Source organism: Lutra lutra, chromosome 8, assembly GCF_902655055.1.
Source record: "Lutra lutra chromosome 8, mLutLut1.2, whole genome shotgun sequence".
NCBI classification, from domain to species: domain Eukaryota; kingdom Metazoa; phylum Chordata; class Mammalia; order Carnivora; family Mustelidae; genus Lutra; species Lutra lutra.
In genome coordinates, this window is record NC_062285.1 from 62,467,494 (window position 1) to 62,755,851 (window position 288,358).

Consider the following 288,358-nt stretch of genomic DNA (forward strand, 5'->3'; position numbering starts at 1 on the left):
TGTCATGAAACAGTTGAATGAAATGAAACCATGTTGATTAAGAGGGAAGCAAATTATAGAATATTAATGTATTTGTGCTTCAGAGAATTGAGTAGAAGAAACTAAGTTTTTTTTAGACATTGGTGCTCAGAGTAAGTGCAAGGAAGTGCTAAAGGAGCCGTGAATGGAGGTGGTCTAAATAGTTATAGCCCTGGGGACCAGAAGTTTAAAAAAGACCTCCAAATAACCTTTAATTGACCAGAAAGTAATAAGATAATATTTAGTGATTGAGTTCTAACATATGGAGATTAAAGTACTTAGCTGGGGCTTAGAAGTTTTTATTTTGCAAAATAGGTTTTTCATCCCTTTAGAGTATGGTCATTTGCGAGACAAAGAATATTGTCTCTCCATGGTTTAATATATTTAGTTACTTTTTCTCATAAGGAAAATCTAGAGGTAGAAAGAGTCAGGGGGTGGTTCAGCAGCTCAGTAATGCCAGAATGTGTGTGGGCATGCTTCTGGCCTTACCCTCATGGTTGCAGATTGGTTCCTGCTGCCCCATATTCAGAGCAGAAAGAAGAGGAAAGTTGCTTCCAATTATCAGACTCTTTATCAGGAAAGCACTGAGAGACTTCAACTTACAGCTCACTGGCCATAATATGGTCACATGGCCTTTTTTTTTTTTGCTACAGAGGAGTTTGAGAAATTGAGTCTACATTTTTCTGCCTATGCTGTAGAATGTGGCAAGAGAGAAGCAGGGTGGGAATGTCTGTTGGGTAAACTGATCCAGCAGTGTTTCCTCAGGGGTATTCAATGAGGAAAATTCTACTTGGTTCTCAGGTAAGTAAGCAAGAAATTCTGTGCCTTCGTGTCATCACAGACTTCCAGTCTCCAGAGTGGTATTCTGATAGAGTGGTGCATGCACAAAGTGTATTTCTCAGTTTCTGTTTTAAGATTTTGTATTTTGGAACAAAAGCGTATGTTGCTTTTTTCCCCTGTTAACAATTTTAATAATATTTGACCTTTTTATTAACTCATTCAGACAACATTTATTAGGCATCATCTATGTGATAGTAATTATAGTAGATACTGATAATTCAGAGATGAGTAAGATCCTTAGCTTCAAGCGGTTCATAGTCCAGAAGTTAAATGCTTTGAGGTAAACAATTACATATATGCAATTATAATTTATTTTAAAAAGCATTGCTGTGCATATATGATGATATGTACATGCAGCTCTTGTGATGTGCATATTCTTAGTCTGCAGAGAGTCTTTTGAGTTTGTGGGTTTTGCTAGGAGATCCAGGGAAAACAGTTTAGAGATGACTTACAGTTCGTTAAGCAAATGCCACTGTAGTGATACCACCTTTCTTTAATCTTTATATTGTCCATGAAGTCATTGAAGTCTATAGATCTTTTATGTATTTATTTTTTTTTAAGTATTTTATTTATTTATTTGACAGAGAGAGATCACAAGTAGGCAGAGAAGGGGAAGCAGGCTCCCTGATGAGCAGAGAGCCCGATGTGGGGCTCGATCCCAGGACCCTGGGATCATGAACTAAGCCGAAGGCAGAGGTTTAACCCACTGAGCCACACAGGCAACCCAAAGTCTATAGGTCTTTTATATGAGGCACGTTTACCCAACCTGATGATAATACAGTGGTTTTTGAATTTAGGTTCCAGTGTTATGCTTGAAAACTAAGAATGTCATTGATATTTCACTTTATGTCTAAAAAGAACTTGTGAGTGACTAAATCTGGTTCTGTTGATGTACCTAGGTCCTGAGTAAGAATAAGAATATGAATCAACTGCACCTGGCAGCCTGAAGCATTCCATTTGCCAGTCCCTGAGATTTGCTGCTCCCAAGCAGACCACATGGAATAATTCCCCTTTCACTTCTGCTTCAGGAGCTCACAACTGCCTGGAATCATGAGAAACTTTCATTCCACTTCTTGGCTAGGAATCTTCTCTTCTCCCCTTTTCCTCTTTGGATTACATGAGACCAGGCCATGGCATGAAAGCTTGCTTTCCTTTACCTCTACTTTATGATTCCGTGTCTCTGCAAAAGTCCCTTGTTTAGAAGTCCACAAACTCCAGTCTTTGGGCCAAATACTGTAGTTGTAAAGTCTGGGAGCTAAGAAGGGATTTTATATTTTTAATTTGTTGAAAAATCCAAAAAGAGGACTTTTTTGGTGACATGTGAAAATTACACGAAATTCAAAATTTAGTGTCCACGAATACACTTTTATTGAAACACAACAATGTTCGTTTGTTTACCCATTCTCTGTAGCTCGTTTTCAACTACAATGACCAAGTTGGATAGTTGCCACAGAGACCATATTATCTACAAAGCCTAAAGTATTTACCATCTGGCCCTTTACAGAGAAATTTTACCAACCTCAGATTTAGAAGAAAGATGTCTGCCTCTGGCTATTGAAATGAAATCCATAATCACATTAATAAACTACTCTAACCAGATTGGGGATTGCCAATCACCTGCCAGTATACTGAGTTGTAGGGGCATTGAGACTATCACAAGGTAGTGGTAGGTGGACATTTTAGCAGCAGAACTGTTTTTTCAAGTAATTTTTATTAGTTTACTTGTTCAATATGATATGTATATTTTATAATTTATTTTATATAATTTTATATTTTATGTTATATATTTTATAACATAATATATGTATTTTATATATAAAATTTGTATATTTAGATATACAAAAATGATATGAATACACACATTCTGGATTGGTCTCTGGATTCATCTCTAAAGTCCCTCCGGTGGTCTCTAAAGTTCTGTGGCTCTAGGTTTGCCTGAAGTCTCAACATCTATGCTCTTAGGATTCTGTCATTGCTAGGAGGAGCTCTACATGACTGGGGGTTTCACTGTTCCCACCTTTAGTAAATGGTGCTGATAATCTCTACAAACCAAAAATCTGCATGTCAACTGTCACAACCTTTCCTCTCCTTTATCCCCACATTCAATTTACCACCGAGCTCCATCAGTTCTAGCTCCTAAATATCTTGCGTGAGTATCCTTGTTTCACTTTCCACCACCACCTCCCTACCCAACATGCACTTGGACTCTGGGAAAAGTCATCCAGTGATGTCATTATTCACTCCTGATCCCCTGAAATTACTCTCCATAAAGCAGGATAGGCTTTTAAAAACAGGTCTGGTGAGAGATTCCCTAGTTTTGACCCCTTCAGTGTCTTCCCATTGACTGCCTCTCCAGGCCCACCTCTTATCTCAATCATATTCGTCTCCTTTCAGTTCCTTTACTGAGTAGTGGTCTGTTCAGCCTCAGGGCCTCCATGCCTGCTATTCCTTCCTCTCTTACTCCCTCTGTTCTTTAGTTCTTGGTTTTTGTTTACAAAGGGAAATGTTGAATATTTATCCTATTCCAGATATTGTGTTAATTGCTCAGAATACAGATAATGAAATGACATAATCCTGTCCAATATAGACCTTATAATCTAAGAAGGGATACTTAGGTATATTAGGGATATACTTAAGGGATATATTAAACAAATAATCTTCAAATAATTACACTTGTGATCAATGATAAGCTGAAAGATAAGCAGGAAGATTTCAGGGAGTAAAACGGGAGTATTGATTTTATCTTGTAAACACAGGGAAAACATTGTGGGAAGAATATTTAAGCTGACTCTCATAGGAGGAACAATTATTCTTTAGGTAAGAGAGATAAGAAAATTCTAAGCCAAGGAAAATAGCATGTACAAAGTCCTAAGGCTAAAAAGAGTTGAAAGTGATCTAGTTCCAGAACATGAAGAGGAAGGGAGACATTGACTTAGAATAAGCTACAAATAAAGGGATGGCCCAGATCAGGTAGAGTCTGGTAGGTCCTGTTAAGCATTTTGGCCATTGAGGAATTCAGATTTAAGTGTCTTTTCCTCCAGGAAGCCTTCCTTCATTCCCCAACTGGGTGAGGCAACCAGCCTCCACTCTCTGTTCTGACATAACACACATATGGTTCCACAGTCTCTCTTCTTTTTTTTTTTTAAAGATTTTATTTATTTATTTCACTGAGAGAGATCACAAGTAGACAGAGAGGCAGACAGAGAGAGAGAGAGGGAAGCAGGCTCCCTGCTGAGCAGAGAGCCCGATGTGGGACTCGATCCCAGGACCCTGAGATCATGACCTGAGCCGAAGGCAGCGGCTTAACCCAGGCGCCCCACAGTCTCTCTTCTTTGCGGACCTTTATTGCCTTGTCTCTTTTCCCTGCTAGCCTGAGAGCTCCACGAGGATAAGAAATTTGTCTCCTTCATCATTATTCGTCTATGCCTAGCACAGTGCTTGGAATACAGTTGAGAGTTCAATATAGGTGTGTTAAATAAATGAATGCCCCTCCTTTTCTGTCACTGTCTAAACACGGGCTCTTCTGGTGCTTCCCAGAAGTGTGGAGGTCACCAGATATTCTTGCAATGGCCCTATTTATGGATCATTCTCCTTGATCATTGGAATAGCCTCTCCCGTGCTCTCCTGACTTCTGTTTTTCTTGCTTCTCATTATCATCCTTCCCGCTGCTCCCTAGAATACTATCCCAAAGTAAAATTTGGATTGTGTCTTTAAAAAAATGTTTTTCTACCCTCACAGACCCTCCATCACTTCTCCCTGCCCACAGAATAAACTTTAAGCTCCTTTGTTGCTGTCCTAAATCATCCATGAGTTGACCTTGACTTATGGATCTTATCTATCTTATGGTCTTACCTATCTTTCAGTTCATGTATTCTGACCTCTGATCATAGCCCAGTTCCCCATCATGTCAGATGCTCAGATATGCCCTATTCCAGCTGTGGTACCAAGAAGGAATACCTTTCTCTTTCTTCTCTGTTGATGTTTGGCTTGTCCTTTGCCATCCAGAAGAATCCCAGCATTCTGTTCTTTTTACTGTTTCCATAGCCCAGTGGTTCCCAAAGTACGGTCCCTGACCAGCAGCAAACTTGTCTGATGGGAAAATTCTCAGGTCTTACCATAGACTTACTGAAAACCTGGAGTGCTGGGGTGGGTGGGTGGGGGGATGGGGGTACAAGCTGGTTGAACAAACCTTCTAGGTGATTGTCATGCACATTAATGTTTGCCCAGCGCATGGCTGTACTTCTATTTTAAGATTTTAGAGTGGATTAAGTTCTGGCTAATTATTTACTTGTCAGTATCCCTTATTAGAATATAAGTAGCCTGAAGGCAAGAACTATATCACATCCATTTTATCTCTGCCACAGTGGAGGAAATGAAATGGCAATGAAGTACAGGGTACTTATGGGTAGTGGGTGCTGCTCCTTTTATTCGTAACGCAATTTAAGGTTTCCCCCTCTGCAAGTAAATTTATTTGGAAAGGAAGATAAATTATGTTGTTATACACGATATTACATTACACTATATTTCATCACACACACATATATATGTATCTATCTATATCTACCTATCTCTCTCTCTCTACCACTATAGTAATTAATTCACCTGCAACATTCTTAATGATGAATCCCAGACTTGAGTCTTAGGAACCTGCTAAGAAGAAAGTTCTCTAAGGGGAAACTGATTTCTCTTGTCTAGTTAGGATTTAGGATTTTTAGCCTGCTTCTCAGACTTTCACATAAATATGAATCACCTGGGATCTTTTTAAACTAAAGTTTCCTGATTCAGTTGGTCTGTGGAGAGGTCCATGAGTCTGCCTTTCTCACAGGCTCCCAGGTGGTGCTGCTAGTCTGAGTGGGCCTCAGAGGGAAATTTTACAAATGACCTACCTTCTTGCAAACTAGCTTTGTCGTTTTTGTCTTGCACAAGATTTGGCATGAGTACAACTTCTCTGTGGTATTTTTATTCATGTGTGGGTCAAAGGCCCTAGCCAGTGGTTCTCAACCCTGGTTACACTTTTGAATCATCTGGAGGTGGTTTTAAAAAATACCAGTGCCCAGGATCTACTCTCTGAGAGCCAGATTTAATGAACCACAGCCCTAGGCAATGAAGTAAAACAGGTGCAGAAATTACTGTTATGTTCCACACAGCAGATCTATGACAAGTCTGCCCTTGAGAAGTTTTTCATCTAAATGGTAAAATGGTACAATGCATATTAACAAGGACTTAACATAAAATTATTAAAAGGAAAAACAAAAAGCAAACTTTGTTCATGATATAAAATATGACAGACCACCTACAGGAATAGTTGGAAACGAAACCAAACAGTAGGCCTGCTGATATGTGTACCTTTCTCTAGAAATACTCCTAAGGAAATTATTATTTGGGAGAATAGGAATCTTGCCTGCTTGCTTGGATGATGAGGTTAGACCATCATTATTAGTGTATATGGCCCATTTGAAGATATTATAGCTGAATATATTGGATTATGTTCCAATTCTTTATCTCATACCTTGTTATAGAATTGTGATATATGCTCTTGTTGTGTTGACTTTGCAATGCCTCCCACAAGAGCAGGAACAGCATATTTTCTTGTCTCGTTGATGTTGGGATGGACCAATGGAATGTCACAATACAAAGACTTTAAATTTTTTTAAAAAAGATTTTATTTATTTGACACAGAGAGAGATCACAAGTAGGCAGAGTAGCAGGCAGAGAGAGAGAGGGAAGCAGGCTCCCCACGGAGCAGAGAGCCCGATGTGGAACTCGATCCCAGGACCCTGAGAACATGACCTGAGCCGAAAGCAGAGGCTTAAACCACTAAGCCACTCAGGTGCCCTTGAAGACTTTAAATATTTTGCTTGGCTTCTTGTACTTTCCACATAAGACCCCACTGAGGGGAGTGCCTGGGTGGTTCAGTCAGTTAAGTGTCTGCCTTTGGCTCAGGTCAATGTCTCAGAGTCCTGGGATCCAGTCCCATGTTGGGTTCCCTGCTCAGCGGGGAGCCAGCTTCTTCCTCTCCCTGTGCCCCTACAGTGAGGAGTCTCCTTCTCCCTCTGCTCTCTCTGTTGCTCTCTCCTTCAAATCAATAAATAAAATGTTATTGTTTTTAAAGATCACACCTAGGATAGCAGAGGTTCTGACTCACCTCCAGGAGACTGGGGTGCAGCTCAGAGATTTTTAAATATTAAACACAGGTAATTCACTGACTTCTCCACTTAAGGAACTAGAAAGTTGAACAGACAATGTAGATGCATTTTGCCCAATACATTTAAGTTCTCTTAATCAAGGACACATCTGAAATATACTTTATTGGATGATTTCTGTGATGGAATCATCACTGTTTAATTGTAAAATAAGGATACAGTGGTTAGGGTTTTATAAAGTCAGAGTATTCAGTTTGGAAACTTCTTTATTTTGAGAATGTGCTATTCTCTCTTTTTTGTTTAAATTGTTTCTCTTTTGAAATGATATGATAGTTGGTTAGCTATGTTTTTTTTCCCTTACTTAGTTGGAAATTGAATGTTAGAAATCTTGCCCATGTTCCTAATTTTGGTGGCGTGCAGGAGGAGTTGCAGAATTTTCATGGCATATGAATCCAAAAGCTAGAAAACCACCTTTATAATCCAGTAACTTCATCCAATGTAGAGAAATCAAATTTAGAAGATGAATATTAGCTGAGGAGTAGATGAACCTGTAGGCAGAGGTCCTTCCTAGTTGCTGATAGGACAAACAAAACATGCCCTACAAGAAACCCACACTAATTAGGTGTTATACCAGAGCGCCGTGTTTTGCCATCAGTTTTTGTTTTGCTTGTTTGTTTTGTGAACTTGTCTTAAATTGGTGAGGCTTCTCTGCAGAAATCAAGGATGGATAAAATAGATTTTAGCTAAGCAAATGCAGTGTTTACAACAAACCACACCTAATCATATAAAAATGTCAAAATCGCTCTTCCTAATAGTGTTATGAGGTGTTCTAAAATGATAAGCTGTTAATTTCTCTTTCTGGGATTTCTAGCTGACTGTCAAAATAATGGTAATATCACCTGATATATTTCCAATATTAAAAAAAGATTGGCAATATCTTTATAAATATGCAGTACTGCAGAATTGAGACAAATGGTACCAGTTGGCTAGGAATAAACTTCCCTGATTACTGTTTGGAGGGGCATTAACTCCTTCAACTCCATGAGGCAGCTATGACGGCGCAGAAATACACGGACAGGCAAGACCTGGCCACCTGTGTGTGCTTGGACAAGTCATTTAATCTCTCTGAACCTCAGTTTATTTACCTACAAAAGGAAGGATTTAGATTAGGTGGTTTTTAAGGACTGTACCAGATATGAAATTCTATAATATTATATGTATTCATATAATTACATTTCCAAATGAAGAGGGAAAAAATGAGGTCTGGCCAAGTTATTCCTCAATACTTTCTTAGTAAGGTAGTATTTTAGCGAATAAGGAAACAGAGCCACAGAAGGGTTAATTAACTTGCCCCAGATCACACAAAACTTTAATACTTTTGTATATGGTCTTTTGGATCCAATTTAAAATATATGTAGATCTATTTTTCCAAAGAGCAGCCTCAAAAAATTCCCCCTTTAAAAGATAAACAAAAAACCAGGGGCCACCTGGGTGGCTCAATCAGTTAAGCATCTGTCCTCAGCTCAGTTAATGATCTTGGGATCCTGGGATCAAGCCCCAAGTCATTGTGGGCTCCCTGCTCAGTGGGGAGCCTGTTTCTCCCTCTCCCTCTGCCTCTCCCCCTGCTTGTGCTCTCTCACTCTCTCTCTCTCTCTGTCAAATAAATAAATAAATCTTTGAAAAAATAAAAACCAATTAAGTTAAAAAACAACTTGCTTTTCCCAATTATTATACATGTGCGTGTGTCTGGGTCTATGTGCCTGTGTGTGTATGTATATGTATGTCACAGGGAGGAAAACGCTATGTCATTTTTTCTCCTAACGCCTTTACTCCCATTCATCATAATATAGGAATTACCTAATTATCTATAAAATGTGGCCCAGGTGAAACCCAGCTATCCTTAGTTTCCATAAGGCGCTCGAAGCACAGAGGTGTTCATTGACGTCATCAAAGTCACACAGAACTTTACAATCCTGGCTGGGATTAGAATCTAAATTTCCTGACCCAAGCGCTTTTCTCCCATGAGGCTGTTCTCTCACAGAGGGCTTAGACTACGGCTTCCCTCACAGGCAGGATTTGGACACTCTCGTGAAATGCTTCATTAACGGTCACAGCGCCCTTGGGCATGGCTACCAGTGACATCCCCAGGTAACAGATGATGGGTTTTGAACAGGAAATCAGGGAATTTAGAGCATAAATTCACAGGAAAATAAACTAAGGTATGAGGACAGGCTGGACTTTTACTAATAGTCATGCCATGGCTTTCACACTGGGATTCCATTTTTTCCTCTTGGCTCATCACTCCGCCTCCACAAGCATTTGGTTTAAATCAGATACTGTCCCTGGGACTAATATTCAACAGCCTAAGATCTTGTCTTTTCAGTTTGGATTTATTTTTTTCCCTACTAAAGCAGATTTCAGTGTATTCATAAGAACTCCGTCGATAGTACTGTATAAATAGTATTCAAACAAGTTTCCTCAACCGTAATTAGAATATTGTTTTATTACACTGCACATTTCCTAAATCGCACACTAATTAAATGTATATTGTACTTCATTATTACCCATGAACAACTATCCTTACTCAGGATTTATGGCTGTGTACCGTGGTGGTTGATGAGGGTATCAGCATTTCAATTTCAAATGCGTTTCAGAGGTTTAGAGCTTATCTGGAAAATTAATTGCAGCTGAAAACCTGGCGTGGCCTGTTTTTACACAGACCAGCCTGGGGCTCTCCTGCTCCCGGCTCCTTTTTCTGGAACAGCTGCCAGGGGAGTGGGGTGAGGAGTGGAAGAGGGGCGTAAAAGGAGAGTGGATGGGGCGGGGTGGGGGGGAAGCAGAGAGCCACTCTTCTCAGACCTTTCCACCAATCTCTGGAGTCTGTCTGGAGGGGAAATGAAAACTCTTTTCTGCTTAATGAACGCAGTAAGTGGACGGAAGCCTGAGTTCCCAGCACTCCATTAGCAAGCCAGCCAGCCAGCCAGGTGTTGGCCGCTGTCAATGTTGGCAGATTTTGCCCTTTGTTTATTTTTTAAGCAAGGACTTCAGAGTTTCCTGGGGTTTTCTGTTTGTTGGTTTGGTTTGGTTTGGTTTTAGTTGATCTCCGCTATGGGGTTTCAAGATATGGACATGGTTGTTGGCTTAGAAGCAGATAGATGAACCTTGAAGGCAATTAGACTTCTTCCTGCCAGCTTGTCCCTCAACTTTTCCAAAGGCAGGTCAGGGAACAATAAAAGACAGCTACTCCGGCTGATGGCCTTGCAACCCACGTACTCCGCATTCTGCTTTGTGACTTTAATTGTACTCTGCCTAGCAACATAAAAGAGCAGTTTTCCAAGGGAAAAAACAGGAGCATTTACTTTATTTATTTTTACTAATTTAACAGGAAGGTCCTGGTAATAGACTAGGAACTTTCAGTTTACCATGAACCCTGAAAAGCCAAAACTCCCTGTTGAATTCAAAGGGCCATTTGGTTGCGAAAAGCAGCAACCAACAAACCCCAGGTTAAGTAAATGGAACGCAAGGACCGGAAGTATGGCTGAATATGATGAGCGGCTGGAATTCTAAGCTGGGAAGTCTTCAGAATCCAAGATTGCCATTCTTTGTCCTCTCTCTCTTGCCCATGCTTAGCTTCTCTTTCTTTCCATGGTGTATTTCCCTTCTACCTCTTTTGAGACATCTGCTTTACCCTCTGCTTTTTACTGTGATCTGGTTCTCCACACAGTTCCCAAACTCCCAGCCTTGAGGGTCTACGTGACTCTCCATTTCCAGTGACTACCACTAATTACTACCGTTCTGCTATCTCAGTTTAAATTAAGAAGACAGGCTCTGATTGACTCCACTTGGGTCAGCCGTCCAGCCCAGGTCTGATCAGTGTTGATGGGTGTGATGGCACCACCACCAGTAAATACATTACTTACTTTTGCAGAGTCTATGAAAGCAGCATTGCCAAGAAAGAGGGTGTTGGCTGGACACCTAGTGTATTGTACACACACCCTGGAAATGGCTTAATGCAAGCAAGTGGTACCATATGTGAAAAACAGCTCATAGAAAACAGAAAACAGTTTAATTCACTGGCTTCTAAGCATTAGAGGGCATACATACTCTCGCACTGCCTATGAAAAATGCAGATGCCACAGCTCCCTCCAGAGATGATGGTGTAGGGGTAGTTAGCAAGAATCAGTACTTTTTAATAAGTCTTTCAGATGAGTCCAAAGAAAATGGTCTGTATACCTCATTTTGAAAAGCCCTGGTTTCTCAGCCGATCCTTAACACATTCAGATATAGCAAGTGATGAGTGGCAAAGAACATCTTTAATGATACTTAGTGTTGGTAATGTACAAGGACCCCTGATTTTCCCATAGTGACTGGAGCAAGTTAGTGGGAATGAACTATGTCCTACATCTGAGCTTTGATTGTGATCGAGTAATAGGTGTATATAAACAGTTCAGGATCCTATTCAGAGAAACACCAAGTGCCTTCGTTTTATGAGGGATAGTTCCTGTCTGAAAAATAAAAGGTAAATTAATTATGAAATAACATGGTCATATTAACAGTGCCAGAGCAGTCAGCACTAGAGTGAAACATACCAGAGTTGATTACATTAGCTTGCCTGGGAGGATTGATACTAAACTGTCAGGAGTGACATAAAAGAACTTATAGTGCTGTTAATCCTACCTTGCAGGAGCATCAGAGAGGACAATTTGATTTCTTTCATCCTTGTTTCCAGGGTTTCATACCTTCCTGAAAACGCTCATTTTAAAGCACACAGATTTATAATTTTTTCACCACCCGCCTCCCGCCAAGTTAAAAATAAACCGTATGGTTGCAAGCTTGCTGTTTTGTGTGTGTTGAAGAATGGTTTTAGGTTAGCTGGTGGGCCAAATATCTACCTTCCAACACGCAGGGCTCCGCCTGTTTTACTGGATGGAAAAACCAAAGCCGTGGAGGAAGAACAAAATTAAAAAGAAATTAAGATATGAGCTTTGTACAGCCAAGTACATCATCATCTTTCCACATGAGGCACAGAGGGTGGTTTTCCAGGCGCGCACAGGAGCGTGGCACCTGTGTTCATTTAAATGATTACACATTCAACAAAATTTGAATGTGCGATGTGCAATCATTTGAATCACTCATTATACATTAAAATAAACTGACACAAATACAACCCGTTCTCTGCTGCTTTTGAGAAGCTAAGTAAATTAAAGAACGAAACTAAGGTGATGCTAGGCTGAAGATTTGACATACAATAGAGTCAGAAAATTCCGAATTCATGGTTTTTGACTGTGATCAGATAACTTTCAGTGCTGGCATGTGATTAGAAATGCAGCAAGAGGAAGAACAGTGTCTGTTCCTTATCCTGGATCTTCCCACCTGGGGATCCCAGACCACTTCTCACGGGGCTTTGGACCCTAGTTTAGCAAGTGGAAAGAATGTAGTCCTCCAGCAAAGTACAGGTGTTTTGCCCAGCTTCCCCCATCATAATTGTTCATTATCACCGTCTCTTCCTTTTTATGGCTAATGATTCTTACGTCTGACTTGAACGGGGCTTCTGACACTATCAATCCACTGAAACTGTTTTCAAGGTTTACCACTTTGACAAATCCAAATTTCCTCCTTTCCTACCTTTCTTGACCTGTCAGCATTTGAAAGGGATGACCCCCTGTCTCCTACCTGAAACTTCTCCTTCCTTCCACAATAACACACAGTTGTAGTTTTCATTTCTCGTGGTAGTTCTGCTGAGCCTTCTCCCCCTCCTCCATATTAAAATCTGAAATTTAAATGTGATGAAAACAGAACTCTTACTTTTTAAACATACCTCTCTTTAACAGTAGCATCTCCATCCCTAGTTGCTCAGGCAAATAATGAGTTATTCTTCACTCCTGTCTTTCCCTCTCTTCATCACATGTTCAGTTCATTAGCAAGTCCATTCAAGACTGCACCCAAATGTTTCTCAATCCTTTGGGCTCCATTACCATTCACCCTGATAACTATTACAGCTATCAGGTTTCTCTTCTTCTAGTAGTAGTCAGCGTTCTTTCCCTCCAATTTTATCCATCTTTACTGATAACACCCTTGTCAGTCACCCATCATATTTTGCCTGGCTACTGTAATTACCTTCTAATTGACCTCCTAACTCTACGACCAAGAGATCCTCTAAAAAATACAGAGAAATTTTGACATTTCCTATAATAGCTTCCTATTATATTTAGAATAAAATTTGGGATTATCGTAGCATACAAAGCCCTAGGAGATCTATTTCTGAATTCCATGACCATATTTTCTTTGATTATTCACTTCACAGAATGTTCTTTTAAAAACTTAAATCTGACTTTGTTTTTCCCCAGATTAAAAACCTTCAAAGTTTAGTAATCTTTACCACATTGTACAATGTTATGTCTGTTAAGAATATTTTTGGCTCTAAGTAATGGAAAAACTAATTAATGGTGTCTTAAAAAAAAAAAAGGGATGAATTTTTCTTAAAGAACAAGAAATCCTAAGTAGAGAGTTGGTGGTATTGGTGCAGCTGTTTAATGATTCCATGAAGTAATCAGATTCCTTCTTTTTTTCTCTTCCATCCTTAGTATGTTGGTGTTTGATCTTCTGCCTATCACTTCATGGTCCCAAGATGGTTTGTAAAGTTCCAGACATCACATCTATATCATCCGTGTTCAAGGTAAGAAAAAGGTAGAAGAGATAGGAGCTATCTCTCCTAAAAAGGTAGAAGAGGTACTCCTACTCCAGGGCCTTTGCACTTATTTCTCCAGCTAGAAAGAGTTTTCCCCAAATTTTCATATGGTTTGCTCCTTGTAACTACTGAGGTCACAATACAGATATCTCAAAGAGAAGAGTTACTAATCAAAAGTAGCACCTCTTAGTTTACTATAACTGTTTTTTTTTTCTTATTATTGAAATCTATATCATTTTGTAGAGCTGCTGTAACTAAGTATCAAAGACCAGGTGGCTTAATGTCTTCCTTCAGGCTTCTGTAACAAAAATACCATAGACTGGGTGGCATACATTACCGAAATTTATTTCTCACAACTCTGGTGGATGGAAAATCAAGATGCCTGCTGATTCAATTCCTGGGGAGAACTGTCTTCCTGGTTTACAGATAGACACCTTCTTGTTGTGTCCTCACATGGCAGGGAGAGAGAAAGGAAGCAAATTCTTTTGCATCTCTTCTTATAAGGGCACTAATACCACCATGGAAGCTTTACTCTTAGGACCTAATTATCTCCCAAAGACCCCATCTCCAAATGCCATCACACTGGGGACTAGGGTTTCAACATATGGATTTGTATGTTCAGTCCACAGGACTCAAACAATAGAAATTTATTGTCTCATAGTTCTGAAAACTAGAAGTCTAAGATCAAAGTGTCAGGGTTGATTCCTTCTGAGGGCTATAAGGCAAAGAGCTGCTCCAGACCTCTCTCCTTGGCTTGTAGATGGCCATTTTCTCCCTGCATCTTCACATTGTCTTCCCTTTGTATCTGTCTGTATCTACATTTCTTCTTCTCATAAGGACACTAGTCATATTGGATTAGGATACAAGCTAATGACCTCATTTTAATGTGATTACCATTGTAAAAAACATCTATCTCCAAGGTCATGTTCTGAGGGATGGGGGCTAATAATTCATATATATTCATAATATATATAATATATAGTATATATATAATTCGTATAATATGAATATAGATACTCATAATACGTATCGATTGAATTGTGTCCTCTTCCTCAATCCATAACAAACTTAATAAATATGTGTTAAATGAATGGATGGATTTGAATCCTAGCCACCATTTACTGAATGTTTACAATGTGTCAAGTTCTACATGGAGTGTTTACCCCATCTCCTTTAATTCTCACAGTAACCCAGTGAAGAAGGTTCTACGTGTATTCTCTTTTAGAAATGGGAAAACGATAGCAAGAGTTATAGTGAGTAAAAGGGCAATATAGTGGAGGCCAGGAAGAGAATAAAGGCTGGGATGTCTCTAGCAAAATACTGAGGAAACTTCATTTGAGACATCTTCATTACCTTTGACCACATTAGATCATAATTAGACAAGAAGACTGAAATAGAGAGTTTAGACAGGGGTCAGCAAATTAGTTTCCGTGAAATACATATTTTAGGCTTCTGGGTCGCATGTTTTCTGTCATAACTTCTTTATCTTTGTAGTATGAAGCAGCCATAAAGAATACATAAACAAATGACCATGGTTGTGTTCCAATAAAACTTTATTTATGAAAGCCAGTGACTAGCCTTGGTTAAAGAAATTTTTACTTTGTTTTTTTGTCCTTTCATTTTCCTAAAATCAAATTTTATAAATTTAGAAAAGCTATGCTGACCTGCATCTCTGAGATGCCCCTTTTAAAAAGATTTGTACTATATCATTCAAAATCTGAGAGACACTCAGAAGGTCTACAACTGTCCTCCCAAATGTTCTCTGCTTTGGAAAATTTATTGTCATGTCCTTTTACATGGTGGACTTATTTCTGAGTGACGACAGAAGAGAGCTGTGGGGACAGAGGAAAAGTCAAAGGGATGGAGATGCAAAAGCTAACAATCCTGAGTTTCATTCCTGGCTGAGGGATGGACAAAACTAGCTTCAGCCTATTACTTCAATTCTCCATGAGTTGTTTCCTTGCCTGAAGAGATCAGAAAACAAACCTTCATCTAAGGATGTAGTCCTGGGGTGCCTGGGTAGCTCAGTCATTAAGTGTCTGCCTTTATACTGGCATAAAAATAGACACATAGACCAGTGGAACAGAGTAGAGACCCCAGATATGGACCCTCAACTCTATGGTCAAATAATCTTCGACAAAGCAGGAAAAAATATACAGTGTATATATCCTTACATTCCAGGAATGAATCTCACTGCAGCATGGTATATAGTCCTTTTAAATTGCTGTTAAATTCTGTCTGCTAGTATTTTTCTTGAGGTTTTTATCAGCAATATTCATCAGGGGTATTGGTCTGCAATTTTCTTGTAGTAGCCTTTGTTGAGATTTGGTATCAGTGTAATGCATAGAATGAGTTTAGAAGTACTCCTTCCTCTTCAACTTTTTGGAAGAGTTTGAGGAGAATTGTTGTTTTGTGTATTTCTAGGAATTCGTCCACTTTATCTGAGATATTGAATTTGATGTACAATTGTTCATAGTATTCTCTCATAATCCCTTTTATTTCTGTAAAATCTGCTATAATACCCCCTTTGTCATTTCTGGTATTAGTTTTTGAGGTTTTCTATTAGTCATTGTAGCTAAAGTTTTGTCCTCCTTGTTGATCTTTTTGAACAATCAATTCTTGGTTTCATCGATTTTTCTCCATTAGGTTTTTAACTCTCTATTTTGTTTATCTCTAATCTTCATTATTTCTTCCTCCAGCTAGTTATTGATTTGCCATTTTCTTCTCTTTTTATTCTTTCCAGTATAATTAATATGTGCTATTATATTAGTTTTAGGTGTATAATATAGCTATTGAGCAATTCTAGACATTACTCAGTGCTCATCATGGTAAGTATATTCTTGACCTTCTTCATCAATTTCATCCATCCCCTCTGATAACCACCAGTTTGTTCTCTATATTTAAGAGTCTGGTTTTTTGTCTTCTTTATTTTATTCAATAAATTCCATATATGAGTGAAATCATATGGTACCTGTTTTGCTTGTCTTTTTCTGACTCATTTCACTTGGCATTATACCCTCTAGATCGATCCATGTTGTTGCAAATAGCAAGATTTCATTCTTTATTATGGCTGAGTAATAGTCCAGTGTGTGTGTGTGTGTGTGTGTGTGTGTGTGTACACACACATCATCTTTATCCATTCATCTGTCACTGGGTGCTTGGGTTGATTCCATAATTTGGCTATTATAAATAATGCTGCAATAAACATAAAAGTGCATACATCTATTCCAATTAATTAATGTTTTCATTTTCTTTCATTAAATACCAAGTAGTGGAATTACTAGACCATATGGTAATTCTATTTTTAATTGTTTTGACAAAGCTCCATACTGTTTGCCACAGTAGCTGCACCAGTTTGCATTCCCACTGACAGTACAAAAAGTTTCCTTTTCTCCACATCCTCACCAACACTTGTCTCTTGTATTTTTAATTTTAGCCATTCTGACAGGTATGAAGTGATATCTCATTGGGGTTTTGATTTGCATTTCCCTGATGTTGTGCATCTTTTCATGAGTCTGTTGGCCATGTGTATGTCTTCTTTGGAGAAATGTTTGTTCATGTGTTCTATCCATTTTTTACTTTGATTATTTGTGGGTTTTGAGTTCTAGAAGTTCTTCATATATTTTGGATAGTAACCCTTCATTGGATATGTCATTTGCATTTATCTTCTCCAATCCAGTAGGCTGTCTTCTTGTTTTGTTGATTGTTTCTTTAACTGTATGGGAGCTTTTTATTTTGTGATAGTCACATAATTTACTTTTGCTTTTATTTCCCTTGCCTGAGGAGACAGTGTTGCTGTGGCTGATGTCAGAGAAATTACTACCTGTGATCTTTAGTAGGATTTTTATGGTTTCAGGTTTCACATTTAGAGTTTTGATATATTTTGAGTTTAGTTTTATGTGTGGTTTAAGAAAGTGATCCAGTTTCATTCTTATGCATGTTGTCCTGTTTACTCAACACTGTTGTTGAAGAGATCATCTTTTTCCCATTTGATATCCTTGCCTCCTTTGTCAAAGATTAATTGACCATATAATGATGGGTTTATTTCTGGGCTCTGTATTCTGTTCCATTGATCTATGTGTCTATTTTTGTGCTAGTAATAACTAATTTCATTACAGTAGTTCTATAGTGTGTCTTGAAATTTGTGACTGTGATTCCTCCAGTTTTGTTCTTCTTTATAAAGATTGCTTTGATTATTCAACAGCTTTTGTGACTTGATAACATTTTAGTATTATTTATTCTGGTTCTTTGAAAAATGCTATTGGTATTTTGATAGGGATTGCAACAAATCTGTAGATTGCTTTGAGTAATATGAACATGCTAACAATATTTGTTGTCTCAGTCCCTCAGCATAAAATCTTTCTATTTGTTTGTGATATCTTCAATTTCTTTCATCAGTATTTTATAGTTTTCAGAATACAGATGTTTCACCTCATTGGTTAAGTTTATTCCTAGGTATTCTTGGTGCAATTGCAAATGGGATTGTTTTCTTAACTTCTCTCTCTGCTGCTTCATTGTTAGTGTATAGAAATGAAACAGATTTCTGTATATTGATTTTGTGTCCTGCAACTTTACTGAATTCATTGATACTGTCAAATTCTGTGTGTGTGTACAGAGTCTTTAGGGTTTTCTATATGGAGTATCATGTCATCTGTAAATAGTGGAAGTTTTAGTTCTTCTTTACTGATTTGGATGCCTTTTATTTATTTTTGTTGTCTGATTGCCATGGCTAGGATTACTAATATTATGTTGAATAAAAAAGTGTTGAGAGTGGACATCCTTGTCTTACTCCTGATCTTAGGGGGAAAAATGTTTTTTTGTTTTGTTTTGTTTTTATCATTTAGTATGATGATGGCTATAGGTTTTTATACAAGGCCTTTGTTATGTTAAGGTATGTTCCCTCTAGATCTACTTCGCATAGAGTTTTTATCATGAATTGATGTTGTACTTTGTCAAATGCTTTTTCTGCATCTATTGAAATTATCATGTGGTTTTTATCCTTTTATAGATGTGTCCTATCATGTTGCTTGATTTGTGAATATTGAACTACCCTTGCATCCCTGGAATAAATCCCACATAATTGTGGGATTTATTCGATTTGAGTTACTAATATTTTACTGAGGACTTTTTCCCTCTATATTCACAAGAGAGATTAGCCTGTGGTTCTCCTTTTTATTTTGTGATGTGTTTTTTTGGTTTTGATATTGGTGTGATACTGGCCTCATAGAATGAATTTTGAATCTTTCCTTCCTCTTCTGTTCTTTGGAATAATTTGAGAGGAATGTATTAACTTTTTTTTAAATGTTTTATAGAATTTTCCTGTGAAGCCATCTGCTCCTGGACTTTTGTGTGTGTGTGTGTGTTTTTTTCCCCAGAGTTTATTGATTGATTCAATTTCATTGCTAGTGATTGGTTTGCTCAAATTTCTATTTCTTCCTGGTTCAGTTTTGGTGGTTTATATGTTTCTAGGAATTTATCCACTTCTTCTAAGGTGTCCAGTTTGTTGGCCTATAGTTTTTCATAGTTTTCTCTTATAATTGTTTTTATTTCTGTGGTGTTGGTTGTTACTTCTCTTCTTTCATTAATAATTTTGTTTATTTAGGTCCTCTCTCTCTCTTTAATGAGCTTTGCTAGAGGTTTATCAATTTTATTGATCTTTTTAAAAACCAGTTCCTAGTTTCATTGTTTGGTTTTTAGTTTCTATATCATTTATTTCTGCTCTAATCTTTATATTCCCTCTTTTTGCTGGATTTGTGTTTTGTTTGTTATTTTTCTAACTCCCTTAGGTGTAAGTTTAAGTTGTTTGAGATTTGTTTCTTGAGGTAGACTTGTATTACTATAAATTTCCCTTCTTAGAACCACTTTTGCTGTATCCCAAAGATCTTGGACCATTGTGTTTTCATTTTCATTTGTTTTCATGTACTTTTTATTTTTTTCTTTGATATCTTAGTTGACCTGTTAATTGTTAAATAGCATGTTGTTTAACCTCCATGTGTTTCTCTTCTTTCCAGATGTTTTTCCAGTGGCTGATTTCTGGTTTCATAATGTTGTGGTCAAAAGATGCCTGGTATGATTTTGATCTTTTTGAATTTGTGGAGACTCGTTTTGTGGCCTAACATGTGATCTACTCTGGAAAAGGTTCCATGTGCACTTGAAAAGAATGTGTATTCTGCTGTTTTAGGATAGAATGTTCTGAATATGTCTTTTAAATCCATCTGGCCAGTGTGTCATTCAAAGCCACGGTTCCCTTGTTGAATTTCCATTTGGATGATCTTTCCATTTCCATCAGTGTAAGTCGGGTGTTGAAGTTCCCTACTATTATTGTAATACTGTCAATTATTTCTGTTGTTTGTTATTACCTATTTTATGTATTTGGGTACTCCCATGTTGGGTGTATAGATATTTATAATTTTTATATCTTATTGTATTGTACCCTCTATTATTATATATTGCTCTTTTTTGTCTCTGTTATAGTCTTTGTTTTAAAGTCTATTATGTCTGATGTAAATATTACTTCTCTGGTTTTCTTTTGACATACATTTGCACAGTAAGTGTTTTCCATCCCTTCACTTTCAATCTCCAGGTATCTTTAGGTCTAAAATTAGTCCCTTATAGGCAGCATATAGATGAGTCATTTTTTTTAAATCCACTCTATCTCTCTATGTCTTTTGATTGGAGCATTTAGTACATTTACTTTCAGAGTAATTACGCATGGCTATGTATTTGTATCCATTTTGTTATTTGTTTTGTTGTTGTTTCTATAGATTTTTCTCTGCTCCTTTCTTCTCTTGTTGGCTTTCTTTAGTGATATACTTGGATTCCTTTTTCTTTACTCTTTGAATATTTATTGCTAGTTTTTGATTTGTGGTTACCATTAGGTTTGTATATACACCTTCTGCATATAGCAGTTTATATAAAGTTGATGGTCACTTAAGTTTAAATCCATTCTTTATTCCTTTTCCTCCTACATTTTAGATACATAGTGTCAAGTTTTACATCCTTTTATGTTATGAATCCCCTGACTGATTTTTATAGAAATATTTGTTTTTATTGCTTTTGTGTTTTTCACTTTTCATACTCTTACTTATTCTCTTTTCACTCAAAGAGTTCTCTTTAATATTTCTGGTAGGGCTGGTTTACTGCTCATGAATTCCTTTAGTTTTTGTTTATGTGATAAACTCTTTATCTCTCCTCTATTCTGAATGACAGCCTTGCTGGAAAGGGTATTCTAGGCTATAGATTTTTCTGTTTCAGCACTTTAACTATATCCTCCCACTCCCTTCTGGCCTACAAGATTTCTCCTGAAAAATTTGCTTATAGTCTTAAGGGGTTTCCCTTGTATGTAACTGTCTTCTTTTCTCTTTCTGCTTTAAATGTTTTTTTCTTCATCACTATTTTTTGCCATTTTAATTACTATGTGTATGCTGTGGAACTCCTTGAGTTGAATTTCTGAGGGGGGGGGGGCTTTCTGTGCCTCCTGGATTTGGTTATCTGTTTTCTTCTACAGATTACAGAAGTTTTCTGCTATTATTTCTTCAAATAAGTTTTCTGTACCCTTATCTCTCTTTTCTTCTCAGATATCTATAATGCAGATACTACACTTGATGGAGTCACTGAGTTCCCTAAGACTATTCTCAATTTGCATAATTTTCTTTCCTCTCCTTTGCTCAGCTTGGTTACTTTTCATTACTGTCTTCTAGGTCATTAATTTGTCCCTCTGCTTTATCTAGCCTGCCATTTATTCTGTCAGGTGTATTTTTAATTTCATTTATTGTGTTCTTGATCTCTGATTGGTAGTTTTTTAAAAAAAATCTCTGTGTTAAGGGTCTCACTGAGTTCCTCCACTCTTTTCTTAAATCCAGTATTTTTATCTAACGAGTATAATTATGTTACATTCTCTATTGTGCATATTACTTATATCAATTTTGCTCTGGTCTCTTGCTGTGGTTTGGTCCTTTTATTTCATTTGGGACATATTCCTGTCTCCTCATTTTGTCTGAATACCTGTGTCTATTTCTCTGTGTTAGGAAAGTTAGCTACTTCTCTTGTTTTTAATGGTAGCCTTATGAAGAAGAGGTACTGTAGTACCCTACAGTGCAGTGTCCCCTGTTCCCATAGGCCTGATGCTTCAGGGAGTATTTCCTATGTGTTGTGTGTATGCTCTGCTATTGAGTCTTGGCTTTGTTTTCCTTCAGACCAGTTGTCAGCAGAGGTTCTCTTTGCCTATTGTGAACAGAAGGTGTGCAGTGCTCTGACAGTGAAGCAAGACCTGCCCCTGCTGGAACTAAGGTCCCCAAAATGTGCAGGTCTTGACAGGGCTTGCCCAGGTCTTTGGAGGAGAGGCCCACAGTACCAGGACTGAGGCAAGCATGACTGGGAAGCACAGGTTGGGGGAGGGTGCAAGCAAGTTAGATAAGGAGTGTTGGAGCTATGCTGGTTCCCACAGGTGGCCATTGTTTATGCTGGGGAAATAGGGGAGGGGAATGGCACCTGCCTGCTCCTTTGTTCCTGGAGGAGTCTCCCCATGATCCCTGTCTCTCTGGGCCATGCTCCAAGATGAGCAAATCACTCTCCCTCACATCTGACCCCCGGAGTTTTTTCAAACTGCGAGTTCTATGCTGTATCTGCACAGTTTGTTTGTCATGCTGTCTCTTTAAGGGTGGAGACTCCACTTCCTAATACTTCAGGGCTCTTCCAGAGCCGAGCCCACTGATTTGTTAAATTTCAGATTTTAAATCTCACTGGTTTTGAGAATTCATGGAATTCAGCCTCTCTCACCTTCAAAGGCAAATATTATGGAGATTCCTTTTCCTGTTCATGGTCTCCCCAGTAAAAAAAGTTTGTTTTCTGCCCTTCTCTGTGCCACTGGTTCCCTCCCCACTGCAGATGAAATATGGCCATGTCTTTGCCCTTCCTACCTCCTTCAGTATGGTTTCCTTCCCTTCATTTAGTTGGGAAGTTTATTCCATCAGTCTTCAGGTCATTTTCTTGGTTATTTATGCTGGAATGGACATTATCCAGTTGTATTTGTGGGAGGATGTGAGCTTAGGCTCTTCCTACTCTGCTGTCTTCCCAGCTGACCTCTAGAGACATCTTTTTTCCCAGTTGTATTGAGATATAATTGACATACAACATTGTGTAAGGTTAAGGTATATACAATGTGGTGATTTGATCTGCTAATATATTGCAAAATGATTACTATCACAGCATGTGCTAACACTTCCATCATGTTAACATAATTACCATTTCTCTTTTATGTTGAGAGCATTTAAGATCTATTTTCTTAATAACTCTCAAGTATCATGATACAGTATTATTAACTCTAATCACCATGCTGTGTGTTAGATCTCTAGAATTTATTCATCTTATGACAGAAGTGTATACTCTTTAACCAGCATCTCCCCATCTCCCCCATTCCCAGCCCCTGATAACCACCATTACTCTGTTTCCAAGTTTGGTTTCTTTTTTTTTTTTTTTAGGTTCCATAGATAAGTGATGTTTTATAGTATTTGTCTTTCTCTGAATTAATTTAACATAATGCCCTCAAATTTCATCTAAGTTGTCACAAATGATAAGATTTATTTTCTCATGGCCGAGTAATATTCCATTGTATTTCTACATCACATTCTCTTTACCCATTCATCTGTAGACAAAGGTTGTTTCCATATATTGGCTATTGTGAATAATGCTGCAATGAACATGGCAATGCAGATAGCTCTTTGAGATCCTGTTTTAATATTTTTTGGATGTATATCCAGAAATTGAGTTGCTGGACCACATTGTAGTTCTATTTTTAACTTTGGAGAAACTTCCATACTGTTTTCCATAGTGATTGCAAGCATTTACATTCATACCAGTAGTGCACAGGGGCTCTCTTTTCTCCAGATCCTGATCAAGACTTGTTAGTTCTTGTCTTTTTGATGATAGCCTTTTAACAGGTGTGAGGTGATCTCTCATTTGGTTTTAATTAGCATTTCTATGATGATTAGTGATGTTAAGCACCTACTGACCATTTGTATTTCTTCTTCGCAAAAATATTCAGATCGCCCATCCATTTTTAAATTGCACTGTTTGTTTTCTATTGAGTATTTTGGATATTAACCCCTTATCAGATATATGATTTCAAATATTTCTTCCCATTACATAGGTTGCCTTTTTATTTTGATAATAGTGTCTTTGTCTGCAGAAATTTTATAAGTTTGATGTAGTCCCACTAACTAATTTTTGCTTTTGTTGCTTGCACTTTTGGTTTCATATTCAAAAAATTATTGTCAACACCAATATCCAGGAGCTTCTTCCCTATCGTCTTCTAGAAGTTTTATTGTTTCAGTTGTTATGTTTATGTCTTTAATTCATTTGGAGTTAACTTTTGTGAGTGGTATAAACAGGGGTCTAGTTTCATTCTTCAGAGCATGATTTCCAGTTTTCCCAGCGTCAGTCATGAAGAAACTATTCTTTCCCCATTGAGTGTCTCGGCTCCCTTGTCAAATATTAGTTGGCTATACATGCAAAGGCTTATTTCTGGGTTCTCAATTCTCTTTCATTCGTCTATGTGTCTATTTTTATTCCAGGACCAATATTGGATTAATGTAGCTTTGTAGTATAGTTTGAAATTAGTAAATGTGATGTCCCCAACTTTGTTCTTTTTCAAGATTACTTTGGCTATTTGAGGTCTTTTGTAACAAATTCAAGGATTGTTTTTTCTACTTCTATGAAAAATGTCATTGAAATCTTTTTTAATTTAATTTAATTTTTTTTCATTTTATTTATTTTCAGTTCCAGCATTCTTTGTTTATGCACCATACCCAGTGCTCCATGCAATATGTGCCCTCCATAATACCCACCACCAGGTGTCGAAATTTTGATAGGCATTGCCTTGAATCTATAGGTGGCTTTGGGTAGTTTTCTTTGAGTAGTGTTTCTTTCTTCTTTTCCTGCCTTTTGTTTTGTTTTTAATTTTATTACTGAAATATAGTTGAATGCAATGTTTTATTAGTTTCAGGTGTACAACATAGTGATCTAATAATTCTATACCTATGCAATATTCACCACGATATATGGAGTTACCATCTGTCATTATATAACATTATTACAGTATTATTGACTATATTCCCAATACTGTGCTTTTAATACCTGTGACTTACTTATTTTATAACTGTAAGCTTTTACCTCTTAACTCCCTTTACCTATTTCACCCATTCCCCCTACTCCCCTCCCCTTTAACAATCACATTTGTTCTCTGTATTTGAGTTTGTTTCTGGTTTTGTCTGTTCTGTTTTATTAGATTTCACATATACATGAAATCATACAGTATTTGTCTTTCTCTATCTGACTTCTTTCACTTAACAAAACACCCTCTGGGTTTATCTATGTTGAGGAAAATGAGAAGATCTCATTCTTTTTTTTATGACTGAGCAATATTCAGTTGTGTACATATATAGCACATCTTTTTTTTTTAAGATTTTATTTATTTGAGAGAGAGAGAGAGATCACAAGTAGGTAGAGAGGCAGGCAGAGAGAGAGAGGGGAGGAAGCAGGCTCCCTGCGGAGCAGAGAGCTTGACACGGGGCTCGATCCCAGGACCCCGGGATCATGACCTGAGCCGAAGGCAGAGGCTTTAACCCACTGAGCCACCCAGGCGCCCCTATAGTACATCTTCTTTACCCATTAACCTATCAACACTTAGGTTGCTTCCATATCTTGGCTGTTGTAAATAAGGCTGCAAAGAGCACAAGATTGTGTGTATCATTTTGCTTTAGGGTTTGTGTTTTCTTTGGGTGAATACCTAGTAGTGGTATTACTGAATCATGGTAATTCTATTTTTAATTTTTTGAGAACCCTCCATATTGTTTTCCACAGTGGTTTCACCAATTTACATTCCCACCGAAGTATACTAGGATTCTCTTTTGTCCACATCTTTACCAACACTTGCTATTTCTTGTCTTTTTGATCCTATCCATTCTAACCAATGAGAGATGATATCTCACTGTGGTTTTGATTTGCATTTCCCTAGTGATGTTATCTTTTCATGTGTCTGTTGACCATCTGAATGTCTTCCTTGGAAAAATGTCTGTTCAGATCCTCTGCCCATTTCTTTCTTTCTTTCTTTCTTTCTTTCTTTCTTTCTTTCTTTCTTTCTTTCTTTCTTTTTTTTTTTAAAGATTTTATTTATTTATTTGTCAGAGACAGAGGGAGAGAGAGTGAGCGAGCACAGGCAGACAGAGAGGCAGGCAGAGGCAGAGGGAGAAGCAGGCTCCCTGCCGAGCAAGGAGCCCGATGTGGGACTCGATCCCAGGACGCTGGGATCATGACCTGAGCTGAAGGCAGCCGCTTAACCAACTGAGCCACCCAGGCGTCCCTCTTTTTTTTTTTTTTTTTAAAGATTTTATTTATTTATTTGACAGAGAGATCACAAGCAGGCAGGGAGGCAGGCAGAGAGAGGAGGAAGCAGGCTCTCCGCAGAGCAGAGAGCCCGATGCGGGGCTCGATCCTAGGACGCTGGAATCATGACCTGAGCTGAAGGCAGAGCCTTTAACCCACTGAGCCACCCAGGTGCCCCCTCTGCCTATTTCTTAATGGGATTATTTGTTTTATGGTGTTCAATTGTATACATTCTTTATATATTTTGGGTATTAACCCTTTGTCAGACATATAATTTTCAAATATCTTCTCCCATTTGGTAGGTTGCCACATTGTTTTATTGATGGTTCCCTTAGCTATGCAAGAGCTCTTTATTTTAGTGAAATTCCAATAGTTTATTTAGAAAAACGTATCTCAAAAATGTTGCCAAGGTTGATGTCTGAGATTACTGTGTGTATTTTCTTTCTTTTTTTTTTTTTTTAATTTATTTGACAGACAGATCACAAGTAGGCAGAGAGGCAGGCAGAGAGAGAGAGACAGGAGGAGGAGGCAAGCTCCCCGCTGAGCAGAGAGCCCGATGCGGGACTCGATTCCAGGACCCTGAGATCATGACCTGAGCCAAAGGCAGAGGCTTTAACCACTGAGCCACCCAGGCGCCCCCTGTGTGTATTTTCTTTTAGGAGTTTTATGGCTCCAGGTCTGTCTCACATTAAGTTTTAAATCCATTTTGAATTTATTTTTGTGTGTGGAATAAGAAAGTGGTCTAGTTTTATTCTTTTGCATGTTGCTATCCTGTTTTCCAAGCACCATTTGTTGAAGAGATTATCTTTTTCCATTGTATGTTCTTGCCTCCTTTGTCAAAGATTAATTGACCATATCATCATGGGTTTATTTCTGGGCTCTGTATTCTGTTCCATTCATCTGTGTGCCTATTTTTGTGTCAGTAATTTGCTAATTTGATTACTGTAGCTTTGTAGTATATCTTGAAATCTGTGACTGTGATTTTGTTTTTGCTTTGTTCTTCTTTATAAAGATAGATTGCTTTTGTTATTCAGGATCTTTTGTGGTTTGGTAACATTTTAGTATTTTTTTTTCTAGTTCTGTGAAAAATGCTATTGGTATTCTGATAGGAATTGCAACAAATCTGTAGATTGCTTTGAGTAATATGAACATGTTAACAATATTTGTTGTCTCAATCCTTCAGCATGAAATATCTATTTGTGATGTCTTCAGTTTCTTTCATCAATGTTTTATAGTTTTCAGAATACAGGTCTTTCACCTCATTGGTTAAGTTTATGCCAAGATATTTTATTATTTTTTGTGCAATTGCAAATGGGACTGTTTTTTAAAATTTCTCTTTCTGCTGCTTCATTATTAGTGTGTAGAAATGCAACAGATTTCTGTATATTGATTTTGTGTCCTGTAATCTTACTGAATTCATTGTTTCCATTAATAGCTTTTTTGGTGGAGTCCTTAGGGTTTTCCATGTATAGTAACATGTCATCTGCAAATACTGGAAATTTTACTTCTTCTTTACCAATTTGAATACCTTTTCTTTCTTGTCTCATTGCTATGACTAGGACTTGCAACACTATTGTTTTTTTAAGATTTTTAAAATTTATTTGACAGACAGAGATCATAAGTAGGCAGAGAGGCAGGCAGAGAGAGAGAAAGGGAAGCGGGCACCCTGCCGAGCAGAGAGCCCAATGTGGGGCTCAATCCCAGAACCCTGGGATCGAGACCTGAGCTGAAGGCTTTAACCCACTGAGCCACCCAGGCACCCCTAGGACTTGCAGCACTATCTTGAATAAAGGTGATGAGAATGTACACCCTTGTGCTGGTCCTGATCTCAAAGGGAAAGCTGTTTTTCACCACTGAATATGATATTAGCTGTGTTGTTATTGTTGTTTTTTCATGTACAGCCTTTATTGTGTTGAGGTACATTTCCTCTAAACCCACTTTGCTGAGAGCTTTATTAACAATATATTGGATTTTGTCAAATGCTTTTCTGCAGCTATTGAGACATCATATGATTTTTGCCTTTCATTTTTTAGTGTGATACGTCACAATGATTGATTTACAGATATTGAACCATCCTTTCATCCCCAGAATAAATTCCACTTAATTGTGGTAAATGATCCCTTTAATGTATTATTGAATTTGGTTTGCTAACATTTTATTGAGGATTTTTGCATTTGTGTTTATCAATACTGGCTTGTAGTTTTCTTTCTTTCTTTTTTTTTTTTTGGTAGCATCTTTGTTTTTGGCATGCTTTGGTTTTGGCTGGCTTCATAGAATGAATTTGGAAATTTTCCTTCTATTTTTGGGACTACTTTTGAGAAGAATAAATATTAACTGTTTTTAAAATATTTGGTAGAACTCACCTATAAAGCCATCTGGTCCTGGACTTTTGTTCATTGAGATGTTTTCTATTACCAATTAATTTTTTTTTTTTTTTACTAGTAATCTCTCTGTCCATATTTTCCATTTCTTCCTGATTCAGTTTTCAAAGATGGAATGTTTCTAGGAATTTTTCCATTTGTCTAGGTTGTCCAATTCCTTGTCATAATTTTTTGTAGTAATCTCTTATAATTCTTTACATTTGTGTAGTTTTGGTTGTTACTTCTCTTTCATTTCTGATTTTATTTAGAGTCCTCTCCTTTTCTTGATGAGGCTGGTTAAAGGGTTATCCATTTTGTTTATGTTTTCAAAGAACTAAGTCTTGGTTTCATCAATTTTTCTTTTGTCTCCATTTATTTCTACTCTGATCTTTATAATTTTCTTTTTCTACTAACATTGCATTTTAGTTCTTTTTCTGGCTCTTTTAAGTGTCAGATTTGATTGTTATTATTTGAGATTTTTCTTGTTTCTTGAAGTGGGCCTATATCACTATGCATTCCCTTTTAAAACTCCCTTTGCTACATTCCAAAGAGTTTGGATATCATATTCCATTTTCATTTGCCTCCAGGTATTCTTTAATTTCATCTTTGATTTCTCTGTTAATCCATTGGTTGTTTAGTAACATGTTGTTTAGCCTGCAGTTGTGTTTTTATTTTCCAATTTTTTTTTCTTGCAATTGATTTCTAGTTTCATATTTTTGTGGTCAGAAAACATGCTTGATATTATTTCAGTCTTAAATTTATTGAAGCTTTTTTTGTGGCCTACTATGTGACCTTTCCTGGAGAATGTTCTATGTGCACGTAAAAAGAATGTGTATTCTGCTGTTTTGGGATGGAATGCTCCATATTTATCTGTTAACTCCATCTGATCTACTGCATCATTCAAAGCCATTATTTCCTTATTAATTTTCTACATGGGTAATATATCCATTGATGTAAAAGGAGGGTTCCTGTCTCTTACTGTTACTGTATTACTGCCAACTTCTCCCTTTGTCTATAATGCTTTATGTATTTAGGTGTACCTAAGTTGAGTCCATAGATATTTATAATTATTATAACCCCTGGTTGGATTGATCCCTTTATCATTATGATGCTCTTCTGTGTCTCTTGTTACGGTATTTGTTTTAAAGTCTGTTTTGTCTGATAAAAGTATCGCTACCCCAGCTTTTTTTTTGGGGGGGGGGGGCTGCCTTCCTTTTGCAAGTATGATTTTCTGTAGTTGTATGCTTTGATTCCTTTCCCTTTATCTTTTGCGAATATACTGTAGGTTTTTGTCTTGTGGATACTCTGTGTTTTACATATAACATCTGATAGATTTAACAGTTTACACTAAAAACTTCAGTTGCATATAAATCTCTACCCTTTTATTTCCTCTCCTTTTACATTTTGATGTCACAATTTTCCTTTTTTATATTGTGTATCTATCAAAAATTATTGTCACTGTCATTATTTTTAATGCGCTGTCCTTTAATGTTAATACTCAAGTGGTTAACACTCCATCATATTACAGTATTTGAATATTCTGAATCTGACTATATACTCACCTCTACCAGTGTGCTGTATATTTATTCACATGTTTTAATGTTACTGATCAGTGTATTTTCATTTCAGCTAGAAGAATTCCTTGCAGCATTTCTTGTAAGGCAGGTCTAATGGTGATGAAGTCTCTCAGTTTTTGTTTGTCTTTGAAAGTTTTTATCAGTCCTTCATTTCTGAAGAATAGTTCTGCTCTGTGAAGTATTCTTGGTTAGCAATTTTGTTTTTTTCCTTTTAGTACCTTAAATATATCATCCCACTCTCTCCTGATCTGTAAAATTTCTGCTGAGAAACCATCTGATAACCTTATGGGGTTTCCTTTGTGAATTATAAGTTATTTCTTCTTTTGCTGCTTTTAAGAGTCTCTCTTTGTCTTTGATTTTTGACATTTTTGTTATAATAAGTCTTGGAGTGGATCTCTTTAACTTGATCTTGTTTGGTTACCTATGACCTTCATGGGCTTAGATATCCAAATCTCTCTCCAGATTTAGGAAGTTCTCAGCCATTATTGCTTTAAATAAGCACTTACTACTTCTCTCTCTCTTTTTTCCTCTTCTGGGGTTCTGTTAATTCTCAAATTGGTGTTTTGATGGCGTGCTATAGATCACATAGGCTTTCCTTACTTTTTTCCACTTTTTTTCTTTTTGCTCCTCTGATTTGGATAGTTTCAGTTGATCTGTCTTGGGCCTCACTTATTCTTCTGCTTGGTCAAGTCTCTTGCTGAAATTCTCAAGTCTGTGGCTGAAGCCTTCTTAAGTTATATTCTAAAGTTCCAATTTCTGTTTGATTCTTTTTTGTCTTTTTCTTGTTATTATCTCCATTGAACTTCTCATTTTGTTGATTGTTTTCTTGATATTGATAATTATTTATCTGTATTCTCCTGTAATTCTGTGAGGATATTTAGGACAATTGTCTAGTAGTCTTGTTGGGCAATTCCTGGATCCCCATTTATTTGGGGCCAGTTCCTGGAGGTTTACTGTGTTCTTTTGGTTGTGTCATCATTTTTTGTCCTGATTCTTTGTAATTCCCATAGCTTTGCATAGGTGCCTGCACATTTGAAGCAGCAGCCACCTCTTCCAGACTTTATGGACAGATTTGGGTAAGGGAAGACTTCCTTTGCATGTGAGGGCACACTGAAGTGTTATGATCCCAGGTTTAGTGATGCAGGGCGTGAAATGCAGAGGTATGTGGTAGCACTGGGTCTAGGGAGGTTTGGGGTGTTTTTTGGCTCAAGCCATTGGGGTCTATAGCTTTGACAACTGTGTCATCGTTGGCAAGTACTGTTGTTGGTCCACAGTGGCTGCAAGGACTGTTGGAATTCTCAGTGAGGCACCTTCACGTCCATGGCTAGAGACCAGGGCAGACATCAGCCATGGCTAAAGCCAGCAGTGTACACATACTCAGCTGTGGGAACCAGCTGTAGGTGTCTATAAAGTGTCAGGGATAGGTTGCAGATATACACATAGTGATGGGTGCCAGACCAGGCAACAAGGGTCAGAGCCAAGGAGAGGTTCATGGGCAGGTGTGCTATGTGTGCTGTCCTGATTGTGTAATCTCTTCCTGGGCATATGCTTTGCAGTGGAGGCCAGTGATGTGCATCAGGTCAGCAGCGTGCAAGAGTATAGATGGAGGGGCTAGCCTCAGGGGTCCTCTTGGTGGTGGAGGTCAGCCAACAGGGTCCAGGCTGGTGTTCAGCATTCCAGTAGCTGCAGAGGCCTGGGCAGTGGAAAGGAGCAGAGAGGGACTCAGTTGACTGGCATTGTTGAATCCAAACACCTGTGGGGAGAAAACTGGTGAAATCTTCAGGAGGCTCACAGCAGAAATGCTGGCCATTGGTTCCTTCTTCTATGTTGAAAGCTTCTGGGTTTATCCATAAAGAAAGTCACTGTGAATTGTGATCACTCCCTTTGTGTGACTGCTGCTGATTTTCTTCCCTGCTCCTAGCTGTCCCTTATAGCCCTTTCTATACCCTATCTTTGTGGGGGTAAAACTAAAGTGGGACCTTCATGTGGTGCTTCAAAAGACCTTCTGCCTTTCTTAATGAGGGAAACTATTTCTAGTTGTGAAATTCCCTCTTGGCATCAAGTAATGCTGGCTTGGGGGATGGAATGATATAAACAAAATGTCACTTTCTTCCTTCACTTTTTATGCAGGTATTCGTAGGATTTTTGTTCCACTGGGTTGCTGAAGTTACTTGAATGGATTCCAGAGCTCACCCAGTGCTGGTTTTGTCCTTGGATAGCTATTTAATTATTGATATTTGCTGGGGGGAAGGAGCCTGGGGTCTCCTTCATCACCATTTTGGTGATGTCACTTTCCTGTTTCTTTATATGCCTTGGGATTTTTGTTGAAAACTGAGCATTAAAAAAAAAAAACAGCTATTTCTTCCAGTCTTTGCTGGCTAGATTCATGAAGGGGAAGATATCCCCTAATCAAGCCAGAGAAATTTACGGTCTTAAGTACTAGCATTAAAAAATTAGTGAGCTGAGGAACACTACTCTCTATCCAGTATGTAAAACAATGCCTGTTATACAATAGACACAATTTGTTGAGTGAATTGTGAAATGAATCTAAGTTAAGAAATTAGATAGAGGGGTGCCTGGGTGGCTCAGTGGGTTAAACTTCTGCCTTCGGCTTAGGTCATGATCTCAGGGTCCTGGGATCGAGCCCCACATTGGGCTCTCTGCTCAGCAGGGATCCTGCTTCCCCCCCGCCGCCCCCACCTCTCTCTCTGCCTACTTGTGATCTCTGTCTGTCAAATAAATAAATAAAATTTTAAAAAGAAATTAGAGAAAAATAAAGACTAATCCCAAAGAAAATCACAATAAAAATGATATATTGAATATAAAATAAAGACATAATAAAATGAGTCAGCAAAGTCAAAAGTTGGTCCTTTCAAAAGTCCAATGTCATGGACAAACCAAAGTCAAATATTGCAGCAAAATCATGTATTGCATACCCTGGTACTTACTGTTTCCAATTAGCCTGAACAGAAATGAGAGTCAGCATTTGCCTTTGAGAGTTTGTTTAAAAGCCCAAATTCAAATTTTCACATGCCCAGAAAACTCTCCTTTACCATTTTCCTATGGATAGGGAATAACAAGGTGCTAATATCATGATAGCCTTGCTCAGGCTGCCTTCTGGTTGAATCTGTCTCCAGTTGGAGGGACCAAGTGAGAATCAGTCATGAGAACCACATGGCAGATGAGTTCAGGAGTTTGCCCAATGCAGCATTTGTATATGGAGATTGATAGCTTCCCAGATCCACTTCTCTGGCCTTTTACATTGGCTTCTGTATGTCCAGTAAAAAAATCTTTGGTGTCACCTCACCTCAGAAGGCAGCCATAGTTCTGTAATGGACTATGCCTCATTTCAGTGGTAGGCTGGTGGTTGGTGGCCAGCAGAGAGCTGGCAAGTGGCTGGGGAAGTAACAGCATCTATAGTAAAAATATTTTCTCTCAGTTTACACTCAGGACCTCAGGACTTCCACCCATTCAGCCATTGTATGAAGCCAACATCTCTAGCTCTACCCATCTTGATTTAGTAACTTGCACAGTCAACTGTCATTTCTATTTTCACCCTATTTTATTTTCCTGGGTATGCCTTCTGAGTCTCTTGGCCAGAAGAATCTGATCTCAGGGAAGGTTAATACATTCATTCACTTATTTATTCATTCAGTCAACAACTGTTTGTTGAACATCTACTCTCTGCCAGGCCTGCCACAGACACGGTAATGAATAAATACACTGTCCTTTTTATCTGAAGGAAATATCTTTCATGAGATTGCTTCCTGCATATGGTGTGCAGGTCCATTGTACACCTTGTTTTTAGAGTGGGGCTCTAAACAGCATCAAGATTTGTAGTTCTGACCATTTTCTGCGTGTTAGTTCACTAATATTAATGGTCATATTTCCTCCCTTGAGACTCCAGAATTTCTAAGTAAGACAGCCTGGAATCCAACGTATATACACAGATCTATGCTTGATATAGCAGGATACACGAAAGAGGCTACAGAAGTCCTCATCAAACTGTGTAGCCTGGGGCAGACAGCTGGGAAATAAAGATAAAGAACTAGCAGGCATCACTCAGGGATGAGGGCTTTGTGTGAGGAGAAGCACCAATGCAGGCCTTGTGTTGGGTCCTGAGCTTCAGTGAAGGTCATTAACATCGACCAGAAGATGAATTTCACATGCATTGAGAGTGGAAAGTTTGCATTGGTCTTTCTGCCCACCCCCTCACACTTGGAGACATATTGTCCACGTTAAATGTAAATGCCATGGTTTGCTCTGGTTCAAATTTTACTGTTACAAAGCAGTGATTCTTATACTTTTTGCCCACCAAACCCCTTCATACTCTTCAAACAGTATTGAGAACCCTGAAAAACTTTTGTTTGAGTGAGTCCTATCTAGTAATATTTAGAGTATTAGAAAAAAAAGAGAAATTTAAAAATTTCCTTAATTTCAAAATAACAATAAACCCACTGCATGTTTTAATGAAAAATAACTATATTTTTCAAAATAAAGTGAGAAGAGTACATTGTTTTATATTTTTAATGTCTGACTTAATAGAAAACAGCCGGATGTTCATAACTGCTTCTGTGTTCAACCTGGGGCCATATGGAATGTTGTGTAGCTTCTGGAAACCCCATTCCACACCGAGAAAATGAGAGTGAGAATGCAGATAATGTCTTCACATTATTATGAAAGTAGTTTTGCCTTTGCAGACCTCCTGAAAAGGTTTCAAACTCTCCCAAGGGAACCTAGACCACACTTTGAGAATCACTGTTCTAGAATCTCAAGGCTGACAAAGTGCTTTTGTGTCAACATTTCTCAGACTTTTCCACCCAAGTTCCAATGAAGAGAGAAAAGGAAAGGCATAATCTGGGGGGTCTAGATGAAGCAGTTCAACATAAGCAGGCAATTCCTTTGAATTTTGTTATTTTATATTCTGAATTCCTTTACATTTTACATTCAGTTCCAAAATATATCTATGTTTGTTTTGATATGACCTTTTCTCCCCTAATCATTGAAACCCACACCTCAAAGTAGATGCCTTGGGTTCATCTGTGGTTTCTTACATTTCCTAGCACACTGAATTTAGTCTGAGACATTAGGAACTCCAAAGTGACACTACCCAGTAGGAACAAATAGCCCCATTTAATGGATCAGGAAGCTAGAGGGTACAGAGGTTAAATAACTCAGTGAAAATAAAGATCAACCAAATGAAAGCAAGCAAAACTATTTATTCAGAGCTTGCTAAAGTAAAGGAATCAGCCACTGTCCAGTGCATTTTGGCTGAGACTCAATGGTAGAAATAGGAGTGAGAAAGCTTTCTAGTGGAAAAATGGGAAGAGTCCGGGTGTGACCTAGTTGGAGGCTATTGACATGGGGAAGCTGGAGGTGAACTACGTAGAAGGGGTCATCCTCTGTGATTGGTTAGGGTGCATGTTTGGCTTTCTGTGATTGATCCTAAGTTGGATGGAGGGGTAAAAATTAGAGAAGCTGTCAGTTATTAATCAAGCCCCTGCCCTGTGGGGCTGACTGTTTTAGGGGTTATTGTTTGGCTTCCTGGACTGTCACTAGAGAGAAACGGCCTGTCTTCCTACAAGTCTGGCTGGCCTTCTGGTCTGACTAGTGCAGTTAAGAGGTTGGTCTCCTGGACTGGTTGCTACAGGTTGTGGGTCAGGGTTCTATTTCTATCTATGGTCTGGCAATTTTCCACTCCATATTCAGTCTCTCAGTAACAAAGGGTAACAAGAGAGGACATGGCCTAAGTGTCTTTGTGAAAGTTATCTTCGGAAGAGAAGAACATGGAAGGGTAGAATTTGCAACTCCCCCGCTTGTGGCCTCTTGACCACAGCTGGTCAGAAAACTGGAGTACTTAAAGAGGAAATGGAATAAGCTAAATTTATAATTGCTCTTTCAGATATTTTAAAGCATTTCATTTAGTTTGCAAGAAGAGACAGACATTCAAAATTCCCTTAAAAGTGATAAAATTTGCTAAGTTTATGAAAAGAATAGAATTTGGATTGAACTTAGAAGTAGCTTTTCTGATCTATAACTTCAATACACTAAAAATAATTATTAAGACCAAAGCAAATCTCTGAAGTCTCTTTTGGGTGAAAAGATGACCCCGATGACCTCAGCTCACACTTCCTGGCCCTTTGGAGTGGGCTGGGCTGGGCTGGGCTGGGTGAGAGCAGGACTTAGGTCTTTCTCACACAGCCTCCATGTACAGCCTCAGAAACTTCAACATGTTGTATTTCTTCTATAATCATATGCTTCCTTTAGAATCATTTTTAAAAGCTACTTAAAATTCACCTGCAATAAAATAAAATATTGACAAGTGAGATAATATGTGAATAAGCACCTGGCACCATGCATGGTATTTATCTGACCCCCACCAATTACAAGTGATCCTTGAACCGTGAAGGAGTAGGGGTGCCCAGCCCCTGCACAGTTGAAAATCCATATAGAACTTTTGACTCACCAAAAAATTTACTACTACTACCCTTTTGACTAGAAAGCTTACCAAAAGCATACAAACAGCTAACACATTTTTTTTTTAATGAAGTATAGTTGGCACACAATGTTCTGTTAGTTTCAGGTGCACTCCATAGTGATTTGAGAAGTCTGTATGTTATGCTATGCTCACCACAAGTGTAGTTACCACCTCTCCGCATACAGTACTGCTACAATATCATTGACTATATTGCCTATGCTCTACCTTTTTCCCTGTAACTTAGTCATTCTGTAACTGGAAGTTTGTCTCTCCTGCTTCCCTTACCCAATTTACCCATCCCCCACCCCCTCCTTCTGGCAACCAGCAGTTCTCTTATTTCTGTGGGTCTGTTTCTGCTTTTTTGTTTGTTTTGCTTTATTTTTTATTCCACATATACATGAAATCATATGGTATTTATCTTTCTCTGACTTATTTCACTTAGCATAATACCCTCTAGGTCCATCCATGTTGCTGAAAATGCATGATTTCATTCCTTTTTATGACTAATATTCCATTGTGGATATACCACATCTTTTTAATCCATTCATCTATTGATGGGCACTAAGGTTGCTTCTATTATAAATGATTATTATAAGTGATGTTGCAATAATAAACATAGGGGTATGTATAGCTTTTTGAATTAGTGTTTTTCTTTCTTTGGGTAAATGCCTAGCAGTAGAATTATTGGATCATATGGGATTTCTATTTTTCATTTTTGAGACACCTCCATACTGTTTTCTACAATGGTTATGCCAATTTACTTTCCTACCAAGTGTTCCCTTTGTCTACATCTTCAATCTTATTTCCTGTTTTTTTTTTTTTTTTTTAAGATTTAGTTATTTTAGAGAGAAAGAGAGCACACGTGCATGAATGGGGGATGGGCAGAGGGAGAGAATCTTCAAGCAGACTCCCTGCTGAGCATGGAGTACCATGTGGGGCTCAGTCTCACAACCTGTGAGATCATGACCTGAGCTGAACCCAAGAGGTAGATGCTCAACTGACTGAGTCACCCAGGTGCCCCTATTTCTTGTCTTTTTATTCTAACCACTCCCATGGGTGCTATCTTATTGTGGTGTTGATTTGAATTTCCCTGATGATGAGCATCTTTTCAAGTGTCTGTTGGCCATCTGCATATTTTCTTTCGAAAAACATCTGTTCAGATCCTCTGCCCATTTCTTAGTTGGATTATTTGGTTTTTGGTGTTCAGTTGTATACATTCTTTATATACTTGGGATATTAGTGTCTTATCAGATACATTATCTGCAGATATCTTCTCTGACTTAGTAGGTTCCCATGTGATTTTGTTGGTGGTTTCCTTAGCTATGCAAGAGCTTTTTATTTTGGTGAAGTCTAGTTTAGCTTTTCTTTTGTTTCCTTTGCCTTAGGAGACATATCTAGAAAAATGTTGCTGAACTTTATGTCCAAGATTAAGGTGTATGTTTTCTTTTAGGAGTTTTATGGCTCTGTGTCTGTCTCATAGTTAGGTTTTTAATTCATTTTTAATTTATTTTTGTATATGAAGTAAGAAAGGGTCTAGTTTCATTCTTTTGCATGTAGCTATCCAGTTTTCCCAAACCATTTGTTGAAGACACTCTTTTCTCCATTCCACATTCTTGCCTTCTTTATTGTAGATTAATTAACCATATAATCATAGGTTTATTTCTGAGCTCTCTATAGTGTACCATTCATCTATGTGTCTATTTTTGTGCCAATACCATAATGTTTTTATTACTATAACTTGGTAGTATGTCTTGAAATCTGGGATTGTAATACCTTCAGATTTTGTCCTTCTTTCTCAAGATTGCCATACCTATTCAGTCTTTGTGGTTCTGTACATATTTTAGTATTATTTACTGTAGTTCTCTGAAAAATGATATTGGTGTTTTGATAGGAATTCTGTTAAATCTAATTGCTTTCATTAATGTGGACATTTTAATGATATTAATTCTTCCAATCTGTAACATGGAATATCTGTCTGTTTGTGACATCTTCAATTTCTTCCATCAATTTTTCATGAAGTTTTTTATTGTAATTCTAGTATAGTTAGCATTTAGTGTTATGTTAGTTTCAGGTGTACAATACAGTGATTTAAGAATTCTGTACATTACTCAGTGCTCATCATAAGTGTCCTCTTAATCTCCATCACCTATTTCAAGCACCCATCTACCTACCTCCCTTTTGATAGACATCAGTTTGTTTTCTATAGGTAAGAGTCTGTTTCTTGTTTTTTTTTCCTTTTCTTTTTCTTTTGTTCTTTATCTTTTTCCTTTGCTCATTGTTTTGTTTCTTAAAGTCCACATATGAGTTAAAACATGGTATCTGTTTTTCTCTGACTTATTTCTTAGCATTATACTCTTTAGCTCCATCAGTGTTGTTGCAAGTAACAAGATTTCATTCCTTTTTATGGCTGAATAGTATTTCATGATTATATATACCACATCTTCTTTATCTATTCATCTGTTGATGAACACTTGGATTACTTTTTATATTTTGGCTACTGTATATAATGCAATAAACCTAGGCATGTATTGCTTTGAATCACTGCTTTTGTACTTTTGGGGTAAATACCCAGTAGTGCAATTCCTGGATCGTAGTGTAGTTCTTTTTTTAACTTGTTAAGGAAACTCCAGACTGTTTTCCACAATGGCTGCACCAGTTTGTATTCCCATCAACAGTACATGAGGTCTCACATTTGGTCTTCTTTTCCTCCACCTTCTTGTCAACACATGTTGTTTCTTATCTTGTTGATTTTAATCATTTTGACAGGTGTGAGATACCTCATTATAGTTTGATTTGTATTTCCCTAATGATGAGTGATGTTGAGCATCTCTTCATGTGTCTGTTGGCCATCTATATGTCTTCTTTGGAAAAATGTCTATTCATGTCTTCTGCCCATTTTTGAATTGGGTTATTTATTTTTTGGGGTGTTGAGTTTTAGAAGTTCTTTATATGCTTTGGATACTAACTCTTTATCAGATGTGTCATTTACAAATATCTTCTACCATTCTGTAGGTTGCCTTTTAGTGTCATTGTTTGTTTCCTTCATGGTGCAAGAACATTTTATTTTGATATAAACCCAACAGTTTATTTTTAATTTTATTTCCTTTGCCTCAGGAGACTTATTTAGAAAAAAGTTGCTATGGCCAATGCCAGTGAAATTACTGTCTATGCTCTCTTCAAGGACTTTTATAGTTTCAGGTATCATATTTAGTTCTTTAATCTATTTTGAGCATATTTTTGTATGTGATGAAACAAAGTGGTCCAGTTTCATTCTTTTGCATGTAGCTATCCAGTTTTCCCAAAACCATTTGTTGAAGAGACTTTTTCCTGTTGTATATTTGTTCCTCCTTTGGTGAAGATTAGTTGACCATATAATTATGGTTTATTTCTGGGTTTTCTATTCTGTTCCATTGACCTGTGTACCTGTTTTTATGTCAATACCACACCATTTTGATTGCTGCAACTTTGTAATATAATTTAAAGTCTGGAATTGTGATACCTCTAGTTTTGTTTTCTTTTTCAAGATTGCTTTGGCTATTTCAGCTTTTCTGTGGTTTCATAATTTCAGGATTGTTTGTTTTATCTTTCATCAATGTTTTATAGTTTTTGGAGTATAGGCCTTTCACCTCCTTGCTTAAGTTTATTCTGGGATATTTTATTCTTTTTGGTGCAATTGTAAATGGGACTGTTTTCTTAATTTGTCTTTCTGTTACTTTATCATTAGTGTATAGAAATGCAACAGATTTCTGTATATTAATTTTGTATCCTGTAACTTTACTGAATTCACTGGTTTACTGCTAATTGTTTTTTGGTGGATTCTTGAGGGCTTTCTATGGATATATGCCACCTGCAAATTGTGACAGTTCTACTTCTTCCTTACCAAGTTGGATGCCTTTTATTTATTTTCTTGTCTGGTTGCTGTGATAAGGACTTCCAGTACTATTTTGAATAAAAGCTGTGAGAGTGCACATCCTTGTTTTGTTCTTTTTTTTTTTTTTAAGATTTTATTTATTTATTTGACAGAGAGAAATCACAAGTAGGCAGAGAGGCAGGCAGAGAGAGAGGAGGAAGCAGGCTCCCTTCTGAGCAGAAAGCCCGATGTGGGGCTCGAACCCAGGACCTGGGATCATGACCTGAGCCGAAGGCAGCGGCTTAACCCACTGAGCCACCCAGGCGCCCCCCTTGTTTTGTTCTTAATCTAGAGCAAAAGCTCTATGTTTTTCAGCATTGAATATGATGTTAGCTGTGGGTTTTTCATAGATAGCCTTAACTAAGTTGACACATGTTTCCTCTAAACCCACTTTGTTGAGTTTTTATCATGAATGGATGTTGAACTTTGTGAAATGCTTTTTCTGTATCTAATGAGATGGTTATATGATTTTTATCCTTCATTTTGTTGATGTGGTATATCACGTTGATTAATTTGTGAATATTGACCATTCTTCCATCTCCAGAACGAATGACACTTCATTATGATAAATGGTACTTTTAATGTATTGCTGAGTTCAGTTTGCTAATATTTGTTGGGGATTTTTACATCTATGTTCATCAGGGATATTGGTTTTTAGTTTTCTTTTTTTGTAGTGTCATTTTCTGGTTTTGATATCAGGGTAATGATGGCTTTGTATTTAGAAATTTTCCTTCTGTTTCTATTTTTTGCAATAGTTTGAGAAGAATAAATATTAACTCCTCCTGAAAAGTTTGGAAGAATGCAATTCTGAATTCATCTGGTCCTGGGCTTTTGTTTTTTAGAAATTTTATACTGATTCAATTTTGTTACGAGTAAGCTGTTTAGATTATGTATTTCTTCTTGATTCCCTTTTGGGAGATGGAAGGTTTCCAGGAATGTATCCATTTCTTCTAGGTTGTCCAGTTTGTTGGCGTATGATTTCTTGTAGTAGCTTCTTAGAATCCTTTGTATTTAGTGGTATCAGTTGTTATTTCTCTTTCATTTCTGATTTTATTTGGGTCCTCTGTCCTTTTTTTTGCTGCTGAGTATGGTTAAAGCTTCATAAATTTTATTTATCTGTTCAAAGAAACTGCTCCAGGTTTTGTTGATATTTTCAATTGAAAAGGTTTCATTGATCTTTTCATTTCTTTTTCTTTGTCTCTCTCTCTCTCCCTTCTTTCCTTCCTCTCTCTCCTTCTCCCTCCCTCCCTATCCCTCCTTCCCTCTCTTTTTTCTTTCTATCTTAGTTCATTTACTTCTACTCTGATCATCATTATTTCCTTTCTTCTACTAACTTTGAACTTTGTTTTTACTTTTTTTCTAGTTCCTTTAGTTGTAAAGTTAGATTATTTGAAAATTTTCTTGTTTTTGTGTGTATGTATGTTTTCTGTTTATTTGTTTTGTTTTGTTTGAAGTAGGCATATGTCACTACAACCTTCCCTTTTGGAACAGCTTTTGCTGTGTCCCAAAGACTTTAGACCCATTTTCATTTGTCTCCATGTATGTTTTTATTTTCTCTTTGATTTCCTTAATGACCAGTTGGACATTTAGTAGCATGTTGTTTAACCTTGATGTGGTTTGATGTTGTTGTGTTTTTTCTTCTTTCTTTCTCTCTCTCTCTCTCTCTTTTTAATGGTAGGAAAAGATGCTTGATATGATTTCAGTCTTCTTAAATTTATTGAAACTTACCTTGTGGCCTAACATGTGATCTGTCCTGGAGAATGTTCTATGTGTACTTGAAAATAATGTTTATTCTGTTGTTTTGGGTGGAATGTTCTGTATATAAGTGTTAAGTCCATCTAGTCTAAATATGTGATTCAAAGACACTCTTTTCTTACTGATTTTTTTGCCTGCGTGATCTAGCCATTGATGTACAAGGAATATTAAAGTCTCCCACTACTACTGTATTTCTGTCAATTTCTCTCTTTGTATCTGTCAATATTGCTTCATGTATTGAGGTGCTCATATGTTCGGTGCATAGATATTTAAAATTGTTACATGTTTTGGTTGGATTGATCCCTTTGTCATCATGTAATGCCCTTCTTTGTCTCTTGTTACAATTTATGTTTTAAAGTCTATTTTGTCTGATATAAGTATTATTATCTTGTCTTTTTTCTTCTACAGTTTGCGTGGAATATCATTTTCCATCCCTTCACTTTCAGTCTATATGTGTCTTTAGGTCTGAAGTTAGTCTCTTGTAGGCAGCATGAGATTAGTGTTTGTGTTGTTGTTGTTGTTGTTTGATCCATTTTGTCACCCCCTGTCTTTGGATAGAGCATTCAGACCATTTACATTTAAAACATTATTTATAGGCTTGTACTTACTGCAATTTTGTTAATTGTTTTCTGGTTGTTTTTCTAGTTCTCTGTTCCATTCTTATTCCTCTTTCCCTTCTGATTGATGACTTAATTTAGTGTTATGGTCACCTTTTTTCTCTTTTACTATTTTGTATCTATTATAGGTTTTTTGTTTTTAGTTATTGTGAAGTTCATATATAATATCCTAAGTATATAGCAATCTCTAGTAAGTTGATGGTGTCACTGAATTTAAAATGCATTCTAAAAGAATTTCATTTTTACTTTTCTCTCCATTTTCATGTATATGTTGTCATATTTTACAATTCTTATTTTGTTAGTCCCCTTACCTATTTTTCAAAGGTATAATTGTATGACTTTTGTCTTTAACCTTTATACTAGCTTTATAAGTGTTAGCTCTACTATCTTTACTGTGTGTTTGCTTTACTTACGAGATTTTTTCTTTCATAACTTTTTTACTTATAATTATGGCTTTTCTTTTCTACTTAAAGAAGTCCCTTAAACATTTCTCATAAGGCTGGTTTAGTGGTAAAGAACTCCTTTAACTATTTTTAGGGTTTTTTTAAAATTTATTTGTTTTTTTCTTAGAAATACTTTATCTCTCCTTTCATTCTTTTTTTTTTTTTTTTATTGTGTTATGTTAGTCACCATACAATACCTCATTGGTTTTGGATGTAGTATTCCAAGATTCATTGTTTATGTATAATACCCAGTGCTCCATGCAATGTGTGCCCTCCTTAATACCCACCACCAGGCTCACCCATCTCCCCACCTCCCTCCCTCTAAAACCCTCAGTTTGTTTCTCAGAGTCCATAGTCTCTTGTGGTTCATCTCCGCCTCCGATTCCCATGCCCCCTTCACTTTTCCTTTCCTTCTCCTAATGTCCTCCATGTTATTCCTTATGTTCCACAAGTAAGTGAAATAATATAATTGACTTTCTTTGCTTGCCTTATTTCACTCAGCATAATCTCCTCCAGTCCCATCCAAGCTGATGCAAAAGTTGGGTATTCATCCTTTCTGATGGCTGAGTAATATTCCTTTGTATATATGGACCACATCTTCTTCATCAATTTGTCTATTGAACGGCATCTTGGCTCTTTCCACAATATGGCTATTGTGGACTTGTTGCTATGGCCCTTCTTTTCACTACATCTGTATCTTTGGGTAAATACCCAGTAGTGCAATTGCAGGGTCATAGGGTAGCTCTATTTTGAATTTTTTGAGGAATCTCCACACTGTTTTCCAAAGTGTCTGTACAAACTTGCATTCCCACCAACAGTGTAAGAGGGTTCCCCTTTCTCCTCATCTTCTCCAACATTTGTTGTTTCTTCTCTTATTAATCTTTGCCATTTTAACTGGTGTAAGGTAGTATCTCAATGTGGTTTTGATTTGAATTTCCCTGATAGCTAATGATGGTGAACATTTTTTCATATGTCTGCCAGCAATTTGTATGTCTTCAGTGAAGAAATGTCTTTCTTGTCTTCTGCTCATTTTTTGACTTGATTATCTCTTTTTTTGGGTGTTGAGTTTGAGAAGTTCTTTATAGATCTTGGATATCAGCCCTCTGTCTATAGTGTCATTGTGACTATCTTCTCCCATTCTGTGGGTTTCCTCTTTGTTTTATTGACTGTTTCTTTTCCTGTGTAGCAGTTTTTTATCTTGATAAAGTTCCAAAAGTTCGTTTTCACTTTTGTTTCTCTTTCCTTTGAAGACGTGTCTTGAAAGAAGTTGCTGTGGCTGATGTAAAAGAGGCTACTTGCTTATGTTCTTCTCTAGGATTTTGATGGATTCCTGTCTCACACTGAAGTCCTTCATCCACTTTGAGTTTATCTTTGTGTATGGTGTAAGAGAATGGCCCAGTTTCATTCTTCTGTATCTAGCTGTCCAATTTTCCCAGCACCGTTTATTGAAGAGATTGTCTTTTTTCCACTGGATATTTTTTCCTGCTTTGTCAAAAGTTATTTGACCATAGATTTGTGTTATCTGGGCTCTTTACTCTGTTCCATTGGTCTATGTGTCTGTTTTTGTGCCAATACCATGCTGTCTTGGTGATCACAGCTTTGTAATAAAGCTTGAACTCAGGCAACGTGATGCCCCAAGCTTTGTTTTTCTTTTTCAACATTTCCTTGGTGATTCGGGTTTTTTTCTGGTTCCATACAAATTTTAGGAATGTTTGTTCCAGCACTTTGAAAAATGCTGATGGTATTTTGATCAGGATGGTATTGAAAGTATAGATTGCTCTGGGGAGCATAGACATTTTAACAATGTTTTATTATTCCAATCCATGAGCATGGAATATTTTTCCATCTTTTGTGTCTTCTTCAATTTCTTTCATGAGTGTTTTGTAGTTCCTCAAGTATAGATCCTTTACCTCTTTGGTTAGGTTTATTCCAAAGTATCTTATTGTTTTTTGGTGCTATTTTAAATGGAACTGATTCCCTAATTTCCCTTTCTATATTTTCGTTGTTAGTCTATAAGAAAGCAACTGATTTCTGTGCACTGATTTTGTATCCTGCCACATTACTGAATTGCTGTATGAGTTCTAGTAATTTACGGGTGGAGACTTTTGGGTTTTCCACATACAGTATCATGTCATATGTGAAGAGAGAGAGTTTGACTTTTTCTTTGCCTGTTTGAATACCTTTTATTTCTTTTTGTTGTCCAATTGCTGTTTCTAGGACTTCTAGTACTATGTTGAACAATAGTGGGAGTGTGGGCATCCCTGTCATGTTCCTGATCTCAGTGAGAAGGCTCTCAGCTTTTCCCCATTGAGAATTATATTCTTTGTGGGTTTTTCATAGATGGATTTTATGAAGTTGAGGAATGTTCCCTTTATCCCTATACTCTGAAGAGTTTTAAACAGGAAAGAATGCTATAATTTGTCAAGTGATTTTTCTGCATCAATTGAGAGAACCATGAGGTTCTTCTCTTCTTATTGATTTGTTCTATCACATTGATTGACTTGTGAACCACCCTTACATCCCAGAAATAAATCCCACCTGGTCATGGTGGATAATCTTTTTAATGTACTGTTGGATTCTATTAGCTAGGATCTTGTTGAGAATCTTGGCATCCATATTCATCAGGGATGTTGGTCTGAAAGTCTCCTTTTTGATGGGGTTTTGCCTGGTTTAGGGATCAAGGTAATGCTGGCTTCATAGAAAGAGTCTGGAGGGGTGCCTGGGTGGCTCAGTGGGTTAAAGCCCTCTGCCTTTGGCTCGGGTCATGATCCCAGGGTTCTGGGATCAAACACTGCATCAGGCTCTCTGCTCAGCAGGGAGCCTGCTTCCTCCTCTCTCTCTGCCTGCCTCTCTGCCTACTTGTGATCTCTGTCTGTCAAATAAATAAAAATCTTAAAAAAAGGAAGGAAGGAAGGAAGTCTGGAGATTTTACTACTGTTTCTATTTTTTTGGAAACAGCTTCAAGAGAATAGGTATTATTTCTTCTTTGAATGTTTGGTAGAATTCCCCAGGGAATCCATCAGGTCCTGCACTCTTGTTTTTTTGGTAGGTTTTTGATCACTGCTTCAATCTCACTACTGGTTATTATCCTACTCAGGTTGTCAATTTCTTCCTGTTTCAGTCTTGGAAATTTATAGGTTTCCAGGAAAATATCCATTTCTTCTAGGTTGCTTAACTTATTGGCATATAATTGTTGACAGTAATTTCTGATGATTGTTTCTATTTCCTTGGTGTTAGTCGTGTTCTCTTCCCTTCCATTCATTATTTTACTAATTTGGGTCCTTTCTCTTTTCTTTTAGATTAGTCTGGCCAGTGGTTGACCAATTATATTAATTCTTTCAAAGAATGAGCTTCTAGTTTCATTGATGTGTTCTATCATATCTCTGGTTTCTAATTCATTGATCTCTGCTCTAATCTTAATTATTTCCCTTCCTGTGTGGGGGGTAGGCTTAATTTGTTGTTGATTCTCCAGTTTTTTAAAGTGTAAAGAGAATTTGTATATTCAGAATTTTCCTGGTTTTTTTTTTGTTGTTGTTGTTCTTTTGTTTTTGTTTTTTTGTTGAGGCTTGGATGGCTATATATTTCCCCCTTAGGACTGCCTTTGCCATATCCCAAGGTTTTAGACTGATGTGTCTTCGTTCTCATTGGTTTCCATGAATTAAGTTCTTTAATTTCCTGGTTGATCCAAACATTCTTGAGCGGGATGGTCTTTAACTTCCAAGTGTTTGAACTTCTCCCAAACTTTTTCTTGCGATTGAGTTCCAGTTTCAAAGCATTGTTGTCTGAGAATATGCTGGGAATAATTTCAGTCTTTTGGTACTGGTTGAGACCTCATCTGTGACCCAATAGGTGGTCTATTCTGGAGAAATTTCCATGTGCACTCAAGAAGAATGAGGATTCTTCTTGAGTGCATGTTTTGTATATATCTATGAGGTCCATCTGGTCCAATGTGTCATTCAAAGCTCTTGTTTCTTAGTTGATTTTCTGCTTAGATGATCTGTTGCTGAGAGTGGTATGTTAAGATCCCCTACAATTAATGTATTCTTACCAATATGTCTCCTATTTTGATTAACAGTTGGCTTATGTAGTTGGCTGCTCCCATGTTAGGGACATAAATATTTATAATCATTAGATCTTCTTGGTGGATAAAACTTTTAAGAATGATGTAGTGTCCTTCTGTATCTCTGACTACAGTCTTTAGCTTAAAATCAAATTTGTCTGGTATAAGAATTGCTACCCCAGCTTTCTTTTGAGGCCTGTTGGCATGAAAGATGGTTCTCCATCTCTTCACTTTCAGTCTGGATGTATCTTTAGGTTCATAATGTGTCTCTTGTAGACAGAATGTGGATGGGTCCTGTCTTTTCATCCTATCTGCAACTCAGTGCTGTTTTATGGGAGCATTTAAGCCACTGACATTGAGAGTGATTATTGAAAGATATGTTTTATTGTCATCATGTTGCCTGTGAGGACATTGTTTCTATAGATTGTCTCTGTAAATTTCTGTTCTATATCACTCTTGGGGTCTTTCTTCTTTTATAGAATCCCCCTTTATATTTCTTGTAGTGCTGGCTTGGTGGTCACATAATCTTTTAGTCTTTGCTGGTCTTGGAAGCTCTTTATCTCTCCATCCATTCTGAATGTCAGCCTTGCCAGATGGAGTATTCTTGGCTGCATATTCTTCTCATTTAGTGCCCTGAATATGTCTTGCCAGGCCTTTCTGACTTGCCAGGTTTCTGTGGATAGGTCTGACATTATTCTGATATTCCTCCTTCTGTATGTAAGGGATGTCTTCCCCCTAGCTGTCCTTAAGACAATTTCTCTGAATTTATGATTCATGAATTTCACAATCTCATGTCTGGAGGTCTTTCTATTCTTGTTGATCTTGGGGGATGTCCTCTGCCTCTAGGACACAAATACTTGTTCCATTCCCCAGATTAGGGAAATTCTCATCTACAATTTGCTCAACTATATCTTCTAGTCCTCTCTTTCTCTCCACCCCCTGAAGGATCCCAATAATTCTGACGTTGGAACATTTCATGGAGTCATTTATTTCTCTAATTCTGTTTTCATGGTTTCTAAGCTGTTTATTCCAGACCTCCTGATCCTTCTTTCCTATCCATTTGTCTTCTAGATCACTAAATCTATCTTCTGCCTCATTTACCCTAGCTGTTAGAGTATTTAGATTAGATTTGATCTCATTGATAGCATTTTGAAGTTTCGCCAGATCAGCTCTCACTTCTGCCTTTAGGGGTTCTATGTTGCCACTAATGGTTTTCTTCAATAGTCTGGATAACTGGATAACTGTTACCCTGAAATCTATTTCCAGCATCTTCCTTATGTCCATATCCAATAGTTCTGTGGCAGAGGTCACAGTCTGTGAATTTTTCTTCTGTTGGAGGTTCCTCCTCCCAGTCATTCTGGTGAGAGATGGTTGAGGGGATGTATAGTTGAAAATATCAACCGCAATCCAAGCAAGGTGCACTATCTCCACTGATGATCCTCTGCTCCTGTAGAGATTCAGAAGTGTGTAATCTTCCATCTCAGTCTGATTTCATGTTTGTTCAGAGTGCTCTGGTAGATATCTAGATCAATTCAGGACCAGTTGAAATAGGGTCTTCTACTTCTCCGCCATCTTGACCCCTCCTTTCATTCTTTTTTTTTTTTTTAAAGATTTTATTCATTTATTTGACAGAGAGAGAGAGAGATCACAAGTAGGCAGAGAGGCAGGCAGAGAGAGGGAGAAGCAGGCTCACCACTGAGCAGAGAGCCCGATGCGGGGCTCAATCCCAGGACCCTGAGATCATGACCTGAGCTGAAGGCAGAGGCTTAACCCACTGAGCCACCCAGGTGCCCCCTTTTCATTCTTTTTTAATGATAACCTTGCCAGGTAGAGTATTCTTGGTAGTAATTTTTTTCCTTTCAGCACTTTGAATATATCATGCCACCCCCACTCAGCCTGCAAAGTTTCTGTTGAAAAATTAACTGATAGCTTTATGAGGTTTCTTCTGTACATAGCTTTATGAGGTTTCTCCTCCTTCTCTCTTGCCATTTTTAAAAATTCTATCTCTGTTTTTTAATCCTTGAGATTTTAATTTTTATAGATTGTAGTGTGGACTTCCTTGGGTTCATCTTGTTTGGAGTTTGCTGTATTTCCTAAATGAAGATGTCTGTTTTCTTCCCCAGTTTAAGGATGTTTTCAGCTGTTATTTCTTCAAATAAATTTTCTCCCTCTTTCTCTCTCTCTTTTCCTTCTGAGACCCCTATCGTGCAAATGTTTGTTCACTTCATGTTGTCCAAGAGATACCTTAGCCCATTTTTAAAACTTTTTCTTAAAATAATTCTTTTTCTTCATGCTGTTAGGCTTGGACTCTTTTCACTATCCTAACCTCCAGATTGTTAATCTGTTCTTCTACATCCACTAATCTACTGTTGATTCTCTGTGTATTTTTTTTTTTAGTTTCAGTTATTGTATTCTTCAATATTTATATTTTCTCTTTGTTGAAGTCCTCACTGAGTTCATCCACTCTTCTCACTAGTCCAATGAGCATCTTCATGACCATTATTTTGAACTCTTTATCAGACACGTTGCTTATCTCCATTTTATTTAGCTTTTTGTCTTGTTCTTTCATTTGGAGCATGTTTCCTATTTCCCCATTTTCTGTGACTTTCTGTGTTTATTTCTATAAATTAGAACGAATAGCTATTTCTCCTAAACTAAAAGGAATGATCTTGTACATGATTGTCCCTGTGTAGATTGTATGCCTGGTGACTTTGGTGGGTTGGCTGGCTGAGGCTGTGACTGTTATGGCCTGGGGATGGGGACCACCCTGGTGGAATGGCTTGAGATGGGCATGAGCCAAGGCAATCCTAGAGCTCTCAGCACAGTGCACCCTGGGCCAGAGAGCTGAAGTGGGTGCAAACTGGAGGGTCCAAGGACTCTCTGTGAAAAGGGCACCCTGGCAAGACAGCTGAAGATGAATTAGGTATGGGCTGGGGTGTCCTGGGGCTCTCTGCACAGATTTCGCCCCAGCAGAATAGGTGAAGCTGAAGTTGGTATAAGCCAGGGTGGTTCTGGGATGCTGCCTGTAGAGGGTGCCATAGCTGGGCAGCTAGAGCCAGGGTGGGTGTAGGCTGGGCTGTTCTGGGGTGCAGGGGCTCTTTGGCATTGTAGTTAAAGCATGGTTGTGGAGGGGAATCCCCAGGTCTCTCCACACAAAGGGAGCTCTGGTAAACTGGAGCCAAAGTGAGAGCTGGGATGTTCTGGCAAGTCATCTAGAGCCAAAGTGGTATGAACTGGGAGTGTTCTTGCACCTGTATCACTTTGGTGAGATGGCTGGAGCTACAGTGAGTGCTGAGCAGAGGTGTCCTGGTGTGTTTCAAGCAGGGGACCACTTTGGTGGGACAGATGGGGCTAGTGTGGGCTTGGGGCTCACTGGGTGGTAGGCTTGCTAGTGTACCCAGACCCTGCTCCTGTCCACGTTGCCAGGTGGAGGAGAAGGAAGGTAATCCAGCCCCTCCAACCTAGAGAGAGTTTCAGCAGCTCCTCTGCCATTTGGCAGAATTCTAGGGCAGGATCCTTAATATTCTAGTTGCTTTAAGCCATGGGTTTGTTTGTGTTTGTTTTGTTTGTTTTTTGGTCTTTTTTTTTTTTTTTTTCCTGTTCCCGGGGGCATTTGAGGCTGGTGTGGGCTAGGTGTCCAGGCCTTGCTAAGGCTGGCTTTGACACCCTGACCCTGCTTTTGTCTGTGCTATCAAGGTAAAGGGTAAATGCAAAGTATGGGGCTCACCAGCCCTTCTGACCTGGAGTGAGTTCCAGGATCTTGTCTCCCATTTAACAGGGTTCTAGGACTGGTTCCTATATATTCTTGTTGACTTTGTAAACAGTGGCCTTTTTCCTGTATTTAAGGGCAGATGAATTTGCTCATGATCCCTCTGAATTATCGCTCCTCTCACTGCAGTTTGCAATGGGGGTGGGGGTTCCCTTTGTTACCTTGTCTGTGTCTCTTGCTATTCCCTCTGTGGTCTTTCATTGTGCAGAAGTGGTTTGGTCAGTCCTCAGTTCTTCAGGAGGAATTGCTCTATAAATAGGTATTAGTTTGGTGTGTCTGTGGAAAAGGGGAGCTCAGGGTCTTCCTTCATTGCTATCTTAGACCAGAAGATGAAGTCCAATCAACATATACTTTTGTATATTTTATACTCTATTCTTACAAAAAAGTAAGCTAGAGAAAAGAAAATGTTAAAATCCTAAGGAAGTGAAAATACATTTATAGTACTGTATGTATTTATTAAAATTTTATTATAAAAAAAAATCTAGGGGTGCCTGGGTGGCTCAGTGGGTTACGCCTCTGCCTTTGGCCCAGGTCATGATCTCAGGGTCATGGGATCGAGCCCAGAATCAGGTTCTCTGCTCAGCGGGGAGCCTGCTTCACCCTCCCCCTCTGCCTGACTCTCTCCTACTTGTGATCTTTCTCTGTCGAATAAATAAATAAAATCTTAAAAAAAAAATCTGTGGAGAGGCACATGGGTGGCTCAGTTGGTTTAGTGACGGTCTCTTGATTTCAGGTCTGGTCATGATCTCAGGGTCCTCAGGTGGAGCCCTGCATCAGGCTCTCTGCTCAGCGTGGACTGTTGTCCTCCCTCTGCTCCTCCCCCTGCTGTGTGTGCTCTAATAAAATCTTAAAAAAAAGAAATCTGCATATAAGTGGACCTGTGACATTCAAACAGGTGTTATTGTAGGGTCAACTGTATTTATGATCTCATCATTCCCTGCAAATGGGAGATGGTACTTAGCTTAAGGAAAGGCTCAGGTCATGATCCCAGGGTCCTGGTATTGAGTCCCACATCGGGCTCCCTGCTCAGTGGGAAGCCTGCTTCTCCCTCTCCCTGCTGTTCCTGCTGCTTGTGCGCTCTCTCTCTTTTGCTGTGTTAAATAAATAAAATCTTAAAAAAAAAAATTTATAAACCAAAAAAAAAAAAAAAGAAATGAAATTCTGGTCAGTCCTTTGCTGGACTTAAAAGGCTTGAGAGTAAAAATAACATTAGTACTGGTCCCAGGGATATCACGTAAGGGTAAGAAAAGGCTTCTTGTTGTTGGTCCGGTTATGGGTTATATTTGACTTAGAGTTTTCTTGGAAGCCTAATGAGATTTAAGTTGGCAAAAATCAAAACCAAATGAAACCAAAACAAAAACCAGAAAACAAATACTTCCCTCCAATAAAACAGAAAAAGTTAAAATCTGGATATGTTGTCCAGGATAAAAAGGTTGATTTTTATGATGACATTTTCCCTTCTTTTCTTCTCCATAATTTCCCCTTTCTGTACCCAGTGCTGCAGCAGGTTCAAACAGAGCCTTTCTGGGATTATTAGAGACTTGCCCTCTCCGGTGGCACTGCCCCCTGCAATCATGTTTAGCGTGCAGAAGCCAACTTTATGTAGTTGTAGAAAAGTGCCTCTTCCTCCTCCCGGATACAGCCTGGCTCTGGCGCACCACAGTGTGGCGGGGCCGGAGGGGAGCTGGTTCTCAGCTCCCACCTGCTCTCCGGGCTTGGTGCCCTTGGCAGGGCTTGCTCAATCCCAGCAACTGGTTTTTAGCAGCCCTGGCTGAAACCCCACACCCAGTTTTTCCCAGAAAAATCATGTTTCAAAGTAAGTGTAGGTGGTGAAAAATATAATTTTAGATATCATCTACATAAAAGCACACATTTGTTATCTGGGTGATAACATAACTGATAAATAGTGGATATATATGTGTGTATATATATTACATTTTTATATATTAATGTATACTCTCCTTAAAAACATGAAGACATATATAGAGACCAGTGTTGTTTTGAAAAATGCATTTATTAAAATGCTCATAATTATAAAAGAATATTAAAATGCACAGAAATTCACAAAACATTACAAACTTTACATCTTATGCCACAGTGTATGAAAGCATCATGAATATTTCCATTCTACTTTAGTTAAGCTGCTCATCCATTTTAACTTTTCAAACCTCTTCTGCACAATGAGAAAATGGTAGAAGTGGTGTTTCAATAACAGAGCGCGCTCTGTCCCCCGTTGTGAACTGATGTTTTCTGAAAATCAAAATGCACGCATGGGTAATTAAAAGGGAAGGCGTTTGGTGACAGTTTACAAGATGGCCTTGTTGAGTTTTCAAACAAAAATGATAGCGTTCCCTATCTATTGACACATCCGAAATATCTGAGGGATATTTAAGGAAAGATCCCCTGAGTATTCTGGTCTAATGCTTCAATCTGTTAAAATTCACAGGCATTACAAAAGGATACAAAACTCAAAGTTCTCTAGTGGTTAACACCGGGCAGGTAGGGGGCCAGATTTTCCTTTCATGGGGGCACGGTCACACCCACCATTTTTCCTGGGGTGCTGCTTCTGCTCACATGTACAGATCCAGCCCGTGCCTGCCTGCAGACACAGCCCCACATTTTTCTTCGCGGCGGACAAGTCTGCGCTGGCGTTACATTAACACTGTTGCTGTCCCAGGTGACCCTGGCTCCCCGCACGTCGCTGTTTGGGGAATATTGGCAGTGTCATACATCCGATTTTCTGCCTTTAAAAATATAGAGCTTTCCCCCCTTCCTGTCCACAAAAGCACATTTTAACCTATGAATGATTGATGACTTATGAAGACGTAAATGCACAACTCTTTTAAAGTTTTATCGTATATACAAGGAGATAAGGCAAGAACATTTCCTTTTCTGTGCTCCGCTAAATGGTGAGTACTCGCCCAATCCAACACGAGGAGATAGTCTTCGGCTTCGGAGAAGAGCAGAGGTAAGAGCAGAGGAAGCGGCCCCACTGCCAGGAGTGGTGTCCCAGGTGAGCAGGGGAGGGACCAGAAGCACCCGCTCTGGGCTGTGAGGAAGGAGCGGCTGCGAAGAAAGGCCTTTCTTACTCCCTGTGTGGTCAGAGCTCCCGTGGCTTGCTGGGAACGCTCTGTTCCCATTGTTCATGTGACCAAGAAGGTTAGTGAAATGTTGTTCCTGATCCACTGGGCCAATTCAGAAGTCCAGAGCCCTGCTCCAATGGATCCTCCATACATACTATTTTTGTTTTTCAAACCTTCATGGCATGCATTTAGAACGGTGACCTTGAGTCAAGCTGCTCTTACCATAAGCCTCTGAAGCCGCTCAGGGAATGGCTTTCCTTTCCCTCTGCCGCTTGGATTCTCAGTGGCTTTGCCCCTGGGCGTTTAGCAGCACCGCAGTGGTTGGCGGCCCACCTCGCAAGAACTCAGTACCAGACACCCTCTTCCCCATCCAGCTCTGCCCTGGTACCGGTCAAGCGAGAGCAGTGCGGGCCTGGGAGGGCTTTGCACCTGAAAGGCGGTCAAGCACAGTAAAGGCTGCTGAGCGGACAAACTGAAGGCAAGATGTGCGCAGCACAGGCGTTAGCAGAGAGTTACCTCCCACCGACGGCAGGGGTTGCGACCAGACTATGGCTTTAGGGAGGCTCACAGCCAGACCAGAGTCTCTTTTCTGGATCGGGAGTGATCTGGGTCTGCCTCTGTCTCTCTCCTCTCCCCCGACTACTACCCACCCCCGACAACCCCCACCCCGGTGCACGCAAGTTACAAACAAGTTCTGGGCTGGGACTGAGGGAATGGAGGATGTAGGGAAGCACCTTGACCATGGCAGATGCTTTGGTATGTTGATCACTTGGATAGGACCCCGGCTGGAAAGGCACTCCCCACGGGGACTCACAGTGAGGGCACCTGCTGTTCTCTCAAGCTGTACAGACCATCCTGTCTGGCGGGCTGGTCAGTGAGCCATTCCCAGGGGTGCCAGTGAGCTGATCTGATGGCTATAGGGCAACTGCTGGGAAAGGGAAGGGCTTATCTTTCCAGACCCTTACGTTGATAAAAATGTAATTTTAATCCCTCGATTTCATTTTTTTTTTTCAAGAAGCCACCTATCTTTAGAAGAGGTAAATTAATTATCCTGATCAATAGGAGTTCCAATTCTATTTGAATCTATACCTTTCCCCACTTTTGTCATCTTACTCCCTTGAGATTTGCAAAGCAGTCAACACTGATTAGGCACAGAGGATTCCAGGAGTGCTCCTGGAAGATAAAAGGTGTCACTGTGGATTAGTCCAAATACACTTCAGGACCCTGCTATCTTTATTCCAATCCATTAAGATATTTCTTTGAGATGGAAAGATAGGCCAGAATGAAGACGGAAACTATTTCCTCTTATTAAGTGCGGTTTCATTTTCTGTAGGGATGTGCTGATACACCTAAATATTGTGAATTCTTGGGTCTATTTGCCGCTGAATACAGCATTCAAACTGAATTCTGAGTTAGCTATTTTTAATCACACAAAAGCTAGTACGTCTAGTCTTTAACGAAAGTACTGTAAGGAAAAGAACTCTGGGACCGATCTGGCCAAGTGAAGAAATGAAACACCGCCTAAAAGGGGAGCATGTGCTTGAGAACAGAAAGGAATGAAAATAATCAAACGGAAGGACAAAAATCCATTCAGCTTTGGAAGAGGTGGTTTTTAAGCACACTGCGAGATACTTTCTGTGTTACAGAAATTCCAATTTATCAAAAAAGGGTAACATTTCTGGTTTTCCAGGTGATTAGTTTTATGCACTTCTTGATCTAAATTTTGCATTTCCCAGGTCCTGCATGGCAGGCTGAAACTGAAAAATAATTTTTATGAAAATGGCAATAGCGAAGACACCTATTTGCCAAAGTGTTTTAACTTAAACATTCTCATTAGTGATTCATAATATATTTTGACAGAGTTAAATTCTGTAAAGTGCTTCTCAGAACATAAAGCTCTTATTCTAATTTTGGTCGTAAATTGTTCTCTACCACTGCCCCCATCCTCTCAGCTATGACCCCCATATTTTTTGTCATATCTTTGAGGTGATTCTCCCGAAGAAGCTTTTGGGTTAAGTATTTTTCTCTCTTGATCTTGCTCTTTGTGCTTTTGGATACATCTGGGATGGCATAGGATACAAAGAATTTCACAGAGTAGATGAGATGCTGTGGGAGAAAAGAAGAAAAATGTCAATCAAAGGAAATGGTGGGGAACACAGAGCTCTTTTCGTTTTTGTGGGGGTTTTTTTGTTTTTTGTTTTTTTTGCTTAGTCATCCCAGCAATAGATCTGGACAAAGTGGTGAGTATTCTCCATACACAACCAGTCTCTCCTACACCATGTGGCTCTGCCAAAGAGCTACGTTTTGTTGCTTTGACAATTTCAAGAAGACTAACACTCACCCTGACAATGCTATAGTATTTTTTTTTAAGATTTTATTTATTTATTTGACAGAGAGAGATCACAAGTAGACAGAGAGGGAAGCAGGCTCCCCACTGAGCAGAGAGCCCGATGTGGGGCTCGATCCCAGGACCCTGAGATCATGACCTGAGCTGAAGGCAGCGGCTTAACCCACTGAGCCACCCAGGCGCCCCAATGCTATAGTATTTTTGCGTGTGTTCCTTTCCTATCTCATTTCCAGGCCTCTTCCCCCAAAGATTAGCACTAAATCCTATCTGTGTGAGTCTATCTGTATCATTTTATTTTTGAGAACCTGTTTAACAAAATATGTATATAGCCCCAAATAATATATTGTTTAGTCTCCCTTGATTTGGGCTTTATAAAAAGTAGGATACTGTATATGGTCTTTTGCAAATTACTTTAAAAAGATTTATTTACTAGAGAGAGAGAAAAAGAGTGCACATGAGCAGGAAGGGGTAGAGCGAAAGGGAGAGAGAATCTCAAGCAGACTCTTCACTGAGGACAGAGCCCAACACGGGGCTCCATCCCATGACCACAAGATCATGACTTGAGCTTAAACCAAGAGTTGGATGCTGAACTGTGCCACCCACACACCCTTAAAAATGACATTTGCATTCAAAACTAGTTTCTAATCCATCCATGTTATTGTGCATAACTACAGTTTGTTCATAATTCTGTGTAAGAGTCTCCTGTCGATTCCCCCATCAAAATGTACTGGTCTTGTTTCTAGTGTTTTTATTAGAAACAATCATGTTAAGAATGTTTTTGCATTTGGATTCTGGAGGACATCTGTGAGAGTTTCTCAAGGGGATGACCTAGAAGTAGAACTGGCAAGACTCTGTTAAATGAATATTCAAATTTCCAAGATGGTACCAAAGTCTTTTCCAAAGTAGTTAATCCAGCTTCCACCTCCACCAGCAGCATGTGATGGTTTCAGGGGCTCTGCATTCTTGCCAGCATGTGTGGTCATCGCTTTTTTTTCTCACCAACATAGTGATTATAAAATGCACTTTCATTTTAGTCTTATGTTTCTGATGATTAACGATACTGAACAAGTTTTTATTTGTTCCTTATGCAAAAGTCTCTGACCTACCAAGGAAATACATAACATACAATGAACATCATTAAAAATCAATAAATTGTACATGGTGTTCACGTGATAAGAGCGTGGAGAAAGCAGTAAAGCAGAGTAGGAGTTTTTGTGTTATGTGGGAGGCCAATTTCAGATGGATTTTATACAGATCAGACTGGGTATGGCTCACTTTGCCAAGGCTTTGAGGAGGCGAGGAAACTAGCCACGCAGACATCAGGAGGAAAGGCATGCGAGGCAGAGGGAACAGTCAGTCCAGAGTCTGTGTGGTGGAAGCCTGCTGGCTGTGCATCAGGAACAGTAGGGGTGGAGGGATGTGAGGGACGAGAGAGAGAGGTAACCGAGCATGGCTAGAATGTGTCAGGCCTTGCACAGCACTGAAAGGACTGTGGCTTTTACTCTGAGTGAGATGTGAAGGCAGCAGAGAGCCTATTTAGGAGCCCACAGCCCTAATTCAGGTGAGAAATGATGGTGGCTCCAACCCAGTTATAGAAGCAGAGTTGGTAATGGTCAGATCTGCAATGTACTGTCCAAAGAAAGCCAGCAGCATTGCATGTGGGGTAAGTGGGGGACGCTTAAGGGCGAAATTCTTAACAACCAGTGAGGTAGCTACAAATGCCATGACTGAGAGGGGGCAAACCCACTGTGGGTGGAACATTTAGGGCAGCATGGAGTGGAGAACATTCCAGGTGGATTGAAGAAAATATGGGCATTTGGGGCGGTAGATGTATCTGTTAGCTATCCCAGCAGAAAGGTCAAGTAGACATTGGATTCGTGGGTTGAGTTCAGGAGAGAGGGGTTCTGGAGATACATAGATCGTTGAGTCACTGGCATATACATGGCATTTAAAGCCAACGGACTGCATGAGGTCACCAAAGCTGTGAGGAGAGAGAAAAGAAAGAGAAGGAAGGGACTAAAATTATGAAGGGACGGCCTAGTGAGATAAGAGGAAAAGGGAAAAAAAAAGTTTTCCTGGGAGCCAACTGAGGAGGAACTTCAAGAAGGAGAGAGTGATCAGCTGTGTCAAAGGCTTCTAATTAGTCAGGTAATGGGAGAGTGGAGAATATTTGAGATGAGAGTGTGTCTGAAAGATGGAAATTATAGAGTAAAGGGGCAAAAGCTGATGATGTAGGAAGGAGAGGTTTTTTTTTTCCCCATCTATATTTATAGACGTGGACTTTCTGTATTATGCTACCCTTCCATTTCTGGGGTAAAACCAATGTGGCCTGATGTCATCTTTAAAAAATATATTGCTAGATTCAATCGGCACATTTTAAAAAGATCCTTGCATCAATGCAACAAAGGAGACTGGATTATAATTTTCCTCTTTCTATTCCTGTCTGATTTAAGGATCTAAAAGGAGTTGGTGAGTGTTTCTTTTTCTGGTCTCTGGAGGTAACTAAAATGATCTGAAAGTATACTTCTAGAAAGTGTGGCATCATTCTCCTACAAAATCATATGGGCTGGCATTTTCTTTATGGAAAGATTTTTCAATTACTCAAAATTTTGTTATAATTCTAGGCTTATAGTTCCCTTCTTTAGCGTTTTAGAAGATATTTGACTACTTGCTTCTGGCTTCCACGCTGCTGTTAAAGTCTACTCTCATTTCAATTTTATCAGTCATCTGTCCTTTTTCTCTGGTTGCTTTTAAGATCTTATCTTCAACGAGCTGCACTTTTGTTACAATCTCTGGAAGCCTGGATTTCTGTATTCTGCCTGATGTTTGCTGTGCTTTCTGCTCTGTGAACAGATCCCTTTCATTTCTTTGGGAAGAATTTTAGCCATTAATTCTTTAAATATTGTCTCTCCTCTAGTATTTTTTTTTCCTTCTGTGGATTTTTTTAAAAAACTGCTTAATCTCTTTTTTACATTTTCCATTTTCTTCTCTCCCTGTGATGTGCTGGGAGTAATTTTTTTCAGACCTCTCCATTCATTCATTCTTGCTTCAGACTTCTGTTTAATCCATATGCTTTTTCATTTCAACAACTATATATTTTTCAAGATTACCTTGTAATTTTTTAGTTTCTTATTGTTTGCTCATTTGTCAATTGCTCATTTTTTGTTTAAACATATTCATACACATTTTAATTTATAATTTCTAATGTGATGATGCATACTCTTTAAGTTATTGAGGGTCCAAATTATTATTTTCTTCCCTCTGAATCTCACTTTTCTCATTTCCCCATGTTATTATTGTTCATCTTTGGAAGCTCATATCTGATTATTTCAATCTGAGAGAAAACTGTGGTCTAAACGGAGGACATTCTTTTCTCCAGGGAATATATGCATTTCCTTCTGCTCTGAGACAAATTTAGCTCTTTGTCGGCGGGGGGGGGGGGCACCCTGGCTGAATCCAAGAGTCTCAACTTTAGCTGGTCCACCTTGGGGCTGACCCACTGCTTGGCGCCCTTGAGACTCTCGAGCCAGGAGCTGATTGCCACCACCCGCGCCCCCCCCCTCCCCCGTGTCCTCAGAGGCCCCTGTGCCTCAGGGGGTGCTCACTGCTCGAGCTGAGCCATCACCTTTCTGCCCCTCTTTGTAGATTCTCCTTCCTTTCACTGAGCTCAAAAATGCAAAGGAAATTCTACTTTAAGCTGACTGTGAATGTTTTGTAGTGAAATGGCCCCTCAGAGTATCTAGTCAGCCATGATTTCAGAAGCATAAGTCGAAACACTTTGACCACTACATATCTGAATATAAACTAGTGATTCTTCATGATGTAGCAGATACTCCAGGAATCCTCCGATGATGGGGAGCTAAATGACAACTTGTTTCCTCTGCTGTTAATGTTGTGTTGTGTTTGTTTTTAAATAAATATCAAACTAGAAAAATGATCAAAGCCATGCAGCCTATCCGGCTTTTTTTTCTTGCTAACAGATTCTCATTTCGTTCAGAGCAAACCCAACACATCCCATCTCAGCCTACTCTGTTGCTTGGAGGAGCCGTGTGCCCTGGAGGCTTCTGGCAAAGCATTTTCTCTCCTGACAAAAAGGAACAGATATGGAGAGCGTCCCTTTTCTTTCTCCTTACTGTCTAGACCCTGTACGTGTTCCACCGGGAGTTGCAGCTCTCACCCTGCAGCCACACACACACGACGTGCTGAGAGCGAGAGCGCGCGTGAGAGCAAGTGCCAGAGAGTCAGAGATCCTGTCCCTGTCAGCGAGCTGGTCTTGATTCAGGAGCCGCCACCTACTTCGCTATATGAGAAAAATCAACCTTTAAGTGTTACCCTAACTGGGACCACACCCATCAAGCAACTTCTGAGCCTTCAGAGTTTGGTAGTGGTTATTCCCTCTGCGTCAGAAGTAAAGTTGCTTAGTTCAATTTCAAATTTATTGCTGCCTCAGTCATTTTAAGAGCTGGTTAATTTTAGGGATATAAAAAGACTATTCTAAGAGGTAGATTATGAAAATGTAATAAAAATACTTAATAGTAGTACAAATAAAACTACGACAGCAATAAAGTTCCTCAGGGGCAGAGATCCCATCTTAGTCGTCTTCAATAAGCCCCTTCGTGGTCTAGAATGCAGCCCAGCACCCCCAAATTTTTAAAAAAGGCACTCAATACTGCAGTGAGAGTCAGCGAATCCCCCTAGCACACAAAATGCTTTCACATTTTTAAGCGGATAATCGATTTCATTTCATTAATGAGAGCCTTATGGGTGTTTGCCTGTTAAATTTCATTAATAGATGTCCTAAAATAGTTGCTAGCAAGAGAAAAGAATGTATTTTAAGTCCGAGTTGGCAATACTTAATGCTAATGAAAGGTCTGCAAATATACTGCCGTATAAGCTCTTTCAAAATATACTTCTTTTACCTCCATGACAATGATGAAAGCCAGCTTGGCTGCGATCACGTGCCAGTAGTAGATGTTGTGTTTATACTGCTGTTCGTGTCCAGGTGGGTTCCGGAAATCACGATACCTGAAAAGTAAAACAGGGATATCAGGAGGTTCTTTTTGATTAAGTAGTGAAAGCAAGGACCCCTTTCAAAAGAGGTCCTAATTAATGCACTGCTTTTTAAAACTGGACATCCTATAAATTTTCTCCAAAAGTTTAATTTGGCTACAAAATCCTGAAATAATGAGTCCAGTAATACTTAACATAAAATAGGAAGATGATGGTAATGTCATACACCATATGTGTAAAAAGGAAAGTATTTAAAAAATTTTTTGTCAGAGTTTTATTCTTGCTTTCTCAAAAGAGTATAAAACTAAAACGATGTGGTGTATTTTCACAAATAGGATTATAAATTTATCTCGTGGTATCAGCAGGCTTCCCTCAGCTACGGGCTACCTCTCCTTCTAGAGAGGAATGCCCGATTGCTTGCTGTATTATAATCAACCTAATTTCCTTTTTAGAGGTCAGGAGCTACTGCTGTTAGTCAATTGCCCTCAGGTAGCACCTCTCAAATTTTCCGCCTGTAACCTTTTAGACCTGGAAGAGTTTAACTACTCTTTAGAATTATGTCAAGTAAGAGTAAGAAGATTTGATATGGGATTCTGAAGAGGCTCTAAAAACATTTATTTGGGGCTTATTTCTGGTTTCTCGGTTGTGCTGCTGAGAATCTGAACCAGAGAAGGGTTTGAGGAGTTGAACTAAATGAGATTTAAAATCCTCCTTTAGGGTTAAGACACTGAATTTAAAAAAAAACAAAAACAAAAAAAAAACAAAAAAAACTTTAGGACCTGTAGTCCACAAACTTTATCAAGTAGTGATTTACTTGTTTATTGTCCACAGCTGACCTCACCAGCCACCACAATAAATGCAGAGAGGCCTCATGGAATGCTTTCGAGAATGTGGCCAGGTGAGCATGCAGTCTTCACATTTCTCATTTTTGTATTTCTTGGAGTGAGAGTGCTGCTTTGTTGTCACTCAGCACATCAGCTTGTGCTTGAATAACAGACTAGTCATTACAACTGAATTGACTTGTTTTTGGGAACTCCTTGAGTTTCTTCCTTTCTAAGATACGAACAAGACTCTTCTCCTGGATTAGTTTCCCTGTGATCATTTGAAACTCCCATCTTTAAATGATGCTTTATGTTCTGATTGGTAAATTCTGACCCCAGCCTGTATTAAGTTTGGCTGAAAAGAAACCTGGGCGGGGGGCTGGGGAATGTCTCCAGCAGTTTTATTTAGAATTACATGACAATGAAAGTCCTTTAAAAGAGGAAGTACATTTTTAAACATGTAAGCAGAACTTGCCTGCATGTGGTAGGGATAACAGCCTTAGGGTCTGGATTTCCCTTGCTTTGGTTTTTGAAGTCTGAGACGTTGAAGATGGAGAGAGTACTGTTGATGTATCCTTCCATGGTGTAATGGGTGTGGTTGCCATATGGAGGGACGGAGAAGGACCAGTAATACACCAGGCGGGGGATCATGTCAGATGTGAAAGCAATAATCATGGCCTGTTTGGGGAGGAAAACAAGAAGGGGGTTGTTAATTTAGAGCCTCTATAGCTATGGTTAACAAACACACCAGAATTGTGTGTTCATTGATTTTTTTTTAAATGAAAGATTCAGAAACTTTAATCCTTTCCTAACCGTCAAATGGATATAGATAGCCAGTGTCCTAAAGTCTTTGAGCAATGCTTTAAAGGATAGTTACTTCCTCTTGGTCTTCAGTTCACATAAGGGCTGTCCAGAAGTCCGTCTGCAGTTGAAAAGCAAAGGTCTGCAACTTGCCTCTTAGGTGTCTTAAGTACAGTAATAGTAATTGTAGACCAGGGTATCCTGGATTAACTGAAGTTGCTTGCATATGTTGTATATAAATTAGGTTTCCAAAAATTAGAATATTATACAACTCAACCTTGAAACTCAATATAATTTTAATCTTTCTTTTATGATTGAGAAGGCCCTTTTGTCTAAGTAATATTAGGGTCAGTATTACAAAAATAATGTGGCCTTACATAATTCCTTTGTAGAGTTTACAATTGATATAAAACTCATTTTTTAAATCACTTGCCTCTTAAAATTAATTCTATTTTTATAAATTGCATAAAATAGATTTTCCTTAATCTAATAAGGGCCTTCAAATTCATACTTTTTTCCCCTAGAGTATCTTGACTTATGCACATCAACCCACAGTCTGATTTTAAACCGTCAGTATATACTTACATGTGTTGCTTCATTAGAGAGCAAACATTTTTTATTAATTTTAAAATGTACGTAGCAAGAAACTCTTGGAGTTGCGCGATTCATATGGTCAAGTGTATGCCCGTTTTAATGGACTTCGTGTCTAAGCCTCTAAACTTCAGAAAGACTAACTGAAGAAAGTCTAGCGTGTTCCAAGATTAAAGGAATAAATTAAGATCAGTTTTAAACCTGAGTCTGTGTCAGGCAGCCCTCTATCAGGATAGAAGGGTATTATGAATTACATGAATTTTTCTCTAAAATTCTCTAATTTGGGCTTTCAACTCTCCAATGTATAAAATTGGTTTGAAAGAGGGAGAACGTAAGGAATATACTTTAACCCAAATTCTATGTGAATAAACAAAGCTAAATGATTCATTTACTGAAGCAGAAAGACATGTTTTTGGCACAATATGATTTTTAATAGTGTTCATCTGAACATATGGTTTAGATGCAGTGAGACCACAAGTCAACAAACAAGATCTCAGCAGAGCAAGAAAAACAACAAAGGGGGCTTTCCTATTGCAAAATTGCTCCCCCTAATAGAACCAGCTTTGTCATTTCCTCTGACGTATGTGTGTCTGTTCGCCTCTGGGTGGGGTTGGGGAGGGATGTAGGACAAGAATATTTTACTTGTTCCAGATTTCAATAGTTTAACATTTCCTGTTATTTAACCATAGCTTTTACAGAATCACCTGCAGATGTGCTCCAGAAGCTACAGAAATTCCAACAAGGAAGAGAATTCTCTTGTCTTCTGACAAGACCCTTGTTCCTCCTGAACTGAGCTGCTTTGAGACACACTGCAAAAGTGCAAGTAAATGCGGTGTGCTGCTTTTCCATTTCTGTCGAAATAAATTAAAATCGGTCTTCAATGGCAGATACTGTGGCCTGGTACAACCTGTCAATTCAGTCTATTATTGTACGAGCTGCTGGAAGATGAAGGATTTCATACCGAACTCTTGCTTGATGTCCATTTTCATCCCTGGTGGCTATTCTTTCTCCTATAGTTGAAAGTTCTCCTACTAAGGAAAGTTCGCCCTCTCTGTGCCCAGTAGATGGTAGAGGCCTACATTAGGTATGGGAGGGAATGGGCCATTCCTACAGACACACAAACATGCAACAGGACCTGCAGCCTGGAAGCTGGACCAAATCCTAATTATATGGGGAAAAGGATGGTCTGTAGTTCAATGATCTAAAAAGCAGTTTTCCTAGGGTATAATAAAATGATGCCTAAGTTATGAGAAAAAACAACTACTGGACAAGCACCAATGAGCAAGCACGCAGGTGCCTGTTTACACACCCACACACCCCCTACACGGTAGCCTTAGAAACACAGCAAATACCCCATTTGTGCCAATGGAGTGGAGCCCTGCTGGGGATATCGGGAGAAGGTGCCTACGACAATCAACCAGAGTGCTGGGAATGGGGAGTACAAATCATCTGAGGTTTCCGGTTAGCTGAAGTTCAAACAAAAACACTTTAAGTTTCAAACCTTGTTGCTTAAATATTCCTAAAGTGCCCAGGTCCACATTCCTACCTTGCTTCGTGCCATACAGCATCCTGAATGTGACAGACTCATTCTTTTATGACTGTAGAACTTGAAAAGCCTCACTGTCCTATTTCTGCACATCAGTCTTCATTTCGTAGCACAGGGGATGTGGAAGGTGTGGGTTACTTGGGTAAATGGAAAATGATATAACCTAGCAGTAGTCTTTTGTGTGCAATTTGCAACTTTATTCAGAAAGCAGGGATAGCATACGATTTGGATAACTTGAGGGATCTTGGCAGGGGGTGACAGCTGGGTTCCAGAAAATTGGCTTGATTGTGTAAAACTGTAACCACAGCTCAGTGACACATTGTAAAAATCTTGTGCCTTTAGTTTAGATACCTGTCAAAGTCTACACAGTCACTGTTACTGATGATGGGTGATGAAGAGAATAACAATAGCTAACACTGCATGAGGACCAGGCTCCATGCATTAACTCCCTGAAGTCCCTGGTTACTCTTTATGGTATATAGTAGTTTTAAAATATGCAGCAAGGAATTATTCAATCTACAAATGATAAACTGAAGCTCTCCAGTGTTAAGGTCTGGCCCAAGGTCATGCAGCTGGGAAGCTACAGCAGTGAGAGCTGGACTTTGGGTCTGACCTGTGTCCGCAGTGCTGAGCCTGACCAAGAGCCTGACCCACAGGCACTTGCTGAATTCTGTTTCTACAAGTGCTTGTGGGAAAAGGCTGCGGACTCCAGGCAAGTGTGGCTTGACAAAGAAATTAAAACTCGGATATCACCGTGTTGGGATTGTGACCTGAGAGTAAAATGGTTAGTGAAATAAGGGAGGAAATAGCCCCAGTTGTAAAGATATTTCTAGGGAAGGTGGTCATTCCCCTATTGGGCTGGAATGGAACTTTTTCTCCCTGAGAGCTCCTTGTTGGCCTGTGTTTTAAAAAAGGGAGTGGGAGAAGGGAAGGGGAGGTAGGGGGTAGTGACTGTTCAGATTGGTCCAAAGCCTATACAGGTTATGAAGGACTGTGTTCTGTTCCCCCAAACTGGGACACATACAGGGTATGAGGCTGCTTAGCTAATGACCAGTGAGTGGTGAGCAAAGGCCACGGCTGGGGTGGAGGAGAGAGATGGGACCCATTCTAAAGCCCCCTTCCCTATAGAACCTCTGCCCTAGGAGAAAAGGAAGGTAACACGTGAATGGAATGCAAACTGCTTATACACACACCATCATCAAATAGTTAATATTTTCAGTTAATAGTACGGAATATATGGTAAAATAGGGTAGAAGGATAGTTCTTAATTTAGCATCCTCCCACTACAAATGGACAGATTACTATCTCTGTTTTAAAAGCACTATTGGGGAAAAAAAATAAAAGCACTATTGGATAATAGTGAGAGAGTTGGTACTTACTCTTATTACTATTACTATTAAATAAAACCTTTAGCAAATGAACAATAATAGCATAATGGTCACTCTTAGCAACTGTTCCTGTAAGAGGTCTTGATTTATAAGTCACGAATAATATAAACAATGAAGAACATTAAAAAATAGTAATAATCATAGTTATAACAACTGTTTTTACGTAGAAATTAGTATTGGCATCTCCCTCCCATTCAAAAAAAAAAAAATAGAGCAAACATTTGATTCTTTAGGTAGCAACACTACTGCATTTTTGGATTTCTCGAGCTCTTTACCCTGGGAAGCCTAGGTGTACTCACATTGGTCACCACAGCCAGAATTGCTATTCCTTGCATGATGGGCTGCCACGCTCCGATGTCTTGGGCTTTTTCTGGAACCATGCGTCTATACTGGGTAGTCATTTTCCATGCGTCCACTCTTATTTCCAATATATTGTTCACCAGAGCCAACAGGGGGGCCAGTGGAAAAGAGGCCACAAATAAGGTGACGAACCCAAACTGAATAACTGTCAATGGAATGGACACGCATCATGGAGCGGTGGGTGGATGGGAGGACAACACACACTCTCCTTTACTCTTATAAAGACAAAGGCAAACAACAAACTGAATCCCAAAGAGAAAAGACATCCATGGTAGTAACAATGTTCAACAGGGAAAGAACCCGAACCAAAGACAAAGGTGAAGTGTCTGGAAAGAAGACTGGTTAGAGCCGGTTTCTTTCATACGTATACATGGAGTAGGAATCATATATTTAAAATCTTTAATCAACTAAAGTTATTCGCTGGCAGTAAAGTTGGGACACTCCAAGTATATTATCCATTCTCTGCGGAAATAATAGAATGTTGGAAGAGGATTTGTGATTTAGGGAAAAAAAAAAAAAAAAAACCACCAGGAATATTGTGGAAGCATCTAACAAGTTAAAAAGAAATAAGAAATGGACTTTTGGGAAGACTCTGTTTAGAGAATGTTAGAGGAAATATGCTAGAAACAGGCAAATGAGTGAGCTCCCCCGAGTCTGCAAATGCAATGCAGCACATTCAGAGAATTTGTAATATTATTACAAATTGCAGACATGTATGTGTTGAAAGTGGCCTAATAAGGCAAAATATACTTCTTTAGGAATTTTTCTCTTGACATTGTTGCAGTCTATGTGGTCACAGTAAATAAAAATTCAAGTGATGGCTTAGAAGTTCTTTTCTTCCTTGTCTGTCATTTATATGGCATCACTATAGACAGACATCAGAGATTTGGGGTAAACTGTACCATGGCAGGGGGGGCGGTGTGTAGTAAAGTTTAGGAATGAGATGGCCAGAGATCTAAAAGAAACCTTTCAAGTAAACTAGTACAGATATGGAAATAAGGCTGTGAGTAAAAGGAAGATTTACAGCCTCTTTACAGCTATGGCTCAGAAAAGGGGCAGGGACCAATCTGGCCAAAAAGGGCAAGACTATGGAGGGATGTGTGGCTAGAAGGAATTGGCATGTGCTTCTGGTCTGAGAGGCCAGGGTGTGTTGCAGAAGAAGAGAGAGGGCTGGAAAGATCTGGCAGGTCCTCAGGCCAGGCAGGAGCCATCACCTTCAGGAAAGACAGGCAAGGACCAGAGCTGGTGATGTCATAGATGTTGACACTAGTGCTTGGTGCTGTGCTGCTGACTGTGTCTATAGACCACCTGCCCCTACATGAACTCATCTGCCCACAGGGGCCAGGCAAGAATAGAAATGCATGGAGTGGGTACAGTCAACTGTGGCATACTGGCAAGTCCGTAGGCTAATGAAAGGGACTACTCACAGTTCCACATCGGAATGAGGGTCCAATGTTGCCAAATCTCCTCATTATTCAAGAGAAGCCAGAAATTAGGACTATACTGGTAATTAACCCAGTTAAATAGGCCAAACAGAAAAGATGCCATTTAAAATAACAATAAAAGTTCAGACTATTTAGGAATAAATTAGTGAGAAATGTTGACACTGATATGATAACGGCCTAAAAAAATAAAAACAAATACTGATAAATGAATGGATGGCCGAAAGTCCCATACTCTTAACTGGGCTGACTGAAGTTGGGGGACTCAGTTATTTTCTCCAAAATAGAATTTCAAAATCTAATGCAAATTTAATTAATAATCCTCAATAGATTTTTTTTTTAAGCTGAAAGGTGATGCTAAAGTTTTTCAAGAAATCTACACAACTACACAGGTAAAATAATGAAGAGGGATTCTTGAACTGACAGCATGAGAGACATTGCGAGAAAGGCTAAGGTGGGACCAGAGAGAACCCAATGCGTATTATCACACGATGGCAACTGAAACAGTTCAAAGATAGTGCATTCACAGTACGAAACAGAAGAGAGGCAGATATCCATGAGATTTCACTATATCATAAAAACTGATACTTCAAATCAGTGGATTCAAGTATTAGAGCAATTAGCTACATCACTGGAAAAAAAGGTATGGAGTCTTCACTTCTGACACCAAAATAAATTACAAATGGATTAATTTAAAAATAATGCACCAGAAAAATCAACACGGTATATAACCTGTTTTGATGTTCAAACGAGAAGAACTTTCTAAACTTCTGAAATCAACAACAAAAAAGACCTATGGATTCTGCAAGGCAAAAAACACACACTGCAAAGACCCAAATAATCCTTGACTCGAATTTTTTCAGGACCCTATATTGCTCTCTACCACTCTGCTTTCTTCTTCACTGTGCAGTCAAGCTTCTCGAAATACCCCCTCATCTATTTCTCCACCACTCCCTCCTTCCTCAGAGCCACACCTCCTGCCTCAGCCCTCGTGGCGCTCACTCTGCAGTGACGGCCTATTCCTAAGCCAGCGTGCATTTTCAGTCCTTATTTGTTGGATTACTAGGCTGTTTTTGATACGGCCAAGTATTTCCCTCTCAGCGGAATGCTTTTCTCTCTTGACTTTTGTTTTACTTAAAGAATTTAAAAAGCCAAGGTGAGGGTTGTGTATGTGTGTGTGCGTACACGCACGTGCATGTGCACACAATTTTTTTTTTAAAAACGCTACCTAGCTATAGGGTGTGGCTTCTACTTAACCCCATGTCCAGCAATGAGGCAGGGGCTTCGGCTCTCGCTTCTCTGTGTATTTCACATCATGCTCCTTTTATTCGGTGTTCAAATCCCTCTTAAGCAATGTTATCACGCACCCTCTCGGCTTCTATGTTGACACAACCCTCTGCTACGTCTCTTCCAAGTGTTCTGCTATTCTTCTTTCTCTTTGTGGATCTCTTTCCCCATTGACCCTTCACATGACCCTTCCCCCCAGGGCCTCATCATCAATTCTGTGCCTGGCAGGCCTGAATCACTCCCATGGCCTCACCTGCAGCTCCTCTGAGCTCCTGATGGATCCAGCTTCCTAATGTAGACATTTCTATGGACACATCCTGCAGACCCCCCTTACACACAAAATACCTAATGCCTAACCATTTTCTTGAAACCAACTTTTCTCCTTATATTCCACCTGCGTATTCTATCTCCTGGAAATTATCTCAATAATTCCATTATATGTAATTATTATTATATATTATATATATTACTATACTAGTCATCTCTTTAACACTTATCAAATCTGTCTCCCTGATCTCTACTCCTATGCCTACCACCGCTACTTAGGTGTGGGGATTACCCAATTGTGTGGGTTACCTGGTGTAGCCTCCCCAAATATCATTTTCATTCTAAATACCTTTCATTCTGCAGCAGAATGAGCTAATCTTTTTCAAAATAAACATTATATAATTCTTTTGCTTACAAATATTCCAAGCATAAGTTCATTAAGGATAAGTTCTAGGGAAGCCTGGGTGGCTCAAGTTGGTTAAGCATTTGCTTTCGGCTCAGGTCATGATCCTAGGGTCCTGGGATCGAGCCCTGCATTGGGCTCCTTGCTCAGTGAGGGCCTGCTTCTCCCTCTGCCTGCCACTCCCCCTGCTTGTGTGTTCTCTCTTTGACAAATATTAAAAAAAAAAAAAAAGGATAAGTTCTACTCCCCTGGCTAAGCAAGCATTATGACATAGCCCTTGCTTCCCTTATAGTCCTACCTATGGATCCTTTGTTCTTACCATACTTTGTTTACTTGCCACTCTTTGAACTGGCCAAGCTGTTTCATGCCCTGGTACTTTTAAATGGGTCTGCCTCTCTGCATGAAAGGTCTAGTCCCTTTCCCATACTTCAGATAGACAACTTGCACCCATCCTTCAAAGTCCAGTTCAAGTATCACCTGTTCTAGGAAGTCTGATCTCGTCCCTTGGCTCTGTGAGGGCAGACACCCTGTCTTACTTGGTTTCGCCACCAACTGATACGGTGTTTGGCATGGCAGGTGCTCCATAAATGTTTATTGGATGAATGAATGAATGAGAAGAGACAGGAGGCATCATCAGGTGGTGGGCAGAAACAGTAGAGATGAGGGAGTGGGGGAAGAGAGGCCTGGGTCCTAGAGAGTATAGGGGTGCTTAGTGGGGTGAGCACTGGAGAGACAGGAAAAGGGGTGGGTACGAGAAGATGCTGAAGTGCTGACAGTAATCATAGTAAATTAGATGGAGAAAATAATAATTGAAGGTCATTGTTTCAATGGATCTTTTAAAAAAGTAACTTGGAGATGGAAGAAGAGAAGGTCAAGTTAACAAGGGCAGAAGAGGCAGGGCTAGAGAAAAACAGGGTCCACTCTGCCACTTTACTGCATTTAATTTGTGGCACCTGCCCCTGGAAGCCACCACTGAATTCTCAAGAGAGTTTCTACGCTGTGTAGTGCTAGGAGCACAGAATGGTTATCTTACGGCTTCCAGACTGTAGACTGACAGGCTCTTTCTCTGTATCCTGTGTCTGAATTCTCAGAAGGTAGGAACATACACCCATACACCTGGGGAGGCAATTTTGGTTAACACACCAGGGTTACTTTAATCATCTCCAAGGATGGTGGACAGAAATAGATAAATAAAGTAGAAATTTCACCCAAAAATAAAACCCCGAAGACATGCCATAAAGAACTTCACTGGGATGCTGGGGGCCATGTTAACACAAACTCGACTAACAGCTGTATGTGTGTATTGAAATGCCAAGCTCAGGTCACTTAAATATTTATGAGTACCGGGTCCAGACCGTGGTGCTCCAGCTGAGGGCTGAAAGATGGAAAAGTCTTGGTAGCCACCTCGAGGGGAATCAGTCTAGCCAGGGGGACAGGCACACATAGAGCCAGATGCCATCAAGGCAGGAGGCAAGCACTGTTAATGCCTAGAGAAAAGAACAGCAAATCTGTGTGAAAAGTTGAGTGTTACTGCTGAGGCTTGGCAGGAATTCCTCAGGTAGAGAAGAGAAGGGTGTTTCAGGCAGAGGAGAGTTCTAATCTTCTCCATTGGACAGAGGGGAACAGAGGTGGTGGCAGAGTATAAGGCTCCAGGGTTGTCTGGCAGAAGATGGTTCCCCTCAACAGCTAAGAGGCATAATTAAAAAGGTAGATGGTGGTGTCATTCACAGATATGGGGAAAACCAGAAGGAAGGAGCTGTGGTGATGAGACCAAAGGCACTCTATATTTATTTTGGAGAAACAGAAATAATTCAAAAGGTACTTGGCAATTCTATCTCCCATAAACTAAAATAACAAAAAGTAGAATTTGCTCTGGTGTTGAATACCAATCAGACGGCCTACTCTTAACAACAGATGAATTTTTCTAATTCATTTGGTATTAGTTAGATAATAGGAAAACAATTCAATAATCTAAAAAAAATTGTCTTTAACAGTTATTATTCCATCCTTTCTTATAGGGTAGGATGAGGCCGAATTATTTTGTTGGTAATTATTTTAATGAGATTATGAAACTCAAAGTCATGCCAACTTCTCCCCAAAGCACAACCTTTTCCTATAACTTCTTTCAACACAATCTATTTGACTAGTCAACCACAGAAAAATAACTTTTTCCAAGCAATGTTTTTGGTGCTAAAATAACAAATGACATTCTGTCCCAGAATGTTGTTGTTATTAATGCTGATAATAGCTCCAATAAGAAATATTACAGTTATGACTCATTTTGGAATCAGAGGTAATTGTCTTATAGTCTTTTTGAAAATGAACAGAATAAATAAATAAATACAGCTTCTACATTATGTACTGAAGCTATGCCCTTAACTGAACCTGGTTACGAAACGTAACGAAAGCAAAAATGAAATTCAAATCAAACTCCAGGCTGCAAGGTACTGTTGACTGAAGAAGCTATAAGACAAACCTCTCACTCACTGAGGGAAGCAGATGTGTTCCATGTATAATGTATATTTTTAAAAGCAATTATATATAGAACGTGATTTAATAAAACCATCCTCTATCTGCAGACTTGTAAACAGGAACCACGAAGGGGTATCTTTGCAAACACACAAATCCCTATTTAAAAGCAAGGCCCGTCAACCAAAATGTTGTGCCTCGTTTTCTATTCTCTTAAGCTTAAAAAAATTGTAATTCAGAGCAGTGGTTAGCTGAAAGTGCAAAGATAGAAAACATGTAAATAGTAAGCCATCCAACGGATACAAGTGTGTCATGCATATAGAAAAGACAGTGCTTCCTTTGGAAATGTTTTGAGATGTGTCCATTTAAAGACACCCAAGAGCTCAGATTCAAGTCCAGCGGAAGAGAAACACAGCCTAGGCAAATACTGCACAAATGGACAACGGCATTCAAGAAAGAAGGGGCCTGTCCTCAATCTTAATTCCAAACCAGCCCAATGTTAGTTCTAAATTCAAGCCAGTGATCAGCCATGAGGTCACTTAAGGAACCACACAGAAAGGATGGGCCAGGAGAAATAGGTACAACTGTCAAAAGTAAGTGGGAGGTGTGAAAGGGGGAACCCTGTGATCCTCCGTGCCTGGAAACAGCGTGCTCCTGCAGGCTGTCGGTGCAGCCTTGATTAAATGACTCACTCAGAAGTGTATCGGCCAACAGCTGTGCCTATGTGGACTCCAGCCCAAGCTGAATCACCTCTAGTCATAGCTGTGAGTTCGTTCTCAGATGGCATGAGTAGAGCGCACTGAGAACGGTGAGTATGGACCTCAGTGAGTTTTCCATCGGAATGCGTAGTAATAAACCTTTAGCTCTGTACAAACAATATTGACAAAGACACACACAGTCATCTTGTTTAAAGCCTGACTGTGTAATTTTATCTAGTGGAGAAAAACACGTTTTTTTTCCATTTCACTATGCCAGGTAATTAATTATGTGGGATCCAAAACATGTTCCAGTATGATTTACGTCACGAAGGACTTACTCATTTCAAGATATTCATAAAACAATCCCAGTTTGCCCATGAGCTGCAGGTGGTAGTCTTGTTCCCATCGTGGGGTCATTTTTTCTGCTCCAGAAACTGTGCGACATCGTCCAATCAGGTTCTTGACCCAGCTGCCAAAAAGATCGAACTATAAATTAGAATAGTATCGATTATTTTGCAGATTTCTCAAGTGAACCACACAACCTCCCCAAGAAATTAATCGCTTGTTTTCATGCTAAATTTCTATTTCTGCTTCCCTACCCCCAGATATTTTGAAAACCAGTACTACGTACCAGGCTTTATTAAAATCGTAACTGCTACTGTTTTTTTCTCCCAGCTCCTTTCCATATGGTAGTTAGTTTTTAGAAATACTTTTCTCTCATTTGATTAACTTTAGGTTTTTGTTTTGTTTTTTGTTTTCCCCCACTTGGCTGCTATTATCCAAAATGGTCCTTCTAGTATGAAATCACCAGAGAAGAAAATACAGGCAGACATGGTATGGGAGCTGATGATCCTGCTGTGGAGAAGAACGAGGCAGGGCAAGGAATGGAGATTGTCTGCATTAGTGGAAGGGGGAGAGGGGCGATGGCAGAGAAGGGCTCAGGTGGAGGAGTGATATTTGAATAAAAATGTGAAGGAGGCAAAGGGTTCAGTGACTACAGAGCCCCAGAGGCAGGAGCAGGCCCCTAACTTTCCTTCAAGAGACAGCATGGCACCCGGTGTGGTCCTGGGTTAGCAGGAAACTGCTATGGTGGTTCTGAGCTGTGGGAAGCCCAAGAGACCACCATGAGGATCTGGGCATTTTTTACTCTGGGGGAAGCGGGGAGCCATTAAAGGTTTCTGAGAGAATGGGGATATATTTTCATTTTAGATGAAACAGGTCCAAGACCCTATTTTAAGTTGAATAAATCAAGGACCCAAGAAGTGACAACGCCCCAGGCTCTGCTCTATTGGACACCAGCCCCACTGAGTCGCCTGTTGTCTTTTATGTTACCTTCTTCCTTAATGCCTCCAGACAAATATGTCCTCCCATCCCCCCCCCCCCCCCCGCTTTTAGGGCAATTTTTCCTGAAAAGCAATTGAAGTTGGCAGTGGCACGAAGCATGCACCTGTAGCCTAAAGAACCGTTGTCCCCTCAATCAACAGCTGGCTTGTGGTTTCCTTGTGGAGTGCACCGTAAGAGGCACGAGAGCAGCAAACAACTTCCAATACAAACATCTGGGCTAAGCTGTGGATGATCCAGCAACATGCTTGCAGGGATTTTCAAATTCAGATACTGAGAAGGCTTCACCCTAAAGATAGCCCTAGTGGTGTTGCACGTGCACACGTGCGGGTGCTGCACACACACCCCACATGGAGAGAGGAGCTACAGCTTGTCATGCCAGACGTCCCACTGGCTGGTCTCTGTGGTAACCCGACCGACCACCCCCTGAGGCGCACGAGGGGGCGACTGCTCTATGACAGAACACGCCCCTGGCTTCACAATCTTGCCCCACTTCTTTCTCTTCTGTGACATTAGGGACACAGCATGAGGCTTGGGAAGTGGTAGGGACACGGTCTCAGACACCCCTGAATCCGAATCCACACTTCACTGCTTACTACCTGACTTCGGTCATGCTAAAATAAAATGGGGTGCTGAAACCTATCCTGTCCGGGTTTCTGTCAGGATTAAATGATCCAGAACAGATAAAGTATCTAGCACAGTTCCTAATGCATCAAAACCCCCTTCACAGGATTTTCTTTTGACCAATACAGGCTCACTGGCTGAGGCCAATGGTAAACCCAGCCTCAGTGACTTGGAATCTTGGCTTGGGGACACAATGCTGTCTGGATGGGTGGGTCCCACTTCAGCACTTAGAATGACCTGGAAGGCTTGTTGCTGTGCTCCTTCCTGTGTCCCAACCCAAAGCTCTGTAATCAGTCAAGTCTAAGGCAAGGCCAGGCACCTGCAGCTTTAGGCATGATGGGGGCCTTGGGACACTGGTGGCATCATCCATCACCCTTCAGGACACCCAGACTGGAGACTCCTGGTTTCTATTGTCTTATTTATTTATTTTTGCTCACACTTCCAGCCTCAGCCTCTTGATGGATTCCTCTCCACGCTCCAGAGAAGCATTCTTTTATGACTGGGGATCTAAATCCATTCCAATTTGGACTGAGGATGAAACTTCTGTCCTGGCAACCACTTGTATGACCAGCTCATCTACCCACTTCCCTCTGGTACCATACTGCCTTCCCTCACCCATAATGGGTCATATTAGAAATCCTTCTGACTAGCTTCCTTTTCTGAGCTACAGACTCTGAGCCTCTTGTTCCGTCTTCCTCAGTTGAACCACTTATCGGTAACAGGAAATCTTGGGCTGTCCTTGGTCTTTTGCGTTTTCTAGTGGGTTATGAATCTAGGGCAGAGATCTCAATCTTGACTGCACGTAGAATCACTGAGATAACTTTTAAAAAATACTGATACCAGACACTTCTTCCCCTGGCCATGGTTGGAAGCTTCCTCCCTCTAGCAGAGGTTACAAAATAGTTTTCTTAGGAATTTATCATGCATACTAGCAATAACAGAACAGCACTGTAAAAAGCCACCCTTCCTGAAGTCCTTATTATGCATAAAGCAGGGCTTAAAGCACTTTACACCTCATTTTCTCTTTGTTTCTTCATTATCATATGTAATCCACATGGTACAGATAATCACTATTTCTATTTAAGGCTATTCTACAGTATTCCCACTTGCTAATTTTGAATACAAGCACCCTTCAGTATCTGAATCTATTTTACTCTTCCTGAAAGTGAAGGGTCAGTGTGAACAGTGAGGGATAGCTTTATGTAAGGTTCCTTACTCTATGTCTTTGGTTCATCCTCTAGCCAAATCAGATCTTGAGAAGGGATATTTTCTCTTATAATAGTTCACTTTCTTTAAGTAGTGCATATCCATTGTGAAAAATACAAAAACATATAATGGATGAAAATTACAGTCATCCATTATCTAAACACCAAAGAACAATGCTATTGGTATTTTAGATATTTAACTATAATTATGTTCCTTAACATTTATCATAAAAATTTCTGCAGAGTAAGTAGCTTCATGCAGCAATTGTATTAGTCTCTTGTCAGGCACAGAATAAAATTCCCAGGCATGCCTCAAATATCAAAATACTGAATGAGGCTGGGATGATGAAAGGGCTCTGAGCTTGTTCTCTGGGTCCAACAAACAACTGTGTCACTTTGCTGATGTTATGTATTTGAAGCCTATGGCTCACTCACTCACTCCTCTGGTGCTGGGGACTGCCCGTTAAATCCTAGGTACTGACTTAGGTACCGGGGGGACCCCAAAGGGACCTGGTCATAGTGCAAGAGGTGCTTCTTCCTATGCTCCAGGAATCCTCACCGAGGACCTTAAATGGGGTGGCGGTGGAAGGCGGCAAGTTGACGGTGACATTCATTTCGTTATGTTCCTTATGACATACTTAAATGGTGTGAAAACAGCTACTGACTTACAGTTTTTCTCTCACCTCCTGTGTGTTTTTGGGGTGGGGACAGTTTTGGGTAGCAAGAGTAACTGCACTCTCTCTCACTTTTGTGGAAAGAGAAGGAAAATGGCATCTACCATAAGGAAGAACGATGGGAAGAGCCAGAGTCACTCTCTAAAGTGGCTAAAATTTAGCATTCCCAGTTTTCAGGCAAGGGGAAGAGAATTCAAAATGTACCACCCTTAAGTATTTTAGGCCAGGCATAGAAAGAGCTGAACAAAAAGCTTAGCTTACTAAAATTTTGCAATGATGGGCCTCACTTGAAGTGCAGGTATAAAGCGGCCATGGACACTATATACATCCTTTATTTTTAAATATTTCATGTGAACAAGTTTCATTGCATATGAATGTCTCAGTGCCAGTTTAGGAAATATACGTCTCTCCCCCATCCCCCCCCAACAGCCACTATTTTTTTTTTTTATCAGAAAATAGCTCTCTGACAACCAATTAGTCATCAAAATTTGGTTTAAATAACCAGCCTACTTCCTTCAGAAAAGTGCTTTTTACTCATCTGAGTGAAGCCTTTCCTCTATTTGATATATTTATTTTCATATCCAATATTTGTACATGACCTACTTCTACTCATTTGGAAAAATCTGAATATGAACTCAGTGAAGGTAAGGGTTGTTTACTGTGTAGTAAAGCCCCAAAATATTAATTTTACAGCTAAGACCAAAATCCATTTTTCTATGAGGAGGGAGAGCGGTGAGGAGGGAGCTGGGGGGAAAGAGGAGTGTCTGTTTAGAGACAGACCCTGACCGTTTACATGGAAGGTGGAGGATGAAGCCTGGTGAAGAGACATGGAAGGACACACCGAAACCTGGAGGTTTCTGCTCCGCAAAGACAGGGAGGAAAAAAAAAGAGGTTAAATGTTCTGCAAAGAGAATGAACAGGGACTTGGTAATGGAGAAGAGAGAGAAGTTAGTGGAGGGAAGAGAAAGAAAGGGAAGTTCTTAGTGGTTGGGGGAAGACAAGCAGCAGAGTCTGAAGCTACAAAGAAGGGTTAATAGGAAAAAAAAAAACAGTCATACAGTTATACAGGACAAAAGACTTTAAAAAGATGGATTTTTAAAATTTTTAAATTAAAGTTGTTTGGGTTTCTGGCTCCGTGTCCCAAATGTCAGTAAAGGCTGCTTGTTGAGTGGTTCTGGAAGATACTGAGGAGAGGGGCCACAGCTTGCGTTAGGGTTGGCAAAAGCAGAAAATATAGATGTGGGAGGCAAGGCAGAAGACAGATCAAAAGTTTTGTGAGAACAGAAACTCAGAGCCAGAAATTATCTTGAAAAGTTATGTGGAATAGTCAGAAAAATGGCTCCCCAACAGATGTCTACAACCCCCGCCTAGGACAAACGAATATGTTAAGTTACCTGGTACGGGGGAAATAAGGTTGTAAATGAGCTGACATTAAGAGAGATTTTCCTGGATCATCCAGGTGGGCCCAGTGTAATTACCAGGGTCAATGAAAGCGGAAGACGGAGGGAGGGAGGAGCTAAGGGGAAGGGACTCCAGAAGTCAGACACACAGCCACAAGGCTGGCTCTGAGATGAGAAAAGAAGCCATAAGCCAAGGAATGTGGACAATCCTAGAAGCCAGAAAAGGCAAACAAATAGATTCATCTCAGAGGCTTCTGAAAGGGACATGGCTCCTGCCAACACCTTGACTGTAGCCCACTGAAACCCGTGTCAGACTTGTGACTTCTGGAACTGTAAGGTATTAAAATCTGTTGTTTTGTGTGTGTGTGTGTGTGTGTGTTTTTTTTTTTTTTATTGTCTTCCCATTACCATTAGGTTGGTGGTAATTTGTTCAGCAGCAATAAAAAAGGAATATACTAAGCCCCCTGAAAATGTGCAGAAATTGAGACAGCACTAGACTCTTCACTTTGATATAAGATAGGGCTTAAGTGAAGATTTAAAAGGGCAGTGTGACCTTGGCTAACATCTGTTGCTCTCATTTCTTAGGGAAAGAACAGTAAGCCAAAACATTTGTGGTTATTATTTTAGATGATTATCTCTTAAAACATTATGTAATCTTGTGCCTGAGGACCACAAGAGAACTCTGGTTGAAAGCACATGGATTTGGAGTCCTGGGATCTTGGATTTGAATCCCACAGTAGCCTCTTAGGGATAACGCAAACATGGGTAAATCATTTAACTGCTTTAACCCACAGAATCTTCATTTTTATAAAGGAGATAAAAATAAGAATTGTCTGTAAGATTAAATGAGAGTGATCTATCAAGCACTTAATAAAGGGACCTGGCACATACTAGGAACTCAACAAATTACTACTATTGGTTTTTAAAGCATACTATAAGGGAGGAGAAAGTCATGAAAGTTGGGGAAATACTTAGTTCACAGCCTCAACAAAGGTCATGTCTCCAAGAACTAGGATCAGTTTGCTACCAATAATGGGCTAATAGGCATAAACTGTAGCAGATGGGGATTTAAGTTAAATATGATTTTTTTTCCTTTGTAACATAATTATCAAACACTGGATACATTTATACCATTGGTTGGACCATCTTGTCTGGAGACCTATAATAAATAGAGTTTACTCCATTTTAGAGGTGGGCACGCAGCTGTGTGAACATACAGGCAAGTGATTTGGACGGCGGGGGCGGGGGGGCTGTTCTCTCCTCAGCCACGGCCCCGGGATTACACAGCTTCATACTCACGGGAGTAACACCTCTTGTATGTTATTCCAGATTGCTTTGCCTCCCATGATTATCGTCAGCTGCGTCGTCAGTTCAAGGAGACAGCCACCTGGGTCACACTGGAATATGACAAAGAAAATCCCATTTAAATTCTAGATGGCTCAAATATGAAATTGAGTCACTACTTTTATTTTTTGCTGATATTCTTCTGTTGAGGTGAAGAGACTCTCTAGACTATACCGTGAAGAAACTCTTCATTGGGCATCTGGGAGGAAACGGGAAGCAGCTTAAATTGTCAAGAGAATCCAGTTCCAAGTTCGTACCTCTTCGTTTCTGTATTTTCCCAGCCAATAGACGGGGTCTCCTGGATAACCTACAAATTTGCCCTTAAAGAATGCGATGTAGAAGCATGAAGAATAGTAGTTGACAAACTGGAATAGGAACATCTTCATGGTCAGGCTGTTCTCATAATCTGTCTGCGTCCTTGGGAGTTCTGTAGTCGAATAAAGGTAAGATTTTAAAACTGTGAACAGCTTTGAGACCCTAATCAAAGACACGGATACATGAGTTAACATGTTTAAAAAAAAAAAAAATACAATTCACACTGTTTCCATTTAAGCTGTTCTGAATTCCTTAATATAGCTACTGTGTTAATTCCAAGTTTACACATCGTTGTAAGAGTCCTCCCACCCTCCCCCTTCCGCCGAGAATACAATATCCCATACGGCAAAAATATTCAAGGATTCCTTAATTTTTACAGCCCAGTATTATCAAATGGACAAGGCCGCCCTCTCTCAGGTCTAAGTGGACAAAAAAAATTTTTTTTTGAACAGCCCTGCTAAATGATACTCTCTTGTCTTCCTGAATTGCGATAAGGTAGGACTGTTGAAACAAACAAGGAGGGGCTTGTTACAAGCAGTTGGAGAAGACAAAACAGGTCATTCTTCTAGTTTAGAATTTAAATCAGTCTGATCATTTTCAGAAGATGACCGCTGAGCAGACCATTCGGAAAATGACCCAGGCATATGCAGCATGTGGGGAGTGCTTAACTCTGACCACCAAGCAGCTGCCTGGGATACAAGCCAGGGAGAGAGAAACATTTATTACAAAAGCCGGAGCTGATGAGAACAGAGCTATATTAATATGAACAGCATGGGGGGAAGCCACGCAACAGTGTGATTACTTGTCCTCTCAGCAAAAGAGGAGCATATTTGCCACTGGAACCATGACCCTATTCCACTTATCTGCAATAAAGAGACTATTTACTTTCAACAATAGGGTACGTGATCTAACATAATTGAAAATATTATTCAGGGCTGATCTGTTTACACAGAGCTTGGACATTAGAATGATTGTCTTTGCTTTGTCCCTTTTGCTAATGCAAAGCTGTAGATAATTCATTTCCCACACAGGTTAGATGAAGTATGTTTACACTTGAAATTTTCAAAAATTTGTAACATGTTGAAATTGAAATGGCTAAAAGAGACAGGTTTCACCAGGTTCTAAAAATGTCTTACAGATGACCAGAGCTGTTAACAGGACCTTACCAAAATTCGTAATCATGATGGCTACTTTTTCATATATGATGTTCAGAATCATGATGATGACAAAGCTGATGAGGGAAGCTGTGATAGACGTGGCTGTCTGAGGGGTCAGGTACTTCTGGATTGAGTCTGTCCCATTCAAGGTCTCAGGAAGTTTGGTAGAAAACACAATGAACACCGACAGCCTGTAGACAATGATCCCAATAACAGAGGCGATGATCAACAGGATCTGGAAGCACAACAAACCCACCAACGTGAGCTTCACGAGGAGTATTTTTATGCTTAAAGATGAACCCCTGTGTGAATGGACAAGGGCATGTGTGGGATAATGGGACTCTCGTACAACGGCCATGAGACAAGTAGAACCTGGGCATGTTAAATTTCCAAAATAGGGGAAAGGAATGATGGAGGTCAAAAGAGTACGTATCCACTGAGTGAAAATGAAAGCAAGGGGAGAAACTGCACAAGGAGGGAGGAGTCTATGGGAAGCCTGTACTTTTGGGCAGTTTGTTTGCAAACCCCAACCTGCTCCAAAAATGAAGGTCTATAAAAAAAAAAAAAAGTATCTTCAGATGAGGAAAAACTGGAATAGTAGAATGCATGAAAACATCTCTCCTACAGTTACGGCATTCTTGAGGGTATGCAATAAAGTTTTCGTTCAGTTATGGTCCATTAAGGGGATAGCTCTCCGTCCAACAGAGAACCGAGCACAGGTTCAAGGGTCTGTAGGTGCTAGCGTCTTAGTCACCTGCACGAGGCGAGATTCTGAACAGGACCCGGGAGGCTGCAGCATGCCCACAGGGAATTTGGAAAGGACAACAAGGTATCTGCTGATGAAGGCGGCACATGCTTTTCACGCTCAGATCTTAAGATCTGAAACTGGCAGTTATTCATACCTGCCTTTGCACAAGATTCATTTCACTAATCTGTTGCATTTTTGACAGCACAGACCCCATGTTGTGGGGGGAGGTCTGAAGCCATTTGTACATGGTTAGTAGGACATCGCTTCCTCACTAGGCAGGTTTTCTCTGGCCCCTGAGTAACACGCACTGAAGGTCCCTTTTTCAAACTGTTTCCCCTACGTCTACTTTCTTGGACTTACTCCAAAACATGTACTCGATGTGACTGCCCATGAGGACTGCTACCAGAGAGAAAAGCTACTGACACTGTGCACTTCAGGGCCAAGCAAATCACTTGGTGTTGTTTACAGCAACAGAGGGTGCCTGGTTTTCACCTGGGGAGAGATTATAGGTGAGGCCCTGGAGCCAGCTTCCTGCATTTGAATCCCAGCTCTGCCTCGAGCTGTGGGACCTTGTTCAAATTACTTAGCCTTTGAGGTTTCAATTTCTTTGCCCTTAGAGTGAGGGATCCTAATGGGAACTAACTTATAGGATTGTTGTGAGGCTTTAATGAGTTACCCCAGGTAAAAACACTTAAGAACATTAAGCCCACGCACATGAAAAGTACTATGTAAATGGTAGCTGTGAATATGGCAACTGACATGTTATTAATAAGAGGTTTTTCTTACTTTTAAAGCCATCAGTTTGTAGAGAAGGCATGATATTTCCTCTTCTAATCTCTCTCATTATCTCCTTCCCTTCACAGAAAGAGCTTAATACTTGTGAAAGGAATGACATGTTTGTGTGCGTCAGTACAAGTGAAAACTAGCCAAGGTGGAGAAAAATGTATTAGAGAAGGTATATACCGCCTTCCTCTCTGAGCACAACAAATATTGGCCATTTAAATCGTATATATTTAGGAGCGCCTGGGTGGCTCAGGCGGTTAAGCGTCTGCCTTCAGCTTAGGTCATGATCCCAGGGTGTTGGGATCGAGTCCTGCATCGGGCTCTCTGCTCAGCAGACTCCCAGAACCTCTCTGCCTCTCCCTCCCACCCTCGATTATGTTCTCTCTCGCTATCTCTGTCTCCCTCTCTCAAATAAATAAATAAAATCTTTAAAAAAAAATCATGTATATATTTTTAAAAATCTCCATAATAATTTGAATTATTAAGTAATTATAATAGTTGAGATTCTTTAAATGCTTACTCTTCACCTCAGCACATATATTTTTAAAATCCTCAACAACAGCCTTGGGAGATAGGTAGCATGGTATCTTTTACAGTGGAAAAAGAGCCAAAGAGATTGAGACTTTGACCCAAATTAAGCCACTAGTAACTGAAAGAACAGAGATACTTAGATACTCCAGAGTCCCACTAACCTCTACATGGCACTGCCTCCTACGTGGGTTAGGAAATGAATTCCAATTCATTTCAGAGCTTCTGCAAATTTGACTTGTTTCCATACTTCTTCAGGGCACTTGATAGGTTCAATATATCTACCCAGGAGGAAGATTTTAATTCTCAAGCTTCTTATGAATCTTTTCTGATTATAACTTTAATATAGGATTATTGGAACACTTGAAAGTACACCACAGTGGACACTGGTTGCTCTTGCTGCCTTGGATCTGTTCCCAGTCTTAGCAGCAGACCCAGCTCTTGCTTTGGCGGAATGAACTCTCCTTCATTTTCAGTCCTGCGGTTTGCACTGGATTGTACCCCTGCTCCCCCGCCTTTACAGGTACATCCTGACTGGTTTGAGACAAATAGGTATCTCATCCTTCTGGCCTCACCAATGATTCAAGGCCTGACAAATAACTTAATAAGAGCCAGTGGGATGTGAGGAGAGATCTGCTAGTGTCTATGGGGAAGAGAAACTTGCTCTGTCAAGAGGAAGCTGCTAACAGAAAACTCTTGGCTTGCATGTGATGTGAGATCTGGAATCCTGCAGCCATTCTGAGATCATAAGGTAGTGCCCAAAACCACCGAGCCAGGAGACCACTGGACACAGAATGAAGGCAGAACAAAACACACAGCCCAGGATGTCATCTGGGCTGCAATTATCTACCCTTCATGGAAGCCATACCTCAGACCTGGGAGTTTTAGCTACAGGAACCAATAAATGCTAAATGCCACCCACTCTCATTTTGTTGTTTAAATCAAATGAAGATTGATTTTCTATCACCTACAACTGAATGACTCCTAACTATAAAAATAAAGAAAAAAGAAAAATAGAAAAAAATGTATGTACCATCTATATGTAGGCACAATTCCTTCAGAATTATGCATTATTTGCATATTAAAGATCATTTACATATTTATCCTTTTCTTAAGCCTTTCAAAACCATAACATTTTTACATGTAATAAATATTTTCATGGACATACTTTCTCATGGTTATACCATATTCAATTGTATGAAGGATTAGATGTAGGATATTTTGGCTGAGATATTTTTTATATATAATAATGCATATAAATAAACCACATAAATAAATGTGTATATTTGTAATAAATACATGTGACTAAATCTTTTCTTACCATTTTGAAATACCTCCTTATTAAAGGTTTTTAAAAGCTGAATTAGTAGATTAAAGCACATGAATATCTGTGACTCATGATACTTACCAGCAAACTGCTTTTTAAGAAGACCAGGGCAGCTTAAAATTCTCACACTCTTAAGTAGGAAAGTAGCTGATCACTGCACCTGACCAACAATGAGCCTTCTCAGGTGAGAGGTGAAACACTGTATCTCATTTAAATGGGCACTGATTTAATTAGTATTGACATCTGACATTTGCCAGGGTATTTTTCCTTTTGTGAAAGGGTATTCCTGTTCTCTGCCTCCTTAGCTTTTGAGATCTTTAGTGTTACCTTACAAGTGATCCGGACTTCTTATGTATTGAAGGTGTTAACCCTTTGCCCTCATTGTTAACAAAAATTTCATCCGTTTTGTTTAAGCTTAGAATGATACCAATGTGTGGGAATCTGTAGATTTTCCTCTGAAACTTCTTTCACTGCTGTGATGTTTAGGAAGTTTTTTTTAATGCAAAAATTGCATGTTCATCAATATTTATTTCCAGTTTGTGATGTTACCTTCCGAATATTTCTGGAATTACAATATGTATTCACAGTATGGTTTTAATCTCTATTTTTTTTCTAAGAGCTAACAAGTATTCCATTGCCATTTATTTATTTATTTTTTAAAAATATTTTATTTATTTATTTGACAGACAGAGATCACAAGCAGGCAGAGAGGCAGGCAGAGAGAGAGGAAGGGAGGCAGGCTCCCCGCTGAGCAGAGAGCCTGATGTGGGACTCGATCCCAGGACCCTGGGATCATGACCCAAGCCGAAGGCAGAGGCTTACCCCACTGAGCCACCCAGGTGGCCCTCCATTGCCATTTATTAAATAATCTTCACTTATTCCATGAGTTACAAAGCCTCCCTTCTCATATACTAAATTATTACTGATATGAGGGCCTATATCTGGGCTTCACATCCTCTTCTAATTTCGCTATTCTTGAGCCAATAAAACTCTCAATATATTACTAATGATTATATTACTAATATGACTTTATTAATAATAAACCCCAAATTAATGTGATAAGTCCTGACATTTTAGAAATATTATTTTTTTTATCTATAATCATTTGTTTCAGTCTTCTTTTATATCTTTCAGTAGTTTTTATGTTTTCTTTGATAGTTCCTATTATCTTTTTAAGGCTATTCCTTGACATTGTATTTTAGTTGCTCCTGTCAGAAAATTTTAAAATTCCTAATGCATCCCACTTGGTCTCTTCACCAGAAACTGGGAAATCTGGACCCACTCATCTGATTTAAATCAAGGAGGTGAAAGGAACTGGAAGAGCCACCGTGAGTGGATAGATACTGAGAGCTGCTCCATGTGGTGGCTGAGTGGTTCTCCGGAAACAATTCTATGAGACCACATGGTTTCCAACTTGCCTTGAGTTTCCTGGATATTTACAATTAGATATTAAAACGTATGTGACAGACTTACCCAGAAGAAGACAGCACTTGCACAGAGGGTTATACGGACACATTTTCCCCAGGTAGTGAAGGGAACACGCTCTTGTTCCTGAAAGAAAAAAAAAAAGAAAAGAATAGAATAGAAAAGGAAAAGAAAAGAAAAGAAAAAAGAAAAGAAAAGAAAAAAGAAAAGAAAAGAAAAGAAAAGAAAAGAAAAGAAAAGAAAAGAAAAGAAAAGAAAAGAAAAAGTCTAGTCAATCAAAGGAGGACCCTGGTGAAATGATTTTTTTCCTCCTGACTGGTCTCTAAATCTTAGGCTTAATTTTTGGAAAAATTTGTGTCCAAACATAACCCCCTTCCCCAGAATTGCATTTTTTGTTGTTGTTGTTAATTTCAAACACATGCACAACAAGGCAACTGCAGGGCTCATTTTAATGTTTTTTGAAAATGCAAGCATGAATGATGAAATGTTTGTCTGCCATGACCTGAGCTCAGGAGCCTGGGTATGTGACAATGCTAAGTTGTAGAGCTACATTCCTGAGCTCCTTGGAGATGTTAGCCATGGCAGCAACGACAGCATAGAGCCAGGGCAGGACAGGAAGTCTCACGGGTGTCTGCAAATACTAGGTTATCTATTATGTGCTTCTTGGATGAGCTTTATATATTAATTTGGTATAGCTATGAATTTTCAGAGTTTCCATGGCCCATAAGAATACATTTAATTTTTAAGAGAAGAGAACAATACTTCTCAAGATTTACCTGGATTATATGAGCACCTGTGGCATAATAATAGCTACAAATACTTCCATGACATTTACTCTATGCCAGGTACTATTCTAAGTAGGTTCTACCCATTAATTCAATTAACCCTTACTACACTGTGTGAGGAAGCAACTCTATTATTCCCATTTTTATAGCTGAAGAAACTCTGGCATAGATAAGTTAGATCATTTGTCAAAGACCACTCAGCTAGTAAATTGTTGTGTTTGGTTTGCACGCCGTCTCATTCCCACCACTTCATTTCCACACTAAACCAATGGAGGGTGCATTAGCAACAAAAGGAACATGAAGAAAAAAGAGAAAGAAAAATGAACCTTCATCTTCAATTTTTTAACAAGCAATGTTTCAATGGAAATTTAACTTACTCGCTGGCAATTTTAAATACTAAGTTTTCTTTTCTTTAGTACTTTTTCTATGATGCCAATATTATAACCTTTTTTTAAAAGTATTTAAAAGACGTTTTCAGCATCAAATTTTATCTAAGTTTCTTTCATTTCTGAATGTATAGTCTTCCAGCAACACATGGTTTGACCTCATCATCTTCCATAGAAAACAGTGAGAACGATACATAATGGGAATTATTTGAAGCTTGTTACATTGTAAAAGACAAATATCACCTTCTGTTGAAAATTGAACCTCATTTTTTTCCATTTGTAAAATGAGGAGGTTGAACTGCTCCCTCCAGTCCCTTTTAGGGTTGGCATTCTATAAATCTGTGGTTCAATTTATAAAATCTATACTTAGGGACATTTTCTGATGCTCTTGGTAAAAGCATTTGCTTTCCAAGAATTATTATTCTGGATTGACTGTCCTTATGCTGATGACTGCAAGTATAATCAGCTCTACATTTTCTGTGTTGATGGAAAGGAGCAATAATGCAGATGATTCAAAAATTACCTTTCATTGGCTTTGGAATATATATGTAGAGAGATACAGTTTCATTTTTTTATTTTTGCAGCAGCAGTAGCAGAAGCAAATCTTCCTTTCCAATTATATAAAATGCCGAGCACAGGCCTAAACATAGTTGGACTTCAATGAATGTTTCCCTTCTCCCTTTACCCTTTCTCCAACTTTTGGAAGAGAGCTGCACAATCTTGTGACCATCCCAACCAAAAGGTGGAGCAGTCCCGGAAGCTTAGAGCAGCACAGAGGGCAGCGGGATGGTGTGGATGGAAAAGGGGTTGTCAGAAATCAACTATAAAATCCAATGTGTCCTTCCTTATACAACGATGTCATAGAGTCTAATTTTTCTCGTTTGCATTTTTTATTGATATGAAAGAAAGGACACAGACCAGTGCATCTTTTTTTTCTACATTTCTATTGCAGTCTAATTTTCTTTTCCCCAATTTTACTTTTATTATGAAAGAAGGCGTCACATTTATCTCCTATGTCCACTGTTCTAAGCAATACTTCTTCACCTCAGCTACATATTACAATCGCCAGAGAAACTTTACAAAATCCCTGTGCCCAGGACAGACCCCAGGCCACTAAGGACCACCAGAGTATACAGTGATGGGACCTACGCATCGAGACTTTCCAAGGCCCCCAGGTGATCTCAGTGCACACCACAGCTGAGAACCACCGTGTACACAGACTAAGCCGCATCTACCTAACGTTCTCTTTACCTGAGTGATCTCATTGATCACCACGTGAGTACACTGTGCTTCGTATTCTGGCCGGGGCTGCTCTTCCTGCTGTAACTCGACTGTGTCCCACTCGTACTCGAGTTCCGCCTGGCGCCGCTTCCAAAACTCCAAAAACAAGGTGACTAACGGGGAGAGAACAGGAGCATGTGGTTCATCAGTGACTGAGGTTTCAGAAATCTGTACCAGATTATTAATGATTATAATTACCCATAACACTTTTATACACAGTAAAGTCTAATTTACAGGGGACACTAATGTTTAAAAGAGGGGAGTTAAGTGATTATAATAGTTACATTATATAACACAAGTTATATAATGTAAGGGATCTGAGGGGCACCTGGGTGGCTCAGTGGGTTAAAGCCTCTGCCTTCGGCTCAGGTCATGATCTCAGGGTCCTGGGATCGAGCCCCGAATTGGGCTCTCTGCTCAGCAGGAGCCTGCTTCCCCCTCTCTCTCTGCCTGCCTCTATGCCTACTTGTGATCTCTATCAAATAAAATAAAATAAAATAAAATCTTAAAAAAAAAAAGGCATCTGCTATAGCACTTTATTGCCCACCAAAAAACCCACAAATAACTACAGTAATTCAAGAATCAGTTTATGGTCCGCCCATCCTTCAGCCTGTTCATACCTACATCCCCCTTTTCTTTCTTGAGGGCCTGACGGGGAGCACCTGAGTAGTCCTCAAATCTCTACTTACCACCACCCAAGCCACCCTAAATTAAAAGACTATTCTTAAATATGGAAATCTGATATTTTTCTCAACCTTGTGTGAAGTATGAATGAAACTATTTTTAAAAATCTTTACTATCTTTCAAAGTTTGGAACTTAAAATACTAAATAGAAACAACATCAAGTAGTGATGGAAAATGTAGTCTGAGGGTAAATCCCTTCAACCCTTCTTTCGATCAGACTGGTACCCCTACGCCTTTCCTAGACAGAAAATTCTGGATTTACCACTGTTCCACACCCAAGTACTTTTATGTGCTGACCATAAGGAGAAAAGACACAGGCCTGATTCAAGGAGTTCCTAAATGTGCAGGAATTATGGTGACATGACAGCTACAGCAGACTAGTGAGGGTTCCCATCAAAGTAAGCACAGGTGGCTCTGGGAGCGCAGAGCCAGAATATGTGACCAACGTGTGGCCGAGGTTCTCCCAGAGGAGGGGACCACTGCAGATGACTGACTTAGAGCTGATCAGGTGAAGTTGGGACATTAAGGTCACCTCCCCTGAAGGAGCCACACATACAAAGGCAAGGAAGCCAGAGAATCAGATACTTTCCAGAAACAGCAAATATCTGGAAGTGAGTGTACAGTGTCGTGAGGAATGTAGGGCAGCCGGTGGAGAGAGAGCAGGGGCACGTCACAAAGGACTCCATGCCTTAAGTGACCCTTTTGTAACTTCAAGGTAGAGGGGACACTGAAGGAGTTCTAGAGAGACTAGAGGCAGGGAGACCTGCCAGCAGGTACATGATAAGGCTGCTTGGGTGGGGAGGAGAGAGAACACAGCATGTTTGGCAGGTAGGATGGTCAGATGCAGAGGTATAAAGGGGAGGGAGAGGTCTAGGATGCCAATCGTGTTTCTGGCTAAAGTGAGGTGATGCCCTAAATTCTAGGGTCATTATCCACAATAAGAAGGGCAGTAATAGGAGTGAAGTCAACAGGTTTGGTTCTAATCAGGTGCCTCTGGGCCATAGGAGAGACGTCCAGTAGGTAGGTAAACATCTAGAACTTGGGAAAAAAATCTAGGCTAAGCTGGAAACTTTATAAAGCATTAACTGAGGCTGTGAGCAGATGAGATCATTAAATGAGGTGTAGAGGGATAGTTCTCAGTGTGGCTGCACATGAAAAGCACTTGAGCTTTAAAAAAAAAACAAAACAAAACACTGAGCCCAGACAACACTCCTGAGTTTCTGACTTTACTAGACTAGAATGAGGCATAAGCACTATGTTTTGTTTTTGCTTAAAAGGTCTACTATCAGGGTTGAGAACTACAAGAGGAGAGAGTAGAGAGAGGCTGGCCAGCCATACTGCAGAACGCCTGAGGATGACTGCCTGAGGACAGCCAGAGACACAGGAGGACCTCCTGGGACGGGGCTGTGAGCAGCAGGAACTCTGCGCTCCCCAATGGCCAAGAGAGCTGAAATATAAAGCACTCACTTCCCAGCAGCTTTGGTTGTGACTTTACTCATTTTCCAGTAACGATGAGTGAGAGTGGAAATAAGCTGGGTGTTGGAATTGAGGTCAAATCCTGGTTCCAACGATTATTAGATGTGACTCCTGGTCGACATGTTCCAACGTGCTGAGCCCATTTCCCATTCTGCGACACAGGGGCAGGGGGACCCACCTCACGGGGCTGTTGCCAGCTTAATGGCATCATCTGTATAAAAGCCCTCCCACCCCTCAGCGGCAACTGCTATTACTCTCCTCATTTCAGACACACAGAGAGAGGGAGGCACAGAAAGGTTTAAATACCTGCCCGAGATGACAGTGCTGGAGGCCGGGCCTTCTGGCTGCAGAGCGCAAGCTGTGCTTACTCACCACGGGGTACTTCCTCAAGCCTCCTGCTGCGAGGCGTAACGGGGTATTGGAAGGGGAGGTCTACAAAACCTTGGGTACTACTTTGCTGGGTGCACGTTGTGTATCATGACCACCCGTGGTTTTAGAATGTTGCTGGACAATATCACTGCTGACTCACGTGGCTCAGTGTCCCACCCCGAGGGCACCAGGAACTAGGGTGACCGGGTGCCATGTCAGACCGGAGTTTCCTGTTCTGTGTCTTTTGATCTTTCCCTGCTCTGGTGGGGAGCACTGCCCTTATGTTCTCTGGCAAACCACACACCATGAGGCTCGTGTTGATTAGAGAGACCCAGTTAGGACTCTTACATCAACATGTAATGAGAGGAGAGGGAAAGCTGCCTGGGACGTTGGGAATCAAGAACAGCTTGTCCTCTCAATCATGGTGTCATTACATCTAAAAGAAGGCTGCATCACATGAAGAAGACCGCCATCTACAGCGTGGGTGGTTATATCCAGCACCGTCCAAGGACAAGGCGCACACACGAGCCCATGGTAGCGTTCCAGCTGCTCTAAGTTTGCTGCTGGAGAGCCAGGCCACTTTACTGGGCCTTGAAACCATTCAGACCTCTTTAGTCACAAAGCTGAGTAGGGCAGATGAACTAGCTCAGCCTTTATTCCAACTTCTACACTAAAAGACCAGGTTAAAAAAAAATAATACATTTTTTCAGACTCTTGCTGTGCAGGTTCCTGGTGTGATTTTATAAAATGCCCGTCAGGTGCATGTGTGTGTCACTTAAACCAGAAGCAGGGCTGAATGGAGGCAGAGGCAGTTGCAGGAGCTTTGTTATTTTGCTGGTGTGCATGCAGCGGGAGAAGTGTAGTTCTGGAACTAACCGGCAAAAGCAGTTCGGTGATCTCCAAGTGTAGCTGGTTAGGGGACTGCCTTCCCAATTCCCTAGCTCCCCCTAAGCCAAGTATCTGGTGTTTTTCTGGAAATCACGAGGCCCAGCCTAGAACTCAAAGGTGAACATTAAAAATGGAGCCATCCCACCAAGAACCTGGAGCCAGGGAGAATCCAGCAGAAGGAGGTACGAAGCAACAAGGAGAACGGAGAAGGGTATATGCTAAGAACTGGCACTTTAGCCTTGGGTTGGTGTTTAGGACTTGAGTCAGTATGAATGTGTGGCCTGGCGGGGCCTGAAAGGGTAGACATTATTCAGGTAAGTACAGGATACGTACTACATTTATTACAAAAGGTTTTCGACCTTCAACTTTTATAATTCCTAGGGAACAGAAACATAGTAAAAATACTCAAATAGATCTGGGGACAAAAGAGATGCTACTAGACTATGAATGGTGGAGGGGCGCCTGGGTGGCTCAGTGGGTTAAGCCTCTGCCTTTGGCTCAGGTCATGATCTCAGGGTCCTGGGATCAAGTCCTGCATTGGGCTCTCTGCTCCGCGGGGAGCCTGCTTCCCCAACCCTCTCTCTGCCTGCCTCTCTGCCTACTTGTGATCTCTCTGTCAAATAAATAAATAAAATCTTAAAAAAAAAAAAAAAAAGACTATGAATGGTGGTGAAATAAAAGACTTCACATGGTCCTCCCGCCTCTTTGGTTCTGCAATTTCTGATGTTCTATAACAAGGTTCAGAGCAGTGGTACTCATAACGCAGACGTAGCAGGAAAGGCAATATAAGACACTTAAAATAAGGACTTCATCATACATACATATCCTTAAAGATATACATACAGCGCTACAAGCAGTGTTGAAATGTTTTCTGCCTTCTAAAATCTGATGACATAAAATCAGCTCAATATGCTTAAGTCAGTTCAATAAACCCAGTATAGTTAGTTATCACAGAAAGCAAGGTTAGCTGGGAAATGGCAGGTTTGTCTTTCCAGTGCCAAAATTAGTTTATATTTTTGATTTATTTAAAATGTTTTCGGGGGCCTGGGTGGCTCAGTTGGTTGGGCATCTGCCTTTGGCTCAGGTTGTGGTCCCGAGATCCAGGCCCATGTCAGGCTCCCTGCTCAGTGGGAAGCCTCCTTCTCCTTCTCCCTCTGCCTGCCACTTCCCCTGCTTGTGTTCCCTCTCTTGCTGTCCCTCTATCAAATAAATAAATAAAATCTTTAAAAATAATAATAATAAAATGTTTTCAGGGTGCCTGGTGGCATCTGACTCTTGATTTCAGCTCAGGTTGTGATCACAGGGTCATGGGATCAAGCCCTGGGTCGGGGTCACTGCACACTGAGGAAATCTGCTTGTCCTTTTCCTTCTGCTCCTCCCCCCTGCTTGTGCTCTATCTCTAAAGTGCATAAATAAAATCTTAAAAAAATGTATTTCTAAATTAGGGCTGTCAACATCCATTAGTATATGGAGTTCAACAGATGTGTCAGAGTTTTGTACATTACAAATCAGTGCTAAGCCAAAGGTTAGGATAATAGGTAAAGCGAGCACCACCCATGTGTTCAGTACCTGTGCTCTTATGGGGGGATGGAGGAGGGACACGGGGTGGGGAATAACATATTTTATAATAGAGGAGTACAGAGGATTTTAATCCTCGAATTTGATCTTTATTCTTCTACAGGTCAAATATTAGCTAGTGTTTGGTCTCTAGCCACAACATGTTGAATATGCAAAAGACAGTAACTTTGTAGATAGGTTTGTCCATCCTAAAGTTCTCTTTATCGAGGACTGGCAACTAATCTCTAAGAATTGTCCAGAACAGTTGGATCGTCTATTCTGTGATCCATCTGGTGACTTCTAACAGGCACAGCTACTGCAAAAGGAAACACTCTCAAGGACACGTGAAAAGCACTGTGAGATACTCGCGTTCACGTGCTGTCTTCTCAAGAGTAAGAGATCTGAGTCACTTTTTTCCCCCAACTAGCTACAACCTGAGCTCTATTTCCCCCTTAATTTACACAGTAAAATTGGAAAGAATTTGTTTTTGAAAATGGAATTCTTTTCTTCTACGGTAGAATGCTTACATTAACATTTAAATATTTGCACTTAGAAAAAAATGACAATTGCCTCATTACAATGATGCTATTCAAAGTAAATAATATAACTATAGTGTTAAAACATCCACATACGAATTATATTTTTGGGAGGTGCTTGGGTGGCTCAGCCGTTAAGCATCTGCCTTCCGCTCAGGTCATGATCCCAGAGTCCTAGGATCGAGCCCTGAATCAGGTTCCCTGCTCTGTGGGAAGTCTGCTTCTCCCTCTCCTACTCCCCTTGCTTGTGTTCCCTTTCTCACTCTCTGTCAAATAAATAAAATATAAATATAAATATAAATAAAATAAAATAATATAATTTAAATATATATATAATATAAATATTTATAAATATTTATAAAAATAATATAAATATTAAATATATATAATATAAAATAATAAAATAATATAAATATAAATAAAATATATATATATATTTTTAGGACTATATCTGTTTTACTTATTAAACAGAATTTATTATTTACTATTATAAGAATAATACATAACACGGGGCACCTGGGTGGCTCAGTGGGTTAAGCCGCTGCCTTCGGCTCAGGTCATGATCTCGGGGTCCTGGGATCGAGTCCCGCATCGGGCTCTCTGCTCAGCAGGGAGCCTGCTTTGCTTCCCTTCCTCTCTCTCTGCCTGCCTCTCTGCCTACTTGTGATCTCTCTCTGTCAAATAAATAAATAAAATCTTTAAAAAAAAAAAATAAATAAATAAATAAATAAATAAAATCTTTTAAAAAAAAAAAAAAGAATACATAACTTAATAAATACTTGCTCATATAAAAGAATATAAAGAAGAAAGCTTACCTGTAATTCCTGTATGGCTTCACCTGAACCCCAACCCCATGTAAGTCAAGGTGGACCACAGCTGTGGGGACTGTTCCAATAATGGCTCCCAATGAACCATGCCTCCCTGCATCTAAGCCCCTGGGTAGTCCTCCCACCTCCTCACATTGTTGCTGGCTTGGCCATGACCTACTTTGGCTGATGGGACATTTACAAACTTGATGCAAACACAGGCTCAAAAACTGCGCATTGGGGCTTGTCCTCTCTTGCTTCTCTTTGGAAGCCTAAAACCACCATGTGAAGAATCCTGGACTAGCTCACTGGAGGATAGGGCATCATGTAGAAGCAAGATGAGGCAGCCCAGGTGAGCCCCGTAGACCAAAGCAGCCTGGCGACCGCCAGACCATCTCCCTCAGTGAAGCTGTGGGCTCACTGCCTACATCAGCTGAGCCAGCACATGACTGGATCTCAGCTGATGCAGAGTCATGAGAATGTGTGTTTTAAGCAACCATATTTTGAAGGAGTTTTTTTAATGTGGTAACTCATAAAATGGACTTACGGATTATAAATTGAGTTCTAAGGGAGCTGAAGCTTAGGCAATCCAAAGTCCTAAAACTGGGTTACTTTGATAGCATATATCAAACTATGAAATGGTATTAAGTTAGCTGATTGTATGATCTCCAGTGTTTTTTGGGTTTTTGTTTTTTTTTTTAGTGTTAAGATGCAAAAGTAAACTGAAAAAAAAAAGTAAAGTAACTTACCCCATATTCCCATAAATACTGCAAACACTAGGGTTCCAAAACTGTCAAAGATGCACAATTTCTGGAAAATAATGACATATAACTAAGTCATGTTTTCTACTCACTAGCATTTAGCAAATATGCAATACTTTGTGTATTCTACAGTCTGAATTTCTTTTAAAGCTGATACCTAGTTTAACAATCACCGTATCTACTACAAATTTGGAGATGGGATTTCTTGTTGTTTTGAAAGCAAACAGCCTGTGCTGTATTTACCACAGTGCATTTTCCAATGGAATCCTTCCATTTCGTGATAAAGCAATTGGCATAGCTGCCAAGATTCCATCCGGTTTAAAGTCTCTATCAGACCTTTGAATGATGGGCTCTTCTTATAAGCTGTCATAGTGAACTTGTAAGTACTATAGCTCTACAAATACAAGGGACTTTAAGCAACTTTTGGACTTACAATTTGCATCTTATCATCATCTCATCCTGGTCAGAGGGTAAGTTACTGAATTCTTGCTTTTCTTGCTAAGAAGAGCATAAGGCTGTGGTTTATTCTGAGATGGTTTTGCCCAAGGAGAGCTCTGTTTCCCCAAACCCCAGTGATGGCTTTTCTACCATTAATGACAGAGGCTACCATTAACTTAGGTAAGACAGGGGCTGTTGCTAACCTTACTATGGGTACAACCATGAATGAATCAATGACACACCTGTACAAAGAAGGCTTTTATCCACTAGTTCTGCTAAATTTCATTTTTTTGCTAGTATATAAATAAATAACCCATCTCTCATCTCCCATTTGGGATTCCCAGAAAATCTTTAGTTACTAATTTTTCCTCTAGTGAGCATTTTAAAAATCCTAAAAAAAAATCTGTAAAATATAAAGGTACTGGAAAAAGTGGCAAACATGTAGAATATCAATTTTATGATAGATCACACAGATCATACAAAGAGTAAAGAAGACAGTGTACAAAAAGAAGGTATAGGATAAAAAAAAAAACTTTTCAATTGCTAAAAAAAATTCAAAGTTGCTTCTAAAGAAAACTTTGTTTTAGGTAACTTTGTTGGTTACCCTTTATATACTGATATAAATTTGGTAAACTTTCACCTATGTGAAAATATTATTTTCATAAAAGAATATCCACTTAGCCATAAAAGAATATCACATGTACAAGTACATGTACAAGTGTACATGTGTACAAATAACACATGTACAAGTGTTTTCCAAAGCATATAAGTGCTCTTCAATCCTCTATCTGGAGCTGATCAGAAAATACAATCCCAAACTATGATCCAACTATTTCTCTCAAAAATTAGCTCAAGGAAGACAGAATTAATAAGTGAGTGGCCAGTCTGGGGAACACTGCCCCCCACCTAATCCTCTAGTCCTAGAATTCCATGGACCAATATTTCAAATCTTCCAGCCTGGACTCTTATGAAACCAAAAGCTTTCATTTAATGTTATGCCTCATCCCTCAGTGAAAATTACTGTAAGGAAAGTCCTATGCAGAACCGTGCCATGTGTTATTATGCTATTACTGAAAATTCTGTCTAACACTTCTCCTAGGAATCATTGCAAGCCTCTATCTGATACCTCCCTACTTGCTCTGACCCCCCTGAGTACCTACTCTAGAAAGAAAAAACCCTACCTATGAATTCTTAGCCCTACCATGTTGAGAAAAAGCCAGTGGATGCTTATCTATCAGTGTGAAAGAAAAAAAATAAAAAGGAGCAGCAAGAAAAAGGTTTACCATTAGTGCCAAGACCACCCCAGTTGCCTGGCTCAAGGTAAAGGATGTGCCTTGAGCTCCTACAAGATGGAGTCAGGTGGTCTGGAGGAAGTTACCATTTTTGCCACATTTATGAAGATTGAGGACTCAGCAGAGAGACCAAGATGGCTGGCTTCTCTACGTACCCCATAAGCAGGAATTGGGGAAGAAGGTGAGCAAGGGGCTTTCTTGGTAAAAAGCTTAGCTTAGTTTGCTTGGCTGGAGGGCAGAGATGGGGAAACACAGCTGAGAGCAGCCCCACTCAGCATCCTGCTCTAATCACAGGGAACAGGAAAGAAAAGAGAAGGCTGCATATGCAGGAAACCAGAGGAACCAATGAAAATCTAGAAAAGTGACCATTTGTTGTGTTTCTTCCTCCAAAGGAATAAAACCAAAATTTTATAACAATGTTTTCTGAGAACAAAATATTTTAAGTTACCACATTTCCCTTTCATCTTGCCAGTCAAAAAGTAAGAACCTTATTTAATGCTCAGTCACAAAAACAACATTAATCCTGATTATTTCCATAACTGTTCCCTCATTTCCTTGATCATGATTTGCCATTTCTACTTTATTAACCCTTTTAGCATTCATGTCCATCAGTGAATACTCTCTTTCCAAAAGAAAGAGGCAGAAATGTATACATAAATGTGTAAATGAAGAAATTATTGAATTAACCAACAGAAAGACATGGAACGCTGCTTTTTTTCCTTTTTAAAATTTTTTTAAAATGTAATTCTCTTACAAAGGGAAGGAGGCATATGAAAGAATAAATCACTCTACGATTCAAAGGAGTCTTTAGGAAATTAGGATAAAGGATTCATTTTTTCCAAAACAGTGAAAAAAAATGTAGATAGGGACATACTTTGAAAGTCACATGTTTAAGGATGGGTCGGTGGAAAAGAAGAACTGTGAGGTGAGATGGGGGTCTCGTATTTGAGAGAGAATTTCTTAAGGAAAATGAAATTTCCAATTACAGTTTGTGGAGTAGAGTTTGCCTCTGGTATTATCACTGGCATTTGCCTTAACCCCGGTGTCCAGGGATATGCACTAACCAGTGACCTTTATGAGTCAACATCACTGGAAGGCAGCTTCCCTCTTGCTAGTTTCCAGTCCTTTACTTTATGTGATTTATGACAGATTTTTATAGTCTAGAATTTGTGTTGGTTTCTGGGGGAGAGGCAATGAAATCTACTTTAATTCATAAATTAAGAGTAAAAATCCATGTGTCGACAATACCCTGCAATCATCTTAATTAAGTAGCAGAACATTTTTCAAACACAGTGCTCAATTTGTGAGTGAATGGCTGCTACTACCGTCAGCTGGTGAGGAACACAGTAATGGCAAGAAACACAGATTGGCTGTCGATTTCTGGCTTCATCAGTTACTAGGTGGGTGACCTTGAGCAAATTATTTAAACTCTCGGACCCGCAGGGTTTCAATCTGTAAAATGGAGGGAGTACCTGTTTCGCCTCCCTCACAGGGTTGTTATGTCAAAAGTAGTAAGTTCAAGGATCTTTTAAAATATAAGTTCTAAGTAACATCATTATAAGAGGAATGTATTTGGTTTAAATAAGACTTAGATGGAGCAGGTTAGAATATTCTAAAGTCATTTAAAGATTCCTAAACTTTCATGGTGGAACAAGGGGACAGAGAAAAGATCACAACATGGGAAAACAGTAGGTCAAAGTTGTCAGGAAAATTCTCCAAAGTAAGATGACCACCTTTCTTTCCAGTCAGAGTTTGTGGCATGCCTTTCAGGAAGCTACCTCTCCTCTCAGTACTTGTCCTAAACCTCCTGGGTTGTAACAAGTCATATAGCTCAAGATCATCAGCATGCTTAAGGGAGCCAGATGTATTTTTTGGGAATGTTCTGGGACAAAGTGAATATCTATTATCATTTATATACAAAGCCTTTCTTATGCATATTCATAGACACAGCCTAAATCTGATGACCAAGGCTTTTAAAAAACCAAACATAGTTTCAGCACACCTTGAAAGTGGAAAAACGTAAGTACAAATATCAGGTTTCTACTCACTTGAAATAAGGAAAAGATTTATAGCAAGTAAACCTATTCAACAGTATTCATGAGATAAGCTGGTTTTGAGATTTCTGCTTTGATTACTTCAAATACTCTAACAGTTCAATTCTGTAGTTCTTTACTGACCCACCTGAAGATTTTAGATAAGGCTTTTCATCTCAATTTATTATTTGTACAAGAGGAATAAACACATACATTTTACGTCTACCTTTCAGAATGTTTGGAGGTTTATTTGAAAATTACCTTTCTGAATTTTGCAGAAAAAAAATAATTCCAGGCTGTACTAAAATTATTCGAAGAAAAAAAAATCTTTCATTATTTGCAAATGTTTGGAGTAACAAAAATTACCTTTGAGGACTCGCAAGTAATACTGAGATTCCAGAATGAACAATGTTTATCACACTGAGGACACATGATGATCTTGCCACCAATATCAGGAGAACAAACTTCTTTGCTAAAGGACAAAGAAAAATAAAATTTAAAAATGTTTTAATGACTAGGACTTCGTTTCTAGCAGCATCATAAAATCACACATCCATTTGTGATAAGAAAATAACTAAATTCTTATAAAAACTAGGAAAGGAATTGAACCTCCTTAACCTAACAAAACCTTGCTACATTAAACCTATAAAAAAATTATACTTAATGGTAAAATGCTAAAGTATTTCCTTTAGATCAGGGTAAAGTATCTTGTTATCACTACTTCTTTTCAGTTGGAGGGGCCTTGCCAGCATAGTAAGTCAAGAGAAACAAAGGATGCTGAACACAGAATCCGTATACAAAATATGCATAGAGTCAGAAAAAGGAATTGTGCCCCTATAGATCTGCAATAATTAGAAATTAATTTTTTTTTTTTAAGATTTTATCCATCCATCTGACAGAGATCACAAGTAGGCAGAGAGGCAGGCAGAGAGAGAGGAGGAAGCAGGCTCCCCGCCAAGCAGAGAGCCCGATGCGGGGCTCGATCCCAGGACTCTGAGACCATGACCTGAGCCTAAGGCAAAGGTCTCAACCAACTGAGCCACCCAGGCGCCCCAGAAATTAATTTTTAAAAATACCATTTTCCATAGCTTAAGAAAAATAAAGAGCCTAGCGATAAATCAAATTTCAGATGTATAAGCTTTATAGAGGAAATGATAAAACTGTTCTGAAAGAGTTAAGATCTAATGGATACATTATCATATTCATAATTTGGAAGAATCAATCTATGAAGATGTCATTTCTCCTTCATTTGAGCCATAAATTCAATAAAAGAGCAAAATGGTCAGACCATTCAAGACATTCCTCAAGAACAAGAGGTTGTTGGCAGAAGAAGGAACTGAGCAAGAAAAAACACAGAGTTTATGAAGAGACCTCTGCATATACAGCAACTGACTTAGGAGAGGGCTGGTCCAGCAAATTAGTAAAGTGAGAAGTGACATTTGCTGCAATCAAATATCCTTACGGAAAAATGTGAAATTGAACTCCTAAAGCCTTTTACATACAAACAAACTCCAAGTGGAAAATGGGAATGCAGCAGAAGGAACTTGTTGAGGCTATTTAGATAACATTGGGGTAAGGAGAAACTCCACTAATGAGGAAATAAAAAGCAAAGGAAAATATTGATTTACTCAAAATCTTATAAAAGTGAGAACTTCATTAAAAGACCATAAAGTGAGAAGAAAAAATAGCCATAAACTGGTAGAAGTTTTGCAACACATGAAACCCATGACAAAGGACTATTCACTAGAGTATTCAAAGGACTCCTACAAATTAATAAGGAAAAAACAACAAACTTAGAACAGGGTGCAGACTGCTCCCTGGTGGTGGGGGGCGGGGGGCGGAGCCTCTCAGATGGACTCCTATGTTAATGGCCCTGGAGTTGCAGAATTCATTAGCCTTGGAAATAACTCAGTTAAAAGCAAACTGGGAGGGAAAACACTTCTAGAATAGCTGAGTAAAGACCTTGGGAAAACTGGTCTTCCATAAAAATACTGGCAAAATTTGTGAAAAGTAACCTTTGTAGTCATCTGTAGAACTCTGGAAATGAAACAAGGGCTTACAGCAATCTGAGTAGTAAAAATAGCTAAATCTCCATAAAGATAGAGAGCTTTGTGACATTTTAACTTGACCTATTCCCATTCCCATGTCCTAAGCCTAATGGTGGGGTTAAAAAACAACAGCCCCACCACCGTGGTAGCCTAGCAGCCACTGAATGAGGCAGAAGTGATCTTAAGCCACCAAAAACCCATCCCTGGAGAATTGTCACTATTCGACTAGTCTGAAAGCTCCCTGGAAAAGCTCCATTATTCGGATTTGTCATTTTTGACCCATCTCAGAGCTCATATGTGCTGTGCAAATGGTCCTATCCCCACAGTGTCTGCTGAAAGCATTAGGAGGAATTACTAACGTTACAACTGCCTGTGGTGCAATACCAGGAGGGGCCAACAAGATGCTGATCAAGAAACTTAAAAGGAAACACTGGGGAATGAGATACTGATAGGGGGCTTTAAAAAGCTCCAATAAATGCCTAGGATTGTAGAAGGCCATGAGCATGTGTAGGATAGTGCAGGTGGCCAGGAAAGACCTGAGGAAACCTTAATTCCTCATCTCTGAGTGGCTCTGAGTTTCTGCATAAGCAGGAAGTAGAGGCTCAGGAAGACAGGCAAATGGCCTGCTAAAGTGCTGCAGGCATTCCTCATAGACACACACAGAGCAACTTGGCAAGAGCTCCAAAAATGACTGGTTGCCAGCATTTAGAGAAATCCCGTCCGATCATTAGCTGACAACTAAGCTTACTGAAAACAGTCTTCATGGTCACATGCAACCAAAAATAAAGACTTTATAGAATTTGTTCAGGAAAATAACTAAATGAAAAACAGCAGTGATGACTGTGTGAAGTCACACAGCAGGAGGCCTGCTTCTGCCTCTCCCATTCCCCCTACTTGTTATCCTCTCTCGCCATCTATCAAATAAATAAATAAAAATCTTTAAAAAAAAAAAAAAAGAAAGAAAAAGATGGGTCAGTCAAGCATTCTATATCTACCAAAACTGTTCTTCAAAAGAAAAAAAAAAAAGGAGAAATTAAAACCTTCCTAGATAAACAAAACCTGAAAGAACATGTTGCTAGCCAACCTGCTCCACAAGAATCATTAAGAAAGTCCTTCAGGCTTAAATCAAAGGACACTAGACAGTTACTCAAACTCACCTAAAGAAATAAAGAGCACTTGGTAGAGGTAACTACACAGATAAATAACACATTATAAATATATTTTTGTATGTAATTACTTTCTTCTGAGGTAAGAGACAACTACATAAAACAATAATATAAAACTGTGCTGGGCGCCTGGGTGGCTCAGTTGGTTGAGCAACTGCCTTCGGCTCAGATCATGATCCTGAACTTCCAGGATGGAGTCCCGCATCAGGATCCCAGCTCCTTGGGGAGTCTGCTTCTCCCTCTGACCTTCTCCTCTCTCAGGCTCTCTCTCTCACTCATTCTCTCTCAAATAAATAAATAAAATCTTTAAAAATAAATAAATAAATAAAACTGTGCTGATGGGCTTATAATATATAAAGATGTAATTTGCATGAGAATGAGAGCACAAAGGGAAAAGACCAGTACTGATGTAAAGTTTCTGCATAACACTGGAAATTAAGCTGGCATTAAAACTGAACGAAATTGCTTTACAACAAGATATTAATTACAATCTCCAGGGCAACCACTTAAGAAAATAAGAACAAAAAAGTAAGAAATGACAAACTGGAATTAAAATGGTATACTAGAAAATATCTGTTTTACACAAAAAAAGTCATAATAGAAGAATAGAGAAAAAAAGACCAAACAGGAAAAAAATGACATTAAATGTAAATGAATTAAGCATTCAAATGAGAGGCAAAAGGAAAAAAAAAAAAAGAAGAAATAGAGAATAGACAGAAAAATCAGCAAAAACAAAAGTTGGTTCTTTGAAAAGATCAACAAAATTGACAAATACTAGCTAGACTAATTGAGAAAAAGTAAAAAAAGTTTCAAATTATTAAACTCAGAAGTGATAAGAGGGACACTGTCATTGACCTTAAAAAATAAAAAGGATTATAGGGAATACAATGGATAATTGTATGCTAACAAATTAAGTAATCTAGATGAAATAAATTCCTAGAAAGAAGTAAATAATTGAAGCTGACTCAAGAAGAAATAGAAAATCTGAATGGACCAATAGCAAGTAAAGAGACTGAATTAGTAATTAAAAAAAATTAGCCCTCTGCTCAGCAGGGAGCCTGGTTCCCTTCCTCTCTCTCTGCCTGCCTCTCTGCCTACTTGTGATCTCTGTCTGTCAAATAAATAAATAAAATCTTTAAAAATAAATAAATAAATAAATAAATTCATTCTCATGAAGAAATGCCTAGGCCCAGATGGCTTCACTAGAGAATTCTATCAACCATTTAAAGAACCGACACAAATGCTTCACAAACCCTTCTTAAAATAAAGAAGTGGGAACACTTCCTAATTCACTCTATGAGACCAATGTTACAGATACCAAAATCATACCAAGATGTCAGAGGAAAACTAAAGACCATTATCTCTTATGAATACAGATGCAAAATTCCTCAACAAAATACTAGCAAAGCAAATCCAGTAACATATAGAAAGAATCATCATCAAGTGGGATGTATCCAGGAATGCAAGGATAGTTCAACACACAAAAATCAATTCATGTAATATGTCATTTTAACAGAGTAACAAATAAAAACTCAGAATAGAAGGGAACTTCTCAACTCGATAGATATGGGTTTATGAAAAACCCATAGCAAATATTATCCTTACTGGTGAAAGACTGAATGTTTCCTTCTTAAGATTAATATTATACTGGAGAGTCTAATCATGGCAACCACACAAGGAAAATAAATTAAAAGCCTCCAGACTGGAAAGGAGTAAGTAAAACTACTTTTATTTGAGATGACATGACAGTTTGGATTAAAATTCTAAGAAATGCATCAAAGAACTATTAGAATTAATAAGCCAGGCCATCAAGGTTATAAGACACAAAATCAATACACAAAAAGCAATTATATGTCTATACACTAGCAATGAATAATCCAAAAATTAAATGAAGGAAGCAATTTCATTTATAATGGCATCAAAAAGAATAAAATACTTAGAATTAATTTGAGAAAAGAAGTGTGAAATTTAAATAGTGAGAACTAGAAAAGAGTTTATTAATAGAAATTTAAGATGACCTACATAAATGGGAAGAAATTCTGTGTTCATAGATTATAAGTCTTAATATTGGTCTGCAGATTTAATGCAATTCTGGCTTTTTTGCAGAAATGGACAAGCTGATCCTAAAATTAACATGGAATGCAAAGGACCCAAAATGGCCAAAACAATCTTGAAAAAGAAAACGTTGTGTGAAGTTTTCAACTTCAAAACTTACTAACAAAGCTACAGTAATCAATATAGTATGTATTTGCTCAAAGGGCAGACATAGAGATCAATGGAAAACAATTGAGAGTCCATAAAAAAACTCTTACACCTCTAGCCAAATGACTTTTGACAACAGTGCTCAGATAATCCTATAGGGAAATATTTCAATAATGGTGCCGAGACCCCTGGATACATACCTGGTAAAAAAATGAATCACAGATCTAAATCTATAAAACTTTTAGATGGTAAACACTGATAAAATCTTTAGGACTCTGTATAAAAATGCTTTCTAAGGTACGATACCAAAAGCACAAGCAATCAAAGAAAAAAATTAGGTAAACTAGGCTTCATTAAAATTAAAAACTGTTGTGTCTCAAAGGACACCATCAAGAAAGTGAAAAGGCAACCCACTCAACTGTACTCTGTGAAAGGGCACACTTTATGGTACCTGAATCATAGCTCAATAAAGCTGTTATGTTTAAAGGGGGACATAAGCTTTAAACAAAAGATTTTGAGAAAGAGGAAATACCTATAGTAACATCCATTTACACATGCATATTTTCAAAAGCACACAAAATGAAATATATTTTGTAGGGATACAAATATATGTGATAAAAAAATATATACAGTCTATTTAAAGGAATGATAAAAAAAAAAAATCAAAATTTACTGTAGTTCTGATTTCCAAAGTGGAAAGTGAGGGAATGCAACTGAGGGAAGCATTTCTCAGGTAAGAGTAATGTTGTTTTCCTTAAACTGGTGAGGGATCATTATTCCTTAGACCTTACATATATTTTCTATTCCTGTGAATCTACTCAGCATGTAATAAACTTAACTGAAAATATTTAAATGCATGTATTTTTAAAATACTTAATGTAAGTAATTAAAGCCCCAACAGTTCTGAGCACAGGGAGTATATCCCCAAGACCCTGCCCCAGATTTCTGTAAACTAATCTGTGTGAAATAGTAGAAAACATGTGCCGTGACTGTCAGGGTGTTTGTACAAAATGACCTGTAATGAGGACAGCCACAGTGCAAGAACCTTATAAAAATGCTTATTTGCACTTTAAAATATATTTTTGAGATGTTGTTTTATGGTTTTTGGTTTTTTGGTTGGAACAGTATACAAAATAATGGAGAAGCGAGAGACAAATTTAGGCAAAAGGTAGCAACATTCAGCCTCTGGCCCTGAACTCTTATTTTCAGTGAAGAGAAGAGAGTACTTCAAAGACCATCTGCAGCTTTCTAGCTAAGAAGCCATAATGAGTACAAAATGCTCAGAATTCTCCGTTAAATAGAATGGATAATTATGCCTATACATCAGAGCTGCCATGTAAGCTTCCTGCCTCGGGAGCGAGGCTGATATGCTTGGGGCTAGAAAAATCTGGTCATCAGCTAGTTCATAGCTGGTGCCCAGAAATTTTGATCTGGCTGTCACACCTGGAGAGAGGCCAGGTGAACACAAGAAAATGCCTGCTTCAGTGTGGCAGCCCTTCTAAAGGTTGACACTACCAAAAGCAGAGGCATAATGACAATTCAGAACAGTGTTGGGGAAATTCAATGTTCTGGCATCCATGCTTTTTCCCTTTAGACAGTGTAGCTGGTATTTTAATTCTAACACCAAGCACAAACTAATTGTTTATCACTTACTTTTTTTCCCATAACACTGTAAGGCCTAATTTTTAAAAAGTAGAACAAAAACAAAAACAAAAGTATTGTTTACTTGAATTTCTAAACACCAATTTCCTAATATATATTAAAAAGTCATTTATAAAAGCATAAAAATACCAATTTTATCAAGTTTTGCTTCTGAAATCTTGAAGAAATCAGAGCTGCTCTTGGCTCCCATCTGTAGGCCTGAGCAGAACATTCCTCTGGGGAGCAGAAGTTCAAGGACAATTCTCCCTCTAGACTGCCTTTCTTTTTCAAATACAGTATTGTCTTAAAAATTGGAGTGTTTCCTAAGGGTAATATTCCTGTCAGAAACTGGGCTGCATTATCTAAAAAAAAAAATTTTTCCACTTCACTTAGTTATTACACTCAGGACAAAAGGGATATATTTTCCAAGGCAGTAAGTGTTCTGTGATGAGTCTTCTTTTTACTAAAACTGTCTAAGACCCTGAAAATAATTGTATGTCTAATCAAAATTTTCAAATTTTTGATTTTGGGAATTTTTGAATCTCTCATCAAAATTTTTCATCACGGTAACAAGGAATAAATAGAACTCACCTCCACGTACAGTTATTTTGATTAAAATAGCCATAGAGAAAGCAAGCCACTCCTACTACTGCGGCCAGCAAGAGCATCTGAGTATAGTAGCCCAGCCACGCAAAGTAGATTCCAATCTTTTCTCCATAATATTTCCTGAAGAAACACAGAAAGTGTTTTTAGAAGACACACCGAACCACTCTGCATCTTCATCCTAACCTCAATTTCTGATTTTAAATACTGGAGGCTTTAAGCTTAGACCTCTTACTCAATTCACACTTAAAACATGTTCCTTTTCATAAAGACCCCAAATTCCACTAGGAAACGAGTATTTTACATATCCTAGAACTACAGATCACTGGTAAGCCTGGTGAAGCAAAGTCAGTTAGAACAGGGCGAAGGAAAGAAAAATGCTACGCAGTAACCAAATAGAATACATCACCATCATTCTTTGTAAACATGAACACATCTGATACATTCTCCAAAAGACTGTAACATGCATGAGACAAATGAACATGAACAATCTGCTCCCAGGTACTTGCTTCTGCTTGTCCAGGGAACTCCCTCGGAGCCAGTGTAATGTAAATCAGAAATAAATTAGTGTAAATCACAAATACAAGGACGGATGAGAAGTCACTGACAATGACTGAGGAATCCACTGGGCTGTATTCCTTACATCTAGCACTTCCATTTTCTCTAAGTTGTGAAAACTGATCAGGGGAAGAGTCCAGAAGGCCCCTTTGGAAGAAAGGAGGTAGGGCAGGAAGCTACACCAGTCTATTCCTGAAAGGGAGACAGATGCAGTTCAGGACTAGGAAAGAGTTGAGAGGTGAGGAGAGCACACTGAGATGACTGTTAGGGGAGAGCTGCTGTTGTTGATACTGAGTCACTCCCGGCTCAGTACTGGCCCAGAGAAACTATAATTTACTTAGCTCTCTGCTTCCTTAAAGACCTCTATGAGACTTCCGGCTCAGTAGTATGGGGCTGGGTTGAGGTCCTTGGGCTTAGCCTGGTGGGGACTAAGCTCTGAGGAAGGCCTGAAGTCCCTGGAGACTCCCTTCAGACAGGAACATCCCTGGGCTGAACCCGCCGTCAGCTTCAGAGGTTGTAGGCCTGGGTGTAGGCTAATCCCTGGGGGTAAGGAAGGACTGGCCCAGACATGGAATCAGGCGTCTTGCAAGTGTTGCATTTTTATGTGACTGGGGCTTTGCTGTCTGACTCATAAACTGTAGGTCAATGACAGGCTCAGGGTAGTACTGAGAAAGAAAAGCTTGGCAATGGGTTTGCAACATCTTGGCTGTTAGGCTTTCTCTGATATGTTCTTATCAACCATCCACACTGGAAATGCCACACTTAAAACTGGAAAGAATGTTAGAGGTTACTGGCCCAACTCTCCAATAGTAAAAATATTCTGCCTCATTTAGAGCTAGTCAGGCAGTTCCTGCTTGGATACTTAGCATGACAGGGAGTTCATTGTTTCCAGAGATACCTACATTATATTGGAGGCAAGAAGATCAGAAAGAATTTTTGAATCCAGACCAAAAACTGCCTCCAAGTTCCTGCTGAAAGGCTGGGAATAAAATATAATAATTCTTTCAAATATGATATTCTGATCATTCTCTTTCTGCCAAGAACATTCCAATTCTTAACATCAATTTCTAAAAATTCAGCTTTTTGATCTAAGTTAAAAGTATATACTCAGCAAGGGGTCAGAAAGTTCTAGTAATTGTCACGGTGGTTCACCACTTAGTTTTCTGTATGCTTACCAACAATTCAACCCCAGACTTTGACCTAACATGTAATTTTCTCAGTACTTTCAAACACATGAGGTAGTCTATTGATTTCACCTCCTTGAATGAATCCCATCAGATCTTCTCCAACCCAGATTAATGATTCTCTAGCCCTGCACAGAGCTATCACCTGGAATCTCTCCATTTTTCTCTCACGTTGGGAATCCCTGTATACTGAAGCCATGTTTTCCTCTTCCTTCGTGGAGCAACACCTCCACTACTTTGCACATTTAAATGGCAAAAGTTCCTCGCACTTATTTAAACAGCTTGGCCATCTGTGGAATTGGAAAGTAAGAAATCACACCCCTTGGAAATTTGAAGTTATTGCTCTCTTTTCTTCTACCTGCAGTGTTGTCGTTGAGGAGTTTGGTGTTATTCTGAGTCTTGCTCCTTCAAATGAAAGTTTCTTCTTCTGGAGGTTCTATTTCTCCTTCTGGAAGTTCTCAGGATCTTCTTTTTGTCTTTAGTGTCCTGAGGTGTAATGTTGTCATGACTTGATGACATGCTGAGGTGACTGGCTTGCTCTCTTTTTATCCTCTGAGCGCTCGGTAAGCTCCTTCCATCTGGAGACCTAGCACATTCAGTTTCTGTCCCGAGTGCGCTATAAAGGTGTGTAGGTACGAGTTGTGTCTTTCCACAATGTCAGCTTTATTCACTCATAAAGCAAGATGTGCACAACTCTAACAGCTTCGGGACTCCAAACTCAATGACACTTCCCTACACATTTGATCTGGCTTCATACATGCCACACAGGACAAGATACAATACAAAGTCACACAACAAATAAGATACAATGAGGGTAAGAAATTAATGAACCAAATGCAGTCAGTCCCCAACCATACAGGTGAGATGAGGACTCAGTCCAGTCCGGGTCCACTCTCAGCACTTAGTCTTATTATGTTCAAGCAGTGGAGGGTCTCTCTTACGTTCAGAGACCAATCTGGGGCCGCTGCCTTTCAAATGTGGTCAGACAAGGAAGAGTCCGAATCTGGAGAATCTGACAGTTTGCTGTGGAAGTCCTCCCTTTTTAGAGGAGTTTTATCACTCTTTAGCCTTCCCAGGCCTCTTCCGGTTCTTCCATCAGCTCTTGGCTTTGCCAATCATCAGTTCTTGGTACCACCTGCATGTTCTAGTGTTATCTGTTCTCAGCTCATCTCCTTTGGCTGTCTTCCTGATTCCTGACAGCACTGCTTGACGCGAGGGACCCCTCACGCTCTCTATTGTTCTTCAATATGGTTCAGACACTGCTCTGATTTCTTCCCTATGTTGTCTCTGTTCTCATTCCTAGCACCCTACTATTTGTTCATTGCATCTCCTAGACAGACCTTCTAATCTTTATTTCTTCCTGTCCTTTTTATTTTCTATCTCTTCATATTTTTGCTCTGTGTTCTGTACAATTTCTTCAACTTTATTTTCTAATACTATGATTAGGGTTTTTCTGTTCTATTACATTTTTAAGAATCACATTTTATCCATGGAATGATCCTTTTTTTATAGAACTCCTGTCCTTTCTTAAGGATATCATAGTTTCTTTTCTCACTCTGAGGGTAAAAATGGGAGTTTGGGAGGTAGTTTTTCTTTTTCTTTTTTTTTTTTTTCTGTGCAAAATCTGTTTCCCCCAGTTACTTTTTCTGGTTTATCTGGTTTGCTTTTTGGAAAAGAACTGATTTTCCCTTCAAGTAATCCCTGGGGCCCACAGATGAAGGTTTAACAGCCCAAATGCTCAAGGGGTTACTAGTGGGAAGCAAGGAAAGGAACATGTGGACCAGGGACAGGGAATAGTTAGAAAAAAAATACATTTTCCTTAGTGAAATATACTTAAAATAGTGGGGAAATTGTTCTCTTTACCAAAAAATCAATAAAGGACGATGAAGAACCCAACACCCTGCTATCAGATGGTTTGGGTTTAACATAAAAGAAAATCACACGTGAGTATCAGCTTCAAATGTTTACATATGTACAAACACCCTCTTTTAAAATTTTATCCTACAGAATACCTGGAGTTAATGAGAGAAAATGCCTCTTTATGATTGTAATCCAGTTAAAAAATGAAGAAATGAAGAGTATGACCAAATGAAATAGCAAAATAAAATCCCTTATGAAATGACTTTAAGCAATGATCACTGATGGTTGCTATCATCACACACAGAAGAAACAGTACATTATGTAGCTTCTGGTAGAAGTATGAAACTCCACATATTAAGTATTCTTGTACAAAGCTGAACCGCAATCAGATCAAACTTTCAAATGAGGGACAAATTACTTAGCTAAAGCAAATACACAGGACACAGCAACAAGTCCAACACCAGCACAAGGAAGAATGAAGTCAGTAAAATAGAGAATGGAGAAACTCCTCCACAGTTACCAGGAAGAAAGAAATGTAAAGATTAGAAGACAACTGAGAAATACATTAATTGCGCCATCTGGACCTTGTTTGGTTCTCTGATCTGAACTAAAAATTGTTAAAAGTTTTTGGGATAATCAGGAAAAACTGAACATGGCTTTTTGATGATTTTAAGTATTCAGACTACATTTAAAAGAGAATGAAATATATGAAATATTAATGAAATATTATGATATCTGGGGTCTTCTTCAAAATGCTCCAATGGAAAGGGATGGGAAGGAGCTAGAGAGAAAAATGAAACAGGACTAGTGAGGAGTTCATAATTTTTGGAGGTGGGAGACAGATATAGGCAGTTTTGCTGTACTGTTCTATTTTTGCGTATGTTTGAAATTTCCCATAAGAAAATATAAAACAAAGCAAAATAAAAACTCTTCAATGTTTTAAAACTCTCATTTTTAATGTCAAGTGGTTTTCCCATGTCAGTGGGCACTGAGGTGAGGTAGAAAAAACAGGCACTTGGCTCCAGGCCAACCTGGGGGAACCTGACTCTTCCCTCCTCGCTCTCCACATCCAACCCACAACCAAGTCCCACGGACTCCCCTACCACCCATTCCAACTGTGCTGCTAAGAGTTCTCCTTTGGCCACTCCGACAGCCTCCTACCTGCTCTCCCTGCTTCCTGGGGCCCCTGTCAGCCATTCCCCAAATTATCTTTACAAAGTGTGAATGAGATAAAATTATTGGAGTACTTAAAGCATCACAAGTGCTTTTCACTGTCCTTAAAATCTAACCTCTTTTCCGTGATCCAGCTACCCCCCTTCTAACCTGTGTCTCATTCTTCTCTCCTTAGCACAGGTCTTCGATATTTCCTCACACTTGCCAGTGACCCTGTACCTCATGGGCCATCGTGCAAGCTGCCCCAGTCCAAAAATGACTTCTTTCTAATCCACAAAATCCTGGCTCCTTTTCACTATCCAGGTCTTAGTTCATATGTTGCCCACTCAAACGTAACTTTCTTCACTTCCTTCCCCTCACCCCAACTCATCATGGTGTTTCTTCATTTCAATCAGAAATTTTGTTTACTTCTTTGTTTATTTTTGTTTCTTCATTATTTTGGTCTGTCTCTCTATCCAGCAGCCTTGCCCAAACAACAAAAGTTTCTGAAGAGCAGCTGACCTTGGTGTTTTCAGAAAATAAATGCTGAGCTAGTCATCACTCCTTGTTAGATATAGTGAAACAGTATCTAGCAGCAGTTACAGGCAAGCAGTGAAAACTTGTATCTCTTACCATACAATTTAAGCTAAATGTAATGAGGTAATGAGGACTATGGTGAGTCTTTATTCCCAATTTTGGGAGGTAACCTCTAAACCTTTGGAATTTCCCAAGATAAGGGTGTCTTTGTTACTCATGAAGAACCCCTGGGACCCCACCCAACAGTCGATGCCAATGAGGTGACTCATGGAGGGCCCTTAGTCTGTGCTAATGGGATGACTCAGGATGGAGACTGGCCAGGCCAGGAAGAACAACCATTTGACTGGAGGACTGGGGGGCTTTGAGCCATAGTATGTTGGGAAAGGAAGGGGCTGGAGACTGAGCCACAAGGGCAATGATTCAGTGACTCATGCCTATCTAAAAAGCCTCAATAAAAAGCTGTGGGCAGGGGTGCCTGGGTTGCTCAGTGGGTTAAAGCCTTTGCCTACAGCTCAAATCATGATCCCAGGGTTCTGGGATCGAGTCCTGCAGCGGGCTCTCAGCTCAACAGGGAGCCTGCTTCCCCCCCGCCCCGCCCTGCCTGCCTCTCTGCCTACTTGTGATCTCTGCCTGTCAAATAAATAAATAAATACCAATCTTAAAAAAAAAAAAAAAAAAAAAAAGCTGTGGACAATGAAGTTCAGGGGTCTGGGTAAGCTTCCCTGGGCGGCAATCCTCTTCGAATACTATCACTTCGATGCCAGAGAACAACCTGAGTCCTCCCACTGGCATGCTCTCTATACACCTCACCTGATAAGATCCAAGGGCTGCTTTTTGTATATACTTCGTGGATGAGCCCACTCCCTGTACAGAAGGTACCGTTCACTTGGGCAGCTGACATCCTCGGACTTATGGTTGAAGGTGCACTATGAAGCATAAGCAAACAAGTGAGCATATAAGCACTAGGTGTTCACAGACCTGTTTATTCAATATGGTACTTGTACTTCACAGAATAGGAGGCTCTCCTTTGCTGGAAGGGATGGATGGATCATCTAATCCTTAGTGATTTTCAACCAGTGGTATTATTAATCACTTGCGGCCACTTGCAAATGTGGGTGGGGAAGAACACTTGGTTGTTATAATCCTAGAGAACACGTCAGGTACCCAGTGGGAGCCCCAGAGATGCCTTACATCCCACAAGCGTGCCAACTCCTAAACAGTTAAAAATTGGGCTGCTCAAGTGCAAAACAGCCACAATGGAGGAACACCTGCTAGCCACACCCTCCCTGGATGCCCGGGGGAAACCAGGGCCTTAGCTGGTTAGTACCAAGGTCAATTCTAAAACCCAGGCATCTTTGTCCCCCCAGTTCAGCAGTTACTCTGGGACAACATGCAGAATATGAACAACAAAGAAGTATGACATATATACTTCGTTTACTCAAAAAACAAAGGTTCCTGCCTCTACGTAAACTCAGTTACTCTTCCCATCTGACTCGTTTTTCTCCCTCCTGTACTAGAACCAGATTATCACCAGGTAAGCCTTAATATAGGTCCTGACCTCCGTTCACTTCCCTTCCAAATGCCACACAAGATCACTCCTTAGGCTGGATGTGGGATCACTGCAATTGAAAGAGGCTTTAGCGGGAAAGAACTGGGCATGGGCGGATGCCAACTGAATACTATTGAACTTTGGCATTCCATATTAATATTCATGACAGCAATTCTTAAGTATCCCTAAAGTTTGTGTCATGCTATACTCACTAATTTTGCTAACAAATATAAAACACATGGACCCTCAGGCTGGGCTCCCATATTGGGTCTCTTCACCAGGAAGTTCAGAATCTACTCCATTCAGCTCTCTGCTCTCTATTTACACATGTGCCTCAAGTAGCTCTTTTGTATCCTAGTTTATTATCATCTACAGTACACTTCAATAACGTCGTCATCCACACATACACGTACTACCCAGCAGAATGATCAATCTCACTCTTGGCTTTCTTGGTCTTAGAGATTCAGATAAATTGATAGTGAATGTGACAAAGCTATAGCACACTATAATATAGTATTTAATTTATTTCAATGACAGAATTTACCTAAAGAGCTTAGATATAATATCCCGGCATTTATGAAATCGTTAAGGGTCTGAAGCAGTCACATTTTAAAATTCTCATTTCATGAGAGATGTTATCGGCCACAGAAGTGCTCTTGAATTTGAGGAGCTGCTGTCATCTCAGAACGGAGTCCTTAAAAAATGTCAACACCCTGCAGTATTGCCATCGGGATGAGAACTCTGACAGATGTCTTTGTAAAAGTCTTATGATAGTCTAGGACACAGGAAGAAAATGGTATTTCAGGGGGAAAAAGCCCGTGTTCTAGAAAATTATGAGTGAGAAGATCTAACATGTATTTTACTTAAAAAGAAGCAATACTTTTCTAGTTGATAACAACATCTGTCAGTAATTATAAAGAGAGCTATTGCTTATACTACATGCCAGGGATGCTGCTAACATTTGACAGGGATTAATTTAATTAACCCTCATAACTCTATGGCATAACTCTATGACGTAAGTATGATAATTATCCCCATTTTATTGATGAGGAAATTGAGGTACTGAGAGGCTAAGTGACTTTTATGAGGTCATCCAGCTCGAAAGTGGGAGAGCAAGCCCCAGAGCCCATGCTCTTAACTGCTCACCAGCAGAGCTCTATATGAGCACTACAAGATGGCTGCTGTTTCCATCATCCGTTCATTGACTGTTCAAACTGACGGCCTTCTCTATGGCCCCAAATAACCCAGTTCCTGCCCTCAATGAGCTTGAAACCTTGTCATTGACTATCTTCATTTTATGGAAGAAACTCAAGGTTAAGAAGATTAGCCCTTCTCTATTCACAGTAAAGTACACCTTGGGTATTTTATTTCATTCTTGCCATTTGACTTACATCATGGAGAGGGAAAGCCGCTTTGTAGATCCCAGAGCTGACAAGTTTGTTAATTCCAAACTTTTTAACATTGTCTCTTACTTGATACATGACTCGAGAGAGGATGAAGTAAACCTAAAAAAAATTATAAAACAGAATGAGTGCATTAATGTGTAACTAACCAACCATTGTTACTATTGTAACAGGAACCTGCTTCCTTTTCAGTGAGGGGTGGGGGGCAGCTTTTAAAAACAAAAAAACTAAACCAAGCACACCAGACCACTAATTATTCAAGCAGCAGGTTCCAAATTACTCAAAGACAGAAACTAAATTTGGTTTAGACTTACAATGCGGCTTCTGGTGGCTGGATTGAAGAAAGTATCTCTATCCTGAATATAAAAATCATTCATCCGGTTCTTCTCAAATGGGGCAGTGAAAAACTCCTGCTCTGGCTTGATGATACTTTCATCCACTTGGAGGACTTTGGTAAACCAGCTGAAATTACCGAAGGCTGAGGACCGGGTTTTCAGATCATTGGGTTTCAGAGGCAATTTGATGTGCATTATCTCAGCGTACGTACATAACACCTCCCATGGGGCATGTACTTTTACAAACACAAGCTTATCATCCAAAACCTACAATGCAAGAATAAAAACACAAACCAGGAAACTGATTATTTTCATAATTTTGAAACACATATGGATTGTTCTTACGTTGCTGGTAGTCAAAACACAGGACGCTGGTAAAGACAAAGATAAAATAAAACAGACTTGCATGCCATCAGATATTTTTGCCTTAAAGATAATTTCTTGGCTCAAATTATTAAGCAAGTAATTAAAGTCCTTTTCATACTTTCAGAAAACTATCATTTTAAACGAAGAAAAGCAAACTTGTTAATTTGCCTATCACTCCACCCAAACTGGTGACTAAAAATAAAAACATTAGACTATTCACTGCAGTGTTATTTTAATGATAATTTTAAAATTTCTAACCCAGAGCAGGACTCATTAGTATATTATATATCTGTTAAATGTCATGTTATGTGTCCATAAGAAAAAGATATCAATATAGAAATGTATCTGCTACATATTAGCAGAAAGAAAAGCAAATTATAAAACTGTGAAATAATAATCCCCCTTTTTGAAAGGGAAAAACAGATATGTTTTGAGAAATAAAAAAGTTCAGTGGGACCACAAGGTTATTTATGTATAATTAGAATATAGAGGATTTTTATTTTTGTTATTCTTATATTCATTAATTTTTATAAGCCGTTGTTTGTAAAATAAGAGATCTTTTTAAAAAGCTCTTAAAAGAAGAAAACGATAATTTATACATGCATTCAGTATTACATTCTTCGGCTACTAAAAAAGGTATGCTGACTTTGATCAGAAACAAATACGTTCTATAATGCAGATTTTGATGGATGCCCCCCCCCTTTCCGCCCAGCCTAGGGCGTTACTAGAATTGCAAGTTTCAAATGCCAGTCTAGCATCCCAAATGACATGGAGCTTCCCAAGAGCAATAGTCAGCCAGGAATTGGAAATGATCCAACACTTACCGATCTTGTTGCTTCTAAATGCAGGCCATCACAGATGAGGTTAGATTCATATGCTCGTCTTTTTCTCTGTCAAAAGAAATTGGAAAATATGTTAGACCCTGTAGTTTGGCCAAGGACAGAAAAAGTCTTTTTTAAGACAAACCAAACCAAACCAAACCAGTTTGAATCTAATGAAAAGATAGATCTGCTCAAAATAGCATTTAAGCAACCAAGGTGCTCTCGCTGTTGGGTGATTTGTGGGTGTGTTGGATTCCTGTGATGAAATGCAATGGAGTGTATTGGGATTCACTTAGCACTCTCAAAGGCCTTGGTTGTTTCCATGGGTTTCTGGCCATTCGGGATGCATAAAAGTCTCTGGCTTTGACTCAATCCCAAATTTTTTTTTTTTTTTTTTTTAATTATAAGCAGTCTGGCACAAAAAAGGAGGTTTCTGAGTCCCATTCACTGATGTCATTTACCAGATCTGGCATTCTAGACATAACAGACATACAGATGGTTCCAATTTTAGATATATATATTTCATCTCTACATACCTTGAACAAATTCAACAAACAAAATAAACAATTTTGGCAAAATCTGAAAGAATGTTTTTCTCTGCAAGATTAAAATGTCCATGAAGGTATAAAACACCTATAAACCTACAAAAACAGGGAATTAATTAATTGATAATAGATCTGTCTGTGTCACGTGGCCATTTGAAAAGATGCAGGATGTACCATATTTATTGATATTAAATTCTATGTAGCTAGGCTTTTGTCAGACTGTGTCCTAAGCTGTAAGGAAAGCATGTCAAGGTAGAGACTTAGTTAACCTTTTATTTATTTATTTATTTACTTACTTACTTATTTATTTTTTAGTTAACCTTTTAAAAGAAGGCTTTTGGTGATGAAACAGCTATATTGCATCACGAAATCAGAAAAATGAGTGAAGACAGGGGTTCAGCGTACAATCTCTAAAGCCAGACTGCCTGTGTTCAAATTCTGGTGCCATCACTTATCAGCTCTTTGACCCTTGGCAAGAAAACAAACTCTCTATGTCTCATTTTCCTTCTCTATTGAATAGAGAAAGCCTAAATTCCTTTTGAGGTTCTCATGAGGATTGTAGAATTTAAACCACATAAGGCACATAAACTAGAATTTCCATTTCTAGTCATCACAGAAGATTAATTGGACCAATTCACCCACTGAAGACAAGTGAAAAAGTTGGGAAAAAAATCCCCCAAAACAAAAAACATTTGTCTTAACTTGAGCAGTTAACAAGCTAAAGGAATTAGTGGATCATGGCCTAGGTAATCCAGGGGACACAGCAGTCAAGACTACTTTGCCCAGGGAGCGCCATTCATGATTTGCCAGTTGCCAAGGGGAGGAGGAAAGGCTGAGCTGCAGTGCCATCAAAGTGCTGAGAACACGGAAAGCGGCTATAAACAGAAAGCAGATGGTGCTGCATGAAAAAGGCCAGAGGCCAAGAAGTGAAAAAATACATGTAGTATTTGGTTAAATAGGAGTCCAAGTGGAATCCCTAACATCTTTTGTGGAAGTATCAGAAACAGAATACTGGTATAATTTTTATTTATTTAGTAAATGATGTGATACAGTACTTAACGACACACCAGAGGCTGGTCTAAGAGCTTTACAAATGTAATACATTTAATTGCTTCTTACAATTTGAGCATGCAATAGTGAGAGAAAAATCAGCAAGAGCTACACTCCCTTAAACAGGAACAAGCAACCAGACCCGCCATGTCCCCAACTTCAGTTTGGGAAGCTCCTTTAGACTCATCCTGCTTCAAACTAGGCAGTATTTCTTCACTCCAGATCCTAACCTGCATTTTGATTCTTGCATGGTAGTCCAGTTCTCGTGCCCAATAGCTTCTTTCTTTACTACTGCTTAAAAGCACTTTTCAAGGGTGCCTGGGTGACTCAGTAGGTTAAGCATCTGGCTTAGGTCATGAACTCAGGGCTGCAAGATGGAGCCCCGCATCGGGTGCCATATACTGGACGTGGAGCCTGCTTAAGATTCTCCCCCTCCCTCTCCTTCTGTTGCTCCCCCGTCCAAATAAATAAATAACAAAAAAACAAAATAAAAGCATTTTTAACCCTGCAAACAATGTTCAACATGGTGCTTGGCACAGAGTCTATGCCGAATGCTTGCTTGTTCAAAGACTATACTCAACAAACGCTTATTAATTCCTTCTACAAACACTCCTGAGAGCATCCTTCAAAGTACTGAAAATTCAAAGAATTTAAAGTAGTTTGCTATGGGGGAACTAGAGAGAAACTCAGCGTCCAATGACCTAAGACCTTCTTCTGATACAGAAGGACTGAAACATTTATTCGTGTGTTTCATGACAGTGTAACAGGCATTTGCTGTTCCTTATGGCCCCCTCAACACTGCAGCTCTCCCCAGAGCCCATGCCCACTACACTGGTGAAAAATACATTCTCCTTCCTGGTCTCCTGTGAAGTTCAGCTATTTGCACATGAGCTAGGCCTTGTCAATCAGACCAACCACTCCAGACCCTCTCTCAGAAGCCAGTGACACAAAGAAGCTGGGCCCAACAGAACTCATCCGAGGGTGGTTTGGAAAGCAAATGCCAGTTCCCAAGATGGCCAAAATAGAGGTTACAGCAGATCTGAGCCGCTGCCACTGACCAGCAACCATGCTTTCTCTCCCAGAATGGCTCTGTAGTGGGATTTGGGGCACTGCTCCCAGCTACCTGGTTTCTAGGCTTATCTGTCCAACCCTTCAGAGGAACTTATGAGCTCCCTAACATTCCTCTGATAAACTCCTTGTTTGCTTAAGTTAGAGCTCATTTCTGTCACTTGCCAGCAGGAATCGTGACTGGTTCGGTAACCGTGAACTAGGGAGAAGTAGTTAGGCTGAAACCGACATCACTGTACAGTGGAGGGAGCAGGTGCTCTGACTACACCAGACACTCTGACTTCCTCTCCTTCAGGAAAATGACTCATCCTGAGTCTGTACAAGGGGCAACCCAGACTGACCCATTAGCAGGATCCATGACTGTGTCTTCTGTATCCTTTTGAAGTCAGTCAGGAATGATTTCAGTTAGAATGTAAAGGTTCAGGCCCAAGGATATTCACTCTTGTAGACAAATGTCTTTCTCATTAGAAGACCTGGAGAATCAGTCAAAAGAGGAACTTCTCTAGTGGGTAAACGGCTATTTTAACAATTAAGTACTGGCAGAAAGAAACACGTAACTGCGGGCTCCTTGCTTGGCGGGGAGCCTGCTTCTCCCTCTGCCTCTGCCTGCCACTCTGTCTGCCTGTGCTCACTCTCGCTTCTCTCTCTATGACAAATAAATAAATAAAATCTTAAAAAAAAAAAAAAAATAGGGATGCCTGGGTGGCTCAGTTGGTTAAGCAGCTGCCTTCGGCTCAGGTCATGATCCCGGCATCTTGGGATCGAGTCCCACATCGGGCTCCTTGCTTGGCAGGGAGCCTGCTTCTCCCTCTGCCTCTGCCTGCCTCTCTGTCTGCCTGTGCTCACTCTCGCTTCTCTCTCTATGACAAATAAATAAATAAAATCTTAAAAAAAAAAAAAAAAGAAACACGTAACTGTGTTACCTGGCCTTATTACAAATTCTTGGTTACAACTACAGTTCGGTCCACTAGGATACACAGCCATCTCCTTTCTGGCCCCTACTCATCCACTAGGGAGCTGATCCAAACCTTCAAGGAGCTCCTCACGTTCCAAACCCAACTCCAGACCAGCACACTCTGCTAGTAACCTTGCTTCCTTCCTTGCAGAGAAAATGGCAGCCACTCATGGGAACTCCTGCAGGTGTCTTTCTATTTATCTATCAATAGCTAGATACCATCTCTCCTCCTGGAGTCAGAAGACTACATCCTTTTCACTTCTCTTCTGGAGCTTACTTCAGCAATCCCTTCTCTTTTTCTCTTTATTCTTTCCTCTTCGTTGCTCTTACTCCCAGCCAACAGACACTTCAAATGTTTCCCATCCTTAGCAATATTAAATCCTTCCATGGCCTTACCTACCCTTTAATTACCATCCTTGCCTCTAGAGATGTCTTTTAATCTTGATATCCTCAGCACTTAGACCTATAATAGAATAAACATGCAGTAAATGTCTGATGAATGAACGAATAAATTGAATGGATGGTGAATCGATGGCTGCCTGTTAAGTAGGAATGGACTGAGGAATAAAAGTACCAAGTGAAGCAACCACGCTCGCCTTTTCTGAGGCCCCCAGAATGTTCCATGAACTTTTGCTTACAAGTATTACAGGATATGACAGAGATGAAGAGATACAGTTTAATTCTGGGGCGTGCTAGCACCAGATAGCTCAGGGGCATTCAGAGCATGAAGTGTCTTCTAGATACCCTGGAGCCTGAATTACTAGATGGCAAAGGGGGATGGTTAAGAGAGCTGGAAATGAACCAACCCCACAGGAAGGCAGTTCTGTCATCTAACATACGAAACACAAACTACTCCCATCTTGGTTGTATCGGCTATATCACCACGATGGTAACATGCTAAACACTAGACAGTAAGACTTGGCTCCTTCTCTACGGAATTCCTAAACGGAGGCTACAACTCTTTACTCTTTACTTCCTAAACTGAGGTTACAACTCTTTACGGGACTCTCTCCTTTCAGATTTTAGTCTACCAAATAGCCCATTTAGTTCTTTCAGTTTTTGTTTTCCTTTTAGAAAATAATGGCATGATAGTTAGATTCAAAGTCAAAATTCAAATCCAGATTCTGTGACATTGGGCAAAACAATGTAAATCATACAAGCGCTGGTAGCTTCATTTCAAAATAGGACAAGAAATAGCTTCATCTTGAGGGTCTTTTAGGGATTAAATGTGATCAGGGATATAAAAGTCCTCAGTATCATGTTTTATACATAATAAGCCATAAACATGCTAGCCATTACCATATTCTCTTTTTCTCCATTCAAACATGCTCAACTTCCCTTATTCCTTTTAAAAAACAAAAAACAAAAAACTAAACCCTTGCTCCCCTACAAGCCTTAGGGGCTCACCTCTTCTTTTTTAATGCGAAATATCTGAATAAGAACAGGCAACCCCAATCCACTTGCACCCAGTGACCCCCTAATCCTTCAGTGGGACACCGATGACACTGTTTTACTGTAACTCCAAGAACTGGATCTTAATGCTGAGTTACTCTGCTCTCCCTCTTGATTCTTCTATACTACGTGGTCATCCTGGTCCTCAGACTACCTTCTTTGATATCTGATAAATGGGTATATCTGTGTGAGACAGTGTGTATGTGTGTGTGCGTGCGTGTGCGTGTGTGTCCTCTTCACTCTCTGAAGGTTGTGAACAAATCTTTATATCTTCTTACTTTTCCCTCATTTCTGTGTATAATAAGGGAGGTCACTGACAAGAGTGTATAGCACACGGGAGTATCAAAGATGCAGAAAACCTTAGAAATACTTTTCTTCCATGTCATTTTAATGGCTTGGTAATAGTCTCTCAGAGAGATGTACTATAATTTATTTAACAAATCTCAAATTTTTGGATATTTAGGTTGCTCCTAATTTTCAATATTATAAAAATCCTTGTAGAACAGTCTTTGTGCATCCATTATTATTTCCTCCGGATAAAGTCCCAGAAGCAGAATTGTTAAATCAAAGGGCGTATGCAATTCTAAGTTCTTTAATATGTACTGCCATACTGCCCTCCAGAAAGGTTGTACTAATTTATCCTATTTTAGTTCTTATCTAGTTCTTTATAAAGAACTCCTGAGATATTTACCTGATTTCTCTCAAGATAATTGGTAGACCTTGGAGTTGGTTTATAATGCCCTCTATTTTACCACTCACTATAAATACTTAAACAGTTGAATCAAGGATAGGACATTTTTATTTGCTTAAACATCTTAATCTATCACCTTGGAGTTACTTTAATAAGACAGTTCTTGTTATTTTCCTTTGGCAAGGCAATTCACAAAGAACTAGTGGAATATTTTAAAAATTGATCAAACCAGTTTTCTTGGTTTGTCAGGTAGCTAAAGTAAATTAGCATATGTGCAGTATTTGTCAAACAAGCACATATCAGGGAAAGACTGATTACTTAAGAAAAGATTGCTTCAATCTGTTTAATATGAAATCATTATCTTCATTTCCTTGTAGAATTTATACTTAGATAAGTAACAGTGTTCTTGACATTTGAAAAATTAGGGTAGAGCTATCTTCCATGTTAAAAATGAAAGAAAATTAATATTGCATATTGACTGACATAGCCATTGTTCAATAAGTATTTGTTGAAAAAAAATATGAGATCACACATTTTTTTCACTAAAGATCATCTATGTGCCTTATCGGAAAAACTTTACATATATGAACCTAAACTATGTTCTATAGTCTATGGTCTGTATTTAGCAGCACAAAATAACCAAACTAGGTTCTTTGGCTCTGAAAAATGCCCAGTCATACTTTAGATTGTACTGTAAATTCTTCTGTCCCTAGGGGAACAAGTTCATTGGCATTGCAACCTGGATTTTTTTTTTTTTTAAGGATCTTTTTTTTTTTTTAACCTAAAGTAAATCCAAAATGACTGTAATCATTGAGGACCTGTGTACATCCTGAAAAGGATGGATGTGATTCCACTACTGTGGGTGGAGAACGGTGCTGGAGGTTCAAAGTAAAAAAGGATAAGAGTACCTATCTCACCTCAGAAACTGGAATTTTATTCATACCTCTTTTGAGAGGTTAATACAGCTGTCAGAGAAATAAAGAACAAAAACAATCAAAATTACAAAGGACAGACTGGCATAATTAAGGAAGCCTTCTGCCCCTAAGTACCTTAGATTACACATCTCATTTGGCTTAATAAAGTCATTGTGGGGAGGAATGGCTTGTGAATTAAACAGCAATAGTATTGATTGTAAACACCAATTTACCCATTTTCTTTAAGTCAACCAGCTTTCACAGGATAAGAAAAACAAGGATTGTAAAGCCTATGAAGTAAAGTTACTAAACACAGTGTAATGATAATAAACCACAAATCAGTTGGGATTAATGAATATATGCATAGATTAATTTCAAGTATTCTTACAGCTTTGTTGGGCAAAGTACTGATGGTACTGTCAGAGTATTTTTCAACTTGCCAATCTTTGTTAAGCCTATAAAGATGAATGACGAATAAGTTAAAGGTCTTTAATTTGTACAAAAAAAATTACTAACTACTATAAGTACTATTTATTAGATATACATCATGTGCTCAAAAAGGTTTGGTAAGCAGAATAAATAATTTAATTGGGACTTAATTTAAATTCGCATGCTGGTGATAAAACATTTAATGTTAGTGGACCAATCTGATGAGGAATTTATTCAAGTAGATAATATGTGTTCTCTAGGGGACAGAAAAAGGATGCACATTTTAAATAATAAGCATGGAATGGAAGTGAATATTAACTTCTGACTTTCTTTTTTAAATTAACATTTTAGGTATAATTACAAAAGACATAAATGCTCTCTGTGGTGAACTTAGAGAAATTTTCTGAGAAGGGGAGAAAAAGCAACTTATAAAAAGTCACTGCTGAGGGCACCTGGGTGGTTCAGTTGGTTAAGCAACTGCCTTCAGCTCAGGTCATGATCCTGGAGTCCCAGGATCGAGTCCCGCATAGGGCTCCCTGCTCAGCGGGGAGTCTGCTTCTCCCTCTGACCCTCTCCCCATTCATGCTCTCTCTCTCTCTTGCTCTCACTCTCTCAAATAAATAAATAAAATCTCTAAAAAAAAAAAAACTAATTTAAGACAACTAGTATAAACATTTTAGTGCAAGTTTTAAATTTTTATTAAATTTTTTTAAATTTTAAATTAAATTTTTTAAATTTAAGTTTTAAGTTTTATTAAATACTTTTAAAAAAATCTGTTGAGGGATCACATGGCTTGACTTCTCATTAAGTCTTATGTGTATTAAATGTATGGTTATTTGTGGGTAATAGATGATAATTAACAGTATGGATAACTCAGAAACCATTTATTATTGACTTTAGCTTGCAATGTATAATTTTCCTAGTCATTAGCTCCCTACATATGCAAATACTACATTACCTTTATTTATTTATTTATTTATGATTCATTAAAAAAGTATTTGAGGTCACTTACAGAAATAACATCAAGAATAAAGTAGTTAAATGAGAAACACAGAGTGACAAATGTAAAGTCCAGGAAAATAAAATGAAGCGATGTATCAGAGTAACAAATAAAATGGTTTTTTATTAACCATAGGTCCTGTTCAGAAGTTAGAGTTCAGCTGTAAATTTGCTTCTGAGTTTCCTAGTAGCCAAAGAAAATGGGAGATGTTATTAATAATATATTCTAATGCTTTAACACAACTAAAAAAAAAAAAAAACCTGTCCAAAAGAAATATAATGTTCTGAGGATCTCCCAGAAAACAATGTGTTCCATGGAGCCTCATAAAGGAGAAGACATGATTGAGCAGACTTAACACTGGCATATCTTCCCCATGTTGAAGAAATAAAAGGATGGCAGAAAGGGATTTTGAAGCATTAGAACAGTATAAAATACTTACTGGAAATGACATGTTCGCCACAGATAGTCCATGAATTGGGAACTTCAGGCTTATATTAGGATAGGTTAAGAAGAAATGATGGCAACCAGTGTTGGCTGGTTTTACCCTCCCAGATAACTTTTGGTAAGTGTCCTCTCTTCTGTTTTAGGGAGCAAAATCCAGTCTGACCTCAGTTCACTAGCATTCTGGACTAAGGCAGAGACCTCTTCTTTATATTTTTATCTCCTTTCTTTACACCCTACTTGCTTATACTAAGATTGTAGGTTAAAAGGAATAAAGTAAATTAGAATCGACAGTTTCAAATTACAGGTACAAAATGTGTTACTGGTATAAACATGTTATAAACTGGTATAAACATGTTTTATTTTTGAGTACTCAGCATGAGAGCAATGAATCCAAATCTTGGTTCTTATTCCTCAAGTGGAAAGTATCCTGGTGCCCAATTCTTAAAACAGACAGAAAGGTCACCAGGATGTGGAGAACAGAAAATCCTTTTCTTTCTCTGATTGCTCCTTCTGAGATCTGGTCTTAGGTTGGAATGAAAAAGCTGTCATTTGTCCTGGGGGGTTCCAGTCAACTGTATCTCACTTTAAAAAAGGCACAAGTTTAGGAAAAATCAACTATACTAAATTTTCATAAGTAATAAGCTTGAAAGGGATAAATATCACAAAGGAGTAGCTGCTGTATGCATAGAGAAGGTGGTCTCAACAACAATATGTCTTAACTTTGATAAAAGGCATCTTCTTTACTTGTGGAAAGTAGATTGCTCGGGCAGCATCTGGTACCTACTTAGTCAGAATCTGAGTCAGAATCTCCAGGCATGGGGCCAAGAAACCTACTTTAAGCAAGTGCTCCAGGTTGTTTGGATAAATAAATAAGTTTGGAAAACTTACTTGCCCAAAAACCCACTTATAAAAATGCTCAGCAATCCAGGACTAGAAGGGGACTCCTTAAGCTTTTTTTAAAGAAAACTACCAAAATCTTATAGCAGGTGTGATATTTTGGTGAAACTGTACAAACATTCCCAATAAAATCAGGAACAATATAATGCTGACTACTGTGTGTTACTGGTTTTATTCAAGAGGTCTTAGCCATTGCACTCCAGTAAGAAAAGGAAAGTATAAAAATGGCAAAGGTAGACCAAAGCTTTCATCATTCATAGATAATTGGTCTTTTCCTGAGAAATCATAAAAGACACACTGGAAACTATTAGAACTAAAAAGAGTTTATCAAGGTTTCTGGGTAGAACTGATGAAAATCAATGAAAATTTTTAATACGCAATAAATCACAAACCACAATTTAAAATGCTGCTGAAATTTTCAACAAAATTTTAAAATAAGAGTAGTTAATAAAAATGTACAAGATCAGAGAAAGACCAATACCATATGATTTCACTCATATGTGGAGATTAAGAAATAAAATAATGTTCATAGGGGAAAAAAGAGAGTGCCAAACCGAGAAACAGACTCTCAACCATAGAGAACAAAGTGATGGTCACCAAAGGGAAGGTGGGTGGAGGGATGAATGAGTGGATGGGAATTAAGAAGTGCATTTGTGATGAGCACTGAGTACTGTAAAGTCTTGAGTCTTACTAAACTCTACACTGAAACGAACAAACAAAAAAGTAAAAGATCTTCATGGACACTGTTATAAAAGTTTACTAAAAAATGTAAGACCTCAGTAAATGGAGTGATGTAATGTATTCACTGTACTAGAACTTTTTGATGAGCTTTGAAACATGTCCAAAGGAATCTCAACCAGCTTCTAGGCAAACATTTCCAGCCTTGTGATAACTCATCTAAAACAATGGGCAACAGTTTTTAAAGCTCACAGGGTCTGTAACCAATTAGTTAGTTGTCTCACATTATTTAAAGTTTTGGATATAATTTGATTGCTCATTTCTTTTTTTTTTTCTTAAGATTTTATTTATTCATTTGACAGACAGAGATCACAAGTAGGCAGAGAGGCAGGCATAGAGGGGTGGGGGAAGCAAGCTCCCTGCTGAGCAGAGAACCCGATGCGGGACTTGATCCCAGGACCCTGAGATCATGACCTGAGCCGAAGGCAGAAGCTTTAACCACTGAGCCACCCAGGAGCCCCTGATTGCTCATTTCTTAAAAACCTCTTACGCTATGATCTCCACGGGCCAGATCCTTCTGCCACCTACTAAAGAATTCTTAAAGTCAGGTATGAAATACAAATTTACATTTCCATACACAAAATTTACATAAGCTTCAAGGACATAAATTTTCCATTAACTTTTAGGAATGGATTGTGCAGACAGAAAGCTAAACTAAACAACTTACTCGGGATTGCTTATACTTTCTTCGTGCTGCCGTGACCCTTCCACCCTCTTTACTGACACCTAAGTCATACCTTTACTTGGTCATAAACCCATCTATTTGAAGGGATATCAAGTGTCATACAAACAAATTTCAAAACAGACCGATTCTGCCACTTGTTTGCAGGTCTAACAAAGAAGTGGAAGGAACATTACTAACAAAACTGAGGAGAAACAGTTGGAAAAAAATATGGACGTTTCATTTAGAACATCTTTGTTATTCCCAGTGTACATCAAACATATTTAGATATAATTAACCATGTGCTATTCCAGACACCACTGGCTACCTAGCGAACAGTCATTTCCCCCTTCTTCACTCCTAAGAAAAGCCTGATGCTTTTTCAGGTATTGGATGATTAGGCAATTTAAGAGATGAAAGACTCATCTTCATTTGTCTATGCTAATGATGCTAAGTAATCCCATTCATCTTGCCAACAGTCATTTTTGGAACAGACCTGTGATAGACAATGAACTGTGAAGGGAAATCTGCTTCGGGTCCTTCTAGGGGGAGCTTTCTTTCCCCTTAAAAAAGGCATTCCCAGGGCACCTGGGAGGCTCAGTGGGTTAAAGCCTCTGCCTTCGGCTCAGGTCATGATCGCAGGGTACTGGGATCCAGCCCCACATAGGGCTCTCTCAGCAGGGAGCTTGCTTCCCCCACCCCTCTATGCCTGCCTCTCTGCCTACTTGTAATCTATCTGTCAAATAAATAAATAAAATCTTCAAAAAAAAAAAAAAAAAAGGCATTCCCTTTCCCACCTCCAGGTGCCTTGAAGTACAACAGTGATCTTTTAACAAGGTAAAGTCAGTTTAAGAACAGCAACATATGAGGATGCAGGGCAGAAGGATGTGATGAATTCAACTCCTGATGACCTCTTTAAACTAATTAATTACCTAACCCAGAAATGATTTTATCTCTAGGCTACTTCTTAAGTGAGAAAATTTATTTCCTTTAGCACTTAAGCCATTTTGAGTTTGGTTTTCCTGTTTCTTGCTGTAAAAAAAAAAAAAAAAAATTCAAAGCGATTCAGTGCCAAGCACAGTGGGCTAAATGGGCACATATTATTGAAACAACTTACAGTCATTCCCCATACCTAATCTAAATGTAAATGCTTTATACTTTTTAAAGGAAGGTGTGAAGTTCCTGAAGTAGTTTCACTAATATAGGAGGACAAAGTGACATGCTATTTGGAGATCTGGCTACGGAAAATATTTTCTCTTTTGCTCATGGAAAGATGCAGCCTTTTACTCCTCTACGTTTTGTGGCCCTATGACTTCTGTCTTTCTCTGTCTCTAGAAAGTACGTAATGATACTCTTTAGATCAGCCACTGGTTAAAGTCTACCTTGGTGGGGCGCCTGGGTGGCTCAGTGGGTTAAGCCGCTGCCTTCAGCTCAGGTCATGATCTCAGGGTCCTGGGATCGAGTCCCGCATCGGGCTCTCTGCTCAGCAGGGAGCCTGCTTCCCTCTCTCTCTCTCTCTCTCTCTCTCTGCCTGCCTCTCTGTCTACTTGTGATCTCTCTCTGTCAAATAAACAAATAAAATCTTAAAAAAAAAAAAAAAGTCTACCTTGGTGTTACTTTAGGAAATCAACATGATTTAGACATAATTTTTTTTTCTCTCAACGAAAACAGAATTTTGATATTGCCTTTCTCTGGTGGAGTCCTAAATCCTGAATAAGGCCTGTATGATGGAACTCACAAATATTTTTCTGATTAATAAAAATGATTCCAAAGCTGAGCTTTAAAATTTGGTGAAATCTAAGTAAATTGTACAAATACAGACTCAAAGCACTTCAAAGCACGGCTTATAAAAACCAAGATTGTGGTACATCTCTCCATTGAGTTCAGAGATTGCCAAATTAATGATGATTTTTTTCCTCCTGATTTATAAGAGTTACCCTGGGACCTACGTTTCTGTGTAAAACAAATGCAGCACTAATTAATAATGAAAGCAGCTCTAGGGCTCCGTCACCATGGCAGTAAAGCTCTTGTCTAAAACCAGAACTGTTTCCTTTACACTTTAATGGATTAGATTTAACTTACTTTCTATATTGCTCAATGCAGTTTCACTGCCATATGCATGCTTAATGAATATTTGATGGTGACTATGACTGCACGTATCTTAGTGTCCACAGGAAAATGATAAAACATTCTAAGGTATAGTACTCTAATAAATTTATATATACATACATACATATATATATATATATATACACACACACACACACACACGCACACACATATACACGTACATATATATAAATTATATAACAAAAGAGGAGTCATGCCTTTTCATACTAATACTTTGTGTTAAGAAAACTGGAAATAAAAGATATAAGAATTAAAATCTATTATCTAATATGTTCTAACAATCTATATAACATTTCTATATAATATTGTGCTTAATCCTAACCATAATCCTATGGATTGGGTATTGGAATTCCCACTTCCTGAATCTAAGATGCCATCAGTGTGTGATGAACCAATATTTTACATATCAGTAGGAAAAATTCAGCCAATGAAATTATGATATATCATATGTAAAACACACCCCGTTTTTAAAAAGCCAAAATGTAAAAATAACATGCATCTCAAAAATAATAATAAAACATGATACTGATCAGAAAATTCACTCAAGGCATACAGCCAGTTACAGCTGTGGTCAAGACAAGCCAGCTGTCCACCAGAGATCCTTGTTGCCCTTTCACAGTGTAGCGTTCCTGTGCAGAAACAGCTGTCAAGTCAGAAATGACATTTTCCACTTTCCTGAGTTCTGACCAAGAGAAATGTGGCACAATCGATGTTGTCACTTCCAGGCCAAAGTAGTAAAGAAGCACAAGTCCTTTTTCCATCCTCTCCCTTAAACTCTTAGTTATGTTAATGAGCAGGATGATCTTAGAAACTACCTGCTGAATATGGAAAAGCTTCTGTGTCAGCCTAAGTCCCTGGATGACTGCAAAGGACAGAGCACGCCCCTCCCCCCACAATACCCCTAAACCCATCTTGCTTAAAACAGGGACTCCACATCTGCCTGGACATGAGCAATAAGTAAACTTTTACTGTATCAAGCCACTGTAATTCAGGGCTGGTCTGTTGTATCAATTGGAATTACTCCACAGAGAGTAGCAGAATTAGAATTTGAATGTAAAGTTCCAATGCCTGGGTTTACTCTGTGGTATCATGCAAAGACAAACCTCTAAAGTTACCCCTTCCAAAATAAACAAACAAAACAAAGCAGGCATGATTGCTTCATTTTAAGCAGATTTCATCAGCTCTTTTGAAAGAATGGGCAGAAGTCAATAGATTTAAGAATGACGAATTTCAGAGAAAAAGTCCAGAGAGGGACAATTAAAATTGTGTGTATATAATAGCACAGAGGTGAGAACAAACAAACAAAACAAAATATGAGGGAGTTATTTTCAAAGTGGGAAACAGTGACATATGTATGCTCTCTCCTTTCTGTCCTGTTTCAGTTTAATACAGTTTCAGTTCAGGTAAAGAAGATCCAGGCACTTGTTATAATCCTAGCCTACTAGGGGCGCCTGGGTTAAGGCTTAACCAGTGGGTTAAGCCTCTGCCTTCAGCTCAGGTCATGATCCCAGGGTCCTGGGATCGAGCCCCGCATCGGGCTCTCTGCTCAACGGGGAGCCTGCCTCCCCTCTCTCTCTGCCTGCCTCTCTGCCTACTTGTGATCTCTGTCAAATAAATAAATAAAATCTTAAAAAAAAAATAACCCTAACCTACTAAATGGTTTACTGTCTGAAGGTAAAAATAGTCTTGTGACTTAGAAGAGCCTGAAGAAAAGGAAAGGGATGAAGAAGCAGCTTGACCGGTAATGGATAAAAAGGAAGGGAAGTGACAGAAAATGGGAGAGGTGACAAGCACGGGTTCTCCATTCAAGACAAAGTCATGAACCATGGCTTCACTATTTCTCATCCTAGAGTTGGTGATCTTGGGCAATCATTTAACCTCAAGGTCACTTCTGCCAACTACAATGGTACCGTAACAGAATGTACCTCACAGGTTCTTATGAAAAGGATGTGAGACAATGCATGTACGAGGCTCATCTTATCCATGAGAGCACGCTGAATACTAGTTGTTACTCTGCTGGCAATTATTATTAATCATTAGCGTCCTCTCCCACCTCATAGCAAATAGCCAAGTATGCTTTTAATGTAAATCTCTTCTACAGATAGAAAGTACAATTCCTTAGGAGAAAGTCTGCCCTCCGCTATGAAACCCACTGAGGTTAAGAGCCTGAGGAAGTTTTGGCTTCAAATGAACAAAACAACAACAAAAATTGTTAACATGCCTTGAGGGAATGATGAGAAGAGAAAATATAAAGGTATGTTTGGTACATGATACCTCAAACATCAGTTTTACTTTATTGCTTACATAAAAATAGCCCTTTTTTCCACTTCACAATATAATAAGAAATAAAAAGGAGAATAGCACACACAGAAAACTTACCCTTTGTTTTTCATTTGAACCCTTTTTATTGGTTTCTTTTTTGCTTTCATCTTCATATACTAGAACAAAGTCGATTCTTCGCTGACCGTCATTAAAAAAAAGGGAGTTGGGTTTCCCATTAAATTCTTCCTGTGTGGGGGAAAACAAATTTTAACATAATTTTTAAGTGTCCATTTATAAGTGTTTATTTTCTAGTTTTAATCGGTACATCAGTGTGTTTATAGAGAAAAAGAAATCCATTGCTAGTTGCTTAACCAAGAGGTCAAGGTCACCATGATCTTTGCAAGCATAGCGTGTTCTAAGTAAAAGAAGTCCTTAAATTAAGCAGTTTAGGATCATTCTACAAACACATGGGAATTTATCAGTATTTCCTGTGTAAACACAATCACCTCAGAATTGTTCCCTCCTCGAGCAGCAAAGGAGTTACCACTTTGTAAATAAACAGAGTAACCAGAGGTACCTATCTGAAGGAGAGAAGTTTAGTTTCTTCTTCTTTTAGGAAGAAAAATCAAAGACAAAGCACCGTTCATGAAAAATCTCATCCTTCTTAAGCCATATTTTCTAACCTTTCTCACAGGACCTCACCACTTCACAGAAAGTACCACTTTATAACATTAAACATGCACCAGATGACGCTCTGATAAACACAAAAGCTACAGTGGTTGTTGGTATTTGTTCCTGAATCCACAAAAGATACCCTATCTCGCCTAGCAAATAAAACAAACAAATGACCCCAGCGACAATCATAAATAAGTGAGTCTTTAGTTTAGAGCTTAAAAGCCTTATGGCTTAAAAATAAAGAAATAATGGTGCAACACAGACCTAACAGCGTTTAAACAATCTTTATTACCATGTGGATTTGAAAAGAATGGTTTTAATTTGCTCTAAGCAAAAACCTGGGTTTGTGTTTCTCACACAGTTTGTGGGGACGCTGATGTGAATTCTGTTGCTGTTGAAGAATCAGACTACTTTTTAACTGATATGTAACATTTCTAAATTTGTAACTTTTTTCATTAAAAACTCATGGGGGGATGGCATTTTGTAGTCATTTGGTAGAACCACTTAATCCCTAAATGCGATTAATTCTTCTCTGTACTTTAGCATCAGTTCATACAAAATTCACCGCCCCTTCTTCCTTTCCTTCACACTTTTCAAGAGAGACCTTTTGCTGAATGTATATAAGATACTTGTCATTCCTTTCTTTTCCACCAGGGAGCAGGTGATGGTTTACTTGCCAGTAGTCACACCGCCTGCCACTCAGTGGGTTGCCTCACCTGTGGAGCACATGCTGCTGGTGTAACCTGATTCCACACACCTTCACACCGGTCACACTTCACCAGGGATTCTAACCACCAGCAGTGTGACTTCCCCAGCCTGAGCACGGTGGAGCCAGGACAACAGACACATCCTTGCCTTAGGCTGGGGCCACTATCGATTCTTTTATTTACAATTTCAGCTCTTTCACACCCATCGACTGTAAAAGTGTTTCAAGCTATACAAAAGTGCTAAAGCCCTGTCTTTTTCATTTCAGCCACAAAGTCCTTTGGGCTCCTTCCATTTCTCTTCATTTCAATAAAGATGTCACTATTGGTGACAGCCAGGGTGGCTGCTAGGGGAAAACTTTGTGTAGAGGGGAAAAAAAAAAAAAAAGAAAAGAATAATTTCTTCAGAACGGCAAAGGGGAGGCAGAGTTGGGTGGAAGGGAGTCACAAGAACCTGGTCACCATTACAGACGTCTGAAAAGCATACAAAAGCCATTTGTTCTCTGTAGCCCACGTTCTGTTGCCTTTGGTGGCATCCAGTCGGACTCACTGACGTGAGGGTCCGAAGCACAAGACCCGGAAGGAGCACCACATCTGCACATAGCTCCCGGCACTCCCTGAGCACGGCCCTAGCTTGGCCACATGGACCAGAAGGCAGCTCCCACGTATTCTGGTCTGTATGCATGTCTTTCATGGGTGACAGAAGACCATGGCCCTTTGTTTGGAGGAAAGCCTCAGTGACTTGGCATCAGCCGTCTGTATGAAATAACTAGGTCAAACTCTGATATGGTATTCCTGGAACGCAATGCCAGGGAAAGGAGGCCAGTTTTCTGCTGCTATGAAATCCAGGTTTCCCATCTCTTAGCAGAAGATTTCCTACTAGGCAATTGGGAAGAAGGAGGAAACAACGCAGGGCTGGAAAGAATAGGTTACAAACAAGAAATCTGGCCTAAATTTAAAAAGACTGATTTATGAACAAAACTGGGTCTTTTTAAAGGCTGGATTTTTCAGTAATAATTCTACTACAGCCCTAACTCACCCAATAGGACATTGAAATAACAGAGAATTAAAAACTAATTCCTCTCCTAAAGTTTTGCTTTAATGAAGTAAAGTTTTAGTAATCTCTCAGGATAAATACTGATAAACTTCTTTAAAGAATGACTAATTGTTCAGTGATGGATTAGTCTAGTCCTGACCTCTCTGCCTTTCTTGGTTCCTACTCAAAACCTGATCTTTATGCTTTCTGACCAAGTCAAATGGCACCAAGACAAAACACAAAAACCCTTGAAAGCACACATTATTCTGAAGAGGACATCTGGATGGCCAACAGACAAATGAGAAGATGCTTGTTGCCATTCATCATCAGGGAAATACAAATCAAAACCACAATGAGATACCACCTCACACCTGTCAGAACAGCTAAAATGAACAACACAAGAAACAAGAGATGTTGGCAAAGATGTGGAGAAAGGGGCATCCTCTTATACTGTTGGCGGGAATGCAAGCTGGTGCAGCCACCCTGGAAAACAGTATGGAGGTTCTCCAAGAAGTTAAAAATAGAGCTACCCTAGGATCTGGCAATTGCACTATTAGGTATTACCCAAAGGACACAAAAATAACCAATGCCCTCACTGATCCCGAGGATACTGGATTCCACCAATCGAACATTCATTTACTCATTGGTGGCCACATGACCTAATGTACTTTAATTTAAAGGCTGCAGGGGTTTAAAAAAAAAACCCATATTCATTTGCCATTATATCAAAACCCGTGCTGCCAGCCACCGAGGAACAGGGGACCTGACCACCTCTGTCTTTGGCTGTTGCCTTGGACATTTCACGCTTGGGATGCAGAGGAGACACGCTGGTCTGAGCAGTAAGAACCTGGCTGCGGAGAAGAGGAGAGCAGATAAGAAGGGAGGTCCAGTGTGATCCATGCAAACGATGTTATCCAGGCCTCCTTCCTCTCGGCAGGCTTCTTGCCTTCTTTTACTTGCGGGGCGGATCCTTCAAAAGAGCCCCAGAGGGCAGGACCTGCCTTAACCAAATCAGGATAAAAAATGGAAGCAGCAAAATTCTGTGCCCAGTGCTTTTAAGCTAGAGTTGTGAATTTAGGAACTTGAAAAAATTTTGCTATTGGCTAAGGGGTATAGATGGGTACAAGTCCCACCCCAGGATTCAGTTAAGACCTCATACTTACTATAGGACAAGAGACTGAGAAAGAACGTCCTACTGGACAGAAAGACAAGTCCAAAAATGAGCATTTTCCAGTAATTATTTGGTAGGAAAATTTCTCATAAGCAATCTCTGGCTTAAATAAGGCCTTAGCCTTCTTGATGAGGATGCTGCTGGTATATGAAGGGTCATAAGATGGTGAGGTCTGTCTTCTAGGTGGAGAAAGAAGGGCTGGGGTAAGACAGGGGCTGGGGAGCCGCCGTGTGAGTGGCACTGCTCTGTTCTAGGTGAGCGGCCCATCTTACTAAAGCAGCCTATGCGATCCCTGTTATCAGCACTTGGCAAGGCCGGGAAATAATTTGCTGCTAAACATTTGTCCAATCTCATCCTTCTCAAGTGTCCACAAATTGGGTCCTCAAATAACCCTGCCAAAACAAGATTGGAAGTCCCATTCCACAATAGAGGCATCTATCTATTCCTAGAGCTTAAAATGCTGAATTGAAGTTATATGTCCAAGATCTACATAAAAAGCAGTCCAACTGGGATTTTTGCTCAAACTTTCATGTGTAAGCATGAGTGAAACCTTCCCTGGACAGCAAGTGATATCTGATTCTATGTCCAGAACTGTCAAAGAATCTGTTCCTGATAGGGCTGTCATTTACTATGATATTGGAGAGTAGTCCAAGCTTATTTGGGTAATGGTCTCATCCTTTATAGGAAGCAGGATGCAAGAAAGATTTAATGCCTAACAGTAATGATTGAGGAATTACATCACGAAAAATAAACAGTATCAAAACACTAACACAACTAAAGAGCAACTGATATGTGAATGTGGAAAAAATGTGACTCTCTGCCATCTTTAAGACCAGTAAAACAAAGCTAACTAACTCCAAGAAGGACACAACAGGAAAAAAAGCCAACTTTAATCACAGAGAACTAAAGTGAAAATATTGGATCTTCTAATTTTTCAGTCAACCCTGAATCCATGGGCATAGCAAGTTCTAGGGAAATCGAAGTTCAGAAGCAAAAGCCTTTATGTAAATATTTAGATCTCCCAAAATACGGAGCACAGTGGAATTTTATTTACATGCCATACAGTTACGAGATATACTCTTAAGTGTTTTCCCTAACTGTAGGAGAATTCCAGGAGATTCAAAGCATAAATAATAGTGGAACCTCCAAATTCTTTCCTTCTATGAGATCTCCTCTTCCATCTGCAAAAACAAATAGTGAGAAAATGCAAAGTAGAAAGAAAAATGCCAAGCCCTGCCGGTATGGAAGGCTTGATGCCGAAGGTAGAAAGACTGGTATTGTGGAAAGTAGCATGGAAAAGAGGAATTGACTTGTTCACAGGGATAAGGAGAAATACGTGGACACACACGGGAGCCAAACCAGAAGTCAGGTCAGTTAACTGGTGACTTGGAGGGGATGAGCGAGCATGTTTTTGACTGGACTCGGGCATTCAGGAACACTAAAGGGAAGGAAGTCAGCAGAAAGAGGGTCCGTTCCAGGAGGAAGGCATATCCAGAATAAGGACTCTGGTTTGTTTCAGAGTCAAGCATGTCAGAATGTTCCACAAAGATCCCTTGATGGTGATGCTGTAATGATCCAGGTGTACTCAAGACCTGACCCAGAATATTTGTACACACCAGTCTCCTTTCCCACTCTGTTAACCATGCTATTAACTTCTGAAGGCCAGTGGCCACGTCTTGTTCACCGTGAGTTCTCTGCTGAGCCTTCCATATAGCACAAGCTCGGTTTACTTTTTTCTTAGGGAAAAAAATTACTTTTTTCTTAGGAAAAAAAAAATTACCTTTTCTCCCCTATGATAAAAGTAATATATACTCAATTTAAAAAATTCTGAAGATACGGAAGAGTAAAAAGGAATAAACAGAAGTCATTTGTAATCCCACCTCCCAGAGCTGAGCTGAGTGTAGTATTTTGGAGTAACCCTTTCAGGTTTTCATGCGTGTGCACACACTAACCAAAACGGTCCCATACCCTATATACTGTTTTGTAAACATCTCTCAGACATTTTTCTAGCTTGATCTAAAGCTCTGTGTCATATTTAATCACTACAATATAAACATTTCCTCTGCTGATGAACACATAAATTGTTTCCAATTTGCTGCTTTTATAAAGACTGATGCAATGAGCATCCTTGTATATGTGTATCTGTGTACATGTTCAATGACTATTTCCTTGGGCTTAATTCTAGAAGATTTTAAGTGGCACAGCCTTTTCAGAAGCTTTTGACATATAGGTCACTAAACTGTCATTGTAATATTTATGATAAATGAATACTTGCACCAGCAGAGTATGAAAATTCCTTTTCCACCCTCACCAGATTTCAGTTATTTTCACTTTCCCCATGATCGTCAAAATATCTTTTTTTCATTTGCAACTTTTAATAAGAGAGTGCCAACATTTTTATGGGTACTGTCCAACTGAATTACTGCTTTTGTGAAATGCCAATTACTATTCTTGACCTAACTGAATTATATTATTATTTAATCCCTATTCAGTAGATTCTCTTGAGTTTCACTGATGAGATCCTAAAGACCATACAGGCAAATGGGGCAAGTGGGTAAATGGTAATATAGAAGGGGCCCATAAAATTACCAAGTAAGTCCCAAAAGGAAAAGGGAGAAATATTTTAGGGTACGGTCCATCAGTTGTGGGTTCAACGATGTAGACATGTTTTCCGAAATTTCAGACATTGAATTGGAATGTGCTATACCAGTTTTAGAGATCCTTGCCCCAAGCTGACATACTTTCCATTACAGTTTATATGCTACCTCTGTAACTACCAAGTAACAGTTATATATTTTGACTCAAAAATTTCCGAAAAAAAAATTTTTAGAACTTAACACTTATTTAGTCCATAAGTGATTTTTGTTGGAGGCATTGGTAATTGGCTCTAACCAGTTCCCAAATAGCTGAACTTATGGGTTTTAGTTCTTTCTCAACAGGGATAGATACAGCTCACTTATAAATGCTCATTAGGTTGTGTCATGAAAATGATGCTGCTGCTTCTGTGTTTTTGGTTATACCCACAAGGGAACAGGCACATGCCCACAGGTTGCTGGTTTGGTTTATGCATTTTGCCTTTGTTTCCTTTTGCTTGTGTTAAAATAAACTCTGGAGTTCTGTTATTAGAACATCACATCTCAGATGCTGGGTGAGTATAAAGGCATAATGTCTTAGGCATAATTACTGTTAAATATTCTCCTCCAGCCCATGCCAAGGAAACAGTAGTTTCATCAAATGAAGTTCTCACATGACTTTATATATTCTTCAAATTTCTGAACCAAGCTTGAGGAAATATGAAAATAGAACTTTTAATGACCTTTTTAAAGTAGAACTTCCTTAAAAGGAGTTACGTAACTAGAGTAGATAACAGGCTTTCAGAAAATTTTCAGGGAGATGCTCATAGGACACTCCTCCCAAGGCAGGGGCTCTGTTTGAACCTTTTCCTTAACCCTGTGGTAAGAGCTAGGATTGGGATTTTCAGTGGCATAGCTATATATATTTTTTCTCTCTCCTGTTTTTCCATACACTTTCCAACCATTTTAAAACCTCTGGTTAGCATTCCTTAATGGTGATCTGCAGAAAAGAAGAGGAATAAGAAAAATCACAAAGAAAAAGATAAAAGTGTGAAAATGCCTAAAGTGGTTGTTTTCATGCTTTTCCAGAAGCAGCCATCACTGGTTTGCGTAGTTCACATCCAATAACGGTAACACTGGTGAAATGTGGGTGAGATTAAGCTGTTAATATTCCCAATAAAACCTGTGGAAAGATAAAGTGATAGATGTGATAAAACAAGTCAAGTGGTAGAAGATGGTAGTTCTGAGAGGCAATGATTATCCTCCTGGAGGCTGACCTCTTAAGGTTTCAATATCCCCAAAGTGTCCTGCTTTTGCTTTCATAACACATTATGGATTTAACATTCTTAAACATGTTTTGAATCTATTAGAATTTTCAGTTTGTACTACCTCTTGAGGAAAAATGTTCTAAAGGTTTCCCACCTAGGCAAGATGGTTGTTCTAATTACACTTTTTGGACCTTTAAGAAATAACTCCCAATCTTATATTCTGGAATCCATTAGAACCAAAAGAATATTTGGACCAGATCCTTGATGATTTAATGGGCTTTCACAATATTCTGTCCACAACTTTAAGATCATCAGTCTTAAGAAACAATGGTTTTCCTGTGACTTTATAACTACAGAGTTCCCCTCCACCTACCCTCCTATTCCTCTCAGGCAACCATATTTCAAGTGGCTTTCACATATCTAGTTTCAGTTCTCGGAAAACTAACTTGTTATGACTCAAAAATATTCACTGGTAGTTCTCATTCACCAAATCCATTGCTGTGAACCATTTCCTTTTCCTAGTCACCTAAGTCACATATGACCTGGATTACAAGTCCCTGAAATTTTAAGCTTTTGAAAGAAAATCCTACCTCATAGAAGGTGATTATAATCTTAGAATGAACAGAAAACAGGGTTTCAAACTGGTTATTCAGACTGTCAAACTGCAGACGATATGGAAGAAGGTAGCACTGGGGGTGTAACCAAGGCAACAAGTCAAGCTCTTTCCTAGGCTCCTGTCCAACTCCTCTTCCCAGGCTCCCTTAAAGTTACAATCCGTCACTCCCAGAGGCTCTTCATCTTTTACAGAATGTTGCTGTTTCTCATCTGAGAACTGCCCTGGGTTATTTTTAGCTTTTCAGCTGCTCAGAGTTTGCAACACAAGAGTCCTGTCATCAACACTCACTCCCTCAAAGACTGTTATGTCCCATGTATCCATGGGCCATAATCTTCTCAGACTACTTCTCTGAGAATTGGTGTTTACAAGCTCATTCAAAGCAGGAGGAAGAAAAAGAAATCAGAGCATCTAGTGCCCAGCAAAGCAAAGCAATACGATAACACCTATCAGTTGGTTAATGTTTTATATAAATATTACCTTCTCTCCCTTAACTCACAAGCAGTTTACAGGAATGGCTGTTCTTTGTGGTATGAAAACGAGGATGCATAGATGTTTCCAAAATAAAACTTAAAAAAAAAAAATAGGACTAATTTAAAACCATGGCACAAAAATGTTTGAAACTGACTGTAAATAAAAAAATAACACTTCACAAAATCCTCTCCCGGCCAATTGTTGGGAATTTTCAAGAAGCAAAGTGCTCTGATGAAACATTTTTAGATAAACCTTATACCAATTAATAAAGGTCACTTTAACCTTTTTATACTCTAAATTTTCTCAAATACAGTACACAATATTTTTTATATCTTTTAAGAGGTTATTGAACATCACTTAGCTGCTATTATTATCGTTATTATTGTTATGATGGAGGTAAAAATGAACAGACCCCCAAATAAGAATACAGAACATGGGCTTTGTTTTCCAGCTGAGCTGATTTCAAAACACAACTCTGCTACATACAAAGCAGTATGCCTTTATGTATATATTTTATTTCTTTAAAACTATTTATTCATCTGTGAAAAGGTGGAAATCAAAGAAAGAAATGCATGGATATTGTGAAGATTAAGAACAATGATACATGAATAGCAATAGCACAGCACCTGGAACACGGTAAAAGCTCAAGGACTGTGAGTTCTTGGTTTTCTCTAAGGCAGAACAGTTCTTTGCTGACGACCAGCTGCGGTGGGTGCATTTACATATTCCACAGTCACTAGGAATTTGCACCTGCTTCTTGCTTTTTCTCTCTGCCATTACTCAGATTATGAAGTCATTTCTTTTGGTATCACTTTACCTGTTTTTAATAGGTATTTCATTACACTCTTATTTGCTGCTTCTCATTTGCTTTGGACAACCAGATTAATGGAATTTATCGAATTTCTTTGAAATTTAATATTGGTCCTTCGGTTCTGGACATCAGAGTCTTTAGTTTTCTTAAGGTTCTGAGTAAAATGTGACCGATGTAGAGTGCCCTATCCTGTGAGTGAACAAAATACGTGAAGGGTTAATATATTATCGTGACACTATATTCTCCCTGTGATATACTGATTTATAAGAAATATGTATTTTGCTATTCAGATGACCAAAAATCTCTTTCTCAGATGTATCTGGTCTTCATCTCTATGTCCTGAAGATGCTTCAGAGATATAAAGGTGAAATGGGTGTCTTCTTATTAATAAAGATGACTTCTGAACCCTACCCAAGGGTGTGGGACTGGCTGCCAGGAGGACCAACCATGTAATTAGAGGGTTGAAAATGTCAGTGCCCTCCATCACCTCCAGGGAGGGGAAAAGGGTTGGAGTTTGAATTAGCCAATGACTTAGCCAATCATGGCTATGCAATGAAGCTTCCATAAAAACCAAATGGACTGGGTTTGCAGAGCTTCTGGGTTGGTGAACACATGGGGACACAGGGAGAGGGGCAGACCAGGGGAAGACATGGAAGCCCCAAGCTCTTTCCCCATACCTTACCCCACATATCTCTTTATCTGGCTGTTGATTCATGTCCTTTAATAAACTGGTAAATATAAGTAAATGTTACCCTGAGTTCTGTGAGCTGCTCCAGCAAATTGATTGAACCTAGAAAGAAGGTTGTTGGAACCTCCAATCTGTAGTCACATGGTAGAAGCCCCAGTAACGGCCTGGGTCCATCTCAACTGGGGAGTGGAAGGCAATTTTGTAGGACTGAGTCCTTAACCTTTGGAATCTGATACTATCTCCTGGTAGACAGTGTCAGAATTGACTTGAATTCTGATACCCAACTGGTATCTGAGAACTGCTTAGTTGTGTGTGGTGGAATGGGAAACACACCCCCTTCATGGGTACTTGGAACTGGTACCAGGAACCCTTCAAAGACTCTCCCACTGCCACCTCTTTCAAAAGCGGTCTTATGGCATCTGGCATCAAATAGAATGAAAATAATAAGATTAATGAACTGTAAATAGAGAGAATCAGGGCCAGAGAAAGTAGAAGGAAGAAAATGTACTAACTGCTGGGACAACTGTAACTGTTGTGATTTTAACATGACACTTGGCACAAAGCCTCCTGGCAGCAGGGTGAAAAGGAAATGTGTTCAATGATCCAGTTCTTATTATCAGAATGAAAGGAAGCATTCTGATTTGGGTGGGAGGGAAAGGTCTCATGTGAGACCTTATATAGAAACACACAGTTTTTGTCCATTTCCCTAACAATGTCCTTGGCAAGGAATTGTGGTTATAAAATACAATATGCCGGTAACCTTTGACTTTTTCTTCTTTAGTTCTCATATTGCTTCTACCTTTGAAGCAATTAGTCTACATTTTACCCTGTTCCATCTATTGCCAGCTCTCCAGGCTGCATTCTTGACCCTTACAAACTAGATTACTATTAATATTCCAATCAATCTCCTTGCATCCAGTTGTCCTGTTTGTCAAATTCACCTTATACACTTCTACCAAACAGATGGTCCTAAACCAACATGTTCAAGTAGCAGGATTCAAAAACCTTCAGTTACTCCCAATGACCTCTGGAAAAAGTGTAAACATTTCCAGTGGGTATTCAAGAGCCTTCATAATTTCATTTGTCATAGATATCCTAAATATACATATCAATTATATATATAAATTATACATATAGATATATCCCATAGATAGCTATATATATCCTATCAAATATAGGATAAAATATATCCTGTATTTTATTATCACTCCTCATCCCTAACCCTCCAACTCAACCATCCTTTCTCACCAGTGTTTTGGCTACATCACCATGCTTCCCACCTCTACTCCTTTACTTACGTGACATCCCCTCCTAAAGTCTCTTTCCCTTCTCTTTCCCACCTATCCAAAACTTAGTTCTGCTTCAAGGTGGAACTCCATTCTTCTCTCATGAAGCCTTCCTGACAGAAAGTTCCCGTTTCTCTCTCCCTCACTATGCTACGGTCATTGCCAATGGGTGGGTGCATTCCAAATTTCTGAGACCCCTTCAAGGGTCCCATGGGGCCATAGCTATTTTTATAATACTAAGATTTGATCTGTCTTCTTCACTGTGTTAGCATCTGCAACGATGGTGCAAAAGCAGTTGGGGGGATGGGTAACATCGCCAGAGTCTTCGCACTACTCAGCGGCAGCACCAAACTCTACTAGTGGTCTTTATACTCTTCAGCACCACATACGGTAGAGCCACTTCCCTTAAACATGTTCTTCATGAAGCTGTAACAACGACTAACTAAATTAAATCCTGAGTACACGGCTTTTCAATACTCTGTGAGAAGATATGGAAGTCCCCATAAAGCACTTTCTGATGCACACTCAAGGAGGATGGTTGTCTGGAAGAAAAGTGCTTGTATAATTTTTGAGTTGCCACATGCTTCCACAGATACCACTTTTACTCGACAGATGACTGACACAAAATTCAAGTTATCTAGACTTGGGTATTTGGCAGATATTTTTTCAAAAATGAACAAAGCGAAACTGTCATTTCGGGAAAAACAACTGACAATATTTACTGGTAATGATAAAATTCCAAGCAAGTATTAGAATTTAGGACAACTTGTATTCACCACTGTGAATTTGACAGCTTCCCAATATTCATCAGCATTTCTGATGAGACTGGGCGTGTGTTAGCAAATGTCATTTTTTTTCATATTGTATAACGAAATGGGTCAACATCTGTAAGAGCTGCTTAACTCAGTGAACCAATATTTTCAATTATTCTATGCATGTGATAAAAATTATGCTTGGGTAAAGATCCATTCAAAATGCAAGACAGGCTTTCAATATACAAAAAGTTTGTCAATATGGTTTCACATTCTACAACCAACTTTTAAGATGCTTACAACCTGCCAAGTTTTAAATTGGTATCAAAGAAGAATACCCACAATTACCTGAAAAGATTTAAAAACTCCACTCTTGGGGCGTCTGGGTGGCTCAGTTGGTTAAGCATCTGCCTTTGGCTCAGGTCATGATCCTGGAATCCTGGGATCAAATCCCACATCAGGCTCCTTGCTCCACCAGGAGTCTGCCTTTCCCTCTGTCCCTCTCCCTGCTCATGCTTTCTCTCTCAAATAAATAAGATCTTAAAAAAAATCTCCTCTCTTTTCTGACTACCTACCTGTGTAAGGCTAGATTTACTTCATATACTTCAACCAAAACAACATACTGCAATTTTTAACTGCAGAGGTAGATATGAAAATCCACCTGCCTTCTCGTAAAGAGAGTTGTAAAATACATAAAATAATACCACCCTTCTTACTAATGCCTGTTTTTGTTTAAAGAAAAACAGTTATTTTTCATTAAAATATTTTATGTTAATGTATATTGGGTATATCATTGGTTATGTTTAAGTAAATTAATATATTTAACTTTTTTCAGTTTTAAGTTCTATTATAGTAAGTATCAATATACCCACATTAAAAAAAGCTATTTGGGGTCCATACTTTAGTAAGAGTGTGAAGCATAGGACTATGAAGCCTTTAGAACCACTGTTTTATACTATTCATTCTGGCTCTTAATTTTGCATTATATAAATTATAATAGTATGATAAAATACCTATATAATATGTCATCTTACTATTTTTATGTATACATACTATCATTTTTATTGGATTATAACAATGAAGGAGAGAAACCTGTTTTTTGGTTTAACCTATAACCCCTAGGAAAATAAGCCAACAGACACTTGCTAAATTGACTTGAGATCACATTCAAGTCGAAAGTGTTTAACAGAACCATCTTATTCAAGTTTTATAACGGTTCAGTCTCGTTGGTTTCTAAAAGTTACGCCAGGTGGCTTTGAAAGTTTAAGACCACATTCCATCCCAAAGCAGTAGTCAGGTTCTGTATTCCATTAATGTTTTTAATGGTTATATTGTATTCCACTGAAGTAAACTATTTCCCTCCCCTCTTGGCACATAAGGTCCCCACTACCTGGATCGCCTCCCTTTCCCCGCCTAACCTTCCCTGTCCTCCCCAGCTAGCTTAGGTCTCCTCCTTTTACACTCTCAGAGCACCTTATATTTGTCCTTATATGTCACCTCTCACAATTTTAATTGTGTAGTTATTCATGTAATTATTTGATTAATGTCGGTTTCTCTCACTAGAATATATGCCCCAAGGGATATTTCAGTGATATTTCCCAATAGTACTTGTTTAATAGGGTTATAGAAATATTAAGTGGATAAATATTATTAAATAAGTCAATTGAAATTAATTAACCCTTTATTCTGTGATATTTCGTAATGTCATAGATAAAGCAACAGCAGGCAGCGGGCGGGGGTGGGGCGGGATTCCATTAGCCATCACAGAAGAAATGAAATTTTCTGATTTCTCCTTTTTAAGGAAGTGCTTAGAGAACAGATGGTGGGTGGCAAAGTGGCAGTGGGAGACTGTGAAAGTCCAGGGAAGAAAGGCAGTGAGGGACCTAGTCTGAGGGGGTAGCAACAGAAATGAAGACAAAGGGACAGGCAAGCCATGACTTACACTTAGACACAGCAGGTCAGAAACAACGTCAGGAGGATTCTGAGGTTTCTAGCTTGAGCAGCTGAGAGGATGGTGAGTATATTTACCAAAACGCACAAAACTGGAAGAATAGCACGATTAGGAGGGGAAGACTCATAAGACTGTGAGATTTCTGAGTGGAGAGATCAAGGACTGAGGCTGAGACTGTAAGTAGAAACCTGGGAGCTGTTAACACAGAGTTCTGTGGTAACTGGAGCTAAGGGAGAAGGTGTGAGGAGAGCCAATGAGAAAAGACGAGCTTGGGAAATCTGACTGACAGGAAGGGCTTGGGCAGACCAGGAGGGGAAGCAAGAAGGTAAACAGGTAGCCAACCGTAAGATTATCTTGGGTTCCTTCCCCTTTCACTTCCCAGCTGTCTCCCTTCGTTTCCTCTTCCCACACTGCCCACCCGCCTGGGACTGTCAGAGTGGTCCGCTAACTGGACTGCTCGCTTGCTTCTCTCCTTCCAGTGCCTTCTGCATGCTCCAGCCAGCCTGCCATCCTATCCAGCTGCACTGTCCGACACTACTAGCTATTAACTACTAGCCCGCGGAGCTACTGAATTCACAGGAATTAAAATTAAACAATTAAAAATTCGGTTCTTCTGTGTCACTAGTCACATGGTAGGGTAGGTCATCGACAGGACATGACCGCTGGTTGACCCTGAACCTGGACCCCAGCAATCAGAGGCTCCTCACCGCTCCTCTGTCTTTGGAATGTGCATTCCATTCGCCTTCCCTGCTCCCGAGAAGCTACCCCAAGGACATAGCCTTGAGATAGTGATGTGGAATTCAGACCATCTAGTCCACATATATGACTGAACACAGTTAAGGCTCTATATAAACTTCTAAGATTCTGGCAGGTGGTGGGGGTGTGGGGCGGTGGTGGAGATCTAACTGCTTGAGGCTGCCTAAGATAAGCCTTACTTACTGATACACTCGGCCTTCAACTGTCTAACTTCATCTCCTCCCACTACCCTAGATCAACTCTACACTCGATACACACTGGACACTCCTTACTCATCCCCACCTCCAGTCACGGGTTCACGCGGTTAGGAAACCCTCCTGTACTACAGCCACCGTGATGGTAGGGCTCGTGTGTCAGCTTGGCTAGTCTACAATACTCAATTATGCAGCTGAACACTAATCTACGTGCTGCTGTGAAGGTATTTGGTAGATGTGGTTAACACGTACAGTCAGTTGACTTTAAAGGAAAGGTTATAATAATGACATATTTCTATTATAAAATGTATGATACAGGGTGCCTGGGTGGTTCAGATAGTTAAGCATCTGCCTTTGGCTCAGGTCATGATCCCAGGGTCCTGGGCTCTCTGCTCTCTGCTCAGTGGGGAGCCTGCTTCTCTCTCTGGATCTGCCTCTCCCCCTGCTTGTTCTCTCTCTCAAATAAATAAAATAAAATAAAAATAAAATGTATGATACAAGCCATTAAAAAAGAACACTCTTAATGACTTAAATTATCTTAAATATTTACATCACAAACTGGTAATTAAAGGAGCAGCTGCCCTATAAAATATTCAGAGCCTGGCCGACTGTTAGGTGGGACACTGGTCTTCTCCTACCCTGAGACTGGGACTTATACCATCGCCCTATGGTTTTCTGGCCTTGAGATTTGGTCCAGAACTCACACCATTGGTTCTCCCGATTCTCAGGCCTTTGGACCGAGACTGAAAATACACCACTGGCTTTTCCTGGGTTTCCAGCTTACAGATAGCAGATCATGGGACTTCTCAACATTTGCAATCATGTAAGCTAATTTGTATAATAAATCTCTTGCTTTCTCTTTCTCTGTATGTATATATGTATGCACACATGCATCTCTGCACATGTGTGTGGAACAAAAAGTCTGGCAACTTTCTCACTAAATGCTCCTACAAAGATCATTGCTTTTACCCGGGATTAAAATAGTTCCAATCACTGAACACTACATTAGAAACTAATGATGCACTATACATTGACCAAGTGAATTTAAATTTAAAAAAATAAAATTAAGCTAAAATATTTCTTAAAACGACAACAAAAGGAAAGGTGATTCTCCTCAAGGATCTGGGTGAGACTCACCTCATCAGCGGATGGTCTTTAAAAAAAAATAAAAATATCCTCAGGCTTCTCTGAGATAAAGAAGTTTTACCTTATGGCCTATAGCAGCTACACCCCTGCCCCCGAGTCTCAGCTGGCCCTTCCTGCCACCATGCTCTATGCATTGGACTCCACACTGCATAGACAAATTCCTTCAAGTAGATCTGCTTAATAAATCTCTGTTTATAGGGGCACCTGGGTGGCTCAGTGGGTTAAGCCTCTGCCTTCAGCTCAGGTCATGATCCCAGGGTCCTGGGATCGAGCCCCGCATCGGGCTCTCTGCTCGGCAGGGAGCCTGTTTCCTCCTCCTCTCTCTCTCTCTGCCTGCCTCTCTGCCTACTTGTGATCTGTCAAATAAATAAAATCTTTTTAAAAAAAAGTTCCTTTAAAAAAGAAAAACTCTGCTTATATATATATAGATACAGATATATACATACACATATGTACACACACAACTGAAAGTGCATATACGTGTGTGTGCGTATGTATACATCCTACTGTTTTCTGGACTGGAATACCTTTCGGTACAGATTTCAGCACCTGGTGAAATGTATCCTTCAGGGCTGAGCCATTTACCACCAACGCCTTCAAAATTACAAATGTGACTTTTCAAAGATAATGGTTCTTAAACAAGGCTGCACGTTAGAGTCACCTTCGTAAACTTGTTACAAACATAGGCAGGTTCTAACTAGGAGCAAGATTAGCATCAGAAGGCCAGCTTGGACCTTCACTTTTTAAAAGAGCTTTCTAGGGAATTCTGAGGCACAAACAGAGCTGAGAACCAGGATCCTAACCGAACTCCTCTCGACTTTAAGTGCTGCTGGAACTCCTCAAACACCGCACACTGCCTCGTGATCTTTCGTTCAAACAACTAATCAGCATCAGTTGCAGGACTAACATTTGTCAGTTATGTAGACATTGTAGTGCATAGGGGACAGAGGCAACAGTGGGCCCAATCTTGGCCTTGAGGGGAAACACTGAGATATACTGCTTGGTATTCCTTGCAGCATATGGATTAATAAATATTAAATGAATGAATGAAAATTTTAAAGCAAAATTTAGTGAAGCTGATGGTGGTTTATTCAAAATAGTGCATAATTTAAACAGCTCTTATTTCTAGTTCAATTGAAAATCCTATTAGCAAGTGTTGGTAAGTGCCTGACATATTTATTTATTGATAGACTGTACTGTTGGTATTTTAGAACATTGCTGAGTAGGATTAATTCTCACCCCACGGATAATTTGGCAGATACCCCGTGCCTATAACTACTTTCCTCAGAGGCTTAAGTCAAAAACGCCTCTCTGTGCTCTTATAAGGGGAACAGAACCCACTCAGTCTGAGCTCATTTGAAGAGGAGGGGAGGGGGATGGTGGGGCTGATCGACACAGGGCTGTGGTTACTGTGAGGCTGGCCAGCCCTGTACCTGTAATCTGTGTGGTCAAGTATAAACGTCCATAAATGTTAGATAAGATCCTTACTGTATTATTATTTTATGAATATGCTTTTAAGATGGCTAAAATGCTTTTCCATCACTGTGCAGTCACGGAACAATACCCCAGTGAAGGAATCTGCTGATTTTTCTGCTTTTTCACATGAGGAGACTGAAGTCCTAAGAGAAAAAGCAACTGGCTCACAGGGGACTGAGAGCAGAATGGCACAGGGACAGAGGGCTTCTAATTCCCCGGAGTGCCATCTTGAGCTCAGCTTCCTGGGGGACTTTCAGAATGACGTTCTTTTACAAAAAAGAAAAAAATAAATTTTTTTTTAGGTAAAAACACTTTTCAAAGTCTCAGAAGTACCTCCTCTCGTTCACCTCCTCTCTCCTTCAACCTTTTTATTCCACAAGACAGTATATTCACTTTTAAAAACACTTAAGACTACCGAAAAACCCTGAAATGCTAGTGATACCATTAGTATCCCTGAATGATCTGTCAAATGTCTCATTATGTGTTTTTATTTTAAGGGATTTGGACTTAGCAGTCAAATTTTACTCCAGCCACAAGTATGGTCTTGACTTGATATATTCTAATTCATACTAATATTGTAGAGATCTATATTATTGGTTTGCTCATTATAATTAATGAAAATGCTTTTTGGTAGTTATTAAAATCTGTCAGGTCACATTAATCTACATTTCAAAAAGTAACTTGGGAGAAGGAACTGTAAATGCATTTTCCTTTTAACAGAGCCATTGGAGTTTTCTGGGTAAAAGCTTATCTTACAGTGTTTGGTTTGGTTTTGATTTTTATTTTATTTTTTTTTTAAAGATTTTATTTATTTATTTGACAGAGAGAGATCACAAGTAGACGGAGAGGAAGGCAGAGAGAGAGAGAGAGAGGGAAGCAGGCTTCTTGCTGAGCAGAGAGCCCGATGCGGGGCTCGATCCCAGGACCCTGGGATCATGACCTGAGCCGAAGGCAGCGGCTTAACCCACTGAGCCACCCAGGCGCCCCGGTTTTGATTTTTAAACCAGAGACAGACTTAAGGAATACATTTGCAGCTTATAGTAAAGGTGCACTTTTTATTGTTATTTGTCAAAATAAGGAAAGCTAGGATTAACTAGTAGGACTTCAGAAATAAAGGGATTTTAAATCATCTTTCCAAAGCCCTTAAGCCTTCCAAATTAATTACAAATTCAAAATACGTTGGGGGCGGGGGGCAGCTACAGTTGAAATCCCACAGGTCTCTCCTTTTCACTTTTCCAGGAATCCTGTGAATTCATTCTGTGTATAGATTTCTGCCAAGTTCTGTGTTTCTCTTTAAATTTTTATTACAACTTCTTCCATTACTGCTGTTTTTTAGGTCATGGCCCAGTCAGGTTATTTACCAGCAGACTCTCAACTTTAACTCAATTCTTTTGCTTCTGTGGGCTTTTCTGGCCATTATTGTGGCATGCTTCTAGATGACTTATAATCAAATGAGTTCCATGGTAAATACTGATATCACATCTTTATTCAGAATGCCCAGGGCTCCCTGCTTTCCTCATGCCTGTTTTTGTCAAATTAATTTTGACATTTCCCCAGATAATGGATAGCTCACTGAATTTCAAATGGGATACTTTGTGGGGCAAGAATTCACAAGGCATTTCAGTCAAGGCTTTCTTAAAATAGGGGAATAAAAGCAGTAGAATGAACACTGTTATAAAGAGGAAATTTGGTTGATGACGATGATAGGTTACAGGAGGGGAAAAAAAATAAAACAAAAGCAACTCAGATTCATAAGTGAGCCACATACAACTTACTAGGGTGGGATAGCCAGAAACATCCTGTCTTTCTCTCACTCCCTGCTTGCCTCCCACTACCAAGTCCTGCTACGCATAAAACATCTATGCCCTTCCTTCCTATTCCCATTGACGTGTCCTGGTTCAAGCATACATCATCTGCATAGGTTGTTATCCAGTCTGTCTACATGTGAACTCCTCCAAGGAATTACAGCACTTCAAATACGAGCCGGTCTTTCTACTGAAATGAAATGTCTGCCTATATATACCTTTTTTTTTTTTAAGATTTTATTTATTTATTTGACAGACAGAGATCACAAGTAGGCAGAGAGGTAGGCAGAGAGAGAGGAGGATGCAGGCTCCCTGCTGAGCAGAGAGCCCGATGCAGGGCTCAATCCTAGGATGCTGGCATCATGACCTGAGCCGAAGGCAGAGGCTTTAACCCACTGAGCCACCCAGGCGCCCCTATACACCTTCTATTCATGGGTCTTAACACTGTATTTTGCAACTCCATCCACCAATTACTATCATCAAATATTTAAATTTGATATCATACTCTTGCCTAAGTGTCAGAATCCACTACCATGTTTCTAGAATCAACATGCTGCCCCTCGGCCCCCCGCCTTAAAATGGTGCACCCGGAACAGTGGGCGGCTTTACTGATAATGAGCAGGAGAAGCCTAGTACTTCCTTTGTTCTGGTCACAAAGGTATGAATGCAACCTAGACTTGCATTAACTTTTTGACATTATTATTACATGCTTGATTCATACTAAGTTTAATTAGGCCAATACCTAGCCTTTTCACATGATCAGTCATTAGCCTCAGCTCTTACAATCTGTACTTAGGCAGCATATATTTGTGAATTAGGGAGCAGGAGCTTTCTTTAATTCATATTGATTTTTGTCTCCTCTAGGAATTGATTTCTAGCCGTTGTTCCAGTCTTGGCAAGATCAATTGCCCAGATAAGTATACTCTCACTGGGTCCACATTTCTTCATTCTGTATCTAAATGTAATCTTTTTCACACTGTTTGCTAAAATCAAAACAGGCAAAAATGTGTCAACTACACTTCAATTAAAAAAACACAAAAATGCCCGTGGCTTTCCCCTGTTCTACCATTATAATCACCTCCATTTAAAAAAAAAAGAAAAAGGTAATGTACTCAGTTTGACATGACTTATTTTTATTGAACTTGCATTGGCTCCTGATGACCTTTCCTTTTTTAACATTCACAAACCATCTGCTTAAAAATCTCATTCTGTAATATTCCTAGAGATTAATACTCCAGGGGCAATGTCTCCATTTATCAGAATTCAGTCTATGTCCAACTTCTACTCTAACCCTACACCTTCTGGAAAACTGTTATATTTGTCCCTCTACAATTCTGGAACTTGTCCTGGCCCCCATATCACCTCCAGATTCCCAACTGTGGTTCCAGGAGCAAATCACATGTCCTTTGAATACTCTGGTTGACACATAATCCTTCTAGCTAAGAAGTTTAAACTCATTTGGAATACCGACATGCCTTTCTACACTAGTTTTATGCAGCATGGGCTTCTATAGCTCTCTCTCCTAGGGCTTGAACACAACCAATCTAAAATAAATAAATAAATAAAAATTAAAGGAAAAAAGACAAAAGAAATATAGAAGCTGAGAAGTTCTTCCCCCCTCTGTTTTCTCATACCATTAAATTGTCTTCCTCAAGTTTTAGATTACTGCTTCAAAATCTAACACAACTCTAAAGTCAATCCTTCTCTCTTTCACTCACCATGCTAAGCAATTTTTTCCACAAGCTTCCATTCAACACATTCACTCTGGACTTTACTTTTATTCTTAACTTTTAGTAATAGTGGAAAAAATAAGATTGGGATATTCCAGAGGATTATGAGCACGGAATGATAATTTTGTTAACTCTAAGTTAAACTGGCCATAGCTGGTCTGGTCCAGCTGGGCCTAGAAGCCCAGTCATCATTTATGACTGTTTCTCTGGGAAAATACATTCTGCATTCCAAAGAAGTGACTCAGAAAGAAATCTCTGACTGAGACTTTGCACGCTGGCCTATTTTTGCTCCTACCCTCCAATCCTAACAAACAAATGTAGCTTCTGAATCAGCCACATAAAGCAAACGAGTAGGCAAAGCATACATTGCCTCACCTTTTGCTCCTGAATGCATGAAATGCTCTCAAAGTTGAAATATCAGGTGAGGGGCGCCTGGGTGGCTCAGTGGGTTAAGCCGCTGCCTTCGGCTCAGGTCATGATCCCAGGTTTTGGGTTCAAGCCTCACATCGGGCTTTCTCCTCAGCGGGGAGCCTGCTTCCTCCTCTCTCTCTGCCTGCCTCTCTGCCTACTTGTGATTTCTCTCTGTCAAATAAATAAATAAAATCTTTAAAAAAAAAAAAAAAAAAAAGAAATATCAGGTGAATTCCTACCATAGCAAATGGGCCAATTCAGCTATTCTTACTAGCCTATCTTTGGTCTCATTTCTTCTTTTGAGAGTTCTTTTGCCAAATCCATGTTCCTTGTTTGGTTTCCTTATTTGGGTGAGTTCCTTTTCTCTTTTAGTTTGGTGAACTTAGTGCCAATACCTACAAAGCAAAGCCATCCTATTTCTTTGTAGAAGACACAAGACTACAAAGCCAAGTAAAGAAATGCTTTCTTCCCAGTCTTCCAGGTCCTGAGGATTCTGGGATCCTGAGGCAGACCTTGGGACTTTGGTTGGGTTTCTGAGATTAGCCAGAAAGACCCTGGACTGCCAGTCTCCCTCAACAGCCCCAGCACCAATTCATTTACCTCAGGGCCAGTTAAGCCAGAAATAACCAAAATGAAGTCTGGATTTCTGGGGGAGGGGAGATGGAGATGAAAACAGACCCTGGAAGCCATTTTGAAATAAAACTTGACCGATCAGGGGTGCCTGGGTGGCTCAGTCGTTAAGCGTCTGCCTTTGGCTCAGGTCATGATCCCAGTATCCTGGGATCAAGCCCGGAGTCAGGCTCCTTGCTCAGTGGGAAGCCTGCTTCTCCCTCTCCCACTCTTCCGGCCTGTGTTCCCTCTCTTGCTGTGTCTCTCTCAGTCAAATCAATAAATAAAATCTTAAAAACAAACAAACAAACAAAAAAACTTGACCGAACACGTGGAAACAAAGCCTGAAAACAAAACTATGCAGACCTCTGGGCAACTGGCTCTGATCATTCTTTCATACCTTTCACAGTCAGGGCAAAGAAGTAAGGCTGATATTCACCTTATTCTATAGGTCACTTCCAGACCATTAGTCCCCAGTGTTCTTGGAGTAAAAGCAGCTCCTCTTCAGTCCATGCAAGTAACGTAAACCCCCAGAGTTTCCCAGAGCCTATCATCTCCTACCTGCTAGCTGCTGCTCCTGGTCCACTGAAAATCTGGCCCCTGACTCACATTTCCCTCTCCATTCCAAGTTTTCCCTCATCCAGAAGGACATCTGCATCCATAGACATGACTGAGCCACCTTGACCCCTTAGTAACTTGACCCTAGTGATGTTCTCCCTTTCATTCACTAACTTCCATGGTCTCACCCTGGACCTTATCACTTGAAAAATTCTCTTTCCAAAACCACTTACTCAGGTATCCCCCTTTCTGACCATAACTAACATCTCCTCCTCATTTCACAATGCCCTCAGAGGCACCGTGACTTTTTCTAACCAATCTGTAGATGCGCGTTTCCTTCCCTCCCCTCCCCTCCCCTCCTTTTGAAAGGTTACATTTCCCAGACTCATCATTTCATCAGAATTACCAGTATTCTGCACTTCCCATCTTGACCATCTAGCAAAGCCCCAACTCGGGCAGAAGCCTGCTGTCTGCTTTCTTGGTGTCTGAGCGACCTGGAGAATCCACAGTAAGCAGGCTGGGATTGCTGGAATTCAGGCTCACCAGCCCCACATGGGCCCTCACCACTACCCAGGCATCCTCGTACTTTTCCTGTTTTCTAGGCCGGCATGGTCTTCCGCTCCTCCGGCTCTCCAGGACTGCTTCAAAGCACTACCCACCCCCCCACTCCCCCACCACCCCAACATTCCGTTCTCTTCACTCTCAGCGGCTGAAAGTGGAAGCTGTTGGATGAGAACTCCCTCTGCTTCTCTCCAACAAAGCCATAAACCAGCAGCATCCAGCTGCTGCTCCCGTATCTTTAGAGACACTGCTCCTCCCATCTAATGTGGACCCTCCACATCTATAAACCATTCCACAGCCCATCTCAAAGCCACTCTTTTCTCATCAATATTTAAATCTGTTCAGGGTTCCATCTGACAGGAGGGTATCGTCTCTGGTTCTCAGTCTCCTCCACTTCTTTCTCTCTCACCCTCCATCCCTTCAAAGTCAGACTCCCGGAAAGAGAGTTCAGGACTTCCTATTTTTTTCTCCTCCTTGTTCCATAATCCACTCCAAACTGGATTAGAGGGGCACCCCCACCACTCCCCAGAAACAGCTCTATATAAGGACACCAGTGACCCTAATGCTTTTCCAGTATTCGTTTAACTCACTGGTTCTTAAATGAGGGCAATTTTGTCCTCAGGGGACATTTAACAATGTCTGGGCATATGCGGTTGTCACAGCTGGGGACAAGGACCTTTGCATCCCATGGGCCAGGGCCAGTGATGCTGCTAAACATCCTATAGTACACAGGACAGCCCCCACGAGAGAAACCCAACCCAAGATGTCAGTGGTGCTGAGGCTGAGGAATCTGCTGACTGAATCCCTATGCAACACCCAAAACTACTCACCACGTCATCTGCTTCTCAGCTTCTATCCTGCCATCCTTCAGGTTTCACTCCCACCTCTCCGGTCGTCTCCTTTGGCAGCCACCTACTGATCCCTGAGTCACTAGCCCTCCTTTCTTAGAGATTTGAGCCCTGCCTCATCGTCAACCTCTCCAAGACATTTCTTCTGATATAATTCTTGGGGATTTCCACCTCCACCCTCCCAGCATCCTGTCCCTGCAACTCTACCCTGCCTCAGCCTCTCATTCCATTGCTCAGTATTCCAGACCTTGTCTGTGCTGGTTACTGTAATCCCTCCCTTAGTCAGAAAATCCTGACTCTCCAATCATATTTTTCCTGTTCACTCTCTCTAATACCCCAACTGCAAAAATTATCAAACCCCACTAAGGTCTAACTGTCCTGATCCTACTGCCTTATCCTGCATGTCCCTGGTTCTCTACTCTCTTGCAAACACCCTAAAACTCTCTTAGCCCTGTCTTGCTTCACTGAACTGGCTTGAAGAAACCCCCAAATTGCCTAAATCAAACCTGTTGTCTAATGTACTGCTCCCCAAAGCCGGACTTAAATGGGAAAAGCACACACCTGTCATGACGACAAACCCCAGGTGGGTTCTCTTAGTGCTGCCAGGAAATCATACTACATTTCCCAGAGCTTTCACTCTCAGATGACGGTCTCATACCTTCTCCTCGCTCTTTAGGTCTCTTACACTCTTCTTCCTTCCTCAATGTTAGTTAATGTCTTGCTTCTCGTTTCACTGGTAAACAAGAAGCAATCAAGAAAATACTTCAGGGGCACCTGTGTGGCTCAGTCATTATGCCTCTGCCTTCAGCTTAAGTCATGATCCCGGTGTCCTGGGATCAAGCCCTGCATCGGGCTCCCTGCTTGGTGGGAAGCCTGCTTCTCCCTCACCTACTACCCCTGCTTGTGTTCCCTTTCTCACTGCGTCTCTGTCAAATAAATAAATAAAATCTTAAAAAAGGGGGAAGGGGGGCGCCTGGGTGGCTCAGTCGTTAAGCATCTGCCTTTGGCTCAGGTCATGATCCTGGGGTCCTGGGATCGAGCCCCGCATCAGGCATCCTGCTCAGCGGGGAGCCTGCTTCTCCCTCTTCCACTCCTCCTGCTTGTGTTCCCTCTCTCTGTCAAATAAATAAATAAAATATATTTTTAAAAAACTTCGACAAGCTCCTACCAGGAAGACTACGGAACTAATTCTACTTGGGTCCCAATACACTGGTTTTCCTCCTACCTGTGAGAACAAACTGTCTGCAGCCATGGGGGCTGTCCAACCTCTCCACTTATGGACCGGATTCCATTCCTTTCTTTTCTTCTCAAGGAATGCATTCCAGAAATCCTTCCTTCTTGCTCCCACATCATCCTATTTTCCCTCCCTACTGGATTAATTTCCATCACCTTATGAACAGAAATTCCTGCCTTTTTTTTCTGTACACAGCTGGTACAGACTTGGGGGCGGAACAGCACATTGAGAGACGGACAGTCCGCCCAGCAGGGCATGCCAGGCAGTTCTCTGAGGCCTATAATGCTTGCTTGGTGGACATGCTGGTGGGGCAGGGGTATCTTGTCCTGGGCCTGTGACACCCGGGTGTCCCAGAGGCTCCCTGGCCCGAGGTCCTGGACAGCACGGGCAGCAGCACCGGGCTCAGCTCACATCCTTCAGGCGGGGGCGGCGCACTCGGGCAGGATTGGGACTCCTGGGCCCATGAGAGTTGTAGTATTTCCACTGCATCGGTTCCGCCTGCTTCCGTGTCAGCGGCTGTGTGAGCTTCCGGAAGTCGGTGCTCAGATTTTTGCTGCATAGCACAAAGCCCATCGGGCCACTGGGTTAGGTGGGACAGTGCAGTAAGCGGAAGTCGCCACAGGGAAATCTGAGGTCTGGGGGGCAGCCACCCACTGCCACTCGCCCTAGCAGGGGACACTCGCCACCAGCCTTGAGGGCCACCTTCATGAGCTAGTGATAGGACTCCTTGAAGAGAGTCTTGGCAGAGCCCAGGGGGTCTGCAGAAGTCAGTGATGATGACATCAAAGGCATCCTTGTTCTGTTTCATGAACTCAAAACCATCGCCCACGTGTAGGGTCAGCTTGGGGCCGCAGCCACCCACAGCTATGCCTGGCAGGAACTTCCTAGAGACCTGAACAACATCCTTGTCAGTCTCCCACTGCACCACAGGCTGACTCCAAGGAGGAATGCTTCACCCTCTCCTGCAGGTCACCCCCGTCTCCAGCCCCGATGAGCAGCACCTGGCAGGGGATGGGGTGGCTACAGAGGGGCAAGTTGGCTATCACCTCCCGGGAGAACTCGGCCCCCTCCGTGCACTGGGTGACGCCGTGCAACACTAGCACATTGCCACAGCGCTCACTGCAGAAGACAAGGAGAATCCAGGCCAGGCTGCAAGGCAGGAGGAGAAGGGCAGCAGGAAGGGACCAGCTCTGCCCACTGCCCGTGCTACAGCCTAACCTGGCCAGGGGTAGGGGCAATTCCTGCCATCTTCAGACTAAATTTAAAAACTTCTCTTCGTCCTCATACATAATAACACCTTGTTCTGCATTCATGTTCAGAGAAAGAAAAAATAATTGGATGTGTTATCTAAATGCTGTGTATCCCATTCCTCTTCTCCCCTACTGTATTCAGTCCTCTCTAGTTTTTTATCCCACTGCTCAGCTCAGACTTCTCTTGTCAAGGCTTCCACACTACTAAATCCAAATTCCATCCTTCCCAGCAGATCTGATCATTCCCTCCAACTTTAAACCTTCTTTGGCTCCCAGGACTCTCCTCATTTTCCTCCAACCTCACTGCTCCTTCTTCTCAGCCTCCTCTGTAGATTCGTCCTCAGGTCCCCTGACTTGTGAACACTGGAGTCCCCAGGGTTCCATCCAGGGTCTCTTCATCTCACCCCTTGCTGGCCTCAGTCCATGGAACAGATTCAAACACCACCCATGTGAGGACAACGCCCACATCTCTAGCTAGACTGCTCTAACTCCACACCGTATATTTTACAGCATACCGACATCTGCACATGGATGTCTCAAACTTCACGTGCTGAAAACAGAATTTTTATTTTCCTCTGCGTATCCTCCCCTCAAACTGCTCCATCCATAGTCCCCCAGGGTCAAAAACCTGAGTCATCTTTGACTGCTCTTTCCCGCACACCCCAGGTCTGATCTGTCAACAGATCCTATTGATTCTACCTTCGAAACATACGAGAATTGGAGCATGTCTCACTAACACCAGAATTAGCACTCAGGAACAAGCCGCCACCACCTCTCACTTGGGTTCCTGAGAAGTCCAAGTGGTCTCCCTGCTTCTGCTCCTACGCTTCTGTAATCTATTCCCAACACAGCCAACGTGATCCTGTCAAAACACAGGGCAGGGCAGTCAAATCATTCCTCTGGTCAAAAGCCCCCAGTTTATTCCCCCAAAGGCTTACCCTTAATTGATTTCCCAACTCATTCAGAATAAAACCAAAGTGTTCACAAGGGCCTATGAAGCCCCACTATCCATTATCTTCACCACATTTCATTCTGCTCATTACAATGGCCTCCTTCCATTTCCTCAAACGTATCTCAAACTCCTACCTCCAGACATTTGTCTATGCTATTCCTTCTGCCTGGAACACCCTTCATCTAGATTTCCAAATAGTTTTTTGTAGCACCCCTGCTTTCAGGTCTTTTCACCTGTCCCCTTCTGCACACCCCTTTCTGAGATATGCCCTGACCATTCCATTTAAAACCAGAGCCAGCCCCCGCCCCGAACACATACGTATAATTCTTCCTTTACCCTTCTCTAAAGGACTTAGCATATCCTAAGATCTTATTTATTTTGTCCTTTATGTCTCCCCGCACCAAAACTTAAGCTCCAGAAGTACAGGGATGTTTTTTCTACTGTTCATTCTAGTGCCTCAAAGAGCAGAGTAATATTTTAACTCTCAGGGATCGTATATATTTCCATCTAGTTAAAGACAATCAAACGTCAATTTCAGGAAATCAACAATATTTTCTGCAAAGTAGTATCTCCCCTCAGAAAGGGAACCCAGTTACACAAAATCCCAAACAGGATAACGACTCCTCAGACCGCCTTTCTGCATAGACACAAGTGTGGAACAAAGGGGACCCCCTCTCCCTCCACTCTGATCCTCCTCTTCCTAAGTCTCTGTCTCAACTTAGTCTTTCTAAATCCTGTAGTTTCTCATCATCTTCCCTGGTTTATCCTATTATGACCCTAATACTCTTTGGCAAGCCTAAGCTCTTATTATTTACTGCAAATTTGGCTGAAGCCAAACTAAGGAAAACAGCATCAACTGGCATGAAACAAGAGGTGGATAGAGTGTTCCTGCCTCTAAAAGCCAGGAGATTTAGACATAAAGCCCGAGTTCTGGAAAGGATGGAAAGGGGGCTCTTATTAGCGAGACTGAGATCATAAAATATAATTCTTTAACCTTTCCTTTCCTTCCATGTGCTTTTGTGTTGACGTCAGCCTGGTTTCCATCCAGCTAGCTACAAGCAGATTCCCCACTGAAAAAGCCCTGACCATCACTCAACCTTTCCCCTACTCTTCCTGCACTCCTTGGGGCTTGAAATCAACCTGGGCTCCTCTGGGCCGGCCATGACTGATGAGCCCCTGGCCTCAGGTCACCTTTGCTCTTAAGCAGACCTGAGAGTGAGCGCACCAGGGGAAGCCTGGGTTGCCCGACTTCGGCATGCTACCACACTGCAGGAAAGCCTGTACCTGCTCCACTACTGTGTTGGTGGCTCCCCAGCCTCGGTTCTAACGGAACTGCCTCATTCTGCAGCCTCTGCTTCAAAGTCTGAACTCAGCAAGGTTATCTGGGTAACTGATATCCAATCCCCAGACTCCCTTTGGCTAAATCCCTTCTCCACAGTCCAATCCTTGTCCTCATGAACCTAGCCTGTCTTCAGAGCCCGTGTACCTAAATGATGGCCACCCATCACAGGGCTCCAGAGCATCTGGCTATGTCACCATTTCCTTCACTAGATTCCCCTTGAACTAACTGCTTTGAAAACTACGATAGGATTAATTATAGTTCATCAGCACAAGGGAACAGAAGTTAGAGATAACAATCATGTCAGAGAGAAAAAAAATAGCATGGAGCCGTACACGGTAAACCTTCACCGTGCTGTGTGTCCATCATATCTCAATACACCTGGAAAAACAACAGTGTGGGCACCATTCAGGATAAAATATTAAGTTAATTAAGAAGATCACAAGCAGATTTTCACTGCACTTAAACAAAGAACCAGGATCGAGCTGGTTTCCTACCACAACAAGGTCACCCGGTTACTCTCTGTGGAGCCAGCATTTCACCAGGCCCCATTCACCAGGAGCCCCATCCACACGTTCACACGTCCCCTCAGGTGGGGCTGTGTCCAGCTGGAACATGTCCCCAGCTCCTCACAAGCAAGAACACGGGTACCCGACGTCCATCTCAGCTTGCCCCCGGGCAGTTCAGAGAGTCGGGCCCAGCCACGGGGGCCCCACCGAGAACCGGCCACGCGGGGGCTTTGCGGCCGCGTTTATCTATCCGTGATTTATGCAGTCCTGACAGCAGGCCCGACTGGGCCTGACGCATCGCCACAGACACCTGAGCTGTGAAGGACAACTTTCCCGTGCGTATCGTGCTGGAAACCAAGGTACTCAACCAGCATCACTCGTTTGGGCCTGGTGTCAAATGAAAGAAAAACAGAAGTCCTGAAGGAAACAAACCAATAATGATAAGCGTTTTGTTCTCCCTGTTGGCCAAAGTGTATAAATACACTCCGCTGAAAACACGAGGCTCTTGATCCTTCTAAAATCTGAACTAGCTGAGGAGAAAGCCTGAGTAAACACCGTCTATGCCTTGCTGTGTTTCCGTTCACCTCAGCACACGGCAGCTGCTGCTTCCAGATGCCAGATGGAGAAAAACAGAGCGCTGATACCTCGGCTCCTTTTCTTCTTCTCCCTCTTTCTGTTTGCAGTTTCGCTTTGTGCCACGCTCCCTCTGCTCCTGGGTTTGTGCCGGTGCCCCAGGTTCGGATCTGAATGTTTGGTTTGGACCCACGTACCTGGTTTTGTCCTGGCATCTGCCCAATCCACCTGCCTACACACGAGAGCCGCCCGTTTTCACGGATGCTGTCGCTTTCTGCCTCCAAAAAAAGGCTTCCCTTGCGTGTCGTGCCTGATTCCCTCGGGGACTCTGTTCTCAAGGCGCCTCACGCGCCTCCTGTTTGTTTACCAGGGAGGCAGCAGTTTGGGAAAAATCTGTGTAGCGGGGAACTGAGGCAGGGGCCACAGTGACGTGGGGAGGAAACGCAAGCGGCTATGGACGCAGACCCTGCTGACGGGGGCGTGCAACGAGCATCAGAGGTGCAGACGTCTAAAAAGCACAAGAAAATCAGAGCCTCTTTCCTAAACACGGTATGAACTCGCAACTAGAGAAAGATAATAACCGGATACAGAAATCTTGTCTCAACCGCACATCTAAGGAAACCATGCTTCACCAAGTTTAACTCTGCTCCTGTGGTCTCAAGAAAGGGCTCTAGAGATCGTTGAGGCATGACAGTGAGAAAGAAAAATATGAGGAGTTAGCCTAAAAATCTCCTTTCAGCTTGGTGTTCTCAGACCCATCGTTAAGAGAAATCTCTTAAAACATCAGTGTATCCTGTGATCCTCAAGTTCTACCCCTCGTTATTCTTAGACTCACCAGCCTTCACCCCTTGCAAAGGAAAACGAGGTAGTCAAGAAGCGAACACTGAAGGTAGAAGAACATTACCAGTGTGATTACCGGTGTGGACTATCTGTTGCAAAGACCTTGCTGAGGCAGGCCAATCTCAAACCTCCTAAGACACTAAAACCTGTTTTTGAGAAAAATACTTTTATTTTCACACAGGGAACCAGTGCGAACCCTATAGGTGCTTGCCAAGCACATCAGCACTCTACTGCACACAGCTCTTTGTAGATTAGAAATAGTGCTTGAGGAGTATCAACGTGCAGCAGTTCGAAAATAAAACAAAAAAGGGCCATCTCCGGGAGTCTGTATCAATTTCATATTCAAATGGGAAATATCTGCATCAATTCTGCTTTGGGGTTCTCACTGTAGAAGTTAGGAAAAAACCCACAAAACTGCCCTGCTACTTTAACTAAGATACAGGATACATTGGTGGGCATTCGCAATTTTCCTTCACTGAAAATCTCATTGAATGTAACAGGGAAGTCATTGAAGACGTGGTCTTTCTATTATATCCAAGTGATTTTCACAGTAGGCGATCTGCTAGTACGCCACAGGAGTCCCACACTGTGAAATAAAATGGCATTGCAGATACAGTTTCATGTGCAATCCCTTTTTAGTCCAGAGCACTGCCTGGTTTCCTTACTCTTGGCTGAATTTAGTAAGTAATCCATAAAGAATGAGTGAGAAGAAGAAAAGCACATAATGAGTTCTCTCTCTCTCTCTTTTTTTTTTGTCTTTATCAATAATACAATTGTGCTCTGCCAATTACTGGTGTGGCAACTGTATGTCTCACTTTGAAAATAAACCAAAAAAGCCTTTTGCCTTGCTGAAGTGGTAGACAAGCCATTTGCAGCAAGGGGCAAAAATAAGTAAATCTAGGTGGATCCTGGTGTGCTTCTCCTACACATCTGGTGCAGTAATACGGTATGTGAGTCAGAGAAACACTTCTTCTCATCCCTCTTTTCAAACGAGCCTAATATAAAATCTATTTGCTAAGGACATTCTGCACGTGGCATCCTATGTGCTTAATTTTCTTTAAACAAGGCATTAATAAAATCACAGTAGCATCTAATAAGATTTTTAATTCCTTGAGGGTGAGAACCATGGCTAATCTTTAATGAGCCTAATTTAGTGAGAGCAGTTAGTTCCCCCGTTGGTAGGAACAACCAACAAAACAGTCCCAGCCCTACGAGATACATCTATAAAGGTCATATGACTGACAGCTGCATAGTGAAATGGGAATCAGACTGGGCAAGGTACCTGTATGTGCTCAATGGAGACCGGTTTCCAGAGTCACTAACAGCAGAAACTAACAGCAAAGCTACCCGTGAATGGAGGAGGAGTTTTGGAACGAACGATGCTACTTTACTGCAGAAAGTACAAAACAGTATGAAGAATAAGCCTATGGAGCAGGACACCAAGACACTGTAGTTCAGGAACCTGTTCCCCAGAGAACCAGAGCTTTAAATACACAGCTCTGCCACTGAGACCTGTGCCACATCTAGAGGCACTGAGGGCAAGATTTCATGAAAAACCTTCTGCATTTGGTGAGAATGGAAGAGGTAGTAGTAGTACTTACAAACTCTGGGGTTCGGAAATCAGGCTGACTTTCCAGTGCTCCAAAACTGGAGACAGCTGTCTGTTCAATGTTGTCCAACACTAGAAATAAAGAAAGAAAGCATGACTTTCACTGGGTCATAATACTTTTCTGCTTGTGAATCACCAACACTGGTGAAACAACTGTATCAGCACCTGTGGCACACCTCCCAGGTTATGGGACTTACCCCCCCAGCTATCAGGGCCACTCAAAATCTTTAGGAGCTATTCCATCTACTGGACAATGCCATGCTTATAGGATACTCCGTCTTCAAATGCTCGAGGCTAGATCAACTACGGAAAATCACTTAGTTTCCACTTGAAAGGACACAGCAACTGAATGTTGTAAAACTCTAGCTAAGGAACATTTTAGCCATTTAATGTTCTCTCTTCAACTATATCTCAGAGAACTGATGTGGAGTCATTTGGGATAGCAATTTTCTGTTTTAAAATCTGTTGACTAGCACCATCTGGAAGAAATATACTGGGTGCCAAATAAAACTTTCTAGTAGGTACATTTTGAAAATGAAAAACAAACAGGTGAAATTAATTTAGTAATATATTTAACTTGATATACCCAGATCATCTGAACATGTATTCAACACAAAAAATTATTAGTGAAATAGTTTACTTTTTTCTTTTTTTTATCCTAAGCCTTAGAAAGCCAATGTGTATGTTATAGTCACAACACATTTCAATTTGGACTAGCTACATTTCAACAGCTTAATAGCCACATGTGACTAGGGGTTACTGTGTTTCACAGCAGTGTGGGAGGGGAAAAGGAACCAAATCCAGAAGCTGGGTTGTTCTGCAAGTACCAGTCTCACCGTGCCCACAAGTTCCTGATATGAATAAAAGGAACTGGTCCAGATCAAAAGATAAGAGAGAAAACAAGACAAAACAACCATTTGCAGTGTGTGCTTCCAGACAGGATCTGGGCTTGAACAAACCAGATGTAGAAGACTTAAAAACAAACTGGGGAAATCTGAATATTGATTAAGCATTGGATTATATTAAGGAGTTATTAATATTGATAAAGGTAACAATGTAATTTGGACTGTGTGTGGGGAAAATGTTCTTAATTAAATGAACTTAAATATTTAAATGTGTTTACATGCACATTTAAATAAATTTAAATAAATATTCTAACTTATCAACAGGTCTAGCCTCTTCAATAAATCAATGATATGAAAAAGGCAGAGATTGAAAGAGCCTAAGGAAAGTATCTCCGATATGTGTTTTCTTCCCCACACCACCAAACAATTACCTAAATTCTGACACTATCCACCTGAAGATAGCATCAGACCATGGGTTAAGGGCTTGGTCCCACAAGACGGGCCCCAGCAAGTCCAGGCTGTCACTCAAGCTTCTGACTGACTGGCTATAAATCAAAGGTTCCCACCACCCTCTCCTTGGGTTCAATTAATTTGCTAGAGTGGCTCACAGAACTCAGAGGAACGTTTACTTACAGTTACCAGTTTATTATAAAGGGGATTATAAAGGATACAGGTGAATAGCCAGAAGAAGAGGGTCAAAGGCAAGGTATGTGCGAAGAGGCACAGGGCTTAGATGCCCTCTCTTCATGAAGGTATCTCTCTCCCCACACCTGCTAGTCTCTCCCCTCTCTCCCCACACCTGCACAAGCTCACCAACCTGAAGCTCTCCAACCCCACCCTCTGGATTTCTATGTAAGCTTCCTTACTTAGATAGGATTGATTGATCACAGGCCACTGGCAACTGATTCAATCTTCCTTCCCACCTCCTTGGAAGTCAGAGGGCAGGACTGAAAGGTTCAGCCCTCTAATCTCCCTGTGGGTTTCCACTGCAACCAGCCCTCACCCTGGGGTTACCCAGGGGCTTTCCAGAAGTCCCCTCATCAACATAACAAAATGCACCTTTCTCTATCTCCTCATTTAGGAAGTTACCAGAGTTGCAGGAGCTCCTGCCTGGAACTGAAGAAGATCGAACATATTTCTTATTATAAAATCACAATATCACAACCACCATTAACAGTATATGGTATCTGCATCCCAACTTGGACCAACCAGCTTTTTTAAAGGACATATTTATCAAAAATAGAAAGGTTGAGCATGGAATAAGCATTAAATTGTGTTTAGAAATTACTTTTAATTTTATGAAGTATGATATTATTTTGGCTTTGTCATGCCTTTTAAAAAAGCATTCTAATTTTTTAAAAAATCCATTAGAGGCTTTTGGGAAGGAAAAGCTGAGTCCCCATCAATCCAGAAAAAAATTCCTTCAATGGTCCAAAAGAAAGCTTATTGGGGAGATGGATTAAAAGTGGCTCTTCAACAAAACCAAAATGTCAGCCAACAATTCAGCTACCAAACTCTTAGTTTTGGCACATCACTAAGAAATAACCCAATATCTAGATTAGATTTAAGATCTACTCAGAATCCTGTCCACTAAATTCAGATCACTGTACACCTATGAACCGAAAGGTCGTGCCAGTAGCCATGACAATACAAACACGTGATTCTCACTCTAGAAAAACTGAGCTTCTCACAAGACCCCTAAATGTGAACTGAAGCAGAAACCAGAAATAGACATGGTGGGCCAAAGCTTACAGAACTGCAGCCAAAGCCAAAATTACGGGGCTTGCCTCCGAGAACCCCAGAGGAATGTGGCGATTACCGTGCAGCCTTCTACACTTGGGGAATTGTAACGTAAGAAACTGGTTTATTCCAACATCAGAACCACGGTTGTCCAAGATAATCACAATCTTGAAGGGTGCTTCTAGAACTTGCTAAAATGTGTTTATACACATGACACTGTGTTTGAAATCGGTGATCTGCAACTTGGTTTACATTAGGAAGGAAAGACCTAACGTTTTTATATTTAAATATTAAAAAGTCAGGTATGTGGTATTTATGATACATTGTGTTGTGGGTTTTGTTTTGTTTTGTTTTGTTTTTGGCAGAACCAGCAACTCACTGGAACATAATACTCAGATATTTCTAAAAATGAGTTTTGTGAATCAGATCGAGTGATCTGACTTTTGCATCTTATCTGGATTACTTCACAATTAGATGCCCAATTTAACTATGAGGAATCTGAGGTCCAAAGACAGGATAGAACTGCTGTTGAGTTTTTTGGGGTTTTTTTGTTTTTGTTTTTTTAAGGAAAGACTTAAGAAAGTATGCATTTGCTGAAAGAGAAGAAACAAGATGTATTACCCAGATGTTTTATCAAATTAAAGACACCGACTGCAGCTTGAGAGGATTTGTGAGAGAAAATATAGAACTATTTATAGTTTTAGTTATTCTGTCGGTAATGAAAACTAATAGATTCACTGCTTAATGTCAACACAAAGGAGAAACTGTAAATTTGAGTGAATAAAAACAGAAATGGCTTTACTAAAACATCATCTCGGTAGAACAAAGCTGCAGCTGTTGCTCTCATGACCTACTGTAGTACTGAGAAGCAAATGATTTATGATGCTAATATGATCATTATACTTCCACTACCGAAGGGCTCCCGTTACTGTTTGATATTCTCATTTCTGGTAATCTAACACAGCTGAAAAAGTTCATTTCTCAGCAAAAACAGTCAAAATCAAGGTGACGCTTTGAGGGCTTTTTATGAAAAACGGCAGAATCGGGGAAAAACCTAATAAGGCAAAAATGTTAACTTTTTACCTTACATAAGTCATTTTTCATATACCATTTTGAAATGTATTTTTAGTATCGTCAACATGCCTCGCTTTACACAACGAAAGTACCACTTTGAATGGCTTCATGATAAGGTCATTTAATTTCAGTTGTTGGTATATAAAAGTATATTTTTGTGATCTCTGTGTTATCTGTTCATCAAAAAGCTGACTAGAAACCCGAAAAATAGTTATTGTAATATGATGACCAAACTTTGGCCTTCACCTATTGGTGGAATTTTTGTATGGATTTACAAAGAAAGCACAATGGAAAGTCAGGTTCGACGAACATTCACTGCCCGGTTTTTATTTTACACAGTCATTGTGTCATTAGGCCCTGGGGATACCAAGAAGAACCAGGCAAGCAAGTCTCCCTCTTCTTGAGAAAAAGAAATTGAGACACGATGAATGTTAATTTTAAGCTCATTAGTAAGTGCCAGGCTACAAAGACTTACAGAATACTGAAGGAATACTTTGGAAAGCACTGTACACATATCTATCGATTTGGTTTATGTAGGTAAAAGTCAAACAATTGAGGTTTTGGGTCAAAAGAAACCCACTAAAATTCTACTTTTCCAAAATTTAATAATTAATCACATAACAATTAGTTAAAAGTAAAAGAAAAGCATGTTTTAAAAACTATCAAGGTAGGGCACCTGGGTGGCTCAGTGGGTTAAAGCCTTCGGCTCAGGTCATGATCTCAGGGTCCTGGGATCGAACCCCACATCGGGCTCTCTGCTCAGCAGGGAGCCTGCTTCCCCACCCCTGCCCCTGCCTACTTGTGATCTCTGTCAAATAAATAAATAAAATCTTTAAAAAAAAAAAAAAGAGTCTTATTCTAAAAACAAACCAAAAAACTATCAAGGTAGGTAAGTATAATAAGATTAAAGGAATCCAGTCATTGGTGGTATTAGTTCTGACTGACTTGCCAGAACAAAAGGAAGAGGCCCAATATCTAGAGGCCTCCTCACTTTAATGGGTTCATAACACAGTGGAAAGCTCACCAGAGAGTTGCAATTCATATGCTTATTCGTCTATCAATTACAAGAAATGGAATAACTAACACTTATTTTCAGACCGTAAAATAGATCACCTCTAGAGCAAAGCAAATTTGAGACTTATTTAAAGTGGGTGATAAAAGGATCCATCATCTATAATTTTATAACTTAGCCAATCTATTATCCATCAGAAAACATAAAAAGACCTTTCAGGAAATTCATGAGTAAAAAAAAAAAACAAAGTGCCTGATAAGTAGTGCCCTAGCAATAAAAGTAATCAGAATTAGGCATTCACACTTTATCAAACAGCACCAGCATGGAAGTGGGTGGGTCCAACTGACGTATTTATTATGGTGATTGGTTGTCACTGAAATGATCAGACTCCTAGTGACCACATGAGAGACAGCAGGTAAAAATAGATGAACCTGGTGTAAAGGGCACTGGGCATGGATTAAAGGGAATGACTGAGTTCAAGTCCTGATTCTGCAACTTTAGCAGCATGATCCCAGGCAATAACTTAGTCTCAGTTTATTTATCTGAAGCTGTTAATAAAATTACTTTTCCTTGTTATCTCACAGGGCTGTGCGAAGGGTACAAATGACAACTCAAAAGCATGTTGTAAAACAATACAGCACTATATAAATTAAGTTCATGTACATAGGCCCAGCGATATGAAAAACTATAAAAAGAAATTTCCTGAGTGTGTTATTTTATGCTTAGCACTTCTAAATTTCTGATCTTAATACTATTTTTATCTTTGTTTTCACAGATGATGAAAATTTCAGGTTATCAGTTGCCTGAAGCCAACCACCAAAAGTGACGCAATGAGAATTGGAAGTTGTCCAAATCCAGAATTGGACATATTTTTGAATACACTGATTTGTCTCCTCAGCTGCTATGAATAATTCCAAGGGGTCCCCCTATGGCTAAATATAAGTTGATAAGGAATCAAGATAGCATTGTACATACAAGTCAAATAAATATTAACCAACAACCTTTTTTTTTTTAAGATTTTATTTATTTATTTGACAGAGAGAGAGATCACAAGTAGGCAGAGAGGCAGGCAGAGAGAGGGGGGAAGGAGGCTCCCCGCCAAACAGAGAGCCTAATGTGGGGCTCAATCCCAGGACCCTGAGATCGTGACCTGAGCTGAAGGCAAAGGCTTGACCCACTAAGTCACCCAGGAGCCCCTAACCAACAACCTATCTTGAAAATCAAATGATAGAACGGTATAGTAAATATACCAGCACCACTAGAAGAACTAATGGAAAACCTCCACAAGATAAGTAAACAGATACAACATTCTGGCTAATGGTTAAAGACACGGAGCTAGGTGATAGGAGTACAAACATCAAGATAAAAAAGTACAGAAACTGGGGCACCTGGGTGGCTCAGTGGGTTAAGCCTCTGCCTTTGGCTCAGGTCATGATCTCAGGGTCCTGGGATCAAGCCCCGCATCAGGCTCTCTGCTCAGCAGGGAGCCTGCTTTCCTCTTTCTCTGCCTGTCTCTCTGCCTAATTGTGATCTCTGGCTATCAAATAAATAAATAAATAAAATTAAAAAAAAAAAAAGTACAGAAACTGCCTTCAGGAATGTCACGACCTAGTGAACTTTTATACAAGTAAAGAGGTATCAGAAGGGCACCTGGGTGGCTCAGTGGGTTGAGGCCTCTGCCTTCAGTTTGGGTCATGTTCCCAGGGTCCTGGGATGGAGCCCTGCATCGGGCTTTCTGCTCCATGGGGAGCCTGCTTCCCCCTCTCTCTTTGCCTGCCTCTCTGCCTACTTGTGATATCTCTGTCAAATTAAAAAAAAAAAAAAAAAAAAAAAAAAAGAGGTATCAGAGGAATGGCCCATTCATGTTGGAAACGAGGATGTATTCACATATCCAGATTGGGGAGGATGTCTAATGATTTGCCAGGCAGTCCTGCACCTGAAACTCTTCTCCCCTTTGACCAGAAGTCTCTGAAAACTGGTCTCAGCATGCACTGGATATTTGACCTGAATGCTAGCATCCACCCATCACAATTCTTAAAGTAACTGCACACTTGGGCCGCCATTTCCTACCACTTCAAACTTTCCAGGTATTACATGGGTCCACTTAGTCTCGCTACCCACATCTTCTACAAGTGAGCCTTCCCAACAGGGCCTGCATCACCGTGTGGCAGGTGCATTTGGGTCCTCAGGTTCCAGTATCTCTTTCTCTGGCCTCAGTTTAATAGGACCTATTGTATTTTGGTGACAATTAAGTAGGGGAAAATCTATTTCTCATATTATCCATAGCTTGTAAGCCTGCAGATTATAGACCCTGTCATATTAAATGAGATTCTAAAATGAGGCCAAAGAGTCATCATAAATGAAAAGAAAGTTAAAAATGAAACATAAAACATAAAGACAGGACAGTTTCTTTCAAGGCTGAGATGGCTGTGTTTTACCACCCAGGGCAGTGGACTTGAATTGTAAGACCTCTACACAGTTTAATTCTGTGGCTTCAGGCACACCATTCAACCCCTGAATCTGTTTCCTCATCAATAAAGTGCGGATGATAATGCCTACATCAAAAGGTCATTGTGGACAATAAATTAACTGACACACAGATTAAAGTGACTTGAAAAGTGTTAAGTACTATATAAATATTGGCTATTATTACTTTTTTACTTTAATAAAGTCTGGCATTCTTAATCTTGTTAGGCACCAAGTTTTCTTCCTAACTTATCACCTTGACTCTTCTTTTTCATAAAACAAATTCAAGTGTAAAAAAAAAAAAAAAAACACAACATTAACTCAGCAAATATTTTTCAATGACCTCAATGTCCTATGCATTGTTGACTACTACTTGCAATGAAAAGAGACATGACTCAGGAAATGTTTCTTCATTTTTCTGAAAGTGGACGGTTGATTTTTTTTTTTTTAACCCCAGCTTGTTACTGGCAATAATGGTAATATTTAAATGAAAAAAAAAAAAGTGACATCATCCTCTAATCATTTCTGGAATGCAATTTCAAATTCAGATTGATGGTTTCTATTAGAATTCTGTTTCCCATCTTAAGGCAAAAATGTGCTCTCTCTCACTCTCTTGTATGTGCTCTTTCTCACTCTCTTGTATGTGCTCTTTCTCTCAGATAATTCTGGAAGTGGAAGAAATAGCTGAAGGGGAAAGAAAACGGGACAAAGGCAAAAATGTCATTATGAAGATGTCAAGTTTGTTAGGGTAAGGAAATTTTTGACTCATGTCTGAAACTCAGCACTATCCATCAGGCAATTTAGAAAATTAATAAATATTCTCCCTAAATTATGGTAAAAACTGCCTTGTTTCAAACTTTCTCCGTTGGCTTGCCATTTTTGATCAATATATTGTAATGACATTGATTCAACTACCTAAGCCAGAGCTGGGGTCATTCTTCACTTTTCCCTTTCCTTACTTGACATTCAGTCAGTTACCAAGTTTTAACCTTTTTGTTTTTATTTTTTTAAGATTTTATTTATTTGAGAGAGAGCGAAAGCATGCACGCAAGTAGTGCCGGGTGCATGGTGGGGTGGAGAGAGAGAGAAAGGGAAAAGCAGAATCCCTGCTCAGCAGGGACCCCAATGTGGGGCTCGACCCCAGGACCATGACCTGAACCGAAGGCAGACACTTAACCAACTGGGCCACCCAGGCACCCCATCCTTTTTATTTTTAAACTCCTAAGTACATTTTAGCTGAAATGTGCATCCCTTCACTGCCCCCCCCACACACATTCTACCCTTTCTTTAAATTTTTATTCCAATGCCACCAATGTACACCACTTATGGACCAAGTCAGGTTACTTGCTCAACTCCATGCTCCTATAGCACTTTCCATTGTCTAATAAAACCTGTCAGGTCACTAAAGGTGCCCAAAATCTCAACTTGCATTATTAGTTATCAAAATAGAGTATTTTTCAGTTGGTCTTCTAGAGTGTGGAAGAGAAATAAAGAGGAGTGATTATTATACATAAATTTTCAGCTTTATACTGAACAGAGGCCCAAATAATCACATGGTAGTTGCTCTCTCACAACAGGCCACCACCACAGAAGATAAAATTTTGGGGAAATATAGGTTTCCATCCCCCTCACTGCACTGTATGGTCCTGATTCATTCTTCTTCTCCGCTGGTCCACGAGCTCTTGGGAGGAAAAGCTGTTATCTAATTCTACTTCATTTCCTCAGAATTTGAAACAACACCTTATATGTTACAGAGTATCCATAAGTGAGTGAACCAAAAATGGGATGAATTATAAGCTCCGTCTTTCTAGAAAAGTTATTAGCGCTCTTAAATTTTCATAATGTAGTCTGATTACTTACATAATGACCCCAGAGTTTTTATGGTTCCAGAAACATCCTGCATTGGGCCACAGTGAAGTATGTTCACACTCAAGGCAGGCTAACAATACAGTGCTCCTCCAAGATAATATTCTTCCAATATTTTGACAGTATTTATGAAAAGGAGGAGCTCTCCCTTTCCTCTGCACTGCCCACTGCTCCAGCAATGTATCAAACAGAACACGCTCCTTCCCACAGCACAACAGAGTTCCACAGAGGAACAAAAGAGGGACCGTTCAGTGAGTCACTTGGGTGTCTCACCCTTCCAGCCCCACCCCAGTGGCAACTCTAAGGACTTCTTGATCCCCCAGTAGCAATATAATCCCTGAGAAGAGCTCTGATAAACACAATTTTCTTCATCTTATATTTCTGTGCTGTTTAGAGTGGTTTTAGCTCCTCTTACACACTGCCTCTCCCTATTCCCGCAACCGTCCCCTGATAATTCCGCTCCGAAAATATACCTGGAAGTTAAACACGTCTGTTTTTGAAGAGCTGGGAACAATGATCCCATTATTCATTTGCACATCCCAACCAGGTTAGCTAATGTTTTTACAGAAAAGCCGACTGTATCTCTCACACTTCTCAGATTCCAACTGAATTCACCAGTTCCTTTCACCATCTTCAAAGTATTTTATTGTACTACCCTACGTAAAACATAAAAACTTCCATTTTAGCAATTTTTCAGTGTACAATCTGGTGGCATTAATTCTGTTCACAATATTGTGCAACCATCACCACTGTTTCTAAAACTTTTCGTTAATCACATCAAAGACACTGTAACCACTAGGCAGTAACTTCCCATTTCCCCCTCCCCACAGGCCATAATAACGTCCAATTTACTTTCTGTCTCTATGAATTTGCCTCTTCTAGAGATATTCCATGTGAGTGGAATCATACAACATTTGACCTTTTGTTTCTGGCTTATTTCTCTCGGCAGAATGATGTCAAGGTTCATTCATTGTCGCAGCACGTGTCAGAACTTTATCCCTTTCTATGACTGAATATTGCACTGTGTGTGTGTGTAATGTGTGTGTGTGTGTGTGTGTAACAAACCACATTTTATTTATCATTCATTCATCCTTGATGGACACTTGGGTTGCTTCTACCTTTCGGCTGCCGTGAATAATACTGCAATGAACAACGGCATACAAGTATCTGTTTGAGTCTCTGTTTTCAATTCCTCTGTGTATATACCTGGTAGTGGAATTGCTAAGTCATTTAGTAATTTAATGTTTAGCTTTTTGACGAACCAGCAAACTGTTTTCCACAATGGCTGCACCATTTCACATTCTCATCTACTCTACTGTGGTTGCTGGGCATGCTTTTGTTGTCATATCTTAGAATCCATTGCCAAATCCAAGGCTTAAGATTTACCCCTGTTTTTTGGGGCGCCTGGGTGGCTCAGTGGGTTAAAGCCTCTGCCTTTGGCTTGGGTCATGATCCCAGGGTTCTGGGATCGAGCCCCGCATCAGGCTCTCTGCTCTGTGGGGAGTCTGCTTCCTCCTGTCTCTCTGCCTGCCTCTCTGCCTACTTGTGATCTCTGTCAAATAAATAAATAAAATCTTTAAAAAAAAAAAAAAAAAAAGATTTACCCCTGTTTTCTTCTGAGAGTTTTAAGGCTTTAACTCTTATGGTTAAATTGTTGATCCATTTTGAGTTAATTTTTTTGTATCTGATGCAACGTTCAGTCCAATTTCATTCTTTTTACATGTGGAAATCCAGTTGTCACAACATCGTTTGTCAAAAAGATCCTTCTTTCCTCACTGAGTATACTTGGCACCCTTCTCAAAAATCCATTGGCCATAGATGTACATTTTTATTTCTGGACTCTGGAGTCTATCCTACTGGTCTATGTTTATCCATATGTTACTACCATACTCTTTTGATTACTACAGCAGCTTTGTAGTAATTTTCGAAATCAGGAAATGTGAGCCCTCCAACTTTGTTCTTCTTTTTCTAAGTTGTTTTGGCTATTCAGGGCTCCTTATAATTCGGCATGAATTTGAGTCAGCTTTTCCATTTCTGAAACCTTTACCATTTTAAAAAATAAGTTTTTAAAAATTCAGATTTAATAACATTGATAATAATCAATCATGTAAATGAAGAGTGACTTTATTTGATTTTACCAATTTGGTGTTGTTTTTTAAAGCTTGGATAAGACAGTTTATGTTCTATAAAGGACAAGTGGTATTAATTATAGAAATATGTTGCAACAATATCTTGGAAAGCTATTACTATCACTTTACAGTTCAACTGGCCCAGGCCTCCCAGGACCCTCAGGGTCCTGAGTTTGCAGTTGGCTATAGCTCAGCTGAAACCCGGTCCTAGTCACTGACCTGTCAGTCCCCAGATTATAGTGATTATACAGTGTCCTGGGGATGAAAGAAGACACCACCCTTAAATTTCTATTGTCTTTAAACTCAAAACACATTGAGTTGTTACTCCTTGCTCACCCTACCCAAGTAGGCCTGATTTCAAAATGAGTTTTTGAACCCTATGAGGGATGAGAACATAGAAATGCAAGAAAAAAAAATAATATATATATATACACACACACATATATATAGGCCCACAGTCCCTTACCCTTATCTGAAATCTTTGATGCCAAAACCTTTGTGTTTCAGAATTTAAAAAGAAAACAACTGGGCGGGGGCGGTGAGGAGGATAGGTGAGCCTGGTGGTGGGTATTAAGGGCAGCACTGTATTGCACAAAGCACTGGGTGTTATATGTAAACAATGAATCATGAAACACCACATTAAAAAGGGGAGGGGGCTTTGATATACACAAAAAAATAAAAAATAAAAACATTATTTCCAAAAAAAAGAAAATAGCTTTTATGTATATAGTATACATTACTATGTACCCTCAGTGGGGTCTGGGGCAACATCCCTTAATCAAATGAAGTCAGTTTTATAGCCAAAAATATGAACACTCACTCTAAGTGGGATAAATAAGATATATAAATAGCCTCATGCTGGCTGAGGTCAGGTTTCTCCACCAAATGAGTTCGGATCTATCAGGTGTTTTTTGGTTTGTTTTTGTCTTAGAGTATAGTTGACATACAGTGCTATGATCTGTCAGGTTTTATAACCAAATGAATTACCAAAAAAATTCTTTTTAGCACTTTTGAGATTTTTGAATTCTAAGTAAGGAAGTGTGAAAGTTTAACTACTAAGAATGCATTTAGCACACAAAACAGAAGATCTCAAAACCCAATTACACAGCTTGTCATATATACACAGAGCAAAAGGCTCGCAATTGCCTTCGAATTGAAGACTAGGAAGGACCTCTTAGGTTGTCATCATCACTCATCATCTCACACGTTCAGTGTTTGCCAAATCAGTATTTTCCCCAGTAACCAGCTACAAACAAACTCAGAAAGTGAGCCATAAATTTGCATAAAAGAAAAACCAGAATTTACATGCCATTTTTAATGATCAAATTGACAGAAAATAATTACTAATACCTAATAGAAGCAAAGGAGCAGAGAAGACATATAGATTTTGCTAGTGTCGGGTTGTACGAATTTGTGGTTGGCAATTTGGAAAAGTGTAGCAAAAGCTTTAAACTCGTCATATTCTTTAATCTATTATAATTCTATTTCTAGGAAACAATTCTTGCTTAAGTCACTGAGGACATGGCTACGGATAATACATAATGCAATTATTTAAATAATTTTGTAGAAGAATATTCATCACACAGAATTTTAACAATGTACTTCAATGTGAAAAAGTAAAACTGCATATAGTATATGCCCCAAAGAACTGAGAGCAGGAACTCAAACAAATATCTGTATATACCCCTGTTCATAGCAGCATTATTCACAACAGCCAACAGGTGGGAGCAAACCATGTACCCAACTGCAGATGAACGGATACACAAAATATGCAATGCAATATTCTCAAACATGCTCTAACATGGATGAATCCTAAGGACTGTATGCTAACTGAAATAAAGCTGGTCACAAAAGGATAACTACTCTATGATTCCACTTATCTGAGATCCCTAGCAGAGTCAAGTTCAGAGACAGAAAATACAACAGTGGTCGTCAGAAGCTGAGAGGATGGAAGAATGGGGAGTGACTATTTAATGGGTGCAGAGTTTCGGTTCTGTAAGAAGAAAAACTTCTGGAGATGGGTGGTGGGGACAATTGCACAACAATGTAAATGTACTTAATGCCACTGAACTGTACATTCAAAAAGGGGTTAAAAGTAAGTTTTAGGTGATGTGTATTCTACCACTGTGAAAACAAAATGTCGTTCTGCTAATGATTGTGGACGAAGCTGCCCCAGGTAGCAGGCACTGGGGGTCCCAAGACAGAGGAGCATAAACAAGATGTATTCTATGCCTTACTCTCCTTAGCTGGAGAGCTCTCTAAAGGGTTGAGTCCATAACCACTCTGTGGTGGAGGTGTAGAGGGTTTTTGTGGTGCTAGGGCTCTTATCTCCTTGCCTAGATTTTAAATCTCCCTTTTGTCATGAGCCGTTTTCCAATAAACTGTAGAGTATACAAAACTAGCAAACAAACAAAAACCCTATATATACTATATAATCTAAATTTGTATGGGGTAAAAATAAATTGAACCCGAAGATAATGGGTGATGGAATGTCAGGTGTTTTCATTTTCTTTTTAGTATCTGTCTACGTTTTCCAATTTTCTACAGTGAACATGTACAAAACATGAATATGTTAAGGAAGTGTCTCAATCTTAACTACTAGCCAAGTTCTTGATTTCCACTCTCCACTATGCCCCCCTCCCCTGCCAAAAAGACTTTCTATACACCACCCCCGTCTTCCCCATCTCATGGGGAAGTGGCCCCCAAATCCACCAAATTAATCAGATCAAAATTACTGGAGTCCTCCCTGGCTCCTTTCCCTCATACCCCTACATTTAACTCCTCAATAAATCCTATCAGCTGAATTTTCAAAGTCTACCCAGATTTTAGTTTAAGCTACCAGTTAAATAATGGACCCAGAAAGTAGCTACTCCTCACCATTTCCATAGTGCCTACAGAAGACCAGCTACCAATTAAGGAGTCCTTATATTTCAATGCTTGTTTTATAGCTAAGTTCTTTTTTTTTTTTTTAATTTATTTGACAGACAGATCACAAGTAGGCAGAGAGACAGGCAGAGAGAGGAGGAGGAGGCAGGCTCCCTGGTGAGCAGAGAGCCCGATGTGAGGCTCGATCCCAGGACCCTGAGATCATGACCTGAGCCGAAGGCAGAGGCTTTAACCACTGAGCCACCCAGGTGCCCCGCTAAGTTGTTTTTATATAGAGTTCATCCTCTGTTCATCCTCACAACAGCCCTATAGGGTAAAAATTAAGTATTATAGTTACCTTCATATCACTGATGAAGAGGCACAGAGAAGTCAAGTGTTTTGTCCAAGACCACACAGCTAATGAGCAGGAGAATCAGAATTTGAACTTAGGAGACCAGAGGTGAGGTTTATAGCCATATTACACTGCCCCTTGGCCTTAGTTATCTTGCTCTCTCCCGTTATTCAAGTCTCTGTTCAAAATGCATGCCCCAGAGAGGCTGTCCTTGAAATCTTAAATTTAACAGCCCAAGAGTAGAGCCACTGTTCTCCATCACCTTGCCCTGCTCTACTTTCCTTTAGGACTTAATAATAACTTCTTTATTATATATTAAGTGAGTTCCACGACGGAGTTTGATGAATCCCAAGCACCTAGAACAGTACCTGAGATGTGCTAAGGCCTCCATAATTATCTCAATGACTTACCAAATGGATGCATAACTTCTCTAAGGCTGGCTGCTGAGTCAGACCTGAATTCAAATCCCAGACCTACCACTTCCTCACTATGTGAATTGGGGCCATTTATTCAACCTTTTATGCCTCCAAGTCTACACCTGAAAAATGAGAATGATAGTACTTCCTCCTGGGGTTGTTCTAAAGATGAAATGAGTTGTGGCATGTGAAATGTTTAGCGCATTACCTGCACACAGTAAACACTAAATGAATATTAACGACAAGTATTATACAAGGAGGGAGAAAATGATGTATTTGAACCTTCATGAAATGCTTTTCATTTTTTTAAAAAGACTTACAGCCTTCCAAGTATGTCAAGAAATAAGAATGCTGACAGCACTTTATTCAATGTTCTAGTAACTCAAAAATTAGGAAAGTGTCTGTAAATTCAATCTGATACTTAAAAGAGATCACAAAGAGAACTCAAGACATGTAAATTCCATTTTTATGCATTCTCTACTGTATTATCTCAGTATTTCTAAGTCATGCATATTACTTAAATTTTGAATGTATGCATGTATTTTTTAAGCTACCAGTTAAATAACAGACCAAGAGGACAAAAATTCCTTCCATGTGGATTAGTTTTAACAGTTTAGGATTTTATTTTAGGTGAAACAGAACTGAATGCCTATATGGTTAAGGTGGTTTAAATTCTTATGTGGTCACTGCATCTTTGTGCTGCCCGTGCTCAGGAGAAACACGACAGAGTCAAGGGGTACTCTAGCCACAAAACCTCATCCTCTTCCCTTTCACCCTCTAGAGCCCAGGGAGCTTGGCGGAAGTGGCCACCCAGACCCCAAGCCCCTGTCATTCCCTTGTACGGAAGCGATGGCCAGAGCTAAGGCCATCCTAAGTGCTGAGAATGCAGGGGAATGTGCTCTGAACGAGTGGCTGTTTGAGGGAAACTCACACCCTGCGTGGAGAGACAGGAGTCAAGGCAAGAAGCATCCTTCGGGATACATAAGCGCCTCTCCAGGAGGTCCCAGGGATTGAACCCAGGCCCTCTGATCCACAGAAAAAGTAACCAAGTCTGGTGTCTCTTTCTTTCCTTACACTTAAAGATTCTGTAACTTGAAATACTAGCTCATTTGCCAGCTGGTGAGAACCTCCCACTACTCTCCTCAGTAGATGAGGCGGGGCATGGCGATAGGGGTGGGGAGGCAGGCAGCCCGCCCACACAGGAACATTCCAGTCCTAATTTGGGAGCTCTTTATGTAAGGCATTAGAAGGGTTTCTTTTAGAATCCCATCAGGGACTTCAGTCATGTGATTATCCTCCAGCTGGCCAGATGCAGCAAGACAGGTTCAAGTACTTCTACTCCAGAAAATGCCACAAAGTGGTTATTTGAGATGTTAAAAATAAGCAGATCATCCAAATATAGCTAAATCACCTAGAGATGCAAGGTATTTAAATTCTCTCAAAATATGCATTTAACATGCTAATTACAGAAATACTAATACAAATGACACTTAAAGCTGATTGCCTTTCCCTAGGGAGTAATAATCCTGAGGCCTGTTCCAGAATCAAATGTCTTAAATTACTGGTCCTTTGTGAGTTCATCTCATGCCTACTTTGTCCTTGTCCTTCCTTCCTGTGTACCAAATTTATATAAGCATTGGGCTTTCGCACAAAATAATATCAACCATTTCTGTAGCATGCAATATGAACTAAGTCCTACGGGTCTTCGAGATATAAAAACATCCATTTTAAGATATTTATATACAGAAGTTTTAGGTAAGAAAAATCATACAAATGACCATCCAGGAAGGACAGATGCCACCCAGGGCTGGGAAGCTGAAGGTGCCCCTGAGCGGACCTGGCTGGGGGCTGGAGGAGGTGGTCCCGATTACAAGCTCTGAGAGAAGTACGAGAGGAGATAGGAGACCACCTCAGAGACTGCTCTGATAAGACAATCCAGGCTGGAACTAACAGAACGACGGTGGTGGTGAGGACGAATAGAATTAGATGGAGTCCAGGGATGTTAGGGCCTTAGAATCTACAACTCCTGTGGGTGACGGGAGGGAAAGCGAGAGACGCCCCGTCTCGGACTCCTGCCTGCCCTGGGCAACCGGGTCTGCGAAACAAGAAGAGCCTTCGGATCTTCAATGGCTCCTTTGCCAGCTTCAGTGAAGATGTCTTAACATTCTGGTTTGTAGAGGAAGTGGAAAAACTAGGTGCGTTGAGAGAGAAACGTCATAAAGTCCCATGCACGAATCAACTGCACTACATGTTATTCATTCAAGCAACGAGCAACTGCCAGGGGCCTGCCATGTGCCAGCACTGGCCACGGCTCTGGGGCTGCAGCAGTGACCAGTGACAGACGACCCTGCTCCCCACCCCCATCCCCGCCCTCCTTGGCCTAAAGCCTCCTCCCGTGCCTTGGTTCCCATTCCCACTGGCTTCTTACTCTCCGACATTCAGCATGTTTTCCTGACTTCAACCTACTCTTCACTTGCCCCTCGTTGACATTTTTCATGCTAAAATTTCTTCCACCTTAAAAAAAGAAAAAAAAAAAAAGAAAGAAAAGGCCCCTTGCCTTGGGCACTGTCGCACTATCAAAATGTCAAACACACATGCCCTCTGACCCCACAACTCCATGTTAGGAACTTGTTCCACAGAAATTCCTGTGCACATATATACGTAAGGACACACAAGTATGTATGCACAGGTGTGTTCCATGTAGCGTTGTGTGAGAAAGCAAAGCTGTCTAAATAACACTCAAATATCCAGAGAATCGACTCCGACACACTAGAAGACTGTATACGCCTGCTCCATGGGATGAGGTCTCTGAAATACACCGGTACAGATATAGGCTTTAGCAGACCCTCTGGCCATAAACCCAATTTTTGTAAAGTAAGTGTGTATCACTGTGGGTATGTGGTAGAATATGCACAGAAGAATTTAGAAGGATATACCTCAAATTATTCATGGTGGTCATTCATGAGGGAATGCAGTTAAAGAGGCTGTTCTCAGTCATATTTTTTAATGTTTAAAACTTTTACAATGAGTACATACTGCTCTGATAACCAAAATAAAACAATAAGTGTTTCCTTCCTTCCTGAGAAGGAAACACGACTTTATCAGCCTTTTCTAATGCATCTGCTACATTATAACATAGTCCAAAATCCTTAATACTAATGCTACAGCTCTAGGTGGGCAGGCATCCCTCGTACAGGGACCCAGCCTCTAGCCACCTGCCACTCAACCCTGGCTAAATTCATCCGTGACTCGCACGCTGCCAAACCCGACATCCGTTTTACATTTTTGCCTTATTTGACATCTCAACAATCTCGGACACAGCTGACCATGACTTCTTCTGAAGACTCCCTTCTCTTAGAAGTTCTTCCGTCCCTCTATGAGGCCTCCCCACCATGACTGGAGCTTTACTTCTGAAAATACTCAGGCCTCCACCTATGGCCTGCTCTGCTGTAATTTACCCATGGTGTCTGTTAACAGCTTCAGCGAAAGGCTCCAAATGCGAAAGGCTCCAAATGCATCGCTCTATCTCAGGTGATCTCTTTTGAATTCCAGACTCATACATCCAAATGCTTATGCAACCCCTCCTCTCGGAAACCTCCCAGGTATCTCAAAATCACATAATGTTCTCTCTCTCTCTCACACACACACACACACACTTTCTATATGATGTCTTATTTCAGGAAATGGCACGACCACCAATGCAGCTGGTCGAGCCAGAAACCTGGGTGTAATCCTGGACTCCCCCTTTCCTTCATCCTTACAGTCAAACATTCATCATCCTCCGGTGCTGAATATATCTTGAGTCTGTCTTGCTCTGTCTGGCCAAGCAGCCCTGATCTGGGCTAGAGCAGAACTTCCCTGACCAATCCCCTGCCAGCAATTTCCACTCCCTCCCAATCCTCTCTCCCTTCAGCAGCCTAAGTGACTTCTGAAAATGAAATTCTGACCCAGTGCTCTTCTGCATTAAACCTTTTAGTGGCTTCCCATTAGGAAGCTACTTCCACATTTATGACCACGAGCATGGGTTACGTCTGTAATGGAGGAAAGTAAGAACAATCATTTTTAAAGGAGTCTGGTTACAAAGAGACTCTAAGCACCATGAGAGCAGGGCTTAGGCCTGTGTGGCCTGATGCGGAAGCTCAGGGCCCAGCCAGGTCCCTGCGCGCAGCTGACTCTAACACATACGGACCGGCTGGCTGAACAACTGCATGAATGGGACGCGGGAGAACCTCAGCTGGACACAGAGTTGAGGAAGGCATGGTTTTGTTTGCTGCGCCTTGTTTTAGAAGACGAAATATGTACTCATATTACATATATTACATATTCACAGACACATATAAATGGTGATGGAAAAGAGTGAAAGTACATAAGAGGGGTCCCTGATGGAGAGAGGCATAGACAGAGGGTTAACCCTCCACCAGAGAAGCAAAGTGTAAATGTAAGTGTGTATGTGCATTACACACATACATTGCACACATGTGTATTACACACAATTTTTTTTTAAAAGATTTTATTTATTTATTTGTCAGAGAGAGAGAGGGAGAGCGAGCGAGCACAGGTAGACAGAATGGCAGGCAGAGGCAGAGGGAGAAGCAGGCTCCCTGCCAAGCAAGGAGCCCGACATGGAACTCGATCCCAGGATGCTGGGATCATGACCTGAGCCGAAGGCAGCTGGTTAACCAACTGAGCCACCCAGGCGTCCCCACAATTTTTTTTTTTTGAGGGAAGAAAAGTTGAGGCATTGTCCCCAGAAGGTTTCCACTCCCTCTGCGATTTAAGAAACAAGATGACCTACTAAGAATGAGGGGCAAGGGTGTGAAATAGGGACCTGAGGAGAGCAATGGGAGTTGGAAATCCTTTCCAGGATGGATACGAGTGTCGGCTGGCTAGGTGCGCAGGGTTCATTTTCTGTTCTGTGGTTTTTTTTCCATGAGCTGGGCAAATGCTCAAGAGTCTGATTTTCTTGTTGGCCTCTCATCCCTAAGGCAATAGGTCCTCAAAGTCAGTCTAAGAATCAAGTGTATCCCAATAACCTGGGGAACTCTGACAAAAGGATTCCTAGGCCCCAGCCCGTGGGGATTTTGCATTAGTAACTGGGGGCAAGGATGACTCAGGTGTGCAACTCAGTCTGGGATGCACCGCCCTAAAGAACCTCACCTCGGTCTCCAGCCCACCAGGTCACCAGCCTCACAGATCACAGATCCTCCTTCGTCACTGTACTGACCACTGCTGGGCACACTGGGTTAGTGATCAAACCAGCCAGTCAAAACCACAGTGACATGCAATGTCCACTCGGTCTCTCCATCTAAAAAGAAACCGCAATTGGGGAGGAGACAGAAAATACAGCTGTGGCTTTTATCTGCTGACACTGGGCTCCCACGGGAAGGACACACTTCCTGGTAGGGTGCTACCAAGAATGACCATCCCTGCCAGAGGGGAAAAAGGCAACAAACCAGACCTCTTTCTCTATTATCTTCCCCGTTTTTCTTGCTCAACCCTAACACTTTATCTCCCTATCAAGAACATGACTCCAAGTATGCTTTGCAGCTGAAGTACTACCAGCTGAAAATAGCCCAAAGGGAAAAAATTCAGAATTTTTAACCATTTAACAGTTTCCTGTTCATGAAACGTGGGTTGCAATTTTACTCGAGACTTTCAAGATACCAGAGTTTCAGAGACTGACTGACAAATCCAAGGACAAGCTTCACTTCTGCAATTTCTTCAGTTGGCTGCCACAACTCTGTTTCCTAATCTGGTGTTCAATCACACGTGATTATCCCAACTGCTTAGAAATAAAATCAATCTTTGGGTACAGAGAGATCTTAAAATCACCTACTGCAATCCCTTGGACTTACAGATGAGAAAATAATGGCAAGAGAGAATGCCTAGGCTAAGTACTAAATCTGGGAAGAGGACTCAAGCTTCCTAACTGCTGGTCCAGGGAACGGTCCACCATACTCAACCCCAACTGTACCTAAAAGAAGAGCTAAAGTCAGCAAAACTGGAGATTCACGATTTACACATAAGTCCCATGTCACAAGTGTGATCAAATGCCTCAGAAACAACAAAGAAAATTATGTCAAGTGAGGCTTTCATTTAAAGGTGGAGTACTAGGGGGCGCCTGGATGGCTTGGTCGGGTAAGCATCTGCCTTTGGCTCAGGTCATGATCCCGGAGTCTTGGGATCAAGCCCGCATCCAGCCCCCTGCTCAGCGGGTATCTGCTTCACTCTCTCCCTCTCCTCTGTCCCCCTGCTCATGTTCCCTCACTCCCCCTCACTTTCCCTCTCAAATAAATAAATAAAATCTTAAAAAATAAAGAAATAAAAGTGGAGTACTAAACACCTGCGCTGTCTTGCTCCCTCCTCAAACACCCCTGGATCATAAACTGATCTAAACAACACAGAAGAGATAGTAACACAATTTTGGAAGACGGAGAGCTAACAGACAAGTGGTGACTGGCTGAACAGACTGGAGAAAGCTCAGTCCCAAACTAGAACTATCTAGAAGCAATGTCATTTAAATGATAAACCCTCAAGAGGCTGAGGGACCAGCAGCGCCAGGTTCCTCTGGCAATGGGGGTAAAGGTGGGGAGAAGATTGGCTGAAAGTCTGTTTAAGTAGAGAGACCTGCAGATTCTCTCCCTCACTCCTTGAAGAAAGTAACTGCCTCCAAACCCCCGGGCCCCACCTGGGAGAAGACTGAAATGTATTTCCTAAAAGACTCAATAAGGGATCTTTGGACTAGAGGATTCGAGGCCTAGGTGAGGAGTGGGATTTCATACTGAAGAGAAAATACATAAATTATTGCTGAATGTTGAGACACCGCAGCCGTATCCTTGGCTTTCTCACTGGTCATCTTTTCTCTGGAGAATCTGCTCAGCTCAAATAACAAACAAAAACCTAAAACTATATCAGGATTTCGTAAACAAAACAAAAACAAACCGCCTAGCCTAGTATGAAGCTTAGCCCAATCTGCTATCAAAGAACCTCTAGTCATCTTTTTTAGATAGTGGATATAAAACAGGAGGGAATAATAAACTTCTGGATATTAGGGAAAGCATCTAACAGAGAAACAGCAAGGGAACTTAGAGGAGAGAGAAAAATCACAGGAGGGAAGAAATTTAAAAAAAAAAACAAAACTCTAGTATCTTCAGCTATCTGAGAAAAGTACATTCATGAAAGAAGGAAAAGATACTATCAGAGAGAGAGAGAAAGAAATAAAAATATTAACTCTTAGAAATTAAAATGATGGGCGCCTGGGTGGCTCAGTGGGTTAAGCCGCTGCCTTCGGCTCAGGTCATGATCTCAGGGTCCTGGGATCGAGTCCCGCATCGGGCTCTTTGCTCAGCAGGGAGCCTGCTTCCCTCTCTCCCTCTCCGCCTGCCTCTTTGTCTACTTGTGATCTCTCTCTGTCAAATAAATAAATAAAATCTTTAAGAAAAAAAAAAGAAATTAAAATGATGGCAGATTCAATAGAAGGCCTGAAAGATACAATTCAGGAAATGTCCGAGAAAGTTGAACAAAAACACAGAGATGGAAAATAGGAAAGATGGAAAGTTTGGGGGCCAATCTGGGATAGCCAATAGCTAGATAATAGATAAGAGTGTTCATCATCAAAGAAATGGAGGGTCAGTGTTTATAAAGGGAAGACATTTCCCAGAATTGAGGGACATCTTTCCCCCAAAACTGAAGGACACCATTTTCCCTTTAACGAAAAGCGGGGAGAGGGAGGGAAGGGGGTTTCCATAGTGAAGAGGCTTAGTTTCCAGCATATAAAATGCAAATAGACCTACACCAAGGTCCATCATAATGGAATTTCCAGAAACAGTTTTCATACAAAGGTTTTTAAGTCCAAATGGCAGGAACTTCTGAAAAGCAACACTGGAAAGCAGAGGCTTCAAAATTCTGAGAAGAGATGATTTCTACTCAAGAATTATAGTCAAGCCATCGCTAAAAAGCCAGGGAAAACAAAGGCATTGTCAGACCTGCAAGTCTCAAAAAGTTCTCTCTTCTTATACCCTTTCTACCTAAGGAACTGGGCACTGTGTGCCACCAAAATAAAGTAGCAAACCACAAAAGAGTAAGTCATTCAGGTCCAGAGATCAGGGGCTCCAAAATGGGAGTGGCAAAAGGAGTTCTCTGGAGAGTGGTGAAGGGGAAGCCAAGAAAGCAACATAGGCACCGATAAGATCAGAAGGGTCTGAGAGGAATTTCCCCAGAAGATAAATTTGGTACATGTTCGATGTGGTGAGAGGAGAGACTGAGAGGAGATTTACAACTGGGTTAGAGCCTGAGGTTGAATATTCATAAGTACACCAGAAATGAAGAGATTTTAAAAACTCAGTATCTGCTATGTAGTCTTGACAGGAAAAGTAATCCAACTATATTACAGAGCTCTTCTGTGGGAAAGTATTAGTTATAATAAACAATGCATACTGATTTTACCAAAATTACAATATAAATTCAACTGGAAGGATGGGGGTTGGGAAATTTGTGTGAGAGGAAAGAGGAGCAGGGGTGGATGAACCGAGCTAAATACTCACTTTTTCATCAATAGATAATCCCTAAAACTAAGAAACAGATGAGTAACAATATGATTATGTTAACTCAAGATATAGAAGCAGTTACTAAAATAATCAGCTAAAGTTGAAAATACTTGCCTCTGGGGAACATAAAATGGAAGGGGAGCTGCTGCTCTTCATAACAAATCTTGTATTACTTAATTTTCTACTCATGTAAACATTATAAAATAATTATACCACACTTTGACAAAAGCAAAAAAATTATTTTTTCCCCTTTTAAAAAAAATGGAAGTGAGGACTCCTGTCAAACATCTCATGACAGGACATGTATAAACATTAAGTACCCCTATTCTAGAACCTATTCTGTGCCAGGCACCATGCTCAATGCAGAAGACAGAACAGATAACACCACAGAGAAAGTCCCTTTTCAGGGAACTTATGTTCCATGATAAAACTAAACGCAAGCTCTAATAAGACAGGATAGGGATGTATCTGGCAGAAGCAGCAATACACAGAGCTCGAATGACCCTGAGAAATTTCACGAGTGATGGGAAAGAATAGCAGATCTTAGCAGAGTAAAGAAGAAATGGGTAATGAAGAACTATAGCACATCTAGACAACATTTTAGAAATTCCACCATAATTAAAGGACCAAGAAATGGGGGGGAGAGATGGAGAGGGTTTAAGAAGGTGTCTGGTTCTTTAGTTTTTAACATAGGGGTACGTGAGCAGTAATTCACTTATTCCTTCAGTCGTTCAAAAACACTTATTGAGGGGTGCCTGGGTGGCTCAGTGGGTTAAAGCCCCTGCCTTCGGCTCAGGTCATGATCCCAGGGTCCTGGGATGGAGCCCCGCATCGGGCTCTCTGCTCAGTGGGGAGCCTGCTTTCCCCTCTCTCTCTGCCTGCCTCTCTGTCTACTTGTGATCTCTGTCTGTCAAATGAATAAATAAAATCTTAAAAAAAAAAAAACACTTATAGAGCATCAGAACGGTGTTCATATGCAGCTTATGATCTACTGGGGGGACAGAGGCAATAAACAAATACAGACTTAATTTCAGGTAGAGATAAATGCTTTGAAACATTTGACTTCAAATGTTTGAAGTTGAACAAAGCAGGTGAAGGGAACCAAGAGTAATGGTGGTATTTTGTCCAGGTGAGTCAGGGGGGCCAGCCAGCCCCCAGAGGGTGGGAGAGGGAGGGAGAACTGATTGAAGTACAAGACGAGAATCCTAGACAGAAAGTGATTGGGAGGGGAGAGTAGGGGGAGATGGGAATGAGAGCAATGTTCCAGGAAGGAGGGTAACATGTCAAGGGGCAGTGAGGGGCTGGTGTGGCTGAAGCCCCTTGAGAGATGGGCAGAACAAGAGACGAGGACAGAGTGATGGCAAGGGCATTACAGTCCATGGCAAGAGTCAGGACTTCATACTGTTTGTGGAGAAGCCACTGCGGGTAGTATAAAAGTATAAAACAGAAGAATTCCCGCAGCTGTTGTGTGAATGCAGACCACAAGGTAAAGAGTAGAGAAAGGAAGATTCCAAAGTCCTGGCAAGACGTGGTGGTGGTGGTGGTGACTGGGCCTGGGACTTAGGTGTGGGGTGGGAGATGAGGAGTGCTTGGATCTGGGATAGATGCTAATGGGTCGAACAGTAGGCATGAAAGAAAGGCAGGCATCCAGGAAGACTTCGGGTTTGGGGGCCTGAGCCACTGGGTGGAGTCACTGCAGAATGAGGAACGACGAAAGAAAACAAATGAGGAGTTGGTTTTGCACATGCCACGTCTGCAATGTCTAGGAGACAACCAAGTGAAAGAGGTAAAGCAGGCAGCTGAAAAGCCAGAGAGAGACAGGGACTGGGGAGAGGTATCTGGAAGTCATCACCATATAGATGGTATTTACAGCTCTGGAAATGAGTATCACCTAAGTAGTGAGCCGAGATGGGAAGCAGTCAGAGAACAAAGTCATCGGCACTCCAAAGTTAGAGGCAAAGGACTAGGAAGAGAAGGATCCAGCAGCGGAGACAGGAAAAACAAGGGAGGTGCAAACAGAATCATAAGGGAGCAGCATCACAGAAACCAAGTAAAGAAAGAATTTCAGGAAGGAGGGAGTGGTCAGCTGTGCTCAGTGTGGCTAAGATAAGCAAGGGCTCCACGGTGAAGGGCTAGGGCCTCCATGACTCAGGATGAATGAACAATGCTCTGGGAGAACATTTGCTACCCAGAAATGCACTCAGATGACTTAGTAATTTGGAAGAGTAAGCCTCAGTTCATCTCGAACACCAACGCTCTGTTTCCACGAGTGCCTCCTCACGTGGCCAGTCCTCCCTCCTTCGGATTCTCCCAAGAAGCCACGCAGGAGATCCCCATGCCTGGGAAATAAAGGCAACTCTCGTGGGTAGGCTTAAACGCAATGGCATAGCAGACCAGTGCTCACAGCCGAGAATCAGATACGCTTGGGCAGGACAGAACTATTCCACAGGTCTCTACATTTTTCTAACTCACAGCCTAGGAGAGGAAAATTAATGCAATCATTCCACCCATCTCGTACAGCCCCTGAAAGTGCAGAGTATCTGCGATTTCTGCAACCTCTGATTATGCTTTCTAACCCCTTCCCCTCTCCCTCTTTGCTATGTTGTGGTACCAGACTTTCTTCTTTTTTTTAAATCAGGTTTACTGAGGTTTAATTTTATATACAGTAAAAATTTACCCCAAGTCTGGTGCATTTTGACTAGCGTATACAGTCATGTAGCTCCCTCTCAAAGCCCCTCCATAGTCAATTTCCTCCACTTGCTTCTGGTCCTTGGCAAGCGATGATTTCTCTCTATGGTTCTGCATTTTCAGAATATCACATACATGGAATCAAATCGTATGTAGACTTTTATATGTGGCTTGTTTCACTCAGCATAATGCTGAGATTTTATCCATTCTGATGCCTGTATCTGTAATCTGTTCCTTTTTGCTACTCAACACTGTTCCACTGTGTGGCTGTATCACAGTTTATCCATTTGCCAGTAGACAGACATTTGAGTTGTCTCTAGGTTGTAGTTATTATGAATAAAACTTCTATAGACTTTCACTAGAAGGTCTTTGGTGGACACGGTTTTCATTTCTCAAGGCAATACCTAGGAGTGGAATTGCTGGGTCATGTAGCATCTAGTTTTGTCGGCTAAGAATAGCTAAACATCTACCAAGCACTTACTTTGTATCACATAATATTCCAAGCCCTTCATAGGCCTTATGCCATTTAATTTTTAAAACAGCAAGTTTAATCAAGTCATGAAGGCCCCCTGATGAGGAAACTAAGGCACAGAGGGCTTAGGTGATGTGCCCAAGATCACACAGCTTGCAGGCCGCAGGGCCAGGATTCTCAAACCCAGGAATCACATCACCAAAGGCAAATCACCCACCATTTTGCTTTGCTGCCTCCCTCAAGTCTAACGTGTGATGGCTGAGAGGTAGATTACCAAATTCTACCTGATGCTGTTAAGTGTTTGGATCAAAAATGGCCATCACTAACTATTCCCTTCCCCTCTTTTAACCATGACAATGAATACACTGGAAGTCTCGGAGTGTCACTGCCGTGAGGACATGCCATTTTTAAGTCAGAACTTTATAGGACATTATGAAGAAATGCTTTTAACTGTGTCACAGAAGCTTATAAATGTTAACTTTTGAATGTTAAATAGCAACCATAAGAAAAGCTAAAGTCAGCCGGCGTCCACCGCGATGTAAAACTCTCTTCTGGAGACTTCTCCACTCTCATGACGTAAGAGGCCATGTTGGTTAGAAAATTATAAGCACTTTGGAATCAGATAGACCTGGATTTAAATTTTGGCTCCACTCCCTGGTGGATAGGTGCATACACGTGCATGCGCGCGCACACATACATACACACACACACACACACAAACACACACCCCTCTTCACATGTAAACACTGGTGTGAACAAGTCCTAATTTGCAGGATGGTCGTAATGATCTGATGGCGAAATGAGGTTGAAACACTGAACACTGTGTCTTACATATCTGATAAACCCCCCTCTCCCACAAGGTACTGCTGAGCCTCTGAAATTGGTCTGATAGAAGCTGGTTACTTAGCAAAAAGTTTTATCAGTCTGTCCATTTTTCACCCAAATAGCAGCAAAGGAGCGATTGGACACTGGTGCTTCTTTAAGACTTCATATTTCATCTTAAAAAGGAAGTCAGACAAACCCTGCACTTTCTATTCCACGGTATAACCAAAATTATTTTAATATTAAAATGTTCTAAATTTACCTCCAGTGAAACGACTTTGGTTTCTCCTGAAATGTCTAAGACCACTTAAGGAAGATTCCCCCTGACTACACAGGGGCCTCACATCCACGCCTCCACACTGCCCCTTTCCTGATCACAGAGCAGGAGACCATGATATCTGAGACCACACACTCTGGCCATCCTTCCCTCCTGACTGCAACATCTCGACATCATCTTCACATTTACCCCACGGCTCTCAGCTCAGTTTACAGTCCTGGCTCCAGAAGCCCCCAATTCTCCACACAGGAAAACAGCTTCTCTCTGTGACCCCTGTGTGCTGCCTCCTGGCCACTCGGCTCAAGAGATAGAGTAGCAGCCTGCCTTTGGAGTCAGCCCTCTGATACAGCCAGAAGACTCAACGCAAACACTGCAAACCTGGGAATATTTTTTCACATAAAAATAAGGTACTGACCAAGAATGAAACTTATGTCAACAGGGAGTAAGGAAGATTCATAGTTTTGGTTTGTTGTTGTTGTTGTTTTTTAATCAATTGAACTGAATTGAATCAATCACTATGAATTGAAAATAATTTAGCACATGAATCCAGAGAAGCCAAAAGATTTGATTCAGCTCTGCTAACAGAATGTGGCTTCTCAGAGTTATGTCTGCAGTATGATAAAGGAGATAATTTAGTCCTTAAAACATACTTCCATGAAATAGCGTTGTTTTCTTGATCCAACTTTCTGTCTTAAGGTAGACGCCACATGCTGCTACCCTTCACTTCCATCACCCACACTTGTCAGTATGTTATTCAAAAGTCCCTAGATGTTATAAGTATCTTGAGCAACTTGGGAGGTCACTGAAATTCTGTTCTCATTTACATCAAAAGCACTCTGAAATGTTTCCCCCCAAAACCTCTGTTCTGGAAGACAGGGGTGGAAAGTCGCATTGTATGAGATCTTGACCCACAATACAGTGGGCCCTAGAAAGACAAGTAAGTTTTGCTTTCAGAACTTTTCCTGGAAGCTAACATATAGAAATAAATGGATTATTTTAAGCAATCCATGTGGACTAATGGAGGAATAAAAAAAATCAGGGTACTTCAACTCAACAAACAATCCAGAACCCTACAAGATGCCAGCAAGTTACAGAAAGGACAAGGAGAGTGAGGTTCCTGGGCTCCTGGAGCCAACAGTCCAAGAGGAGAGCTAGGGGTGCTGTTCAAACAGAGAGGAAGGGCATCTTACCTGGCCTGGATGGGTGAGAAGTCAGAAAAGGCCTCTTGGAGGCAGCAACATCACCTGAGGGATGAGGAAGCATCAATAAATACAAAAGACAAACAGAAGGTGGGGAGGCAGGCAGCAGAGACACCAGACAGAGGGTCAGACTCGAGTTCCAGACCTGCTCCTGCAACAACTGGGATCCGACCTTGAGCAAGCCATTTGCCCTTTCGAGTTTTCATTTTTTTTCTCATCTGTGATATGGGATGGTTAGATTATGTCCGTTTACCCTAACCTTTGCCGTGCATCAGGAACCTCTGGGAGCTTTCTAAAAATACTAGCTCCCTCCCCCAGAAATGTGGTTTCGATTGGTAGAGCACCTGTGTTTCTCTCAACAGCTTTCCAGGTGATGCTGGTCTGATTGGCGATGGTGGTATAGTGGTGAGCATAGCTGCCTTCCAGGTGATGCTGGTCTGCAGTCATCGTGGGGAACCACTGGATGAGAGGTCTCTCAAGTCTGTGGTTCTCAACCCCCTAGTGCTCAAGAATACCTTCTGGGGAGCTTTTCAACATCCCGAGGTAGGCTGCATTCACAACAATTAAACCAGAATCTCTGGGACCCACGCATCTGTATCTTTCAAAGTTCCCAGGCGGATTCCAAGGTGCAGCCAAGGTGGTGAACCACTGTTCTAGGGGCTCTTCACACTTCCATCTCCTAGGACAGCCACTGAAGGATGGCAAAGAAAAGGGAAGAGAAGCTTTTAAGTTTCTCCCTCTCTTTTGGGTCAAATTAAAAGGAGAACGGCATGCCAAAGCCAGTGACGGATTTTAAATGGAACTGTAGCACACAGTAGGGTTGATTTTGGACATATGCATAATTCACACTGACACATGACAGGTAGAAAGATGCTTATTCCAAAATGCTCAGTTCTGAATTTAAAATTCAACAGAATACATATAAAATGACTCCATGGTGTGTTCTCCGCAATAGTTAGTTAGGATTTGATTTGCATGGCTGCCTATAATATGAACATTACATTCCTTACCCCCAAGGTTACTTAAATCCACTTATTAAGGCAATGGTGAGCTAAACAAACAGTAATTAGAAACACTCCAGACTACCTTTTAAATCTGTTGCTAAATTATATTTTTCCTGCACCAAAGCCCATATACACAGCATGTCCACAAGCATCACAAAACCAAAACCTCAGAAATATTTACATTCATAAGAGCCCAAGTTCCTCTGGGTCTTCCCATTGGGTTCTGCAGGGAAGTAAGGCCAACTTTGGAAAAGGGCTGTTCATGACTGCTATTTCTCACATCTGGGTAAATAAAGCACTGCCCACATGTGGTTAGAAATCCCTGGAGAAAATGAATTCTCCATGGGTCTGAAAATGAAAATGAAGAACACCTCTGATAGACTGCCTCATTTCCTGAAATGAGTCAGAAATGAAAGCAATTCTTCAGCAAAGAACATGTGCACTGCGGTACAACTTTATAAAATAACGCCAGATGATACCTGTGGCTAGGAGGCCGGGCCTGAGCACGGAGGGAGGGCCTGGAGGGCAGGACTGGGCCCTCTGTGCTGTACTTCATCTCAGAGATGCTGGGGCGCTGCCTTACAGGTCTGCAAATCCAATAAGCCATCGAGCATCCCGGTCTCAGCTGTAAATCTTGATTAGCAGTAAGACTGCTTACATTCCATTAGGAAACTGGCCCCTCTCCAAAGGGTGGAAGCAGCCAGAAAGGATTCATGGGCCATCGTGGGCACAGAAACAGCAATTCTTACAAGAAAAATGATTTTACTTCACTAAGAAGAGTTTCTGCCTGTTAATGATTCAGACTGGTCTTTCTTCCTGAGGAGAAAGGACAGCTGTGTGCTGTGACCGAACGCTGTCCAGGGAAGCCCCTCCTTCCACATTAAGCCGGAAGGAGGTACTGGCATATGGTCAGGGGCTGGAGGGTAAAAAAGCCTGAAATACCCTTCACAGCAACTGATGAGGACCAGTGCACAGGAAGGTGACAAACAAAGGCTGTCTTCCCCAAAATCGAAGGCCGCTTGTGTCCCTTAGGTGGCTCATTACCGTTCCTTCCATAATGGGTATTTAACAGGAATCCCACTCCATTGTTGATAATATGGGTGGACAGGGTACCTGGAGACAACCTAGATGCCCATGAGCAGGTCACCAGTTACATCCACAACATATACAACGGAATACTATGCAGTCATTTAAAATGCCACTACAGAGGATGCAGGGATACACGGATGTGTGTTTTTGTATGATATGTTCAGACCAGACAATAACGTACCTGGACTCTGCAGAGCAAACATTTGTGTCAGTGTATTTAAAGAGGTTACCTGAGCATGGAAAGAAGGGGCTAGGAGAGTGTTAACTTTCCTTTTATAATCATGAATACAGTTTGAATGATCTTTTCATGTACTTACTTTACCCTCCCTCTTTAACAATAGGCATTGTTAAATAGGTGGAAGGCTATTTTTGGTTTCTTCTTTATACTAGTCTCTCTGTATAAAACAAATGAAGGTTATTTTAAATAGATGTTATATGCTCAATTGTGTCTCATCCAAATTCATGTGTTGGGGCCTTAACACGCCGTACCCAGAGAACCTTATGATCTTATGAACCTTAATGGAGTGATGAGGTTAAAATGCAGCCATTAGAGTGGGCCCTAATCCAGTTTGACTGGTGTCCTTCTGAGAGGAAAAATGGGCAGAGACCCACACACACAGAGGAAGGACCATATGAGGACACAGTGAGAAGATGGCAGCTGCGAGACCAGGGGAGAAACCTCAGAAGAAACCAAATGTGCCAACACCTGGACCTTGGACTTCCAGCCTCCAGAACTGTGAGAACATAAATTTCTGTTGTTTGGTCACTCAGTCAATTTATCTGTAAAAAGACAGAGGGACACAGTTCTACAACACAACAGGGGGAGAGACACCCGTGAAAGTATTTGATGGGTTAAGAACCCACCATGTCAATCCATCCAAATCCTTGAGGAGAACACAGGCAGCAACCTCTTCGACCTCAGCCACAGCAACTTCTTCCTAGGAACATCGCCAAAGGCAAGGGAAGCAAGGGCAAAAATGAACTATTGGGACTTCACCAAGATCCAAAGCTTTTGCACAGCAAAGGAAACAGTTAACAAAACCAAAAGACAACTGACAGAATGGGAGAAGATATTTGCAAATGACATATCAGATAAAGGGCTAGTATCCAAAATCTATAAAGAACTTAGCAAACTCAACACCCAAAGAACAAATAACCCAATCAAGAAATGGACAGAGGACATGAACAGACATTTCTGCAAAGAAGACATCCAGATGGCCAACAGACACATGAAAAAGTGCTCCACATCACTCGGCATCAGGGAAATACAAATCAAAACCACAATGAGATATCACCTCACACCAGTCAGAATGGCTAAAATTAACAAGTCAGGAAATGACAGATGCTGGTGAGGATGCGGAGAAAGGGGAACCCTCCTACACTGTTGGTGGAAATGCAAGCTGGTGCAAGCACTCTGGAAATCAGCATGGAGGTTCCTCAAAAAGTTGAAAATAGAGCTACCTTACGACCCAGCAATTGCACTACTGGGTATTTACCCTAAAGATACAAAGGTAGTAGATACGAAGGGGCACGTGCACCCGAATGTTTATAGCAGCAATGTCCACAATAGCCAAACTATGGAAAGAACCTGGATGTCCATCAACAGACGAATGGATAAAGAAGAGGTGGTATATATATATACAATGGAACACTATGTAGCCATCAAAAGAAATGAAATCTTGTCATTTGTGACGATGTGGATGGAACTAGAGGGTATTATGCTTAGCGAAATAAGTCAATCGGAGAAAGACAACTATCATATGATCTCCCTAATATGAGGAAGTGGAGATGCAATGTGGGGGTTTGGGGGGTATGAAAAGAATAAATGAAACAAGATGGGATCAGGAGGGAGACAAACCATAAGAGACTCTTAATGTCACAAAACAAACTGAGGATGGCCGGGGGGGAGGGGTTATGGACATTGGGGAGGGTATGTGATATGGTGAGTGCTGTGAAGTGTGTAAACCTGGCGGTTCACAGACCTGTACCCTGGAGCTAATAATACATTACATGTTTATAAAAAAATTTAAAAATTAAAAAAAAAAAAAACACCATGTCTGCTACGATGCATCATTTGGCAGGCAAAGAAACTGGGGCTCACTGTGTTTCTGACTACATCAGAGTCACCCCCTTCAGTGACGTGAGCCAGAAATAGAATCAGTTTCCTACCTCCTTAGTCAAGACTAAATCTGCTCACGCCACTTACATTTTATGGTATTTTTAACAAGTCCCATAACTTGAAGGACTAGTGACTGAGATATTTTATTAGTGTCTTTTAAAGGCCTGGCTGATGTTCAAAAGGTTTTCTTCCTGTGCTGGTAACTAAGGAAGAGGAAGGTGTCACAGTAAAATTATTAATTAAAAAAAAAAAACCTGGTGCCAGAGTTTGAAAGAAATCCAGAAAAATAAGCAACGTGCCATATTTGCATGCCAACCTAATTTTTTATACTTTAAAACATGTGGTCTCAGACCACATTGCAATATATTAAATATATGGCAGTCCAAAACTAAAATTTTTTGAAGATTTATTTGAGAGAAAGAGAGAGAGAGAGAGAAGAAGGGCAGAGGGAGAGGGAGAATCTCTAGCAGAAACCCCACTGAGCAGGGCTCCTTGATCTCATGACCCTGAGATCATGACCTGAGCCAAAACCAAGAGTCAAATGCTCAATTGACTGAGCCACCCAGGTGCCCCAGCCAACGCTAAAATCATATATAGAAATTATATATGTTTACAAATTAATTAATCCTTCCTTTAACCCCCCTTTGGGGGGCTCCTGGGGGGCTCAGTCATTAAGCGTCTGCCTTCAGCTCAGCTCATAATCCCAGGGTCCTGGGATGGAGCCCCATATCCGGCCCCTGCTCAGCGGGAAGCCTGCTTCTCCCTTTCTCTCTGCAGCTCCCCCTGCTTGTGTTCCCTCTCTTGCTGTGTCTCTCTCTGTCAAATAAATTAAAATCTTAAAAAAATAAAATAAAATAAAATAAAATAAAATAAAATAAAAATAGAGTTTAGAAATCAGAGCGATATATTAAAGTCACAGACTGTGCCTATAGTATCTATAACCTAGAAGTGGATTAAGGCCCAAGCACATGAAAATACAATCAGAACTTAAAGATAAATATTTGGAACAGTTTTGGGCTGCATTCAGAGGAAGGCAGAATCCACCCTGAATGGTTAGGAAAATTTTCACCGAGGCCAAAAGCTCTAAGCCAATCTGGAATTAGATACATAAAAGTTACGAAGTGATGTATGTCCACATCTATCTTGCTACTAAAGTTTTAAAGGCAAGAGCTGTGTCTAAGATCCTAACAGAGTGCCTGGCAAATAAAAGGCACGTGTCAGTGCTGAGGCAGGAGAAACCAACGGGAAACTACACAGTACGAAGTACCTAGTGCGGGTTCTCATAAGGAGGTTGTGGGGTAGAAGGTTAAAGAAGTTAGGATCAGCCAGTAGATGTGCTGAAGTTTGGGCTTTAGCCCTATGCACTATGGACTGTTAGAAGGTGTTTCTGAAGGAGAATGTTGCCAAGAGCACTGATGGGACCAGCAGTGATGTGCAGAATGGAAAGAGGTAGGGAAACAACAAGAACCAACCAAGCGGTGTCAGGGGTTAATCAGGTGATCTGTTGGGGAGTCTCCGCTTCCCAGTGTGTAAAATGGGCATCATACTGCCTATCTTCATAGGACTGTTATGAAAGATTCAGGGGCTGTAACACATTAACAGTTATCATGTCAGAAAACAGAACTGTCATTATCAGAATCATTTTTCCACCCTGAAAGATAAAGAAAATGAGAGAACAAGGGAGGGGTACAGAGCCAGGGTATGTCCCCTTAGGCTCTCCTCAGGCACCTTAAACAGACAGTGATAACGGCTGTCTTCTTTTCTGGACGTGGAGTACACCATATCTACTCCCTAGTTCTCCAGAACTTAATATATCGATCCAGTAGACCCAGGAGGAACAGATGTCTGAAATAGTATTTAAAATCAAGACACTGCAAAATTAATTTTTAAGTTGTTTTTTAATAAAAGTAACTAACAGGCTAATGCCAATCAGCTTGAAAATACTAAATTAATGGACTCAGCTATACATCCAGGAAAACCATTTTCATAATGAAAATGCCAATGCCTTTTTAATTAAGGATGGAATTGCCAACATAAAAGACTCAAGATAAATGAGGAATCGTTCTTTTCTCTCATAAATGAAAGAACCTGATAACTCTGAATTATTCTGAGATACTGATTACCAGAAATTGTTTGGAATCTAAGCTACAGGATTTTCCAACTGCATAATAATCACTTCATACTGGGGCTGACATCCTCAGACCAAATTTGACGCCCTGGCTTTTTAAGTTCTTTTTCCTAATTATTATCAGGAGACTGATGGCCCTATATTTAGAGTCATTATGCAGATATGGAGCTCTACTAAAGATAATGGCACTTGGTCTAACACAAAGTAATGCTAACTTCTTTGTAAATTTGACCTTAAAAGATCTGCTATACAGAAAAAAGTATATGCACATTTATATAAATGTAGAGATGTGTGTTCATGGGAAAGCTTTACCAACTAATCACTAGCTATCAGTCATCATAAAATAAATACGTCAGAGATCTGTGCTGATATTCCTATTCTCAACATTCATGATGTATTTAAAAACTGTTTGCTCTTTGGCCCCATACCAGGTTTCCACATTTCCTACATCACTGGAGGATGTATGACTTCTTAACATTAAAAAAAAAAAAACCCAAACCCAACAAAGTGACCCAAAAGGGCTAATACAAAAGGAGCAAAATAGAACATAACTGGTTACTGCTGCCAGAGTCAACAGAGACTTTCCAATAAACAACAAGGCCAAGAGGAAAGACAGCAGTGAGCAGTCAAACAAATTAGTAGGCGAGGACCGACACAGAGTAAGGAAGGCAAACACACCAGCATTAACATGACTGTGAAGAGACATTAGTCAGCATATACGTGCACTCAACACTGAAAATGAGTAGCACCTTAGAGGACACGCCAGAAAACAAAATCAGGAATTTACCAGAAGGAAGGAAAGAATTTCCACAAGGACAAGACCAGAGGCTAAGACAACATGGGGCAGGTTATGGAGTAAACCACAAGATAAACTGAGAGAAATTAGTTTTAATCCCTCTTCTTTATCTCCCCAACTGGCTTCCTTCAGAACGTTTCTTAACTTTCTAAGCTTTAGCACCTTTGTCTGTAATCTGAATAGGGAAGATTATATGGTATCACAAAGTCTCTCCCAGCTCTGACAATAGATTGGAAGTTCCTGTTTAGCTGACACACAGACACTTTGTCTTTTATAGGCTTCTCTTACTTCATAATGAGCTTCAAGTTTGCAAGCCTGGAATTTCACAGAAAGGAACCAAACTCTGTCAGCATGCACACGGAGCACAGCCCTAAAGCAGGAGTAAAACCAAGGCCTCTGACAGGAGTCCAACCAGACGGCCAGTTCAAATGTTACCTGTGACATCATGTCGACCTCAGCCACAGTCCCTTTGCCCCTGCCCTCCTGAGCTCTTCTGAGCTGGGTACACTTGATTTCTCAGCCTCAACTCTTCACATAACCCTACAGGTTACATAGACACTTATTTAAAAAGGTTAGGAGAGCTCATAAGACGTAACAGGCACTGGAAATGTTTGGCGGCAGCTCCTAACCTGGAGAATGGCATGGCGGGTTAACAAGAACCAGCACTCAAGGAAAGAACACCTCTCACGGCCCTGTGGCAACAAGTCCTTCACTGGCTCCACTTTTCCAAGTCTTCATAAAATAATCGGATGCAAACAAATGTTTATACCCACAGATATCTCGCAATACTACTTAAAATAGCAAAAATATCTGCCACAGGCTCAACCTACAATAATCAAGGAAGATTATGTAAATCATACATTAAGTTAGGCTCTCTTCCTACATGTGCCCCTTGCTCCTGTGCTCACCCACTGACAGCCACTGCCTTCACCAGACTTAAGGTCCGTGAGGCACAAACTACATTCTGCTCACAACCTTAGCTGTAAAGTCTGCCTCACAGCGAGCACAAAATAAGCATCGGTTGAATGTTTGCTAGTGAACGTTCTCAAGTAAATTCTATATGGTCGGATAGCATGCAGCTAGTAAGCACGGTGTGTGAAGCACGTTGAAGTGGAGAGAACACCAAGGAGGAAGACGTTCTGGAGAGGCAAAGCAGCGATGGTTATTCGACAGTGTGACCGTACACAATGCCCCTGAGTTGTGCATTTAAAACTGGATAAAATGGCCAATTTTATGTTATGTATGGTTTACCACAGCGAAAAAAATAAACATCAGGGAACACTTCTGAGGCAAGGTAAGTGAAAAGGCAGGGTACCACATGTCTAAACTCTATGACATTACGTCTGAGTCTCTGAAAAGCTAGAGAGCGGCACGCTAAGGTAGTCATGTTTGGTTTATCTTAGGGTGATTTTTGTTTTATTTACCATTTCCTGTATTTTTTTCCAAAATATTCACCACTGTCCATGTATAACGCACACCATAAGAAGCTGTGTACCAGGAAGCGTTGGGGATGGGAAGGTTTGGTGACCAGCAGATTTCATTTAGGTGGGGATCATTCACCTGGCTACAGTCCTTGATGTACGTACAGAAAACATACCACCTGTGCATGCCTTCACTGCATGCCTTCGCTGTGGAGACAATCCAAAGGCATGCCGCTGGAATTCAATTTTTATATTATATGGACACGGATTTTTCTACTTTTTCTTACTGTTATGCTAGAAAGCCTGCATCACAGATTTGCTGCTCTGTAAGTACACTTTGCCCAGGCTGAGAAGAAGCCACAGATGGTGTTCTGGATGCATTAATGCCAAACTGGAAAGAAAGCACAGTTGTTCTGAGGGGACAGTGTTCAGGACCTGGGACAGGCATGTCTGGAACTCCTCACAGAGAGTAGTGAGGTATCCAGGCAGCCTCAATAAACACTAGATCCGTTGTGTTTCACAGCTGAATTAGAAACAAGGCCTCTGGAGTCATACGGACTCGGGACTGAAGTAACATATGACGTAGTCCTCGGACTGCCACCTATGACTATCATCTTTAGGGCTCTTGCCTCAATTTCCCCACAAATAAAAATAAAGATGACAATAGCTACGTCCAAGTATTAAACAGTACGACATTTAATCAGAGATGCAAGAAAACCCAGGGCCTGCTGTCTGGAGACACACAGTCAGCACCCCTACTTCCATTCCTTTCCTTCTTTTAGAGTGAGTGTCTAATATGGGAAGGCAACAGTGAATGTGTAAAATGACCAACTATCTATAACTAACAGTTAACATGATAGGGATATAAGAAGACATTTTCAATAATCTGCTAATTCACTCCATCGATTCAGAAGCCCTCATGATACAGTTCAAACCAATTTTCCTGTTCTGTCTTCCTCAGTAGTTGGAAAGTATTAATCACCATTCATTGTGTACTTCCTGTACCTGAGACCATGAGGCCGCCCAACAGTTTCTTCTTTAACATTCTAATATTTAAATCTTCTCTTCCTTTAAGTGTATCTGTGACTCCGCAGAGCCCTCTGCAAGCCCCCCCCCCACATTCCATTAGCTGGGGAGCCTCTGGATCCCACTGAATGGGGCTGAGTATCACGCAAGGCAGGAGCCTGCTTCATGAATCCCAGTGCTGAGCGTGGAAAAATACAATTGCACAATCATTATGCTTCTGAAGACTACTTGACTTTGGGCAACAGATGAGGGTGTGTGGGTACTCCCGACACAGATCCAAGTGTGGCCAATGGTGCCCTCTACGTCTGCTCCAGTAACCTTTGTCCTGGGCTCTGCCTGTGGTTACCAAAACTGTTTAGCAAGCTGATTGCTGATACGGTCTCAGATTCGGTACTGCGCCAAATCCCTCCCTTCAAGAGAGCAGCCCGTCTTTGCAAAAGATCGGCTCCCTTCCTTGATTAGCTCTTTTACTTGAGTGCCTCCTTAGGCAAAGGATAATGGAAATCCTCAGCTGGTTGGGGATGTGCCTGTGTGTGTGTGCAGGCTAAACCGTGAACTCCACTACCTTCAGGCTAGAAAGCTCAAGCTCATTCTTCCAATAAACATGTACTGAGCCCAGCACTTAGCCCATTCAAAGATAAGCTAGTCATGCCTCATGAAAGAGAATATCCACAATCACCCCACAGGGCAATATGTTCTAGAACAAAGGTATAGAGAGGGTATTGTCGTAGCTGCCTAGAGGGCGGAGGGGGAGGACGCTGGCTCTGCCTAGGCAGGATTCTAAGAGTTGGATAATTCACACATCTCTTTACCGGCCTGCGCTGAGGAATGAATGAGCTGACCTGCAGTGTCTCTGGGGGGTTAATGCCACTGCAGTCTTTTAATGCCGTCTACTTAATACCACGGCCACCAAATTGCTTTGGTTACTGTATTTGCTTTCTTGTTCTCCTCACATCTTCACGTTCTTACTTTATTTTCAGAAAAAAACATATGGTGCTTCCATGCTCTCCCCAGTCTTTCAACCCCATAATGTTTCCTGCCCTGGAGAGTTGCTTTGACTCTCAGGGAAACAACACTGTAATGGCTTAGCGGGAGCAAACAAAGAGACGGGAAGGAGACTGCTTGGTGAAAGGAGCTAGAAAAGAGTGCATGGAACCATTCCCAGAGGCGCCGCTGTGGCCAGGCCCTCCGTGGCTCCAGCAGGGAAGCGCCCTGGAGATGTCAGGGGCATGGCCATCCTCCAGGGACAGCTTCTCTGCAAATCATTTTCCAGCCTCCGTCCCTCACCTCACCTCCTTCTAGGGATAGGATATTTGGAAAGAGTGTTTTTAAACCTTTCAGAGGCCATGCAACTCTCTGGGAAAATCTGGTGAAATTCAAGGATCCTCTCCCCAGAAAAATTCCCAGAAGCAAATAAACATAAAATACTGTACATAACTTCTGGGAATTCACAAACTCCTGAATCACATGGCTACTAGGAGGGGGCACACTGTTCAGTTTGAGTATTTTTGAGCTTCTACCCTGTGCCAAGCACCATGAAGACCCACCTCAACTTGTCACCATTCTCCCACACACCTTGCCTGGAACACCTGTCCCCATGTTATCTGCCCAGGAAACACCTTTTGAGCCACTTAAGCACCACCTCTTGAATGAAAACATTCATGAACCCTTCGCCCTAACTCACCGCCCTCCCCCCACCCCACCCAAGTGGGACTAACTGCACTCTTCCTTCTGCCCTACTGATTCTGCAGGACCTTGCATCAGAGATCCTATAACCGTGACCATCTTCATGTGTGTTCATGCCTTTCCCCTCCTGCTAATTACAAGCAACCTGAGGGCATGGACTAGAACTTAGTCATCTTTTATTTCTAGCTTCTAGTAAAGTCCTCACTTAGGAGAAAAACATCCCACTGAGAAAAACAGACACAAGAGCAAATACTTTAAACATGGCGTTCCTAATGCTCCATCAGTTGTGTGATCTTAAGCTAAATCTTAAAGGAGAAGCTACAGTGAATAAGACTACAGTTAGGATTGGACACTACAGGCAGAGGCGGGCAAGGCAGGCAGGAACCGTGCATACAGGGAAGAAGGTGATTCAGGATTCATGGTGATTACCAAGGCAGGTAGGAAGAAGTCATAATCGATGAGGAGAGAGAAGCAAAGCAGAATGAGGTTACGGAGGGCACTGGATGAAGTGTAAGGGGGCTTGGACTTATTGTGTAAAGGGGGTTAGTCACTGAAAGATTTCTATTTAAAAAATTTAAGGGGCGCCTGGGTGGCTCACTGGGTTAAGCCTCTGCCTTCAGCTCAAGTCATGATCTCAGGGTCCTGGGATCGAGCCCCGCATCGGGCTCTCCGCTCAGCAGGGATCCTGCTTCCCCCTCTCTCTCTGCCTGCCTCTCGGCCTACTTGTGATCTCTCTCTCTCTCTGGCAAATAGATAAATAAAATCTTAAAAAAAATTTAAAAACCATTAACAAATAATAGTTATAGAAAATGGAGAAAAGGCACAAACAAGAAAAATCTGCAACCCCACCGTATTGAGATGACCACTATCCTATTCTTTCATCTTCATACATTATGTAAATGTGTATTTATGTGTATGTGGCCATGGTTTTCATGTCCTTTTGATTCTGCTAATATTTATTAAGCATTTACCAGGTACCAGACATTGTGCTAAACACACTCCATGCTTTCTGTCGCCACGCCATTTAAAACTCATGGAAATTCTTAGAGGTAGTTCCTATTGTAATGCCATGTTAAGGCACAATGAAGGTCGGAAGAAACGGCACAAGCCACATGGCTCTCATGTACCAGAGCTGAGGTTCAACTCCAAGTTTTCCCACCGCAAAGGGGATAATCTCACACTACAATTTTTCTTATGTATTCTCACGCATTTATTTTATAAGACAAGCAACACCGTTTATCCAGTCATCTCAGAAAACTCCCTCTGGGTTCTTGATTAGCACTGTGGTACACTGAAAAGAGTGCGTGGAACCACCTACGAGGAACCACCTACGAAGCATCCACATTTTCCTACTGTCGCCTCATACAGACAGCACAGAAAACCCCTGGCCTTTATTTCAATCTTTTTGCAGTCTTGGTCAAGTTTGCAGTTTTCAGATTAATCTGGCGATGGCGTAAAGAAGGATGGATTTGAGAGGACAAGACTGGAAGGCTGGAATACAAACACAGAGACAGAGCCGCCGTCCAGGGGAGAGACAGGAACGCCAAGGCCCAGGGTAGTGGTATTTGTGACTGAAGGGCGGGAGTGGACTCAGAAACACCGAAGACATCCATCCAGGCCTGGGTGTGCAGAAAAAGCAGCAATGGGGTGGTGTGAGGAGAGAGAGGAGGGAGGGGAAATCAGGCGGTGGATGGCATTGACTGAGAAAGAGAACACAGGAGGAGATGTGTTTTCCCACTGTGTGGGTGCTAGACACAGGAGGATCAGGAGTTCGACTGTGAACATGAAATCCCTGAGCACATTCTGAGCACCTACTATATGCCGGTGCCTCGCTAAGTGCCGGAGAGACAGCAGTCAAGCCACTGAGCAGGTCGCAGGATGGCTGGAGCGGGGGCAACAGAGTGGAGAAAGGAGGAAGTACAGGGGGTGGGGGGAGGCATCCCTCTGGAAATGTCCTACCCCCCGTACTCCCTGAGTCCAAGAACAGGCCGGCACCTCTAAACTCCAAGTGTGACTGAGCAAGCCTTGAGAATACATGGGCAAGAACGGAAGTGACTGAGATTGCTACTCTAAGTAATGCCAGTGTTTTAAGCAGAGCAGAGGAAGCAAGAAACCAAGACGGAAGTCAGATGTAGGAGGAGGGCAAGACCTCCTCTCCTCCTGAGAGCCAGGACCACAGAAGCCAAGAGGCAAGTGGAAGGAATAATAACCCATCTTCAAACCATATTGCCCTTGGACTTCTCAGGAGGAATGACTTTTTTTTTTTTAATTCAAAGGTCACTCAGTTGATTTTAAACTTTAACAAAATCATATAAAAAGGCCATGATGAGGGTAAGAATTTACATCTCCTGGCTGTGCCTCTCAGAGTTTTATCCACCGGCCATATGGAGTTGATGGTTAATATTCAGTAGGAAGTGAATTTATAATCATGTGCCTGCCATTCAAATGTGAAAAGAAATGTTTTCTGCTCAGTACACCCAATAATACATTAACATATTTCCAGTTTAAATACATTATGAATAATTTTATACATTTTATAAATTTCCTGGCAAGAATGATAATAGAACAATCTATTTCACTGCTACTGAAACAAAAAGAGGAATGAAAGGTTCAGTTAATCAAGAAATTTAATATGCTTTATAATAAATATCAAACAGTCATTACTTGAGCTATACAAAGGATGGCTGAGGTCAAAAGATGATTATAACAGCAAGAGTTTGTGCCCATATTTATTCTCTGTCAGTTGCTTATGTTTGCATAAGAAGTTTCCTCTATTCATGAATTTTTTTAGCCACATTAAAATGCTAGAAATCAAATTTGTTTTTCCTGATTTATATACAGGCAGTAATAATAAGATTTTGTAATGATTAACAGCGGTAACAAATAAATGGAAAACACTAGCCCTTCCAAAGTACCATGCAACGACAAACAGATATGAAAATAAATTACCTCCACTGCCTTAGGTAAATGTGGTTTGGAAAGCCAGGAAAGCACCAGAATCTGAGATGATTACTGTGTCAGAGTTTGATGAAACCAGGAAAGACAAAATACTGTGAGTTCTTCCTTTTTTGTCACCTTTTCAACACTATGTATGTATGTGTATGTGTACGCATGTACAGACACTCAAATTGATGGCATCCTCATCAGAAGAGGAGAGGCAGTAACTTCAAATTTATAGTGGAGACACTTGGGGCCAGAAGGAGATGCAAAAATCTCTCCATCTGGGAGAAAGTAATGTAGTCATAATTTCACTTCTCAACAATCACCCAGAACTAGGAGTCACGACTAGTAGAGATGGTAATTTAATACAATGGAAATGACTTAGGGGTGATTCTTCCTAAATTGAGGAGAATCTTATGGTTTCATGATGGTTTCTTTGGGAATAAGGTCCAACAAGTAAAGTTCATTACAGCCTTCTCCAGCAACATTCCTGCTTTTATTGGAGGAGAGAATTCCAAGTCAGAGAGAGAAGGAGATAATGATGGCTAAGCTCTACATTTTCAAAGATGGCCAAGATGAAGGGCTTCCAATACATCACACACTCAAATACCAGAATAATAAAATCAGGAAAGGAAGGAGAGAGGAAAGGGATAAATGAATAAATCATATAAAATAGATTCTATAAAATTAAGAACACGGTCATAAACAGGAATAAAGTCTTATTGGCTTTGGTAATCCAGACATGCAAAAACTATGGTAACTTAAGTTTTCAGTGTTTACAATGTAAGAGATATTACATATGGCATGTTTAAGTAAAAAAAAAAAAATAGCTTATTCTCATTTATAAAATATATAAGGGAGTTAAAAATTTGATGTCTTAAATCTTAAGCAGGGTCACTTTAAAATATGATTATTTTATGGTATGGCATTCAGATAAAACTATATAATTAAATAACAGAATCAAGAAACTTCATTTATGCATCTGAATATTCCAAGTTTGTTTATAGAAAAACTTGGCCATAATGTATATTTCTACTTCACCTTCAACTGATAACTAGTGCCAATCTTTTGTTTTTATGATATTGGAAAATTTCCACAATCCATTTAATCATAAGTATATCTGGTGAAAAAAGTTAAATATCACCAGAAGTGTGATAAACACTTAACTAGCCAAATTAAAAACAAGTTATCCAGACTAAACTGTATTAATAATATTTTCCAGAAACTTGAGATGTGATGATAAAGAGTTGGTTCTATTAAGTACGAGCAGTACTTAGTACCCATGATGCCTTCAACAAACTTGCCCCATCTTATGTAGCCCAGTCTTCTAGGACAGAGTACTGCAGAGGGGTCAAGAACACAGATTCTCAAGACAGATGGCCTCGGTTCGCTTCCCAGCTCAGTCACTTGCTAATCATACGACCTTCGCAAGTTACTTCATCCTTCTGTGCCTTGGTTTCTTCACCTGTAAATTGGGACCATAAAAGCACCTACCAATCCAGATTGTTGTGAGGGGTCTACGGATCAATGTGAAGCACCTAGGAGAGCCCTCAGCACACACTCGTGTTCAGTAAGGATTGGCTTATCATTATCTGCTTACTATAATTATCATCATCATCACAATCATTACAGCTCTCATCTATTTTGTGGGCTTTTCATGAAACAAAAATCAATTCAGGTCTGAGTGCTCAGGTCTAATAATCAGTTACTCGTTTAATGCCTTATTTCAGCATACCATAATTAAAATGTAAGATCTGTGCATACTTTTGGTGGACTATAAAAGAACAAGAAAGCACAGTAAACGTCAAGTGACAAAGCATATATAATAGCCTAACAGATTCGCTTGTTTTAAAGCAAAGACTGAATTGAAAGTTATAGATGTTTTAGCATAAACTAATTTGAGTTTATAAATCATTTGTACCTGGAATGTATTATATTGCTATTAGGTTAATCTGTTAACTGAATGCTTCCATCAGCACGCTGCGTCACCTCAGACCTGGTGCAGCTTCTCTGTCCTCCTCCCCACAAACTGAACCCCCTCACCAGAAACTGTCTCTGTAACGCCTTACACACACGCAAAGCCAGGAAACATGGAGCCTTGTTTTCTGAAGCCAGTCTTCAAATAAAACGTTTTCTTTAGATAAACAAACAAACAAACCAGCCCAAGGCTAATGAGGGGTAGACATAGGACTGGATCAGGAAATGCTCACACACGAGTCTTCTGACTCATGTCAATGCCCCTTTTTATGGTAGCCCCTAAACTTAGCAGGCTTTCAATAAACTATAGCAATAGATCCAAAAACAAGCCAATAAATAAATAACCACCAAGGTAAATAGTTCCCTATAGATGACAGTCAAAAGAAAGAAGATATGTTCAAAACATGCAATTATATAGGATGTGGCTTTGGCCACACATGACAGTGGTGTGAAAACATGGCAGGAAAAACAATCCTTACCAGGCCGAAGCCATGCTTTAGCGGGTACTGCCTCCCCAGGCAATAATCACCAGCAACATCCTTATTCCCTGCTCCCCCTTACTGACCCACCTTCAGGACTGGGGACAGCTGTGTCACCAATCTGAGTTTCCAGAATCCCGGAGTAACCTTTCCCTGGCTCTCCAAACTATAACGCACATGTCTTTCCCTACAGCCTTTTCCTTTCTGTACCATCCAAGGTCCATCAACCTCCTCATTCATAAGATTGAGAAACTTCTGGAATTATGACATGTAGAGTTCTAAAGAGCTTTTGCAAATTTGAAGCATAAATCAAACATGACTAGCTTCACTGTAAGGGTTATTAATACACAATTATGGAATGGGCAAGCTGGGAGGACTCTTGGATATAATCTAGTCCAAACCTTTCATTCTACAGATAAGAGAACTCAGATATCGATGATCACCTATAACTAAAATAACAGATTCGAAGTAATCTAATGCATTCATATGGCTTGAAAAGGACACCTTAATTATACATTTTCATGTTCTAATATAGCAAAAGGCTAACCATCAAGGTTGTTAATGATATTACAGATCTTCTAACTTATAATCATGGACAGATTTAGGGATAATATTCAAGCTTGTTAAATCATGTGTTTCTTCTATGGACCTCGACTGCACATTTCATTCTTAATAATGGCATCAATATGCCTTTCATAAATTAGCTCAAACAATGAATAACTTCATATATTTAGAGATTTCTGAATTGTTTTCTTCTTCTCTGCAACTAGATCCGTAGCACGGGGCTTGGAGAGAGCTGAGAAGCAAGTTCCGGACTCCTACTGACTTCAAATGGGAAAGCCCGGTAGGAATGAGCAGGACGAAGATAATCTGCTAAGACTAAACTTCTTTTCCTAAAACGTGCTGTTTTTAAAAGGATGTCCATGTCCTTTTACTAAATGGAGATCTTCCATTATTGTATATTTAACAAGAGAAGTCAAAAGGAAATTTGCAAATAAATAAGTAAACAATCTTATTTTTCAATTCTGGGGACTCAACTTCTATTTCTCATATATAGATTTAGTTGGTGGAAGCAGCCTATGAAGCCTACAAACACTTTAAGGGAGTAGGAGAGTCATAGTGATAGAGCAGATTGCTTAAATTATATATAGCATGTCTGTAAATGGGAAAACACCCAGAGAGATACAACCCAAGACCAACTTCAACCAGACAGAATGTGTTAGGTAAGGCCAGACTTCATTCTGACTAATTGTTGCTTGTGTCATATAGGCTGTTAAATATTTTTTATTCACTCTTGATACAAACCAAAATGTTAACAGACATTATTAGATGCTATCATTTTCTTTTTCCCTATGTATATTCTCATTTTCTTCCAGTGACAATGTAATACTTATACAATTAAATAAATGTGACATTAAACAGGCCAAATTATAGAATGTTCACTACTCCCTTTAAGAGTCTTGACTTAGGGAGTGCCTGGGTGGCTCAGTGGGTTAAGCCGCTGCCTTCGGCTTGGACAGTGATCTCAGGGTCCTGGGATCGAGTCCCGCATCGGGCTCTCTGCTCGGCAGGGAGACTGCTTCCCCCTCTCTCTGTCTGCCTCTCTGCCTGCTTGTGATCTCTCTCTCTGTCAAATAAATAAATTAAAAAAAAAAAAAAAAGAATCTTGACTTAGGTTATGCTGGTCTACAGAATATATCACTATCAATAAAGCAATTTTTTTTAACAGAACAAGGAATAATTACCATTTTAAAAAGTAGACACAATAAGCCTTTAATAAGATAGCATTAATTATGTCAGCACCTGCAAGAACAATATAGTGGTAACTTCTTTCCCCAGAAGAAACCTCAAAAGAAAGACATCAATACCTCAATGAGCCAAGAATCACAGTTTCCTGGTGTGTGAAGGTTTTCACAAGTCTTCAAAGTTAATTTAGAGACAAAGATTATAAAGATCATATCCTTACTAGAGCTGAAATTTATATTCACATTGAAGTGTGTCAATGACCAAACCATCATATTTAAAATACAATGAAGGAATACAGCATTAAAAAATAAATAAATAAATAAAATAAGTGCTGATTTCCCCCACCACCTCCTTTATAAGTTAACTCTGAACCATAGATAAAGGTGAGAATTGTTTTGACTTAATAGAAGGGTAAATTGGGGCGCCTGGGCGGCTCAGTGGGTTAAGCCTCTGCCTTCAGCTCAGGTCATGATCCCAGAGTCCTGGGATCGAGTCCCGCATTGGGCTCTCTGCTCAACAGGGAGCCTGCTTCCCCCTCTCTCTGTCTGCCTCTCTGCATACTTGTGATCTGTCAAATAAATAAATAAATAAAGTCTTAAAAAAAAAAAATAGGGTAAATGACCTACTGTGAAGGCTGTTCCAACCTGTGTCCAAGTACACTCCATTGATATAATTATGTTCCAGCAACTCTAAGCTTCATGGCCCTGAGTAACAAAATTCCTTCACAGCAGTGAAATGAGTATTTAATGAGAACACCAATTGTCGGCCAAATTTCAGCACGTGTCCCTAAGAAACAATGGAAAGATGTCAGTTCTTATAAACGGCAGCTATTAAAAACAGTAGTTTAAAAAATTCCCTAGACTTCTAAAAAAAGATACAGATATGTTTATGTTTAGAACTTTCTCACCACTTTCCTATAGTATTTGCTTAATAATTTCTTTAAATCCTTTACAGAACCATCTGTTATGTTCAAGATAAACCCAGGTCTCCAGGAGAGATTAGTTCAAAGTATTTCACTTAACTTCAAAATTATGTAAAGAGGATATATCCCATCAGGCAGTTTGGTTGTTTAATCATAAGTTATGGTTTTCCAACAGCTCAATTTGTGTCTGTGTGTGTGTGTGTGTGATTGTCTGTGTGCTCTGCCAGGTGAAGCCAGCATTCTTACCAGCTTCCTTATTTCAAGAAACCACTTACTGTAAATGAAAAGGTTAGGAAATGTCCTGTGCACTTGATCCCAAGTCAGGCCCATGGAAAATGCTCTCGACAAGCTGGGGCAGCCAATATGTCCTACTATGGAAGACAGTAGGGAGGTTCCTCAAAAAATTAAAAATATAATCATCATAGGATCCAGTAACTGCACTACTGAGTGTTTACTCAAAGAATACAAAAACAGTAATTCGAAAGGATATATGCACCCCAATGTTTATTGCAGCATTATTTACAGTAGCCAAGATACGGAAGCAGCCCAAGTGTCCACTGATAGATGAATAAAGATGTGGTGCATATACAGATACACAGTGGAATATTATTCAACCATAAAAACAAACGAAACCTTGTGATTTGCAACAACATGGACGGAGCTAGAGGGTATTGTGCTAAGTGAAGTAAGTCAGAGAAAGACAAATACCATATGATTTCACTCATACGTGGAATTCAAGAAACAAAACAGATAAGGTGGGGAAGGGCAGGGAAATAAACCAAAAAGTAGACTTTTAACTACACAGAACAGATGGTTACCAGAGCATAAGTGGGTAGGTGGTGGGGGAAACAGGGGATGGAAATTAAGATGGAAATTAAGGGGATGGAAATTAACACTTATCTTGAGGAGCACTGAGTAATAGATACAATTGTTGCATCACTATATTATATACCTGAAACTAATATAACATTGTATGTTAACTGTACTTGAATTAAAACTCAATTAAATAAAAAAAAGAAAATGCAATCAAACTTGACTTTTCAAGATGTCGGTATTCTTTATATTAAATAACAATTAAAAAAGCTTAAGTGGCGGTTGAGAAACCTGAGTGGTAGGCTAAACACATAAAAGTTTAAAATATTTAATAATAAACAAAAACTACAGGAGAATGGGCAAGAAAGGAGGCATGGAAGAAAGGGAACTACTTTTGGTCATCAGCACTCTCTCCTAGGGCATGACTTTTCCAGCTTGTTAAGCATTTGAGAGGGCTAAATTTAAAACAGCAAGCTTTACCACAGTTGAACAAACTTTACCATACATGGTGAATGGGACTACAACAACTTTTAAACTGCAGCCATTAATTCTTGGCAATGCCTCTTGTGAGGTGGTGGGGGGGTTCACAGCCCCTCCCCTGGAGTCTGGGCAGGCCTATGACTGCTTCCTTCAATAGAGTAGAATGGAAATGGCACTTGTGACACCAAAGACTAAGCCATTAAGAGGCCACACAGCTTCCATCTTGTCTGCTGTATCCCTACTCTCAGCACCCTGAGTTGCCACGAAAGAACTCGCACTACCCTGAGCCCACCATGCTGAAGAGGCTACATATAGGTCCTCCAGTGACCGGCCGCAGCCAAGCTCAGTCCTCCAGACACCCCACCAAGGTCAGAGAAACAGGACTGGAGCTTTTAGGGACCAGACCATCTGCCGACTGAAGGCTACTCAACCAACCAAGCCCGGGATGAATCTCTGGGCAAAGTCAGAAGTATAATAAAACCGTGGTTGCTTTAAGTCACTAAGCTTTCAAGACAGTTTGCCATGCAGCACAGAGAACGAGAGAATTTGAAAGGGACTTCAGAGATGTGCGGGTGAAACTCTGCTTGCTTTGAGGAAATGGAGATCCAAGCTGGTTTAACGTGCATAATTACTAGTTAGCAACAGTGATAAAACTAGACACCAGGTCTCCAGGCCCCTAGCTCTGTTCTTTCAAAGACCCCATCTTGATTTCATCACAAACCATCTCCCCCCTTTTATTCTGTTATGTGTGAACTCGAAAGTACCTGGGTATGTTCTTAGAAGTGGCTTTTTCTACCTATTTTTATTTTTTATTTTTATTTTTTAAAATTTTTTTAAATTTATTTATTTGAGACAGAGAGAATGAGAGAGAGAGCATGAGAGGGGAGCCGTCAGAGGGAGAAGCAGACTCTCCGCCAAGCAGGGAGCCTGATGCGGGACTTGATACCAGGACTCCAGGATCATGACCTGCGCCAAAGGCAGTTGCTTAACCAACTGAGCCACCCAGGCACCCCTCTTCTACCTATTTTTAAAAGTTAAGAAAAATTCTGACATATTCTCTTTCTTAATTAGGGCTTTATCTTAAACATTTTCCTTGGGTGAAACTAGGGAAGAATTACTGTTTGGAGAGTATGAAATAAAAGTTCTGACCAACATTTGCTGCAGTAATGTGGACAACAGTGTTAATTTCAAACAGGAGGCATAAGATTTCACATCTTCCCATTTCACATGAAATACCTTCAGGTAAACCTTGGTGTTACTTTCTCCATTACTTACACAATCAACGTTTTATTCCAACTTGTTAAGACAACACATGACCTTTTATTAGATCTAGTTACACAGTTCTTGAGTTTCATTCCCTTGGTTGGCTGAAATACACACTAAAAGGCAACACTGAGCTTCCCAAGATTATCCTTTTGTGTGAACTCTTTATGGGAAATGTTTCAGGTGTTAGGCTCCGTATGAACCTGAAATTACAGATTAATGATCTGCTCGGTAAGAAACTCTCCCATGAAGTACCTTATTCTTTTGGATACCATGTTCATTAAACTGTTAATAAAGACAAGAAGATGATTCCAAAGATCAAGTAACAAGTTCTAGCAGCCATTGAAAAAGAAAAGTGGGTAAGATATGGGCATTCAGGCAATTGGCACACTGGAAGTATTTAAGGTCAGATGACCACAAATGGTTGAATGATTTGGAGAATCAGGGTCTAACATTGTCCTCCAGAAGCAGGTTTCCTCTAAACTTACATGAACTATTAACAAGATATTTGAAAACCAAGTTTATTACCTGATGGCGACCCTCTTCTGCTCTCAACAGACCTGTATCTTCCATATCCTATCCTCCACACAAAACAGAGATCCCTGAAATGTCTTATAATTGGAATTCTTTGCCTGCCAATGAATTTGCCCTCAGAAAAAAAAAATTTTTTTCAAATGCATGACTGCACCCCCGAAAATTAAGAGTTCTATTATATTAAAAAGAATTTTCTGAATTTGTAAACCTTTATACACTTGCAGAATATTTAATGAACAAAATTCAAAATGGCAGACTGTACTCCAAAGGAATCAACAGCTCAGAAAAACCACCCAAGATGAAATACTGATCACAACTTTAAAAACAGTATTTGTGAACACCTCGTGAACAGGATACATATTAGGCAAATTTCCTGTATAATGTACTCTTTCTTATTGTCAGATAACAGTTTTTTTAATCATGCATTTTTGTGTTTCTGCTTCTCTGATATGGAAATTGCAGCTTCAAAAAGGAAGAAGTTACTGTATTTACAAGGCATTGCAGGACCCGGACATCCCAGCAGCTGGGACGATGCTATCAGCCTGCAATTCAAAATCTTTGAAAGCAGTTTAACATCTACTCTATCATTTCATTCTCACAGAAAGTCCTATGTGGTACCACTGATAGATATTATGGTTTTAAGACAACTTTTAGACCAGGAAGGTTAAGCTACATCACTGGATGACAATCCTGACTCAGGGTAACAGCTTCCATTTCCGCAGCAGACTTATCCGCAAGAAAAGGAGGTACTGTAAATGGCAAGTCTTACTTTTGGCTAAGGCTGGCTAAACGGGCCCAGAACAGATTGCCTTGAGTTAGAATAGTATCTAAGACTCAGTGGGGCCCCACGTGTACTAGTTAGTGGCACAATCTTTGTTTAAATGACTTTTGCCAGGGTCTTCTTCCATATTCCTTCAGGTCAATACCCTCTCAAATTCCTGGTTGTGTTTTTTCTAAAAGGTTTCATAATCATGAAATACATTTTCATGAGGTAGTAACCTCATGTATATTCCCTGAAGACATAAAAGAAAATTCAGCCTTACTACTTGGTGAAAGGTTGCTTTTTGTTGTTGTTGTTGTTGTTGTTTTGTTTTGTTTTGTTTTTTAAAGATATATTTATTTGAGAAAGAGAGAAAGGGGGTAGAGTGGCAGAGGGAGAGAATCTTCAAGCACACTCCCTGCTGAGCATGGAGCCTAATAGATCGCAGTATTTATCAAGCTTTTTCCCTCCATTAACACTAAGGACTACTGTCATATCTAGATCAGCTTTCCACCTAGGGAGAATTTTTGAGTGGATGAAACAAAAATAATGGCAATGAGATTCTACAGATTATGAAGTAAGATTCACAGTCTGCCAGCAGATTAATCAAGTATTTACACTGTTCTTATTTTCTCATGTTTGTACCCATAACTAAATTGTCTAGGAATCAGCTTAATGTTTGAGTCAAAGTTTCGATCCTGCCTGCATTAGTCATTTGCTGTGTGGCTACAGCAAATTACCTAACTTTTCTGACCCTCGATTTTATCATCCATAAAGTGGTTATTATAATAGCTCCTACTTAATTGCATCATTATAACTATCAAATGTATGAATACATATGAAACATTTATAATTATACCTGCCACTTACTATAGGTTACTCTTTTTTAGGCACCCTCTCAGTTTTTAACACTGATCTGCATATAGCAGACATTTAAATCCTAGGTTAATGGATTTCATTAGAAAATAGGATAGAACTGACCCACACAAAGCCATCCGGTTTACCCCTGTTTGAAGTAGCACTATATTGAAGTCAGACCAATTGTTGTCTTGTCTATTTTTTTTTAAGATTTTTATTTATTTGACAGACAGAGATCACAAGTAGGCAGAGAGGCAGGCAGAGAGAGAGGAGGAAACAGGCTTCCCGCTGAGCAGAGAGCCCGATGTGGGACTTAATCCCAGGAGTCTGGGATCATGACCTGAGCCAAAGGCAGAGGTTTTAACCCACTGAGCCACCCAGGTGCCCCTGTCTTATCTATTTTTAAACATTCTTAGGAAAAAGTCTGTATGTGGACCTCAATAAGTGTTTAACAACTATACCATTAGGTTAATTATAAAAATGAATTCCCTAAATCCACTAAGATTCTCTCTTTCCCCATTTTCACAGCTGGACTCTCTACATTTTTAGAGTCTACTAGTCAGCTTTCTTTTTCAAAGCCCAGCAACATGGGTCCCATTACTTTTTCCTCAGCAATGTTTATTTTGACTTCAATTCCCAAGTGTAGAAGCATTTCAGTCACCGTATTGACCCAGGTTAAAAAAACCCTGAAGAACTCAGAAAGGATTACACTGGAAAGTGCAAGAAAACCAAAAACCACAAAGTAAATTTTCAATAGGTTTCAGTCTTGGCTCTAAAGAATGTCACTTATTCAACAATTCTGATCAGAACTATTTATTACAAAAGGTAAATGACTATATTCATTTTTATTCATTCATACTATAAAATTATGAAAATTGAGCCCAGAATAAACTGAATAAAGTCACCTGAGGAATAAAATCAATTAAAGACGTACTGTGTACTTACACTCAGACAGACTTGGAAATTCAGTGCTTTAAGCTAATTTCCCTCTTGATATTTTCAGACCGAATTCAGTAACACAAGTAATGCTTATTAGTAATATTAATGTACCATATGCTATCTCTGTCAACTTAATAATATTCTTGGTGTTCTTGACTAAAATGTCAATCTAACTTCTGGAATCGTACCCAAGAGAATCTATGCAAAATAGAATGAAAAGATTCATTCTACAGGCATAGTAATTAGCCATGGACCCATTCATGAATGTCTGTAATTAAGTTCTTGTACATATTATAATAATTTTTTTTAAGATTTTATTTATTTATTTGACAGAGAGAAATCACAAGTAGGCAGAGAAGCAGGCAGAGAGAGAGGAGGAAGCAGGCTCCCTGCTGAGCAGAAAGCCCGATGTGGGGCTCGAACCCAGGACCTGGGATCATGACCTGAGCCAAAGGCAGCGGCTTAACCCACTGAGCCACCCAGGTGCCCCCATATTATAATTTTATCTGAAATCATAAGATTTGCATAACTTGGCTAATATAGCTACTTGTCCCAGGCACTGTACTAAGTCCTCTAAGCACATTATCTCATTTTATCTTTATAATAAGAAAAAAAATGGCTGAAACTCAACAACTTACTAAAGGTTGCACAACCAGTAAGTAGCAGAGTAAATATTTTAATTTAGTTATGCTAACATCAGAAACCCTTCCCAACCATCCTTTTCTATTGCTTTATACCAGAGAAATATTTGAATAACATTCATGTTTTTCACAAAAAAATTTAAAAAAGGTAAAAGAGCAGATTTAGCCATAACTTTTCTAGAAAGAGCCACTAACACCACCAACCCAATGAGGGCCCCCCCAAAATCAGGGTTTTTTTGTTAAGACAGAGCAATAGAATATATCTGATGTCTCTAATTTTTATACTAAGAAAAGCAAACATAAAACTATTAGATTATTATGAATATTAAACACTACATTTCTTTCTTTTTTTTTTTTAAGATTTTATTTATTTATTTGACAGAGAGAGATATCACAAGTAGGCAGAGAGGCAGGCGCGGGGGTGGTGGGAAGCAGATTCCCTGCTGAGCAGAAAGCCCAATGCGGGGCTCAATCCCAGGACCCTAAGATCATGACCTGAGCAGAAGGCAGAGGCTTAACCCACTGAGCCACCCAGGCACCCCAACACTACATTTCAGTACACTGAACTGACAGATAAACTTCAGTGCCATTTTGGTTTTAGAAGGTAACAATACAAAAATTCAACAGAAGTGTGCACACTCCCCATGGTCATTTACGCAGCTAATGTAACTTCCACAATCTCTGCAACTTAATGTCCACAACAGCAATCTTAGGAATCGGTTTATAATCCCACGAGAGCTATCTGCTGAGATTTCTAGGGAGGAGAAGTACCAGAGCTCTTTCTTCCTATGGATGACATGGTGAAAAGGAATTAACGGGAGCAAAACCACCACTGCAACTTAGCGACCAGAAGCACGATGGAGCAAGTGGGAGTCCCTTCCATGAAACCCAAGGGCAAGGCTGGCTCTTGCAGCTCAAATGACCTCTGCACCTTTCAGTTGTTATGCTAAAAAATTCCCTTTTTGAACCCTCCTACACTGTTGGTGGGAATGCACACTGGTGCAGCCACTCTGGAAAACAGTATGAAGGTTCCTCGTTGAAAATAGGGCTACCCTATGACCCAGCAATAGCACTACTGGGTATTTACCCTAGAGATACAGATGTAGTGATCTGAAGGGGCATGTGCACCTCAATGTCTATAGCAGCAATGTCCACAATAGCCAAACTATGGAAAGAACCTAGATGTCCATCAACAGCTGAATGGATAAAGAAGATGCGGTGTGTGTGTGTGTGTGTATATATACACACACACAATGGAATACTATGCAGCCATCAAAACCCCCCAAAATCTTGCCATTTGCAATGACGTGGATGGACCTAGAGGGTATTATGCTAAGTGAAATAAGTCAATCAGAGAAAGACAATTATCATATGATCTCTGTGATATGAGGAACTTGAGAAACAGGACAGAGGATCATAGGGGAAGGGAGAGAAAAATGAAACAAGATGGGACCAGGGAGGGAGACAAACCATAAGAGACTCTTAATCTCAGAAAACAAACTGAGGGTTGCTGGAGGGTTGGGAGGTGGGAGGGATGGGGTGGCTGGGTGATGGACATTGGGGAGGCTATGTGCTATGGTGAGTGCTGTGAATTGTGTAAGCCTAATGATTCACAGACTTGTACCCCTGAAACAAATAACACATTATATGTTAATTAAAAAAATAAAAAGAATCCCTTTTTATTAAAGCTGTTTTCTTTGGTTTTTTGTCTCCTAGGACTAAAGATTCCCAATTAAAACAGGAAGTCACATATCAAGAAACAAAAAAGTAACATTTTCTATTCCTTTTCTGGTCTTCCCCCCACCAACACCACTACCTAAGGAAATCCGTTGGACACATTGTAAAGCAGGTGGACCTTAGGGATTAACAGTGTGGTTGCTGATGAGGACAGCACAGGAAAAGAGAGGTTTTTAATTTCAAAGGCAGCAGTGTTGGTCAACAATTTCATACCACTGTACATTTAACTAACCTTAACTCATGAGATCTGTACTGTAACCGCCTTAGTTTTTATGGAACTGGCAATTCAGTCCTTTTGGATTAAGAAATCCCTTAAGAGGGGCGCCTGGGTGGCTCAATGGTTAAAGCCTCTGCCTTCGGCTCAGGTCATGATCCCGGGGTCCTGGGATCGAGTCCCGCATTCGGGCTCTCTGCTCAGCAGGGAGCCTGCCTCCTCCTCTCTCTCTTTCTGCCTGCCTCTCTGCCTACTTGTGATCTGTCTGTTAAATAAATTAAAAAAAAAAAAAAAAAAAGAAATCCCTTAAGAATGTGATGAAAGTTATGGACTCCCTTCGCCAGAGACCTGTAAATATGCAACTAAACACATTCCCATACAGTCTGGGGATTCAGAGACTCTCATGCCCCCAAGGCCAAGCATGAAGACCTACAAACCCCAAGTTAGGAACCCATGTATACCATGGCTTGGATGCTATGAAACACAGCTGTGGAATGACCAGCATATTTCTGGTCAGTTTCTCAAAAGGTCATCCTCTGTGCCTAAGGGCCCACAAGTCTCAAAGATGCCTCCCAGATCTCCTTTAAACAGCCTTTCATCTATTTACCTCCTAATGGTTATAATAAAAATAAGGCAGGAATCATGAAGAACATGAATAGAAACCTTTCTATTCTGTCATCAAAAATCAAATATGATTTTATATTGCTATTATATTTCCCTATCCCATCAATTTTTAAGTTCCCGGGAAAGCTTTGTATAGCATTTATATTATACTATCTAAAGTATTTGTAATTATTTCAATAAAACAAAGGACAAAGGGCCCTTAGTATAATCTCCCTTTACACATAATTTCTATGAGAAAATGAGCTTTGATATATTTTCCCTATATAGCCCATTTTCAGGAGGTAACTTGCTACAAATGAGAAGGCAATTGTACTATGTCTGAATCTTTCCCATTTAATGGGCAGTAATTAATTACACTAAAGACTTATCTATAAAAATCTCTAATAAGACCAAAAAGTAGGTGAATTCAATCACCGCTTATATATCTGGAGAGAGATACATTAAAAAAATTAAATGCTGGGACACCTGGGTGGCTCAGTCAGTTATGCATCTGCCTTGGGCTCAGATCATGATCCAGAGGTTCTGGGACTGAGTCCCACATCTGGATCCTTGCTCAGCAGGGAGCCTGCTTTTCCCTCTGCTTCTGTTCCTCCCCCTGCTTGTGTGCTCTCTCTCCCCACCCTCTCTGACAAATAAATAAAATCTTTGAAAAAAAAAATAAAAAGTTAAATGCTTTATTCCAGGTAATCATGCTGGATGACCCTAAGAAAGTGGTGGTTTTAAAAGTTCAGAATGCTTGGTCAAGGTGACTCCTATGCACACTATGTTTATGTACTCCTATGTAGGCTATGTTTAAAGCCTAGTACAAATGCACTTAGGCTTTAAAACATTACAAAGCAATTTATCACAATTATTTTATTATTTATTTCTCACTCCTAGTGGACAAATAAATTAACATGGTGTACAGAAGTCACAGGTGATAGATTTTCTACATACACTTGAAAAATACTGATTCACGTATACTTTTCTACACAAGCTGCTGATTAAGTCAGAAGTCACAACCAAGTTTTTTGAAAGGCACTTGAAACATTGTAACCGTGTTTAATAAAGTAAAAAATTCAGAAGGGAACCTTTCTCAATCCATTTTGAGGAGCTCCTAAAGCTTAATAAAGCAAATGTCAGTGGCACATACCAGCTCTTGTTGCACAAGAAGCCCTATGGTTGACCTATTCACAGCATTTACCTTTTTTTTTTTTTTTCTTAATTTAAAACCCATGTCTAGGTTTTGTCAAAACAAGGTTAGGCCTGTTTTGGCTGTGTGTTCACCTAGAACTAATTTCCCTCTCTGAAGGCAGACGAGATCCCTCTTCCCTTTCATTTCCAAAGACAGGCTGACCTGGTGAGAGCCAGAAGGGGACCTTCAGTGAAGATCTTCAGTTTGGAGCCCGCCTGCTGGGGTTGGGGAGGGGGGAGGGGAGTGAAGTCTGCCTTATGGGCAAGTGCTGGGGAATAAATCAATAAATCCGGAGCAGGAGCCAGGAGGACCGCCACCTGGGAGAGGATGCGGTAACCAAGAAAGGTGGAGAGATGGGCAGGCTAGTTCAGGAACACATCAGCAGCAGCAAGAGAAGGAAAAAGGCACTCAAAAAAGGTTCTCAACGTGTGAGATTCCCAGCACATTTTCAAGTACTGGAAATTTTCAACTAGGGGACATTTTAAGTATATGCACAAGATGAAGAAAATATCCATTTTCCACAGTGAAGACCAGGGAGGCTGGCTTACACCTCCAGCCATCAGCATTCCTTGCTGAGTGCTAGCTTTGCTCAGATACCCTGCTGCTCAACTAGGTCACTCCCCAGCACGGGGTGGGGGTGGGGGGCACACGACATGGGACACAGGAGGACAACACAACACCACTGCTTTTGAATAGAATTGTTTCCTGTGAAGCCCTGATTTCTACTGCTCAGGAGGTGATTTCCCAACATTCCAGTAAACACTTGATCTTTCTTGCGTGTCAGGTTGAAGTGAAGTCTCCTCTCTTCCCACAGGAAACCGTATCCCACTCTTACTCACAGCCCCACTCACAGCAGCCAGGGCGCCTTGACTAAGTTAGTGGCCTGAAAATCAATACGGTGCTTTGATCACAATTCAGGGTCCAAGACTGAAGGTGCCACCAGTATAGCAGCTAAAGAAGAAACCGGATGCAGAGCTCATATTACTAAATCTGGGGACACCGGGATGCCATTATCAGGGTCTGTGGCAAGCAGGGATGCGGGAGCACCTCCCAGGGGAGGACTTCACACCCAGGGCAGGAGGGCAATTAGAAGGCATTGCTGAGTAAGATGGGACCTAAGAAAGGAGTTTGGGCGACCTGGGGAGAAAAAGAAAACTATGGGCCAAATGATCAAACCTGAAACACAAACACAAGGTTAATGCTGGACTGCTGCTAAGTGCTGAAGTTTAAAATCCTTCTTGCCTGGAGCCAGAATTGGTTGCAGAGACTGCTGTGTAGCTGAGCCAGGAGATAGGAATCAAGGGCGGGTGGGGGTGGAGGTTGGGGAGTGGGGTCTGTGAAGCCTGGAATGAAAGCCTGCTTTAACCCAACCCCTGAAGATGACTAACAGTGGAAACCAGACTCAAGAAATCATGAGTCATTCTTAAGGGAAATAACGTCAGCGTCCGTCACTTCTCTGGGAACTTGGAACACACGCGCTTGAACAAATATTTTGGAACCTAATAATGTGCACCGATGCTGAATCGCTCCTTCATTTTGGATAGGTCTCCCTTACTTTTCTGTTCTCAGAGCTCTTCAGCTACCAAATGAGGCCCATAATATCTGTTTAGAATATTTTTAACCAGTAAAAAAAAACATCAAAAAGAGCTGACCTTTTTGGAAAAGTAAATTTTCCTATTTGGAAAAATAAATGATTTCGCCTGAACTGCCTGGAAGTAAAGAATCCACAAATAGTCCACTTTGGGCAGGTATCACGCTCACAGGCAAAATCGTCAGTGGGCTAACGCTCAGAATGAATGGGCAGTCATGCTAAGCAATCACGGCACGGCAACTGAAACCTGAATTTCTCTAAAATGAGACAGGAGTTACTTTTCCTCACACATTCCCTTCCATCTGAAGAGAACATTTGCTGATTTCCTATTACAGGCAAGGCATCGTATGAACTGCTAAAGGGGTTACAAAAATAACTAAGACCAAAAAAATACTTGACATTAAAGTAAAAATAATTAAAAGGCTAAGTATGATCAGGCTGCTACCTAGGAGAGATATACTATTTCACGAATTTAAATCAAAATATTTTTCCAGCTATTCTTACATACAAAATATACTGGACTGCAACTGAGACCCAAAACAATGTGGACGGATCTCCAAAAATAGGGCTGAGAAGCCAGGCACACAGAACACCACATTCTACTGGCTTCCACCTACAGGCAGCTCAAGAACAGGCCAACCAGTGTATCATGGAAGTCATTCAGCGTTCACCTGGACTGGGGGAGAAAAGCATAACTTGAAAGAGTAATGCAAGTGTCCTCTGTCTTGTTTGGGGGGATAATTATAAAATTTGTCAAAAGTTAGCAAGCCGACCTTTGCATTTTACTGTATGTAAAACACACTTTTTAAATGTTAAAAAATACTGCAGGACTAAATAAACATTACTAAGAATGGAGGGTTCAGGTAAAACCACGGGGAAGGGTTATTTGTAGCATCTCTTACACTTGATCACAAAGGTCTTTATAAAGAAAATATTCCCAGTTTGAAAGGAAGGAGATGCAATGGCTAAAACAGTAAGTTTAATAATAATATAATCCCATTGCTTGCTGGATTTCAGTCAAGTATGAAAGAGCCCAACAGAGAAAGGAAACAGGAATTTTTTTTTTTAATATTTTTACTTATTTATTTGACAGAGAGAGAGAGATCACAAGTAAGCAGAGAGGCAGGCGGGGGGGGGGGGGGGGGGGGGCGGGAGCAGGCTCCCTGCTGAGCATAGAGTCCGATGCAGGGCTCAATCCCAGGACCCTGAGATTGTGACCTGAGCCGAAGGCAGAGGCTTAACCCACTGAGCCACCCAGGCGCCCCGGAAACAGGATTTAATAGTAAATGAATATAGTATACGAATAGTAAATGTAAATAGATTTTGCATCCATTTCTTCCTGCAGTAGCAACTGAAAACAAGTTTTAATTTGCATCTTCATGATGACTCCATTACCAGGGTACTTTGGCTAGCAAGGACTTCTAGAATGTGATTCTCTAGCACTGGAGTTTCTCAAGAGGCAAGTCCTTAAGGGAGCATACCAGGGTTCCTGTGGTGTCAGTCACTTCCAGCAAGTCACGTCCCTTAGCAAAGCAGGGCAGAAAGAGTGGAGAACCAGTTTCTTGCTGAAAACCCAAGGAACCCTTTGCTAGCTCCCTGCTCCATTCAGGTCAAAAGAGGAAAAGGTGGACCACGGGGACAAGATATACCTGCTCCTTACTTCTCTCCTCCTCCTCTGTCAACAGTGGGAAACTGCACGGAGATGGAAACTACCATCTCTGACTGATGGAAGGGAGAATATTACACTACACTGGGCTATGAAGGAAGAATTAAGGGAGCTGGGGGCCACCTACCGGATTCCTTGGCTTTCCAACCCAGTGCTAACAGTCTGGCCAACCTACCAAGAAATAAAGGGCACAGCACCATACAGACAGAGCTAGTGGCTCACTTTCCTGAGCGCACTAACAGCTGCAGAAATCCAAAAAAAAACAAATCTTCCCCGTGGAGGGCTGGCCCAGCATAGCACAGCACAACCAGAATCGCGAGTCAGAACACAACCATGGTGCTTTACGCATGAATCTAACGTACGTCTTGAGCCTTCTCATAGACCTACTTTTTAAAGATGACACTCTAAGGCTATGTTATTTTTAGAATTATGAAAATAACAGCTGCACTTGTCAGCCATCCTCCAGCGGGGGCCCACCCCCTTGAGCTGCTGTGGAAATGCCCAAGTTCTGTTCTCATTGTACTCTCCTGGGTGGGTCTCTTTCTTCCACAGTCTTTACATATAATTTGCTGGTAATGTTGGCATGTTTGTCTTCCCTGCTGGTCAGCCTCCTCGTTGAGGGCAAAGGCCACTGCTGCCTCATGTAGGGCTGAATTCCTAGCACAGAACACAAGGCCGGGCACGTAGGAGGTGCTGAACAGACATTAGGTAAATGAATGGATTTTTGCATGCGCTTTCGGTTTTTACTTTATCACTTCTTTAAGATTTTATTTACTCATGGGGTGCCTGGGTGGCTCAGTGGTTAAGCCTCTGCCTTCGGCTCAGGTCAGGATCCCAGGGTCCTGGGATCAAGCCCCACGTCGGGCTCTCTGCTCAGTAGGGGGCCTGTTTCTCCCTCTCTCTCTCTGCCTGCCTCTCTGCCTACTTCTGCCTACTTGTGATTTCTCTGTCAAATAAATAAATAAAAATATTTTTTAAAAAAGGATTTTATTTATTCATTTGAGACAGAAAGATAAGAACATGAGCAGGGGGAGAGGGAGAGGGGGAGGGAGAAGCTAACTCCCCGCTGAGCCGGGAACCTGACATGGGGCTGGATCCCAGGACCTAAAGATATGACCTGAGCTGAAGGCAGACACTTAACCATCTTAGCCACCCAGGCGCCCCTAGGTTATCCCTTATTAGAAAACAAGCTTCACTAAGCTGGAATTCTCTCTGGTTCTCTATACTCAGATCTTAAATAGTACATGACCCAAATGAGGTCTTCAGTAAAGACTGTAAAGGACATTAATTCAGTGCTCTGAGTTCAGTGAAATCTCTATGCACATCTTTTGAGAGAGAGAGAGAGAGAGAGAGAGAGAAATCCTGAGCAAGCATGGGAGCGGGAGGCTGGGGGGTGGGGAGGAGAGGCAGAGAGAGAATCCCAAGCAGGCTCCACTCTCCACATGGAGCCCGACACTGGACTCGATCTTGTCTTCCTGAGATTATTACCTGAGCTGAAATCAAGAGTCAGATGCTTAACTAAATGAGCCACCCAGGCGTCCCTAAGCACATGTCTTTTTAAAAGAGCAACAGTTCTGATTTATGAAGGCCACTAGTAGCAAATTCCACAATCAGCTTCCAAAGGGATTTTTGTGCATGTGCCAAATAACTTAGTCAAGACTGTGACCAAACTCTTCAAAATAAGTATCCTGGAGTATGAACAAGCCGCTAGCCACAGTTTAGGCAACTGTAATCAGGAAAACCATCATTACCCCATTGCTCAAAAGCCATTTACTGTGTTGCTCACCCTCAGAGCAGATGACAAGGCCTGTGAGTAATGCTCACATCTCCTCTGTGATTTGTAAGCTGCAACGGGCTTGTTATAGAAGCATATGCATGCCATAGGTACTAAATGCTATTTAAATGGAGGGAGGAAATAGGAGATAGTCTGACAATCTGGACTATAAGTTGAAATCCATGGACAAAAACTGCAATTCTAAGGGCAATAACCAAAAGATGAAATTTTCACGTTTGTTGCAGAGTCACTTCTATGAACACTTAACTATAATAGAGCAAATCACTTTAACTCTCCTTAGGGATAAGAACAGCCTTCCTCTTTCCACTGTGCTTTGATCTACCCAGACGGAATGGGACATCTAACTTTTCTTATGGCTGATGCTACTAGAGGAGCCTAGCAGTGTTTTAAGTTCTAACAACTGGGTACAGGCGAATCAGTCTCAAACCTCAAACACACAAAATGAAACATGTCATTTCATGTACCTATTTTTGCAAATTAGGTAGAGATTATTTTATTTTTGTATCACTAAATTCAAAACAACTCAAGCCATAAAGGTAACGATTTCTTTGTGGGCTCTTGTCTTCAGTTTTATCATTTTGCTCTGTATCCTATTCTTGTCTTTTAACAGGTTTTATCTGACTTCAAACTTTTCACAGTAATACTTAATGAAGAGAAATTTTAGCTCTGGGAGCAAATGAGACATGTCTGAATTTTTCCATTTAAAATAACGGACCATTCAAATGATAACTAAATATTACATGTCTATTTTAAAACTGTGTATTTTGGGGGGCACCTGGGTGGCTCCGTTGGTTAAGCATCCAACTCTTGATTTCAGCTCAGATCATAATCTCAGTGTTATGGGACTGAGCTCCCTGTCTGCTTCTCTCTCTCTCTCTCTGCTCCTCCTACTCATTCACACACACACACGCTCTCTCTCCCTGAAATAAATAAATCTTCCTGGGGTGCCTGTGCGGCTCAGTCTGTTAAGCCTCTGCCTTTGGCTCAGGTGATGATCCCAGGGTCCTAGGATGGAGCCAGTGTCAGGGTCCCTGCTCAGGGGGGCGCCTGCTTCTCAGTCTCCCTCTGCCTCTCCCCTGTTTGTTCCCTCGCTCTCAAAAAAATAAAATCTTCTAATAAAAAAATAAACAAATAAATCTTTTTAAACAATGCATATTATGTTAAAAGTTTACTTCATTAAAATTTCACAGGATCAATATCAAGAACACTACTCTTTAGACTTTAATAGAAGATACTTTGAAAGTCTTAAATTTGCCAAATTAAGAAATGCCCTTATTTCTTTTGTGTTTTCTTTTACTGTAAAATCTAGCAAAGTATCATTTACGTTTCATTATGACTCTTTATAGTATATTCTCTTACCTTACTAAAATTATGTATCTTCAAAAGGATGATACTGTTGTGAAATATATCTACTAGAAAATCTAACTTAAGTTACACCAGTCAATTATACTGTATTTTTCTATGCTTGGTTGTTCTATAAATGACTCCATTGTTTGTTGGCCTATTATGTGCCAGGAACTGTCCCTTGTACTTTTATATATTATTAAACCTTGTAACAATTCCATAAAGTATCATTACCCTTTCTATATTACGTCTACAACATTTTTCTGATATGGAAACCAAGGCTCCAAAGTTATAAAAACCTACCCGAGGGTTGATCTATACACAAAGGCCTACCTTCCCAGTCTTCCGTAGTCCTTCAATGATCAAAATCTTTCATCCATTTACTCATTCAGTAAGCATGTACTGATCTCCTACCATGTGCCAAGCACTATGCTGCTCAATGAGGTGACAGATCTCCTCAAGATACTCACAGTTTAATGAGAAAGACAAAGACTAACAGTGAGCTATATACATGGAAGGTATAGCCTTGGGAGAAAGGCAAAACCTCTAGTGAAAAACAGAAGAGACAAATCTGGGCTGAGATACAGGTAAAAATTGTTACCCAGAATATCAACATTAGCTTCTAATTATAGAGGGTTTTCAGTGTATCAGGTACCACAACCCTGCAAAGCAAGACTTTTTTTTTTTTAATGACATCACTGCTACAGTCATGCTTGGAAGTAGGTTCTAATATCAGCTCTGTTTTAGAGAGGAGGGGAAGAAAGCTGTTACTCACTCAAGGTCACACAGCTAGTAAATGTGTGGGCTAGAATTTGAATCACATCTGTCTAAAACTGAAGTGGTAAGTAAGCAGTGGTAGTCTCGACCTCAGGCAATTTGTCTGAGGAGAACACTGGGACAGAGGTCAGATAAAGAACTCTGAGGAGAATGATAGGCAACTGAGGAGCCAACAGGGGATAAATAAAAAGGAGCACAGGCCAATCGAGAGCCCCATTTCTTCCTGATACACTATAGGAAGTGTATCCCCGGCCACATCCCCGGCCAAGGTAAGGCGAGGTTAGCTATAACAGATGGTGGAAATAATCTTTCAACACAAGGAGAAGTCATCCTTTTCTTTTAATCTCTGGTATAAATATCTCTCATCAAATTCAGATTTTCACTTGCATATCCAAACCTCAAGAAAAGAGCACTTTCACCTGATCCCCAATACCTACACTCATTCAGGGCTTCGAGAAAGAGAGTGGATCCCTCAGACAGGGAGCTAAGGCCCTGGTGTCTCCTCCCCTTCAGACCCACATGAATGTAGATGCAAGAATGGAGTTTGGGTGTGCTCCAGTAACAAGGTGGCCGGGAGGTCCTCTCTCCGAGATACAAGGTCATTTCCACTGGGTGCCTGGGTGGCTCAGTGGGTTAAAGCCTCTGCCTTCAGCTCGGGTTCTGATCCCAGGGTCCTGGAATAGAGCGCCAAGTCAGGCTCTCTGCTCAGTGAGGAGCCTGCTTCCTCCTCTCTCTCTGCCTGTCTCTCTGCCTACTTGTGATCTCTGTCAGATAAATAAAATCTTAAAAAGAAAAAAAGGTCATTTCCAGTTCTGAAGATGTTTAGATAATGAGGGGCCGAAACTGACTGTCTGCACACACAATGGTCAAGAATTAGAATGTGGGCAATGGGAAGGATGTAAAGCCAAATGGGTTTTTAACGTCAGATCAATGATCACGCCCACCACAGACCACCTCCCTGCCCTCCCTCCAGTGAATGGCAAACATCTCTGAACAATCTTCCATGTTTCCAATTTCAGGAGTAACAGTGGAATCAGGGAGAACCCTGACCACTAAAAATCTCATCCTTGATCTTCCTCTCCCCTATTTTCCCATGATATTCAATTCTTAATAAAAACGATTTACTTCTTACTTAAATGTCTCCCTCCTCATATGTCTTGTGCATACAATTATCTGATGACACATGCGAGCGCACATACTTTGGCAAGAAGTGTTGGACAGCAACTGAGCAAAAGGGATAAGCTACAGGTACTACTGATGGAAAAACAATTCCTACATTTACGAGCCATTTATTGGGAGCCCACAAGGTATCAGCCCTTAGGATCTTTTGCTAAGATTCCCTGAAAGAGTCTCCTCCTGAAATAGGTTTCCTGGAATTCGGAAAACATTGTCAGTCTGCTTGAAGATGGGGGAGGGGGGCACACACAATAATTATCTCTTTGCAGAAAGCACATGCTATTCTTCAACTCCTTTATCTTTAGGCACCTGTGTCTGCAGCACAGCTGCTGTCACGGTTATCCTTAACCTGACATTTAGTGGGCAGCTTCTGCACAGACGATATGACATGAGCAACACAAAACGCAGAGCCAGTGTTGAGGAGGGAGGACTGAGAGATCACAGAGGTGAAGAGTAGCCACTTTTTTAAAGATTTTATTTATTTATCTGACAGAGAGAAAGAGAGAAAGCACAAGTAGACAGAGCAGCAGGCCGTGGGAGAAGGAAAAGCAGGCTCTCCACTAAGCAGGGAGCCTGATGTGGGGCTTGATCCCAGGACCCTGGGATCGTGACCTGAGCCGAAGGCAGACGTTTAACCGATTGAGCCACCCAGGTGTCCCAAGAGTAACCATTTCTTAGGCTGAAATTAAAATAAAATGAGGTGAGATCTTTAAAAAAAAATGAAAAAAGTAGCATGTAAATACATGACTTCATTAAGATGGTGACATTGTAACTGCCACTTGCAGAGCATTGAGTGAAAGGCCCCACATGGCACTATACAGACACTTCGCATCTTCCTAGCAACCCTATTGGGCTGAAGAAACAGGCTCAGATGAGCCAAGCAACTTGCCTCAGGTAATAGATTCTTGATGCCAAAGCCAACCACAAACTCGGGTCTTCCAATGGCCGGCCATTCCACTCCCTTGGCCCTGCTCGGCATCAACACTGCCTTCCCGTAGTCTGTCCTCCCAGCCCCCTCGTCAGGGATTCACCTTCCACCCTCCCTCCTTAAAATCTCCTATTTTCCTAGGTAGCATCTCTGACCAATGAATTTACACGGTTTTCTTATTACTTGTCTCAGAAACAATGGTGGGTTTTGCTTATTCTTTTTTTTTTTTTTTTTAGAAAGGGGATCTTATCTTTTACACAAACTTAGCATCCAGGGCTTGTTTATTTAATAAGTAACAGCAGAAAGAAATAAAACAATATAAAAATTAATGCAACAGTTTCAAATCATTATATAAACAAACTTTTAAAATAATGTTAAGGGGTGCCTGGTGGCTCAGTGGGTTAAAGCCTCTGCCTTCGGCTCCAGTCATGATCTCAGGGTCCTGGGATCGGGCCGGGCATTGGGCTTTCTGCTCAGCAGGGAGCCTGCTTCCTCCTCTCTCTCTGCCTGCTTCTCTGCCTACTTGTGAGCTCTGTCAAATAAAGTCTTTAAAAAATAAAAAATAAAATAATGTTAAAAGTCTGAGTTTTATACGTGAGAAGGGTGTATAATGTTTGCTTACAATTTAGTGGGGAATCATTTTTCTTAAAAACTAAGCACAAATCTGGGGCGCCTGGGTGGCTCAGTGGGTTAAGCCTTTGCCTTCGGTTCAGGTCATGATCTCAGAGTGCTGGAATCTAGCCCCGCATCAGGCTCTCTGCTCAGCAGGGAGTCTGCTTCCTCCTCTCTCTCTGCCTGCCTCTCTGCCTGCTTGTGATCTCGGTCAAATAAATAAATAAAATCTTAAAAAAAAAAAAAAACTAAGCACAAATCAGAAAACAAAAATAAAAACAAAAAAACGCTTAAGGCTGTGTCTAGGTGACGCCAGAGAAAGGTTTAGCCATCATTTTGTTTGTGCCAAGCCAAAGATTATCTTTCAAATATCTAGGTAGAATGTCTGGAGAAATCATAAAAAATTCAATTATGCCAAGACAATCTTAGTTTATGTAAAACAAGCTTTATAAACAAGCCTATAATTCGCCTAATTGCACTTTGTGAAAGAACATCTATTTGCATGACTGACCTAGGGCTGAAGTACTGCCAAAATTATAAAAAAGATAATTTGAAAGATCAGTATCCTTTTTCCCTCAATTTCAAGGATTTGTATTTTTAAATAATGTGGGAAATAGTAGAGTTTTTTCAATGTCCTAGATGAAAAGCATTAAATATAAAAGCCACATCTGGACTTCACAAAAGAATACATTTTCCTTCATTCGTATTTTTAGCTACTGAATAAGTTGCTGCAGCAAGCTCTTTCAGTGAGAACTCAGACATGTAGCCAGGGCAGTGATAAATACCACAGCAGAGAAACTTGCTTATTAACCCCTCAAACTGTCTTCCATGCAAACATTCCATCTGATGTTCTGGCTGAGGAGTATCTGAATCACTTTTTGGTGCGTAGCCACACTATTCCATTGTTGATGTTTTCATCTAGTATTCTTTAAACTGGCTGCTTCTTGGGATGGATACTAATTAATTTTAGTTGCAGTATTCTAGAGCAAGGCAAAACCAAAGGAAATGCAATAATGACAATGATGATCACGACATAAGACAATCCGTTGATTGTATTAAATTCTCACCATCTCCATCTTTATACAGGAGCTACCAGTGAGTCGAAGTACATTTCCTTGGTTGAAGTTAATTGGAAACGATGTTTTTCTGTTCTAAAACTGGTGATTTTTGCACAGACCCTGCCCTGACTACATTGCACCAAAAGCAGATCAAGCTTTAATCTTACAGCATACAAAGCTTCCATTAAAATCTAAAACAGTCCTTTAGCAAATGTTTATTGAGTATGTACTATGTGAAAAGCATTATAATACGCAGGCTGTGAAGTACAAAGGTAAGTGCATAGCACTTCTCCCTTTAAGACTATATAAGCTTTGGGGTACCTGGGTGGCTCAGTGGGTTAAGCCTCTGCCTTCGGCTCAGGTCATGATCTCGGGGTCCTGGGATCGAGCCCCGCATCAGGCTCTCTGTTCAGCAGGGAGACTGCTTCCCCCTCTGTCTCTGCCTGCCTCTCTGCCTACTTGTAATCGCGTTCTCTGTCAAATAAAATCTTAAAAAAAAAAAAAAAAGACTTATTGAATCAGCTAGAATACAAAACACAAACTGGTAAGTATGATAACAGATGAAAACCTAAAGTATTAGCTACAGTGGAAACTTTTATTAAAATGTAATCATTTTACTCTAAGCTGCTATAACTACCCACTTTTAAAGTTTAAGACCATTTTTTAACCTAAAGCTAGATTATGGGATTCCTAATAATGCATTATAATCTCCCTTCAAGAATGTCAGAATTTAAATAGTATCTCTGACAGAAACCTTCACAGGAGCTTTTGGTCTATATTTACTGGTTTCTAAAAGAAAAAAAATGTACAGCAATCAATATATGTGACTATTGCAACCACTTGAGAAAAAGAAAGGGGTGTGAGTGTGGAAGTCTTTAAGAACTGTGTCTGTGTCAGATTTAGAGAATAATGGGAATTACAAGAGGAGATGGGAAACATTTTAGAAAGCAATTCTTTGACTTGAAAGTTAAAACACAGAAGATAAATTGTGACTGAGGGTTTGAAACTGAAAATCACAGGTTTATATTTTTTAAAAAGGGGGCAAAACAACACTCAAAAGAGAAAGGATTTAAGGATCGCTTGCTTTGTTTTGTTTTGTTTTTAACGGTCATTCTACTGGTAGAGAAAATCTCCCCCTTGCCACAGCAGATAAAGACAGCATCAAAGTTCATTTCATCAAAGTGTATCACATTTAGGAATACTCAAGACACATCGTTTTCCTAGCCCCACCCACTTATCTACTTCTGATCCTTTCCGGGGCTGTTCAGGTGTGGTATCTGAAGAGTCCCCTTGGCAAGATTGCAGGCTTTCTCCTTGGTACCACCAAGGACCCTGGTACACATCTTGATTACAGCAGTAATCACAGACTAGTGCAATTATCTATTCGTGTATCTGCCTCCTTCCCAGATAGTGAGGTACAGGAGGTCAAGGACCCTGGAACCCAGCAGAGTACCTGATAGGTACAATCAACAGATAACAAGGGAATCTCAAAGTGACAGAGAAGAGCATTCTATGAGGGCCATAAAACCACCAAGCATAATGTTAATCAAACTATTTAAAAACAGCAATTCACTTATTGATCTTTCAACAATGATCTGCTTGGCTTCTACCAAAGAGCAAGCACCATTCGAGGCACGAAGGGCATAGCTTGGAACACAAAGCATGCAAGACACCCGCCTTCAGGGAACCTGTACGTCAAAGGAAGATGAGAAAGCAAACATTTTTTTTTTTAATTGTAGAAATGAATGTCTACAATGTTCGGGATATTCTGCATGATCTCTAGAAGACCCAAATGACCTAGTCCCCAGTGCCCAAGAAATGTACACTCTAGCTGTGGGGATAAAGATAATCAACAACAAAGACGAAATACAAAGTACATGCTAAAAAACAAAATAACAAAACAAAAAAACAAAAGTGCATGCTAATCGTGTAGAACAGAAAAATAAGGTGTGTGATAGTTTACTGTTGGGCACTCTGGGCAATGAGGATCAGGACTAGCTTTCTAGGTTGGTGACAGGCTTGGAAGAGAGTGAGCCACTGAAAAACAGAGGAGCTAAGTCTGGTATTAGCAAGGAAGGGAAATGGTCTGAGCCAAAGCAGAGGAGAAAAGTGCGAGACTTGCTGGAACGATAGAAAAGTCTCCCCTCCTGCACAGGTGCCACCACTTGCCACCTAATCACTCAGCTCAGGTCCAAGAATCCAGCTGTTTGCTTGCAGCCTCAGAGAGGTCACCTCTTTCCTAAACTTTCAGACCACTCCTTTCTACTCTCATGGCCACCGCAGGCATTTCCAAAGCGGACTACCAGAAAGGCTTACCTCCACCACCTGCTCTCTAAACCCCACTTTCCAACATGCTACCAGGCAGATTTATCCTAACGCAAATTTGCTCCTATCACTCCTTTCCTTAAAATCTTTCAGGACCTCCAAATACCAAATCCTTAAAACAAGCAGAATATTCTTCATGGTGTGGCCCCTTCTTGCCTCCCTAGCCTTGTGGCTGCTCCCTTCCACTATGGGCAACTCCATGGAGCTCCTGACTTTCCCTCTGCCCTCCCTGCCACTACATCTGCCTGGTCCTCCAGGGCCCAGCCCAGCAATCTCTGCTGGGAAGGTTTCTCCCGCATCTCCTCCCATGGCTGTGTACGCACCTCGATAATGTCACTTACAGCAAAAGGCTGATTCCCGGCCCCCACCTCTCCGCAGCCAAGGGGTGCATTTTACTCATTTTTAGTAAAGCCACACACCCAATCTTGCACCTAGCACAGAAGGGTTGCTCAGTTAATATTGATAAAGCAAAACTGGGGCTAGGATCAGATCTTCAGGTGATTAAACAAAGTTTGTAGGGATAGAAATTGTGCAGTAAGTCTGTGTAAAAATGTGACATCAAAAAAGGAGCCAATAAAGACACTTGAAAGATACAGCTGGACCATCAGAACTCAGAGGTAATGGGCCTCTGCCCCGACCCACAACCAATGACTGGACCATCAGCTGTGGGGATCAAAGAGTAAATTCTACCATAAACAGATTGGGAACCCAAAGCAACCAACCAAGCATCTAAACGAACCTTTTTGCCTGAACCATCTGATTTGTTCCTGATAATTCCCTTCTTTTTTGAGAACACTTTACCTCTCTCAGCAAAGTCTGAACCACAGAAATGCAAAATCAATCAATCAGCACACTATAGTACCTACATTTTTGCTATAAAAGATGTTTCTATCATTTTCTACATGAACAGGGAGAAATGATGGATTTTATTCACTGATTAATGGGGCAGGGCAGGGGGGGGCGGGCCGCGGGAGGAGTCCTGGAGGCAGGCCAGCCAAAAACGCTTTTTTTGCACACCAGGCACACAAAATCTATCTGGACACATGCTATCTACCAGCATCAGTGCAAAAGGGCTAAAAGCCACCTGTTTCCTGCCCCTACTGCAAACGTGTCACACCTGCATTTGGTTGTTGGGAGCTGATTTAGAAAATAGGGGTCTTTTGCAAAAATGCTCTCATGCTAACAGGTTGCCTCATTCAGAAACCTTTGGGGACAATTTCTGGTGGCCCTGAGCAATGTAAATAAGGAAAAGATGCTCATAATAAGACTTACCATCTTTGATTCTCTGGTCAGGTTCAGGCCAAACAAGGAAGCAATCTTTACACATAAAGCAAAAGTAAGCAGAAACCCACTGGTAGTAAAAAAAAAAAAAAAAAGAAGGGCCCTAAATCCCAGTCTACTACAGGGCACCCTTCCATGTATGTACATAAAACATGTATATCCTACAACCGGGGACCACATCTAGTTTAAGAAGTTTTTCTTTTTGTGTTTTGCAAATTATCTGGTGATCGATGTTTTACCCAGGAACTAAGTCAAAAATAACTCTACTGTTCTGAATGACAAAGTTAATATTCACAGAGGAATTACATAGAAACCTTCGGTACCTGAGTGGATTTTAAATTATACAACTATTGGTAATGACAATCCAGTACTAGGAGAAATAGGTCAGTCAACAGCTTTAACATAGCACTGCATTATAAAACAAGAGGCACAGGTTAAAATTATCATCTTCATTTCACTAGAACCTCCTCTCCCATAGTTGGAAATTATATTTTGTTAAAGGCTATATACCATCAGCCTACTTCTGCTAACCTTTATTTTTTTTTTAAAGATTTTATTTATTTATTTGACAGAGAGAAATCACAAGTAGGCAGAGAGGGAGAGGAGGAAGCAGGCTCCCTGCTGAGCAGAAAGCCCGATGTGGGGCTTGAACCCAGGACCTGGGATCATGACCTGAGCCGAAGGCAGCGGCTCAACCCACTGAGCCACCCAGGCGCCCCTTCTGCTAACCTTTAAAAAGACTTACTACTTTACAATGACATAAACTTCCTATTGACATGGTAAACATTTGTGCTTATTGTAAAATCAGTGCAACCCACAATGAACTTGTATAACCACCAAAGACTGCTGAGATAATAACTTCCTGACATAAACTGTTGAGTTGACCCTTATAGACAGTAAAGTATCAATATCAGTAGCTTATGGAGGGAAGGGTGAAGGAGGAGATATTTAACTTTTTATTAAATACAGTTACAGTTTGACTTGATAGAAACAGCATAAATTACATCTGTAATTACAAAGAAGAACCTATTGCCACACACTTAAGATAAATTTTATGATGCCTCATCTGGTAAACATAGACTAGACCAAATTAGTTTTCTTTCTAAACTGGAATCTACTGATGACAAAGCGGAATAAACAAAGCTCAGTCTCTCTAGCTTACTTTGATTTCCATTAGGGTTTTTATCCTTATTTGTTTACAGTACTCAATATAAACAGTAACACCTCACCATAACAGACAAGGGAGGGGGATGTGTTCAGTCAGTTAAACATCTGCCTTCAGCTCAGGTCATGATCCCAGGGTCCTGGGATTGAGCCCCCCACATCCTGCTTCCTGCTCAGTGGGGAGTCTGCTTCTTCCTCTGCCCTTCTCCCTGCTCCTTCTCTCTCTCCCTTACTCTCTCAAATAAACCTTTTTTAAAAAAGTATATTCCTTCAAAACAGACTATGCTACTTTTTATAACTTTTTAAAGTTTGCTCCTATAATTTACATTTTTATGTAATCATGATTTAGCAGGCTACACAGGTCTTGAAAATCAGAAAGTCTGGGTTTGAATCCTAACTAGTTATACAAAAAGCTAGGCAGATAAACCTGTGAGTTTCAGTTTTCTCTCTAACAAAAAAAAAGAATACTACTGGCTCCCTCCATCTAATAAATTGTTCTCAAATGAATGAAAAGTAAAGCTAAATCATGAAGTATAAGCCCCTCTATTCAATTTGTTCCCAGTCAACAAGAAAGTTATCCAGTTCTTTGGGTGTTAATGAGCAGTGCCTATAATAACCAAGATATAAAAATAACTTAATTGTCCAAGTATAGAGAATAAAGATGTGGTATATGTGTGTGTGTGTGTGTGTGTGTGTGTGTGTGTGTGTGTGTGTGTAACCATCACCACCACCACCCAGCCCCCTCACCACTTCCTCACCCTTGCATGTGGGCAATGGAATATTATTCAGCCGAGAGAAAGACGGAAATCCTGCCATTTGGGACAACATGGATGGCACCTGGAAGGGCATTATGCTAAGTGAAATAAGTCTGACAAAGATAAGTACTGTATATCACTTACAGGTGAAGTCTACTACTACAGATGAAGTCATTTAGAGGTGAACTCATAGAAACAGGAGAATGGGGGAGGGGGGAGTGTTGGTCAAAAGGCACAAACTTCTGGGTGCCTGGGTGGCTCAGTGGGTTGAGCCTCTGCCTTCCTCTAGGGTCATGGTCTCGGGGTCCTGGAATCCAGGCCCGCATCAAGCTCTCTGCTCAGCGGGGAGCCTGCTTCCTCCTCTCTCTCTGCCTGCCTCTCTGCCTGCTTGTGATCTCTCTCTGTCGGATAAATAAGTAAAAATTAAAAAAAAAAAAAAAAAAAGCACAAACTTCCAGTTGTAAGACAAGTTCCGGGGATCTACAGTACAGCATAGTGATTATAATTAATACTGCATCCTGTACCTGAAAGTTGCCAAGAGAGTGGACTTTAAATGTTCTCACCACAAGAAGGAAATGGTAATTATGTGAGATGATGGAGGTGTTGGTTAAAGCTATGGTGGTAATCATTTTGCAACATATAAGCGTATCAACTCAGCACTTTATAAACCTTGAAGTTACAAAATGATACGGAAACTATATCTCAATACAGCTGGGGGGGGGGGATGATAAAGAAAAACCACACCTAGCTCCTAAAATTAAGTTACTTCTAAAGTTACCAGAGAAAAATAGGACTTGAGGACAAGAGCAGGAACTGTTATGTTTTAAACTGATTTTGCTTGCAGGAAACAGACTCAGAGTCTCTGAGCAGACCAGCAGGGTAATTTAATTGCCAGTCTTCTGGAGGGACCCAATGTGTCATTCCCTGACAGTGATATTCTCCCTTCTCCTCCAGTAGTTTTCCCCTTCCCCACCTCCTCCCTTCCCTCTTGTTTGTTTTAATGGTTGTCCTACTCTTATTAAACAGCTCTCCCTCCTTTCCGTCTACAACTTATAAACATTTTAAACTCTAACTGGAAATGGTAACACCCAGGCTTGACTTCCACCCCCCACCTCCACCTCCCAGTCTCGCCAAGCTCCAGGGGGGCCCTCTGGACTTGTAGAAATGTCCTGAGGTCCGCCCGGACTAGGGTTTACTCCTCCAATCACGGCCCCTGCGGGCTCCGCGGCTGACAAAAGGATCCCGGGCCTCCACCCGCGGCCACAAATCCGTTCCCCGGGCGCCCCACCCAGCCCCCACCCTCCCTCCCAGAGCCGATCCTTTCTTTCACTTTACAGCGGATGCAGGTGGGTCACACCCCTGTTCTCCGAACCGGGGCCGGCTCCCCGCCCGCGCCGCTCTCCGGAATCCCCAGAGCAGGTTCGAGGGGGGAGGAAATGACCCAAAAGTTGCTGCTTCTGAGTCAAGACGTCGGCGCGCGGAGACCTCCCTGTATCTAGCATGACTGTTCCGAGGCTGCGGCTGCGGCCCGCCCGGACGCAGTTTTCGGGAGCCCGTGCGCGCCCCGCGCCTCCCCGGCCTTCACCCGGGCGCCGGCCCGCAGGCAGCTGAGGCTCGAGGCGGCCGCATTGCGGCCCCTGGACCGCGGCGCCGTCTCCCTCCTTCCGCGCCGCCCGCGTCCGCGCCCCTCCGAGCGGCCGAGGGTTCCCGCAAGCTGCTCCCGCGGAGGGCGAGGCGCCCACGCGCAGTTCCCAACTTCTTCCGGCGTCGGCCCACGCCGGGGAACCCCTCGCTCACCGATATCCCCGTCGTCGTCGTCGTCCTCCTCCTGGTCCATTTCTAGCAGAACGTCCCTGGTCATCATTTGCATGGCTCCCCCGGAGGGCGGCTCCGAACTTGGCGCGAAGTTGGGGGCTCCCCGGTTCCGGAACGACGCGGCTCTGGCTGGGCCCTGCGTCCGGGCGGGGACCGCGGGGCGCGTCTGGCTCCCAGCTCAGGGGCTGCAGCGCCGGGTCCGCACTCCTGGAAGCCCCGCCGAAGCGGCCGCCGACCCGAGCCCTGCGCCCAAGACAGCCACTCGCCACCGGAGCGGGGCCGGGCCACTGAGCATGCCCAGTGAGAGAGCCGGGCTCGCTGCGGAATGATTAAACTTCCCCCAGGTTTATTAGGCTCCCAGAAGGAAGTCGGGACGCGAGCCGAAGTAGTCGGCGTTCGCGTTCTGCACGCCAGTGACCTCGGGGAAGGGGGAGGCGAGAGCACGCGGGGGCGGGAGTGGACAAGGTTCCCCAAACGTTGCCTCCAAACGAGGCAGAGCTCTGTTCTCAGGTCATATATGGACACGTCCTGGGGCTTGCTTTCTTTGACATGTGTTACTGCAGAGGGGGAGAAACGCCGCAACAGCTCAGGTGGAGAACCCTGAAGGCGAGCACGTTTGAGCCGTATGTAAAGGCTAAGTGGACCCATGGAGGATCTTCAGGCATCAATTACTCTGACCCCAAAGTGAGGGAACGTGTGTTCTATGGGGGCAAGGGGAGAGAGAGATTGCGGAGAGAAGAGGCAAAACTCGCAGATAATAAACAATACGCCAAAAAAAGACAAAGAGAGGGATCTCGAGAAACGTGTTCACAAAAGGCCGCAGGCTTTCCGCATAAAGGGAAGTTAGAAGGCGAGAGAAGCGCCTCCTACCCCCGCCCGCCTGAGCACACGCAGGGAGTGGTCGCAAGATGGTCATGAGTCAGCTTAGTCCTCCCTATCAAAAATGCAAAAGAAGCCAAAGAATTTCCCTATGGCTAGAAGTAAGCTCTTCTATAATGCAGTGTGAAAGACTGTAACAACCAGAGGAAACAAAGTACTAAATAAAATTGAGGCAGAAAGTAAAAGAATGCGTTCCCCGGGGACCGAAGGGAGCAGAAGGAGAAATACAAAGAGATTTCTACTTTTAAGACTTATGGGGGCGGGGGCGGGGGTGGGGTAGTTTGAACTGCAGGTTCCTGGGATTGTGTCTGCAGAACTGTTTTCAAAGAAGCTGCTGTTGGGTTCATTTTGATTCCTGAAAAGGGCTTAGAAAGTATATTTGAAATCCTTGTTATATTCATTGCCCTATACTTCTCACCAAAACTCTTTTTAAACAATTTTATTTATATGACAGAGACACAGAGGGGGAACACAAGCGGGGGGAGTGAGAGAGGGAGAGGCAGGCTTCCTGCTTAGGAGGGAGCCCCATGCAAGGCTGGATCTGGGGACCCTGGGATCATGACCTGACCCAAAGCAGACGCTTAACGACTGAGACACCAGGCACCCCCATCAAAACTTTTTATATTTTTTCCATGGAGGTACCAGAATTATCATAATTATGATGACAGTAAATCTCCCATGCATTTTATTCTCCCGTACATTTTTTTTTGAGTTTCCATATGAAAGAAAAAACATTGGGACCAATCATAAATGGGAAAACAGCCACAAATATGCATAAGACACGTGGAAATTTTAAGAAAATGTCCAATATCTTAAAGAACAGAATTTTTTTTTAAGTTTTTTTTTTTTTAAATAGGCTCCACACCCAGCTTGGAACCCAACACAGAATTTGAGCTCATGTCCCTGAGATCAAGACCTGAGCTGAAATCAAGAGTTGGAGACTTAACCAACTGAGCCACCCAGGAGCCCAAAGAGAATTGTTTTTAATATAAAGAGAAAATAATACATTGCAATGGGCAGAAGGAGGTGGGAGAGGGGTATCAAAGAATAAAGGGGGGCGGGGATGAGGAGGAAAAAAAGAAGATTGTTTTCTTTTGTGAACTCCTCCCCAAAGCTTATGGGACCTACTAAATTAGAAATTCCAGAGGCATTTTAGCGACATGATCAGTTATCACAATTTTCATTTAACAAATGTGTACATTGTGCTTTTTATATGCTAGGCACAGTTCTAAATATTTTACATTGAGTCATGTAATCCTCATAACAACCCTAGCAATTATTACCACTCTTTTACTCAGAAACAGGATGATTAAATAACTAATTCAATATCACACATAGGAAGTAAGTGGCAGAGCTGGGGTTCAAACCCAAGCATCTAGAATCTGGGCTGTTGGCCATCTGATAAACCACCTCTAGAGACAAATCACTCCCCCCACCCCCAATTCTAAGTCTCATCAACTTTCTGCCCCAGTTATCTCACGAAATGGTCGGTTTTTATGGCTTTAGTCTTCGCTCAAAATTAATTAGTAGTTAGAAAACTCTTGTGGTTGATTTTGTAATAGGGTCCCATGAGTCATTTGAAATTCTTTTTAGATTTTAGAGTTTACATTTTTGTTGCTTGATAAATGTTGCAGAGTGACACTGCTGGCCTTATGTGTAAAGGTAACTGTTGCTAGAAGGGAAATGAATTATTTACTTGTTACCTGTGAGTCTGTCATCAGTAAATTCCATTCTTTCATTCAATCTATTTTATTTTCTGTAGCTCCTCCCATACGATATTTTTTTTTCCAACTAAGTCATAAATGCTTCACACATAATCAAGGTAATTGGCCCATGTAAGAACCACATCCTTGATCCTAAAAAATTATCATCTATATCATGAATAGTTAGTGAAATAAAATGTGCCTAATAATATGTGGCCAGGTTATTGGACTTGCAAAGCTTTTCCCAGTCAGAGTGGTAGACCAAGTATTTTCTCTTTTATTGGTCTTCTGATGAATTACAACCCTCACTTGGCCACAGGATGCTCTTTCTCTGCCCATCCCTTGAATATTGGTACATCTCTGATTTTGATCCTATCTTTTTTTCTTCCATCTTTCCCTGTTGAACTCATTCAGTCTTACGAGTTTACTATCTAATTCAAACAGGGCCAGTTTCATGAGCACATCAACACCTGATTTACAGAAGGCCCAGCACTCAGAAGCACTTAATGCTCGGGGCATTAATGCTCTGTGGTTGCAGGTTTAAATTCTTAATAACATTATCTTTGAATTTTTGCTTTATATGTGTTGTTCAATGAAACAATGAAGTGTGCTTGGTTCTCATACAGTCTTGCCTCGCACTGCCTCTCTGCCCTCCGGGACAGCTTCTCAGCCTTGCCCACCCTCCTTTTTGCCCTACCCAAAACCAGGACCACTAGGACCAAGAACACCTCGGCACAGGTACAGGGAAGGTCAGGGTCGTGTTCATGCGCCCATGGTGCTGTAGGGCAGGGCCTGAAGGCAGCTGTCCCTGCCCTATACTAGCAGTTTCATAGTGCTGTCACCCAATGGGTGACTCAGTGGGAATGAGCCTCTTTCCCATGCCCTATATAAAAGCATCCTCTGGGAGGCTGTGTCTTTAATGCGGTTTGGAGCCTAGAGTCCATGGGGATGGGGAAGGGGAGATACCTGGCTCCACTTCTCTACCATCAGCCAGGGCATGGTCTATCAGTCCTACAAATTGGTAGGAGGGGGATCTGGCAGCTGGTGGACCTCATGTGCTCACTGAACAAGGAACCCTGCAAAGTTTTGTTTGCAACAGGCACTGCAAATTGGATAGCTGGTCCTGATTCCAAGGTCTTTATTTCCAAATCTCTATTCTGTATGGCAAATGGTATATATACTTGAATGCTGGACATCTCCACTTGGCTATTTCTTAGATATTTCAAAATTAGCAGGCCCAACACTGAATTTATAATCTTTGCCCCAAAGATATTTCCCTAAATTCAGGAATGTGCAGTTACACAAGCCAATAATTTGAGAAACATTTTGACTCCTTCCTCTCTCTATCCCTCATATCCAATCAGTTGTTAAATCTTGTTATATCTACCTCCTGGATATCTCAAACATATCCTGTATCCATTGCTGATTGGTGCATTACTGCACAGCATGACATTTTAGCAGAAGCCTGGTGTAAGAGATGGAGATGTCAAACTACCTGAGCGAAATGGAGTTTTAGGCAGAAGGGAAAGCAAATGCAAAATTTCCAAGGGAAAACCAGCAAAAAGATCATGGTAGCTGTGGCATAATACACTGCCCAAATTCAGCAGCTCATGGCAATCATAAACAGGTATCCTTTTATACAGTTTCTGTGGATTAGGAATTTGGGAGCAGGTTAATCAAGTGGTTCTGGCCTAGGTTCTAATTTGTAGTCACAATGTTGTTCAAGTTGCGGTCACCTAAAAGCTTGACTAGGCTTCGAAATCTGCTCCTAAAACAATTCAACCTCACGTGGTCCTGCTTGGTAGCAGTCACTTCAGTTCCTCCTCCACCAGCCTGTCTGTAGATCCCTTGAACGTCCTCATGACACAATGCTGTCTTCCCTGACAATGACTAATCCAAGAGTCTGGGTGAGGTAGAAGCCACAACATCTTTTATGACCTAACCTTGGAAGTCATGCATTGTCATTTCTGCCACAGTTACACAAGTTCAGTCAGCTCTACTGCCTATGGGAGGGGCTTATACAGGAGCATGAATACCAGAAGGAGGGCTCATTGGGAGCCATCTTGGAGGTTGGCTGCCACGCATCTCCGCTATCACTCTTGTGACACATACCACTGTCATTCTTCATTCTTAGTTACTGAGAACTAACTATATGCTGACCACTTCCCTGGATGTTGGGGACTCAATAGTAAAAACAGAAAACAAAGACAGACAACATCTCTGCCATCAAGACTTTCCATTGTAGTGGAAAGAGACAAATAAGAAAGTGCCTGTCAGACAATAGTGGGCACTAGTGAGAAAAATGCAGCAGGGCAAGAGTCAGAATGATGGTTGGGAGACAGACTTTATAATGAGTGGTTAGGAGAAGACTCTCTGATAAGGTGACATTTTTGCAGAGGTCTGAAGGAAGTGAAGGAACAGAGTATATAAATCCCTGAGGAAACAGAGTTTCAAGAAGGAAAAGCAAATGTGAAAGGCTTGAGGACAAGCATGCTTAATGTCTTCAAGAAAAGCAGAGGCCAGTGGTGACTGCAGGATAGTGATAGAGGAGGGGAGTAGTAGGTCAGGGATGGCAGAGGAGGGGGAGTTCAGCAAATCACTTTTAGTCATCAGAGGGCCTTGTGTTTTGATTCTGAATAATGTGAAAAGCCTTTGTAAAGTTTTGACTAAACAGCTGTCATCCTTATATTTTAAAAGGATCTTTTCCACAGCATTATGGAAAATAGACTAGACTACAGGAGAGCAAATGTAAAATCAGGGAGGCCAGTTAGGAGACCAGTTCTTTAATTCAGCCAAGAGATAACGGTCCTGAACCAGAATGGTACTGGTAGATGTGGATTAAGGTATGTTTTGAAATAAATCTGAAGAGTGTCTGAGGTACTGGATATGAATCTGAGGGGGAAAAAAGGGAGTCAAAGAGAACTCCAATATTTTGACCTAAGAAACTGGGAAAATAGAGTTGCTATTTTTGAGATGTGTAGGACTCCAGGGGAAGAAGGGAGTGGAGGAGGTTGCTTTTGGACCCATAAATTCGAATTTGAGAGTAGACATCCATGTGAAGATGTCCAGTAGTCATGTGTCTGGAGCTTGGAGGAGAGATGTGCACTGGAGATAAACTTCGGACTGGTTAGGATTGCTCAGGAGGTTAATCTCTGTAAAGAGATAGGCTCCAAGGGACTCCTGGGTGGCTCTGTCAGTTAGGTGTTGGACTTTTGATTTTGGTTCAGGCCATGGTCTCAGTGTTGTAAGATCCAGCCCCATGATGGGCTCTGTGCTGGGCATGAAGCCCATTTAAGAGTATCTCTCTCCCTGCACCCAACCACCAAAAAAGAGATAGTGTCTGAAGACTGGTCTCTAGGACTCTGCCCTCCAACACTTGCTTTGGGACAATGTGGAAAAACCAGTAAAGCAGACTGAGAAGGAAGGAGTGTCCACTGAGAAATGAGAAACAGGAAAGTGTGAAGTTAAATTTTTTCCCAAAAAGGTGGAAATGATATTCTGTGTCAAATGAATCTGATCCTATGCCTTTGTAAGGATTTCCAATTTTCCTTTAGCTAAAATAGCTTTCTTTGAGTATGAAAAAAATTTGCCATTGGATTTTGCTGTGGGAGGTCACAGGTGACATCAGCAGATTCAGAGGAGTGATAGGGGGCAAACGTATAGAATGGGTTGCCTAGTGTATTTTTTCCAACACCACAAAGCAATTCTCCAAATTTCAGTGGATAGTGACTGGGTATCCTACAATTAACTCAATTCTGACAGTATTTGGAGATAGCATCAGATTCCATAAGTCAAGAGCTCAGTCCCACAAAACTGTCACCCCATCCCCCCACTTCAGACCCCTATCACAAGTCCCAGTTGTCACCTGTGCTTCTGACCAACTGGCTATAGATTGGAGGTTCCCACAACCCCGAACTCAGGTTTGATTAATTTGGTAGAGCAGCTCACAGATCTCAGAGAAACATTGACTTACATTTACTAGTTTGTTATTAAGGAGTTTATAAGGGTAGAGATGAACAGCTCGATGAAGAGAGTAAGATCCAGGAAGTTTCTGAGCATAGGAGCCTCTGTCCCCAAGGAACTGGGGTGTGCAACCCTCCCAGAATGTGCATGTGTTCACCCGTAAGTTTATCAAGTCTTGTTGAAGAGTGTAGAGCTCAATCATCAGCACCCTCCTACCCCCTTCTCAGGGACCAGTGGGTGAGGCTGAAAGTTTCAACCCTCTAATCACTTGGTCTTTCTGGTGACCAGCTCCATCCTGACGTTATCCAAGGGCACCACCCTGTCATTTCATTAGCATAAGCCCAAAAGGGGCTCCTATCACTCAGAAAATTCCAAGGGTTTAAGGAGGTTTGTACCAGGAACTAAGGGCAAAAAAATAAATATATTTCTTGTTACATCACAGGTTCACAGAAGAATGAAAGAAAAAGAAATGGTAAAAATGGCTCTCAACAACTCTTTTAAGGAACCTTGAAATTCTTTGAAATCCACGAACTCCAGAATTCTATACCCATTTCTATTTGGATTCTAACAGGCAGATAAAATTTAACATCCAAAATCAATCTCTTGATCTTCCTCCCTGGTCTATCAGTAATCTTCTCCATCTCAGATAAAGCAAAACTCCATCCTTCTGATTGCTCAGTCCCCAAAGCCTGGAGTCATCTTTGACTCCTCTCTTTCTTGTACACTCCATATTTAGTCCATCAATAGATCCTTTAATGTCTATTAAATATAAATATATAAATATATATATAGTTTTATATATATATATATATTTAGAATTGGGACCGCTCCACACCACCTTCCCCACTAACATCTCATCTGTGACAACATCCTCTCTTACTTGGATTAGTTTTCTAATTTCCTTACTTCCCACCTTTGTCCCCCTATAGTCCATTCTCAACATGATAGCTTATGTGATGCTTTTAAACCATAAGTCGGATCATATTATTTTCTGCTCAAACTACCAAGAGCTCCCCATTTGCCCATAGGAAAATCTAAGGTATTTGAAAACCACCCTATTTAAATTGCAAAATTTCCAGAGCCCCCTCCCCACATGATTGTGCAAGATGTTTACACAGGTGCCTGGACAGGCGGAGAAAAATGAGGCCTTGATATCTAACTCAGGCTCTGCCTGCCGAGCTTCATGATTTGGTGCAAGATTTGTTCTGTCTGTACATGCTTCCACATAGGTTGTCAGCAACCCTGGACACCTTTCCACACATACTCCACCTCCTTCTTACTTTGCTTTATTTTCTCCTTATTACCTAACTCCCTGTTACATACTACATCATTTGTTTACTTACTCTCTGGGTTATCTATCTTCATCAACCAGAGAAGAAACTCCATGAAAGCAGTGCTTTTGTCTTTTGTTCATTACTATATCCCCAGTGCATAGTAGGTACCCTATTGAATTGAATTGAGGGTAGTGTAAAGGGTAGTGGATAAATGCATTAGTAGAGAGAAGGGTGTGTGGGGCCAACAGAGGGTATGTGGGAGAGAGAAGGGAAAATTGCTGTAGAGATGTCCTTGGGTAGGTGAAAGTGATGAGCTCCTATAAACTAGAGATAATGGCTCTAAAATGCAGGATAAAATTCTATCATGCAAACCATAGTGAAAATATAGTATTTGGATACAGATGCAGGTATATAGGTAAATGTATTGGTAGAAGCTGTGGAAGCTGTCTTTTTTTCCCCCAAAATGTTTATTTTGACAGATATTAAATATATAGAAAAGTTGGAAGAATAATGTAACAGATACCTATACATCCATCCAGACTTCAAAATTTTGAACATTTTGCTATGTTTGATTTATCTGCTTGTCTTTCTGTATATATTTCATTGAACCATGTTAATATTGCAGACCTCATGACATGTCAAACCTACATAAATAACATATTCACATAGAAGAGATTTAACAATATTTCCTTCATATCAAGCCATCCCATATTCAAGTCTCAGAGTCTTTAATGGTTGGGTTTTTCATGCAAACACCCAATCACATTTCACATACTGTGACTGATTATATTCCCTGGCTTTTTTCCCTATGACTTTGGCTGACTTTTTTCTTTTTTTTTTATTTTTTTTTAAAGATTTTATTTATTTATTTGAAAAGGAGAGAGAGAGCACAAGCAGTGGGGAAGGGCAGAGGGAGAGAGAGAAACAGACTCCCGACCAAGCTAGGAGCCCAACATGGGGCTCGATCCAAGGACCCTGAGATCATGAACCAAGGCAAAGGCAGACACTTAACTGACTGAGCCACCCAGGTACCCCTAACTTTGACTTTTTTAAGACAACAGAAGAGCTATGGATGATTTTTTTCTCCTGATACTAGTTTTCAAAGTCTAGTATTTCCTATTAACTGGATATAAGTCAGAGGTTTAATTAGATTTGAGCTAAACATTTTTTGCAAGAATCTGTCATAGAAAATGCTATGTTCTTCATGTGGTGTTACAGTAAGAGGTATCCACGGACAGACTGTCCCAACAATTATTGGTGTTAAATTTGATCACTTAGCTACATGGCAAATACCAAATCTTTCCATTGGGTCAGGGTTCAAACCTGGGCAGTCTGACTCCAGCGTTTGGGCCTCTAAACACTTTGCTATTGTTGAGGTAAATTTCTAAAATGAAGCCATCTCTGTCTGGGCTGCCATGTCAGCAAACCAAACTTCTGTGTTCCTGTAAATGCTGTCCTTGACCAGAAACACAGTAGTTGACCCTTGAACAACAAAGGGTTTAGGGGTGCCAATCCCCCCTCCCTACACTGTTGAAAATCCATGTATAACTTTTGACTCCTCAATAACTTAACTACTAATAGCTTACTGTTGACTGGAAGCCTTACCAATAACATAAACAATTGATTAACACATATTTTATATGTTATATGTATTATATACTATGGTCTTATAATAAAGTAAGCTAGTTAAAGAAAACCATAAGAAAAACATAATAGGAAAGAATCAATAAGAATATCATAAGAAAGAGAAAATACTGTAGAGAATAATAAGTACCATACTGCATTTATCAAAATAATCCACATGTAAGTGGACATACATAGTTTTAACCCGTGTTTTTCAAGGATCAACGGTATGTCTACTCAGCCAATCCCCAAATGCCAAGTAAACTTTGGGCTCTATATTTATTTTCTTGTTCCTCCATCTTTCTGAATAAGGTCAGATATGCAACTTAAGCCATTCATAATCTGTTTATGCATGGTCACTTATAATGTTCTGTAAAGCTCACTCTTGGCCAAAATCCTTTGGGAAGAGTGTTTGTAAGTCATTGTACTCCTCCAGTCCATACATTATTTGCCCTTGAATAAAGGACATCAAACTCTACTAAACTGTTGGTCGTGTCATTTGACACTATTTCTCTTTAGGTAAGAGTGCAAGTCTCAAGAACAAAAAGCACATACATGAGCAAGACTAGGTTTCAAAGGTAGGTCCCCAAAAGCTGATTGCTCCCCTCCCCCACTCCATGAAAATGCCTTATCAGTTTGGAATCTTAAAAAAAGTGCCCTTGGTATTACATAATGATAAAGGGGTCAATCCAACAAGAGGATATAACAATCATAAATAACTATGTACCCAACATGAAAGCACCTAAATATATAAAGCAAATATTAACAGACATAAAGCAAAAAATTGACAGTAATACAATAATAGTAGGGGAATTTAACACGACACTTACATCAATCAATAGATCATCCAAGCATAAATTCAGTAAGAAAACAGTGGCTTTGAACAAGGCATTAGATCAGATAACTTAACATATATACAGAACATTTCACTAAAAACAGCAAAAAACATGTTCTTTTCAAGGGCACATTGAACATCCTCCAGGATAGATCACATGTTAGGTCACAAAACAAATCTCACTAAATTTAAGGAGACTGAAATCATACCACACATGTTTTCTGACCACAATGGTATGAAACTAGAAATCCATCACAAGAAAGTTAGAAAAGAACACAAACACATAGCAAAACAACATGCTACTAAACAGCCAATGGGTCAATGAGGAAATAAAAAAGCACATGAAGACAAATGCAAAATGAAACGCGACTGGACCAAAATCTTTGGGATATAGCAAAAGCAGTTTTAAGAGGGAAATTTTTAGTGATACAGACCTCAAGAAACAAGAAAAACTTCAAATAATTAATCTAACCTGACACTTAAAGGAACTAGAAAAGAACAAACAAAGCCCAAGATTAGCTGAAGGAAAGAAATAATAAAGTTCTGAGCTAAAATAAATGAAATAGAAATTTAAACACACACACACACACACACACACACACACACATAACAAGGAAAGATCAATGAAACTGAAAGCTTATGCTTTGAAAAAAGTCAAGCAAATTGATAAACCTTTACCCAAACTCATCAAAAAAGAAAAAGGACACAAATAAATAAAATCAGAAAAGAAAGAAAAGTAACAATCAACACCACAGAAATACAAAGAATTATAAGAAAATACTGTGGAAAATTATATGTCAACAAATTGGACAACCTGGAAGAAATGGATACATTCCTAGCAAGATACAATATTCTAAAAGTGAATCAGGAAGGCATAGAAAATCTGAAGAGAGCAATTACTAACTAGTACCAAAATTGAATTGGTAATTCAAAAATTCTTCAAACACAAAAGTCCAGGACCCGAATGGATTTACAATTGCATTCTACCAAACATTTATTTTTTTTAAGATTTATTTATTTATTTATTTTAGAGATGGGAAGGTTCAGAGAGAAAAAATCTCAAGCAGACTCCCCACTTAGTGGGGGATCTGATGTGGGACTCGACCGCATGACCCTGAGATAAGACCTAAGCTGAAATCCAGAGTCAGATGTTTAACTGACTAAGCCACCCAGGCATCCCTCTACCAAACATTTAAAGAACATTTAATGTATATGTTCCAAAATCTATTCCAAAAAATAAAAGAGGAAGGAAATGTTCCAAATTCATTCTAGAAGGCCAGCATGACTCTCATAACAAGACCAGACAAAAACACTACAAAAAAAGAAAAACTATAGACCAATACCCCTGATGAACATAGATGAAAAATCCTCAACAAAATATTAGCAAACCAAACTCAACAATATATTAAAAGGATCATTCACTATGATCAAGTGGGATTTATTCCAGGACGGAAGGATGATTCATTAGTTGCAAATCAATCAACATGATACACCACATCAACAAAATGAAAGATAAAAATTTTATAATCATCTCAATAGATGCAAAAAAAGCATTTGACGTAATTCAGTAGTCATTCATGATAAAAATTCTCAACAAAGTGGGTTTAGAGGGAACATACCTGAACATAAGAAAGATCATACATGAAAAACTCATAACTAACATCATACTCAGTGGTGAAAAACTGCGAGATTTTCCTCTAAGATCAGGAACAACACAAGGATGTCCACTCTTACCACTTTTATTCAAGGCAGTACTGGAAGTCCTAGCCACAGCAATCAGATAAGAAAAAGAAATAAAATGTAACCAAATTGGTAAGGGAGAGGCAAAACTGTCACTATTTCCAGATGGCACGATACTATATATAGAAAACCCTAAAGTCTCCACCAAAAAAAACTATTAGAAGTAATAAATGAATTCAGTAAAGTTGCAGGATACAATATTAATATACAGAAATCTATTCCACTAATAATGAAGAGAAATCAAGAAGACAGTTCTATCTATGATTATGCCAAAAATAACAAAAACCTAGGAATAAATTTAACAAAGTAGGTGAAAGACCTGTACTCTGAAAAGTGTAAAACACGGGGGCACCTGGATGGCTCAGAGGGTTAAGCCTCTGTCTTCGGTTCAGGACATGATCCTGGGGTCCTGGGATTGAGCCCCGCATCAGGCTCTCTGCTCGGCGGGGAGCCTGCTTTCCCCTCTCTCTCTGCCTGCTTCTCTGCCTGCTTGTGATCTCTCTCTGTCTGTGTTAAATAAATAAATAAAATCTTAAAAAAAAATCTTAAAAAAAAACTTTTAAAAAAAGTGTAAAACATGGATGAAAGAAACTGAAGACAACATAAACACACAGAAAGATATTCTATGCTCGTGGATTGGAAGAATTAGTATTGTTAAAATGTCCATAGTACCCAAAGCAATCTATAGATTCAATGCAATTTCTATCAAAATATCAATATTATTGGGGTGCCTGGGTGGCTCAGTGGGTTAAAGCCTCTGCCTTTGGCTCAGGTCATGATCCCAGGGTCCTGCGATCGAGCCCCACATCGGGATCTCTGCTCCGTGGGGAGCCTGCTTCCTCCTCTCTCTGCCTGCCTCTCTGCCTACCTGTGATCTCTGTCAAGTAAATAAATAAAATCTTAAAAAAAAAAAACCCAACATTATTATTCAAAGAACTACAACAAATAATGCTAAAACTTGTATGGAATCAGGAAAGACCCTGAATAGCTAAAGCAATCTTGAAAAAGAACAAAGCTAAAAAAAATTAAAAAAGAAAGAAAGAAAGAAGGAAAAACAACAAAGCTAGAGGTATCACAATCCCAGATTTCAAGGTATACTACAAAGCTATAATAATCAAAATTATAGCATACTGGCACAAAAAAAGACATATAGATGAATAGAATAGAAAACCCAGAAATGAAACCATGCTTGTATTGGTCAATTAACCTATGACAAAGGAGGCAAGAGTATACAACAGGGAGAAACAGTCTCTTCAATAAATGTGGCTGGGGAAACTGGGCAGGTATAGGTAAAAGAATGAAACTGGATCACTTTCTTATATCATAAACAAAAGTAAACTAAAAGTGGATTGAACACCTAAATGTGAGACTTGAAACCATAAAAATCCTGGGGGGAAACACGCAGTAATTTCTTTGACATCAGCCTTCACAACATTTTTGTAGCTGTGTTTCCTCAGGCAAGGGAAATAAAAGTAAAAATAAACTATTGGGACTACATTAAAATAACAGGGTTTTGTGCAGTGAAGGAAACCATCAACAAAATGGAAAGGTAACCTACTGAATGAGAGAAGATATTTGCAAATGATATATGCGATAAGGGGTTAATACAGAAAATATATAAAGAACTTATACAAGTCAACACCAAAACCCCCGGATAATCTGTTTAAAAACAGGCAGGAGCACCTGGGTGGCTCAGTCAGTTAAGTGTCTGCCTTTGGCTCAAGTCATAATCCCAGGGTCCTGGTATCAAGCCCCATGTTAGGCTCCCGTTAAGCAGGAACCTGCTTCTCTGTCTCCTTCTGTCGCTCCCTGCTACACCAGCACATGCTCTCTCTCTCTCAAATAAATAAATAAAATCTTTCAAAAAAAAAAAAAAAAAACCAGACAGAGGACCTAAATAGACATTTTCCCAAAGACATACAGATGGCAAAGAGACAAACGAAAATATGTTCAACATCACTAATCATCAGGGAAATGCAAATTAAAAACTTATACCTATAAGAATGGCTAGTATCAAAAAGATAAGAAATAACAAGTATTGGAGAAGATGTAGAGAAAAAGGAACCCTCAGGCACTATTGGTGGGAATGTAAACTGATATGGCCACTATGGAAAACATTATGGAGGTTCCTCAAAAATTAAAAATAGAAATATCATGTGGTCTGGAAATTCCACTATTGGGTATTTACCCCAAAAACACTAATTCAAAAAGATATACACACCCCTGTATTTATCGTACCATTATTTACAACCAAGCTATGGAAGCAACTCAAGTATTTTTCAATCGAGGATAAAGAAGATATATATATTATAAATATAATGGGATGCTACTCAGCCATAAAAAGGATGGGTTCTTGCCATGTCTGACACATGGATGGAACTAGGGGGTATTATGCTAAGTGAAAATCAGAAACAGATCCACAAATACAGAGAACAAATTAACTGATAGTTGCCAGAGGGGAGGGGTAGAGGGAAAGGCAAAATGGGTAAGGGAAGAGGGAGACAGGGGCTTCCAGTGATGGGATGAATGAGTCACAGGGATAGAAGATACAGCATAGGGAATATGGTCAATGGTTTTGTCATAGTGTTGCATGGTGAGAGAGGGCCACTATGCTTGTGGTGAGCATTGTGTAACACAGAACTGTTGCATGACTGTGTTGTGTACCTGAAATGAATGTAACATTATGTGTCAACTATAGTTTAACAAAAATATAAAACAAAAAAAAAGTAAGAAAAATAAAAAAGAATGGGAAAGTGAGAAAAAAAAAAGAAAGAGAGAGAGAGAACTTCCTACTGGGTTGTTGGTTGGTTATGAAATTATGTGGAGATCCCAGATTTGTCAATAGCTTGACTTTAAAAATTACTCTATGCAGGGGCGCCTGGGTGGCTCAGTGGGTTAAGCCGCTGCCTTTGGCTCGGGTCATGATCCCAAGGTCTTGGGATCGAGTCCCGCATCGGGCTCTCTGCTCAGCAGGGAGCCTTCTTCCCTTCCTCTCTCTCTCTCTGCCTGCCTCTCTGCCTACTTGTGATCTCTGTCTGTCAAATAAATAAATAAAATCTTAAAAAAAAAAAATTACTCTATGCAATGGAAAATATCAAATACCCCAGAATGTTCACATGCCCAGTTCAATACTAATCTAAGTCATTGCTGTGGGAGGTAGGGTGAGGGGCAGGAGCAGCATGGATTTCTACAGTGCAATCTCAAAGTTATTAGAGTTTAATTGCATTTTTAAAATATATAATACTTCAGAAGGCGAGATGAATTATGAGGAGAAAACAACCCAAGGATCTCATACTTAACAAAGAGATTAGAAATAACTTTCTATAACAACTAGGGAGCAGTTTAGGAGTAGTCCTTCATTTTCACTAGCATTTAATTCACAAATAATTTTCGAGAGAAAGTGAAATAAAATCTCCTTTTCTAGAACATGGCTAGATATTTTTATAATCAACACGAACATGTTTTTATGACTATAGTCAAGTCACAGAATTATCTCAGCCTTTTTGGCACCATCTGTTTTCATTTACTGAGATCATATGTCCTGTCCACAAAGTTTACTATTCAACACTTTACAGAAAAAGTTTACCAATACCTGGGTTATACCGTCCCTTCTTTAGACTTTTTAAAAAAATATTTTATTTATTTATTTGACAGAGAGGGAGAGAGCACAAGTAGGCAGAGAGGCAGGCAGGGGGAGAGGGAGAAGCAGGCTCCCCGCTGAGCAGGAACCCCCCGACGTGGGGCTTGATCTCAGGGTCCTGGGATCATGACCCGAGTCAAAGGCAGGTGTTTAATCAACTAGGCCAACCCAGGTGGCCCTGGACATAATTTCTGAAAGGTGTATTATATTTCTGAGATGGAGCTGTTTCAGCAGGCAAACAACCTGCATAAATGGGTATTTATAAAAAACCACTTATTTAGGTGTTGATTATTTTTTTTTAAGATTTTATTTATTTATCTGTCAGAGAGAGAGAGGGAGAGAGAGCGAGCACAGGCAGACAGAATGGCAGGCAGAGGCAGAGGGAGAAGCAGGCTGCCTGACAAGCAAGGAGCCCGATGTGGGACTTGATCCCAGGATGCTGGGATCATGACCTGAGCCGAAGGCAGCTACTTAACCAACTGAGCCACCCAGGCATCCCTAGGTGTTGATTATTATTCAACATTTTCAGCAATTGCATGTTTCCCCCTATCGATGATCATGGAGGAAATCACAAATGACTTTATAGAATCAGCAGACAACCTCAAGTGAGTACTCCATAGTGATGTTTTTGACAAGTGTTAAATGTCCTTTTGGTTGAGTCAGGACAGGGAAGTAAATGGTGCCCAAGAATGGAGCCATGAGTCCCGCTCAACATTAAATTTTTCTCCCAAACTGGCTTCGATGCGTTGGTGGTATAGTGGTGAGCATAGCTGCCTTCCCAAACTGGCTTCGAGGCCCCTCAGTGTAGCTGGGGGCAAAGGGGTCAACTCTGCAGGTCTCTGGTCTTTCTCCCAGGCCTTTGTGGCATTGGGTCCTGCCTCGTCAGTTTCTGTCTAGCCTGGGCAGCATGCATGTCACCTTTCCTCTGCTCACTTAGTCTCCTGGCATAGATTCTGGGTAGTGATGCCAATCTTCATCATTCCATAGGCCAAGCTGAGCCCATCCTGCTCTGGGTGCATTTCATTCTGTATCTTCCACACCCCTTTTCAGGAATCCCATAGCTTCTTCCCAGTGATGGTCTCACTTGGCAACTTCTGCTGAAGTTCTGGGCGGCAGATAAGAGCTGAGACTCTCTATGCTAGACATGTTTGCCTTTCTGCCTTGGGGTTTTATTAGGGGAGTAACTCTGTGCAGATATTCCTGGTTTGTTTCCACTGACACCTCTGGTTGGTGGGGGACCACCTTGGCTGGGTGGGGAGGCCGTGGCTGGGGCAGGAGACCTGCAGTGGGCACAGTGCTCCCAGATGAGAGTGAACCAAGTCGTAGACTGAAAGTTATAGTTTTGTTGTTGTTGTTGTTGTTTTTAAGATTTTATTTATTTATTTGACAGAGAGAGAGAGATCACAAGTAGGCAGAGAAGCAGGCAGAGAGAGAGAGAGGGAAGCAGGCTCCCTGCTGAGCAGAGAGCCCGATGTGGGGCTCGATCCCAGGACTCTGGGATCATGACCTGAGCCGAAGGCAGAGGCTTTAACCCACTGAGCCACCCAGGCGCCCCTTGTTGTTGTTTTAATTGCGCTAAAAAATACATAACATAAAATTTAACCTTTTCTAAGTGTACAGTTCAGTCATGTACATATATTTACATTGTTGTGCAACAGATTTCTAAAACTTTTTCATCTTGCAAAACTGAAACTCTATATTCATTGAACAACTTCCATTTTTCCCTCCCCTAGCCCCTGGCAGACGCTGTTCAATCTACTTCCTATTTGTGTGAGTTTAACTACTTTAGCTATCTCCTATACATGGAATCACATAGTATTGTCTTTTTGTGAGTAGCTTATTTCACTTAATATAATGTCCTCAAGGTCTGGAAACTGTCTTTTGATCATTTCGATTTTCTCAGTAAAATAGAAAACAAAGGTCATTGGCAGGAAATGAGAATGTAGAAGGAGGTTTAAGTGAAGAGATTTGGAATGGTTATCAAGACAGCTGGAAAGGAAATGGACTAGGGAAAGAGCACAGGGTCATACCAAAGCCCTACACAAGGTCATGGATTTGATGTGAAACCTGTTAGCACACTCATATGTTTTTTTCCAGGCACATTCCACTACTCAGGTCCATGCGTCAAACAGTGGACAGCTGGATATCACTCGGGTTGGGTTTTGCAAGGTAAGTTCCACAGAGGGAAAGAAGAGGGAGTTGATGGCGTATGCAAGGGAATGCTTTCAGTGATGACAGGATCCAAGAGGTAAAATGGTGAGGACATAACTGAACAAGAGTGGTAAGATCAGAAAGCTGAATACTTCAGAAGGATCAGAGTTGCTGGAGCTATTTCTCCTCCTGGAAGACTTCCTTGGTTTCCCCTGGTCTATATATCCAGTATTTTCCCACACAAGCATTTAATACACTTCACTGTAAATGCTTACTTAATTGTTTAGCTATACTTTAATTCTCCATATGTTCTGTTGAGGGGAGGGACCCTGTATGCATAGCTCACTCTATATATGAAACATTGAAGGATTTTTTTTTTTCTAGTATTTAAATCTGACATAGAAGGTGCTTGTTAAAAGTGATTCTATTCCTTCCTTCTTGAAACTTTTCTTGGAGCTTCCCAGGAAGTCTCACTCATCTGATCCCCCCCCATTCACCAGCCACTCCTCCCTACCCCCATCTAGCCCTCTGTTCTATCTCCCTCTTTCCTGAGGTTATTTCATCCAGGGTCATGACTTAAAAATATCATCTAATTCTCTCTCTCTAACCTGAATATCCCTTGAGTATTTCCAGATTCTTCTGTCCACCTGTTAATTCTACGTTCCTGCTTGGGGAAAACAGACTTATTAATACTACCAAAGCACCATTACCCAAGCCCTCTCCATTTATTGAATCGTTACCTGTGGCAGATTGTATTTTATAAAGATAGCTGCACCAAAATACTTATCCCACTTCCCATGCTCTTCTACAATGTGACTGACACTGCTCCATTGAAGGTGGGTTCTGTGATCTCTCTCCTTGGATCTGGGCAGGGTCCGTGACTTCCCTGATTAGTGGAGTACAGAGGAAGTGATGCTGTGTGACTTCTGAGACCAGGTCATAGAAAGGGTAGAGCTTCTTCAGCTTGGTTCTTTATCTCTCTCGAGATGCTCACTTTTTGAAGCCAAACACCATGCTGTGAAAAAGCTCAGACCACATAGAGAGGTCATGTGTACATACTCCAGCTGATAGGAGCACATAAGGCCTAAGCTGACAGCCATCATTATCCATTAGACATGTAAGTTGAACAGACCTTTAGATGATTTCAGCCTCCAGTCTTTGAGCCTTCCAGTTGAGGTTCCATACATGGAACAGAAACGAGGTGTCTCTGCTGGGACCTGTCTGAATTCCTGACTCACAGAAATCACAAGAGACAATAAATGATCACATTTGGGAGTAACTTGTTACGCAGTGCTAGATAATTAATACAGTATAACAGCTAGTCACTTGCTCAGGCCAAAAATTTAAGAGTCATTCTTCATTTCTCTTTCCCCCCCTCATATCCATATGCAATCTATGCATCAAGTCTGGTTCACTTATCTTCCATGATATACCCTGATCCAAGTAATCATTACCTGTGGCTAAACCAAGCAGAAAACTTCTAACTGATCTTCTCTACAGCCCATTCTCCTTCCAGTGGCCAAAGGGATCCTTTGAAAATCTCTATCTGAATATGCTCCTTCCCTGCTTAAAACTGTCCACAACTGAAAAAATTCTAACACTCTCAAGATGTTTGATACTATTAAGAAACAATTGTGAATTTTTAAGGTGTGATAATAGTGTTATAATTTTTTGATGTGCATATAGAAATCTTTGTAGATGAAATGATATAATTTCTGGGATTGTTTCAAAATAATACATAGAGAGGGAGAGTAGGTAGGGATATTGACCAAACAAGGCTGGTCAGGAGATGAAAATTATCTGTGCTAGTGATAAAGACTAGGGAGGGATTAGTATACTATTCTAATGTTTTCTTGTTTTAAAGGTTATTTATTTTTTAAGGGGAAAAACCTTGTACTGTCTTTCTTTCCATTCTTCTTTTGTTCCCTTTCTTTCCCTTATTTTTTATTTAAGAAAAGTCATTAATTTTTTCCTTTTTTCTTCATTTGAAAGATCTCTGAATGGCAGGGCCTGAAGAGTTGGGACCAAGGAAACAGAACTGAGGAAGTGACTGTAGACATGGAGGGGAGATAACACTCCAAGGTTGAGAAAGCAGTGGTGGGGTTAAAAGATTGGTTACATGAAAGAGGACTGGGCAAGTAAGTGAATATGGTACAAATATGGAAAGGGGGAAGGCCTGATAAAGTCCCATGGTTTGGATCAGAATTGGAGACATTAGAGAAGTCATAGTATCTAACTATCTATCTAATGTATGTATGTATGTGTGTATATATACATATATATATAGCTAGCTATAGAAATATATGTAGATATATTTCATATGTATATGCTCTATGCATATGTTCTGTCTGTGTGTTTCCCACCTCAGTCCACTGAGATGGTCTAGAAGCAATAACATTCTGGAAGCTATGACCACACTTGGCATCCAAATCTTGGTTTCTAAAACCATCCCCCACTACAAGGACCCAGGGGTCCTGGGAAAAATGGCTGACTCCAGGGTTGGGGCAGGGGAAGCACAAGAGGAAGCTGGAAACTTCTCTTGGGCCAGAAAGTAAGGAAGAACTTAAAAAAATTATGAAGACATGTCAGAAGAGCACAGGAGGCAGTCTGAAGGGACTCTCAATGGCTAAATCTGGACAACTTGAGCACCCAAAGAAATAATGAAGTAGTAAATTATAATCCATTGAATATAATCGGAATCTATGAGTCTATACAGATAATGAGAGAATGAGTGGATAAATGAATGAATGGATAGGGGGAAAGGGAAAACTCTTTCTTACCTTAGAATGCAACTAATAAATGTTGAAGAAATGAACAAATTGGGAATTGCTACTCTGCAACCATCACAATAATGGTTCAGACATGAAACATCAACAAATGCTAAAGCCGGGGGGTGAAAGGTTATTGAGAAATGGAATATTTACATAGGCTCAAAGCCTTTTCCCCACAAAATAATTTATTTTAAAGATTAAAAAGTAATGACCTTATAGGGGATAAATCTGATAGACACCATCTTAATCAAAATTAACACCACTCAGGGGTGCCTGGGTGACTCAGTAGGTTAAAGCCTCTGCCTTTGGCTTAGGTTGTGATTTCAGGGTCCTGGGATCAAGCCCCGTAGGGAGCCTGCTTCCTCCTCTCTCTCTGCCTGCCTCTCTGCCTACTTGTCATCTCTGTCTGTTAAATAAATAAAAAAAAAAATCTTTAAAAAAATTAACATCACTCAAAATCAGAGAAATTAATATTATGTGCCTTCTGATAATGTCAGACTGAAAAGAATACAGAATAATTTCTGTAAAATTCCTACCCCAAAAGTATAACCTGAATAATCATGAGGAAACATCAGAGAAACCCACACTGAGGTTCATTCTCCAGAATAATTAGGTTATGACCCTGAAAAATGTCTACCCACACTGAGGGTCATTCTCCAGAATAATTAGGTTATGACTACAGTCTCAAAATGTAAGCCTAAGGAACTATTCCAGGTTGAAGCAGCTTAAAGAGATATGGTCATTAAATGCAACCCATGATTCAAGACTGGGTCCTGTACCAAAGAAAAAGAAACTTGCTATAAAGGATATTATTAGGACAGTTAGGGATCTCTTGGGGGATAGGCTTATATATTATTAATTCCCTAATTTAGATTATTGTACTATGGATTTGGAAGGGAACCTGGGTGGAAGGTATATGGGAGTTCTTTGTAAACTCTCGCATTTTCTTTGTAACTTTGAAAGTACCTAAAAAACAACAACAACAAAAAAGTAGAAACAAATCTCAAATAAAAGCCTCCGGGTGTTCCTTTGCCTGGTCCTGCCAGTGCTGCCTTCCTCCCCTTCCTCCCTCTCCCTCCCTCTCCCCTTGGTGGAACTGCTCCAGCCAACCCAGCTTTTTTCCCTATTCTGAACACCAGCCAAATGGGTTCCATGTCAAGGCCTTGGCATTTGCTGATTCTCCTTCCAGTCTCCCCAAGGCTCCGTCCTCTTCATTCGGTTCTCAGCTCACAGGGTCATGTTAGACTCTTTTTACTTCTCCACTGCATCTGTAAGACTTTCCTGTCTGTTCACTTGCTTGCTGCCCATCTCTCCTCAGTAAATGAGAGCTCATGGAGCCCAAGGACTTTGTTTCCTTCACCCCCATGGACCCAACAGCTAGAACATTTCCTGGTGCATAATGGGTGCTTATTAAGTATTGCTGTGTGACTGCTTTCATAAATGTTTGTCAAATTAATGACATGTTGAGCTTCTAAGGAAGCCTCTCAGTTTAGTAGTCTAGTCCTTTCACATGACCTAGCTCAAAGAAAAAATTTTAAAAAGAAGAAGGAAGAGGAGGAGGAGGAGGAGGAAGGGGCGGTGGGGAAGAAGAGGAGGAGGGGGAGGAGGAAATAAGAGTTTGGTTACCAAATACTTTAGGAAAATGCTCCACACCCTCTTTGGGACTCACAGAGCTTCTCAAAGCTCTCCTGAAAAAAATCCTGCTTATCTTTAACAAATCTTGTCTTAACTGTATTTGAGCATGGGATCCTCTTCTATTTACTTATTTTTGGATATGAGAATATAGAATACTGTGCTAGGATCTTTTTATTGTACATGTTCCAGCAATAGAGGCAAAACAAAATAAAACTAAGCCACTCTGATACAGATATACATATATATTGTATATATATGTGTATATATATATTTTATATATTTTATTATTTATTATATATATATATATGAGAAAAATAAATCTCTAAACATACCAGAAAGTGTCTCTTGTTGGACCTGATAGTGAGGTCATGGATGCTATGCCATTTACTGCAAAGTGGGGCCACCTCATTCTTGATGATCATCAGATGTCCCACGTCCCTCCTTCCTCTAGCAACTTTCCCCAGCAAAGCTGTCATGGGCTGCTGTGTCAGAGGGACAGGAGGGTGGCCTATGGGCTGTAGATCAGCTGTTGACACCAGAGGAAGAACTGTGTAGGCAAGAAGGGATTCTTGCATATTTCTTGGTTTCTAGAAATGAGAAGTCTGCTAAGCAACATAATTATAATGGATTTTTTTAAAAAGATTTTATTTATTTATTTGACAGAGAGAGATCACAAGTAGGCAGAGAGGCAGGCAGAGAGAGAGGGGGAAGCAGGCTCCCTGCTGAGCAGAGAGCCTGATGCGGGACTCGATCCCAGGACCCTGAGATCATGACCCGAGCTGAAGGCAGAGGCTTAACCCACTGAGCCACCCAGGTGCCCCTATAATGGATTTTTTTAAATGTAGTAAGTTTTTGTTGTTGTTGTTGTTTAGTGATATCTGTAAGGTATAGTGTAACTAAATAATCACAAATGTATCATTTTATACTTTCCAATGACTTTCCAGACTATTCCTTACCTTTCTGTATGTGGACTGGTAAGTCTGGATCACTAAGAAAATTCATTTTACATCTGTTTAGCACCATGTTTAGCCCGGCTCAATTTCAGCAGCCCTTTGGTACTACCCTATCCTCTATCCTCCAAGTAGAAAGTTGATTCCATTTTTCAAACTGGGCATGACAGGAAGAAGTTACACAGTTTCTTCTTCAGAAGGAACTTCTAGGACCTCAACCTGCTTCCCTTCACTCTTCTCTCTCGGGCTGCTCCCAAACTGTCCTACCTCCCTTTCCCAGAAGCTCCCACTCCTGTTGTTCTCACACAGTGGCAAGATGACACAAAAGACAATATTTTTTACCAAAAGGTCTGCAAGTTCCAAAATGTCACAGGTTTAATATTTTTTCTTCACTAGGTCAACAGTTTAAACCCCAGCCGAACCCCAAGTTCTCCCCCTCCCCAAATGCATTTCTGTTCCTTTACCATCTTTCCTTATATGTTCTAATTTGAAAGCAATTTTTTTCTAAAAAGATCTAATCCAAACCTCAGAAGATACAAAGTTCAACAAAGAGCAGGGTTTTCTCAGTCTATATCTGTCACCACCCCTGGGGTACATGTTGGGGAGGACTCACTTTTTTTTCTTTTTAAGATTTATTTATTTATTTGAGAGAGAGAGAGAACACATGAGTGGGAGGGGTAGAGGAAGAGAGAGAATATCAAGCAGACCCCACTTCCACACTGAGCATGGAGCCCAACTCTGGGCTCTATCTCACGACCCTAAGATCATGACCTGAGCCAAAGCCAAGAGTCAGACTCTTAACCAACTGTGCCACCCAGGCGTCCTGTGGCCTCGATTTCTGTATGAGCATAAAAGCATCCAGGTATAGATACAATCATGACCCTAGGAACCAGGCTGGGTTGAAGACATTTTCTACTGTCTTCTGTGGCTACAGCTTCTCACAAAGCATATCCACAAAGTTTAGACCCTGGATGGCAAAACCTTAAGAGCATCTTTAAGGATGCCTGGATAGCTCAATCGGTTAAGCGTCTGCCTTCGGCTCAGGTCATGATCTTGGGGTCCTGGGATCAAGCCCTGCATCGGGCTCCCTGCTCAACAGGAAGTCTGCTTTTCCCTCTCCCTCTCCCTGCTTGTGTTCACACTTTCTCTCTCTCTCTCTCAAATAAATAAACTCTTAAAAATAAAATAAGAGCATCTTTCTTCTTCACCTTTCAGGACAGAATTGGAAAGGAACTGGCATGGTTTTCAAATGCTCACTCTGAACAATATCCACCCTTGTGATTCAGGTTAGAGAAAAACAGGAATAAGTAGTAAGAGAAGGAAGGGGTTAAAATGAAAGAATGAAGACAGAAAAAAAGTATTAATTCAAAGTATTAAATAATGTTGTCATAGATATCTGAAGCCAAATCTAGTATTTGCAGATAATAGTTGTAGAAACTTTCTAAACCAGGGAACACACACCTGCATACATATGTAATATTTCATGCAAATAAATATGAGAAGAAATATGGATGGATGATCAATTCTAGGTTTCTGTTTTGCAAGTGAGCCCAGGGCTACCATGGAAGAAGCATTTCTGAATCTAAACAGAGAACAAGAGCCTTCATTAGGGTTAGGGTTAGGGTTGGGGTTTGGTCAGGGTTTTGTTTTGTCTTGTTTTGTTTCGTTTTCAGGAATTTTTCTTCCCCCTTTTTTTCAGGAATTTTTCTTCCTCACCTGATATTTTAATATACCAACATCTCTGGAAATCATCCAACTAAGACCTAGTCGGCCAATACCTTTCTTATCAGATAGTGGCCCAAAGCAATCTGCCTCTAATTTGTAATTCATAATCATAATCCATCAAGTCCTCTGCACAGGGGAGCTAGGCCCTAGTTTTAGTGACTTATTCTTACTGAGGGTCAGGGACTCGTGTCACTATGAGAGTCACGATGAAACCACGAAGGGCACTGCACAGCAGCTGGAGTGAGAACACGCTAGCCCCATAGGGGGTTTCTGTCTTTCTCTCCTCTCTCGAGTAAATGCCACTGGGGCCGAAGACTGCAGATCTGTCAGTCTGGCCATTTAATAAAGGGTCTTTAAAGGAATTTATTTAAACCATTTTCTCCCATAGGGATCCGAACCCAACACCATAGGTTGTTGGAATAACATGAGAAGGGTGCTTTAGATCAGTGTCTGCCCTCTATGAAGCAAGGAGGGGGGAAGGATTACCACAACTGTAGGGTTGTGCAGAACAGAGCCAAATTTTAAAATATAAAAAAGTTCCCTCTAACTTCCCCTATTTCTCTCAGATCGTTTTTCTTCATCCCTTGGTGTACAAATATCTTACTTGTTTCTAAGTCTGCTCTCAAGAAAGAGTATCTATCTAGGATCGGGGTGAGGAGACCTCCAAACGTGGATCCAGGAAGGCCTGGATTTGGCTCACATCTCAAGTCTGCTACTTACAAACTGCATCACCTCGGACAAGTTGCCTTTCTCTGTATGCCAGCTTCCTCTTTTCCTTGGGCAGGGTCATGGGGAGGGAAGGAAGTGATGGAGATAAAAAGAGCTAACTCACATTTTATATCAGTGTTCTCCTCACTCAACAACTCTTTAGTCTCCCTATGTGTGTGCACTTGGGATACAGTGGGAAAGAAGTCTCCAAACCCGTCCTTAAGAAGTTTATAATCTGACGGAAATGTGAGTGCCTTTTATATACAGGTAGTCCCTGACTTACAGTGGTTTGACTTATGATTTTTTGACTTGATGACACTTCAAGAGTGATATGTTCAGCAGAAACTGTACCTCAGATTTTGAATTTTGATCTTTTTCCAAGCTAGCGATAGGTGGTTTGATGCTCTCTCCTGTTGCTGGGTGGTGGAAGCGAGCTGTAGCTCCCTCCTGGCCATGGGATCAGTGGGTAAACAGCCCATACGCTGACAAGCCTAATTACCCCGAGGACCATTCCATCTTTCACTTTCAGAACAGTATTCTGTAAGTTATGTGAGTTATGCAACACCTTATTATAAAACAAGTTTTGTGTTAGGGGATTTTACCAAAGCAAGTGTTCTGAACACACTGAAGGTAGGCTAGGCTACACTATGGTGTTTTGTAGGTGGGGTGTATTAAATGCATTTTTTGTGTAGATATCGAACTTATGGTGGGTTTCTCAGTGTCGCCCATGCAGTGCAAATCATGTTATTCAGCTGCTTGACACTCAGTCTCTTTATTTTCTACATTCTTTTTTTCTTTTTTAAGATTTTATTTACTTATTTGAAAGAGATAGCGGCAGAGATAGCAAGAGCGGGGAAGAGAGTAAGAAGCAGGCTCCTCACTGAGCAGGAAGCCAGACTGGGTCTTGATCCCAGGATCCCGGGGGATTATGACCTGAGCCACTGAGGTGCCCCTATTTTCTATGTCTATTGAAAAGGTATATGAAGTCCATGTTCCTCCATGATCGAAGGGGACACCCCAAATATTTATCATCTACCAGTCATCTGTCAGGCTTTGGGCACCCCCCCACCACCCCATGCCCCTGTCACCATGCATTTTTCTCAGTAATCTTCACAACAGATGTGAGGAAGGCATTATCCCCAGTTTATAGAAGAAGAAACTGAGATCCGGAGGGGTTGAACACCAAGGACTCTTAACAAATGAATTTTTGAGGTTATAGTCTGAGCTTCTGTAATAAAGAGACCAGAAAGTATAATGGCTTAATTAATTAAGTTAATGTTTATTTCTTAACAGCCCCAGTGTGAGCATTCCAGATTGTCAGAGCAGCGATACTCCATGAGATCGTTTTGAGACCCAGGTTCCCTTTATGTAGCTACTGCCGTCTCCTGCATGGCAAAAGCTCAGTCACCACCTTATTTTGTTGTTGTTGTTTATAATTTTTTTATGTTATGTCACCATACAGTACATCATTAGTTTTTGATGTAGTGTCCCATGATTCATTGTTTGCATATAACACCCAGTGCTCCATGCAATCCATACCCTCCTTAATACCCGCCACCAGGTTCACTCAAGCCCCCTCCCCTCTAAAACCCTCTGTTTCTTTGAGTCTATAGTCTCTCATGGTTCGTCTCCCCCTAACTCCCCGTGCCCCCCTTCATTTTTCCCTTCCTTCTCCTAATGTTATCCAAGAATCAACACAGATGGAACTGGAGGAGATCATGCTAAATGAAATAAGTCAAACAGAGAAAGACATAAGGAATAGCATGCAGTCACCACCTTATTCCTGTGTGTCCAGCATACAGGAAGGAAAAAGGATATTTAGGGCAACTAGCTTTGCCCTGAAGAGCCGACCCAGAACCTGTGAAAATCCTTCTTGCTCACACTCTACTGACCTGAAACTTAGACACACGGCCATCCCTAGGTGCAGGCGAGGCTAAGAAATGTATTTGTGGAGCATAACAAATAGCATGGAGGACAAGGGGAGATGGAGAGGAGAAGGGAGTTGAGGGAAATTGGAAGGGGAGGTGAACCATGAGAGACTATGGACTCTGAAAAACGATCTGAGAATTTTGAAGGGGTGGGGGGTGGGAGGTTGGGGGCACCAGGTGGTGGGTATTGTAGAGGGCACGGATTGCATGGAGCACTGGGTGTGGTGCAAAAATAATGAATATTGTTATGCTGAAAAAAAAAAAAAAAAGAAAAGAAATGTAGCCTATGGCTGGGCAGCCAGCCCTGTGTCCCGCTAAAACTTAGGATGATCTCTTACTAAACAGAAGTTGACAATGAGCACTTAGAGCATCTATAGCCTCTGGCACAGTAAGTAAGTGATAAAGCAGAAATTCAAACTTAGGTTTGCTTGAATCTAATTACTGCCTCTTAGATACAAAAGCTAGAGAACTCTGGCTCTTCCATTTGTCTTCAGTGCAGAATGACAATAACAATAATAATAATGATGATGATGTTTTGTTTAGGCTCAAGCAATTGGAATTATGCGTCAACTTCTCAGAAACATGGTGTGTGTGTGTGTGTGTGTGTTTTAACTTTCCTTCCTATAGATACTAATATTCCCCACCCCCACCCCCCCACCGTTTTCTTGGAAATCTCTCAAGCTTCTAGTAGCCTGGCCTTGTGATTCATGTGAACTAGTTAAATGGGTTACAAAAGAGAGGGAAATAATTCAGCCACTTGGAAAAACAAAAACAAAAACAAAAAACACCAAACCTGTCATCTCCCTGCCAAATTTGTAAGACATGATATTTTTAAGGTAGTAAAGTGCAGCCCACTATAGGTTCCATTAAGGTTGGCCAATGTGGGGAGAATTAAACAGGAAGACTGAGTGAAATGCCTTTCTCCCCCTCTCTGAGGTTGCTTTTCCCTCATTGCCCCTATAAACAGAGGTCCTAAAAACTACATGTTAGGAAGTCTTTAATTCAGAGCCGAACAAACGCCACATCGATCTGAAACTACTGTTTCTCCGACACGAAAAGCTTTGTTTTCCTTTCTTTCATTTTTATAAGTAAATGCAGCTCTTACCTGCAGTGATACAAAGGGCTAGTGCGTAGCTCAACACCCTCGGTCTCCTTGAGCTTCTTGCTATAAAATGTGCACTCTTTCCCCCCACTCCCCCACCCTACACCCACTGATCACTAACTAGAAGGTAGTTGTCTGGACCAGTTGCCACAAACCCTTTCCCTTCTTTCAGTTTTTCTGAGTCCCTGACATTCTGTCTCCTTGATCTTTGATCCAAAATGCTTTTTTGAGGGCGCCTGGGTGGCTCAGTGGGTTAAGCTGCTGCCTTCGGCTCAGGTCATGATCTCAGGGTCCTGGGATCGAGTCCCGCATCGGGCTCTCTGCTCAGCAACAAGCCTGCTTCCCTCTCTCTCTCTCTCTCTGCCTGCCTCTCCATCTACTTGTGATCTCTCTCTGTCAAATAAATAAATAAAATCTTTAAAAAAAAAGTTACAAAATGCTTTTTTGAAAACCTGCTAATGATCTCCTAATTGCCAAAGCCAATGTTTATACCATCCCAGGGCTCTTTGTAGCCTTTGATACTAGTGATGGCTCCCTTTCTATTTGAAGCTCTCATTTTTCCAGATCTGAGTTTTAAAACAATTTTGCCCTTGACCCCTCTGCTCTTTCGCTCCAGCAGCCCAGTCCGTAAGGGCTTTTCTCTCCCACAGCGTCAACCAGCGCACCTGCCCGTATTCAGAGGGGCCCGCATCTCTGGCTTCACTCCTCCTGAGGTCCAGCCTTGTATTTCCCAAGCGTCTCCAGCTGAGCATTCTCTGTGGATGGCCCTACCAGAAGCAACAGTTGTGACCGTGAACACCTGACCTTTTCCCCCAAAGCCAGCTCCTTCTCCCAACCTTCCTAGTTCTGTCCGTGGTACTGGCCATCTCCCTTGTCCTGGCTTGGAAGCTGGGTGAATTGATCTTGACTGATGCACCCATCACTGACTTTTCCTAGTCCCCATATCAAAGCAGTCACGGAGGACTGTCAGCTCTGCCTTCACAATACTATTGCTTCTCATCCTTTCCACTTTATTGGCCATCGCGGCGGTTTAGGGTTTGCTATCTAATCCTTGGACCCCAGGAAGAATGAACTTGTTAGCTTGTCTCCTGTCTGTGGTTTCTTTCCCTCTCCTGCACTCTGCTTCTACCTGAATCCGTTTTGCCCTCTGCTTCCCCACAAATTGTTTTTAAACCCCACTTTCATTCTACAAGTTCCTCACTCGAGAAATCCTCAATGGTTCCCTGATGATGAAACACCCTAATACTTTACTCTTCTTTTTATTTCAACAAATGGCAGACAGACATGCCTCTCTAACTACTGGGCGAACATACCTTTTTCACCTCATCCCCAAATCCATGTACTTCTCTCCACGTACCCACAGCCACGCCATAGTCCAGGCAACCCCAGCCTCTTACCAGGACATTCCTCCCCACTGGCCTCTCTGCTTCCAATCTTGTCTTACTACAGTATATTCTCCACAGCCAGCACAGTCTTTTATTTATTTACTTTTTAAAGATTTATTCATTTGTTTTAGTGAGAGAAAGATAGAGTATGCACACCAGGGGAAGGGTGGAGGGAGAGAGAGAGAGAGCGAGAGAGAAGCAGACACCCTGCTGCGTGCGGAGCCCAGTGAAGCTCGGGAACCCAAGATCATGACCTGAGCTGAAACCAAGAGTCAGACACTTAACCGACTGAGCCAGCCAGGCACCCCCAGATTTACTTTTTAGAAAGTAAATGGTTTATGTGATAGCTGGTCTTCATTGAGCCATGTCTCCCAGTATTTACACCCTCACTGAAGGTGAGCGCTGTCACTCCCTTCAGTCAGCAGAAGGCAGCACATATAACAAAGGCAGCCAACGCTGCGCTGAGGCTTCGAGAAGTCTTGGCAGCTTTTGCTTTAGTACCTGCAGGAGCCCTGAGCTCCCATACAAGTGATCTATTTATCTTGCCGGTGAGATCTCATGGGAGAGAGCCTGAAACGAAGTGGGGGGAGAAGAGAGACAAGGAGAGAGAGGGAGAGGCCCAGATGTGTCAGTGTCCAGCTGAGTCCAATGGTGTAGTCATCTTTGCCTAGGCACTGGACACACAAGTGGGTCACCTTGACTGTCCCAGCCTCATCCAGCTCTGCAGCCTGAGCAGACATCTTGTGAGGTACAACTGGCCAGCTGAGTCCAGTCAGCTCCCAGAATCGTGAGACAGTCAAATGGTTATTGTTTTAAAACACTCAGTTTTGACGTGTTTGGTACCTAGTAACAGGTAACTAAAGCACAATTAAATCCAACTCCTCCTTAGAGGTGCCTACAAGGTTCTCAAGGTTCTACAGGACCAGGCTCTTGTCTACCCTGTCCTCATGTTCTATTCCAGTCACTATGTTCTGCCATCCTGGCTTGTGTCTGTTCCTCAGCCACGCTGCCTTAGTGCATCCCCTGGACAGACGCTCGGCCTGGAATGCTATCTTCTCAGAAGCTGCTCTCTCTTCCTTCTCCCTTCCCCACCCCTACTCTTTATCAAGACATTTATTTGCTTCAAGGTAAATATCACTCTCTGAAAAAAATCTCCTTTGTCTACTAGCTTACTGTCTATCTTTCGTCCCTGCTTCCTTAGAATATAAGCTTCAAGGGGGAGGGTCCCTTGTCTTCCTCATCAGATGGAGACTTACCATGAGGCTCATGAGGCTTATTCTCAGGGACCCTCACTTGCGTGTACCTCTTCAAAAGCCCTATATTTAATTTTGTATTTGTAATTTGGCATTCTTTTTCTTAAAGACATTCCTTAAATTGTTTAAACTTCGGGCCCCACAAAACCCCGGACTCACCTTTGTTAATAGCTATATTCCTGGGGCCCAGAATGGTGCCTAGCACATAATAAACAATAAATGTCTGCTAATGAATGAATGATGCCTGGCATTATGTAGGAATTCCTAATGTATCTTCTTGTTTTAGGGAGGGAATTTCCATTCCTCTCGCACCTGTCCTGCACTTTGCTCCCACACAATTCTTCTTAAAATATCCCCTTCCTTCTGTCACTTCCCTTTTCCAGAAATCTTCAACTCCAACATGAGTGGAGGATAAAGTTCAAATCTCTAAGCCTGCCATTCACTCAGGCCTGTCACAAGCTCCTTCTTCAATCGTATCTCCTGCTTCTTGCCTTCATAAACACCGTATCAGAGGTGAGAGAGGTATTTACTGCCCCATGACCATCCCTACCCCTTCCATTCTCTGAGTCTTCACATTGGATAGTCCCCTCATTTGGAGAGCAACTTTCCTTTAGTCTTGGCCACATGGAATCTCTCAACTCCAGGAGACCTAGTGTTCTCTCCTCCTGAACTCTGGCGAGGCATGTTATTCCACTACGTAGAACTTCCTTCTATTACTAATTATCTTCTTTTGTCTCTGGTCTTGTCTGTCCATCTGGATCATACAAGCACTTTGCCCAGGGACTGTATACCCATTGGAACCATTCCCACTTTAGAGGCCCCAGAGGAGACTGAAGAGGTCCTAGGGAAGCCCATTGGGTTCTACACTTGGAGCCAAATGGGAAGAAAGTACAGAATTTCACAGCCTCCCTGGAACCAAATAAAATCACCAGAAATGTGAACAGAAAAGAAATGAAGTCATGAAACAATGGCAGTATAATACTTTAATGTAAGTTCTTAAATCATAAATGCTTCAAGGGCAGCTCTGTCACAGTACCTGGAAAGTACCTGGTTTGGGGGAATTTATGGCCACACTGCACCCCTAAAGATAAAACATTAGAGCCGTTGGTCATGTGGTGATCATGGTGGTGGTGATAATGATGGCAATGTGAAGAAAGCTCAAGTCTGTTAAGGCGAATGAGACATTGGTATTGTTTGATGGGGTCCTGCATGAGTAGAATTGACTCTGTTACTGCTTTCTGTGTTAGCAATGCCAAAGGACACAAAGTTTTTCCAAAGGAAAGTATAATTTATGTTTCATTTTTCAAAATGGCTACATTTTCCCTAACGCATAATGGAAGAGTCTTCTTCTTCAAACAATATAGTTCTACAAAAGAAAAAACTTTTTAGGAAATGGGGAAGAGCTTTTGTTTCCTGCTAGCATCAGACTTCTTTGTCTTCTTTTGTGTGTGTTTCAGTGATAGGCAAAATGACAGTCCTTTAGTAGAAGTTAAAATTAAAGCCCTAAAAAAAAAAATCTACTCAAATACAGAATTTTATTTCAGTTTAGACTCATTTCCAATTGTGCTTAATCTTTTCCAGGCTTGTTATTGCTTTCTCTTACAGTTTCCACTGTGAAATGACATCTTTAGTCTCTTTTGCCCTCTATTGAATTGCCCTGGTCATAACAGTAACTAGCAAAATGCTAGTCCTCTAGCATGTAGAGGAAGACATAAATATTTGATCTCAGATCAGTGGTGTGTGTAATTGTTGCTATAGAGAAAATCTTTTGATTGCTGCCCAAATCTGGAGGCCTATTAAAATTTAATTCCTGGGTCTTCTCCATATATATAAAATCAGAACTTTTCATAGCATGTAAGTTAACCCTTGCCTGTTCCTGGGACAAACTATTGTCCATCTCCATGGGGATGGAGCAGTAGGAAATGCAACTCACTCACAGGAATAAGATTTGGATGTTAGAGAGTAATTCCTTCAATGAACACTGAAAAACTCTGGAAAGAAATATCGAGGGAAACTGTGGTTGTCTTCTCTAGATGCCACTAAACATAGGATAGACTTTCGTTTGTCTGTATACTGTTCTGCTATTAATATTCCTAATTTCTAAAAAAATCTTAGAAAAGCAAAATAATTGGACAAACAAATATAAAGGCAATTGATGCATTAGCTTGCCTTTTTTAAAAAAGATTTTATTTATTTATTTGACAGAGAAAGAGAGATCACAAGTAGGCAGAGAGGCAGGCAGAAAGAAAGGGAAGCAGGCTCCCTGCTGAACAGAGAGCCTGATGCAGGGCTCTATCCCAGGACCCCGAGATCATGACCTGAGCTGAAGGCAGAGGCTTAATCCACTGAGCCACCCAGGTGCCCATTAGCTTGCTTTTATAAACATGTCAAGAGCTGGGTCAATGCTAGGAAATTGAAATATTATGGTTTCAGAGCGTTTAAATGTTATTCATAAGTTACATTTACAGAATTCCACCTATACAAAGAAAACATAAAGCAAATGTTCTTGGGGCAACAATGGCAGAAGTATAATATATGAAGCTTTTCCTCCTAATACTTACATCACAATTGTAAGTGGGATTTGGCTACTGGCTGACTCATCTCATTATATCCAGATGAATGAAGTACTAAAGAAGTAGATAATCCCAAAGCTTAATTTTATACATTAGTTTCAAAGTCTCTCAGCTGTATCCAAAGCTGTTATAGTAACACAATTAACTGTTCTATCTTCTACCTCTTTGTCTCCCTCCTTCCCTTCTGACAGGGCGTGACATAAATCCCAAAGTGATAAAAAGTTCACAGAGCATAAAGGTAGGTGAAACTAGAGGGCTAGCTATCCACATTTGTCCCCCACAAAAAGTCAAAATTGACCAAAAGGTAAATGTAAAAAGAAGTCTGATGAGATTATAATTTGAGATTCTTTTTCTTTGCTTGACTTATTTCACTTAGCAAAATCCCCTCCAGTTCCATATGTGGAACATAAGGGATAGCACGGAGGACCATAGGAGAAGGGAGGGAAAATTGAATGGGAGGAAATCAGAGAGGGAGACACACCATGAGAGACTCTGGACTGTGGGAAACAAACTGAGGGTTTCAGAAGGGAAGGGGGTGGGGAGAAGGGGTAACTGGGTGATGGGTATTAAGGAGGGCACTTGTGGTGATGAGCACTGGGTATTAAACAAAACCAATGAATCATTGAACACGACATTAAATTAATGGTGTACAATATGTTGGCTAACTGAACATTAGAAAAAAAAAAAAAGAAATCTGAGATTCTCTTGTTGGCACGTGTCATGCAACTAATTTCTCTCCTGGGATTTAAGATAGGAGAGGCCAAAAGTACTAGTTAAGAAATGAGGAGTCAGACATGGGATGCCTGGGTGGCTCAGTTGGTTCAGCTTTGGCCTTCAGCTCAGGTCATGATCCCAGGGTCCTGGGGTCCCTGCTCAGTGGGGAACGTGCTTCTCCTTCTCTCTCTGCAGCTCCCCCAACTCCTGGCATCTCTCTCACACACACTCTCTCTCAAACAAATAAATAAAATCTTAAAAAAAAAAAAAAGAAAGAGGTGTCAAACAGTCCAGAGGTCCAGTACTGGTTATGCCATTTAACTGCTGCATGATTGCTTAATCTTAAGTGTTTTTTTTTTAATCTTCTAGGCCTCAATTTCCTCATCTGTATAATGAAAAAGATAAAACTTCACAGAGTTGTTCTGAAGACGAAATGAGACAATATCTGTGAAATACTAGGAAGAGACTTGGCCAGAAGAGACTTTTGATTAATATTAGTCATTATTAGCATCATCACAATGACTGTGATTCTCAATATTATCTTTATTATTTTGAGCATGAATAATGAAGATAATAGTAATAGCCTTAACAGGGAAGATTTCCCTAGACATTTGCTGCCAAAGAAGGCTGAGAGAGGAAGTCTGAATTCTGGGCATGTTCAGTGTTGTATTTGAGGCTGTGACCCAGGACAGGAGAAGGCTCACAGCACTCGTTGGCATCATGTCTGGTCCTAGGCTTCCTGCACTCTTTTCTTAGCAGGATTCAGAGCTTTGCAGGTCATTCGGGTGATTGATCAGCCATGAATGCCGCGAGCTGTCAGCTCAGCAATTCTTTCTTTGACACATGCAGACGTCTGATTTGGGCCAAGAATTAGAATGAGGGGATTATTATTTAACTTTTTAACGTAGAAAACTGTTGCACAAACCTGGGCCCCAAAATGTCAGAGAGGATGAAATCTGTATTGTCAATACATATGCATAATTCTGAAGTAACAAGTAGCAATCGGTTTCAAGTATAGGAATTTACAAATTCCTATTTCTTTTTCTTTTGTCTTTGTGTTGCTGGGGGTGGGTGGGTGGGTACTGACATGGAATTGCCATTACCTGTTGGGGGTGTGGTGGGGAGAGGTGTTGAAATATATTTTCTAATAAAGAAGCACTCTTCTTTCGGATATTCTAAGTAGATGGTACATAAAGGTGAAGAAGGGGATCCCCATTTTGGAGGACTGTCTCTCAAAGAACAAAGAGACTGTCTACTAATATGTGTCTGGGTAGGTTTGGGAAGTTCAAGCAAGCTGACCATTATTGAGTCCCTGAGAGGTAGGGCTGGAAAAGTTTACTCGGAAAAGTTAACATTTTACGAGATATAATGTAATCTCTCCGCAGAAAGACTGAATTATAAAGAGAATGAAAAAGAAAATCAAAGAGGTTGAAAGAATTCAATTCTTTTTTTTTTCCCCTCAAGCGAAAACAATGGAATCTGAAGAACTAGTATGAACTAGCATTAACTAGTGTATCACACACCTATGATGCCTGAGGAGTGGGATGGAACACTAAGCTTTTAAGATTTGGATGACATTTTACTTGGCTGTATCCTTTCCTGGGTGTCTCTTTCTCTCTCTCTCTGTGTGTGTCCCTTTCTTTCTCACTGTCCTTTAAATTTAGTTAATACCTACTGAATGGCTGTTATTTGCAAAATGCTGTGTTAGGCACCTTGGTCACAGTAGGGAGCAAAATGGCACACCATCCCTGGCCAGCTCAGATATTATGGTAACAGGAAAGAGTACATATTTTTCACTGCAACCTAATTAATTGGGATTCTGATTTATGCATCGACCAGAGATGATTCGGTTAATGTGAGTCTCCAAGAGGCTGATTATCCAGATACATGGACTGAATTGTGTTTTTACTCAGCTGAGAACCAAGCCATCCATGGTCCCTGGAGACCCACTGAAGACACTGTCACCCTGGGCATTGCCTCTGGGTGCTCAATGGCCATCTCTCTCTGAGAACTTGGGCCCATTCTTATTACTTGCCACACGAGGGTACAGTTCTTATACCAAGTCATAAATACAACCCTTGTTGAGAACTATAAACAGGAAATGCCGACTTTTGGTTTTGTCGGTGTCTGTTGACCTGCCCCTGGTATTCCTCATGGTATGCACGTGCAGTTCTGAAAAGGTAAGCCAGCAGGGAAGCGGTCCTAGAAACGGAGATGAATGTGAAGGGGATTTTTTAAATACAGAAACTGACATTAAAAGGCCGTGGATATAATCCAACAGCTAAGGAAAGTGTAATTAAAACAATGATTTCATAACATCAATCATGCTCTTTTTATCCCAAATTTCAAGAATTCATCCTATAATATTTTTATTATTTTATATTCTGAAATTACCCAAAGCACAAATCTATATTCTGAAATTACCCAAAGCACAAATCTAACCATGCGATTATAAATTTCCTGAAAATTCATGAAGTACTTCACAAATTATTCATTTACTCAAGATTAAGTGTTACACTGGCTATTATATTCTCTAATAAATCCTATTATTGATTATTTGTACAAATGATTTACACATTTAACTACATTTTTAGCTTGCTGCTTATTAAGTCTTAAACCCTCAAAAGATGAGATTAAAAAATTGCCTGGGATAATATATTTTACGTGAATTAAATGATTCAAAACCAACCACAAAAGAAACAAATCCCATTGCATCTACTTAGAATGGCTAAAAATGTTTCATTTACGTGGTTTAAAATTGTCCTCTATTTTTTTTTTTTAAGATTTTATTTATTTATTTATTTGACAGAGAGAAATCACAAGTAGGCAGAGAGGCAGGCAGAGAGAGAGGAGGAAGCAGGCTCCCCGCTGAGCAGAAAGCCCGATGCGGGGCTTGAACCCAGGACCTGGGATCATGACCTGAGCCGAAGGCAGCGGCTTAACCCACTGAGCCACCCAGGCGCCCCAAAATTGTCCTCTATTTTTATTTTGAAACTTTTACCCAGTAATTTGGAACTATTTCTTTTCTTCATTGACTCTGACCTTACAGCTGGAATGGGCTAAGACAGCACAACCTATCTTGACACTCAAATGTGGAAAGCTCACATTGGACTTAGCTAATGCATGCAAAACATGTCCCCAAGGCTCCGTTTCTCTGCTTCCTTTTTTTTTTTTTTTTTTTTCTTTTTCTCCATGGCACAACTCTGGAAGTGATCAATAGGTTGTCTCCTTTTGAAGGCCATGACTCTGGTTGAAAAAGGCTTCAACCAGGAATAGATATTTTCTTTGTGCCTAAGGAATACATGCTCATTAATAGAAAAAAAAAAAAAAGGCTTATTTTAGAATTGTGATTCATTATGATGAGAATAGTAATAGTACTACTGTGAAAAATATTAGCTAGGCCCATGAACTAATCAGCATGTATATATAAAATAGTTCTGCTAAAAAAAAAAATACTGTCCTTGTGAGCTAACTAATCAGCATGTGTAAATGCATATATTAAATTCCTGACCATGTTCCAATACCGCCCTGTCAGGGAGCACACTAAGTCGTTACTTAGACTCATTAAGGCCACAAAAAAAAAAAAAAAAAAAAAAAAAAAAAAGCAAAGAACAGAGGCAAGTGCATTTTTCCAAATAGCTAAAATGTTAGCGCTCATCATGTGTCAGGCACTCTGTCAAATAGCTTTATGTGTTAACTCGTGCAATCTTCACGACAATTTTGGAAAAGAGATGCCATGACTGCTCCTATTTTAGAGATGGAGAAGGCGGGGTCTCAGAGAGAGGCAGCGCTGTGCCGGGCAAGGCCAGCCCCAGCAGCGCCACGGGAACCCAGCGGTCTGGCTCCAGGGCTAGGACTCTCTACCACTCGGTGATGTTCCCACTCGGAGACTGCACAGAATCACAACCCTAACTCAGAGGAGGAATCAGGGATTTAGTCAAGCTCTTTCTGAGATATAGAACCACTTTTCCCAGGCTGGGTAAACCAGTGGACTGTGTGTGCCCCAAAGAACGGAAAGGCAGCTTTAGCTAACAGACCCCAAGGGTTCTGGTCAGCCCGAGATCACATCCTCGGGAGACAGATGCACCCTACCCACAAACCCTTGGGGAAAGTTGTCCTCACCCCACAACTTTTGGATTATTGTTTGGTTTTTCCCGTTGGTCTCCCAAAGGGAGAGAATACTGTCATCGCAGAGATAGTGTCCTGTGATTCCTGAGTGATGATGTCTTCGTACAAATGAACAGTCTGATATTCATCCGCATGCCCTGCCCTAACAGTCGACCACGTCATACCCCACATTAGGTGTAGGAGGAAGCTAGGGAGCTGCGCCAACAACACACTCCCGGCTGTACTCAAAGTCTCTTCCTTTCCCGACACTCTCCACCCTCTCCTGCACGTGGACCAAGCCACTGGGCTTTAGGATGGAGAGTCCCCAGGAGCCTCTGGCTTCCCTCACACAAACAGATCTTTGGTGGCCTACCCTTGTGTTCCCAACCCATGTCCCCCCTGTACATCACACCTTCCAAGTGGGTCACGGTCTTAACCACATTCTAAAAACAACAGCTATACCAAAATTGTGGCGTGTGCCTCTACTTTGGAAACTGACGCTTGGAAGGTTTACAGGACAACTGTGGAGAGCCTAGTGCTGAGAACCAAACCCGTGGCTCCTGATTCCCGGTTCCCTGCTACCCCCTAGTGGTCCGCTGTTAATAGCCCTGCTTCCAAAGGCATGAGGTTGAAAAGGCTCTTTTCTTCTCTCAGGATAAGAAATAGAAGAACAGATCTACTAACGGATCACGGAAAAACTCAGGAGTTAAATCAGAAAGAAATCTTTTTAGACCAGTTTTCCAACTAGTTCTTCCAAATATTTTGAGGAATGATGACCTTATTAAAAATTCTTCTAATTTAACTAAAATGTCATGATTGTATTACGAATAAGTTTAAAAGGCCCATTTGAGGATTATTTGGTACTTTAAAAGGTGAGAAAAATAAGTATAGCAGTTTCTAAAACACACTAAAACATGGTAGTATGTGCCACCAGCAAATTATTTTTATTTATTTATTTTTTTTTTTAAGATTTTATTTATTTAACAGACAGAGATCACAAGTAGGCAGAGAGGCAGACAGATAGAGAGAGGGGGGGAAGCAGGCTCCCTGCAGAGCACAGAGTCCGATGTGGGGCTCGATCCCAGGACACTGGGACCATGACCTGAGCTGAAGGCAGAGGCTTTAACCCACTGAGCCACCCCGGTGCCCCTTTTCTTAAAAATACATTTTTAAAAATTAGAAAATATTAATACCATTTAATCACTTGATATGAAACATCAAGAATGTCAATGGTTTTCAAAGCACACATAAGGGAAAAGACCATTAAATAAAAACACCCAGATCTAGAATGTAATTATCTATGTATATATCTTAGGAGACCTTAGTCTATGAACACCTTAAAAAAGAACAGTGGAAAATCCTGTAAAATGTGAAATTAAACAGAAGATATATGTTTATTAGGTACAAAATGAGAAATATGAAATTAACATCTTGACTTCAGAAAAGCATTACCGAAGTTCTCCATTATAGTAATTTTACTTGCTGAAATCCAGTCACATGGCAATGGGGAGGGGGAGTTTAAAAAACCCACAGACGGGGCGCCTGGGTGGCTTAGTGGGTTAAGCCACTGCCTTCGGCTCAGGAGCAAATTATTTTCAAGGGTCATCTTAGAATGTTAGAATGCTGCCTTTCTGGGCTACATTGTTTGTAAATTTTATTAACCTTCAAATATGTGAGAAGGACTCAAATATTAGCAGTCTAACATTGCCATGTGAAATGTTTCTCTTTAAGCTATTTCAATGAAAGAATGGAATTGGTTGGTATATATTCTTTTCATTCTCTGACATGTGCCTAATAATATGTGTATATGCAAATATCACGGGACAGTATGTCAAGTGGAATTGTTACTTTCAATCTGAAGCTTGAGAAGCCAATGTCCAAAATTTCATATATATGTTGTATTCACATATATGTATATACACTCAAACATATATACATATGCATATATATACTTATAGATTAATCACCATATTCTACAAAATATTACAAAGATATGCAAAGAGAAAAACATTCTGCTCAAAAGCATACCCACATATTGTGATTCACGTTAAAAACTTAACTATAACCTTAGAAGTTATCTTTCCAAGTTCATGAGCCAAGAACAAGGGTTGGTGCCCAAGTGTTCCAGTTTACTCTAGGACAGAGAAGGTTCTGGTCGCCTTGCAAAAATTTAAATTAAGTTTCACAAAGCACTAGCTGCAGCAGTGAATTTGAACCCAAGAGGAAAGGGCAATTCTGTAAATGCCAGCTCTTGGTTGCAGTCCACAATATGGTCCTTGGACCAACTGTTCTGCACAACAGATGCAACAGATGGTGTTGCTCCCCAGCACTCCCCCATGGCATGTGTTCTGCCCTTTCACCAATGGGCCAAACAAGCCACCACTTACTCTGGTGAGTTGTGCATAGTTTCTTGAAAGGCAGAGGGCTTTCATTTGGGCTTCCTTTCCAGTGACCTGGTGGCCCACAGTGGAGAGACCAGAAAGTTCTCAGGTTACGCCGAGGTCTTGAGGCTATGAGAAAAAAGAACAGATGAAGCCTCCATAGGGTGAATTTGGGATTTGTTGAGATGTGCTAATTTTGGGGGTTTTCTTTTCATAAATTCACTGAAAGATGATTTTTCTGTCTTTGGAAAATAATGGAATCTTATGGGAGAAGAGACAATCTATCTGTTAAGTCACTGTGATGTCTGCTGAATGTCTGAACAACATCTGTGAATGGACTCCAGTTTAGTGTAATAAGAAAATCCAGTCACTGGTTGTATAGTCAAAATCATGTAGGGATGCCCGGGTGACTCAGTAGGTTAAGCGTCTGCCTTCAGCTCAGGTCATGATCCCAGGGTCCTCTGATCTGGCCCCACATCAGGCTCCCTGTTCAGTGGCGAGCCTGCTTCTCCCTCTCTCTCTTCCTCTGCCACTCCTCCTGCTTATGCATGCATGCCCTCTCTCGCTCTCTCTCTCTCAAAAAAAAAAAAAAAAATCTTTTAAAAAAAATCTAGGAAAAGAAAAAAATGAGTGGAAGCTTAGAAACAGGATCCATTTTAAAAAGTGAGACTTCAGAAGCACGGATTTTAAGTCTAAATGGTGACTTAGATGATTTCAAATACATTTTAATAATGTCAGAGAGGCAGGTAATCTCCATCACTTGTAAATTAGAGCAAGAAGGCATCAAGATATAAACTACACAAACAAAGAAAATCCTTCTTACCATAAGCAGTAACTATACTTCAGTGGTTTACTAAAGGAACAGGCAGTGCAGGGACATAGCATAAAATTTTAACATTGTTAAAACCCCTGGTGAATTCACGGGAATAATCCTTTATACACCTTGCCTAGTGGATGTCAAATAGCTTTTCCCTAAGTGCTTTCAGCTGTAAGAAAATCACCATCTCAAAGGGCAAGTCATTCTGTTTCCAAATAACTTAAATCATTAGATAGTTCTTTCTCATTTTAAGGTGAAATCTGTCCCCTGTAACTTCCATCCCTTGGTCCACTCTCTAGAGCTATAAAAATAAGATTTGTTCCCCCTCCATATAATAGCTCACTAGATATTCAGAGTTCACGATTATGTTCTGCCTCAGCCTCTCCCCTTTGCTGGATAAATATCCCATTTCCTCTGAGCACTCCTGACACCCTCAATTGTCTTTCCTTCCTCATTCATCTTCCCCGATTGTGCTCAGGTTTGATCTTTTGAAATCTCTAACACATCCCTGAAACTTGAGATTCTCTTTTCCACTTTAAGTTCTGAGCATTCCTCTTCTTAAAAACAGACGATCGAGCAAGAAACAGTACACGCATTCCTTACCTTCCAGTTCTTACTTGGTTTCTCTTTTCTCCTTCAAAGTTGAAGTTCTTGAGAAAGTGTTCTCCACCCACTTTTCCACTCCCTCCCTTTCAAAGCCGCTGCAGTGTGGCTCCTGACTTCAGACTCGCTGAAATCATTTCTAGTGATAACACTGCTGACCCTGAAGGACAGCGGACACAGGACTGGGGGCCAGACAGACATGGTTTCTTGGATCCACCCTTTGTGAGTTGTGTGACCTTGGCAAAGTACATAACCTCTCTCAGTCGTATTTTCCTCACTGATTAAGTAGATCGTTTTGAGGAGCTAATAAGATGATGTAAGAAAGGTGTTTACGTGGGTTGGGCCATACCTGGTGGTGGACGTCTGTGGGAGTCATTGTTATTACTATTACTGCTCTCACTAGTGGCTGTCAACCTTCAGTAGACATCAGAATCACCTGATGGGTGAACAGAATCACCGGATGGGTAAAACAGACTGCCACTGCCCCGCCTCTGCCCCCCCGCCACGCCCCCACCTCGATTCTGTGGGTCTGGGGTACAGACAAGAATGTGCATTTCTGACAGGTTCCTGGTGATGCTGATGTTGCCACTTCAAGAACTGTCTTTGAGAACCACTCTGGCCTCAATCTTTGCCCTTCCAAGTGTACCAGGAGTATTGACACCAACATCATCTGGGAACATTTTAGAACTTCCACACCGACCTCCTGAATCTTATTGGGCATGTTAGTGAGACTAAGAATGATTCTCATGCACACCAAGTTGGAGAAGACAGGAGACATTTCCTGGTCCTTGTATCTGTTCAGTAATATCTAATGCTTTATTTCTCCCTTCTTCTTAGCTTTCGATATATAATTTCCTCCTGGTTTTCCTCATATTGCTTTGATTCTTCCTTCTTAATCTGATTTTCCTTCCTCCATGGCTAACATCCTCCCTTGGGTTCTGTTTTCCTCTGCTTTCACTTCGCATGCTTGCATCCGTTCAGATTAGTTTCCATGGCAAGTTAACCTCCCTCCCCAAACAATGGTGTAGACCAGATAAAGGACTGTTTCTTTCTCCTGTCAAAGTCCAGATGAGGGCAACTCGGTGCTGGTGTGATGAAGATCTGTTCCACACAGCTTTTAACCATCCATGTTCCTTTCATTCTGCTTCTTCATCCTTCATGGCTTTCACTCTCAGTGTCACTCATGGTTTAAATACCACCAGCAGGTCTACATTCCAGCCACCAGGAAGGAAGAAGGAATACAGAAAAAGAAAAAAGCTGCCCGCTGTTTCTAAGGAAGGCTGCTGGAAGCGGCCACAAGATACATCTGATCACAGTTCGTTGGCCAGAGCTCCAAGATCTGGCCACACATAACTGCCCTGGAGGGTGGGAAATGCAGTTGGCTCAGCTAAAAAGTGTAGATATTCATACTATAGAGTCATAGTCTGCCGCATGGGCCACAATTCATCCATATATTAACCATCTTACTACACACAGAATCTACTCAACGCCCCCGCACCCCCAAGGGAGGTATATGGTTTGCGAGGGCTGTTATAACAAACTTCTGCAAGCTGGGAGGCTTCAACCACCAGCATTTATTGTCTCGCAGTCCAGGAGGCTGGAAGGCCAATGGCAAGGTATCGATAGGGTTAGGGAAGGGGCTGTTCCAGGCCTCTCTCCTTGGTTTGTAGATGATCATCTCCATATTCACACGGTGGCCTCCTCGTGGGCATATCTATGTCCAAATCCCTCCCCCGCCTTTTGTGAGTACACATCAGTCATATTGGATTAAGGACCACTCTACTCCAGTAGGACCTCATCTTCATGAATTACATCTTCAATTGCCCTCTTTCCACGCCCTGAGGTATTAGGGGCTAGGACTTCAACATAGGAAATATGGAGTGGGACACAATTCAACCCATAACAGGAAGTAATCCTTATTATCTGTCAGGTTATTGAAACCAATTCCAAGTCTAGGAATCTTGGCTCAAGTGGCCAAACCTCGTGGCAGACATGTTGGACGAAGAGGGGAGAACATGTTACTGCCATGACTGCCTACCTCTGCCAGATGGCCAATGATTATGTTCCAGGTGGTTTCTCTCAGAAGGGGCTGTGGTGGGGTCCATCTATACTACGGATGTGATTGCTATGTCTACTGACCATGTCACCTGCCCAGCAGCCCCTTACTGGAGCACAAACATATTTATGACACTTTCTACTCTGCTTGGTACATCTCTTTAGACATTCAGCTGGCTCAATCAGACTCTGTTCAGGTATCACCTTCACAGGGAAGCCTTTCCAGACCACCCTGTCTAGAATAGCCCTTTCCCCTTTCCACCACCTTCTAGACTCTTGCCATAATTTGTTTTCTTTCATAACATTTATGACTACCTGAAATTGTATTAAACATGCCTGTGTTTCTTCTCAGTCTTCCTCACTAGAATGTAAACTCTATGAGGTCAGGGATTTTGGACATTTTATTCACCCCTACAACTCCAGCACCTAAAGCATGGTGCCCAATAAACTGTTGAAGGAAAGAATATATCCTCCAAGACTTTGCTTATCTTACATACATCTTGTAATATATAGATTAAAAATATATTGAGAGTGGGAGAGTCTTAAATTTTGCTCCTGGGCTAATATTAATAGGAATTCATAATTCTGTGACCTATAAGTTAAGATAGCTATAGACATCCTCGCCATTTTGAGACTTTACCTGGTTTGAGGATTTCACTCAACTTTATCACTTTCTCTGATAAACATGCACCAAACTGTATGTTCTCATTAGAGCAATATTTTCAAACTATGGGTCATGACTCATTAGGAGTCATAAAATTGCCTTAATGAATCACAACTATTATTATTGAAAAGAAAAAAATGAACTAGATGTCAGAACGTGTCCCATGTTTTAAAAATAAATATTGTTTTTGTGAAATCTCTGTTTTGGTTTTATATATTTATGTACATGTGTACTGTGTTACAAAGTAAAATGTGTTCGTTATTTTGGGTCATGGTCAAAAACGGTCATTGCTTTTGTACTCAGGGAATTGAACACAAGGAGCTTATCTTAATGCAATTTTTTAGCTATTGAAGCTTAACTCATTTCTTCAATTCACTTCTTTGAGGAGAGAACATCAATTCGGTTAACACATTATTTTTCAAAACAAACTTTGCCCTTGAAAAGCTCATATTGTTGCAGAAAAAGTAGAATTACCATATAGGATGGGAGATTTAACAAGAAGCACAATCTTATAGGAGTTCGGGGCAGGGAGCAATTAATTTTGCAGGACAGTCCTAAGAAATGTGTTTACAGTTAGTTTTGAGAGACGCACATATCATGAGAAAAACTGAAAACAGGTCTTGCCCCTTTCACACTTTTGATAAGGTCCAGCCTGGGTGGAACAACAATCTTGGACTCTTAAACTATTAGAGCCATTTTGCTCAGGGCTTGAGAGCATTTCGATTAATTTTAATATCATACATATATATTTTTAATATCATACACACACACACACATACATACACATAAATATTCTTCCTTCCAGTTCTTTCTAAGAAATTCTCCAAGGAACAATGAGATAACATGTATTTGTTCTGGCACCCTTAGGAGTATAATAACAATATTAATATAGATTTTAGGCACTGTGGTTGAACCCATTTTTTTCAATTCAGAATTGTTTTCCTTTACAGAGAAGTAGATCAACTCTGTGTCTTCCCATTTGATATCTATTGCTTTCAGCACTCCAGATTAGGGCCCCCATGTTACTGCCTATTTGAGGACATTCCTAACATCATGGAATTCTATTCCTTTTAAAAAGATGATGTGTTACCTATTTGACAAAGTATCAGTGGGCATTTACGCATTTGTAAGACTTGGCTTTAGAAAAATCACACATGTGAGAGATGCTTTTTCAGACCAAGAATCTTGATTTGGGGGTCTCTAAAGTATGGTTATAGAGTCAACAGTATTATTTATCACTTACTGAATTGTTACTAGAGATCAGTGGATATTAATCAGAACTCTGGGTTGCACGTGAAAGAAAGCAGGACTCTGGCTGGTTTTAGAGGTGACTTGACGGCTGCTGGATTGGTCTTTTTCCTCTTCTCTCTATTCCTTTCTGCTTTTATTCTCTCACACTGGCTTTTACTACCCAGCAGGAAACAGATGCCAGCAGCTATTCCCCTCATTCCTTCCCAACTGCACCACTGAGGAATCCAAATTCTCTCCCTCTCTCTTGTCCCAAATTAATAAACAACAAACCAACCAACAAAATGAGCCCAAGGAAAAGTTTAAGTTACCTCAACAGAAGTCTGGTACAGGTGTCCCCCACTCTCTGAAAGTAGAGAGTTCCTATGAAAACCTAGAATGGTGTAAATTGAAGAAGCAATCAACATCAATTTATGTGGAAAATTTTTTTGAGCGTTCCAAGACCCCATCCAAATTACCTCTCTTGTGCTTTTCTGATACCTTAGCATGTCTTGCTAACAGATGCACCAAAAAGGAAAAACAAAAACAAAAACCAAGATACAGCACAGAGACTCACAGACATAGTTCAAAGCTCTGGTAGCTTGATGTGGAGATGCTGAGTGTAGTTCCCAGGGAAAGAGCTTGGGGGCGCCACTCGTAGCTCAGAGTGGGGGCTACCTCCATGAACTACCACTGCAAACGAAGTATGAGTGCTATTTTCACTCTTCTTTTTTCTTAAAACAAAAAA

At 40.6% G+C, this 288,358-nt stretch overlaps 1 protein-coding gene, 1 long non-coding RNA gene and 1 pseudogene across 6 annotated transcripts; 1 reads left to right on the forward strand and 2 right to left on the reverse strand.

Moving 5' to 3' along the window:
• The first annotated feature begins 9,039 nt into the window (after positions 1-9,039).
• Positions 9,040-64,592, forward strand: LOC125106122 (uncharacterized). Of its 2 annotated transcripts, none has more exons than XR_007129233.1 (4): positions 9,040-9,149; positions 13,586-13,677; positions 62,311-62,377; positions 64,382-64,592. It is a non-coding gene; the product is annotated as an uncharacterized LOC125106122 (long non-coding RNA). The 2 variants fall into 2 exon arrangements; XR_007129234.1 differs by lacking the exon at positions 9,040-9,149 and adding an exon at positions 9,875-9,926.
• Positions 53,035-241,544, reverse strand: ANO6 (anoctamin 6). 4 transcript variants are annotated; one of them, XM_047739729.1, is made up of 21 exons: positions 241,187-241,544; positions 193,539-193,592; positions 164,771-164,850; positions 132,494-132,622; positions 117,144-117,209; positions 115,933-116,220; positions 115,607-115,720; positions 113,477-113,592; positions 107,364-107,498; positions 100,082-100,187; positions 95,941-96,001; positions 88,846-88,988; positions 86,472-86,549; positions 81,622-81,847; positions 80,398-80,567; positions 80,096-80,193; positions 73,891-74,021; positions 66,926-67,131; positions 62,776-62,978; positions 61,389-61,494; positions 53,035-56,228 (listed from the first exon to the last, which is right to left on the reverse strand). In XM_047739729.1, the coding sequence occupies exons 1-21, from the start codon at positions 241,257-241,259 to the stop codon at positions 56,022-56,024; spliced, it is 2,790 nt and encodes a 929-aa protein (XP_047595685.1). In that variant the 5' UTR covers positions 241,260-241,544; the 3' UTR covers positions 53,035-56,021. The 4 variants fall into 4 exon arrangements, with proteins under 4 accessions (XP_047595685.1, XP_047595687.1, XP_047595688.1 ...); XM_047739731.1 differs by lacking the exon at positions 193,539-193,592 and having other exon boundaries at positions 241,187-241,543; XM_047739732.1 differs by lacking the exons at positions 164,771-164,850; positions 193,539-193,592; positions 241,187-241,544 and adding an exon at positions 162,401-162,585.
• On the reverse strand, positions 157,648-162,054 carry LOC125106278 (spermidine synthase-like; annotated as a pseudogene).
• Positions 241,545-288,358: the final 46,814 nt, after the last annotated feature.

Coding starts and splice junctions, on each gene's coding strand:
- ANO6 (XM_047739729.1), bottom strand. CDS start 241,259: ATGCAAATGATGACCAGGGACGTTCTGCTAGAAATGGACCAGGAGGAG. Junction 74,022..80,095: donor ATACAAGAGGTGTTACTCCC/GTGAGTATGAAG, acceptor TCTTTTTGGCAG/CTGGGTCAAGAACCTGATTG. Junction 61,495..62,775: donor GTTATCCCTACCACATGCAG/GCAAGTTCTGCT, acceptor TTTACTTTTCAG/GTATCGTGATTTCCGGAACC.